At 44.5% G+C, this 237258-nt stretch overlaps 3 protein-coding genes and 1 non-coding gene across 6 annotated transcripts; 3 read left to right on the top strand and 1 right to left on the bottom strand.

Moving 5' to 3' along the window:
• Window positions 1-84326: 84326 nt before the first annotated feature.
• Window positions 84327-152735, bottom strand: RBPJL (recombination signal binding protein for immunoglobulin kappa J region like). Of its 3 annotated transcripts, none has more exons than XM_060230898.1 (12): window positions 152525-152735; window positions 131481-131589; window positions 114905-115030; window positions 108268-108338; window positions 99667-99782; window positions 94870-95044; window positions 92205-92342; window positions 91429-91541; window positions 89797-89937; window positions 87859-88014; window positions 86059-86162; window positions 84327-84834 (listed from the first exon to the last, which is right to left on the bottom strand). In XM_060230898.1, the coding sequence occupies exons 1-12, from the start codon at window positions 152532-152534 to the stop codon at window positions 84561-84563; spliced, it is 1533 nt and encodes a 510-aa protein (XP_060086881.1). In that variant the 5' UTR covers window positions 152535-152735; the 3' UTR covers window positions 84327-84560. The 3 variants fall into 3 exon arrangements, with proteins under 3 accessions (XP_060086881.1, XP_060086880.1, XP_060086882.1); XM_060230897.1 differs by having other exon boundaries at window positions 91429-91544; window positions 152525-152732; XM_060230899.1 differs by lacking the exons at window positions 108268-108338; window positions 131481-131589 and having other exon boundaries at window positions 84328-84834; window positions 91429-91544; window positions 152525-152719.
• MATN4 (matrilin 4) lies at window positions 131443-198943 on the top strand. Its single transcript, XM_060230896.1, has 11 exons — window positions 131443-131566; window positions 169159-169277; window positions 171484-172053; window positions 173282-173404; window positions 174291-174413; window positions 176360-176482; window positions 185298-185420; window positions 186659-187072; window positions 193502-193654; window positions 195601-195705; window positions 198164-198943. Exons 2-11 carry the CDS (start codon window positions 169202-169204, stop codon window positions 198220-198222), a joined length of 1869 nt encoding a protein of 622 aa, XP_060086879.1. The 5' UTR covers window positions 131443-131566; window positions 169159-169201; the 3' UTR covers window positions 198223-198943.
• On the top strand, window positions 161003-161074 carry TRNAH-GUG (transfer RNA histidin (anticodon GUG)). The gene has a single exon. It is a non-coding gene; the product is annotated as a tRNA-His (tRNA).
• A 31890-nt stretch (window positions 198944-230833) lies between the features above and the next one.
• Window positions 230834-235124, top strand: LOC132567294 (waprin-Enh1-like). The gene is made up of 3 exons (XM_060232976.1): window positions 230834-230931; window positions 234499-234636; window positions 234967-235124. The coding sequence occupies exons 1-3, from the start codon at window positions 230844-230846 to the stop codon at window positions 235122-235124; spliced, it is 384 nt and encodes a 127-aa protein (XP_060088959.1). The 5' UTR covers window positions 230834-230843.
• The last annotated feature ends 2134 nt before the right edge of the window (window positions 235125-237258 follow it).

Here is a 237258-nt window from a genome sequence, read left to right as displayed (position 1 = left end):
ACATACACACCTGTCAGCTTAGCCTTTTCCCCTTGGGCTACAAAAATCTTAAACTGGTCCTGGGAAGGTGGAAAACAATCAAGCCATCTTTCAGAAAGAGACTGTATTAGCAATAGCAGTAGGGCAGAGTGAAGGGAGTGGCTGATTGCTTCACACAGAAGCAGGAAGGTGACATGAAGCGGTTCTACTTGTTTGTACCAGCTGGGCTCCTAAAACCACTGTCAGGGCTGGTTGCTTCACCTCTTTGTTTTGCCACCAGAGCGATGGAGCATATGTGACCTCTTAAGCAAAAACAAAAAGCAGCCGGGGTGGGGATTTTTGAATGGACAAACCACTGGGATGGAAAAGGTGAAGAAACTCCCCAGTTGTTTCTAATAATAATAATAATAATAATAATAATAATAATAATAATAATAATAATAATATTTTAGTTATATCCCACCCTCCCCATCACAGCAGGCTCAGGGCGGCTCACAAAATATGGCATAAATACAAGGTTACAATAATAGAACATTATATCATACACTATATAATTCACAATATTTGCTATTACATTAAAAACATTATAATTCAAACCATCAATTAATTACATTCTAACATTTTCAGGTGCTATATTCTAGATGTTCTCCTCTTGTAATTTATGATGACCGTATAATAGGCTAGGATCCACATTAAGAGAAGGCCAGCTGAAAGAGAGTAGTCTTGCAGACCCTACGGAATTGAACAAGACTCCGCAGGGCCTGTACCTCATCTGGTAGTTGGTTCCACCAGTGTGGAGTTGCAATCGAAAAGGCCCTTTCTCTTCAATTTGGCTTCCTTCAGCCCGGGGATTGTCAAAAGATTTTGTGCACCTGATCTCAGTACTCTCTGGGGCACATATGGGAAGAGACAGTCCCTAAAGTAGACAGGTCCTTGGCCATGTAGGGCTTTCAACTTCAACCTACTCAGCCTGAGCCAACCTGCTACGGCTTGCAACGCCAGGTCCAGATTTTTTGGGGCGCAGTCAGGCCAGCCGTCCATTAGTAGATAGAGCTGGGTGTCATCAGCATATTGATGACACCCAAGCCCATATCTCCGGGCAATCTGGGCAAGGGGGCGCATGTAGATGTTAAACAACATCGGAGAGAGCACTGCCCCCTGTGGCACCCCACAATCTAGCGAGTGACTCTGGGACAGTTCTCTCCCAATCACTACCCTTTGTCCCCGACCATGAAGGAAAGAGGAAAGCCATTGTAAGGCCAACCCCCGAATCCCTGCGGCGGCAGATCAGCAACCGATGGTCAACTATATTGAATGCAGCCAATAGATCCAACAACATCAGTACTGCCATGCTGCCTCGATCTAGATGCCTCTGGAGGTCATCCATCAGGGCGACCAGCACTGTCTCCATCCCATGACCCGGATGAAAGTCGGACTGGTGAGGCTCTAAGATGGAAGTGTCATCCAGAAAACTCTGCAACTGTAGCGCTATTGCCCTCTCAATAATTTTACCCAAAATGATAAATTTGAGATCGGCTGATAATGTGCCAATTTGGCCGGATCTGATGTTGGATTTTTCAAGAGAGGGCGGACCACAGCCTCTTTAAGAGGAGTTGGAAAACGCCCCTCTGAGAGGGATCTATTTATGATGTCCCGTGTAGGACATCTAAGTTTCCTCTGGCAAGATTTAATTAGCCAGGAGGGACATGGGTCCAAATTGCAAGTTGTTGGGCATACAGTAGAGAGGATTCTGTCAACTTCCTCCAAGCTAAGTGTGTCGAAGAGATCCAGAACTGAACCAGAACGCAGGCACAGTGCCTCGAGTTCTTGTATTGTATCCAATGTGGCGGGAAGGTCATGGTGGAGCAACACGATTTTGTCTGCAAGAAAAATCGCAAAAGCCTCACAGCCAATCTCTAATTCCCTAGCATTTGGCCTGCCTTGAGGCAGTGTTGTAAGATTCTGAATTATCCTAAACAATTGTGCCGGGCGCGAATTTGCAGAAGCAATCTTGGCCGCAAAGAAGTAGTTCTTTGTGGCTTTGACTGCCATCTCATAGGACCTCATAAACTCTCTATAAGATGTTCTAGTCGCTTCATCTTGAGTACGCCGCCATTGCCTCTCTAACCGTCTGAGCCCTTGTTTCAGCTGTCGCAGCTCCGGGGTATACCATGGCGCCAGCTTAGCACGAGGGCACAGAAGGCGTCAAGGTGCAATCTTGTTGATGGCGCTGGATAATCGGCCACACCAAGACTCAACCAGATCATCAAGGGAATCGCCAGGGATCCTGCAGAGCCATTTGGAACCGCTTAGGGTTCATCAAACTCCGTGGGCGAGCCAAAATAGGCTTTCTGCCCAAACGGACTTGGGGTGGAGCATCCACACGAGCCTTGAGGGTAAAGTGGTCCAACCATGGCACTGCCTCTGCAGTAATACTGTCCACCAAAACCCCGGCCGCAAAGACCAAATCTAACATGTGTCCTGCCTGGTGAGTGGGTGTTGTAACAAATTGGGAGAGTCCCAGTGTCACCATGGATGACACTAGGTCCATCGCCTGACTGGAGGTTGCGTCATCAGCATGATCATTGAAATCACCAAGGATCAAAAGACTCCAATGCCCAGTCTGTTATGGCCTCCATCAGGGATAGTAAGGCGCTGGCTGGTGCATTAGGCGGACAGTACACCAGCCAGATCGCCAACCCCTCCCCCACATCCCATGCCAGACCAGCACATTCTATACCATTGATCGTTGGGGTCGGGAGAGCCCAGAAGGAGTAAGCCTCTCGTATGAATAGCGCCACCCCTCCCCCCCTGCCCACTAGTCCGTGATTGGTGAAAGACTGAGTATCCTGGGGGAGCCATCTGGGAGAGAGCTACAGTCTCCCCATCTCGCACCCAGGTCTCAGTCATGCAAGCCAGGTCCACATCCTGCTTAAGCAGGAACTCCCTAAGGATTGAGGTCTTATTATTTATGGACCTGGTGTTATATAACACCAATGATGGAGGCGAGCAATTCCGTTTGACCTCTCTACCTGTCACTGTCGGGATGGGGCGCAGATTGGAAGGGGGCCAAGCACTATTTTGTCTCGGCCTCCTTCCTTTATAATTCTGTCCACTTCCACCGTCATACCTTCCCCTCCCCAGGAGCACTGGAATCCCCAAGTCGGGCATCCTCACTGGTCTCTGCTCTTCTCAATCTTAATTATTTCTCTTTCCATCCTAAGCCACTGTCTTAATGGAGTGGAGTGGAAGAACAGCAGAATTATATTTCATGTTGAGAGCCATGAATGCAGCACGGCAGAATTTGTATTTTTTTTTTTCTTTTACAAAATTTGCCCTTTTTCCAAGGAGGCCAGGTTGGTGCTCCCAGCCCTCCATTTTCACACCACAACTCAGTGAGGTAGGTGAGGCCAAGAATATGTGTAACTAGGTATGGTGTCATGGCGGAATGGGGACTACATCACCCTCACTCTCCATCTTGTCTTTCATTAAATTTGGAAGGCATCACAGTGGCATCTTTTGGCTGTTAGAGACAGTGGAGGGTAAAGAGAGAACAGAAAGGAATACAGATAAGAACTTTTGCAAGGGTATTGTAGAGGAACATAGGAACAAACCCAAACATTTTTGGAACAATGCGTATTATTCAAATAGTTATACCCCAGCAGATCCCCAAAGCAACTACCAACATTCTCCTCTTTTCCATTTTACCCTCACAACAACAACCCTGGGAGGTAGGCTAGGCTGAAAATATTTGACGTGCCCAACATTACCAAGCGAGCTTCCATGGCAAAGTACAGTTTCAAACCTGGGTTTTCCAGATCTTAGTGTTACTTCTACACCACTCTGGTTGTCAGGTAAACTTCAATAAGCTAGAATCAGGACATAAGGATCTCTTAGGACTTAAGGATCTCTTACCATGCAGAAACTCTGACCTTGCTGGTATTCTATGCAAAGAGAGAAAGACAGGTGGGGCCATTTCAAGGCATTTTGTCACCCCTAAGCAAGGTACCCTGACCCAGATGGCCCAGGCTAGCCTGATCTCATCATATCTTGGAAGCTACGCAGGGTCAGCCTGGGTTAGTATTGGGATGAGAGACCACCAAGGAACTCCAGGGTTACTACACAGAGGAAGGCAGAGACAACCCATCTCTTGCCTTGAAACTCCTCCAGGGTTACCTCATGTCAGTTGTGACTTGGTGGCACTTTCTACCACCTCCACCACCACCCAGCTAGATTAGGGTTGCCAATCCCTGGGAGGGACAGGGGATTCCCCTAGTTTGGAGGCCCTCCCCCTGCTTCAGGATCATCAGAAAGTGGGGGCAGGGAGGGAAATGCCTGCTGGGCACTCCATTATTCCCTATGGAGACCGATTCCCATAGGGTATAATGGAGAATGGATCTTTGGGTATCTGGGGCTCTGGGGGGCTGTTGTTTGAGGTAGAGGCACCATCTTTTCAGCATCACATCCAGTGCCTCTCCCCAGAATACCCTCTATGTTTCAAAAAGATTGGACCAGGGGGCCCAAGATCTATGAGCCCCCAAAGAAGGTGCCCCATCCTTCATTATTTCCTATGGAAGGAAGACATTTAAAAAGGTGTGCGGTCCTTTTAAATGTGATGGCTAGAACTCCCTTTGGAGTTAAGTTATGCTTGTCACACCCTTGTTCCTAGATCTACCTCAATGTCTCCTGGCTCCATCCCCAAAGACCCCAGGTATTTCTTGAATTGGACTTGGCAACCCTAGGTAGATACACCCATCCTCTCTTAGGCCCACACTGCCACTGGCAGGATCCAAGACAAGTTTTGGGTGGGGAAATACCTGGAGATATGGGGTAGAGCTTGGGGAGGGTGGGATTTGGGGAGGGGAGGGACCTCAGCAGGGTACAATGCCACAAAGCCCACCCCCCAAAGCAGCCATTTTCTTCGGGGGAGCTGATCTCTGCTAGCTGGAGATCAGTTGTAATAGTCCCACCTGGAGACTGGCAACTCTAATTAGCCAATCTCTGCAGCAGACAGGATGCCTGTTGCCTCCCACACTTTTGAAAGCTAGGCCTGGTGAGCTATGCCCTTGAAATGCCTCCGAAACCTCCCTGTGGTGCCCCTTGGTCTCCCCCCCTTGCAGAGCCTGTTCCAGGGGTAATGTAAAAACAGACAGGATATCTGGATATCTCAAAGTCAGCATTCTTTAATAAAGGGACTTCAAAGGGAGACTTCGACCGGAAATGACTGAATTGCAACTCAATTTAAATCAGCAGGTTTGATTGCCTTGGCTGGGACTCAAGAGATCGGATAACCTTCTCAGTCTGTATTTGAGTTAAATTGAACCAATCCGTTATCACCAGTCTTGATGGCTGTGGATGACCTGTGTGCTTATTTTTCAGGGCTGCACATACATAGGGTACTGGGCAGAAGGGTGGGGTATAAATGGAGTAAATGAAATAAAATAAATAATCCAAGCTTAAGTGAAGGTACACAATGTTTTCCTTTCTTCATTTGGTAAGAACACCTCTCTGAGGATTCCTTTCACTGCACCAGGAGATGAGGGCTTTTGAACCCCTGGAAGCTTGTGCTACAAGCAATGTTTTAGGGCAGGGGTCCCCAACCCCTGGTCCGTGGCCCAGTACTGGTCTGTGGCCTGTTGGCAACCGGGCTGTGAGTTGTATAATTATTTCACTATATGCTACAATGTAATAATAATAATAATACATTGGATTTATATCCTGCTCTCCACTCCAAATTTCTGAGTCTCAGAGTGACTCACAATCTCCTTTACCTTCCTTTCCCTGTGAGATAGGTGGGGTGTTAGGGTTGCCAAGTCCAATTCAAGAAATATCTGGGGACTTTGGGGGTGGAGCCAGGAGACATTGGAGTGGAGCCAAGATCAAGGCTGTGACAAGCATAATTGAACTCCAAAGGGAGTTCTGGCCATCACATTTAAAGGGACGGCACACCTTTTCAATTCCTTCCTTCCATAGGAAATAATGAAGGATAGGGGCACCTTCTTTGGGGGCGCATAGAATTGGAACCCCTGGTCCAATCTTTTTGAAACTTGGGGGGTATTTTGGGGAGAGGCACTAGATGCTATACTGAAAATATGATGCCTCTACCCCAAAAAACAGCCCCCCCAGAGCCCCAGATACCCACAGATCAATTCTCCATGATTTTCTATGGGAATAAATCTCCATAGGGAATAATAGAGTTCCTAGAAGACATTTCCCTCCCCCCACTTTCTGACGACCCTGAAGTGGAGGGAGGGCCTCCAAACAGGGGGATCCCCTGCCCCGCCTGGGGATTGGCAACCCTATGGGGCGCTGAGAGAGCTCTCCTCAGAAGCTCCCCTTTCAAGGACAACTGTTCCAGAGCTATGGCTGACCCAAGACCATTCCAGCAGCTGCAAGTGGAGGAGTGGGGAATCAAACCCAGTTCTTCCAGATAAGAATCCACACACTCAATCACCACACCAAGCCAATAGAAATAAAGTGCACAATTTTATCATCCTGAAACCATCAAACCCCATCTGGTCTGTGGAAAAATTGTCTTCCACAAAACCGGTCCCTGGTGCCAAAAAGGTTGGGGACCACTATTTTAGGGTACCACAAGGCTCTTGGTTATTGTACAAAAGCCTAATATGGCTGCTCTGCTGAAAATTGTCCAAACAGAAAGAGAAGGCAGGCCCAATATCCTATTTGATTCCGCCCCCCCCCCCCCCACCAACTGTTGCAAAAAAGAGACAAATCAGTGGGTTCTAGATCCAATCAAGCCTGAATATTCCCTAGAAGATAAAATGACCAAACTGAGATGATGGTGCTTTGGTCACAATGATGAGAAGATAAGAGTCACTGGGAAAGACAACAATGCTAGGAGAAATTGAAGGCAGAAGGAATGGAGGAAGACCCAACGTGAGATGGATTGTTTCAATCAAGGAAGCCACGGCCCTCAGTTTGGAAGACCCAAGCAAGGCTGTGAACAACAGGATATTTTAGAGGCAGGGCTTTTTTTGAGCAGGAATGCAGTTCCAGCTGGCTTGGCATCAGGGGTGTAGCCTAATATGCAAATGAGTTTCTGCTGGGCTTTTTCTACAAAAAAACTCTTGTTTAGAGGTCATTAATTCAAAGGGTCACCATAAGTCAGAAGCAGTTTAATGGCACTTAATACACGCACCAGGCAGGCATCTGGAATCAAACTGCTCGCTGCTTGACAAAGATCTAGTCCAGTCCAATAGTTTTAACATTCAGATTCCTGCTCTATTCTCAGGCCGGTCTCATCTAGGTAGCAGACAAGCCCAGAGCTGTTTAGCTCGAGAGCAGTCTGCATCAGATACCTTCACCGAAGCCTCTGGGAAGGAACATCTGTGTGGCAGTCCTTTGAACAGCTCTTCTCACTTGCAGGCTTTCATAGGTTTATAAATGAGGCTTAATCGGTACCCAGTACTGGCAGCATTGAACTGGAGGCGGGACTCAGCCGACATCACACCCGGAATGCTTTTTCCATGTGAGAGCTCAGGCAGACTTCAGCCTGTGAAATAGAAGGATAGATGAGAACATCTCTGAGCATGTGCAGAGGGGCTTTCTGCTAGCAAAGTAAGCTACGGTTTAGAGGCATAAATTATGACAGGCCTCTAATATACCCCCAAACCCCCACCAACCCTGAAAATTACCAAATGACCATTTTTGGTGTTGCTGTGGAGTATCTTAAACTGGACATAGCTCAGCCCCATTGTATGTTGCAGTCAACTAGCGGTGACCCTGGCAAAGGGGTTTTCAAGGCAAGTGAGAAGAAGAGGGGTTTTGCCATTGTCTCCTCTGCAGAGCCATTCTTGGTGGTCTCTCAGGGTGGACCCTGCTTAGTTTCTGAGATCTGGCTATACCATGCTGTCCTCCCTCCACTCAGATCCTTAGCATCCATCCTTGACCACACCACCTTCTAGCCACTCACCATAGGGGAGATGGGTTATGAGCTAGGTTTGGATACCAGCCCCTTTCCTTTTCGGGCCAGAATACATATTCACATAAGAAGATGCTATGCTAGATCACGTCCTGACCTGGGTGGCCCAGGCTAGCCTGATCTCATCAGATCTTGTGAAGTGAAGCAGGGTCAGCCCTGGTTAGCATTTCATTGAAAGACCACCAAGAAAGTTTATGGTTGCTTATTAGAAGCAGGTGATGGCAGAACACCTCTGAACATGTCTTGCCTTGAAAACCTTATAGGGTTACTGTAAGTCATCTACAACTTGATGGCACTTTCCCTAACAGTGCTGGATCACACAGCGATCTAACGGATGCCTCTGGGAATCCTATAAAGAGAGCATGAAGGCAACAGCTGCCCCCTTTTGTTGTTTCCCAACAAAGCTCCATTTGAACACATGAAACTGCCTTATACTGAACCAGACCCTCAGCGCATCAAAGTCTGTATTGCCTACTCAGACTGTCATGCTCTGCCACTGAGCCACAGCCCCTATACAGTGGTGGCCAAATTTGCTCAATAAAAGAGCCACATAGAATAAATGTCAGATGTTTGAGAGCCACAAGACATGAATGCCAGATGTTTGAGAACTGGAAGGCAGGAAGGCAAATAGATGGGGGAGGGAGAGGTAGAAAGAAAGGAACTTTAACTTTAAATGCATTCTCCAAACCGCCAGCTAGCTTGACTTGGAGAAATGATTTAAAGAGACAAATGCTTCCTCCAAGTTGGCCAATGGGGTGGTGGGGGCTTCGAGAGCCACACAAGAAAGGAAAGAGCCATAAGTGGCTCCCGAGCTGCAGTTTGGCCACCCCTGCTATTATAATACAATAGACCTATGGTTTGTGAATTTGTCCAGTTCCCTTCAAAGCTATTGAGTATTAGCCATCACACCTTGCGGAAGCGAGGAGGAGACTCGGAGCCGATTGCCTGACCAATCCGCTGCTTCCTGTCACTCTCCCGCTTGCGCGAAAATGCAAGTAACAAAACCGCTAGGGCAGCTCCCCCTCCCCCCCCAGTTTCTTCTTCAGTTCAGGCGCAGGTGATTTAATGTGGAGAAAGGCTGGGGCGGGGAGAGCAGCCTTCCAGCTGCGGCCCCAGAACCCCCGCAAGCCGCTTGCTCGCCCGCGGGGCTCCAGATGCATCTTTGGTCACAAGTACGAGCCTGTTGGAAGCCAGTTGGGAAAACGGCGGGGTGTGTGTGTGCGTGCTGCAGACGGAAGAGCGATAGCAGGGAGAGGTTTGAGCCGTCCCAAAGCTACTTGGCTTAGCCTGCTGTGATCAGGGCTTTATAAATTATTACACGTGTTTGCCAGTAAACCCAGATGCCCGTGAGCTGTAAATGCCATGCTCTTTAATTTTACAGTTGAGAGCCGGCCTCCTGGAAACCGTACACTGCACGTCGTATACACACCGACCGTGCAACATTTTATACAAGAGAAAACAAAAATAAACTTTTTTTTTTTTTTTTTAATTGCGACCTGCACCCTGAGACTGAACTAGTCCCGGCGGCTCGTTTTGTAATTTGCTGCCACCTGCTGGCCGGTCTCCCAACTTGCAATCCGACGCAGGAGAGGTCGTTTTCCAAGCGTCATCATGACCCGCCCGGAGAAGCCGATTGTTCCACGGACCTGGAGGCAGCAGGAGCACCCGTGATAAGAACTCAGCGGCGTCCGGGCACTGCGTGTTTCCACACGCAAGTCCCTTTGTCCCACATATTTTGCAATCTGTCATGTCCCTTAATTCTCCCTCCCACCTCTACAAAAACAAGAAGTTGGGGGGGGGGGGCTTTCTAGGCTGTGGTGAGTGACCATCTCAGCCGGGACCTTTGCAAATGAGAAAGCAGGCGCTGACTTTCCTTTCCTCTTTCTGAGAAACGCTGGGCCACTCGGTTCTTTTTGGTAGAGGGCCTTTCCCCAGAAAACTCCCTGAAAAAAGCCACCATCTCCTACTTGCATTTTCTTTTTGAGAAGAGCCCTGTATTTAACCAGACTGGGAGGAGAGAGAGCTCAGTGGCAGAGCGTTTGCTTGGCAGGCAAAAATATCTGGGTTCAGTTCAGCTGTGGTTCCTCAGGTAGGAAGTGATGAGTAAGACCGCTCTACTCAGCAGTACTGGTGATCCTGGCGAGCTGCTGTCATTCCAAGTAGAGAGTGCTGAAGTTGATGTTCTGGTGCTCTGAGTCAACATAAGGCAGTTTTAGTCCGTCCCTTCAGGTGGACCTCTTGACGGCACCTGGGTTTTGGCCATTGGATGGGTTGTCCTGATTACACCTGGCTTCACATGTGCAAAGCCACAGCAGAGATAGGCCACAGCCTCTCCTACTTAGGCCTGAAGATCACCCAGAATTATGACTGATCTCCTACACCACAGAGAGCAGGTCACCTGGAGAAAATGGCCGCTTCAGAGGATGGATTCAATAGTGTCACATTCCCGCTGAGCTCCCCTCCTTTCCCAAACTCTGGCTTTCCCAGGTTCCACTTTCAAATCTCCAGGAATGTCCCAACCTGGAGTTGGCAGCCTTACCAGTTATTGTCCTTGTAACTGACATTCAGGGATAGACTGCCTCTGAATGTGGAGGCCACATTTAGTACCAGTGATATGATAGCTAAAGCGGGTAAGAGGAAGCCTCCAAGATCTCTCACAGCAACCAACCAGATGACTTCTGGAAAGCTGACAGGGAGGCCCAAGTGCCTCCTGTTGCCCCTCCCCTGTTGATGTTCATATCTAAACCTTGCTGCAGGAGAGAAAGCCTTCCATCCATTCCCCTCAAACCAAAATATGTCTACCTTCTTCCTCCATATCCACTCCCCTCCTGTATTAAACTTTCATCCTGTAATCTCCTTGGTGATAAAGAGAGGAGATAGGTTTGTTTTATTGTGAACAGGACCTTGAGAGGTTCAAATTCTCATGCTGCCATGGAGTGCACTTGTCTCATGGGGTGGCTGTATGGATAAAATGGGGCCCTGAGTTCCTTTGAGAAAGGGCAGGGTTTTGGTTTTTTTTAAAGACAACGTATAGATATATCCTATAGAATTCACAGGGTGGTGTTTCACTGTGATGACGAAGGACATATATGATCCTGTGTAAATAAAGAGTAACATTGGCCACTTGATTAAACCACAGGAAGGTTAGCAAAATAGAACTGACGGAGAGAAAAGGTGTCTATCACTGTGTGTCTCCCCCCCCCCCCCCCCCCTGCCTCCAAAATCTTAGCTTAGAACTCCTGCATTGTGCAAGCCCGGACTGTGTAGTCTCTAATAACAACAAACATTTGGAAAAGTTACAAAAGGCTAATGGCATTGAAGGGGCATGTCACTCTTCACAGATGTGATGTCAAAGAGTCTGTGATGCTTGCAAAACCACATTCTCTCCTGCAAGGACATTCCACTAATTATTTACCAACATGGCAGGCTGAAAACATTGGCCTCATCTGGAGGAAGGATAGCTTTTTCCCGAAAGAACCTGCTTGGTTGTCAGGGCTTTCTTGGAAAACTCTGGTCAGGTACACCCTCCTGGGAGGCAAAGTGGAAAGACCGGCTTTCTCTGCTGTATAGCCCTCAGCTGTAAGCTGCCTGCTCTAGAGGTATTCATGAGACACCTTCCTTGGCATATTTTCAGTACAAGGTTAAAATGATTTTATTTGCCAAGGTTTTTGACAAGCTGTAATTGTTGAGGTTTTACCCCTTCAGACTTCAGACTTTTGCTCGATTTTGCGTATCCCCCTCCACAGAAGTCCTTCTTTTGGAAATGCCTGGATCTTCTGCAGCGGAGGAACAATCAGGTTTTGGGTATGTGTGTGTGTGTGTGTGTGTTTTAAGCAGGAACGCACAGGAATGCAGTTCCAGCTGGCTTGGCACAAGGGGGGGTGTAGCCTAATATGCAAATAAGTTCCTGCTGGGCTTTTTCTAACCCCCCATGTGAAACAATGGTAATACCAGGAGGTGTGGCCTAATATGCGAATGAGTCCCTGATGGACTTTTTCTAGCAAAAAGCCCTGGGAGCAATTATTCAGTTTTGCACATGTGGGTACATAGATGTACAAAAGATCACTTGGAAAGACCCACTGCTTGCCTCCCAGCATTACACAGATGAAAACAGAGACCTGATGGTAACATTTGTATTCTCACACCAAGGACAGCTGCGTCTGCCTCTTCCTTGTTCTGCAATAGGCTGTCCTGTAACAGACAAGAGTGTGTTTGTTCTTTTTGGTTAAAGGTATACTAGAGAAAGGTAATTGTCCTAGCACAGCTTATCAGCAATTAAAAATCTATGCCGTTGCAGCAGGGTGTGAAATTGAACATTGTACATTACACACAGCCTTCATGTTCATGTATAAGCATGAACACAAAACACATTCCACGGCACCTCTACAGGGACTATCCTGGACCCTTCTCTGGCTCAGAGATTTACTTTCTAGAGAAGAGGGAGCTCATCCCTGAAAAATGCTAGCTCTAGGTTGGCACTGACATTTTGTGCATGTAAAGTACCATCAAGTCGCAGCCAACATGGCGACCTTGTAGGATTTTCAAGGCAAAAGGCAAACAGAAGTGGATTGCCATTGCCTGCCTCTGCATAGTAACCCTGGTATTCCTTGGTTAGTCTTGAGTACCATCCAAGTACTAACCATGGCTCACCCAACTTACGTAGCTTTGGAGATCTGACAAGTCCAGACTAGTGTGTCAGAGTACTAAGCTTTTACACTAAGACTTGAATGACAGCTGTCCCTCCAGCAAAAATAGATCCAGGGACAAAAATCCAAAATATGGGGGAAATAAAGCAGAATCTTGATCATCTTAAAGGTTAAAGATATTGGGGAGTGCTTCTGGTCAATCAGGGGAATGGAGTTCATGCCATAGACTTAGCATGCTACTATATACTTTCCAGAGAAATTCCCTCTCTCTTTTCTCTACTTCAAACCTAGAGAATGGTGAAGCCAATCATGAACTGGAGCTTCAAGACTGACAAAAGCTGCACTCCCCTGCAGCCTCACCATTCCCAAAGCACCTAGGAAAGTCAGAGTCAATGCAAGAATATTTGTGACTTTTTGGCTCCCGACTTTTAGGTTAAAAAGAGCACACTGAGGGCACCTTCCCTTAGAGTCCCCTGACTCCTGGATCCAGCATGCTTTTCTCTCTTCTCTTTTGTCACATTATGCCTTCTTCCTGAGCAAGACCTTCCTCCACCTCAAGCAGGCCCTGTACCGCTGGCTTTAAACATCCAGCAGAATGCACGAGGATGGAGTCGTGGCTCAGTGAAAGAGCCTCTCCTTTCCATGCAGAAGGTCCCAGGTTCAATCCCCAGCATCCCCAGGTTAACAGGATCAGGCAGGAGGTGATATGAAAGATGTCAACCTGAAACCCTGGAGAGCCTCTGCCAGTCTGAATAGACCATACTGACCTTGATTCAGTAGAAGGCAACTTCATGTGATCACAATGGAAACATGGACCAAAAGGAGTCTTGGGTTACCTTAAAGATGAACAGACTTATTGAAGTGACAAACAGGGAGTAGCATCTCTGTGTCACGCCATCTGTTTTTGTGGCCACAGCTCTCCTCACATCTGGCCTATGATTTCCTCTGAACCTATTGGATGGGCAGATGAAAGAGAGAAGAATGTAAGTGAGTGCCTCAAGGCAGCTTCAGGGCCCCAGATAGGCAGGTCTGGCTTCATGAACTGGCTGGTTGGCAGACCACCTGGGAGGCATTTCTAAGCTGCTCTGAGCTTCAACAGATACACAACATAAACAAACCTGGATGGTGCAGAGGTGAACTGGAGAGAGATGTTCCACCCACAACTCTTTTGGAAAGTACCTGAAAAATTAGCCAAAGAACCTTCCTTGTCACTCTCAGTTTCACACTTCCCTAGTGGTAAGTACTAATCATTTCACGTTTGACTGTTACTGGAATGGCCAGTTTTGAACTTTTGACTCATAGTTTGGCACAAAGAAGCAATTCAGTAGTTTTCCTCTGTCTGGACACAGAGGAGATCCTTTCTTTCCATCTCTCTCACCTTTTATGGTATAACTTGCTTTTGGGAGACAATGGCATGAGCCATACAAAGGATAATTGGACTAGGAATGCAGAATAAAAATAGTGGATGGAAGAGAAACAGGACAGTGTAATCACAAGATGTTCACTATTCATGAAGCCATAAAATCTGTGAGACTCTGCCCTACTCATCTTTATATCCAATAGACTATAGACCATGGCTACCGACACAAGTGTAGGGAATGGGGGGTGGGGAATCATAGAGGCTGCAGAGTGGGTAGGGTCATGGGAGTGGGCCAGTCATCCAGCAACTGTTTTGCATGCAGAAAGGCCCAGGTTCAATCCCTGGCATCTCCAGGTAGATCAAGTAACAGGTGATGTGAAACACCTAAACAGAAAGCCAGTCTGACTTTACAATACTGACTTTGAGGAACCAACAGTCTGCTTCATTATAAGACAACTTTGGGTTCAGGTGGATAAAAAAAATCTGCAAATTGCAACCAGTCGGGCTGTAGGATATAGGCAAACTCAGGAGAACTTCCAGATTTGCAGTAAAAACTAGCTTTTGATAGCCCTTCTTGGCATAAAAATTGCCCCAAATGATAAAAATGAAGCCTTTGAATTTGCAGACATGAGGGGGGGGGACCCTGAAACTTGGGGCATTTGGAATTGTCATAGCACCCCAAAATTGCACCCAGTATTGTGGTAATGACCATGGCTACTGACACAAGTGTAGGGAATGGGGGGTGGGGAATCATAGAGGCTGCAGAGGGGGTATAGAGCAGAAGAGGGGGCGGGGGAAGGAGATGGCAAGGAGAATGGGGAGGAGAGGGAAAGAAGTGAAGGCCTGGTGAGGAGAGGAAAGATGTAGAGTTAGAACAAGGAGGATGGGGAGGAAAGTGGAATCAAAGCGGGGTGGGGGGATAGGCGCCAGGAACAGTGAATAGGGAAAAGCAGGAACTGGAGCTAGGAGGGGGAGAATGACCAAGAGTGGGGTAGGAATAGAGCTGTTAACCTCCAGGTGAGGCCTGACTGGAGATCACCCACAATTACTTCTGGTCTCCAGAGATTAGTTCCCTTGGAGGAAATGGCTGCTTTGGAGGGTAGACCATGGCATTGCGGCAATGAAGCACTTCTCATCAAAACCCACCTTCTCGTGAAATCTTCAGGAATTTGCCATGGGGGGAAATGTGGGAGCCAGCAAGGGGAGGACCAGTGAGCAGAAATGGGAGGAGGGCCAGTAGTGGAGGGGAGAATGGGGTTTTCCCCTCCCATGTGAGCCTTCGCAGGTCCCTTACTTGCCCTTTCCTCTCAAGTTTCAGTTCCTCTCCGAACGTGTCTCATTTCACTGTGATCTGCTTTTTCTTTTGGAAATGGTAAAGACCTCATTTGAACCCGAGGGGTGGCAAAGCTCAGCGAGCCCCTGATGTTGTGATTGGAGCGTTTCCTCCCCCTCCCTCCTTTCCATGCTTGCTGGCAGTCCTCTCTCCTGCATCTCACTTTCTGATAGACTTTGGCAGGGCCTGGATATTTCTCCCTAGCCAATAAAGCATGTATGAAATGAACTGCAAGTTGGCAAGATTTGACTTTATCATGTAGTAATCCCCACCGCTTCTAATAGCATCACCTCTTCATCTTCTTCCTAGACCTGTTGGCCCCATTCCCGTGCTTTTAACACCTGAGCTATTATGGCGATAATGCTTGTTCTCACTGCTGCGTTTTCATGCCAGGAAAACATTTAGTTGCTATATTTGTGGCAGCTGTTAAAAACCAGTGGGGCCCTGTCAAATATCAGGAAACAGCCTTTTAGGAGCCCCTCTTCCAGGGGTCCCAGCCAGGGAGGACACCCCTGCTTACTCTACCCACTGCCATTCAACTGGGTGGAGAGGGAAAGATGCAGGAAGAAATGTGGGCATTGGCATCACCTGGAGCATCATGACATCACTTCTAGCGCAACCTGAAAATGACATCATCATGACAAATGATGCTCTAGCATTCCATCTCTGATGAAAACCATAGAGTTTGGGCTGAATGCTAGTGGCACTTCTGGGTCATGTCTATTGGAAGTGAAGGTGCTGTCCCTTGCCTTGGCCTCCAGAATGTGTGGCAAGAGAGAACAGATAGCTAGATATGCACACTGACCTTTCCTTCCTGTGTTTACTCTTCTGCCAGTGTCCTTTTTTTCTTTGCATTCTCTTTTTTAAATTAAACTTTTAAAAATGATACACAAGTGCAGTTAAATATTCACAAAATCTTAACCCTTTAAATCCTCCTTCCCCTCAGACAAAAACCTATAATAACACATCTATACCATTATTCTAGGATCAGATTCAGACAGGCAAAGTTCAACAGGTAGATACAACAAGACAATATGATCCTCTTTGAAATGTAGATTGACTCTCAAGGACAACTTCCTTCCGTTCGCTGTCTCACATGCACACCCTTCTCCCTGCACATACCAAGAGGGACGACATGCTGTCCTCTCTTGCCACCACAAAGCAGAGGGGCCATCTGCTTCCATCCTTAGCTAGTAAGTTAGTACTTTATCCCATCTCTCTTGTTCTGTCCAAAAGTGCACTTCTCAAATAAAAGACAGAAGTATTTCTCTGTTAAACTTGCAACGTGCTTCTGCTGTTTTTCCAGTGGCAGTGTCTAAGCAGTTGAGGGGAAAAAATTACAATCTGAGAAAACATAAGAAAACAATTTTTTTAAAAGAAGAGGAGTGATTCCCATAAAGAGAAGCAAGAGCAGATTTTTTAAATAATTTGAAATGAAATCACAGAGAGGCAGTTTGCCAACTCTATATGGATAGTTGGCAGTTTGCCAACTCAATGCACAGCAGCCAAGAAGGTCTGAGCGCCTGCTCCGGCTGCAACGCCACTGAGGATGTTCTCCGCAGCTGAGAATGAAACGTCCGGAAGGAAAACTTTCTCCAGTAGAACACGGCACTTGATCCCGAAAGACTCTACAAAACCCTAATCTATATGGACAGTGTTCTATAACCTTGGGGTCACGGTTGCAAAAGCCCTGCAAATGTTAGTAATGGCATCACAAGCGTAGTTGGTAAAGGAAGCAGTGCCTGATGAGATGAATGAAGATGGCAGGGTGAGGGACTGAAGGAGAAAAAGCTAAGCCCTTTTCAGACATTCAGTTTTGGCAAAGTCACTGTACATAATGGGAGCACATACTTAGCCTTTGATTGGTAAGATCGGCAGGGACTGCCACATTAAAGGAAGTGAACTGACCACCTCGATGCACAGACTACAAAACATATGGATGAAAAATGTTTCTACTAAATATATGGATGAAAAAGTTGAAAATATGAAATAATCATACTGCTTCCACCATCATTAAATATATTACCACTTCTAGATTGTTGATATAGCACCTGCCATTGTTTTAACATTTTTACTGTGTTATTGTCTATATTGGTTTTAATTGGTTTTATGTAATTGTCTTATTGATATGTAAGCTGCTCTGAGCCTGCTTTGGGGGGAGGGCAGGATATAAATTGATTGATTGATTGATTGATTGAATGAATATGATCCTCTTGATGGGCGGTCACCATTTTATGCAAATAGGCAACACATATTTCTCATTGTGCACAGCTTTGCTTTGCATGAACATATTTCCTCAAAAATCTGGGGATCCCGGTCATACATACCACAGCTGCATTGACCTATTCAAACAAAATCGCAGATGTGTATGTCAGCAGGTTTGCCTGTAGTGTTTGCTCGTATTATGCACTGCTGTAATGCTGAAACTGAATGTCAGAATGGACTTCTGCCTCTGTATGGGGGTCCCAATGAGCCCCATGCCGCTGGATATGTTTTTAGCTATTGAACCTTACTGAAGACCTAATGTTTATAGCACCATAATGTTAATTTTAATATAACTTGTAAATTGTTTTAATGATGATTTTATAATTATAACTGTTGCTGCATATTGTATTCCTATGTTGTGAGCCGCCCTGAGCCTGCCCTGGTGGGGAGGGCGGGATACAAATAAAAAGTATTATTATTATTATTATTATTATTATTATTATTATTATTATTATTATTATTATTATTATTGAGTGGTAAAGCTGTAGTAGTTCAGTCAGAGCCCTCTGCTCACAACTTGAGTTTGATCCCAGCGGAAGCTGGTTCCAGGTAGCCGGCTCTAGGTTGACTCAGCCTTTCATTCTTCCGAGGTCAGTAGAATGAGTACCCAGCTTGCTGGGGGGAAAGTGTAGATGACTGGGGAAGGCAATGGCAAGCCATCCCGTAAAAAGTCTGCCATGAAAACGTGAAAGCAATGTCACCCCAGAGTCGAAAACGACTGGTGCTTGCACAAGGGACTATCTTTTACCATTTTTTATGGGGGTCCCTGGCTGTGACTAAAAATAGCCCTTTGAATTGGGTCCAGAAGCACACCATCACCATTTCTACCCTTAAACTTGTGCACCAAGAGAGCAACTATAGTGTAGTGGCTATATAGCTGGATAAGGTAGGGTTGCCAGCCTCCAGGTGGGGCCTGGAGATCTCCTGCTTTTACAATTGATCTCCAACTGACAGAGATCAGCTCCCCTGGAGAAAATGGCTGCTTTGAAGGGTGGACTCCATGGCATTGTACCCTGCTGAGGCCCCTCCCCAAACCTCACCCTCTCACAGATCCACCCCTAAAGTCTCCAGGCATTTTCCAACACAGACCTGGAAATCCTAGACTAAGGTATGGGAGATCCAGGTTCAAATCTCTATTTTGCCATGGAAGCTTATTGGGTGACCTTGGGCCAGTAACGCACTCTCAAACTAACCTACCTCACAGGGTTGCTGTGAGAATCATAGTATTGGAAGGGATCTCCAGGGTCATCTAGTCCAACCCCCCGTACAATGCAGGAAAATCACAAATACCTCCTTGCCCCCCACAGGATAGCTGGAGGAGAAGAGAACAATGTAAGTGGCTTTGCATCTCTGTTGGGGAGAAAGGCAGGTTTGCTAGATCTGGGTTGCAAAATTCCTGGATATTTGGAGGTGGATCCTGAGGAGTGGAGGGTTTGGAGACTTTAGGAGGAGAGAGTCACAGAGTCCATGCTCCAAAGCAGCCATTTAATCCAGGGGAATTGATCTTTGTCCTCTGGAGATCAGTTGTAATTCCAGGAGATCTACAGACTTCACATGGAAGTTGGCAAAGTAAATGCATTTCAAGAATATAACCGTCTACTTGTGTCACTCATAGACTCACAAGAGTAACAACACCCTTACTAAGGATGAAAATAGAAGCAGGAATAGAAGTGAAATAGCCGTGTTGGGGTGCCAGAATATTGCTAAGAATGAAGGCCTAGGCAGGCTGGATGGGATACCTTGTGTGGCTGCTTTCTGGAGTCATTTTTCTGACAGTGAAGCGGGCTCTCTATCCTTGTCTGCTTGCAATCTAGGAGGTGGAGCAGTTCCTCAGCTTTTGGTCACTAGCTGGCCACAGCCCAACAGAACGGAAGCAGTGGAGGGGGAGAATATGTCTTGTTTCATGAGGAGCAACTAGTATGAGTGGAATAGTTTTATGTCCTTGATTAGCATACTGGTTTGAGAAGTTCGGAAATGGGTAGAAGGAACCTTGAATCACCCTGGTATGCATCAACCTCTAATAAGGGATTTCCAACAGAAAAGGGGGACATTTTGCTGATCTTTCCAATACTGAAATAAGTATAAGAAGTTTAGGAATAAGTAGCCCTGACAAAATCTTTAATGAGGGAAAAGCAAAAGGGAAAAAAATGACTCTTGCATCAATTCTGCTTACCCTGAGTAGTTTTACTACACCTAAAGCTGCATTCTGCCTCTCTCAGGGCAGGGACTGCGTCTCAGAATTCAGATGCCACAGCAAGCAAAATGAAATTGCCAGGTTTTTAACTTCCTTCTAGGCCTTTAACAGTGGCTTGGAAGGCAGACTTCAGAGGTGATAATACTTTCCTTCATGCAGAGAAAAGTTTCAACTGCTGGTTTCAGCAAATCATAATTTTGTTAAAGACTCAGGGGAAAGCTAGGTTATTTTTCCCTCATCCCAACTCTAGAGGAACTACTAAACTAGTGGTGCTCAAGAGGTGTGAGTGAGAGACCCGTAATTTCAGTTATATATGGACATCATAATCACCCGTTTGGTTGCCAGGACACCTGGAGTCCCAACTCACACACATCTACTCTGACACGTGGGTTTTACTTACATTTTTATGAGACTTATGTGAATACTACCAGCCTCAGCTTCACAAACAGCACTCTATAGCTCTGGAAGGGTGCTAGCCAGGAGTGAAGACAAGCTCACTGCCACTCCGTGTGTGCACAATCTCAGCCATTGCAGTGGAAGAAGTCATGCCGTTAGGAACTGCTCAAGCAAGCGGTTTCCAGCCCTATCCATGAAAGCCATGTTGGTAGGCTAACATCATCAGAGACCATTTTCCTGCACTGCCAGACTCCATTACTAAGAAGCAAGAGGCTCACGTACTCAACAGCTGTTTCAAACATCTGCATAAGACAATCAAGCTTATCTTGGGTGTGCATCCTGTCAGACTGTCCAAGTCTTTGTCAAATGGCACTCTAGACAAAGAATGGTGCCAGCCAGAAGAGGAAGAGGAGAAGAGGAGCAGTACCTCAGAGCCAGCGTTATTGTATAAGAACAGGTGTCACCTTAGGTTTCAATTTGACTCTCTATTGTCCCTTTTAGATAAGTTTGGCTAGTTTGTTTAATCCCCTCCACCCATACCTCCACCCAAACTGTCATTCTGGAGCCTCCCCTTTCTCTGAGGTAATGTACCATGTGGTACAGCATCATGCCCCATCTGACGTTGTGTCATAATCCCCTGGACCTCCTACCCCTTAAGGGTTTAAGGTAGTCCTTATAACCTCTGACCCAAGGTCTCCCAGGTGTGCATCTGACAGTACCCCTATCCTGCTGTTTAGATATGCCCCCGATACCTGATCAGTTGAGGGTCCCGCCCCTATCTCCCTCATTCGTCGCCATTGGAGCCTTCCTCGAAGACTACGATCGGTAATTATCACCGTTTGTCCATCCTTGTTACCTATGTATATTTCTCTGTTTTCTTAGGTCTGTATGTGTGTTGTATGTATCCATGACCTTGTATGTGTGTTCTATAGTTTTCTGTAATAAAAAACATAATTATTTTACTTAATTAGTGTCCTTGGTCAATTTAGTAAGAATTTCTGGAAGGAGAATCCTGTTTACATAGGTTCTTGATCCCTTTGAGCCATAGTTGCCCACCTATTAATTCCCCACCTCTTTTGAGGGCAATTTAGCTTACAGAGGTTTGCTGGCTACCAGTAGGAGTCGGGTGGAGGAGTGGTAGGATTACCAGGTCTGGGTTGGAAAATACCTGGAGAGACTTTGGTTTGGGGAGGGGAGGGGCCTCAGCATGGTACAATGCCTTAGAGTCCACCCTTCAAAATAGCCATTTTCTCCAGGTGAGATGATTTCTGCCAGCTGGAGATCAGTTGTAAAAGTGGGAGATCTCCAGGCTCTACCTTGAGGCTGGCAACCCTAAGCGGTGGGGAAATGCAGGGAGTTTCCAGAGATTCCTAGAGTGAACTGATGTCACATCCAGGTTTTTCCTAGAAGTTATACAATTAGGATTGCAAGCTCTGTGCTGGGAAATACCTGGAGATTTTGTGGGTGGAGCCTGAGGAGGGGTGGGACCTCAGCAGGATATAATGCCATAGAGTCCACCCTCCAAAGCAGCCATTTTCTCCAGGGGAACTGATCTTGGTCATCTGGAAATCTACTGTAATAGTGGGAGATTTCCAGGTGCCACCTGGGGGCTGGCGACCTCAAATGTGATGCTGTTATACCAATTTTTATTTTTTTTCTCCCTCCAGTTGCTGGAGTGGTAGCAAGAAATAGGAGCTGGATGAATGCTGACCATTGGTCTGAGAGCATCTGTTAAAGTAGGAGTTTCACCACAGTTAAGTCAGCGGCAAGAGTTTAATCCACTGGCAAAGACTGAAACAGAAATGCAATCCTTTGCAGCAAGTTCAAGAACACCAGGCCTTGGATTCAGTGGGAGCTCACAGGAGCACAGCTCCTGAACCTTTCTGAGAGTTCTACCTCCTTGTCCATTGACTAGTAGATGCAGTTGCATAACAATCCCTGGATGAGCTCCTGTAATGTACTGGGAGACGAGTCGTGGTGGAAGCTTATTCTTTATTCGCTGGTACATTACAGAACTGAGCAGACGCGGCCGGGTCCGCTAATTTATACATGCATCCCGGAACATCCCCTTCGCTGGCCAGCCCAATCCTGGCCAGTTAAACTTCCCGCCCTTGGTCTGGATTGGCGGGGCTTTTCCCGCGCAGCGCACGGCGACCTGAGTGCGCCCTCAGGTCGCGCGGCGCTTGCGCTGAGTCCGATACTCTACACTCCTCCCCTCCTAGTTTAAACGACATAGTCCTTTAGGTACCCTGGTGTTCGGCGCTCCCGTGTTGATCTCCTCGGGGTTGCCGTCGGTGGGGGGCCCGATCCCGATGTGGGAGGCGCCGTTTCTGGCTGTTGCCCGCCCGCGTCGGGTACTGGCTCCGGTTCTGGTTCCGCGGCTCCGGGGGCATCATACGTTGGTAGCTCCTGTATTGGCGGCGCCTCTTCTGGCGGTACCGTGACCGGCGGTTCCCTGCTTTCTCCCTCTGCTGACTCCTCGGGTGGGGTGCGGCGGCGCAGCTGGTCGATGTGCCGTCTCAGCACCTGGCCTCCGGCGGTGGTTACCTCGTAGGACCGGGAGCCTGTCACCCTCAAAACCCTTCCCGCTAACCACTCGGGGCCGCTTGAAAAGTTTTTCGCATACACTGGATCGCCCGGGAAGAACCCTCTCACTGCCTCCCTGACCTCGGGGGTCCCGCGGACCTCTGGCGCCCTGTCCGGGTGTAGCCTATCTAAACGAGTGGTCAGTTTCCTCCCCATGAGCAGTTCTGCGGGGCTGAAACCGGTTATCGGGTTTGGGGTGATCCTGTTGTGGAACAGGAAGGCTGAGAGGCGGTAGTCCCATTCCCCTTGTACTATACGGCCCAGGGCTTCCTTGGTGGTCCGCACCATCCTCTCCGCCTGGCCGTTGGTGGCTGGATGGAATGGGGCGGACCTTATGTGCCTTATAAGGTATCTGTCGGTGAACTCCCGGAATTCCCGGGAGGTGAATGCCGTGCCATTGTCCGTTACTAGTGTGTCGGGGATCCCGTGTGTGCAGAGGACCCTTCTGAGCGCCCGGACTGCTGCTGCGGTGGAGGTCGAGGCCACCGGGATTACCTCCAACCATTTCGTGTATGCGTCCACCAGTATAAAGAAGATCTGGCCCTGATGCGGCCCCGCGAAATCCACATGGAGGCGGGACCATGGCCGCCCGTTCGATTCCCAGCTGTGGGTCGGGGCGGACGGCGGGTTGGGTCTGGACTCCTGGCATGGTTGGCACCTTCTTACCCACCCTTCTATTTCCTCATCCATGCCTGGCCACCACACGTAGCTCCGTGCCAGGGCTTTCATTCTCACGATGCCCGGGTGGGTCTCGTGGAGATCCTCTAATACCTGCCTGCGCAAGGGGGGGGGGGACCACCACCCTGCTACCCCAGAGTATGCACCCCTTGTGTGTCGATAGCTCGTCCTTCCTGGCCGCGAACGGCCGGAAGGCTTCTTCCGCTTTGCCCGAGGGCCACCCCCTTCCCACCCAGTCCCTGACCCGTGCGAGGACGCGGTCTCTCCCGGTCGCCCGAGCCACCTCGCTCGCGTGCAGGGGGCGCTCGGGGAGCGACTCTATGAGCATCACTCCGTGTGCCGGGGCGGGATCTGGGTCCGTCGCGGGTAGCGGGAGGCGGCTGAGGGCGTCAGCGTGACCCATTGCTTTACCGGGGCGGTGTATCAGCGTATACGTGTAAGAATTCAGGAACAGGTTCCACCTTAAAACCCTTTGAGACAGAATTTGGGGGGTCTGACGATCGGGGGCTAGGAGGCCGAGGAGCGGCTTGTGGTCAGTAGCGATGGTGAAGCGCCTACCGTAGAGGTAGTCGTTGAACTTATGCACCCCCGCCACGATCGCCAGGGCCTCCTTATCGATCTGGGCGTAGTTCCTCTCTGCCGGGGACAGAGTCCTGGAGTAGTAAGCGATTGGCACCTCTCCCCCGCCCGGGAGTTGGTGCCCTAAGACCGCTCCCACTCCGTAGGGAGAGGCGTCGCAAGCCAGGATCAGGGGTAAGTTTTCATCGTAGTGATGAAGTACCGCGTTAGAGACCAGGAGGTCTTTCACCGCCTGGAACGCCGCTGCTTGGTGTTTACCCCAGACCCACGGGGCTTGTTTATCTAACAAACGGTGTAACGGCTCCGCCACGGCGGCCTTGTGGGGCAAGAATGCGTGGTAAAAGTTCAATAAACCTAAAAAACTCTGTAGTTCTGCTTTGCATTTGGGGGCAGGGGCTTGAACTATGGCCCTGGTCTTGTCTGCCGTTGGGTGAATTCCAGCCGCGTCCACGGCGAACCCCAGGAACTCCACCCGCGGAACTCCCAACAAACATTTCTCCTTTTTGACTTTCAGCCCCGCCGCTTAGAACCGTCTGAGGACCTCTCGCAGGCGGCAGCCGAACTCTCCATCGGTGGGGGCGGCGATTAAAACGTCGTCAAAGAAGGGTTGAACTCCGGGGATCCCTTTGAGAAGAGAGTCCATTATGCTCTGGAATATCCCCGGAGCTACGCTAACCCCGAACTGCAGCCGTTTAACCCTGAACGCACCCCTGTGGGTCACTATCGTCTGTGCCTCCGCTGTCTTAGCGTCGACCGGCAGTTGCTGGTATGCTTGTGCTAAGTCCAGCTTCCCAAAAACCCTCGCCCCGGCTAGTGCTGCCAGGACATGGCTGACTACCGGGACTGGATAGGGGTTGTCTTGCAGTGCCTTATTTATCGTGCACTTGTAGTCAGCGCAGATCCTTACTTCCCCGTTGGGCTTGACCGGCGTTACTATGGGGGTCTCCCATTCTGCATACGTTACCGGCTCTAGGACGCCCTGGGCTGTGAGGCGGTCCAGCTCTGCCTCTATTTTTTGTTTGAGGGCGAACGGAACGCGCCTCGCTTTGAGCCTTATGGGCCTGACCATAGGGTCGATCGGTAGGGTGATGGGCGGGCCCTTGTAGCTCCCCAAGGACCCGTCGAAAACCTCTGGGAACTCCCGGCAGACCCCGTCGAAATGGCTGGTCTGCACGTGGTCCACCCCCACCAGCTGGATCCCCAGTGGTTTGAACCAAGCCAACCCGAGGAGTGTGGTCAGTTGGCGCTTGACCACTAGGATGTCTAGGGGCCCCTTAAAAACCCCTCTTTCTACATGCACCCGGGCCCACCCCACGATGTGTACTGGGTTCTTCTGAAAATCCCTCAGTACGAAGTCCACTGGCCTCGTTTGGAGGCGGCGGCTGGGACATAGTCTCTTGAGGGTTTCCTCCGAAATGATAGAGATGGAGGACCCCGAGTCTACTTCCATGATGCAGGGGGCGCCCTCGATTAGGACTGACATTTTGACCTTGTCTGGGGCCGAGAGGGGCAAGCTCAATACCTGCAGACTGGTGGATGCCGTCGTGTGTGTGTCCATGGAGTCGTGATGCGCTGACGGTTGGCGGCGGCTGTTCTTGGCCCGGCAAGCCCGGGCGATGTGGCCTGTCTTTCCGCAGCTGCGGCAGTCCAGGTTTCGGTACGGGCAGTCCCTCCGCTCGTGGGGGTCGCCGCAGCTGGCGCACCGGGAACCGGTGGTGGCGGTGGCCCTCTCCGTCGCTCGTTGTCTCGCGGGGGCCCGTGTGTCCGCTCTTTGAGGCCGCCGGAGCTGGAACGCTTCTTCCTCTGCTCGGTCCTCCGGCTCCGTTTCTCCCTGGTGGACTGCCTCCCCACGTGGCTGGCCGTACGCCTTGGTGGCCCTTTCGAACGCCGTCGCCTCGTTGAAGGCTTGTTGTAGGGTGAGCTCCTCTTTTGCGAAGAGCTTCTGCTGCAGTCGCTCGTCCCAGAGGCCCCAGACAAATCGGTCCCTCAGGGCTTCGTCCCTCTTGTCGAAACTGCAGTTTCCGGCGATCTGCCGAAGGGCCGCCAGGTAGACCGCCGCTGTCTCCCCCGCCTTCTGGTCCCTCTTGTGGAAGAGGAACCGGCGGGCGACGATGGACGGTTGGGGCGAAAAGTGGCCCGTGAGAAGCCTCACGACCTCTCCGTAGGTCCTCTCGGTCAGCTTCGCCGGAGCGGAGAGACCGCGTGCGATCTCGAAAGTTTCTTCTCCACAGACGCTCAGCAGGACGTCTCTCTTTCGGTCGTCGTCGTCGATCAGGTTCGCCCGCAGGTAGCACGCGACTCGTTCCGTATAGGTCTCCCATCTCTCGGGGTGCTCCGGGTTGAATTCCGCAAGATGGCCCGTCGTTACACTTGGGTTCGCCATGGTGGCGGCGGGCTGTGCGGTCCTGCGGTCCCCACCTTCCTCGTCTCCGGCCAGGTCTGGTTCCCCTCGGGCGGCCGGACCTAGCTAGATCCCACCTTCGTCGCCAGTGTAATGTACTGGGAGACGAGTCGTGGTGGAAGCTTATTCTTTATTCGCTGGTACATTACAGAACTGAGCAGACGCGGCCGGGTCCGCTAATTTATACATGCATCCCGGAACATCCCCTTCGCTGGCCAGCCCAATCCTGGCCAGTTAAACTTCCCGCCCTTGGTCTGGATTGGCGGGGCTTTTCCCGCGCAGCGCACGGCGACCTGAGTGCGCCCTCAGGTCGCGCGGCGCTTGCGCTGAGTCCGATACTCTACAGCTCCACAACCTATTTTTCTACAAAACGACCCCTGAAGAACACAATTGAGATGTACATAGTTTGGCCCTTTGACTAGGTAGAATTTGAAAGCATCTATCAGCTGCCTAGTTTAGGTCAGATGGAGCTTAGAATGCTCTCTTCTAACCTGCTGTCAGGAAGACTTTTTTGTTCCCCTACCTCTTCTGAGAAAATGATGTTAGGTAAACCTCATAGACTTGTTTCTGGACCAGTATGCACATGATAGCAACCTTTCAAATTGCACAATGCTCCTAACGGTCCTGCCTCAAAAAGAGTCCTGTGAAATTTTAAAAACTTGAAATTCTAATAGCACAGTTGGTCCAGCTAAATGCATCTACGTACTTGGGATGCTGGATACATTTTCTCCACTTTGCAACCAAACACCTGTTATGTTTGAAGAAAGAAGAGAACACAAATGCTTTATAATAACAAGGGCCAGCCAACACCCTGAAATATAACCCTTAGTATGTTATTTGTAATAAATGGTGATTGCTGGGGTGTGCCAGATATTTCTTTTCTTTGGGGACGGCCCATGGTTAATTGTTAAATGGCAGTCTTTAAGCTTTAGAAAAAGGCCCTTGTGACCTCTCATCTTTGCACATGCACCAGCATGCTCTTTGTTGATAAACACTGGCCAGGCACTTGGTTTTCTAGGCACACAGCCAAACCTTGCCCTGCCCTTAAGGTTTTATGGTCTGTCTAGGTCAGGACACAATCTTGTGGAGGGTTACTTTAGGCAACCGGGGGGGGGGGGACATTAAAATGAGGTCAGAGTCATGAAGTCCCAGCAGAGCACACAGTCCAGCTGTTGAGAGCTTAGGTAGAGATTTACAATTGAATGTTTCTCCTAGTATTTTTAAAAAATCCATAGAAAACAGGATACACAAACAGATTTGAGGGACCTGTCATGGAAAGCCACAGGAGCAATTTTGCTTTGATTAGGGTTGCCAGCTTTTAAACAGGTTCCTCTGGATGTCCCTGTAAAAGCAGTTTGTTGCATAACAATTACCAGGTGATTCTATTTAGCTTCATGCCATGATATTTAACCTTTACTAAAGAAACTGGGCCCTGACCAGGGTGGCCCCAGCTAACCTGATCCCACAAGATCCTGGCTGCTAAGTAGGGCTGGCCCTGGCTAGCACTTGGATGGGAGATAGGGTTGCCAGCTTTGGGTTGGGAAATACCTGGAGATTGGGGGTAGAGCCTGGGGAAGGTGGGGTTTGGGGAAGGGAGGGACCTCAGCAGAACCTAATGCCATAAAATCCACCCTCCAAAGCAGCCACTTTCTCCAGGGGAACTGATCGTGGTTGTCTGGAGATCAACCGTAATAGTGGGAGAGCTCCAGGTGCTACCTCGAGGGGCAATCTTAATGAGACTGCCAAAGAAGTCCAGGGTCACCATGCAGAGGCAGGCACAGGCAAAACTACCTCTGTTTCTCTCTTACCTTGAAAACCCTCTGGGGTCACCATAGTCAGCTGCAAGCTGGTGTACTTCACGCACAAACAAAGGAACAGGACATTTTTTTTCTCAGCCAGTTGGCAACCATAGTTGTAAGGATGTTTATTTCCCTGATTTATGAGACATTCAAGAGATAATACTGCCTGCTTGGTTTCCTGTGGATGAGGTAGCACTCAACTCAGACATGAGTCAGCAGTGTGAAGCAGTAGCTAAAAAGGCAAATGTGCTTTTAAGCTTATCAACAGTAGTTGATAAGTTGAAATTGCTGAGCAGTTGGGTTAGAACAGATAGGAGGAAGTGATTAAAATGTGGAATTCACTGCCACAGGACGTGGTTACAAGCATAGCCAGCTTCAAGAGGGGTTTGGATAAAAATATGGAGCAGAGGTCCATCAGTGGCTATTAGCCACAGCATATTATTGGAACTGTCTGGGGCAGTGATGCTCTGTATTCTTGGTGCTTGTGGGGGGCAAAGTGGAAGGGCTTCTAGCCCCACTTGTGAACCTCCTTTTTTTGGCCACTGTGTGACACAGAGTGTTGGACTGGATGGGCCATTGGCCTGATCCAACATGGCTTCTCTTATGTTCTTAGTATCCAGATCACTTGAGTGATGGTATCACTTTACTCAACTTTGGTTAGTGCCCAGAGTATTGTGTTCAGTTTGGGGCACCACAATTTAAGAAGGATATAGACAAACTGGAACACATACAGAGGAGAGCAACAAAGATGGTGAGGAATCTGGAGACCAAGTCTTGCAAGGAAAGGCTGAAGGAGCTGGGTATGTTTAGCCTGGAGAGGAGACCTTGTTTACATCAAGGTCCTTTCTTGGACCACTTCAACCAGCTCTTGCCTGCTTTTGTTGACAGGATCCTGTTGGGTTTTCAAGGCAAGAGACATTCAGAGGGACTTTTGTTACTGCAGGCTTCCTTATCACGACTCTGAACTTCCTTGGTGGTCTCCCATCCAAATACTAACCAGGACAAACTCTGCTTAGCTTCTGAGAGCGGACAAAATTGAACTAGCCTGGGCCACCTATGTTAGGCTTATACTGTGCCTTAAATACACTGTGTCTAGTTGCCACCTGCCTCTTCTCTGAAGGTTTGTAAGGATGATCTTAACTGGTGGGCTGGACAGTTTGGGAGAAATTAGTCCTTCATGTACTCTGGCCCCAAGCTATAGAGGCTGTTAAAGGTAAGAACCAGCACTCTGAACTGTGCTTAAAGCAAGTGTTGTGTCCGGGGTTTCGTGTACTCATGCACTCCTGCAGCGGCTCACTTGAGTCAGTGGCTGAGCTTGGGACTATATGGACAATAGGGAACAGGATCCTAGTTCCTGCGCTTCCCTGACCAATTGCAGGTTCCCAAGCTGGTTCAAACTGGCCAATGGCGCATCAGCGCAGGAAACTGAGGTGTATATAGTTGTCCCCTTACAGTTAGTTCAATTACAGTTAATTCAGTTCATGCATAATATGCTGTAATCACTAATAAAGAGCTGTGATCACCATGAGCTGTGCCTCCTCATGTATCAAACCCTGTATTTAACAGCAAGGATGATGCTTTCAGTTGTGTTCCCTGCCCTCCCCCCCCCTTTCTGCTTAGTCACAATTTTTTTTTTTTTTGCTTTTTTGATTCACAAAATTGTAGAAGAACAATCCTAGCTGAATAAAATTTACCCTTCTGGAGGAGAAATTTACCCTTTCTGGGGGAAAATCCCTTCAAACGAATGCTCTATTATGTCAAAGCAAACCAAAACATCTCCAGCAGTTTTCAGCCTTTCCAGACCAGGGACTGAGACCAGCAAATGGATCTCAGCGTTAAGGCAGGACAGTAAGGTACCTGGATTCAAAACACCTGAATTTAGGGGACTCATAACTGTTCTTTTGCAGTGTCAAAGTAATGTTGTATGCCTACAGATATCTAAATAAGTGTAGCATATAAGATACCTCACAGTAGCTGGGGAATCCTTGGTAGACCATTTGCTCTACTTTCACCTGGGACACTGGCTGTGCACAATGTTTTATCAAGGGGAAAACAGAACTCCCTTCTCAACATGGATACCAAATCTGAGGATATCCCACTCTGCCATCTACTGGCTTTACATATTCCAGGTCAGGGGAAACCACCAGCTAGCACCAAAATTACACTCGCTTTGCAAAGTGCAGGAAGGATGAAACGTGCTCTACCTATTGCTTGCCCATGGCTGAGGGGATGTAGCAGCTGTAGCTCTACCACTTAGCCACTGCGCTCCACCTGGGAGAGGGGCTGAATAGCTCTTTAAGGGGAATGCGTGTATTAGGTCTAGCCTTGAATGTCTATTGCTGTGCAATCCTATACATGTTGATTCAGATGTCAGGCCCATTTTGTTCAATGGGACTTATTCTCATGTAGGTGCACATATGATTGCAGCATAACTTGTATTATGCAGCACAATCCCAAGGATGTTTATTTGGAAGCAAACTCCTGTGTGTTCAAAGCAGCTTCCTTCCTGGTGAGTGTGCACAGGATTGGGGTCTTAGTTACTGGGTTTACCAAACTTTCCTATGTTATACCTGAAGCTTACAGTACATTTTCTAGTTGCTTAAAGGCTTTGTGGGTAAGCAATATCATGGAGAGCACTGTAAGACAGAACATATTTCATTTCAACCCAAACTACATTTTGTTACAAGGATGCAGAGTAGCACAAAAAGTTGGCACTGGGATTTAAGGAAAAGTGTAAAGATACATTACTTGGATTATAGTTTCTTCTGTTTCCTCCCCCTGGGAACATAAGGTATTGCACAGATATCATGGAAATGTTCCAAATATCCTAATTTAGAACTTCTGCTTTAGAGACCCAGATTGCAGCATTTCTATAAACAGCCTCCCCTCCCTCTCACAACCACCAATCTGCCAGGAAGCAACCTGAATTTCATTTCAGCTCCAATTTGCCATGGGATCTTCCTTTCATATAGGGTTGTTTTCCATGTGAGAGTGTAGAACTATGCTAAGAATTTAAGCTTTTGGGACTACAGTTAACAGTTCCCTAAAAAGTTCAGCTGCCCAGGCCAACATACAGCTGTATAGGGCTGAACTTCGAATAAAAGAGAAGGGACATATAAATCCAAGACTTGGTCCATGTTCGTGCAGACCTCCATTACTCATGACAACAAGGCTAATCATTAAATCTATCATTAAAACAACAGGGGCCAACAATATATCATAACATTTAATTAATCAACCTCAAGGACCAGCAGAGGAAAACAAAATAAGAACATCCAGTAGAGCAAGAAAGCAAACATTAATTAATGCCAAATGTCCTTGGAAAAGGATTAACTATGAACATGAAAGCTAGGAGGAGGGGAGGTACTGAATGGGCCTGTCTGGTCTTCCGCCATCTTGATGTCTGCCTAGAGTTGCCAGGTCCGACTCAGGAAATATATGAGGACTTTGGGGGTGGAGCTTGAAGACTTTGGGGGTGGAGCCAAGAGCAAGATTATGACAAGAACAATTGAACTCTGAATGGAGTTATGGTCATCATATTTAAAGGAACTGTGGTTTTTTAAAATGCCAAATATTTACTGAGCCAGACTTGGCAACCCTAGCTTGGTCATCTGGAGATTAATTGTAATAGCAGGAGATCTCCAGATGCCACCTGGAGGTTGGCAGCTCCACCAGTTCTCCCCCCATTGGGTGAGTGACAGAGACAGTGGGCCCCACGAAGAGGCAATTCAGCAATGGAGAAGCACTCAACTGGCAGCCTGTGTTCCAGCTACTAGTCAGATCACTGCCTAAGTGCACATAGTCCTAGCGAAAGCCAATTAGCTGTTCACATTTTTGCCACAAAAATCAGAGCAAGAACTAGAATAAAACTTGTGGCACCTTTCAGAGCAATCCTCAGCAGAGTTATACCCTTCTGAGCCCCGAAGGTGTAACTCTACTTAGGATTTCAAACATTTTATTGCTACACACGCTTTTGTGGACTAAAACCAGTCTGATCAGATACATGAATCATGTCCCTTCAAATGTGATGGCCAGAACTCCCTTCAGAATTCTATCGTGTTTATATATAAAAGGGATTTCCTTTATATATATATATATCTATATATCTATATATAGATATATATATATCTCCCTGGGTATAAAGAACATATTGTAAACAGTCGGGTCAAGATTCTATGAATTGCAAGAGATATGATCAGTGACATTTCAATGCAAAGCTCAAATGTATACGAGATAAAACACATGGCCAGCCACAATGGCAGTAATACCCTGCTCAGATTTATGGAAAGAGGAAATACACAAAGTAACACTATTTTGTCATGGCCAAGAAAAATCAACAAACTGAACCAAACTGAACAAAGAAAGGGTATTCATTCGCTTGGGAGGAATGTGCAGCCAATAAATAGGTGTAAAGAGACTGCAGTTACATGTTCCCTATCTGCAGCCTGCAAAGGTAGATTAGAGGGAAGTGTTTGAAAAAAGTCCATTAATGACAGGAACAAACCTGTTGGTTGTTTACCAGAAAAGCTTGTTTATCAGGAAGACGATTTGGCTAACAAAAGGGGCATTTTTTGCTGAGCCAAATTAATTGAAAGATATACTTCAGAGCTGAACAAACACAATCTATTGTATAATACAGCATAAGTATAAAAGCTTCCTTTCCGTCACACACAGGTCCTCTGCAGATGTTCAATGTCATTTAATATTCACATAGAGGAAGGGGAATTGTGACTGCTAAAGGTGGCCTCACTTCTTCCACGTGCCTAGGGTCCATACACACAGTAGGACACTTGCACAGGGCCTCCCTGTGTAAATGCAAGCTGTGTGATCCATGTGTTTGGGTCAACACTTTTAATCCCTTGAGCAAATGATGTGGTAGGGCTGAAGTCAGATACGATGACAAACTAATTAAGCAGGCTTTTGTTTGAGTTGTGCACAAACACAGCGTTTTTGTTGCACTCTCACGCTCCCCACGATCCTCCCATCTGCCTCCTCTTCTAGTGTGTAGAGCTTTGCTTGAACACTTCCCGGTTTGATGCAAGCTGTGTTGGGGAGTGGCAAAGCAGAGGAAGTAGGGTTGCCAGGTCCCCCTTGGCTACAGGTGGGAGATGGAGGGGGTATTTGCCAGATCCAGGTTGGAAAACGCCTGGAGATTTGGGGATGGAGCCTGGGGATGTCAGGGACCTCAGTGGGGCAAAATGCCACAGAGCCTACCCACCAAAGTTTTCATTTTCTCTGTAGTCTGGAGAACAGCTGTAATTCTGGAGCGGGGGGGGGGGGAGGATGCCCAAGTCCCATTTGAAGGCTGGCATCTCTAAGAGGGGGTGAACTGAAAGGAGTCACAGAGGAAATCAGCTTGGAATGTAACTGCTGCTCTCCTTGGGTGAAAAAAAGCCTACGGTTCATGCAAAATCAGTAAAAGCACATGTGACACTTTCCAATCAATGGCAGTGGTCTTCAGTGGCCATGCCTTCAGGCAATGGCCTATTGGAGTCTAGCTAGATTCTACTAAAGATAGTGTTGGTGATGGTGAGCTGGTGCTCCGTGCAGAATTCTAGCAGGAGGCGCCCGTTATCATTGCAGTTGCCAATGCCGTGTTTGCCAAGTACTCCTTTCCAGGCTTCCGAGTCTTTACCTACTCTGGCATTGAAGTCGCCAAGGATGATCACCTTGTCCTCTGTAGGGGTCTTCCGTACGAGGTTGTGTAGATCAGCATAGAACTTGTTCTTTTCTGCAGGATCTGCTTGAAGGGTTGGGGCATACACACTGAAGAGTGTTGCATGCTGCTTGTTTTGAAGTGGGAGGCGCATGGACATGATGCGATCTGAGTGACCTGTTGGCAGGTTTTCGAGTTTGGAGGCAATGGAGTTCCTGACCATGAAGCCAACGCCAGAAAGGCGGCTCTCAGCCTTTGACTTACCCGACCAGTAGAGGGTATAGCCAGCACCATGTTCTTGAAGACTACCTTCCTCAGGGAAACGGACCTCACTGAGAGCTGCTATGTCAATATTCAACCTGAGAAGTTCGTGGGCAACTAGAGCAGAGCGTCGTTCAGGGCGACCACTGTCTACTGTGTCAAGCATGGTTCTGATGTTCCAACACGCAAGCTTAAGTCTTTGCACACTTTGTGAGGCAGGTGCATGCCTTTTCTTTATTGTTATTTTTTGACCGCAAGTAAGGATGCCCGTTGACCGCGGCTAGCCAACTGGGGTGGGGGAGACGAGCTTTGTTTAGGCCACCTTTTCTAGGCCCCTCTCCATGTGGAGCAAGCAGTGCTGTCCCTAGATAAGGCTGCTTGGTCATTCAGGGTGCTGCCGAAAGATGCTTTCGTCTCCGGGTCAGCATCAGGCGACCAATACCCTGAACCGCCTACATGCAGGATCGGGACTGTGGCTTCCAGTGGCATCTTCCACCTGCCGTTTCGCCCCTTGCCCTTCGCTGCAGGACTTGGTGTGTTGTGGATGTGGATATGCCCTTCAGGCCTGCGCAGAGGAATTTTTAGGTGAAGCACAGTGTGCGCAGTACTGGCTCCACCCTTTCACCCAACACTATCTTTCAGCAGAAGAACAGCCTGAAGACAACCTGGATGCACCCACGGTCCAAGCACTGGCACCTTATCGACTACATTCTGGTGCGCCAGAGAGACCTTCGAGATGTCTTACACACCCGAGTAATGCCCAGTGCGGAATGTCATACGGATCATCGTCTTGTACGCTGCAATCTCCGTCTTCACTTTAAACCCACACCCAGGAGAGGAGGTATCCCTCGGAGGAAGCTTCAGGTTGGCAGCCTTCAGTCAGCCGAAGTTAAAGCTGCCTTCCAGGCAAAACTCCAGTCAAGAATTGAGGACCCCAGTTGCCCCACAGACCCTTCTCCAGAAGCACTCTGGGAACACCTAAAAACTACCATCCTGTTGATCTCTGAAGAAGTCCTCGGGTTCTCCACAAGGTTTGACGAGAACAATCAAGAGATCCAAGAATTACTAGCGAAAAAGAGATCTGCCTACCAAGCACATCTTGCTCAGCCCTCCTGTCCCAGGAAAAAAGCAATCTTTCGCGCTGCATGTAGCAACCTCCAGCACAAGCTTCGAGACATTCAGAACGAGTGGTGGACCAAGCTTGCAGAGAGAACCCAGCTGTGTGCAGACACTGGTGATTTAAGAGGGTTCTACGAAGCCCTGAAGGCAGTATATGGCCCATCATATCAGGCTCAGAGTGCCTTGCGTAGTGCAGACGGCCAAGTGCTCCTCACAGACAAGGCATCCATACTGAACCGGTGGTCGGAGTATTTTCAGGCTCTCTTCAGTGCCAACCGCGTAGTTCAAGATTCAGCAATCCACCTCACCCCACCTCAGCCAGTGAAAACAGAGTTGGATGAGATCCCCACCCTAGAAGAGACTGTTAAAGCCATCAAGCAACTGAAAAGTGGCAAGGCAGCGGGAGTTGATGGAATCCCACCAGAGATCTGGAAGCATGGGGGCACAGTACTACATAGCACACTTCACAAAGTACTTGTCACCTGCTGGGAACAAGGCAAACTACCAGAGGACTTTCGCGATGCAATCATCATCACCATACACAAGAACAAAGGAGAAAAGTCAGACTGCTCCAACTACCGGGGGTAACCCTGCTCTCCATCGCAGGCAAAATCCTTGCCAGAATACTCCTGAACAGACTGGTGCCCACCATTGCAGAAGAACTCCTCCCAGAGAGCCAGTGCGGCTTCAGAGCTAACAGGAGCACCACCGACATGGTATTTGTTCTCAGGCAGCTCCAAGAGAAATACAGGGAACAGAACAAGGGTCTATATGTGACTTTTGTCGACCTTACCAAAGCTTTTGATACCGTTAGCAGGAAAGGCCTGTGGCAAATCTTGGAACGTTTAGGATGTCCCCCAAGGTTCCTCAGCATGATCATCCAGCTACATGAAGACCAGCGAGGCCAAGTCAGACACTGCAACGACCTCTCGGAGCCCTTCCCAATAGGCACAGGTGTAAAGCAAGGCTGCGTTCTCGCGCCAACTCTCTTTACGATCTTCTTTAGCATGTTGCTTCAAAGAGCTGCCGTAGATCTAGATGATAACAATGGTGTCTACATCCGCTATCGCACTGATGGCAGCCTGTTCAACCTGAGGCGACTAAAGGCTCACTCCAAGACAATGGAAAAACTCATCCGAGAGCTACTATTTGCTGATGATGCTGCACTCGTCTCCCACTTGGTATCAGCTCTGCAGCATATGACATCCTGCTTTGCAGAGGCTGCCAAGCTATTCGGCCTAGAAGTTAGTCTGAAGAAGTTCTCCACCAGCCTGCACCCCAGGAAGATTATCACCCTCCCTGCATCACTGTGGGTGAATCAGTACTGAAGACAGTCCAGCAGTTCAGCTACCTGGGGTGCATCATCTCCTCAGATGCCAATATCGACAAGGAGATTGACAACAGGCTGGCAAAGGCAAACCGTGCATTTGGCCGACTGCACAAAAGAGTGTGGAGCAACAAGCATCTGAAAAAAGGCACAAAGATCAATGTTTACAAAGCGGTTGTGATGGCAACCCTCATCTACGGCTCCGAATCGTGGGTTTTATACCGTCATCACCTGCGACTCCTTGAGCGCTTTCATCAGCGCTGCCTTCGCACTATCCTCAACATCCACTGGAGTGACTTTGTGACCAACACTGAAGTCCTCAAGAGGGCGGAGGTTACAAGCATCGAAGCAGTGCTGTTGAAGATGCAGCTGCGCTGGGCAGGGCATATTTCTAGGATGGAAAACCACCGCCTTCCCAAGATTGCTCTGTATGGCGAACTTTCCACCGGCCATCGAAATAGAGGGGCACCAAAGAAGAGGTACAAGGACTCCTTGAAGAAATCCCTTGGCACCTGTCGCATCAACCATCACCAGTGGTCTGACCTAGCCTCAGATCGCAAAGCATGGAGGCACACCATCCACCAGGCTGTCTCTTCCTTTGAGAACGCACACATAGCTGGTCTTGAGAACAAAAGGAGATTGAGGAAGAATCGCACTGCTACAGCACCAACCCCAAATCAGACTTTTCCCTGCAGCCACTGGGGCCGGATCTGCCTGTCCCGCATTGGTCTTGTCAGCCACCAGCGAGCCTGCAGCAGACGTGGACTACTGCACCCTTCTTAAATCTTCGTTCGCGAAGTCAAGCCGAGAGAGATTCTACTAAGAACCAGGGCTTTTATTGGTAGAAAAAGCCCAGCAGGAACTCTTTTGTATATTAGGCCACACCCCCTGAAGCCAAGTCAGCCAGTACTGTGTTCCTGTGCATTCCTGCTCAAAAAAAGCTCTGCTAAGAACTATTTTGCACAAACATCCCTCTGGGTGCTCAAAAGGTCTGCATTAAGCTTTTCTGAATATAGCTTGTGCCATTGTCCAAATTCAGAAACATTTAAAATATAAAAAGGAGCAGGCACAGTTTCAGTTCTTGCCATGTGATTATGATAATTTTAAGTTTTTTTTGGGGGGGGGGGGGTTGCCTGATTTGTGCAATATTCTAGTGCAGGCAATATGATGAAAAGCAAATACAGAACAAATGTGTAATAATAGCATTGTTGGCAAAGATTTTTTGAGGGGGGGGGGGGAGGAAGAAACCATAGCCAATGACCATAAGGGTAAGCTACTACTTCAGAGGGATCAAGCTGACTGACACTTCTTCTACTTCCAGTTAGGGGCAAGGATGTTCAAAAATCCACTTGCTCACCTTGCATTCTGTTCACAACCAGTGATTTTTAAAAATTATTTTAAACTGATTTTTTAAATGACTGGTTCAACTAGGGTTGCCAAGTCCAATTCAAAAAAAAAATCTGGAGACTTAGGGGGTGGAGCCAGGAGACTTTGGGGGTAGAACCAGGAGACTTTGGGGGTGGAGCCAAGAGCAGGGTTGTGACAAGCACAATTGAACTCCAAAGGGAGTTCTAGCCATTGTATTTAAAGGGACTGCACACCTTTAAATGCCTTCCCTCCATTGGAAATAATGAAGGGTAGGGGTACCTTCTTTGGGGGCCCATAGAATTGGACCCCCTGGTCCAATCCTTTTGAAACTTGGAAGGTGTTCTGAAGAGAGGCATCGGATGCTATGCTGCAAATTTGGTGCCTCTATCTCTATCTATTCAGTGATTCAGCATAATGAGATAGGAACAGAGCCAAAACAATAAGCAGACTCAAGATAATCAAATCCCTGCTGAGTTTCCTCCAACCCCTAAACTCCACCCTCCTCAGGCTCCACACAGTATCTCTGTACATTTCCAAAGCTGGAGTTGGCAACTATATCATGGGGGTAAAATGGAGCAGAAGAGAACAATGTTGTATGCTGTTTGGATCCCTGTTGGGGGAAAAGGAGGGCATGTACATGCACACAAATAATTTATGTTTCATAAGCATCGATTCTGCCACCTTCTTGTAGTTCCAGTTAAACACACCAACATTATATCCAGTTAAGCACATCAACAAAAAGGGAGGAGACTAACCAATAATCTCCCTCATAAACAAGAGTTTTTGTATCGTGATTCCAGTCTGAGATATAAATTTTTTTGCACATAATGAGAAGGCAGCTTTTGTGCTTGTCTAGGGAAAGAGAAAAGGAATGTGTTTGTGTTCCTTAGTAATCCCCCATGTGGTCAGTTTCTCATTTGTGCACTGCTGGGAATCAGACTGCATGGGTTTCAAGATGTTCTTTGCCCTGTTCTTGATTTCTGCAATGCACAAGGCTTGTTTTATCACAACTGATTATTCTAGGTTAATGTTCGGAATCAGCTCCTGTGGGGCAGGGTGGAGGCTGAGGACCAGCACCAAAAAGCTTAGGAATGCCAGGGGAAACAAAGTCTTCACTGTTGATGCTTGAACTGAGTTGTTTTTTAAAAAAAAATCTTCACAAGGAGCCGAGAGGCTACCCTCCACTCAGGCGTTTTCAACACATTTTTATTCCCTCTTGTGGATATAATTGCCCAGAGGAACAAAGAGAACCTTTCAGGTCCGCTGGCTGAGGCCTGGCCTCCCTCTGACAGGCCTGTCAGGTGAGGCCTTACGAAGCACTTCCTGGAAGGGGCAGAGAGGGAGGGTGTGGAACTGGGGTGTGTGTGTCAGGGTGTGGTGCTAGGACCAGGTGCCAAAGAGATGGAGTGACACAGTGCCATATCCAGTAAACAACAGTGAGCTCATGTAGCAAACCTGTTGGGCAAGAACACCCCTTTCAGGGTGCCTATAACGAAAGACACAAATAGTTATTTCAGAGCAATGCTGGGTGTTGTTTCTGCAGGTATTCAGCTCTCTCCCCCCCCCCACCCTCGCCTTTATACCATTTACAAGGCACCGCTGTTGGGAGTGTCTCATAAACTTTTAGATTAATTCCCAAGGTAAGGTAAGCATATTCCAAAACAAACAGGCCTTGTGATTTTTTGAAGGCCAAGCTACACAAGACACCAGGAGATCAAAGGATGGAGCCTAGCATTTTTTTTTCAAGGAAAAAGCTGGGCGGGGCCCTGATTCAAATCACAATTGTGGTGTGGAAGGAAAAGGGCTTTAACCTTTCTCTCTGATGTAATTTTGATGTTTGAAAGCTGTTCTTCCTTCCTACAGTTGCCAATGTCCAGGCAGTATATGACTTTTGAACTGTCCAAGCAAAGGCTGGAGATCTCATGAGATTACAAAAGATCTCCAGGTGACAGTGATCAGTTCACCTGGAGAAAGCAGCTGCTTTGGAAGGTAGGCTCTAGGGCATTAAACCCCATTGAAGCTCCTCCCTTCCTCAAATTCTGCTTTCCTCAGGCTCCAACCCCCAAATCTCCTGGTATTTCCCAACTCGGGTTTTCGCAACACTTTCCCTCTCTCTCACTAAGCCTTGGTTGGTAATTATTATTATCATTGTAGTTCTTAAAAAATTGAGCCATTAAACTGAAAAAGGAACTGAAATGTCATCAAAATCTAGAGAGACGTCTTTTTAAGAAAGCGGCTGCGTTGAAGCTATGTTCCGCAGGAGCACCCATCTTGTGAATTTCAGTTGGACTATTTCCAAATTTGGACTTACATCTATTCATTTGGGGATGGGTTTTTTCGGCCCCCTTGAGGTTTCTGTTCCTTTAAAAGGCCCTAGCACCGCCGGCCTCCATCATTATTGTATTGTTTATTATGTTTTGTACACAATCCTTGTAGTATATTTTTGCAAACTGAAAGACAGTGTATTACTTGGTGGTTTTGATCAGTCTACTAATTACACCAAGTGCCCTTCAAGCAGCACATTTTCTCCAGGGGAGCTGATCTCTGTCAGCTGAGGATCAGTTGTAAAAGCAGGCGATCTCCAGGCCCCACCTGGAGGCTGGCAGCCTTACTGCCATGCCCCTTGCAATAGGTTTTGAAGGATACAACTCTGGTTAGGATGGTACTCTCAAAGACTGCATCCACACATTGTTAGGTACAGCAGTACTATTGCACTATATCAATCACTTGCAACTTGAGCTGCGAATGACTACTACAGTGCAATGATAGTGCAGTGTCCTACAATGCATAGCTGCAGCAAGTTACAGTACACAGTCTTGAAGGATCATAAATCAAAGTCATAATAACATTCTATAACACCCATAAATTTATGCCACCAGATCTATGATACCAGAAAAGAATCAGTGCAGTCCTAAGCATAGTTATACTTTTGCAGTGTGGTGTAGTGGTGAGAGTGTCAGAGTAGGATCTTTGAGACCCAGGTCTGAATCCTCATCTTGCTGGGCCAGTCACATATCCTCAGCCAAAGCTACCTCACAGGAGTGTTGTGAATATAATGCAGAAAAGGGGAGAATGTTGTAAGACACTTTGGGTCCCCACTGAAGAGAAAACTGATGCATTAATGAAGTAAATAAATGTCGAAGTCCATAGGCTAAAGAGGGTTTTAGGATTGCATTGTTGGTCTTGGGGACTGGATTGTACCAGTAACTGTTTAAATAAGTAAAATCAATCCACTAGAGCAGTGGTCCCCAACCTTTTTGGCCCCAGGGACCAGCCCCAGGGCTGGCCGGCCCACCACGGCCCCAGGGCCAGCAGGGTGCAGGGCACAGAATTTGGCCTTGCCCCCCCCCCCCCTGTCGTGCTGCAAAGTCTGAGCATCTGCTGGGGATTTAACTCACTGGGAAACAGCAGCAGCATTGAAGTGCAGAAAAGGTCCGAGACTTTCAAGATGGTGCTTCATTCTAAGAAGAAACTTCTACGCAGAAACTTCTAGAATGAGTGGTAGCTTTTGTTTATTGCGTTGCAAATGACCTCTTGCATCCTTCATATATATATATATATAATAAACTTGTTAATATGCAAATTGATTTCATTGGGTAACTAATTGATCAGCAGGAAAGCAGTTAACTATTCAACATAAAATAATATAAGCAATTGTCAGCACTACAAAGCTGTATTAAAATACCCCAGAAAATAGTGCCCATATAGGGACAGGGTAAGAGGTCTAGATTTTATAAGCTATTAGCTTCATGTGTGCGAACAAATCAATTAAAAACTGGCAGGGGCATACACACACACATACAGTGTGTATGTCAGTATGTCAGGAGCAGCCCTCACTGAGCTCACTGAACCTTATTTTGACCCAGGCTTATTAGCAATAGAATAATTAACAGACATTCTCACATTCTGACATGTTACTGTTTTATTGGTTTCCCATGCTAATGCAACCCAAATCAAAGGTTTTCTGAATTTGTTAATTCTACTATTCTGCTCTTGGATTTTAACTTTGTACCACCTTGCATTCTAAACCTACAAGCTATATGTAGCTCTGCTTACTGTACCTCATTCCTCGTCTGAAGAAGTGTGCATGCACACGAAAGCTTACATTCTGTATAAAGGTTTGTTGGTCTTAAAGATGCTATTTGTCTCCTGCTTTGAACCAATCTCTGCTTGTGAAAGGCTATGCCTGCAATTTTGACTTGCACAGAGTTTTGTGAAGTCTTAACATGAAGCTGTTTTACATGCAGTCCCTGTATTGGTTCAAAGCCGCAAGCAATTCTGTTGGCAAGCATTTTATGTGGATCATGGGAAATGTACAAAGGGTCATATCTTACCTATCATGTGTCTCTCAGTACTTCTTCTGTTAGAACTTTACAATGAAAACACCGAAGGCAGTCTGCCTGGATGAATCCCCTTTCGCTGTGAGTCATCCCTTCCTCTTTCTCTGGGTTCAGCTCAGCTACACAGGAACTCCTAGTGTGGATCTTCATCAACTTTGTTTTCAAACCAGGTTTGCATCCTTATTATCAAAGGCAGGAGAATAATGCTTCAGAGTCCCTCTCTCTCTCTCCTCCTCCCCCCTGCTTGAAAGCTATTCGAGGTGGCATAATCTTTTGCAAACCCCTGCGCACTGAATCCATTCTGCTGCTTTTACTTGTCCTGAACATATGTGCGTACATTCATGTTTGTCTACCATCCAGGCAGGTGACTCCTGGCAGCCCCTTTGCTAAGTACTCTGTGTTCTATTCAGTGCCCAGGAAGCAAAGAAATGAAGTTACCACTTAAACTCACTGAAACACTGAAAATTCCAGGGACGAATAGTTCATTACAGACAATCTAAAATTTCTCAAATGTCACACTGGCTACTGGTGGGGCTGTTCATGTTTAGCATGCAAAATAGCCTCTGAAGGAACTAAAATTCTGTTCTCAAAATGAGCATAGACATTATTTATTTCACAATGGAGTTTACATATTTGTTTAAAACATTGTTACTTTGCTTCTCCTGGAGTTCAAAGCAGCATATAATGTGTTGGGTTTTATTAGTTACAGTATAAGAAAATACAAATTGTGAAAAAATACAGAAAACGCTTCCTAACTATGCACACCACAAAGATAGCCTATAAAATTGATTTATCACCATGCCCAGGGCTTTTTTTTGTAGGAAAGACCAGCAGGAACTCATTTGCATATTAGGCCACACCCCTGATGCCAAGCCAGCTGGAATTCCGTTCCTGTGTGTTCCTGCTCAAAAAAAGCCCTGTCTGTGCCCATATAAAAACCACACACAACTGACATACACAATTTCAAAAAATATCACCACCACCTTGACCGTATGGGACTCAATAAATCATAACAAACAATATTTTTTTTTGGTATTGTTGTATTTTATGTGTGTGTGCATGCTTGTGTGAGTGTGCACCTGGAAGTCATAGCGACTTCTGATGACTGATCCCTACTAGGGGCCTGGAGAATATTCAGGATAAAGCCTACTCCTGCTGGTATTCCAACTGCTGGTATTCCAAAATCTCCCTTCCAAGTACTTGCCAGGGTCGGCCCTGCTTAGCTTCCAAGATGTTACAAGATTGGGCTTGCCTGGGCTATCCTGGTCAGGGCCCAAACAATAGACTTTTTGATGCTTTACCTGAGCTGACTCTATCCGGTGAATAACTGGCTTGCTTAAGACATCCACTCTTGCTACATCTTTAATATCATGCAAAGCAGCAAGTCTAGTTAAGATATAAGTATCATTTTTAAAAACCAGTCTTATACATTTGGTAATTTAATTCCAAGCCCTTCCTTTAAAAGACTTAATGACACTTTCCAGCTAAATTTGAATGCAGTGTGCAGGGGTTTCCTTCCTGTTTAAATAACCAGATGGGAAGATCCCAGCCCTTCTCCAATCATGATAAGTACCTAGTCATAAATATATACATATCTGACTTCCAAGTCTCCCCAAGGGAACATTCTACACATCCTCTCTGCAAAAGGTGAAAACTTTATAGACAAAGGATTATAGACAAACAATATAGACAAAGGATTTCATTTCAGGTGTGCACATTCTTGGAAGATTGCATTTTTATTATCTCCACATTCCAGTGTTGACGCCTTTTCCGCTCCTCATCCCAGGCAAAAGGGTATAAAAAGTTACTCCACAGCCCCACTTTTTGAAGCTGGTTTTGGATTTATCCTGTCATCCAAGGTTTACCCACCATGCCCCCTCTTCTCTCCAATCTCAGCTCTCTGCTCCAAGGACCTGCCTCTGTGTTTCCCTCCCTGCCTGGTCACCTTTATCTCCTGAAGCAGCTTCTTCACCTCGGAGGACAACCCCCACCCTCCTCCCCCACTACTCTTCAGAACAGGCACCAGTAGTATGTTTTTATTGTCTTTGCATTGGCTTTCTTCCTCTATAGGCAAGCAGGTTATATAGAGGAGAAGAAGAAGATATTGGATTTATATCCCATCCTTCGCTCTGAATCTCAGAGCGGCTCACAATCTCCTTCATCTTCCTCCCCCACAACAGACACCCTGTGAAGTAGGTGGAGCCTGCAAGAGCTATGGCTAACCCAAGGCCATTCCAGCAGGTGCAAGTGGAGGAGTGGGGAATCAAACCCAGTTCTCCCAGATAAGAGTCCGCACACTTAACCACTACACCAAACTGGCTACACCAACCAGGCGGGGGGGAAGCACAGAGGCAGGTCCTTGGAGCAGAGAGATGAGACTGGAGAAAAGATTTTGTGTGCTCTTTAGTGCATTGCTTTTCCCATTCTGTAACCAGGTTTGCATCCTTGTTCTCCTCCTCTTCCTTCTTCCCTGCATGCATCAGGAGGGACAGCATGGTGTCTCCTCCTGAACTGAATGAAACAGATGGCCTACTATCAATCCAAAGCCATCCACAGTTAGCTAGAGTAGATAATCACTCTTTCTCTCCACTAAACTTATATGTTTTATTTCTTTATTGGTTAGGCTTCCCAACCCTCCTGCCCTGGTGGGGGACCCCAGGGTTTCCACCCTCTTCCCCCGCTCCCCAAAAAAACGGAAGCGGGGGGAGGGGGGGAAACGGCGCCGGGGAGCATGGCGAGCCGCCCGATCCAGGAGCGGGCAAGGCCGCCGCACCGCCCTCTCCCCGCCCACCGCAGCTGCTCCTCCGAGATGGGCCCAGGCTGAGCCCATCTCGGAGGAGCAGCCAAGAGGCGGCAGAAGTGCAGGGGAGGGCGAGGCAGGCCAGGAGCATGGCGAGCTGTGAATCCGGGCCCTTATAGGACCCGGACTTGCGGCTCGCCACGCCCCCGGCCCGCCTCCACCCCCCCCCGCTTCCATCCCAGAGGCGGAGCGGGCAAGGCTGCCGCGCCGCCTCTTCTCCGCTCGCCGTGGCTGCCTGAGCCCAACTTGGAGGAGCAGCCACGGCGAGCGGAGAAGAGGCGGCAGCTGCGGGGCGGCTCGCCATGCTCCCCAGCGCCATTTCCCCCCTCCCCCTAGCTCCACCCCAGTGTCTCCTGGCTCCACCCCCAAAGCCCCCAGATATTTCTGGGGTTGGACTTGGCAACCCTATTATTGGTTTCTTAACTTAAAACAAAGGGTCTCTTGGCAATTTTTGTAGGCTTGCCAAGTCCCTCTGCTGTTGCTCACCGGAAATGCTCTAGGACTCATGGTAAAACTCTATAATACCATAGAGGTTTTAACACAAGTCCTAGAGTGTCTGCACCCGACATCCCCGGTGTGCTGATGTCACTTCCAGGTGATGTCATTGCACCTGGGACAGCACATGCTGATGGGGCTCTTCAGGGGTGGGGATCCCCCCAGTGGCCTGCTCCCTGCTGACAGGTTGAGGCCCTCCCGGGCAGGGGATCCTCTGACTCTGGCAAGAGCTTGGCAGTCTAAATTTGTGAGAAAGTGTGGTAACCATTAGACTAGGCCACACTGCTGCGCTGAAGCTCAGAAAGAGCATTCTGTTAATAGAAGGTAGGGCTATCCAGGTCAGGCACGCTACTACTGAGAACCAGTTTGGTGTGGTGGTTAACTGTGCGGACTCTTATATGGGAGAACTAGGTTTGATTCCCCACTCCTCCACTTGCACCTGCTGGAATGGCCTTGGGTTAGCCATAGCTCTTGCAGAGTTGTCCTTGAAAGGGCAGCTTCTGGGAGAGCTCTCTCAGCTCCATCTACTTCACAGGGGAGGAAGATAAAGGAGCTTGTGAGCCGCTCTGAGACTCTAAGATTCGGAGTGGAGGGCAGGATATAAATCCAATACCTTCTTTTTTTTCTTCTCTAGAAAACCTGCTTGCCTATAGAGGAAGTAAACCAATGCAAAGACAATAAAAACATACTACTAGTGCCTGTTCTGAAGAGAGGTGGGGAAAGAAGGTGGGGGTTGTAAGCTGCTCTGAGACTCTGATTTAGAGAGAAGGGAGGGGTATAAATCTACAGTCTTCTTCTTTCTCATGTATCAAAACTTCTTCTTGAACTGGAACCAAGTGGTTTCACATACACCTACCAGGAGAGAGAAACAGGCAGGCTGAGGTGACAAGATTTTGACAGAACTGCTGAGAGGCACCATGGTCCCCAGATGAATATTCATTCCACCCGCTTTGCTCATACCCATACAAAACAAAGAACATGGCTTTCCTGACACTTTTGGTTCCTGGGTTTTAGTATCCATTGTCTTCCCCTTCTCACTGTTCTGGTTCCATGTCTGTTTCCTGCCCAGGGGCTGCTTTATTGTCACCCTTCCCCTCTACCGTTGTAGAATAGAATCTTAGTTTCTGTGGGATGGATGATGTCTGTGCTACTTTACTGGCTAATCGCTCCAGTGCATTGCAACTTCCTGACCTGTTACCTTCATGAAGTGCAGCTATTTTTACATTCAGTTTGATCCAGTTTTAGATTCTTCAAATTGCCTGCCACTGTTCCACTTTAATTATTTTCCTTTTACATTCAAGCGTTTCAATTTGGGGTGGGGGTCTCTGATCAGAGGGCAGCTGGAATACCAGTGCTTAGTTAAATGTATACGATTGCTTGGAAATCGTGTCAACACTGCAAAAACAATACAAATTTTAATCACAAGATGAGGCAAGCAATGAAATGTAAAAATTTCAAGTGCTGTCAGTTCTCGTGCAAATTACTGCACCTTGTGGTGGCTTTTGGAGGAGTCTTTTAAAATGCAGGAAAACTTTTACAATACAAGTTTGAAATTCCCATAGAAAAAAGACCAGACCAAAACTAGTCTCGAAAAAACCGCTTTTGTGGTGACGTCGAAACCCATCTCACCGAAACAAATGTAAATGCCTCGGGAAGCAACGATGCGAAACAATTATGAGAATGTTATGTAATGTAAAAGGTGAGTTTACAATGCGGAGATAGAGAGTCGCAAACTGCCAGTGTAAAAACATCCGTAGTCTTTTTAAAATAAAATGTTCCATTGGCACTAGTGGTGATAGAAAGTGCTGTCACATTGAAGCCAATCTATGGTGAATCCATAAGGCTTTCAGGCAAAAAATATTCAGAGGTGCTTTGCTATTGCCTGCCTCTGTGTCTAGGTTTCCTTGGTGGTATCCCATCCAAATATTTACCAGGGTCAATCCTGGTTAGCTTTCAAGATCTCATGAGATTGGGGTAACCTGGGCTATCCATATCATAGCTTTCTTGGCACTAGACCATCATTAAGAACTAGCATCATTTTGCAGCGTGAACTTTCCAAAGGGAGAATTTCTTTATGAGAGGGAGAGCTTGGAACTTCTAAACAGAGTTAGCTGAAACTTGGGTGTAACCTTGGTAAGGTTTTCTTTTTCTTTTTTGGCAGAAATTATTCTCTGGGTATCAGATGCAGGTTAGAGATCTGCTGCTTAATAGCAATGTGCTATCAATATGATGCATGAAACAACAGCATGAATAGGCTCACTTTTTATGAAGGGAAAACAGGGGAAGGGAAGGTTACCTCTGTTGATCAGTGAACCATGAGAAGGAGTGGAATCAAAGGCAGTCTTAGTGATTTTCCTGGCAGAATGATAAGGGGAAACTTATTGGCTATACATGGTTCCCACAATGAAAAGGGCTAGAGGCTTTTTGAAAGTTGGGAACTAGTGCATTGTTGCAATACATCACATATAACATTGTAATATAGTGGCCTAGCCTTCCTTCCTTCCTTCCTTCCTTCCTTCCTTCCTTCCTTCCTTCCTTCCTTCCTTCCTTCCTTCCTTCCTTCCTTCCTTCCTTCCTTCCTTCCTCCCTCCCTCCCTCCCTCGAGAAAAGCCCTCTGATGCTCAGGGGAGTGGAGCCACAGAGGCAAAGAAATCCCTCTGAAAACTGTGTGGGTATTCTGTTGCTAGTAAGAATGCCTCTGTATTCAGAAAAGCAATAAGACCTACACAGAGAATCGTCTGTTATGTAGAAGCAGCCTTGCCTAGAGATCCTATGCAAAAAGCATCTTCTAATGTCACTTGACTGGACATGAGGCCATTTGAGGTAGCTACCTCCGAGCATGCACTGTGCCAGAGAATTTAGCCCATTTTGCGTTTCTGATTTCTGTGGCCCTGCATGTCCCAATAACTGGGGGGAAGTGACAGCAAAATAACAGCCCTTCAAGGTAAGTTGGACTTTGACTGTATATCTGGGAGTCTTGGAGCCGACTGCCTCCCTTGGGGGATTGTGTGTTTGCTGCATCGTAGCCACTGGGCGCCAGGAAAGAAGGGCACAAAAAGTAAGACTATTTTTGGATTGCAGAAACAGATCATTTGCCCAAACCTCTACTGGCTAGCAAAATGACTGCTGTGGCCAGCACTGGTCCCTGAAGGCTGGGTGTAGAGAATGGTGAATGGGATGCTAGAGGGGGCTGGCAGTTATCAGTTTTCAGGGCACTGGCAGCTGTTCAGAGTTGCCCACTGCTGTCTAAGCAGAGAGGTATGCAATAGAACCAAGGCGCCGTCCGATGCCTGTTGTGAATGAATCTACAGAGAGCCTTCTGGCTGGCAGAGCTGACGTTGTCTGTGCATGGATCCTCCCTGCTGCCCATGAGTGTTTACTCTGCAGACATATTTAGTGTGGCTGTGCTTGGTATGGTAACTTAGTGTTTTTAAAAAAGGCTATTGCACTGATTGAGTTAAGCCTGAGATCTTAAGAGAGCAACAGCTCTAAAAAGTCTTATCAAGGAGATGAATTTCTAGTCTGAAATTAAATTTGCTAGTTGGGGGTTGGGGAATACCTGGAGGTTTTGGAGGAGGAGTCTGGGCTAGGGTTGCCAGCCTCCAGGTGGGGCCTGGAGATCTCCCGGTTGTAAAATTAGTCTCCAGGTGACAGAGATCAGCTCCCCTGGAGAAAATGGCTGCCTTGAAGGGTGGACTCTATGACATTGCTGAGGCCCCTCCCCACCCCAAACCCCACCCGCTCCTGGCTCTACCCCCAAAGTCTCCAGGTATTTTTCAACACAGACCTGGCAGCCTTAAGCCCACCCTCCAAAGCAGCCATTTTCTTCCCGGGGAAATGATCTCTGTCGTTGTAAAAATGCAACCCCAGAGCAGTTGGATACCAGCTTTGCCTAAAAGTCGCCCAGAAACCATTAATTTCAGATGTTAGATGGCAAGCTGGGGTAACTGAGTGAGCAAAGGAAGGCCCTCTGTATATGATCAGGGGCACTGACTTGATTTGCACTTGAGCCCTGGCATTGTATTGTCCCAGAAAGTTATACATTGACCTTGGGTCCTTTTTGTGTGGGAAAAGGTGGATTATAAATAGGTACAGCCCATGGGTCATAACTGCCTCTGTGTAGCTGGAAGACAGCAGATTCTACATGGCTTAGAGTAAGGCGGAGCCACAAAGAAGCGCTTCCTGCCCAGTACAGTCCTCCAAATAGCTTGGTCCCTTGAGCCACTGCTTTATAATTTTGTGTCCTTTCTGACTAATGGCTAATGGTTTTTTTAATGTTTGATTCTGACCTGCAGCACATTAGCATAGGCAATGTTTTCTTGAAAAATACTCTTGGAATGTTCTGCCCAAACCGATCATTGACAGTCCCCAAAGCAGCCAAATTCTGCTTGTTTTGGCTTACTGACAGTGTCCTAACCAGAGTTATATCTTGCTAAGCCCATTGACTTCAACAGCATGTGGATGGCACAGTCAGTGGAAGCCTCCCGAGGCAAGATGATTACAGCTGTCCTATTAAATAGCAGAGAGAGAGAGAGAGAGAGAGAGTAATCTTGACTTGAATTGGCAAGGCCGCTACACAAACCTACTGCTGTGTAAACACAGGAGTGAGAAATGGGTGTGCAGTAGAGGCAAGGTTCCAAGAAAATGTTCAGCTCACATGAACAGCATGTTCAGATGATGTATGCTAGAGTCTTGCACTGGCTGGCGGTGGTGTGGAGTTTTCACTCGTGTGTACGTGACCTCAGTGGCATGTTTGCTCGTTCACTATGCCCATTAGAAAATAGATGAGCAGAAGTCCTGCTAGTTTTAAAAAAACAACAGCAACAACTACTAAGTGAGATGATCAGGCTGGAAAATGGCAGACAACACAAGATTTAGCAGATCTGCAGTTTACAGAATGCTGGAAGCTGTTCATTAATTTTGGACAAGAGAATGTAGGATTAATTTTTCACGCTGTTGTCCCAGCCAATGCTGCTCCAGTTTGATCAATGGATTTTGACTGGAGTCACTATGCAGGATGGCAGTGTAATGTGCTGTCAATTCACAACTGACATGACTTCTGGGATTGGAAAATGGCGAGCTGAGCTGCTTTCCTTAACAGGGGCAGGCCGGCACTTCTGTTCGGGGTAGTAAAAGGCAAACTAATGCCTTCTGCCTACTTTTCTCAGCTAGAGAATTGTCCAAGATATGCACAGATACTTTGAGGAGACTTACCTTGGCTGAAAGGGAGTTCCGGAGGGGGCTCTTTTGAGGCTTTGAGGGATCTCTGGAGAGAAGTTGCATATTCATCATTTACAGAAGTTTCCAGAGTCATTTATTTGACTTAAGCTCGACAGGATCTGAGTCTTCTTTTACAACTTTAAACATCTAATCTACAAAAGACTGGTGTCGATTTGGATAAACTACAAAAAAAAGGTATTGATCGCTATCTTTTCACTCCGGGACTAATTAAAGCTAAACAAAACAATATTAAAAGGTGGGAGTTGGATATAATGGAAGCCTGAAAGGAGGAGAAGAAAAGGGGCTAAATTTGAACTTTGTAAATTTAAAAGACAGTGCTAAAAGTAGAAAGGAATTTATTGTTTTGTCTATCTGCGGTTGAGGAAGTAGCCCCATCGTCATAGATCTGCAGCACTCACAGTCAACACAGGAAGTACGTCAGTCATCGCGAGATTTCTCTACCAGCGAAACGAGACTTGGTGGCAGGAAAAGCAGGAAGTACCAGAGGAAGAAGAAGGAAGCAAGAGAAGCAAACAGCCTACTCTAGGATTATAATATCAGAGAGAAACATCGACGGCCATTGTTGGGAGGACAAAGTTTTAACAACATTTTTAAAGTGACTGGGACATTAAAAATTGGTGGAGTTAATTGAGTTGGTAATTTTAAAATAAGGACTATTGGACAGTGGTGAAGAAAATTTGAATTGGATTAAGGGAAAAGAAGGAAAATTTTTAAAGTGAAGCAAAAGTTGCGTCCGCCATTTTGGGGAAAATAAAAACTTTAAACATTAATACCTGAGCCTGGGAGGCTCAGATGATGGTGAAATTGGGTTCATTGGAAAGGGCAAGCTTCACTCTATTAAACCTGATGGTCCAAGCTTAATTTGGTGAGATAAAAATTCTCGATCTTTTTTATATGTCAGATCCGAAGCAAATTCGTACTAGGTCTGGTTCGATGGAGAAAATACAAGCCCAATTAGATGCAATGGAAGCCAGGATAATGAAGGGGGTGAAAGAAATGATAACTGCCTCTAAAAAAGAAATAAGAAAAGATATTGAGGACTCAAAAAAAGAATTAAAAAAAAGAGATAGAGAATCTTAGAAATGAGACTGTAGTAATAACAAAAAAAGTACAGGCGGTGGAAGAGAGAGTGAAAACACATGATTCCACCTCATTAAAATTGCAAGAAAAGGTGATAATACATGACTGCAAGTTGATGGAGACACAGATTCATCTAAGAGGTGTACCAGAAGATGAAGAATCTGACTTGAAAAAATACATAATAAAAATAATTGCAGAATTTTTGGAGGAAGATCCTGAAGGGAATAGAAATATGTATGATCATATGTATAGAGTGAATTCACTCTATGCAAAAAAGAACAATATGCCAAGAGACGTGGTCATAAGATTTATGACAAAAGAATGGTGGGAAAAATCATGAACAAAAATTTTGAAAAAACATTGATAGTGGGAGGTAGTAGGATAAGAATTATGAAAGAGTTGCCAAGACAAGTGTAAAATGACAGGAATGCATATAAAATATTGACAGAAAAATTACATGACAACGGAATGAGATACAGATGGATAATACCTGAAGGTTTGAGCTTTGAACTTCAAGGGAAAAGGATTACAATTACAAACACACAGGAACTGCATAGATTTTATGGAGAAAATAAAGAATTTGCACCATGATGGATTACAAATTAATATCTTGGAATGTAAATGGACTAAATTCACCACAAAAAAGAAGGGCAACATTTCATTGGATAAAAAAACAAAATTGTAATATAGTTTGTTTACAAAAAGTGCATATTAGACAAAAGGATTATAAATTTTTATGGAATAAGCAATTGGGACTAGAATTTTATACATTGGCTGAACAGAAGAAGAGCGGAGTAATTTTTTATATTAAAAAAGAATTAGATCTGAAATTGGTTTTTAAAGATAAAGATGGAAGGTACATCCCAGTGGAAATTTTATTGAATGCTAAAAAAAATGTTGTTGGTGGGACTTTATGCTCCAAATGGTGCAAAGGACACTTTCTTTAAAAATATTATGCAACATCTTGATGAAGTGACATGAGCAAATTTTGTTGATGCGGGACTTTAATGGAACAATTCAGAATACACTAGATAGATCTGGGAAGAAAAAAATTGATAAAGAAGGGAAATTGCCAAAATCATTTTTTGAGATGGTTAAACAAGAGAATTTGGAGGATATATGGAGGAAGTTCAATCTTGAAGTGCGGGACTATACCTTTTTTCAGCCAGACATAATTCTTTTTCTGGAATCAACATGTTGTGGGGTACCAAAGACTTGGGACATAACAAAGAAGATAGAGATTTTACCCAAAATAGGAGCTGACCATAACCCAATAATGTGGATTACAAAATTGTCTAAAAAGTCGAGAAGATGGAGAATAAATGACGATCTACTACATAATAAAGAAATAGTGACATCTCTAGAAAATGAAACTAAAGCTTTCTTCCAAATAAACCATAAAGAAGATATAGAATTTCAGATGGTGTGGGATGCTTATAAAGCAGTAATGAAAGGAATAACACTGAATAATAAAGATAAGAGAGCAAAAGATAAACAGATCTTGGACATTCAAAATGAAATTAAGAAATAAGAAGGTGAATTAAGAAAGGCCAGGGAAAAAGAAAATTATAAGGGAGATTACAATATTGCAAGCACAAATGAGACATTTGTTAAATAAGGAAATGGAATGGAATTTGAAAAAATTACAACAGAAATCTTTTCAGGGAGCAAATAAACCTGGAAAGTACTTGGCTTGGCAACTGAAGAAAAAAAGAGAAAGTAAAATTATTAACAAAATTGTGGTTGATGAAAAAGAGAAGGTGGATCAAGAAGGAATAAAGCGAGAATTTTTAAAGTATTATGCTAATTTAGTTAAGGGTGTTAAAGTAAAGAAAGAAAGGATTGAAACATATTTGCAAAAAATCAAAATAGCACCCTTAACTGAATATATAGAAAAATTTTTGAACGATCCAATTGAAAAAATAGAAATTGAAGCAGTGATTAATGTAATGAAAGTTGGAAAGGCACCTGGACCAGATGGATATACGGCAAAAAAAAATTAAATGCTTAAAGAAGAATTAGTACCAAAACTTCAAAAATTGATGAATGCGATAAGATCAGATGGGAAAATACCCAATATATGGAAAGAAGCTGTAATTTCGCTGATTCCAAAGGAAGATAGAGATGTCATGAATGTAAAGAATTATAGACCAATTTCATTATTAAATAATGATTATAAGATATATACAAGAATCCTGGCAGAACGGCTTAAACAATATTTAATACATTTTATAAAGGAAGATCAAGCGGGTTTTCTTCCCAAAAGGCAAATAAGAGACAATATTAGAACTGTTGTAAATATTGTAGAATATTATGAGAGACATCCAGAGAAGGAAGTTGCATTATTTTTTGTGGATGCAGAGAAAGCTTTTGATAATCTGAACTGGGACTTTATGTTTGCAGTAATGAAAAAAATAAAGTTGGAGGAGAACTTTATAAGAATGATAAAGACAATATATACTGAACAACGTGCAAGGTTATGTATAAACACAGATCTCACAGATGAAATGAAAATTAGCAAAGGTACAAGACAAGGTTGTCCGCTTTCGCCATTGTTTATAATGACTCTTGAAATCCTATTGATGCAAATACAAGATGATGAAGAAATAGAAGGAATGAGAATTAAAGGTTTTACCTATAAATATAGAGCATTTGCAGATGATATAATGTTTATAAATGAAAATCCTATACAAGTAACACCTTTGTTATTAGCTAAAATACAAAATTTTGGAGAATTGGCGGGACTTTATGTTAATAAAGAAAAATCAAAACTTTTATGTAAAAATATGCAAGTAAATAAACAAAGGGAACTGCAGAGCCTAACGGGATGTGAGGTTACTTCTAAAGTAAAATATTTGGGTGTGGAAATAACAATGAAGAATATTGATTTGTTCAAAAATAATTATGAAAAGTTATGGCGGAAAATGGATGAAGATATGATAAAGTGGAACAAGCTTAATTTGTCATTGCTTGGGAGAATAGCTGCAATTAAGATGAACATTTTGCCGAGAATAATGTATTTATTCTAAACAATCCCGATTGTGAAAGACAGCAAACAATTTAATAAATGGCAAAGAAAGATCTCAGAATTTGTATGGGCTGGGAAGAAACCAAGGATTAAAATGAAAGTTTTAACAGACGCTAAAGAAAGAGGAGGTTTTCAACTACCAGATTTAAGACTATATCATGAAGCAGTTTGTTTGGTGTGGATAAAAGATTGGGTGACGTTATTGAATAAAAAACTTTTAACGTTGGAAGGTCATGGAAATAAATTTGGCTGGCACGCTTATATGTACTATGAGAAGAAAAAGATGGATGGGTTTTTCTCTCACCATTATATAAGAAACAACTTGCTAAATATTTGGATGAAGTATAAGAAATATGGTGATGAGAGAAAACCACTATGGATAGTGCCTGCAGAAGTAATAAAAATAACAGCTGAGTTAGGAGAGGGAAAATGGATGCCATACAATCAATTATTAAAAATACAAAGTGGGAAAGTAGAGTTGAAAACTGCTGAGGAGCTGAATTATAAGTATGACTGGTTTCAAATGCAACAAATAAAGAGTTTGGTGAAAAGTGATCTTAAAACTGAAAGAATAAGACGAGAACAAACGGAAATGGAAAAAGTTCTGCTTGGAGATAATGAAAAATTAATTTTGAAAATTTATAAGTTACTTTTAAAATGGTGTACAGAAGATGAAGTAGTGAAATCTCAAATGATTAAATGGGCAATTAATGTAAATAAAGAAATTCAGATGGTCACATGGGAATATTTGTGGAAGAACTCTATGAAACTCTCAACATGTCAGAGTATCAAAGAAAATTGTTTTAAGATGATGTACAGATGGTATATAACTCCTAAAAAATTCACAGCTGACTTAAGGTGACCCAGTAGGGTTTTCAGAGATGATTTGCCACTGCCTGCCTCAGTGTCATGATCCTGGTGTTCCTTGGAGGTCTCCCATTCAAAATTCTAGCCAGAGCCAACCCTGCTTAGCTTCTGAGATCTGATGAGATCAGGCTAGCCTGGGCTACCCAAGTAGGGCTCTTTCTGTTAAATACCTATGCAATTCTAAAACAATTTACTTCAATGGATTTAGAAGACTTTGTTTAGGACTGCACAGCCTGTTTAGCAGTCAGTTGTAAATCCAGGAGACCTCAAAGTGCCATCTGGAGGTTGGCAACCCTATTTTATTGACTTCAATACCAGTCAACTTCTCTGCCTCCTCACTCTTCCTGTAAAGATGTTGGTTCTCTGGCAACTGAAAGGGAGCAATAGAGTGGGATTTAGGGAGAAGCTAAGCTACAGTAAAGGTAAAGGCAGTCCCCTGTGCAAACACCAGTCATTTCTGATTCTTGGGTGATGTTGCATCATGACATTTTCACGACAGACTTTTTACGGGGTGGTTTGCCATTGCCTTCCACAGTCATCTACACTTTCCCCTCAACAAGCTGGGTACTCATTTTACCAACCTCGGAAGGATGGAAGGCTGAGTCAACCTTGAGCTGGTTACCTGGACCCAGCTTCTGCCAATATAAGCTACAGTAGGTAAAGGTAGTCCCCTGTGCAAGCCCCAGTCATTTCCGACTCTGGGGTGACATCACAACACGATGTTTTCATGGCAGACTTTTTACAGGTTGGTTTGCCATTGCCTTCCCCAGTCATCTACACTTTACCCTCCAGCAAGCTGAGTACGCATTTTACCGACCTCAGAAGTATGGAAGGCTGAGTCAACCTTGAGCCGGCTAGCCGAACCCAGCTTCCACCCAGATTGAACTGAGGTCGTGAGCAGAGAGCAGCTTTACCACTCTGTGCCATAGGGCTTCTTAAAAAACTACAGTAGAGAGCCTCACAATAGGGGCAGCCTATCTAAATAAGAAAACAAGTTAAAACTGATCCTTTTAATTGGAAATTCCAGGGACTGAACCTAAATGCAAAGCAGATACTTTGACACTGAGCCATGGCCTTTTCTGTCTCCTTATCCAGTAGCTTGATGAGTGGAAGTGAGCAGGTGAAGCTTTCATGATATGGGGAGGAGCATTATCAGTTGTTAATGTAGAGTTGGAGAAACTGTGGCAGCACCGGTAGGCAGGAAGAAGGAAGGAACAAGTGCAAGGTGAAAAGATTTATTGGAGTTTTCAAGACCCCTAAACGTTTTGCTCTAGACTGTGTCAGGGGATCTGTTATTAGATAACATAAAACATGATTTGTTAAAATGTAACAACTGAATTATAAAATTGTAAGCATTATTAAAATATAATAAATAGATACCCATCTGAGCCTATTACAGGATTGCTTTACAAAGTTACTTCAACAATATCCAGAACTACAACAATTTGTTATTTCCAGGTTGAAAGGAATATCAAAATATATATGCAGAGTATGCAAATCAGAGTGATAAGCACCGACATAGTGACATACCTCTATGGAGTTTTTCAAATTCCACCTTGAACAATGGAATGAGTAAGGCAGAACTGCCTGTATCTTATAGCGTGTATGATGCAATGCATCCTTCAATTTTAAAGGGCCAGTAATTTTTTTAAAAAATAATTTAGTCACTGTGATCAGACATAAAGAGGAGACATAGGTTCTCATTTAACCCCTGAGGGATCAAAGACCTTAGTCTGGATATCCATCCACCTTCCTTTCTCCTTAATAAATTGTCATTCCGGCCTGGTACTTTTTGCACAGCCCAGAAAATAATGTCAGTTGGTGTATGTTCTTCCAGGGATATGTTACATTTGTGTTCACAGATGCATGTTTTTAAAGTAAGGTTGCCAAGTCCCCCTGGCCACCAGTGGGGGATTGTGGGATAGGGTTGCCAGATCCAGGTTGGGAAGCTGCTGGAGATTTGGGGATGGACCCTGGGGAGGACAGAGACCTCAGCTGTGGGGTACAATGCCATACAGTCCACTCTCCAAAACAGTCATTTTCTCCAGGGGAATTGATTTCTGTAACCTGGAGATGACCTGTAATTCTAGGAAATCCTCAGGTCCCTCTGGAGGCTGGCATCCCTATGCTAATACCTGCCAGAGCAGGGGCTGGTTGTAAGAAAAGAACATTGCGAATTTGAATGGGAATCTGTCTTTTGGAGCCCTCGTATAAGAAACAGATCCTGACCATAAACAATAGGTCTCCACTATATACACACATAACATTTCCATTTATTTCTATGGTTAGACCACCAGACACGTTATTTATAAACTGATTTTAAACGATCTGGACAGACCTGAGCTTGCTGCTTTACCTACAATGAACCACTAGAGGGCAGCAGCTGTTCACACAATTTAAAATTGAGCCTGCGAAAGGAATGCATTCCATACCCGTATGTGAGGAAGACAGCTGCATGTTGGTTGGGTGTGTTTTATGCCCAGGATTTCCTAATGAATTACTTTGTTTATGTGAATAGTCGCTGGGCCAATTGGTCCAGTTTTTGTTTTGTTGGAGAGGAGAGCTGACTTTACCCTAATTAAACCAGCCCAACATACTGCCTCACCCTAACCTGGATAGCCCAGGCTAACCCAGCCTTGTCAGATCTTGGAAGCTTAAGCATGGCCAGTTCTGGTCAGTATTTGGATGGGAGACCTCCAAGGAACTCTAGGGTTCCTAGGCAGAAGAAGGCAGAGACAACCCTCATCTCTGAATGTCGCCTTGAAAACCTCACTGGGTTTCCATGAGCTGGCTGTAACTTGAGGCAAAACAACAAAATTTTCCTCCTTAATGGTCTGAGTGAGACAAACCCCATTAATGAGAGTGATTTATATTGGTTGGTTATCTTTAAAGGGCCCTATGCATACCAGTCTAGAAGTTCACATTAACATAATGTGTCAAGTAGCTTTCTACAGAACCACAACTGCTGTGGTTTGTGAGCATCTACTGTCCAAATAATTGCTAAACCTGTGGTATAGGACTCCGACTGAACTTTCTTCTAACAGCAGGTGCTTCTGGAACTTTCTTGCTTCCCTTTTCTGGCTGGAGCCCAGGAATCTCTTACAAAGACAGAGACCACTCATTAGTTATACTAACCCACACAATACCTGTAGTGGTTTTCTAAGGGAGTCGCGTTTGGGTCAGAGATATAATGCTTAGGGAAGGGGTCTAACCCTTCTTTTACTGTTGTTTCTTCTAGAGTTGTCAACAGCTTGGAGAAAAAAAGATGTCCTGTCCTTTTAATAGAGGTTTAATAGGATGAAAGCCTTGACCATTTTGACACATTAAGCCTTTATTAAAGGGATAGGGAATTCCACCTCTCAGGTCTGTTGGCAACCCTATTTAATAGAATTTGAATAGAAATTCTTGTTGTGATATGAAGTACGGAATCAGGGCATGGGTCTCAGTGTCTGTTTTCTTCCCTACTGGGTTGAACAGTGTAAAGTACCAGACTTGGAGACGAGCGTAGGGCAACATTGTTTATTACATGGTACTATACAAGATGGAGAGAGCGAGCACGCGGGCCGGATCCCGCATATATACAGTTGCCGGACTATTCTCCCTGCTGGCCGGTCCAATGCCGACCAGCCGTATTTCCCGCCACAAGCTGTGATTGGCGGATAGTTGCACCCAGCGCGGAGGCACCTGGATGTTTCTCAGTTACCTCCGCGGCTGGGGTGGACTGATGTCATTCTGCTGTTGTGGCCATTATGAACTGGTTGCGCTCTGCGAACGCCATACACTACACTCCTCCCCCCTTAGTTAGTGACATAGTCCTGGAGGTAGGCGGGAGGCCGGCGCTCCCGTGTTGAACGCCTAGGAGTTGCTCGTGGTGCCGGGGCTACTTCCGCATCTGGGGTTTCCCCGGGGGTTTGAGCGTTGGTGGGTTGTGGGTCGGAGTCCGAGGGTTGGTCCGCCTCTGCCGGTGTGTGTGGCCGTGGTGCTGGTGCAGGGGTCGATGGGTGCCCCTCGGACCCTGCCCCCTCCCTCGTTTCCGTGGGTACCTCTGGGAGAGTCCGGCGGCGTAACTGGTCGATGTGCCGGTGTAGGATCTGGCCCCCCTCGGTGGATACCTCGTAGTGGCGGGAACCCACGACCCGTAGTACCCGCCCGGCTACCCACTCTGGGCCTGACGCGTAGTTGCGGGCGAACACTGGGTCCCCCGCGAAGAACCCCCTAGCCGCGTCTCTGACCTCCGGGGACCCTCGCATGTCGGGGGCTCTGTCGGGGTTTAGCCGATCTAGCCTTGTGGTGAGCTTGCGTCCCATGAGGAGCTCGGCTGGGCTGACCCCGGTGACTGGGTTTGGAATGACCCGGTTGTCGAAGAGGAACGCGGCTAGCCGGTGGTCCCAATCACCTTGCACTATCCTTCCCAGGGCCTCTTTTGTTGTTCGGACCATCCGCTCGGCCTGGCCGTTGGTGGCTGGGTGGAAGGGGGCTGACCGGATGTGTCTAATGAGGTACCTCTGGAGGAACGCCTGGAAGTCCCCCGAGGTGAACGCTGCCCCGTTGTCCGAGACTATGGTGTCCGGAATACCGTGGGTGCACAGGACCCTGCGTAGTGCTCTAATGGCTGCTGCTGACGAGGTAGACCCTACGGGGATGACCTCTAACCATTTTGTGTATGCATCTACAATGATTAGGAAGATCTGTCCCTGGAACGGCCCGGCAAAATCAATGTGGAGCCGGGACCACGGTTTCCTTGTGGTCTCCCACCGTGTAGCCGGGGCGCTGGGTGGATCCGGCCGCGACTCCTGGCATGTGCTGCATCTCCGGACCCAGTTCTCTATCTCCCCGTCCATCCCCGGCCACCATACGTAGCTCCTGGCCAGGGCCTTCATTCTCACTATGCCTGGGTGTGTTTCGTGGAGTGATTCCAAGACCCGTTTCTGTAGAGGGGGGGGACCACTACCCTGCTCCCCCATAGTAGGCACCCTTTGTGGGCTGTGAGTTCCTCCCTTCGCATTTTGTAGGGTTTGAACTCTTCCCCCATGTCCCCCTCTGGCCACCCCCTCACCACCCAGTCGAGCACCCGTGCTAGGGTTTTGTTTTTTCCGGTGGCTCTAGCCACCTTTGCCGCGTGGAGGGGCTGCTCCGGAAGTGACTCGATTGACATGACCTGGTGTGCTGGGGCTGGATCGGGGCCTGTGTCGGGGAGCGGCAACCGGCTGAGAGCGTCCGCGTGACCCATTGCCTTGCCCGCCCTGTGTACCAGCGTGTAGGTGTACGAGTTGAGGAATTGATTCCACCTCAACACCCTCTGGGACAGGATTTGGGGGGTTTGGCGGTCTGGGGCCAACAGACCCAAAAGCGGCTTATGGTCCGTCGCTATTGTGAACCGGTGCCCATACAAATAATCGTTGAATTTATGGACCCCCGCTACTATGGCCAGGGCCTCCTTGTCGATTTGCGCATAGTTACGTTCTGCCGAAGTCAGGGTGCGTGAGTAGTATGCGACCGGGACCTCCCGGCCATCCGGTAACTGGTGCCCCAGGACAGCGCCCACCCCATACGGCGATGCATCGCATGCCAGGATGACCGGGAGGCGCTCGTCGAAGTGGTGCAGCACCGCGTTGGAGACCAGGACGTCCTTAACTGCCTGGAAGGCGGCGGCTTGCTTCTTCCCCCACACCCATGGAGCTTTTTTGTCCAGTAACCGGTGTAGGGGTTCGGCGAGGGCCGCCTTGTGGGGTATGAACGTGTGGTAGAAATTGAGGACCCCCAAGAAGCTCTGTAGCTCCGTTTTACACGTGGGGGCAGGGGCTTGAACAATGGCCCTAGTCTTTTCCTCGGTCGGGTGGATTCCCTCCGCGTCCACTGCGAATCCCAGGAACTCCACCCGCGGCACCCCCAGCATGCACTTCTCCCTTTTAACTTTTAGTCCAGCGGCTTGAAAACGGCGGAGCACCTCCCGGAGGCGGTTGCGGAATTCCTCGGGGTCCGGGGCGGCGATTAAAACATCATCGAAAAATGGCTGGACTCCGGGGATCCCTTTAAGGAGAGCATCCATTATGCTCTGGAAGATCCCCGGAGCCACACTGACCCCAAACTGCAACCGGTTAACCCTGAACGCCCCCCTGTGGGTAACTATCGTCTGCGCCTCGGCCGTTTTAGCGTCCACTGGGAGCTGCTGGTAGGCTTGTGCCAGGTCCAGCTTCCCAAAAATCTTTGACCCCGCCAGGGCTGCCAGGACGTGGCTGACTACTGGCACCGGGTATGGGTTGTCTTGGAGCGCTTTGTTAATTGTGCACTTGTAATCGGCACATATCCGCACGTCCCCATTTGGTTTGACCGGGGTCACTATGGGGGTCTCCCACATGGCGTAATCAACTGGCTCCAGGACCCCTTGGGCTACTAGGCGGTCCAACTCTGCCTCGATCTTGGGCTTCAAGGCGAAGGGGACCCTCCTTGCCTTGAGCCGGATCGGTCTGACCGTCGGGTCGAGCGGTAGGGAGATGGCCGGGCCCTTGTAACTACCCAGAGACCCATCAAATACGTCGGGGAACTCTCCGCACACCTCCCCGAACCCTCCTGCTGTGGCTGTGCGCGCCACCTCTACTCGGATTCCCAAGGGGCCAAACCATGCAAGAACCAACAGGGTGGTAAGCGGCCGCTTGACTACCAGGATGTCTAGGGGCCCTCTGAAGGATCCCCGCTCCACCAGCACCCGTGCCCACCCCGCTATTTGGACCGGGTTTTGCTGGAAGTCCCGCAATATGAAATTTGCCGGTCGCAGCTGCAGCCCCTGGCCGGGGCGTAGCCTTCTCAGGGTCTCCTCCGCAATTATGGAGATGGAGGAGCCTGAGTCCACTTCCATGGTGCAGGGGGCCCCGTCTAGGAGGACCGCCATCGTTATCTTGTTGGGGGTGGTCAGGGGTAAATTCAGTACCTGAAGTGAGGTGGAGGCTGTGGAGTGGGACTCGGCGGCCTCGTGGTGCGCGGTCGGCTGCGGGCGGTGGGGCTTGGCTCGGCAAGCCCGCGCTATGTGGCCGGTCTTCCCGCAGCTTCTGCAGTCCCAGGTCCGGTACTGGCAGTCCCGCCGATCGTGGGGGTCGCCGCAGCTGGCGCATTTAGCCCTTTCGCTGGTGCGCTGACTCTGCCGTTCGTGGGCTCGGGGGCGCTGTGGAGCTCGGGCGGCGGGTCCTGCGGCGCGTCGCGTCTGGAAGGCTTCTCCCTCATCCTGGTGCTCGGGGTCCAGCTCCTCGTGGTGAGCGGTCTTGGTCTTGGCCCGGGGAAACGTCCTGGCGGTCCTCTCCCACGCTACCGCCTCACTGAAGGCGCCCTGGAGGGTGAGCTCTTCTTTGGCGAAGAGCTTCTGCTGGAGCCTTTCATCGCGGAGGCCCCACGTGAATCGGTCGGCCAGGGTTTCCTCCAGCTGGGGAAAGTTGCAGTTCCCGGCGAGTTTGCGGAGGGCCGCCAAGTAGTCCGCTGCTGACTCTCCTGCGGTCTGGTCCCTTCTGTGGAACAGGAATCTGCGAGCCACCCGTGAGGGCTGCGGCAAGAAATGGCCCGTGAGGAGCCGGATGATCTCCTCGTAGGATTTCTCCGCCAGGCGGGCGGGCACCAAGAGACCCTTCGCGATCTCGAACGTGGCTGGCCCGCAAACGCTCAGGAGAACATCCCTCTTTGCTCCGGCGTCGGTGATCTTGTTGGCCCGAAGGTAGAACTCGACCCGTTCCGAGTAGGACTCCCAGCCCTCTGGATTTGCGGGGTCGAAGGGCTCGAGGTAGCCGGTGATCCCACCCTGGTTGGCCATGGTGGCGGTGGCGGTCGTGTCAGGTCGTTCGTTGCCAAAGATCTCCGTCGTAGCCGATGAGGCTAGAATCCCATCCTCGTCGCCACTGTAAAGTACCAGACTTGGAGACGAGCGTAGGGCAACATCGTTTATTACATGGTACTATACAAGATGGAGAGAGCAAGCACGCGGGCCGGATCCCGCATATATACAGTTGCCGGACTATTCTCCCTGCTGGCCGGTCCAATGCCGACCAGCCGTATTTCCCGCCACAAGCTGTGATTGGCGGATCGTTGCGCCCAGCGCGGAGGCACCTGGATGTTTCTCAGTTACCTCCGCGGCTGGGGTGGACTGATGTCATTCTGCTGTTGTGGCCATTATGAACTGGTTGCGCTCTGCGAACGCCATACACTACAAACAGCAAGCGGGGGAGGCAGGGAGGCAGCATCAGGGAAAGGATTAAATCTTCTTCCAAATGAGGCTTTATTTGTTTAAGAGGGCTTTTGAGGACAATTGAATAATGTTTAGGAAGCTGAGCAGGGTGGAATGGAGAAGTTAGAATGGCCTTTTCCTGTCTTTTTATTTTTGGTATCTAATTTGCCCCTTGACCCCAGATGGTCCAAGCTAGTCCAGTCTTGTCAAATGTGGGAAGCTAAACAGGGCTAATCCTGGTTAGTAGTTGGATGGGAGACCATCAAGAAAACCCATGATCGTTATGTAGAGGCAGGCAATAGCAAGCCATCTCTGAAAGTTTCTTCCCTTGAAAACCTTACATGGTTGCCATAAACGGCATCTCCCACCACTATTTAATGTGTCAAAGGTAAACGGACAGGAAAATGCAGGCCTAGCCTCTCCTCTCCTCTGTTGCATATACTCAGCTTCCTACACATTATCCAGTTGCCCTCAAAAGCTCTCTTTGGTTTTTAATATGTGCCCTGAACTGGATAGCTCTAGCTAGCCTGATCTTGCCAGATCTGGCAGGCTAAGCAAGGTTGGCCCTCATTAGTATTTGGGGGAGAGACCACCAAAGAAGTCCAGGGTTCCTATGCAGAGGCAGGCAATGGCAAACCACCTCTGAACATCTCTTGCCTTGAAAACCCTACAGGGTTGCTATAAATCAGCTGCGACTTGATGGTTAATTTTTTAAAGGGGTGTGTGTGTGTGTGTGTGGTTTGGTTCACAACTGCATTTATAAGTGGCCTTGGGCTACCATTTGATCATGGGAAAAGTGGAAAGTAAATATTTTAACAAACAAACAAATAGTAAATCTAGGAGATTGGGAAATCCCTGTGAAGAAGGCTGAATGGACTGGTAAGAACTTCAGCAAGGATTTATACAGCCCCATATATATGTGTCCAAGCCACAGCTTTACCTATGGGGGTGGAATACCTTTCCTTGTTTCTTGCACACTGGATATTTTCTTTTATATGCTGATTGATGTGTGAAGGCAAGTTGCCAACTCCTTGGGAGGTGAATGAACCATTTCATTCAGCACCATATGTGCTCAAAACCAATCTTTCTTCCCCCTTAATTTTTTTGGCAGCGAAAAGAGGAAGGGAGACAGAGATGCCTGAATTCTTCCACCTCTGGGGCTTTAGCTTATACCTTTTTATCAGCAAAATTAAGCAATAGACACACCTTTCCTTTACTGACCTTGATGGACCAACATTCTGGTATCCATGTATGTGTCCACCTGAGGTAGAACCATGGAGAAGTGACTCCAAGTAGTTTGATAAACCAATGAAGGGCATTTTAAGGTCTTCTAATGATGTCTCCAGATCCATATCAACTTCAACAGCAGCCTCATTCATATGTTAATAGAGCTACATGAAAACCCTTGCCTGTTCATTGTTCCATTTGAGCCTGTTATGGGGAGGGCAGGATATAAATCTAATAAAATAAAATAAATCTGCAGGGCATAGGGCAAACTGAGAGTCTTTTGCCAATGACACATCAAAGAAAAAAGGTATCTCTCAACCCCTTGGTTCTGGAATGGGTTGCGACTGGGGAAGCAGATCCTATCCAGTGCAGGACAGGTATGAACTAGCCAGCACTGGCTTTTATTTGTTTGCTTTATAATTTGCCTTTCTTGCTGAGACTGGTGGTGGTAAGACATCCAGTGCAATATGACTATTACAAAATTCAAGGGCAATGCGATCAACAAAGCTGCCCAAGGCAGGGTGTGCTATACATAATGCAGGATGTGGTTCTGGTTTTGGCGACCTAAGGTAGCGAGCGATCTGGGAAGCTTCCCGAGAATTGCTCACTAATCGGGCAGCAGAGGGGCTCCTCCATCCTGGGGGGCTCAACTCCTGGACCCAGGGAGGGTCCGGGAAGGCTGGCAGCTTGATGTCGTGGAGTGGGATTAACAGCAGCAACTGTATCCCGAGCCCGACGTTGCTGCAAGCCTCGCTGCCCCAATCGCCATTTTAATGGCATCAGGGTTGATCACCGGCTTTCTTCCTTTCTTCTTTTCTTCGGACTTCAACCTTTAACTGTGGTCTACTTCCTTCAAACAAGCAGATTGTAAGTGCCTGCTTAAATGATAGAGAATTTATGCACAGTTCTCTGAAGCTGCTGCTGAAGAATAGGGATTGGAAACACAGGAATCAGTAGACAAGAGTCAAAAACTGAAGTTACAGTGGATATATTTACCAATACAGTATCCAATACTCAGAGTCTCAGTTGAGCCAGGGTTAGTTACACAAATCCGTCCAATATACAGTAGATACACAGAGAAAGGTCCAAACACAGTTACCAAGGTCAATACGCAGTATTCGCTGCCGAAACGGAAAGTAAGCAATGCAGTATTCACAGTCCTTACCAGGCAGGCAGATCAATCCTTCTGACTTTCCTTTATACTCATACCAATCATGCAATCTTACCAGAGATTGCATCAGCTTCAGTGAGTCAGCACAAAGCTTAATCACAGGTGAGGTCATTCCACCTTACAACAGTAACAAGAAGCACCTGGTGCATGACTCAGCAATTGTCAAGTCGGCTGAATTCAATAACGAGTCTTTGGTTGAAACAAAGTTACTAGTTTATTGGAGACAGAACTATAGACCATGATAGAGATTGAAGGACTGGGATATATAGACATTAACCAAGTATTTAAGGTATAGATCAAAAGGATTCTTGAGGGAGGGGCATTCTATGCAGTGTATATTCACATCAGGATGTTACTACTTCGTTCCCAAGCTGAGGCCTTGGTGCCTTCACTTTGAAGGTTTTAGATGCACAACTGTCTGATAATACTCAAAAGGTGGAACAATTGGAAAAAGAGCAGAAAATATATGAGAGTGTCTCCAACTGGAAATGGATAGAGCAGCTTGTATGCTGCAGTTTCAAAATGTACCAGAAGAAAAATCTGAAGATTTACATAAAATACTAAGCGAAGCTCTTTCAGAAATCCTACAAGTGACACCTGACAAAATGGAAGAAGAGTTTGACCAGATTAGGTGGGTTCCATCAGGTTTCATGAGAAGAAATAAACTACCCAGCGAAATCCATTTGAAGCTGACAAAGAAGGTGACCAGAGATAATATTCTGAAACAAACAAGAGACAAGCCAGTGATGATAGCAGGAAATACAGTGAAGAATTTGAGAGAGGTACCTTGGCCAGTTAGACAAAAGAGGAGAGAATATCCAGACTTGACCAATTTTTTGAGGGGAAGAGAAATACCATACACATGGCTAATGCCAGAAGGCCTTCTTTTTACACATGAAGAGAACAGGTACAGGATTAACTCTACCTTTAAAGCAAAGAACTTTTTAGAGAAAGTTGAGATCCAAGTCATCGCAGGGCATTTATGTTGGCTAGACTAAATGTGTTTCCCTCCAAAGTTTTACAAGGAAGATATCATCGAGTCCCTTTAGGTGACAGACTCTGTTCCTGTGGAGCGAATATTCCCGACTCAATATTGCTTGATTGTTCCTTTTATCATAATCTCCATAAAGATTTATTTTGTAAGCTTTCTTTCTCCCCAGATTTGTCTATTCTGCCACCCTGTTATTATTTTTTGAATGATACTGAGGGGGAGGTTAGGAGGCAAAATTTTTGGCTGACATCCTTAAATTTAAATCTGACCATGTATGAAAGCATTTATAAGCTCGGTTTCATTTTGATTTTATCTCCAATGTTTAAATTTTTATACTCTGTGTATTTTTATTTGCAACTGTTATGCCATTAAAGGTTTGGTATGGTAAGGAGAAAATTGAGAAGAAAGAAGGGAAGAAAAAGAAGGAAGGTGAAGAGGAGGAAGAGGAAATTTCAGATGAAGAGGATCCAAGTGGAGCAAGGAGATACCCAACAAGATCACAGATTAAAAAAGATTAAAAAAATAGTGATAAGAAAAATCCATCATGGCTTCAATTGTTTTGATTAACGTAAATGGACAACTGTCCTATAAAAAGGAGGAAGACCTTTAAATATTTGGCAAAATTGGGGATGGATATAATTTGTTTACAAGAAACTCATATTTTGGGAAAAGATCAACATTTATTGAGAAATAAGAAGCTTGGTAAGCTATTCATAGCAACAGACTCAAAAAAAAAGAAAAGGGGTTTGGCAATTTATATAAATTTAATCCACAGTTACAGTATGCTTCAGACGAAGGAAGAATTTTATTAGTAGAAATTACTGTGGATAGTAAAAAAGTTCTACTGGCAAATATTTATGCACCGAATGAACAGCAGGAAATTTTTTTTAAAAGATCTACATCTTAAGCTAGCAAACCTGGAATATGCAGAATACTGTGTAGTAGGAGATTTCAATGCAGTTTGTGATAGACAATTGGACAAAAAAACACATATAATTACTAAAACCAAAGGATTTCAATTGCCATCAAATTTCTGGAAACTTGCAGATGAACTGGACTTAGTTGATGCATGGAGAACAAGATACCCAAAGTCTAGAGACTTTACATATTATTCTGCTAGGCATCAGTCCTGGTCAAGAATTGACATTTTGGCTGTCCACGGATTTGGTTAGAGATTTAGTGGAGACTGAAATTCTACCAAGAGTTATATCAGACCATAACCCTGAAATGATAAAGTTTAAGGGACCCCAGTTGAAAAGATCTTGGAGGCTAAATACTTCAATTTTGAAAGATAAAGACTTTCTTCAAGAAACCAAGATAGAAATGGAATCCTTTTTTAAGCAAAATACAACCCAAGATGTGAAGGTGCAAGTGGTCTGGGACACAGCCAAAGCATATTTTAGGGGGCCAGCAATTAGATTTAATGCCAAGAAAAAGGAGCAAAAAACTGAAAACTTTCAAAAGCTAATGTTACAGGCAGAGAAGGCTGAAAAAAAATTTAAAAGCACAACCTACAAAACAGGAGTTCCAAAATAGGATTTAAAAAGTCCAACACCAACTTAATCTACTATTGGTAGAGGAGGTTGAGAAAAAATTAAGATTTGCTAGGCAGAACAACTTTGAACATGCCAACAAGCCGGGAAGATGGTTGGCTTACAGATTGAGAAAACAGAATGCAAAAAGAATAATTCCAGTATTGAAAAATGAAAATAACAAAGAACAATTCCAAAGGCAGGAGATATGCCAAATTGTTGAGCAATTTTACAAAAGATTATATGAAGCCAAGCAAGTTCAAAAGGAAGCTCTGAAAGAGTACATTGAACAGAATAATCTTAATAAATTTACAGAGAAGCAACAAAAAACATTAAATGAGCCAATAACAATAAGGGAAATTGGAGACACAATTACATCACAAAAGAATGGTAAATCTCCAGGACCAAATGGTTTACCTGCAGAGTTCTATAAAGCTTTTGAAGATTGTTTGTTGATACCATTTAAATCTCTTATAGGAAAGATTCAAATTGAAGCCCAAATTCCAGCCTCGTGGCAAGAAGCCACAATATCTTTAATTCTTAAAGAAGGCACAGATTTGAAAGATATAAAGAATTTTCGACCAATTTCTCTCTTAAATGTGGATTACAAAATTTTTGCTTCAATATTGGCACGTCTAAAGAAAGTATTATTGAACACGATTCATCAAGATCAGGCAGGATTTTTGCCCAGAAGATATCTGAAAGATAATGTCAGAACAATATGTAATATAATGGAATACTATGAGAACCATCCAGAGAAACAATTGGCATTAATTTGTCTGGATGCAGAGAAGGCCTTTGATAACGTCCGTTGGCAATTCATGCCACAACAGCTGAAGAATATGGAGTGTGGTGAGAACTTCTTGAGATTGATATAATCAATATACTCATCACAAAGGGCTAAGGTGATGGTGAATGGCAAACTAACAGAAGCAATTGCTATCCAAAAAGGGACAAGACAAGGTTGCCCGCTATCACTACTTCTGTTTATTTTCTGTCTAGAGATATTGAATAACCAGATAAGAGAAGATCCAAGTATCAAGGGAGCCCTGATTAAGGGTGAACAATACAAACTGAGGGCCTTTGTGGATGATCTAGTTTTCATATTAGAGCAGCCAACAGAGTCTATTGACCACCTACTGAACAAGATTAATCAATCCTCTGAACAGGATTGAAGATAAATTATCACAAAACAAAATTTCTAGCCAAGAATATGACGATAGAACAAACTCAACTTCTTCAACAAAAATCAGAATTCTCTGAGAAAAGAGTAAAGTACCTGGGCATTCATATTATAAATAAATGCAGTAATCTAAAGGTAGATAATTATGATAAATTGCTTAAAGAGATTAAAAAAGACCTTGGGAAGTGGCAAGATTTGAATTTATCTTTAACGGGAAGAATTGCTTCAGTAAAAATGAATAGTTTGCCAAGACTGTTATTCCTCTTCCAAACCATACCAGTGCTTTTAAATAATGTATTTTTTCAGGAATTGAATAAAATGGTCTCTAAATTCATTTGGCAAAAGAAAAAACCAAGAATTAAATTGAAGACATTACAATACTCTAAAACAAGAGCGGGCTTAGATCTACCTGATTGGCAATTGTATTACAGAGCTTCGGTGTTGACCTGGCTAAGAGATTGGGTCCTTTTGAATGATAGAAGACAGTTGATGTTAGAGGGCCATGATCTCACTATGGGTTGGCATGCGTATTTACGGTACCAAAGACTAGAAGGTCATTCATATTTTAAAAATCATTGGTTACGAAAATCCATGTACCACACATGGACTTGGTGAAAGCCAAAAATTTATCAGAAAATTCCAAGATGGATGTCACCAGTAGAAACATTTATGCCTCCAAATCTTATAAAACCAAACCAGAATTACAGATATGAAGAATTATTGGGAAAAGATAATCAATTGAAAACTAAGGAAGAATTGGAAAACATGGATATCAAAATGAGTTGGTAGTTTAGAACACAAGTAGAATGCAGGTATGCCAAGGATAAGACAATAGATTTTAATATGGATCAATATCCATTTGATAAAATCTTCTTGGGACCTCAAGAAAAGTTAATTTCCAATTTATATTCATATTTACTACAGGTGAAGATGCAAGATGAGACTGTAAAAGAGTGTATGGTCCAATAGGCTAAGAATGTGGGCCGCAACATCATGCTAGAGGAATGGGAGAAGTTATGGAAACTTAATATTAAATTAACTAAATCAGTAGCTTTTAAAGAAAACTTGTACAATATGTTTTATAGATGGTATGTAACTCCACAAAAACTTTCTAAAATGTACTCTAATATGTCAAATAAGTATAAATTGCTTAAAGAGATTGGAAATGTATTAAGCATGTTGGGTCTTTCTACCACATGTGGTGGACTTGTGAGGTGGTGAAAGGCTACTGGAAGATGGTGCATGAACTATTACAGAAAATCCTGAAGAAAATAGATTCAATTTAAACCAGAACTGTTTTTATTGAATATATATCCTAATGACTATATGAAAGAGATGAGACATTTATTAGTGCATATTAACACGGCAGCCAGAATCCTTTTGGCACAGAAATGGAAACTACAGGAAATCCCCACAAGATTGGACTTGGCGGAGAAGATACTGGAAACGGCTGAGATGGACTATTTATTCCAGCTGCTTGCCGGGAAATCTAAGGAAGAAGCAAGAAAACTTGAGTGAAGCTATATGTGTGGTTAGATACCTAAGATTCTCTGTTGTTAACTTTTACCCCCCTCTCTTGTAATGAATAGTATAACGTCACATATATTTGAAATGTAAAGCTAACTAGTTAATCTAACTAATAGGCTTACAATTGTTAGAATATTTTACTAAGAGTGTGTTGATACCGAGCAAAGTGATAATAATATTTGATAAGGTGTGATTTTAAGGAAGTATGATTATACAGGCTAAATTACAATGATACTGATGTCTATATCTAATTCTATTTCCATCTTTCCCTGTTCCCTTTATTTTTCTGGAAACTAATAAAAATATTGAAACTAAAAAAAAAAGATAATGCAGGATGTGGCGTTACAAAGGCAGTGAAAGCAAGATGTTACCTAAGATAATCATAGACCACAAGACTATTTCATTATATAAGTGCCCTCCTTGGCTACTCCATGTTGCTACAGTTCTAGTCCCTTTGCAGAAATACCTTTCTGAACATTTTTGTTTTGCACATTCTGCAATTGTGGGAGCCTTCCTGACTGCCTTGGGCTGGCCCATTCCACTAGATGGAAGCCATCACAGAAAATGACCATCACAGAAAATATCCTGATTTTATTCAAAAATTGTGACCCGAATTGTCAAACCTTGAAATTTTTTTTTTTTTAAAAGTCTGGAATTGGATAAAAAATGACCAGTGCATGTGAGGTCTCACACTATTTTCCCCATCTCTCATCCACCATTTTGATCTATGTTTCTTTTTTTTAAATCATTTTTTAAAAATTAAAAAAGTGTTTCTTTCTGTTCTTCATGGCTGTAGCTTCCAGCCTTGCCCATTTTGTCTGTTTGACACAAAATTCATTCAGTCTAGATCCCAAATATTTTGCCATTTTACAGAATTCTGTCATCCAAAGTACCTGACAAAGGAGGGGAAAACCTCAATTACAAAAGAAGTATTTCCTTTTGTTATCTTGATCCTTCTTTATTGAGGGATGGGGAAAGGGTATAGTCTATTTCATTTCTAGTTTTACCTCACTAGAGTAGAAATCATGAGAGAAGAGATGAGGGAAACAAAAGAGTAATGGAGATAAGGGTTGACCTGGATGGCTGATCTCATCCTATCTCAGAAGCTGGCTGATCTCATCCTATCTCAGACCCTGGATAGTATTTGGATGGGAGACCACCAAGGAAGAACAGCATTGCTATGCAGAGGCAGGCAATGGCAAATCACCTCTGAACGTCTGTTGCCTTGAAAACCCTATGAGGTTGTCATAACCCAGCTGTGACTTGATAGCTCTTTCCATCATCAATGGAGATGAGGGAGGTGAAGTGGAGACTATGAGGCCATTCCTGGTTTTCCATTCAGTACCATGAAAGGATTTCTCAAGGAGCACCATAGGTAACTAGGGAGAGATTAGACTTGAGGTAGGGAATGTAGACTTGAGGGAGAGCCTTGTCCATTTTGTCTCCCTGTTTAATTCCTCAAGCAGCATATGTTCTTGTTTGTTTGTATTGACTGGGTTTAGATGTTCTTGTACTGCTACCTAGGAAATTTTGTTGTCAGCCAGTTCTGAGCACATACACCACCACAACATCACTGAAAATTACTATGCCTGATGTGTTATTGTGCTATAACAAAATAACTTTTCCTGTCTGACTTGACAAAGTGGCCATCATCTCTCTGTGTAGATTTCTGCTAAACTGGAATCACATGAACAATAAAGGCATTCTCTACAACCTTGGGGCAGGCAAAGATGAGATACTGTTCTTTTCAGTTCTGTATCTGCAAAAGAGCTGTTGGTTTTGTATCCAATATGTGAGGGGAGTTTTGTGTCTTCCAGATTCATGCTGGCCCTTTTCTGCCTGCCTCTATGACATGCAGAGACAAGCAGTTTCAGCCATCCTCCCACGTTGTTTTCCTCAAATAGCCTTGTGGAGCCTCTGTTGCAAGAATTACATGTAGTCACATAAATAATGTGATTTTAACAATACAGCCAATGGTAATGACTGAAGAGGCAGGCTTGCCATGGGAAAACCTCTCCCTAATCCCCCACCCTCAAGAAATTGACTAGCAGAGGAGGAAAAACAGTCAGGAAAATGGCCTCCATAGTGGTGTTCTAGGAATTTTCCCATATCTCTGTAGTCTTTCCCATAGAGGTTAGAGGAAATTCCTAGAGTGTCATCCCAGAGTGATATCACAGTCTCCCAAACTCCACCGTGTCCAGGCTATTCCATCAAAATTTCCTGGCATTTGCTCAGGATGCTGGGAATCCATGAGGCAGAGTGAGGATGCAAAATCAGCAAAGGGGGAGAAAGCTGAAGCTGTGACTCCCCACTTGTGGCAGACAGAAGCAGAAAAGAACCAATGTTAGTCTGAGAGGCACAAAACTCCCATCACACATCTGACACAAAGTCCTTGTGTCTTCCCTGAACAAATGTGAGGACTTTGTAATGTGAAGACTGGCCCTTAGTTCCTCATCTATGAAAACATTTCTTATGCAGATAGATGAAATGAAGTTGTTACCCAATCTAACCTTTGGTGGGGAAAATGTGACTATTTGAAATAAATGATTTTGTTCTATTGACTACCTGACTCATCTAGGAGCTCACTGAGTACAGGACAACCTGTGGGAACTTACAGTTCAAGTCAAGCTGCTGCGTTTGCTTTGGATTACCCAAACCTTGTTACAGGTTCAAGGCTTGTTCCCTGTGATATGCCACAGAACATACCGTGCTGGTTCCCTCTACAAAAGCAGAAAGACACTCTCAGGTTATAGGGATGCAACAAGGTCTTTGTTCATGTTCTTTGAAGCTCCCTGGTGAATTTGGCATTTGAGTTGGAAATGGGAGGACTTGCTGATGTACGACTACTGAGTGTGAAGAATTTCTGGCTTGACCGAAGATGTCAATGAGGCTATCTCTGTGTTGGTCAGCAATTGCACAAATAAACACTTTGCACTCTTCTCTCTTCAGTAATGCCAAGCCTTTTGTCGAGAAGCCAAGCACATAATCCAGAGAGTGGCAAAGAAAAACTTGTGTGTGTGTGTGTGTGTGTGTGTGTGAGAGAGAGAGAGAGAGAGTGGCCAAACTATATTTATAACCCATTTGTGAGGGCTGGGGGGGGGGGGCGGACTCAAAAATACAGAAGCTACTGACATTTCTGGCAGGTTTAAAAGGAAATCAATCCTGCCATGAGGTAGTTAGGAGGATTGGGTGACCCTGACTAGAGGTTCTTTCCAACCCAAAAGAGCTGCTGATTTTCCTGTTTCAGCATCTGATTTAAATTACTGCTGGGGTTTGCTTAATACATTAGGCTTTAAGAGTGTTGCGCTCTCTGCTTCTGTCCAACAGCTTTGCAGTAAACAAAAGCTTACTTGCTTACTTCAGACTGTCAAACTGGGAGGAAAAATGCCTCCCCCCACCCAATCTGAACAACAGAAATGTGGCTAAATTTAGCTGGAGGCCTTCTTTCAGAAAAGTAAAATTGTGAACTCTTTAATTGGGAGTTCCTCAAAAGGGAGGAGAATGGAATTGTTCATGCCTCCTGTTTGGTCTACAATTGACTTGGAGAAACAAAGGCATGCACTTAAATGTTTCCCATTTTTAAATTCAATTTCAGCACTTCAAGGAAGCCTGAAGAAGGGTGTGCTTTGGGGAGATCTGTGGGAAAGGGATCATGTAATGGGAACAACTGCATTCCTGAGTCCTAGGACATAACTCTCCATGTGGCTCATTGGGTATTATAAGAACATAAGAGAAGCCATGTTAGATCAGGCCAATGGCCCATCCAGTCCAACACTCTGTGTCACACAGTGGTAAAAAAAAAAAAACCCAGGTGCCATTATTATTTTGGGTGTTATAGTGCAGTCCAAAGATTATAACCTTGTGGGCTTCTACTCTATCAGCAAGCATAGCAGATATATCTCTACTACTGAAAGAGCCCTATTCAGTTCCAAAAGGCAACAGGGCTGGACATTTGCTGAAGCCCCAAGACTGGTAAGAAGCTTCATCAGTCTACTGCAGTCACTAGTCCTATTTCACATGAGGTTGCCAAGAAGGTTCAGGATATGACCACTTGTGTTTTCTCCCATATCTTCAGTTCACTTGAATCAGACCATTGGTCCATTAAAGTCAGTACTGTCTACTTTGACTGGCAGTGACTCTCCAGTGTCTCAAGCAGTGGCCTTTCATATCACTTACTACTACCTGCTCTTATTAACTGGAGATGCCAGGGATTGAACCCGGAAACCTTCTGCACGCCAAGCAGATGCTCTACCATTGAGACATGGTTTGCATGTCCTACTTCTTCCAGCTTAAGGAGGTGGTTGAAGTTGCATTGCTGGAGGTCGATCTCCAAATTCTACCTCTCTATTAAGTATTGCCTTCCATGATGATCATTCTAGATGAGCACCCATAACACTCTGTAGCAGCAAAATAAAGCAAGAATCCAGCGACACCTTCAACACTAACAATGTTTATTTCAGCATATGATGAATTGAGCTCTAACTCACAAAAAGCATGTGTTTGGATTTTTTAAGTGCCACTGAATTCCTGTTTTAAGGAGCCTGTATGTTTGCAGAGTTTTTTTTGTAGCAGGAACTCCTTTGCATATTAGGCTACACACCCCTGATGTAGCCAGTCCTCCTGGAGCTTACAGTAGGTCGTGTGCTAAGAGCCCTGTAAGTTCTTGGAGGATTGGCTACATCAAGGAGTGTGGTCTAATATGCAAAGGAGTTCCTGCTACAAAAGAGCCCTGTTTGGAGGGAAAGGCAGGTGTCATGGTATGGCCCAATCTCATCACATCTCAGAAACTAAGCAGGGCTAGTACTTAGGTGGGAGACTACCAAAGGGAAGCTCTACAGAGGGAGGCAGTGGCACTTGCCCTGAAAGCCCCTTGCTGGAGTTGCTATAAGTTAATTATAATGATGGCACAAACAAACATATTTTTGGAGGAAAAATTAGAAAATGTGTCATTTGTGCAGACGCAAAGGAGCTGTGAGGAGATATCCCTTGCATTGTTTCCTTTAATTATAAAAAGACGATATGCACAGCTGAAGAATGACTGCAAAAAACCCAGTAACATAGCAGTCCACAACCTTGTTGAACTTATGAGGGGCACCTTTGGGACCAGGAAGTAAGCACTTCCACAAAATGGCTCCCTTGAGATCAGGAGCCAGTCACAAATAGTTGGGCGGATCCAAGACAAGCATCTTCCTATGATGAAGGTAACTATTTCTGAATGAGTACTCCAGGCAGAAGCAAAGGTGATTCCAGAAGCAAAGGAGGAAAGCCAGGTCTGACTTCTTGCTTTGGCAAAGTGGGTAGGTTCTGTGCTGACAATCTCCATGGGAGCACACAGATCGTATTTGCACTGTACCGGCATTTACCTGAAATATACATTAGAAGATGGAGGCTTTATAGCTTCTACCATTTATATACCGTAATATTTGTCAGTAGAGATGGACTAGAGTTCAAAACAGCTATTGTGTGAACATGTGTCCTCTTCTAATGGAGAGCTCTGTGTCTATGTATGCAATGACTTACAAAAGCCAAACTGTCAATGCATGTTAGGATTACTGTGCTGGTCCCCTTTGGTGGGGTTGAGGAAGAGATGAAGCATTATAGGTTATGAGCAGAACCTGAAGGGAACCAAGTGGACTGGAAGGTGATGATGCAGAATCTGGATTTTCAGACCCTTGCCCAACAGAATGCGGTCAGGCCAGTATAACAGGAGGCTGACAACTCTATCCTACTTGTGTAGAAAACTGTACTGGCATTTACAAAATGGCTTATCCAACATTTAGCACTTCCATGGACCATTTATTGAGTAGGAACTTTGTCAGTATGGGTGCTGGATGCAATATGGAACAGGCGCTCACTTGCTTGGTTAGGTCAAGCTGTCCTTTCACAGAAGATGCAGAAAATCCTATCTAGGCTGCAGTCCTAAAATACGCCAGTTATCCTACTGAAATCAGTAGGACTTCCCTATGGGTAAACACAGGACCGAATTGCTGATGTAGACCTCTACCTAATCACACAGTGCCATCAGTATTACTGCAAATGAGATGTCATCTGAACGTTTTGAATACTAGAATCCAAGGATGAAGATTTCATCACTGAAAAAAAGACATATTAGAGTACTTCCGGTACTTTCACATGGAAAATGTTATGGGTAAGCCATATTGTGCTTTGATCTATATTGTGGGGCATGATATACAGATGGGACTTATCTTTGAAAGACATCCACTGTGATTTTTGTCTGCCAGCATCAGAAACCTACATAATTATTGAAATACATGCCTTCTTACGGTATTGAATAAAAAACAAGACAAAAAGGGAAGGGAAGGCACCAGAGCAAAGTGAGCACAAAGTTGTATTTTGCTGTTCTTGGCTTCTCCCTGTTGAGTTGCACCCCCAATTCCCCAGAGGTTAGGCCTTGAAATGTTCTCTGAACATCATTTTCACATGGAGTCTGTGTTCCCAATTGACAAATATTGATTTAGCTGACCACAGCATCAGAGCCAACCTTTTGAAGCGTTTATAGCTTTTAACTATAAATGCAAGCAAAGCAACTTTTTAGAGTTCTTTTGCACATATTATTGGGGTGATAAAAGAGGCTCTTTGCTAGATCTCAGATCATGTGAGTGAATAAGTTGCACTCAACATAAGGATAATGCCCAGCCCAAATCAGACTCAATGTAGGGAACAAATCCTATCATTGTGGTAATATTCAGAACTTCTTACTGTGCAGCTGCATAGATATACAGTATAACCCTTTTAGTGTACAGCGCTGAGAGGTCTTTTTAGATTGTATTCCACAGCCTTCTCTGGGTGTGTCAGTTGAACAGTGACAGCCCTAGCCATTCTCACACTTAAAGCAAGGCAGCAAAATGATATTGGTACCTCTGGACTGAAACCCCCCCACAAAACTTTGTTCAACCAAGTGATATATCCAAATGGCGAAATGCTGGCTGCACACAATGTTTGATACCAGAGCACACAGAGACATCCATAAGGGAACCCCCATACTTCAGTGAAATTAAGATGGGGCTCCAGCAAAATTTCAGTCAGTCTGGAAGGAACTTCCCAGCGTGACAAAAGGGAAGCAGTCTGAATGGTTTTACCTGGGAGGTGAGTGAATTAGTCCCTTCCTCATTCAACAATGCAGGTGATCTCAATGATTAGCTATAACAACACACTCTTAGCACATGGAAGGATCAAGTCAGCAATCATCCCTATCTTAAGCCTATTGTTTCCCAAGGCTGCCATCATCTGTTCACACCTGGTTCTTTGTCTGCTCTCTAGACCAGACAGTGACCAGTTCAAGCGACCAGTAGGTCACTCCAGTCACTCACCCCAGACTGTAGTTTGCCACTTTTCCATCTATAATATTCCCACCTGGCAGTTAGAATCAAATTGGCTAGTAAGGTGGCTCCAAGCCAATACCCACTTTGGAGCCCACTGGCTGCCCACCTTCCAACATTTTAATGTATAAATCAGGGGTCCCCAGCCACTGGTCTGTGGACTGGTCCTGGTCCATGGCCTGCTAGCAAATGGGCTGTGGAGTGAAGCAGATCAGCCCCATCACCCCTTTCACCCACCCAGAACCCAGGAAGATGAAAGAGGCAGCACAGCCTCACTCTGAGGCAGGGAGGCAACACTGCCTCTTTCATCTGCCTGGGTCCCGGGCCGGCAGAAGGGGCAGCACTGCTGCAACCTTAGCCTATCCCTCATTTATAGACCCCTGCTAACCAGCTGATGGGCAGAGGTCTTTAAATGGGAGAGGGAGGCAGATTGGCCTTCTGCTGCCTGGCCACCTAGTGGGGAGGCAGCAGAAACATCCCCAATCTCCCTAATGTAATTGTACCCAGATGCATATGTGTGTGCTCTTAACACACAAGGAGGGCACTCCAAAATTGGGGGGTGAGGTCACACACATGTAAGCCATTTGGGTACCATGCTGATTTGCTAGTGCCAGTGAAATCCCCCCAGTACAGCAAAACACTTTTTTTGCAAGTTTTTAAACCTGTTTTTAATTGGATCTAGATGTACATGGATAAATGTGCATAAGACAAACAGAAAAGATGAACAGCACACCTGAAGCATGTAGAAAGGAACAAAATAGGAGTCAAGTTTCACCTTTTAAGACCAACTTAGTTTTATTCAGAATGTAAGCTTTTGTGTGCTCTACGCACACTTCATCAGATGAGGAATCTGGAAAGGAGTAAGGCTAGCAACTGAAACAGCAACTGAGGTGCTGGTACATCCATCTGTCATGTAAACTGCAAAGCCCAGAATATGATGGGCTCTTATTATGGGTGAAAAATCTGCTGTGGCTTCTGTTTTAAGTGTTACATTTGCTTTTGCCCAAAGATGTGGAAGTGGGATGCTGGAAAATGATGTCTCCAGTGTATTCTGTTGTCCTTCTATACCTGGACACATGAAGCTGCCTTATACTGAATCAGACCATTGGTCCATCAAGGTCAGTTCTGTCTACTCAGACTTGCAGTGGCTCCCAAGGTCTCAGGTAAAGATCTTCCACATGACCTGCTATCTGATCCTTTTAACTGAAGATGCCAGGGATTGAACCTGGAACCCTTGGAATGTGAAGAGGCTCTACCAGTAAGCCATGGCTGGTTCTGGTGCTACCTGTTTCCTTCAGCTTGATCTTATACCTAAAAGCAGGACATCCAACTGGTATTATTTTGCTTCTCCTAGCGAGACAAATCTACATATTGTACTATTCTTATCTAATGGCCAGTGGGACCTCCCACACCCCCAAATAGCACGTATGTTCTGGAGTTTCACTATGCAACATATCTATCCCTGAATCAGCAACAAACTCACCTTGAATGACTGGGAGAGTTGGTGAGCAGAACAGTCTTCTTGTTCATATGCTAAAAATGGAACACATCATCTCTCTGTGTGGATGGGGATTCCAGCCAAACTGCATGGGATGCTGCCCTCTGAAGTATAGTGTTCAAAATAATAAAACCAGCCTCCTGTAAAGGCAAAATTCCCCAGATTTCCTGTGATTTGGTTTATAGCTCATCGTGATCCAAGGATCGATGCTGGATTATACCAGTGATCAGCTCAATCATCCCTGATGTTTTTAATAGAAAACAAACAAACCAAAAATCTTCACAGGAAGGAGACCCCACAACATCTGCATCTGTGCAACAATTTTTAAGTTGATACGGTCCAATTACAATTAATGTTGCAATGCTTGTCCTTAATGGTTTGTGTTGCAGCACAGACCCACTACCACAGCAATCACTCCCAAACTTCAAAGCATTATTAAAGACCCTGTGAGCCTAAAGGAGCCACTCATATGGAACCAACTTTTTTGCATGGGTATTTATTTAATTCATTCAATCATTTGTACCTTGTCTTTTTCCCCAAGGGGGAACCAAAGCAGCTTACATCATTCTCTTCTGCATTTTATTCTCACAACAACCCTGTGAGGTTGGTTAAGCTGAGAGAGTGTGATTGGCCCATGGTCACCATGACACAATTGAAGATTCGAATACAGGTTTCCCAGATACTAGTCCACTGTCCAGCACTTTTAACCATGGCACCACACTGGCTCTTTACACTGGTAAAATATCAGAGGGCTTGAATTGAAACCTGTAATAAATCAAATACATTTTAATAAGCTGCAAACTTAGGACAGTCACTATGTAATCTTGTGTGTTCCCCAATTTTGTTTTATTTGCATGGTTCAGGTGGGAACTGCTGTTTTGATACTGAACAGGGTTGTAGTTGGGGATGGAGTTGTCTGGAAAAGGACTGGGGTTTTCTTTGGAGTTGAAAGGGTGCTCCAGGTGTTAACCAGGTCAGCCCCCCCCCCCCCCCACTTGAGCAAATGAACAGCCTCTTGGACACCCTGGAAATATCCATCTTTCCATAAAGCAGTATGGAAGTCTATCTCTGAAATCTTAGACATCAAATAAGCATGCACTGTAATCCGAAGCGTTCTGGCTGCAGAATTTCACATGCCCGCAAAACACACTAATGAACAAGAGTCTTCCAGCACCAGAGTCATGATTGGGGAAGTCAGAGAAAGAACTGCTTGTTGGCAACGCTTGCCTGGCACTTTGAGGATGCTGACGCTTGTGACACTGCGGTCTCTTACTACTGGGCTCCTCTGTAGGCCTTTCCGAGTTCAACACAGGTTAAAAGCCAATGTGGTTTTGGCAACAGGCTCTCTTCTAATTCAACCTTTAATGCTAAAACAACATGCTTCGAAATAGACGATTGGCCTTTTGATGCTGCTTTCGTCTGAAGGTTCTAAATAAATCTTCAAAGCCCACAACATATGTACAGTGGATAGCTGTACATTTGTGAAACCCTAAGATGTACCCTAAGGCACTTTGATATTTGCTGCACAGTTGATAATTTTAAAAAAAGTATGCCCATGCATATAAAAGGTGACCTGAACAAGCAATAGGGAGAAGAGCTTTCCTCCAGTGGCAATTTGGGTGGGCACCACATTTCACATGCTTCCAGCATCCTCTGCCACACTTCCACAAATGCTAAATTCTCCATAGCTGATACCCTACTCCTTTGCCTTTTTTGATGCCACAAAAGATGGCACTATATTTTGTACAAGATGCTGCTGACTGATCTAACCAATGTAGAACATCGGGTCCTCTTAAAGCCTTCAAGGTCACCAGAGTAAGAGTTTGTGTCTGTAACCACCTCTAAATGAAGGCACATGGCCAACCAGGGATGGTGGTGGTAGCACAGTGAGCCAGTGTGGTGTAGTGTGGTTAAGAGTGCTGGGCTAGTATCAGGAAGACCCAGGTTTGAATCTCTACTTGTGCCACAGAAGTTCACCAGTCACACTCTCTCAGCCTAACCTACCTCACAGGGTTGTTGTAAAAATAAAACAGAGGAGAAGAGAATAATGTAAGCTGCTTTGGGCCCCCACTGAGGAGAAGGGTGGGGTATACACAAATTAAATAAATAATGAACTTTGCCTGAGGCAAAAATGTCTAATGCCCTATGACAAATGTTAACTTTCTAGATAGATCTAGATGTGCCTGAGGATATTTAAGTGCATTTTTGTTTGACATGAATTTGTTTGAGCTTGCTAGGATAACAACCTGTGAACTCCACTGACCTCCGATTACTTTAGAAGTCAAGTAGTTTGTCAAAAGTTGAAGTGCCCTAAAAAAGACTTAACAATTGCTCCATGTGGGTATTCATAAAGCATATAAGTGAATGCACAGAGAAGGACTGGGATCTCACTTACTGGCCCCTGTTCCAGCCTCTGCACATTTTATTGTCCCATTTCCACAAGGTCTTTTGAATATGAAAACATACAGGTTTGGATCCAGAGCAGCATTTCTATGGGCGCAAGGACAGACTGTAGGGAGCATTTGGAGCTGTTGCAGGGTAGTGGGGATCATGTTCTGTGGATGGAAATCCTTGGGCCAGTGTAAATGCTGGTCTGGATCCAAGCCATAGGATCCCCACAAGTAAGCAGTACCCTGCACAAATTGAGGAAATAGAGCACATGTAGAGAACCTATCTTCATTCAGCGGTACACACGCAGGTCCCCGTGCAAATAGGACACTGAATATGTGAGGTACAGCAAACACAGTCCTAGATCCTCCTCCACAAATCTAGTAGTATAGTCAATCAAATGTCTGTCCGGGGCTAATCCCTAAAGGTATCAAAATACTGTAACTCATCCCTCTTTCCTCCCCCCAAAAGGACATTATGCAAAGAAATAGCACTGTCATTCTGTTTGGTAAATGAATGTCCATAGAAATATATAGAATAATCTGTGAGTGTCCAAACGTTTGAAGATATGGCCTAAATATAATGGGGTTTCTTCTTATGTGGGAAATGTCTTAAAGTAGTAACCATTTTTCATAAATGGAATAAATGAAAAATATGTAAAATGTGTAAATATATGTAAACTCTGAGCCAATTTGGATGGAAGCATTCTCCTCATGCCTTTTTCTCCTTTCTTTCTTTTAACCTATTCACTCTTTTTCTATTACTGATTTATATATTTTGGTTTTTTGTTGGAATCAGTGTTCCCTCTAAATTGAGTGTGAGCGAGCTCAGTTTTTTAGCCTCCAGCTCATACATTTTTGTCTTAACTCAGGAAATATGGTCCCAGAGCAAACTAATTTTTGCAGTAGCTTACAGCTTTAATGCCAGTAGCTCACACAAAGAAGAATTTTTGCTCACAAGACACCACAGCTTAGAGGAAGTATTGGTTGGAACATCACTGTAACATGACGGCATCATCTCTTATATAGGATATGAGGTTATCACATGGTTTTGTTTTTGTTTTGTCATTTGTTTTGTGTGTAAATTTTTAAAAATTCAAATTAGTTCCCGTGACACGAGATAACCACCCAATCTGGATGGTCCAAAAGGTTATCACATACTGAAACTTAACACATACTAAACAGCTTGGCAAGTAGAAAATGAAATGTTTCACCATGTGAATATATTTAATAAAATGATCTGATTGACCAGCTCATTAGCATACAACAGGGATTGGTGAACTGCCCCTGAATGAATCTTAATTTCTAATACAAAGCTGCACAATTTATTGCATTGCACATCATTTATCCTGCAATCTGTTTTGTTATTTTGCATAATAGAGCCTGCTTTGCCTAATCACAGGAGGAACCAGGGCACTGAAATCCTGCCCACTGAAAATCTTACTGAGGTACCTCTCACTTCTGAGATTTCAGCTAACACAACTGCAACCCTTTTAAGCAAATCTTCACAGTCACAGAAATGTGGAGCTTTTTGTTAGGAAAAAAATGAATGATCCCCAGGAAATTGAATTCTGTGCTCACTACAAGCTTCTGCATTTTTTCCTGGAGCACTCACAGAATCATAGTTGTCAAGGTCCTAAAGACCATCCAGTCCAACCCCCTGCACAGTGCAGGATGACCTAAAGCATCCCTGACAAATAGTCATCTAACCTCCTTTTAAACACCTCCCAAGGAGGGAAATCACATGCAGCTCTGGCTCTAGCTTTGCATGAAGAGGTGGAAGTTGGTCTTGGTGAACTCCTGATGGATGGTGTCGAGCAAGCTGTCAGAATCCAGCATCACCTCCTGCAAGACAGGTTGCCCGGTGAAGAAATTCTGCTCTGGTGTATACGTGAAGCTGAAAGTACTGGAATAAATCAGACCATCATTCCTTTGGAGCAAGAGGGGCACAGTGATGGGGTATCTCAACCACCTCCAGTCACGGCTAAATGCAGAAACATCAGGCACAACACAAACCAGGGACTTGGGACTTCTGGGGAGAAAAAAGTGTGAGTTCTTAATTAGATCAGACTCATTCATATTATAGAAATGAGTGGCTGAATTTTTAACATCTGAATTTGTGCAGGAGCTTGCATTGGTTATGCATTAATTTTTCTTTTCTCTGCAACATCTATGCAAGGAGCCATTTTCCCCAGTACCCCATGGCAGGGCAGCACTTCAGACTAAGGTCAGGCTTGTACCACTTTGTCTGAACTTTCCCCTATGAATCCTATGAAGTACTGAGGATGCTGAGAATTGTCTTTTAAAGATTGTCCATTACAGAACTACAGTTCCCAGGAAAGAGAGAATAATTGTTGCATCAGTTTTAGAGTCTGGTATAGATTTGATAGGTTTGCCAGAGGGAAGGCAGAATGCTATAATCCAATTTTGTTCAATCTTGTAAGTTAAGCAGGGTCAGTACGTGGATGGTAGACCATGGAGGAAGACGCTGCAGAGGAAGGCAATGACAAACCATCACTGCCACAGGATTCACTGCCACAGAAGGTGGCGGCGGCTACAAGCATAGCCAGCTTCAAGAGGGGATTGGATAAAAATATGGAGCAGAGGTCCATCAGTGGCTAAAGCCCCTTTGGGTCACCATAAATTGGCTGTAACTTGATAGCACTTTATACACATGTACTTTGGCCCACGGAGTGCTGATTTCAGTGGCTTAGTGCCTTAGGTCAAACCACGACAGTCAACAGGACACCATGCAGAGGACAGGGTGGCTAAATTTAGCTGAAGGCCTTCTTTCAGAAAACTAAAATTGTGAACTCTTTAGGGTGGGACAGGAGCCATTGATACACTTCTTGTATCTCCTTTTAGTGGAGATACTGTGCCCCCCCCCCAGCACCAAGAATAAAGAGCACGATACACCACTGGTTTGACTCAGTATATGGCAGTTTCAAGTGTTCACATGTAGAGACCACATTTCTGACTGACCCAATACTTGCCACATGGCTCAAACATCTACCCTACCATTTGGGCAGAGGGGGATATTGCTTCCCATCAGGTGGTGCAGTTTATCACAAGCCCCAGCTCTTCTGACTCCCTTTATTACATGGTGCAACAACTGATGTCATTACACATTCATATCTCCAGCAATCCAGCCAGACCTTCTGTTATCACACAAGAAATGATGGCATGGCAGAACGTCCAAAGAATATTGGCTGTGAAACTGCCCTTGTGTTCATAACAGGCTGTTTTTCTTCTTTACCTGTACATAGTTTCAGCTTCCACATCTCCAAACCAAACCTTCAGGTTTTCATGGAAGTATTCTCCTTGCACTTCTAGCATTGCTACGTCCCCTCCACCTGTCAGCTGTGAAAAGCAGACCCAACCACAAGGAAGAGAGTTACACAAAACACCGACCCATGTCCCTCTTTCCTCTTCTAAATCTGTGTCTTCTGACATGAAAGCAGGCATAGAGACATCTCTTTTCAGAGAATTTCCTGGCCTTCTGGTGGTTAAGTTTGGAATTGCAACTGATCACCTGGATATTACATCCTCACAGAACTAAAATACCCACATAAGGCATAAGAATCAAACCAGTTCTAATTTACAGAAAGGGGCTACACAGTTTGGCTGTAGTTCAGTAGTAGGCAATTTCTTTGCATCCAGAAGATTCCAGATTAAATTCCTGGCATCTCCTCCAGTGAAAAGAACCAGGTAAAACAGGAGATGTGAAAGACCTCTTTGTCTACAAACCTGGAGAGCCATTGCTAGTCAGAGTAGACAATATTAACCTTGATAGACCAGTGGTCTGAATCCTGTTACCATTAGGTGGATCTGTAACTGGTTGACAGATCGCACCCAAAGAGCGCTTGTGAATGGTTCCTCATTCTCTTGGAGAGGAGTGACAAGTGGAGTGCCTCAAGGATCTGTCCTGGGACCTGTTTTATTCAACATCTTTATCAATGATTTGGATGAAGGAATAGAGGGAATGCTTATTAAATTTGCAGATGATACTAAATTGGGAGGGGTTGCAAATACAGAAGAAGACAGAAACAGGATACAGGATGACCTTGACAGGCTGGAAAACTGGACTAAAATCAATAAAATGAATTTTAACAGGGATAAATGTAAAGTTCTGCATTTAGGTAGGAAAAATACAATGCATGGTTATAGCATGAGGGAGACTTGTCTTAGCAGTAGTATGTGTGAAAAAGATCTAGAGGTCTTAGTGGATCATACGCTGAACATGAGTCAACAGTATGATGCAGTGGCTAAAAAGGCAAATGCAATTTTGGGCTGTATCAACAGAAGTATAGTGTCCAGATCACGTGATGTGATAGTATCGCTTTACTCTGCTCTGGTAAGACCTCATCTGGAGTATTGTGTTCAGTTTTGAGCACCACATTTTAAGAAGGATATAGACAAACTGAAACAGGTCCAGAGGAGGGCGATGAAGATGGTGAGGGGTCTGGAGATCAAGTCCTATGAGGAAAAGTTGAAGGAGCTGGGGATGTTTAGCCTGGAGAGGAGGCGGCTGAGACGTGATATGATCACCATTTTCAAGTACTTGAAGGGCTGTCATATAGACGATGGTGTGGAATTGTTTTCTGTGGCCCCGGAAAGCAGGACCAGAACCAATGGGTTGAAATTAAATCAAAAGGGTTTCCTGCTCAACATTAGGAAGAACTTCCTGACTGTTAGAGCGATTCCTCAGTAGAACAGGATCCTCGGGAGGTGGTGGGCTGTCCTTCCTTGGAGGTTTTTAAACAGGCTAGATGGCCATCTGACAGCAATGAAGATCCTGTGAATTTAGGGGGAGGTGTTTGTGAGTTTCCTGCATTGTGCAGGGGGTTGGACTAGATGACCCTAGAGGTCCCTTCCAACTATGATTCTATGGCAGGTTGATGTATCATGTCCTTGAGAGCTTAGAAGCACACACAGAGAGAGAGTAAGGAATGCCTAGTGGAATTTCAGCTCCCTGTTTTTTAATTAAACCAGGATGGCCAACATTTTTGCTCAAGTTTCTCACAAAGCAACCGGGCTTTTTTTTTTTTTTACATACCTCTAGAGCAATTATGAGAGGGGCAGGGCTCACAGGATCCTGAATGCAGCTCAGAGTATCACTGAATGTGTATTCCACAGTCTCTGTCCCAATGATGGTCCAGCAGGAGCTGTCATTCAGCAACTCACGTTTGGCTTCTCTGGGGCAGGGAGATGCCTGAATCACAACATGACTGGGCATTAAAAGATGGAGAGATGAACTAAGCCCTGATTTTTGCTGCCTAGTAGTCTGGTCGCTGATTCCTAGAAATATTCAAATAATAAAATGGTGCAGGAAAGCTGGGTGGATAATACTTCAATTTATAATTTCTTCCCTCCAGAAAAAATACAAATAAATACAAACAACAGTTTAGTTTCAAAATTTCCAATAGAGGGATTAATAGTCTTCAGAAATCCTTCCTCCAATAAACAATGTTCATAATGCAGTCCAAAACACATTGTGAAATTCTTTCCAGTGGAGGGACCAGGAAATCCTTACAGCCTTCGTAAGAAGTCTCCTCTAGATTTCAAGACGTTTCAATACTGGTCTTCTTCAGTAGTCAGGCTGTTAAAATGGACCCCTATTTCAATAACTTCTTACACAGACCCAAGGTTCACAGCTTACAGCAGAATCAATAGGTTGTACAGGGCTTTTTTGGTAGAAAAAGTCCACCAGGAACTCATTTGCATATTAGGCCACACCCCCTGATGCCACCATTGTTTTACATAAGGATTTTTTTGGTAGAAGAAGCACAGCAGGAATATTACATATTAGACCACACCCCCTGGCACCAAGCCAGCCGGAATTGCATTCCTGTGCGTTCCTGCTCAAAAAAAGCCCTAGGTTGTAAGAAGTTATTGTTTATAAGGCTTGTTTTCTCACAAGTTGAGCACCTCATATAGTCACACAGATGCTATGTGCAGTTTTAAAGAATCAGTATTTTGAACAGTTCTGTCTTGGTGCATTAAGCAGGGCGGCTAGCCAGGTAGCTAGTGGTGGCATATGCTCATAATGCATTGTCCTGCAAAGTGTATGTCTGTCCCAGGGTTATCCTAGGCAAATCATGTATGCTTTTAAAAGCCAGTGTGATGTAGTAGTTAAGAGTGCAGGACTAGGATCTGGGAGACCCAGATTTAAATCCCCACTCAGCCATGGAAGCATGCTGGGTGACCCTGGGCCAGCCACGCACCCTCAGTCTAACTTACCTCACAGGGTTGTTGTTGAAAAAATAAAGTGGGGAAGGGGAGAACAATTTTGTAAGCCACTTTGGATCTTCACTGGGGAGAGAGGTAGGGTATAAATGATCCACACATGAAGAAGCCACCTCCAGCTGATGCCCTGAAAGCCGGGCAGGTGAGGAGTCTGATGTTGATAGAACCGGACAACTCTTCTTTGGGGATGGAGACACTGCTTAAGGTTGCCAGGGTGTCACTTGCCCCGCCCCCCCCCCCCCCAGTGCTCTAGGAAATCATCTAATTCAGGGGTCCCCAACTTGATGCCTGTGAGCATCATGGCACCTGTCAACACCTTTCCTGGTGCCCACCAAGACTTTTTGAAAAGTGGGCAGGGTCAGGTGGGCTTTTGCCCACCAAAACTGCTGAGTGGCCACTGGAGATCTGATGGGTTGTGCAGATTTTTAAAGACATTGATTTGGCTGCATCTGCCACCACAGCACAAGGATCTTCACCGTGTGAGTGGCAAGCCACAGCAGCCATTTTGGTCCTGATTCTGCCTACTGGGGAGCCATTTTGTGCAAGCCATGTGGCTGCTCCTACCACACTGTGCTGGAATTCCAAAGATGCCCACAAGCTCAAAAAGGTTGAAGACTCCAGGTCTAGGTCCACCAAATGGGCGGGCCTGGCCTCTTTGTTACCAATCATAATATCCTTCTATGCATCAATACAGAAGATGATGATCAGTGACATTTGATTACTGTTTATTCTCTGAATAACCCCTTACCTGGAACTGGATCACTTTCTCTGTGGAGAGGCACAGGTACATCCCATCACTGCCATGAAGCTGGAAAGCACATTTGTGCAGCTGGGAGATGGGCTCATCCACATCCATCAGCACAGATTGCTTAGCAACTTTGCGAATAATCTGGAGAGACAAACACAGAGATGGGCTAGCAGTTGTGTGTGCTGGGGGCGGGGGGGGGGGGGGTGAGGAGAGACTCCATTCAACTTCAGAAGCATCTTCTTCTTTTTTAAACAACCTCTGTTCCTCATTTCTATGCAGGGAAGTGATTTTTCACATTTGGATTCACTGCTATGTCACCAGGAGAACATGTTGCCCTGGACTTGGAGATTTCCAACAACACAGGTGTACTAAAGCGTCAGGAAGATACCTCCTTTTCATCAAGCACTTCTAAAGCATACTGGGGCCCTCACAGCTCCATGGATTTGACCTGTAAGCACACTGTTTGACTCATGATGGATTATGTTTCCAACCTGTTTTTCAGACACACAGTGACTTCTACACATTTAAAATACAAATGAAATGCTTAGGGAAGCTGTTCTTACATCTTACAGAAAAACTGTCCTGATCAAACCCTTGGTGTACAATTTTTTCCTTGCTGTCTGAAAACCTTTCAAATTATGAAGGGATGTGGTTTGTATCTGAGCTCTTTTTCAGAAGACAATAGTCACTTAAGGCCTAGTGTCCTTATGCTAGAGGTCTAATGCTGGAGAGCATTGTAAACACCATCGTAAAACAAAACCTGTTTAAAATTCACAAAATGACAGCAACACATTGATGACAGTAAGAGTTGCATTATTCATCCGTACTTATGTAACAGGTACAGAGCTGGGCAAGAAAGGGTAGGATGAACACTTTTAGGTTGTAGAATCTCCGCCTATGTGATCCCCCTCCCCATTTTATCTCTTGCTGCACCACTGAGCGACTGTGGGGCATGCCTTACAGGGGTCAAGAGTGAGGGGGCTGCAGCACAAGCGTGGGAAGTTACCACACAACTGCTAAGCCTAGTATGGGTAGGGGAGAAAGCAATCAAGCTGGAACCTGCCTGTGGAACAGTATCCCAGAAGTGGTCCAGGTGGTGGTGGGGCTCCTACCCTCTTGGCTTTCTGGAGTTGTTCCAGAGAGTTTTGGGAGCAGCCCAAGTCTGAACAAATGGGAAATACCCTGCTGATGGGGGCATAAAGTCTTTTTAGACTGGTTTTTAATGGTTCCTATCTGTTGCTTAAGCCTGACCTGAATGGCCCAGGCTAGTCCAATTTCATCAGGCCTCAGAAGCTAAGCAGGGTTGGCCCCAGCCACTCTTTGGATGGGAGACCTTCAAGGAAGTCCAGGGTCTCTATGCAGACGCAGGCAATGGCAAACCACCTCTGAATGTCTCTTGCCTTGAAAACCCTACAGTATTACCATAAACCAGCTGCAACCTAATGGCACTTTCTTCCACCATCTGTTGTTTTAATGTTTATTTTATCAAATTATTTGTATAGTGTTGGCACCCATGTTGAGTATTGAGATGCTCAAGAGAAAGGGGAGCATATCCATATTTGTTTTGCATGAACAGACCAAACTGAACAAATGTATGGTCCACATCTGGATTTACAGCTAAGCCTTATTCACCAAAGAGGGCAGTGCAACACCCGTGGCTGTGCAAATGAGACGGACCACGGATCCATAGCGAATGTAGCCTTCTCGGTGGGAGAACTCACTCCGGGACTGGGAGCAACATTCATCTGCTGAAGACAGAACAGACAGAAAGAGACAAAGGCTGAAAGCAGCAAACAGAAAGGGGGTTGGACTGTGATGTTACCCTAGATGGAAAAAAGGACATTTGAATAACTTACCTTGTACTTTGTAATGTTCAAGTATCACAAGCATGTTGGATTTTTATTTTGTGTGTAGACATGACAAGGCACATTCAATCCCTCTTGCCACCCTCTCTATTTAAAGTAATTTGTTTGCAAGAAAAATAGCAATTATAAGATGACACATATCCAAATGAACAACTCAAGAAGACCAACTAAGTAAAAATAAATCTCAAATTGATGCCATTTCCGAGAAGTGACAGAGTTTACCCTATGCTTTTATATTATATTTATCCCCTGTAGAAAACCTAATGCATTTGATTTTCCAATGCACTGATACACACCACGAGTCTCCTGTGCTCATTTAACATTTTTAACTTACAACAGCGGCGTTGTAAAAAAAGTTAAACTTTATTAATCTGACCATCTTTGAACCCTGCTATTAAATGCTTTCTGTTTTTTGACACCACCACTCACACTTGGGCACAGTTCCCTTGGTTCAGCAGTGCCAGTGCCTGGCCAGCAGCCGCCTCGTTAATGTCCTGCATGAATTATTAGCAATGTGCATGCACACGACATAACAAGCCTCACCCAGATGAAGTGTAAATGCTGCCCACTGCCTGGCACTTGCGATGAAGGCACCACCCTCCACGGAAAGATAGCGGGTGCTGACTGTTTGGGAGCGCAGGCGGTTGAAGAGGGAGACCTTGGATCCAGAAGAAATACACACTGGTTTTTTTGGTGGTGGTGGGGAGGGGACAGAAAAGAAGTAGACATCAGTGATGCAGCCTCAAGAAAAACCTTTGGGGTGTTCCAAGAAGGGTCTTAGTATATGGCTGGAAAGCATCAACTTTACACCTGGAGTTAAGCCAGCCTGAGTGTGGCTTAGGGTTGCCAAGTCCAATTCAAGAAATATCTGGGGACTTTGGGGGTGGAGCCAAAAGACATTGGGGCATAGCCAGGAGCAAGGGTGTGATAAGCATAACTGAACTTCAAGGGAATTCCGGCCATCACATTCAAAGGGACCACACATCTTTTAAATCCCTTCCCTCCATTGGAACTAATGAAAGATAGGGGAACCTTCTTTTGGGGCTCATAGAATTGGACCCCTGGTCCAATCTTTTTGAAACTTGGGGGGTATTTTGGGGGAGAGATACTGGATGCTATGCTGCAAATCTGGTGCCTCAACCTCAAAAAACAGCCCCCCCAGAGCCCCAGATACCTGCGGATCAATTCTCCATTATTTCCTATGAGAATAAGTCTCCATAGGTAACAATAGAGTTCCCTCCCCCCGTTTTCTCTCTCTCACTCACACACGCTTAACAGTCTCTGGTGCAAGTGGGCAGCCATGTTGGTCTGAAGCAGTAGAACAAAGCAGGAGTCTCTGGTGCCTCCACAACCAGGTCTGGAAAGTACAGGGGCTACGCTGCTCTTTTACACACACTCTCACTTGTCCGAAAGGAAAGCAAAACAAACAGAGGGGCTGCACTCTCAGGAGATCTGCTGTTGCTAACCCTTCCCCATGAAGTACTTCCTGCTCCAATTTAAAGGCACACACACATTGTAAAACTGGACCGGTTTGCAGGTCCTGCCCAAGATCTAGAGGTACAGGGTGGCTGTGGGGGAGGAGCTTCCCCTGCCGGCCAGCTGATTGGGGGCGGGGGGAAGCCTGTAAAACCGGGGAATCCCCCGCTGGGACCTGGGGATTGGGAAGCCTAGTGTGGCTGGGGGGGGGGCAACAGTGGGAGGGCTTCTAGTGACTTGGTTCCACTGGTGGACCTCCTGATGGCACCTGGTTTTTTGGCCACTGTGTGACAGATTGTTGGACTGGATGGGCCATTGACCTGATTCAACATGGCATCTCTTATGTTCTAGATGTGAGGTCTCCTGGAAACTTTATGAACCTGGTTTACAACACCCTGGATTGTGGGCAGCATTTTTAATTGGGTGACCGGTGCAGGGAAATAAAGGTTTAATCCCTCCTTTCTCAATTCTTTCACCTTAATCCATTGTGGGCTGTCCTTGGCTGCTGTTTTGCAGGTAAATTACATGTTTAGGGATCTGATTACAAAACCCCACCATCATGTGAAGTCTTGCTCTTAGAGGTAGGGGAGTCATGGCAGAAGCCCCTGTTCTGCAGCCCCCGTTTTCTCTGTCCTCCATTGGACCTCACATTGATTCCCTTTTCCTCTCTTGCTTAGCCATTATTATCCTAGAGCTCAATGGCCATCTGCTGTACACCCCCAGGGCCTAATGGGAACCTGGGATTCCTAACTCACCCTTGAATATCCCACCCCCTAGACATTAATTAGTCTGCCTATATCTCTGTAACTTCCTGTTGTGTCTGTTTGTTTCATTTCATCCTGCACTAGGTTTTATTTTTGCCAATCTAATAGCAGTTGGCCTTGACCTGGATGGCCCAGGCTAGCCTGATCTCATCAGACTGGGGAAGCTAAACAGGGTTTACTTCGGTTAGTATTTGGATGGGAGACCACCAAGGAAGTCCTGGGTTGCTAGGCAGAGGCAGGTAATGGCAAACCACTTCTGAATTTCTCTTGCCTTGAAAACCCTATGGGTGGGATGGGGCAGTCACTGTAAGTTGTTTGCAATTTAACAGCACTTTCCATCACCAAACAGTAGCTGGGGAGTCCCACACCCTCTCTGAGTAAACTTGTTGTGTCTTGCATTTCAGTCCCAGAATTTCCAACACTGCACGACAGTGTGTGCGTGGAGGTGACCAGCAGCAAACTGCAGGTCACCTGACGTAAGGACCAAACGCAATCAGCCTATTAAGATCTGTGGCAGGAAGTTTAACTGGCCAGGATTGGACCTGGCCAGAGAGGAGGTTGTTCCGGGAAATGTATATATTGGGGACCCGGCCTCGCCATGTTATCTTTGTGATGTACTAGCCAAGAAAGCATGTTGCCTTTTAAACATCTTGGAACTCAGTACATTCCAAAACTGATTACCTACTCTTTGAATTGGCTCTCGTTTTGAATCAGCCTCTCTTTTTTTTAACCCTTCCTTCTGTTTTGTCTATAAATTGGCCTGATGGATGAACCCCTCAGATGTCTGATGAAGTGAACCCTGACACGCAAAAGCTTTTATATGGAAATATAAAGGTGTCTATGAAGGTTGATTTGTTAAGGTGCCACTGGAGTCCTGTTTTATTCTACCACTCTTCCCATCTTTCCCTATGTCTTAGAAGACCTAACAAGCCCCCTTCATCTGGACTCCCCAACCCCAAAACACTCACACTCTGTGTTTTTCAAGGACTGTTTCTTCTGTGAAGGCTTGGAGATCACTTTGATCAGCTTGCTGTGGAATGTGCCAATCTCCTGGCCATTGCTGAAGAACAACTTTAGGACCAACCGGAAGTGTTTCCTCTTGTCAGAGTCCGAAATGTACAGAGTTTTGGCACAGCTGAATTCCTGCATTCAAGGGAGAATTGCTGTGAGGACAAAATGATGCTGAAGTATTAACTGTTGGAAGACATGGAAACAAAATCAAGTTGTTCCTCACCATTTAATTTTAGGTAAGTCACAGAAATTGTGTTTGTGTAATAACTCTGACAGGGAGTTTGACTATTCTGTTGATTTTGCTGAAGATATGTTTAAGGGCAAGGAGGGATCATGGCTTAGCAGAAGAGTTTCTGCTTGGCAGGCAGAAGATCCCAGGTTCAACCCCCAGCATCTCCAGTTAGAAGGACCAGGAGGGAGGTGATGTGAAAGACCTCTACATCAGACCCTGGGGAGCTGCTACCAGTCTGAATAGACAACAGGTGGACCAATGGTCTGATTCAGTATAAGGCAGCTTCATGTGATTCATGTGATGCTAGATCTCTTTTTATTGTGATTTTAATTAACTATGTTAGTTAGATTACAAACCAGCTGGCCTTGACATAGTGGCCAGGTTATACACCTTCCTGGCTCAAAACGAGGTAGCAATGATATACAAGGGGGGAAATCAGTTCCTTCTACCGAGAAATAAAGATTGCAAGGCATCATTTCATCAAAAAAAAAACCCAAATCAACTTTCATAGGGAATCAGTGTGAACTACCACTGATTGGCTCAGCTGATAACCAATAAGCATGAAGTATGGGACAAAACAGCTCCCACTGATACACATAATGCTCTCCATTCAATGCTCTTTGAGGTTCATGGAACGGGGAAAGTGATTAGAAATGTTATTACAGGTGGAATGAAGAATTCACTGACAGCAAAGGCTTTGTTCACTTTGGGGTTAGGGAAATCCAAATGGAAATCAGTGTTCACATGCAATTTACGCTGCACAACATAAGACAGTTCCTAGGTTTACAGCTCTCAGTCATCTTGGTGCTCCTGACAGCCTTTGCTTTCACAACAAGTCAAGCATAGCAAGCACAAAAGTCCTCTCTGTATCTTTTCTGGCCCTCCTCTGGTCCCCACATTCTTCTCAGGCTGGAGATAATGCTGTAGACATTTTTGCTCTACAAGAAGGTGCCAAGTTATCACTGCTGCTCTTGATCTTTGGGTTTTCTTTCGCCACTTATCTGCCAACGAAAAAAGGCACTTCTGCTCAGCAACAAGCAGCATCAGTGTTCATCAGCAGGGGCCAAAGATTTTGCAAGGCATGTAATCCCTGGCAGATCCCCAGCTGCAGAGAGTGCCAAGTGTAGATGAACAGAAGCTCTGACAGATGGGTTTTTTTGAGGACCCTGAAATTCTGGCTTTTTCTGGCTGCCATGTGGCAGTTCTGCAAGATGATGGTGCAGAACTGGAAACAGTGATTCATGAGGATGCTGAAGATGATGGTGGGTGTGTAATTGAGAAGTTGCATGTTGTTGAACAGTCTATGGGAACTGGGAAATATCTGAGTGGCTTCTCCAAACAAAAACCCAACTGCTGCCAGCTTCACTGCAGGAAACCATGTGACTTCTAACTGGACAAGATAAGACAATGGGTTGGATCCAGTAGTCCATCAGCAGAAGGAGCAGACAGCTGTGGATCTTTCTGATGTTCTGCTCCCCCAGTAGCCATTTCTGATCCCAGGAAAGTTTATTCATGAGGTTTCAGGAGCTATGTCAAGTAATATTCATGCTGTTCAGATGACTGCATTGGGGAAGGGAAATGGCCTTTCTCACAGAGCTCCACTGCATGTTGACTAACCTGCAAGGCTATTAGTCCACAATGGTCCTATAATCCCAGGAATAAATATCCCCAGGGTCAGAATAGGCTACTGAGGGGAAGAGGAATGCTGGAAAGATCTACGATCCTTGAATCTGGATTCAGCCTAATTACTTAGGGCCATTTCACAGGCTACAGAGAAGCAAAGATCAGGAGTGAAGTGGCCTGTATTGATTATGTTACTGTGGCACCAAAATCTAAACTGTGTGCTCCTTTCTCTGCATATGGTCTAATGAACTAAGCTGCTGGCTGCTGCTGTGGGGAAGGAGCTGCCATCTCCTCCAGCTGCTGGGAGGCTCCTGTAATGAAGTTTTGCACACTAGGCTCTATTTCATCTGGCATCCATGTCTGTGTGACATTTGCCATCATGTAGCATAATGCTAGACTAGACTTCATCCCAAGGCAGCGTGCCTGACTAGGGACAGGCTTCCTCTAAGTTTCCATTACTCAAATGTAAAGGACATTCAAGCAATCAAAGGCAGAGATCAAAGGCAATATGGCCTTGGGCCATGAAGGATCTTCCTTCCATCCAACCACTAGAAGTTTACAATGTCAGATGGGTGTTGCCTCTTTCTGTTCAAGGCACAAACTGATTTCCTTGGGGACTTACATCCCCTGGTCTTTAGCTGTCCCTTGGCAAAGGTTGCACAGCTGTTATATTGGTTGTTTATTTAGTACCAAAGCAGAGATGACTGTGAATCTCTGCAAGGCCATTCCAGTGATAAACTGTTTATGGAAGCTGACCCCATATTTTTTTTCAGCCAACAGTGATACTGTGATGGACAGCTTCCAAAGATGGCCCATGCTTTTAAAAAGGTAAAAGGCAGTCCCCTGTGCAAGCACCAGTAGTTTCCGACTCTGGGGTGATGTCACATCATGACGTTTTTGGTTTTCTCCACAGACTTTTTATGGGGTGGTTTGCCATTGCCTTCCCCAGTAATCTACACTTTACCCCCAGCAAATTGGGTACTCATTTCACCAATCTCAGAAGGATAGAAGGCTGAGTCAACCTTGAGCTGGCTACCTGAACCCAGCTTCCACCGGGATTGAACTCAGGTCATGAGCAGAGCTTGGACTGCAGTACTGCAGCTTACCACTGCGTCATGGAGCTCTCTTAGAGAATCAGAAATTAAAAGGATGGTAAAGATTAGTGCTGAACCAAATGTTTACTCCATTCAGATTTTGCATCTTCGTTTGAGGTGGGGGGAGAGGCAAATCTGAAATGGTATTTTTATTGGAATATTCGCCCATTTCTCCTAAATTTTAGAGTGTCCCAGCAAAGCAAGTTTAAAAGTATTTCTCCTGGTTTTGAGCTCCTCTATATAGAGAGAGTTATGTGCAACAAGTTAATGTGCATGACTAGCAATAAGCACATAATAACCACACACAGTGGACAGTGCAATGCTTGGGAGCAAGTGCATTTACTTGGGAGTAAGACCACGGAATATAGCGAGACTTTCATCTAAGTAAACCTGCTAAGATTGCACCATAAGACAACTGATAAGTATATTATTTCTGATCACAGGGCATAAATGGAAGGGAAAAGAGAATCCTCATCTATGCTAATGCAGTGTTGTAAGAGGATCACTTTGGTTGGATTATATGAGCCTCTGAATAGCAAGGTTCCTGTGTTATCTGAACCTTGTCAATCTCTTCCACTTTCTATATATATTGACTGGTTACATCAGGCACCCTGCCAATGAACACATACAGAAAGTGTGTTTTGGGATCCAGTTGTGAACACAATGTTACCAGTTGGACTGGCACCAACAATTTCCATTGTGCCCCTTTTCCTTGCCTGCACAATTCTCAGGCTACAACTTGCCTCAGTACACACCACAAAACTGCCACTCAAACAGTGTTCTGCACTTTCCTTTCCTGGTTGATCTCAGGGTTGTATCCAGTTTGGTTCACTTCTGTGCCAGATGCTAGAAGAGCAGTTTCAACCATGCAATGCAATGTAAGATTTCTTCCCTAACCTGGATGGTCCAAGCTAGCCTGATCTCATCATATCTTGTAAGCTAAGCATAAAAATATGGAGCAGAGGTCCATCAGTGGCTATTAGCCACAGTGTATATATATATATATGTGTGTGTGTGTGTGTGTATGCATGCATATGTGTATGTGTGTGTTTATATACATATATATATACATAGATATAGATATATAGATATAGATATATATAAACACACACACACATATATTGGCCACTGTGTGACACAGAGTGTTGGACTGGATGGGCCATTGGCCTGATCCAACATGGCTTCTCTTGTGTTCTTATTAGCCAGCTTTAAGAGGGGATTGGATTGGAGTGGTCCTGGTTAGTAGTTAGATGGGAGACCACCAAGGAAGTTTGCTTCACAGAGAAAGCCATGGAAAAGCACCTCTGTTCATCTTTTGCCTTGAAAACACCTTGAGAGGTCAATGTAAGTTCACTGCAACTTGATGGTCCCTTCTGTATCACGTCCATGCAACACACTGCCTTTGTGAGATTTTTGAGTGGGGGCGGGAAACCTGTGAGGTCTCAGGATCACCAAAGCTAAAAAGGAAGAGGGGAAGAGGAGGGCACAATCCAACCAAAGATCAGCACTACAAATTCCCACTTAATGCAAGCTTTTGGTTAAGCATGAGAATTGAATTCAGGATGGATTAACTCTTTCATTGGATTCAGTGGGACAAGTGTTTAATTTGGCTACAGCAAAAAAATTCAGGAAACAGCAAAAAAAGAAGCCATTTTTAGAAGAATGAATATAATCCTTTCTGGCAGGCACAAACAAACTGATGAGCACTGAGAGTTGCCATAAAAATGCAGTAGGAAATAAGCGCATTGATAATATCCATGATTCACAGATGCCCATGCTGAGTTGAGTCACATTGGGTGGCTTACTTTGGAATCTGCCTGTTCCTCAAAGTTTAATTTCTGAGTTTCCACATGGCTGCTGCCCACACTGTCTAGTCCCATGTACCCACATACTTTGGAACTGGGTGCCGTCTGATCATTAGCTGGAAAAGAAAAAGAGAGGAGAGAAGGATCTTACAGCAGTGCCTTAGAACTTCACATTGTTACCAAGGAACAGAAAGAGGAAGTAAAATTAATTCTTGCTTTTTGTTTTCCCATTTCCACTGTAATGGGTAGATCTCAAGGGGAGTGGTGGGAGTCATTTATTCACATGTGGTTTCTGGAGAACATTATTATTCATCTATGAACTGCACAGCAAATATATTTGATAGGCGAATATATCATATTTATCATCCATGAGCCAAATGTCTCATCTGTTTGCCTGTCTAACTTGAACAGCTGTCAAATTGCTTTGCAGCTGTGCAATAGCTGGGGTGGTGGAGTTTCATTTTCTGACTTTGCAGGGGTTTCTGCATCTGTGCAGTAGGTGGTGATTCTATCCAGGATCACGGATGTTGGGATAAGCAATTAAATGGTGTGCTATGCCCAGTGCTATGGCCTCCTTCCATATCAGGTTCTCCATGAGCCAAATTGCATTCCAGGAGTTCCAAAAACAGAACTTTGTGGTAATTTTGTCCTCAAAGATCTTGGGATAATCTCTGGTCTCTCTTTCTAAAGCAATGCCAGCTTTTGTATGCTCACCTCCTTCTGTCTCTTCATGTGCCAACAAACCATGAGACAGTAAAACTCTCCCTGTGATCCGGACGCATTTCCTGCAGCTGGCAGCCTGCACTCCAGCTCAATGACTCCAAGCCTTTGTGGTGTTTCTTCAGGCTACCAGTGGGGTGATGGCCTTCTCTGTGTCCACTGCAGTGATTACTCTGTGTAATTTACTAGGGAGCAGAGGCCAAAGTCAACTCTGGGCCTAAGTGGACACATCTCCTCTTCATTCCGATGCTAGTATTAGATATTTAGTGCCCTCTGGCTAAGACTGAACATAGGGCAGCAGGGACAGCCTTAGGCTATGCAGAAGAAGTCTGCACAGGGTATGTGCAAGATTAGATAAAGAACAGTGAGTTGCACAGTGTGAAAAGTATGGCAATACCTTTACTAGGGCAGAATGGCATAGAGCAAAGCCACAGTCACCACATGTACAATTTTGATACCCAGAAAGACACCCCTGTACTTATTCCCAAACCATGCACCCCTGGAATGTGATATTGCAATGTAACCCTAGAATATTAAATATGACACAGCAATGCCCATTTGAATTGGAATGGTCTCTCTTGCACATAAGGGAGAAAAATCCAGTTCCTTCTTGGCCCAAGGCAGGCCATGGTGTGATTCTGGTTCACAAGCCAGAACAAACATGGTGGCCAGCTGAAAGGTTGAGAAGCATCCATCCTTCTGCTCCTGGGAATGAAAAGTTCTGGGCCCAGAAAGGGACAAATGTGGGCAGAGCTATAAAAATTCCTTCACTCTTTTGGCAACCTTTAAAGTCCTGTTATCAAAGCATAAGAAATAAGAATTACCAGGAAACCTCCAACACAAATAAATGGCTTGTCTGTTACTTTTCAGGGCAAGACAGCAGAAACACAAAGGTTAAAGTGCTCATCTTGTTGTGGATGTGTGGTATACCTGCAAACTGATCTCACAATTTTGACTCTTAACAAAGTTTCTGTTTTTCTTTAATTAACTGCTAAGGCTATCAAAGTCAACCAGTCTCCTGAATACCTGATGGATGCCCATCTATGTTTGACACTAAGAGAGAAATCTATCACTTTTTGGGAGCTTCAAAGGAACCAGTTTTGGGAAAAACAGGGCCATAAAGTCATTTGGCCAGTGTAATTAAAATTCCTATGTTGGGGTATGGATCTATGATACAAATGGTCTCTGATTGGATATTACACGTGTGACACTCTGCCCCCTCATTGGGTAGTTTAATTGCTGGATGTGACGTAATTTACCCTAGAAAACAGGCAACCCCACCTGTCAGGTTTAGGGTCCCGAGAGCAAAGAGGAGAAAAGGAGGAGTCAGCAAAGAAAAGGGAATTCCCCCTCCATCCCCTCCTACCCTCACCCCCCTTCCTCTCAAGAGAAATCTCCCTCCAGAGGCCTTGCATTTCCTCTGACTGAGTCTACCCTGCAAGATTTAGGTATTGTATCACCTTTCCCAATCCATACTGATTCAGCTAACCTCTTTGTATTCCTCTTGTATGCTTGGAATTGTTTGATTGGGACGTAACTATTTGAAACCCTATGCCTACAATAAAATCCATTATTAACCAAAGGATTTTCAGTGGTCTATCTCCTTAGACATAGACATAGATCCTGTACACCTCACCTCTCGTAGGCCTACCATTTTGAGCTAAGAAATATTAATATTCCCCAATAAAAAGTTGTTTGAGGTGTAACAATTTCAGATGGGGATGTGGCCAGATAATAGTTCTAGTGTAAATGTGCTAAAATCAAATATAAAATCTAGTGTAAATGTGCTAAAAACAAAGCTAAAATCAGTTATGTGGTAGATGTAAATATAAAAGTCTGGTTGCAGCAATATCGCTTTTGAGCCTCATATGCGAAAACACCCTTTGTCACATCTATTGCATGGATGGTTGGAGAGGATTGATGTGCTGCTCTAAGCTTCTTGAATGAAGAGAACATCAGTGTAATGAAGGCTTTTGCTTACCCACAACCACAAGTACCTTGGAAGGAACCACCAGGGCTTTTTTTGTAGAAAAAGCCCAGCAGGAACTCATTTGCATATTAGGCCACGCTCCCTAATGTCACCATTGTATCGCACAGCGCTTTTTTGGAGGGAGAAGCCCAGCAGGAACTCATTTGCATATTAAGTCACACACCTTGGTGCCACCATTGTTTTACACAGGGCTTTTTTGTAGAAAAAGCACAGCAAGAACTCATTTACATATTAGGCCACACCCCTTAATGCCGAGCCAGCAGGAACTGCGTTCCTGTGCGTTCCTGCTCAAAAAAATGCCCTGGGAAACACTACAGGAGAAGTGATATATGTGTGAATTCTGCAACCACATGGTAGGATTGCCAGGCTAATATGTCCAGACTTTCACCTAGAACTGATGTTGATGCATTGTGAAACATCATCTCCACCTCTACTTTCTTCCATCAGAGCCAGTGTGGTATAGCAGTTAAGAGTGGTGGATTCTAATCAGGAGAACTGGGTTTGATTCCCCACTCTTCTGCATAAAATCAGCTGGATCACATAGAAAGGTTTGGTTTATTATCTGGATTTAAAATTAATAAGAGAAAAACTAAAATAATTGCTAAATTTCTTACTAAACAGGAAAAAGAAAATATCGAGATAATTACTGAATGTGACATTGCAACCAATTTGATTAAATACCTAGAAATAATTCTCCAAATCCTTTTTTAGCTTCCTTATTGCAGGTTTGGCGTAAACATCATATTAAAATAGCTCCTCCAATCTCTCCCTTAACCACGTTTATTGGTCAGCACTGGTTTGCTCCGGGACTGCGTAAAAACTCATTTGTGAAATGGAGACGATTGGGGCTGACTCGCTTTGTCGATGTCCTTCTTAATGGGGTAGTAAAAGACAAAGGGACTCTGGAGGCTGACTCCGACCTTCGGCTCCCCTGGTTTGAGTATCTTCAACTTCGGCATTTACTTGACTCGCATCTCTTTACACCTCCTTTACGCATTCACCTTACTGATTTTGAAAAGATTTTATTTTGTGACTCAATCCCGATCAAAGGATTGATATCAAAGATTTATAAAATACTACTCCGCCCCCTTAACGCAGTGCCACACTCTTACCAAGGTGCCTGGGTCCGAGACCTGCACATGGAGCTGACTGAGGAGCAGTGGCAGGCTATTTGGTGTTCTTCCATATACAAAACAAAAGCAATGAACGTTCAACTTCAAGCCTTAAAAGTCCTTACGCGATGGTACAGGACTCCAGTGCAGTTAGCACACTCATCCTCTATCTCGCCTCTCTGTTTTAAGAATTGTGGCCAGAAGGGCACATTTTTTCACTCTTGGTGGCTATGCCCAGTCATAAATAGCTTTTGGAGGCAAATCTACCAAGAAGTACTAGCTCTCACTTCACACTCTCCACCATTTATGCCTGAATACGCTCTTTTGAATCTTATAGGCACCTCAAACACTTCCGAACCTGTAGAGGAATTGATCTCGCATATGTTTGTGGCTGCTAAATTTGCAATAGCCCTAGTCTGGAAGCAGCAATCTCCTCCCTCACGACGGACTTGGTGGTTGAAATTGTGGGATTATTTTGTTTTAGATAAGCTTACTTATGATTTAGACCCCCATCGTTCTCAACAAATTGCTTCCCTGAGTTTTATAGAAAAATGGCGTCCCTTTATAGACAAAGTGTTAGCTGATAACAATATTCCTAGTAACTCATACCATGCTATACTGATGTCGTGTCAATTGTTGTTGTAATTTTGCTCTAAGATGGCCTATGGTGTATGCACCTACTTCCCTGTTCTGTATTGGTACTTGGTGCACACTTACTGATTTGTTGATGTATTTGTACCATGTTTCTCAATTCAATAAAGCATTTTAAAATTTTTTTAAAAAAATACCTAGAAATAAAAGTGTCAGGGAAAAAGGATAATTTTTTTCCAAGAAAACTATGAAGTAGCATAGAAGAAAATACAAAAAGATTTGAAAAGGTGTTCTAAATTAAAACTGTCCTGGCTTGGTAAAATCTCCACAATAAAAATGAATATTGTACCAAAAATAAAAAATTTATTTCAAATGCTCCCAATTGAAATCCCTGTCAAAACTCTGAATAACTGGCAAAGTCAGATAAACACATTTATATAGAACAACAAGATGCTACAGGATGAGAAGAAAAGAGGAGGTGTAGCTGTACCCAACATGAAGTTATATTATCAAACAGCCGGGTTGATATGGATCTCCAATTGGATTAAAAACTACATGAAAGATTGGTGAAATTGGAAACTGCAGACTTCTCAGCAGGCTTGCATAGTTATCTTTCAATTAAAAAACCAGGAAAACACTTCCAAAAGAAGTGAAATGCGTAAGTCGTGTTATAAGAGACAGTTTATTGAAAATTTGGTGGTCATTTACAAGAACTAGTCCACAAACATCACCTTTAATTTCACCCACATATGCTTATTATGATAAATCTGAGAGGAAAAATAATTTTTATAACATATCAAGATATAATTAATTCACAAGGGAAAAATCATATCTTGGCAGATCACCAATGAAGAAGGCGAAAAGACACATTGGCTAACATACTTTCAACTGACATTGAGACTTAAATAATGTGTGCAGGAAGAGAAAGATTGAGAGATCTGACTGAAAAGATAGTATCGAATAAAAAAGATCGCCTCTTACGTCATATCTGTAAACTGATACAGAACCAGAACTATAAAGACATGTATGGTGAAATGGATGCAGAACTTCAATAAAGAGATTTCATTTAAACAATGGGAAAACCTGTGGACGAAGGATATAAAATTTACAACCAGAAAATTGGTATAAGAATTTTTTTCACTGGTATATCACCCTGAAAGATATAGAGAGAATGGATAAAAGCTATGTTTGGAAATGCTGGAAATGCAAGGAGATTGATGGTACATTCTTTCATATATAGTGGTCTTGTAAAAAGACTAGCAAATATTGGAAAGAAATACATGCAGAAATTCAGAAAATCTTGAAAATAAAAGTTGCTGTGTTACCTTGGGCTGCCAAGCTCCTGCTGGGAAGAGAAGCAATAGCTCCATGTATGGAAACCTCTTGTACTACAAATTGTTCTCAATAATGTCCAATAAAGATGTTTTTCTACACTTGTTGTAGAAAATTGATTTCTTTATTCTTATCAAAAAATTCAAAATTTATAGAAATTCATTAATCTAGGCTTTTATAAAGTTCATAGATATTCTAGATTTGCACAATGTATGCAGGAAGTATTGAAAAAATCAATCAATCAATCAATCAATAATCAAAACCAGCTAACAGACACAAGCGGTCTAAAGAGCTCCTGTTCCACATTACTGCTTTATCCAAGCTAATTTTACCTACTCATATGCTTCACTCATCACATCAGAAATAATTTATGCATCATTTTCTCAGTGTTTGCTGTCATCTTTGCTGTCATCATGCTGGCCATGTCACATGGGGGATACTCTAGCATTCAGGGTAAAAACTCTATGGTGCCATAGAGTGCTAACCCGAATCCTAGAGCATCCCTGGTACAATGTGCTCAGCACAATGACATCACTTTCGGGTGACATCATCTTGCAAAAAGTATCCCCTGCCGACGCCAAGGTAGGACTTGGCAACCTAGTGTTACCAGAGACAATGTTACTGGGAATTTTACCCATAAATATAGACATTTTTAATTTTAATTTAATCTGCGATTTATACATCGCCCTATCCTGCAAAGTGGGCTCAGGGCAGCTTACAACATTAAAACATTGCAATAACAATAAATAAAACATATCAATTTAAACACATTTTAAATTGTGTTTTAATTGTTAATCAATTTAAACACAAGAAAGAGCAATACATGAACTCCTCTGATACATGAGCACAAGCAGTATTTGCAACCAAATGGAAAAATGAGGCTTGCCCTTGTCTTGAAGACTGAAACGATAAGATGGAAGAATATACAGCTATGGCAAAACTGACCAACAACTTAAATGAAAGATCAAGCAGAGAATTTGAGAATAAATTGAGAGCCTTCTTTACTTATTATAGTTAGAGCTGTAAAGGTGATATAATAATACAATATAATAGTACAATATTATCTCTTGACTGTTAAGATAACTGATGTTAATTTTTTTACAACCTCATAGTTAAACTGGGAATTTATTGATGATTCTTAATGGTGATATTGAATTTAGTCACTTCTTTATAACCATAATCTATTTTACATCACCATGTATTTTAAATGTATACAAAACACCCAGAGAACTTGTCTATATATCCTTATTTATAACCCCTATTTCCAGTCTGTGAACTGTAAAAATGTATTTAGAATAGTGTTATTGGTAATGTTACAACAGTATAATGATTACTTAGATTTATTAATCAATTTTATATTGTCTTTAATATCTGTAAATGTGCCTCATCCTTATTCTTCCTCCCTCTCATACCCTAGAAACACAGCAGATAAAACCATCAGTTAAGGCAGTAGAATCAAAACACAATATTGAATGATGGAGCAGATTAAAACTTTACAACATGACAATGTTAGATTTTCTTTCAATATGATGAAACACTCTGTGTAATTTTTTAAAGAGAGAAAATATCCTTTAATATTGTAGTTAGGTTTTTATCTGCTTTTATATTTGAAAAAAATATTTTATTAATACAGCTGACCCCCTTTGTTGTATATAATTATTCATGATATTTGAAAACTGTCTCAAGAATTTTCATCTCCCCTAACCCCTGCTTGCTTTTGTATCCTAATGTTCCCTTGAGAAAATAAAAAAAGATATCTCTCAGAAAAAAATAAAGCCAGTTGGGTGACCATGGGCCAGTCATAGTTGTCTCATAGTTCTCTCAGCCCCACTCATAGCTCTCTCAGCCCCACCCTCACAAGATGTCCCTTGCAAAGAGAAGAAGGGAAAGAGATTGTAAGTTTCTCCAAGACTTCTTCAGGTAGTGAAGGGTGGGGTATAAAACCAACTCTTTTTCTTCTAAAGCAGGCAAATGGAAAGCCTGCTACTTGGGCATGGTCAGTTGCATGATTTTTGCCACCATGTAACCATCCTGATTGAAGGATGAACAATGATTTTTGGGATCAGATCTGATATTCACCCACTTATCAGAGCCATGTAAGATAGCAAGAGTGACTGAGCAGGTAAGGGTAAGCCTACTTGACTTTGTTTGTGTACATAACGTGGCCCTAATCATAAAACTGTTGTCTTATTCCAAAAATTACAAACATTTCCATAGTCAACTTTTCCTGTTCTGTTTATTTCAATTCCTAAATGGATGCTGCCGTCCTGAGATCATGGCTGCCATCTTGGTTCTTGTACCTCTGCAGCTTGTTCTGAAAACCTAGGCATTGTCATAGGCAGCTGCAATACGTCCCTCATCCTCTCTATGGCCTGGGCACAATGAAGAACATGTGTCTGGTTTTTCTCTTTTATATTTTATTACACAGTACACTGTTATTACGTCTAAAAGCTGATGAGCTAAACAGCCTTCTCTGAATAAAGAAGAACATGTAATGTACATTGGGGTGAATCTGACCTATTCTAGCAAAGTTTGAAGCTTTGCACTAGTCTATGGCTGCTAACTGCCTGGAAAAGAAAAAATGTTGTGGGATAGTGGGAAAGTTTAGTGGGATATTATTTACCAGGTGATGTTACTGGTCTCCATGCCATTAAAAGCTTCAGCTGCTCACTTCCATATATATAAACCTCTCTTAGAGACCGCACATCTTCTCAAGACCTGCTGGCAATCCTACTCCAGGCAAAGGATACTTTCTCCTACTTAAATGGTCTTCCTCCAACAGAAGAGCCACTTAAGCTGGAGGAAGGCTGAATCCAGACCATCAGTTGTATTACTACGGCTTTCAATTGGCCATACCTTTCAGTTCTTCCTGCTTTAGTTTCCAGCCTGACCCAATGAGATAAACACAAGGTGGGGGACAGAAAAACCTGATAAGAAATAAAACATTTTGTCAGCCAAGCAAATATTAAGCTAAGGAAGCTTCTCTGTTATTCCAGAGCATTCTAATGCAAGTATTTCTATATTGTTTCATAAAAAATTCAACGGTCGGTGCAAAAACCATTCACAGGAAAAAGAAAAAGGGAGCACATATCTGTTCCACTGCAGAAATCTGCTTCATGAAGTTGATCACAGAAGGCTTTGTATACTCACATATGGAACCATGCTAGCACCTCCACCCCATTCCCCTTACAGCCTCCCCCTCCAGATCACAGTCTCTGATTTCAAGCATAAATATTATTCACTTATTGTTATAATCTTTTTGATCAAGCTAAGGGCTGTGACTAAATGTTCAAATCCCTGTTTAGCCATTATCTGTTTGTTCGCTTAAAGCATTTCTCAGCCTTTTTCCTAGACTGATGCAAAAATATAAACATGGTAACAGAAGGTAAACAGTAGTAAAAATCATACAGCAGTCCAAAGGAACTAACCAGCTGAATGCAAGTTGAAATAAAAAAAGTTGTACATCTCTTGTGGATGGCTAAAGAGGGAAATGTACTCGCTTCATTTGGCAGAGAACTTCAGGGCTACTGCAATGAAGGCCCTGCTGTGCTAATCTCAAACAGAAAAGGTATACAATATGTGGTCTGAATTCTCAATTGCAGCTGCTATATAGATCCCATGAGTTTCATGGTGAAACCACTGACAAATTGTCACCCTCTCTGCAGACTTTTAAAGATCATTCAGCAAACCACAGTTTGTTATAGTATCTGAAACAAGCAACAGATTTACCTGAGACTAACAAATTAATCTGAGGATGAATTTTGAACTCCATTTAAAGCCAGCACTTCCTACTGGCATAATGCTAGTAGCATTATCTTTAAACTGGTCGCTCTCATCTCATGAAGTCTTTGTTGTGGAACCATACCCTACATCTTTGGCCTCCTAGCACATCCCTCAGCCAACCAACTTAGGGTTGCCAGGTCCAGTTCAACAAATATCTGGGGACTTTGCAGGTGAAGCCAGAAGACATTGGGAGTGGAGCCAGGAGTAAGGCTCTGAGTTTGTGACATGCATAATTGAACTCCAAAGGGAGTTCTGGCAATTACATTTAAAGGGACCACACACCTTTAAAATTGGAAATAATGGATGGGGCACTTTCTTTGGCGGCTCATAGAACTGGACCCCTTGGTACAATCTTTTTGAAACTTGGAGAGTGTTTTGAGGAGAGGCACTGAACGCTATGCTGAACATTTGGTGCCTCTACCTAAAAAAACCACTCTCCCCCAGAGCCCCAGATACCTGTGGATCAATTCTCCATTAAACCCTATGTGAATTGGTCTCCATAGGGAAAAATAGAGTGCTCAGCAGACATTTCCCTCCCCCCGCTTTCTGATGACCCTGAAGTAGGGAAGACCTCCAAACCTGGGGATCAGCAGCTCTACACCAACTGGTCAATGTAGATAACAGGCATTTCAGTATCAACAGAGACATACGTATGACAGGACTTTGTTGAGGGAGCTCCTTCAGGGTTTCTTCTTGCAACTGCCACCACCCATGATTAAGTCTTGCCACCTCTTTGATACCCCCCACCTGGCTCCAGAAGTCTGCATGAACAGCCACATCTATCAGAGGCTCTGTAAGCTGAGCAGACCAACCCTGACCCATGCAAGATGGTGGCGATTATATAGGGAAATAAGCTGGCATTTCTTTCTTGCTAGAGCAGAGGGAGAACTTGTCACAGTGACTTTTTCAACCAGGAATGTGGAAGTTCCAACAGGTTGAGCACAGAGTTTACATTCACAGCTAGATCTGTAGACCAACACAAATAAACCGAGGTCCAGAGGTTTGGAAACATGTTTTCCTGTGTTTTGTTTGGGTTTCCGCCATCTTTAAACTCACATGAATGGCTGAGATTCATGGCATATTGACACCACATAAAATGTTAGTAATCAAAACATCAGAATGGGTGGTTTTATAGCTCTATGCAATAATAGTATTTTTCAGCACATTTGTTATGATATACGGTCCTGGATTCAGCATACACAAGGAAAAAAAGTAGTACAGTGGCTTATTTAAGTTTTAACTGGAATGTTTAGGGCTAGTTCTTTTTGTCCTGCCAAATCCACAACATTTCCATTTTCTAGAACACTTTGTGTCACAGTAGCATTACTTCAAGATGCTTCCTATCATGTCCAGTTGTGGAAATAGATGATTATGTGAAGTTGGCCAAAGGCTTTGCTTGCAAGGGGTGGGTGGGGATGGAGAGATTGACTGGCACTAATATCACTAACCATGTTCTGCCTTCACCAGAGGCCATTCCAGCAGCTTAATGAATATATCAGGCTACCAGGACGCTATGCTTCTGACACAATTGTCACATTTCTTTTTAAAAAAGAATAAAAGGGATACTCCAGCATAAAACTGCTGAATTGTGATTTGTTAACAGGATTTACACCAGTTCTCACTTTGGGATAAACCAATATAACAGACTATGGGACAGATCAAAGGAAAACCTCATTTTATCCTGTGTATGGGACTCACTGTGGGGTAGCTGTGGGTGGCATGTTCATTTGGATGCTCTGTCTACAGTCAGTGTAGGGAGGTGGATGAAGCAAAGTTCCATTTTCAAAATGACAACGCTAGAGGGCCAGTGCAGTGTAGTGGTGAGACTCTGCCATGGAAGCTGACTGGGGCACATGGAGTCAGTCACACCCTCTCAGCCCAACTTACCTCACAAAGTTGCTGTGAGGATAAAATGGAGGAGAGCAGAATGATGCAGATGTAAGGAGGTTTGGGTACCCATTGGGGAGAAAGGCAGGTTACAAATGAAGTAAATAAAAAAAGTGCTGCATCACTCCCATTTTAGCCCTTGAAAAAGGTTTTTTCCCATTTAGGAAGAAATGAAAAGAAAGAGAAAGAAGAGTTCTGGGCTGAAACAGACCCCAGTGTGGATTGTCAACCCCTGAGAAGATCTAGTTATAACAAAATCTGAGGCTCCCCACTGAGCATATCTGGTGAATTATTCCTGATTAGATCTGAATGGTACATAATTATATTTCACTCTGTATGTGCTGCATTTCATGATCCCTTTATCCTGCTGATTGTTTATAACCACCTACGTAAAATGAATGCAAAGTGAAGATTTGCTGAAGAAGTGGGCTTTAGTCCATGAAGCTTATGCAGAAATCATATTTTGTTAGTCTTTATGGTGCCACCAAACTCCTGTTTATTTTCACTGCAACAGACTAATATGGTGACCCTCTCTGGAAGTGTTCACAGGAAAGTAATTCACAGAGCCAAGTTAAATGGGGTCAAAAGCAACATTCAAGGTATTGCTTCTCACTTGGCAGGTGCCTCTACATGCAGACAAGGAGAAGATATCTTAGAGGCAGGTCTCCGGGGAAGCTCTCATTTCTCGCTGGGAGAACTATTTGCCAAATGAGAAATGGTGCCTTTCATGTTCAACATGGTATGCAGGGACATAGGAGGCAGGGAACCTGCATACAGTGATTACAGGGACCAAACTACTCTAATTAGAATACATTTCTCTGTGTTTGTGGTTGCAATGAAAAAGTACCAGAAAGTTTTGGCAGGTTGGTTATGGAGAAGGAAAGTCATGTTAGATGTGGTGATTTTTTGTAGAATGATGTTCGATTCCAGTGGCACTCTTAAGACCAGCAACATTTTATTCAATAAATCTATCTATCTATCTATCTATCTATCTATCTATCTATCTATCTATCTATCTATCTATCTATCTATCTATCTATCTATCTATCTATCTATCTATCTATCTATCTATCATCTATCTATCTATCTATCTATCTATCTATCTATCTATCTATCTATCTATCTATCTATCTATCTATCTATCTATCTATCTACCTATCTAAAAGCTTTTGTGTGCAGATAGAGCTGCAGATAACTAGTTTGCAGTTCAGCGTAAGACAAGGAAGCAGAGTTGGGAACTCCTTGGTGATCATCACAGGAACCTCAACCAGGTACTTTTTATTTTCTACCCAAAATACACAAACCAGGCAATTAGGGACGTCCCATTGTGTCAGGGATAGGCACCATCACTGAGGGGGTATCTGGATATATGAACTCTATTCTAAGACCCTATGCCACCAGTACTCCCAGTTATGTTCGTGATACTACAGATTTTCTGAGGAAAATACAATCTTTGAACAATCTTCCAGAGAACACTATCTTAGCCACCATGGATGTGGAATCTTTATATACCAACATCCCACACCAAGATGGATTACAAGCTGTAAATAATATAATCTCTGATAAAAACACAGCTGACTTTGCCACCAAACTGTGCCATTTTGTTCTCACCCATAACTACTTCAGATTTGGCAATTAACTTTTCCTACAGATCAATGGTACAGCCATGGGCACCTGCATGGCCCCACAATATGCTAACATCTTCATGGCTGACTTGGAGCAACGCTTCCTAGATTCCCACCCACTCCTACCTACCTCATACCTGCGTTACATTGATGACATTTTTATGGTCTGGACATATGGTAAAGAAGCCCTGGATACATTTCACCAGGCATTCAATGACTTCCACCCCACCATCAACTTGACAATGAACCAGTCTACACAAGAAATACATTTTCTGGACACCACTGTTAAAATACACAATGGATGCATAGACACTACCTTATACCAGAAACCTACTGACCTGCATGCCTCCAACTACCATCCCAAACATACCAAACGATCCATTATATGCAGCCAGGCTCTATGCTACAGCTGCATTTGCTCCAATCCTGCTTACAGAGATTCGCAGCTGAGGGATCTACAACAAACCTTTTTGGAACTAAAGTACCCACCTGATGAAATCAGGAAACAGATGAACAAAGCCAGAATGATACCCAGAGAAAACCTGTTACAAGACAAACCCCAAAAAACCAATAACAGAACACCACTAGTGGTCACACACAACTCTCAACTGAAAACAGTTCAACATATCATCAACTAACAACCTCTATTGAATAGTGACAGCTCTCTTTCAAAAGTACTGGGGGGTAAACCTTTTCTTGCACACAGACAACCCCCTAACCTCAAACAACTCCTCACCCACAACAATACAGCGTCTCATCTGAGCATGGACACTGGTACCAGAGCTTGCAATAAACCCAAATGTCAACTTTGCTGCCACATACACCCAGACAACACAATCACTGGACCTAACAGCACTAACTATACCATCTCAGACTCATTCACTTGCTTATCTTCCAACATTATATATGCCATTAAATGCCAACAATACTTCTCAGTTCTCTACATAGGGCAAACAGGACAAACCCTCCGCCAAAGGATAAATGGACACAAATCTGACATCAGGAATTACAGAACTGAGAAACCTGTGGGGGAACACTTTAACCTTCCAAAGCATTCAATGAGTGACCTCAAAGTAACTGTTTTACTGCAAAGGAACTTCAAGAACAGAATGGAAAGAGAAATTGCTGAATTACAAATTATTATGAAACTTGGAACAAACACCTCCCCAGGACTGAACAGAGATATTGGTTTTTTATCTTATTACAGATGCTAAACCCACTCTTAGAACTTCAAGAACACAATGGAGAGGGGAATTGCTGAATTATAAACTATTATGAAACTTGGAACAAACACCTCCCCAGGACTGAACAGAGATATTGGTTTTTTATCTTATTACAGATGCTAAACCCACTCTCAGAACTTCAAGAACACAATGGAGAGGGGAATTGCTGAATTATAAACTATTATGAAACTTGGAACAAACACCTCCCCAGGACTGAACGGAGATGTTGTTTTGTTTTTTATCTCATTACATATGCTAAACCCACTTTCACCAAGTAGGGTGATATATTCACAGTATTACAATGTATTTCTCTTTTAGGATAGTATATCAGAATAATGCTTTTGTATTGACATACTCAAACTAGGGATATTGACTGTTTATCTCATTACATATATTAAACCCATCTTCTATATTTTAATATATTTTTCCTAATGGCAAACTAGAATGATGTATATATTTATGTTAAAAGGTAAATTAGTTGGACAGGAAAAACTTCTGGGAAAGAAATGCCTTCTTTTTGACCCAGGTTTATTAGCAATATAATAATTAACAGGCATTCTCACATTCTGACGTGTTACTGTTTTATGGTTTCCCACGCTAATTCAACTCAAAGGTTTTCTGAATTTGTTAATTTTACTATTCTGCTATTGGTTTTTAACTTTGTACCACTTGGCATTCCAAACCCCACCAGCTATATGTGGCTCTGCTTACTGTACCTCATTCCTCGTCTGAAGAAGTGTGCATGCACACGAAAGCTTATGTTCTGAATAAAACTAAGTTGGTCTTAAAGGTGAAATTGACTCCTATTTTGTTCTACTACTTCAGACCAACAAAGCTGCCTATTTGGATCTATCAGCAAGAACTATATTTAAGGGACACACAAACATGTGCCCATATACATGCAATCTCATTTCTATACTGCAGAGGTCTCTATGGTTCTCTGGTTTAAACAGGAAGTTCCAGGTGATTTCCTACCTTTTTTCATTGCCATATGATTTCTGAGCGACTTTTGCATGGAGTATCAGCACAGTCTGGTCACATGGGAGCTGAAGGTATCTGCGCACTCCATCTCGGATAGGGTCTATTTGCTCTGGACTGGATCTAAATGAAAAGCAAATATAAGAGTAATCACGTGCACATGTACCACTCTGAGAACCAAAACTCATGAGCTGCAGCAGTTCATGATGTATCTACAGCTGGCAATAGAAATGAGCACAAAAGTGGAAGGTTCTGCCTTCTATCTGCCATAATATGGTTTCAAATGTGCCATATATTCATTTTTATGTTTGGGAAACCTTCAAACATAAATCACCTGCCAACTGAAGTGGCATTGTTCACAAAGTACTCATCTGCCAACTGAAGTGGTAGTGTTCACATAGTATGAAGTAGATGAATATGCAGCTTGAGTTTTATTGTAAGCTGAAACTGTCCCAAAGCTGTCATTTTTTATTTCAGATATTCAGCAAGAAGGGCAATTATGGCAAAGGGAATAAGCCACTGGCCTGAAAACTATAAGAAAATACGGTTTAACAGAAACCCTTTCTAACTATAATAGCTGTACAGCAATGTATAGATGCTTACAAGGGGGTCTATACAATCTCTTGCCTTGGAATTTTGCAAGAAATTCTTGGAACTTTGCTAACTAATGTAAAAAAAAATGGCTCACTCTGGTGACTTAAAGTAGTTTAATGCGCAGAAATCAGCAAAGTGAAGCTTTTCACAGCATGGAGACAAACATTATCACCTTCTAATGTCTGTGTGTGGAGCTGTTAAAGGGACGGCTAAAGAGGCCAGGTGAACAGTTGGGAAGACTATAGGAAAAGATTGAGTAGGCATCCATTGGGGGTCCTTTAGTAATAACTCTAGACTTGAAAGTAGACAAGTTCCACTGGTGATTCATCAAGCCTATTATAGAGCACAGCACAGCACCATGCATTCTGGCTCAATATCCTCCCTGTTGTTTTCTGAAGTCTCAAGCAGGAATCAAAAGCACATTGGTAGAACCTTGGGTGGACTATTACTACCTTGGCAGACATAGGAAACAATTCCAAGCAGGTCTACTCAGAAATGTCCCATATTATTCGGCAGGGCTTACTTCCAGGAAAGAGTCTTTACAATTGTGGCTGCAACTTTTGCAGGTCTCACTTCAGCAGTGACTTCCCCTGTAGGAGTGGTGAAGCATTGCATTGTGGTCCAAAGCTCAGCAAGGCTCTCATGAATCCTCACATGCATGATGAGGAAGCTCCCATTCACTCCAGTCACTGTGTGATTATCTAGGTCAGGGGGTTCCCAATCTTTTTGAGCCTGTGGGCATGTTTGAAATTCTGACAGAGTGTTTTAGAGGTGCAGCCTACTGCAGAATGTCAGGGAGTGAAACTAGTCCTCTTTTTGGGTGTCCATCCTCTCTTGGGTTCTTAAAAAAAAACTGATGAAAATGTCCTCTTTTGGGGATTGGGAGGTTAGGAATATTCCTAGGAAGTAGCAATTATCACAGTTTAAATAGTAGGGGTATTAAAATGAGATTTCTCATGGTGGTCACTTGTTTGAAGCAGTCAGTCAGGGAATTTGTCCTCTTTTTTGCTTTTCAAAACATGGCAACCTTAGAGTGATGCATAACTCTAATAGTCATTCTTGAACATTTCAGACAGAAGCTCTGTTTAACAGGAGCCTTTTAAAGTGAATGTATTGTTTTAAAATATTTTCTTGCATATACACAGCTTATGCTCAGTCATACAGTGAAGATGCTTGTGCTGTGGTGGCAGCTGCTGTCAAAGCATGGATTTAACCTGCAAAGCCAATCAGATCTCCAATGTCCAATCAGATGCTCTGTTGGGCAAAAGCCTCATCTGGCCTCACCTACTTCCTAAAAACACTTGGCAGGTGCTGTGGCTCTCATGGGCACAGAGGGTTGCCAACTTCCATGTGGTACAACCAAGAAAAAATAGCTGTGGATATAATAACTAACAAATATTGATCAGTCCGTAGAAGATAAGAGATATTAGCACTTTAAAATATAGAATTTGTGACTCTGGAACTGTACTTCAAAATGAAGTTGGATTTAAATGACTATTGCACCTTAATAGGTTGTTCTTGTGATTGAAAATTACCGTGTGAGATGAAATTGTGATTTATAAAGATTGATCAATATTTGTTAGTTATTATACCCACAGCTATTTTTCCTTAGTTGTAACTCCTACCATGGTTCTCTTTGTGTATAACTTCCAGGTGGTGGCTGGAGATCTCCAGCTAGAGTCTAGGAATTTCCCCCAGTCTCTATAGCCTTTACTGGAGAGATAAGGATAAATTACTAGAGTGCCACCTAGAAGTAACAGCACACCCTCCCCAAACTCTACTGTCCCCAGGCACTATCCTCCAAATCTCCTGGCATTTGCCAAGGCAGAGTTAAAATCCCAATTTTTGATTAGGATTGAGAATGTTCAAAGAGGTTCCTCTAGCTGAACCATGAATATCAATTTTATTTGCATCAATTATCAGGTGAAGCCATTCAGCTGTATGCCAAAAGATTCAGCTACTAATTTCTGTACTTAATTTACTTAAAAGATTCGTATGCTGCAGTTCCATACAAACAGGGTCTGTAAAATGGCCAACATCAAAGTATTTCAATGTTAAAAAAAATCTAAAATCACACACACATGCAATTATTTATTTCACTTGTATCCCACTTTTCTCCCCAATGGGAACCCAAAGCAGCTTACATCATAACATAGGAACATAAGAGAAGCCATGTTGGATCTGACCAATGGCCCATCCAGTCCAACACTCTGTGTCACACAGTGGACAAAAAACCAGGTGCCATCAGGAGGTCCATCAATGGGGCCAGGACACTAGAAGCCCTCCCACTGTTGCCTGCCCCCCAAGCACCTCCTCTCCTCCATTTTATCCTCACAGCAACCCTGTGAAGCAGGTGAAGCTGAGGATGTGTGACTATCCAAAAGTCACCCAGAAAGCTCTCATGGCAGAGCAAGGATTTGAACCTGGGTCCCCCAAATACTAGTCCATTGCTTTAACTACTACAATGCACTGGCTCGCAATAAAAACATATCAGCACACATAACGAATGATGTCACACTCACCTTACGCTGCTGCCATGTTTGTCTTCTCAGCGCAGTGTCCTTCGGATTTCCCACAATCTGCGCTGGGGCTGCAGTAAACATGGTGGTTTTCATGCAGCAAACGGAAACTGCTAAAAACCAGTTTCCGTTTGCCGTGCAAAAACCACCATGTTTGCTGCAGCCCCAGCACAGATAATGGGAAATCCGAAGGATGCCACGCTGAGAAGACGAACGTGACAGTGGCGTAAGGTGAGTGTGAAATTGGTCAACGTCAAAACCAGTGAGGAAAGCCAACAACTAGGGTAGCCATATTTTTTAAAAAAAGAACACTGGACAAGCTAAGGCTCAGCATCCCCTCTTCCCAGAGCAGACTGCACAAAGCAAGCAGTGCACTCTGAGAGCAGCACCCAGCCTGAGTGTGAAGCAGCCATGGTGGCTGCTGTTTTGCACTTAGGCTCAGTGCTGTCTCCTTCCAGGGTAGAAAATGCAAAACATGCCACCTCCCCCAAGCCCAGACAGTGTGCTTAAATGTCCAATATCTTTTCCCCAGTTTTTTTCCTGGATAGTCAGTAAAAATACTGGACTGTCCAGGTCAATACTGGACATCTGGCAAACTTACCAATAACAGTTATTAGGGGTATGCCAAACAAAACAAGAAGTCTTTACCCACTGTTGGAAGACAATAATAGAGTGAGACAGATGAATTTCCCTGAGGAGGAAGTTTCAAAGTTTGGGCATCGTGACTAAGAAGGCCCGTCTAGCCACCCGTCTAGTCTCAGACAGCAGGGGCACCCAAAGGGCCTCCAAGGATGACCAGAGTCGATGGGTAGGTTGAATACACACACACATGGAGTTTTTATAAAGAATCAGACCCTTGATCCATCAAAGTCAGTACTGTCTACTCAGACTAGCAATGGCTCTCCAGATTCTCAGGCCTTCACATCACCTCCTATCAGATCCTTTTAACTGCAGATGCCAAGAAGGCAGCCTTTAAGGCAGGGGTGTCAAACTCATGTTATGAGGGCCAAATCTGACATAAATGAGACCATGTCAGGCCACGGGTGTCATAAAATGTAATGCCAGGTAGCAGAGACATAAACTTTATAAAGGACACAAACATAATTAACAATTTTAAAAAACTTTAAATAAAACATTTTAAAAAGATTAGCACTCTTGCAATATTTTATTTAATAATCTCTGATAACTGAAGGAAGCAAGAGAGAGGGAGAAGGAAGCAGACTTGCACGTGGGCCTGATAGGAGCCCTCCAGGGGCCTGATTTAGCCGCTGGGTTGTATGTTTGACACCCCCTGCCTTAAGGTATGCTAGTCTCAAACCATATTCAGCTTAAAAGTTAATACAAGCACCCTGAACTGGGCCTGAAAATGAACAGGGAACCAGTGTAGATGTAACAAGACTAGACTGATATTGTCCCTACAATCCACTCCAGTCAGCATTCTGTACCACCTGGAGCTTCCAGATAATCTTCAAGGGCAGCCCCACATACAGCTCATCAAAGGGACAAGGCATTTTTGCTTGGCAAATTGGCAATGCTATTCACTACAGAGTGGATATTTCAGCCCAGGTCTCTAACCATGATACACTCACTTTCCAGAGGCTGACATCAGTGCTTTTAATCAATGTAGAAAATGCTTTTCAAAACACCCACCTAAAATGCCTACTGCAGTAACGGCAAGTTTCACCACTGGCAACATTAGCCTCAGAGAGATCTTGGCAGAATTACTTCAGGAGATGGAATGGAACAGGAAAGAGCAAAGCAGTTTGACATATAGAAGTCAATAGGAGTGCCAGTGTAGTGTTGTAGGGGTTACAACGCCAGACTAGGATCTGGAAGACCCAGGTTTGAATCTCCACTCTGCCATGATAATTTGCTGGGATGGTCACACTCTTTCAGCCTAACCTAACTTACAGGGTTGTTGTGCAGACAAAAGGGAGGAAAGAGGAACAAAGTAAACCACTTTGGATCCTCTCTAGGGAGAAAGGCATGGTATAAATGAAGTGAATTCTGAAATTTGAAATCTGAAATTTAGACCTGCAATGATTGAATAAGACGCCATCGAGACTGAAATTGCTTTTATCTGAAATTTGGTTTATTCATTGTTTTATATATTGCTGTACATCATCCAGAGCCTGGCCACAGCCAGGATAAGGCGATTCATTAAGTAAAACTAACAACAACCATAACAACAAATTTAAAAGCATGATTTAAGTTACACTTAAAAACGCAGGAACCAGGGCTTTTTTTGAGCAGGAACACACAAGAATGCAGTTCTGGCTAGCTTGGTGTCAGGAAGTGAGTTCCTGCTGGCTTTTTCTGCAAAAAAAAAAAAGCCCTGTAGGAAACAATGCTGCTGTCAGGGGGTGTGGCCTAATATGCAAATGAATTCCTGATGGATTTTTGTCTACAAAAAAGCCCTGACAGAAACAGAAACTGGTAAAAAATTGGCAAGTATAGTTTACTGCAATTAAGAACATTAACTTTAATTTCAATTCACCTGGATTGCTTTCTTGAAAGTTTACCCTGACAAACATTGTATATTTAACAACTTCCTAATGGGCCAAAATTCAGTAGGCAAGGCTTTCCTCAGCGTGGAGATACTGTGAGGGGCATTTGTTCGATTTCTGCCTGTCACGCAGGTGTTTCAGGGACACAACCTCTGCCAGACAAAACAAGGTAGTGATAACCCTTGTTTCAAGCGACAGGAAACTGATATTGTACAGCAGTGACTAAACAGAGTTGTACAATGATGTACTGTGTTGGACAGCAACCTGAACCAAACACAGCAGTTCCTAGTTAAAAATCGAGATTAATTCAGGCAGGCACAAGTTGGAAATATAAATCATTTACAAGAGCAAGAGTAGAGAATGGAATCAAGTTTTTATAGTCCAAGCCATGGCTGATTTGAAGTTTCTTCATACTAAGAAAACATGCACACTGCAAAGTAGGCCTGTTTTAGAAATTCAGTTTTGGTACAATAACCATGTGTAAAAGGAACATGGGCTACTCACAACCCTCCCAATAAGTGTGGTCACCATTTTGTGTGAATAGGGCTGTGCATATTTTTCTATGCACTTATAACTTCGCTATGTACAAATGAACACTCTCAAAAATCCAGAATTAACTTTGTGTTCTGTTTGCACATAATGAAGCTGGAAACTGTGCACACAAAATGGCAGCTGTGTTTCAGGAAAACTGTAGCTAGCCCACAAGCTCGTTATGTGTAGTTGGTGTGTAACCTTACCAGAACTCCTGCTAGAAAGGAACATCAACCCTGGCCCCCACTGCTGCTCTGTGGAGAAGTAGAAGCAAAAAAGAATGCAGGGGCGGGGGGGGGGGGGGAGAAATCAGCAAAAAAACTACAATGCCACTTCCAACATGAACCCAGAAGTGACACCAATGCATTGATTTAGAATCCTAGAATGTCGCCCCAATACAATGACATTTCCAGGATTGTGCTAGAAGTGATGTTGTGGGGTTGATGCAATGCTAATCATCAGACTCTGCTCCCTCTGTGTCTTGGGGGCAGCCAGCACTAGGCAACTAGGCACTGGGCAGGCAACCCTATAATGTGTGCCAAAATCACATATCTGGAAAACACTAAAGTGAACAGTCTACACACATAGGATGACTGCAGGATTGCATCCAGTATGTGTGCCTGTGAAAAAAAGTCTCTGTGTGTACAAGCTATACACACACACACACACATACATGTACATGACTGAAGTTCCTTCTTTTTGCATGGAGGATTGTCCATGTACAGGTTATGATGAATGCATATAGGAGGTACAGGCAGGGCCCTAACCCACAGTCTCATTATCTTACATGTGTGCAGACTGCACACGCTTTGTAATATGTGCACAGTCTCACTCAGTAGGACCGTTGCTCCATCTAGCCAAGTCCTGTCACCTATGACTAGCAATAGTTCTCCAAGATCTCAGGCCAAAAATGTTCAGGGCCTGATATGCAAGACCCACTAAATGGAGATACAGGTGACTGAAAGGAGGATCGTTTGCATATAAGGCACCTCTCTGTCCCTGAGCTTCGGTTTCCTCTGCATCCTAGCACATGCCTTGAACTTTGCTGCCATGCACTCTTAAGAAATATGACCTTATGGGGGGAAATATTATCACAAACAGAGCTTTTTTTTTTTTTTAGCAGGAACACCGTTCCGGAGGGCTTTGTGTCAGGGGGCATGGTCTAATATGCAAATGAGTTCCTGCTGGGCTTTTTCTACAAAAAGCCCTGATCACAAGGATGAAATATGAGTTTGATGGCACAGGCACTTAACACACAAACAGGATTGCCCAAAAGGAAAATAAAAACATCTAGCCTGGCCTGCTCTTGTGCTTTGAACAGTCACTTGCTGGTTGTTTCCATATGGAAGTCTGGCTCAATTTGGCATTCAAACATAAGTATTTTTGGGTTGTTGTGGGTTTTCCCATTCTCTGAATCAATATTTCCCCCACGTGGTTTTATATGAACTTTTTAAATGTCGTGCGGGTGGGAAGGCGAGCATTTTTGAAAATCCTGCCCACATTCACTCTGTCTGCTGATTTTTGATGCAGTCCTAGCAGAATTACCAATAGGGTTGCTAATCCCCAGCTGGAGGCAGGGGATCCCCTGGTTTGGAGGTCCTCCCCCCACTTCAGGGTCATCAGAAAGCGGGAGTGGGTGGGAAATGACTGTTGGCCATTCCATTATGCCCTATAGAGATCAATTCCCATAGGGTATAATGGAGAAATGATCCATGGGTATCTGGGGCTCTCTGAGGAGGCTGTTTTTTTTAGATAGAAGGCTCTAAATTTTCAGTATAGAATTCAGTGCTTCTTTTCAAAGCACTCCCCAAAGTTTAAAAAAGATTGGACCAGGGGGTCCAATTCTATGAGCCCCAAAAGAAGGTACCTTTATCCTTCATTTTTCCAAATGGAGGGAAGGCATTTAAAAGGCGTGCAGTCCCTTTAAATGTGATGGCCAGAACTCCCTTTGGAGTTCAGTTGTGCTTGTCACACCCTTGCTCCTGGCTCCACCCCCAAAGTCCCCAGATATTTCTAGAGTTGGACCCGGCAACCCCGGTAACCACCTTCAAAGACCACTGAAGTCAATAGACTTAGGAGGCTGTACCTCTGTTTTGGACTGCACCAAAAATCAGCTGATGGAACTTTTTAAGTAGGGGGATAAACATTATTGCATATTAATGTTGGCACACCAAACTGATGCTAAAGGCAGTGGCTAACTGAAATGCTGGCAATTCTAAAAGAGTAGCAGCTCACCCTTTTTCAGCCTTCTGAAGGTGCAAACAATTTTTCCAAGACTGAATATAGCATTTGTGGGCACAGTGACAAATTATGAAGAACTTCTCACAAAAAGGTTATTGTGTTTTGTTACAGTTTCAATCACAACTAATATAGGTGCCTTGGAGACAAAGGTTAGGTGTGTTAAGCCACAAAGAAAAACAAGCACATTTGAATTCCTCTTTGGCCTTTTTTATCTTTGAAATTCCAAACAGCTGATCCCTGATCTGAAAATTTTTGTTGTTCAGTCGCACAGTCAATTCCGACTCTTTGCAACCTCATGGACAAAGTCATGCCAGGCCCCCCTGTCTTCCACCATCCTCTGAAGTCTGCTCAAATGCATGTTTGTTACATCAGTAACACTGTCCAGCCATCTCATCTTTTACCATCCCCTTCTTCTTTTGCCTTCTGTCTTTCCTATATTCTGTTTTTAATATTTTTCTCTGCCCTAGTGATAAATCCTTTTCAGAACCGTACCTTTTCAGGCATTCTCTCTAGCTTCTCCAAACCGATTCTGGGAGAGCCAGGTAAGAGTCTGGGGTTTTTACTAGATTCTTCCCTCATATTAGCTAAAAGGCAAGCAATGTCAGTAGCTGCTGTGAGGATAAAATGCAGGAGAGAAGAACAATATAAACCCTTTGAGTCTTTCCATTTCCTCTCACAAGGAAACTGGCTTCTTGAATGGGCTCTGCTGATCTGGCCACACTTATCCATTCCATGGTAGTCCTTGAGGCTAAACTACTGTCACATGCTGAGCATGCAGCTGCCTTTGAGAACAATTCAGAAGTTACAACTTGTGAAAAATGTGGTGGCCTGTTGATTAATGCAATTATTTTGCCTGTACTGTCAATGTAGATAGTGTAGTATAGTGGTCGGTGTTTGATCTGGGAGACCCAGATGTGAATCTCTGCTCTGCCATGGAAGATTGCTGGGTGACCTTGTCTCTTGCTCAGTCACTTGCTCTCATTCTAACCTACCTCAAAGGGCTGCTGTGAGGATAAAATGCAGGAGAGAAGAACAATATAAACCCCTTTGAATCTTCATTGGGAAGAAAGGTAGGGTATACATAAAGTAGATAAACATTGCACTGGCTCTGGTGTTTACCTCGAAAGCTTTCTTGGTGCAGTGGTTAAGTGTGTGGACTCTTATCTGAGAGAACTGGGTTTGATTCCCCACGCCTCCACCTGCACCTGCTGGTATGACTCTCAGAGCTGTTCTGCTCAGGAGCAGTTCTTTGAGAGTTCTCTCAGCCTCTGTGAAGTAGGATGTCTGCTATGGGGAGGGGAAGAGAAAGGAGATTGTAAGTCACTCTGAGTGAAAGGCAGGGTATCTATAATATTACCTTCAACTCCCTTTAAAACTGTGTCCAACAACGATTGATATTAACGGTCTGAGTGATCCCCAAAGGGTCAGTATGGTGCTCACCTCTTTCCAAAGCTTTTCTTCCTCAAAGAAAAGAGCCATTCCTGGTTTTCCCATGCTTCTCTGGAGTAGGAGATGATACAGAAGTGACCACCAGGCACTATCTTTGTGTTGGCTGGCTGCACCCATTTCAAAACAGCTGCCTCCATCATAGAAGAATGCTTGGCTCAGAAACTCCCAGCATTTTGTGACTGTAATTCAGACCTCATTGAGCCATTTTGTGGATGGTGTGGTCTCCCCTGTCCCTGGCAGCCATTTTGTGGGGTGATGCTCTCTCCCCATCCTCAAAAGTCCTAAAGTGCTCACAGGCACAACAGCTGGCTCTAACCAGTAGTCAACACCTCCCCTGCCCTCTGTTTGCAGTCATCTATGGGTTGTTTTAGCTGAATGGTCTGGAAGTTGCATCTTTAAAGGCGTTCCACATTTTGAATTTTGAGGGGACCACCCAAGGTCCATCATCTGGTTTGAATTTACATTTGGCAAGGTCAATGGGGAATTGCTTCATGGAGCTCAACAGACCAGATCCATGATCTCTGGCACATGGTACATATTTAGGATTACAAGGAACATTTATTATTCTCCTGAATTCATACAAAGCTTTGAATATTGTGTTATAGTATTACTTTGTCATGTCTGCAAATTTCATGTCTCTGCTAGATTTGTAAAGTCTTTTGTCTCAGTAGCGGTTTTAAAAAAACAGTGAAAGGAAACAAAGCAAGAAAAAGCACAGCTAGTTGAGCATAATTCAGCCAAAATTAATCTCCTAAAACCCCCACTGATTTTAATAGAAGAGTTGTGCATAATTCTAAGCACTCACACATTCTCCCCATGTTCAAACCATTTTGCATACATTGGTTTAGTAATCTCAAGCTAAGGCAGGTTAGCCTTATTATCTCTGACTTGAGGAATAAGAGCCAAGAGCAGTCTGCTAGCATAGCTGACGAAATGTTGAGGACTAAGGGTACAAATTTTGGAGTGCCCAGGAACCAGGCAAAGTACTGTTGGAAGAACACAATATCTATTCTGATCAAGCATCTTAACGTCTGTGTGTTTAATATTATTATGAGAGGGAATCTGTCTGGGGAGTCACTAGAAGGTAATCTTTGGGGATCCCATAGAAGGTTTCAGCAGCCCTACTTGCCATACGCACTACAATAATTACTCAGAAGTAACTCCAATGGACTTCACTGAGAGCTGCTACCTTGTAAATGCATGCAGATTGCAGCAAATCCACATTCAAATCCAGGACTTCCTAGCTTACAATTGTTGTGCATTCATCTCTCACGTTGACCCAAAAAGGTCTTTAAAATGCCTAATCTATCCTGGATCACACCCTTTGCATTTCCTACGACTTCAGAGAAATGATTAATTGCCTTCTCACTTGTGACCAAGAGCAAATATTTGCAAATTGATCCTACTGCTCATAATGATAAAAAGTTAATCAAAGTCAGAATGGCCATTCTTAATCCTGATCTGTCCTGTGTGAGCATGTCAAGTGCAGTCAAGTCACTTTTGACTTATGGTAACCATAAGAATTAACATACTCCCAAACTTCCTGTTGTTAACAGACTTGCTCAGGTCTTGTAATTGTAGGGCTGGAGCTTTCTTGATTGAATCAATCCATCTTATGTTGGGTTCTCCTCTTTTCCTGCTGCCTTCAACTGTTCCTAGCATTATTGTCTTTTCCAGTGACTCTTGTCTTCTCATAACATGACCAAAGTACAGTAGCCTCAGCTTAATCATTTTAGCTTCTAAGAGTTCAGGCATAATATTTGGAACTCTTCTTAAAACCTCAGAGCCAGGATCCAGAGTTCTGTTTGAATGCACCACCCTCCGTTTTTTCTCTGTCTCATGCACTTTTCCCCCTGATGCTTTTGCAGGCTCTTCCCTATGCCTTCACTGTTAAAAATGTTTCCAAACACATACCAAGGAACAAATATGGAAGAAAAACAAAGCCCTTCCCTTGCTCTTTATAGATCTGAATAAAGGCCAAGAAGGTGCAAATAATTTTTCTATTATGTAAAGTCAGAATTTGATGGACACATCTCATGATTGATGTTTCTGCTTGAACACAGTCTTCTTTGCCACCTCCTCTTCTGTGCTTGCATGAACATGAAGATCTTAAGGCAAATTAAATGGAAGCCTGATTTTGACCTGCCAAGGAAATTCCATGCAATTAAGCACATTGCTACATAAAGCAACAGCGTGCTATTAAAGTCCAGTCTATGAGCCAGCCAATCAAGTGCTCTTAGAAGCTTATGAGTATCGCTGGTGTCCAAATTACCCTTGTTTACATTTGTGGGAATCACATGAATTTCAGCAGATCCTGGGCTGGATTCCCTTCACACTTACGCACAATTACTTCTGTTTAAACCAATTTAGCTGGTGGAAGTGGAGGCCAAAGATCAGCCAGATGTCTTTTGTTGGAGCAGCCACATCAAATGGACAGAAGGTATTATTAGGACCTTGGAGATAAAAATGGACCAAACTATACAGAATATTGGAGTTCCAAGATTGGAATGCCAGATGTGTTGACCCTAAAATGTAACCAGGGTCCCCAATATGGATTTGGGCTGTAACACTGGAAAAGGGAGGAATTTAATTCTTTCCCCATCCTTACCCTCTGACATTTCCTCAATCCAGAACATCTATTATGCCCAGAAGGCTAAAAATACCTGTATTCTGCTTATCTTCATTTCCATATCAGGGCTTAACTCAGTCATGAGGGGCCATATTTGAATGGGGAAATGGCATGAGGGGAAAGAGTTAACCCCCCCCCCTTCCCCATCGCAATGGCTGTGACCCATGTTGCTTTGGCAGCAACTGTTACAGCAGCACAAGAATCTTCACTCTCTGACTGAAGGCAAGCCGCTGCTGCAGCAGTTTTGGGACAGCCATTTGTGACTTGGCCCACCACACTGTGTCAGAATTCCAAAAGCTTAAAAGGGTTGGGAACCCCAGTCCAGCCTATAAGGGGGCTTGCAGGTCATCTATTCCAACTAGGGTTGCCAGATTTGGGTTGGAAAAAACTTGGAGACTTTGGTGGTGGATCCAAGAGAGGGTTGGGTTTGGAGAGGGAAGGGGCCTCAGCATCGAACAGTGTCATAGTGTTCACCCTTCAAAGCAGCCATTTTCTCCAGGGGAGCTGATCCCTGCCACCTGGAGACCAGTTGTAAAAGTGGGAGATCTCCAGGCCCCACCTGGAAGCTGGCAACCCTAAGACAACTTCTTATTCAATGCAGGCAATCCAAACCTAGAGCATTCCTGATTGATGGTTGTTCAGGTTCTGCTTTTTAAACATTCAGTAAGGAGAGTCCTCCCCCAGGTAACTGATTCTGTTGTCAGACTGCTCTTTCCGCTAAGAAGTTTCTCCTCTCAATCTGGCTCAGTAGATATAGTCTTGTGTTCCAGAGCAACACCAAATAAGCAGGGCTGTAGCCAGGATTTTAAAAGTTGGGGGGCTTTTTAAAAAGTCAGGGGCACCCTTTCTCATCCACTGCAGGGTTTGCTGCTTCTCAGAAGTTTTTTGGGATACGGGCAAAAGCTGGAGGCTCTGAAAGTGGCCAAGTCAAGGCAGCCAATTTTAAAACTTTGGAGTCAAGAAGAACATAAGAGAAGCCATGTTGGATCAGGCCAATCCAGTCCAACACTCTGTGTCACACAGTGGCCAAAAAAATCCTAAGTGCCATCAGGAGGTTCACCAGTGGGGCCAAGACACTAGCAGCCCTGCCACTGTGCCCCCACCCAAACACCCAGAATACGGAGCATCGCTACCCCAGACAGAGAGTTCCAACGATAAGCTGTGGCTAATAGCCACTGATGGACCTCTGCTCTATATGTTTATCCAATCCCCTCTTGAAGAAGGGACTGCATCTCGTGTGCAAGCAGGGGGAGTTTCCTTCCACCTCCTTCTCCCCCACTTTACAGCCAGCAGCTCCATTCCATGTTGCTTCCTCCACTTCCTGCTCCTACGCCTCCCTCCTCTCTGCCTGCTACTTTTGCTGCTACAGGGCACTGTGCCCTGCTCTGCTCTCCTGACTCCACCTGCTGCTGATACTTTGCCATCTCAGTCATGGCAAAAAGGAAAAAAGTAGACTGTGCCCTGGAGGGCCCCCAGGAGTCAGGGGGCCCCACCTGGAAGTTAGGTGGCAGTGTGGCTACAGGCTTGCAAATAAGTCGTGGCCCACATGACTAACTTTTAGGAAGCTGAACAATGCAAGCCTCTCAACCTTTCTTCTCCAGGTTAAGCACATCCAGTTCATTTTCCTCATAGGATTTGTTTTCCAGACCTCAAGTAATCTCTTTTGCCTCCCTCAGAGCCCATTTCAATTTGTCTGTGTCCTTCCGAAAGAGGAGTGCCCAGAACTGGAGACTGGACACAGTCCTTCAGGTGAGGTATGACTAGCCAAAAAATAGACTGAAAGCTTCCTTCTCATGACCTGAATGTTATGCTCCTATTAACACAGCCTAAAATCACATTAGCCTTTTTTGAAGTCATATCACACTACTGGCTTATGTTCAGTTTGTGATTGACCTGTAACCCTTTTCTCACAGACCTCTCCAGTCTACACTTGAACACCTGATTCTTTTTTGAATAAATGCAGATTATTGCAATTGTCTCTGTTGAATTTAATTTTGATCAGCTTCACTCCAGCTTTTCAGCGTACACTGATAGACAGATTCAAGTGAGTAGCCATGCTGATCTGAAGCAGTAGAACAAAATTTGAGACCAGTGACACTTTTTAAGACTAATAAAGTTTTATTCTGGGTATAAGCTTTTGCGTGCATGCACACTTCCAAGGAAATGTGCATGCATACGAAAGCTCATACCCAAAATAAAATGTTGTTGGTCTTAAAGGTGCCACTGGACTCAAACTTTGTTCTGATAAATAGACAGTTAGGTGGTACCTAATTGCAAAAAAGATGTTGTTGTGAGTTCTTTATTAGAAAGTGGTACACATGAGATCTCACACAAGTAATAAATATATACAGGAACATTCAAAACTATTGTTTTAGTGCAATGGCATACATTGGTGAATGTTTTACAACTGTCTACCTCTATCGCTTCTCTTTCTGGAAAGTATCTCTAAGAAGACTCATAGTCCCATGAAAATCTTTTGACACTCCCTTTATAACTGGGGTAGCGATGCTCTTCTAATATAACTTAATGTGAATATTTCATTTTCTTTTTTAAAAGAGCCATTATTTGGTTCTGTACTGAGCCACTGTTAATTCTGGGGCCACAGGGTGTACACCATTCCTTCCCTGAAGAATTTCCACCAGGGTAGGTGTTGGGGAGGGCATCTTTTTGGTTGGTGAAGCAGAACTTTGGAAGGGTGAATGTACATCAAAAGGAAGCAGATGGGAAGCCGATCTGTGACAACCAATCTGTGTATAGCATAAAAATTTCTGCAAAACTTACGAACCACAGAGATATTGGGCAGATTTTTTTAGGAATCCCAAGTTGCTTATTCACACTTTAAAAGTCAAAAAGACTTGGGAGGGCAGTGAGTTGATTAAAAAATGTCATAAGCTTTTCCTGCTGACTCTGCTGCATTTATGATTTCAATCATGCCTGGGCTTCTATCACATTTGTTGTATCTTGCATTTCTGTACCAAGGATCACACCAAGAACACATGGTTCCTTCCTCCTCCATTTTATATGTGCAATAACTTTATACTTGCACAAAGCAGGACTCAAGTTGCACCTTTAAGACCAACCAATTTTTATTTAGAACGTAAGCTTTTGTTCTAAATAAAAATTGGTTGGTCTTAGAGGTGCACTTGAGTCCTGCTTTGTGCAACTGCTTCAGACAAACACGGCTGCCCGCTTTGAACTTTATACTTGCGGTAAGTCTGGTTGAGAGACAGGTAGGTCCAAGAAGACTCTTCTGTGCACCTGATTGTTGAGTTTCCTAGGCAGTCAGTCCTACACATAGTTACATGTGTTTCAAGGCTTCCAAACACGGATAGGAAGGACTGCAAGTCTAATTCACACAGTATTGGCTGAGAGAATGGAACCAGGTGGGTAGTTACGCTGGAATAATTCTTGCAGAGTACCAGTGCTCCCTCTCCCTCCACTTTATATGCCATACAGGTTATTATGAATACATTGGCAGTCTAATTTAACCGAACCTTAAATACAAGGCTTTTTCCTGGGGGAATGCAGTGGAATGGAGGAGTTCTGGAACCTCTTGGTGGAAACAAAATTCTCATAAAACTTTTAACAATTCAGGAGGGACACCTATGGGTTTCTAATTCTTTTCCCACATGAGAGTTCCAGCAGCTCTTTTTTTCTAGGAAAAAAAGCTCTGTTCAAATATCAACCGTTTCCCTTTATAACCTAACCAGGGACTTGGAACTCCGTCTCATCTCTTGACCTCGTGGGCGCTTCTCCCAGCACGCCCAGACGCACTCGAGCCAAGGCCCCACATCTTCAGGCGAGGGGACTGGAATGCCCAACGGGCGGGGGGTGTCCCTCGCACGGCCCCACCCATCTTGTCCTGGAGGAGGAGGGTGGGGTTTGGAGACGCTCAGGCGACCCACTCTCCATGGGGCAGACCCGCTCGCTTCAGCTTGGCAGGGGAGGGGTCGGCCCCTTCCCCACCCGGCCTCTCCCCACAGATCCCGCTTAAAGGCGACGGCCGCTGCTCGTGGTCCTCTCAGTCCGGAGCAGCTGCTGAAGCACAATCGCCGCGGGGCGCAACAGCCTCCCCGCCACCCCTTCCCGGCTCCCGGCTTTACCTGAACCAGCCCGACGGGGGAGTCGCCTCCTGCCCACCTTCCGCCTCGCTTCGTCGCCGCCTCTCCGAGCCTTCCAGCCGGCCGAGGTGAGTGAGGGGCTCCAGGGCACCTGCAGGGGACGAGCGCAGCCATGAGCGCAGGAGGGAACAGAAGGGCGCAGACAGACGCCTTGTGGGGAGCCCTCCCGGAGAGGCCATGGGGCATCCACCCACCCCTGGGGCAAGGGGGCAGGGCAGGGGGAAGAGAGAGCTGGGAACCCGCCATCCGGAAAGTTCTTCTGCACCCGAAGGGCTCCCCTGCGGTCGAGCTGCCCTGCGCCACGCACATTTCCAACCCAACCCAAGGATTGCCTGGCTTGTCCTCTCTGTAGCATATCGAGGAAAGTGGAGAAGGCGGGAAGTGTTTCAAGGCGGCAGCCCGGCAACTTCCTCAGGCTTTTTTTTTTTTTTGTTATTGATGAAGGAGTGTATGCATGGGATGGTGGAGAGATATTTGAAAAGAGTTTCCAGGATCAGCTTGGCATCCTGGGCATTGGCGCTATCCACCTTTCCTCTCCTTCAAAGATCCAGTGAACGAAATCCCAGCATCTCTCCCACTATTCCAGTGACCTTTTCATTTTCTGGCCCTGGTTCTTCTGACCCAGAGCTTTTATTGGTAAAAAAAAGCGCAACAGGAACTCATTTGCATATTAGGCCACACACCCCTGATGCCAAGCTAGCGGGAACTGCATTCCTGTTCAAAAAAGCCCTGTTCTGACCAGCTGTTCTGTACCTTCATTTTACAGCAGGTGAATAGCCAGAGTGGCCCAGGCTAGTCTGTGCTTGTTAGAGTTCAGAAACTAAACAGGGTCAGTCATGCTTAGGATTTGTTTTTTTGGTATTTTGTGTGTGTTTGCACCTGGAAGTCATGTCATCCTCTGGTAACTGTCCCTTATTGGGGGCCTGGAGAATATTCAGAGAGATGGCTGAATAGAGCCTACCTCTGCCTCTCAACTGGGTATTTCAAGGAAGTCTTTCATCCAAGTACTAACCACAGTCAACCCTTCTTGGCTTCTGAGATCTGACAAGATCAGGCTTGCATGCGCTATCCAAGTCAGGGCAGTCATCCTTAGTCTTTGGATGGGTGACATTCAAGGAAAACTAAGGCTGCTATGCAGAGGAAGGCAATGGCCAACCAGCTCTGCTCATGTTTTGCCTTGAAAGCCTCTTGGCAGATATTGCCATAAGTCAGGTGTGACCTAAGGGCACACTTTACCTTTAGTTAGACCATTGTATAGTCATTTTCATATTAACAGTCTTTGTAGACAGCTGTCTTTATTGTCCTTAATGGGCATAAAAATGCCCTGCCTGTCATTTACCCTCCTGTCCTTGTTCTTTGCAAGAAGATCAGAAACACAGAGCTGAAATTCATTTCTGTGCTCCTTTTCTGGTGAGCTTTAGCTATGTCCTGAGTTTTGTATGGGACACTCTTGGAGCTAGGAGAAATTTGGGAGGGGGAGATGGATGAATAATTCTGTTCATTCTGTGCTCTCATGCCCTGATCCTGCCTGTCAATTCAGAAGTCCTGTTCTAGAAGCAGGCACCCTGCTCAGCTGGCTAAGAACAAGAGTGTCTGGAGGAAGCTGTCTGAGAGAGAAAGGTCTCAGAGGGGTGACCTTGCAAGACCCAAGATGTCGCTTGAAGACAGAGGGGGCTGATAAAAACCAAGCCTCAGGCAGCTAGAGTTCTTGCTCTGGTGTGATGTGGGGAACAAGAGGGGCTAGAGGGTGCATGGATGCACATTGGAGGAGGGGTGAGGGTGAAGCGTTTAATACAGATGCTTGACTGAGGACCACTTCATCATGATGGCTAGATGCTAGTGTTTCTCAATGGTGGAGCATCTGCTTGGCATGCACACTGACTCAAGTTCAATCCCTGTCATCGCTTGATAAAAAGGGAGAATGTGATGTCCCTCAGATGCTTCTGTGGGCTCCTCAGGAATTGGGGGTGTGCAGCAAGAAGGATGAACTGGCAGAAGATTTAGTCTAGATCCAACCTCAACACACTTCACTGGCTTGAAGGCATGAGAGAGAGTCATTACTAGAGAAGGAAGAAAGAATGCACGGATCAAGTTGTGACAAAAAGGCATGATTCATTTTATGCTTTTATTCTAGAAGTAAGGGTAATGGATATTAAAGGTGACGTATATTAAGAAGGTGGAGAGAAGTCAAGGTGGAAGTGTTCAATGTAGTAAACTGGGATCTGTTTAATCTTGCTCCTTCCACTGTTCCCATGAGTCAGCTTTCCTGTCCCGTTTTTGCTAATGGTCCTTTATTGTGACACAGACAGATTCTCTGTATTTCCCTTATCTCTTTGTGGGAAAAAGGGAAATAGTGCTGGTGGGGGTATGCTCGAAAAATCCACGTCATTGCTACTGAGTGAGAAACTGCATCCATTCCTTATTGTCTCGGTATGTCTTGATTTGCCTAGTGATGTTGCAGTTGTGGTCAGTAATCCATTCTTAATATTTAAGATAATTTGGACTTGTTCAGTCACTGCTTATCTACAAAGCCAAATGTTTTTGCAGCTGTTTCTGTGTATTTTGTTTTTAAAAACAACCGTTAAATGTTAGGACTGATACATGCTTCAGTGGGTTGCTCACAACAGAACAAGATCTGTTTGTCAGACCCATGCCTAGTTTTGCATTTTTACTGAAATTATTCCTGCAAACCAGGTAACCCTCAATGCACGTGGCAGGCATGTTTGCACAAGCAGCTGCTAGCTGTTGGTATTCTGCCGAGGTATGTGCACCGGCTACATTGATTAAGCAGCTGTGAAGACGAGGTTGTTTGCTGCATCTGGCTCTTGGGTCACTACAGCTTCTTGTGCTTGTATGCGGGAGTGTTGTGGCCAAAGCGGAATCAAGCAGTTGTAGGTAGGACATGATGTTACCTACACCGTTTATTTCCCCTGTGGCAGATGCAGCAGAAACCTGGAACATGACTTTGGTCATGCAGGTCCTTGAGTTTTAGAGTGATTTGCAGAGCATGTCTATGTAAAATCCTACTCAGGTTTATACAATGAGCCTTACTCTAAAGAGTTGTTAGGATTGCAGTGTTGGGCTGTTGCGTGTTTGAAGAATGCATAATTCAGAGCTGTCAGTCAAGCCCCAACAAAATATGGTGATCCCTCATGGGGTTTTCAAGGCAAGAGATGAGCAGAGGTGGTTTGTTTTTGCCTTCCTCTGCACAGCAACCCTGGTCTTCCTTGGAGGTCTCCCATCCAAATACTAACCATGGCCAACCCCGCTTAGAGCTTCCAAGCCCTGGCAAGCTCTGGCTAGTCTGCATTGCTGAAGCTGCTAAAGACCTCTGAAATCAATTAAAAGTGTCAGGTAATCCACAAATTAAATTTGCAGTTCAATAGATAGTAGCTTTGATGGTGAAAAAGCTTTTTTTAAAGGCAAAAGAGGCATTCCAGTGCGACAGAAGAAGACCTGTTCTTTTTTTAAAAAATAATTCATTCAGAACGAAAGGCTGTTCTGAGAGGATACCTGTAATTTGTAATTATGCTAAAAATAATTCATGCTTAAACACCCCCCCCCCCAAACAAAACTGCTGTATAGTTAATCAGGCCCAATTGTTTTGTTTAATTGATCAAGGTAACCAATTAATTGACATTGGAATGCAAAGAGAAGTTCTACAGGATAACTCAGGGTGAACAGTTTTCTTCTGCCAGCTTGCCAATTTTTTTTTTTAACCGGCTTTCCAGTAATAGCTGTTCATGTTCTACAGGAGAATAGGTGTGCTTAACATGAGCACCAGGAAGAAAACCTTAGCCTACAAAGAAGTCTCTAACTAGGTGAACTGTTACTGGATGAAAACCATCAAATGTATAATGGCAGGGCAGAAAGGACTCTTGTGTGGCAGAAGCATGTTCTGTTGAGTCTTGGTTACCAAAAACATCTAGTGGTTTAATGCAGAGGAGTCTGCAGACAGGAAGGGCCTGGCTCCATGCTGGTGGAGTCAATGGGGCTTTTGTCCCTGAAACCCAGTGATTAAAATTGGCACAATAAATTATCCTACAAAATCCCGTCCTCAACTCATATTGGAGTTGCCAGCCCTTTACGAATGAAATCTTGTAAAAGCTGTAGTAATACAGCCATGAGGCTGGCATTGAGAACCTGCAAGGAAACACAAGAGTCTTTTCTCCCCCTGAAGCAAATCTGTATGGTTCGCTTGCAGACTCAGCTTTAGTATTTATCTCAGAGGGTGGTTCAGTGGAGTAAGTGGATTTACTTGGCCCCACATGAAATATGAATTCCTGTCTGGAATGCAGGCAAGAGCGTGTGGTATTTTTTAGTAAAATGACACTATCTACCTAAGCAAGTGGGCTTTTCTTTCAGCCATCTGGAAGGACCATTGTTCAAAAACTGCTTAAGCTGTTACACCCTCCCCTCCCTGAAGAGCACACTTTCCCCCCTTTTAAAAAAGTATTTCACAGATGTTATTTGATGGAAGCTTTCTCTTTCACCAGCCTTTTTTAAAACATTCCTTTCACATTTATCCTTTGGTTGCTCAGAACACAATATGTCTCCTGAGGTTTCCTGTAAGACTTCTCAAAGGAAACTGAAACATTTTTCAGCATCCCCAATAAGGCCCTTTTGTTAGATTTCCTAACTATGTATCTAACCTCATTTTGAAAAAATCTGCCTGGCTCTAAAATGCATGGTGAAAACATCTGAAGAAATGAGAACTTTGCTGGCATGCTTGAATTACGGTCAGCCACTTTGGGGGAAATAAATGAGAGATTCTCAGTTCTCATATTTCTTATCATAGACAGCTTTAATTTGGGATGATTTTTAGTGCAGCCCTAAGAAAATTTGCATTCTTCTAGCTCATCAGTGGACATAGAAGAGTGTAACTATGCTAAGATTGCATCATTACTCCAGTTGAAGCCTGTTAATTTATTTAGAAAGTGTTTATGCTACCTGCCCAGAGAACCTGTGCAATGAGGTTTACAAAGTGTAATTTTAAAAAACATATAGTTGTTAACAATTAAAATTGTTAAGAACTGAAGGAGCAGGGGAACACGTTTTTAACACAGAGGCAGTCACATTGTGAGTCAGGACTTCAGATTCCTATGCAGCATACAAGTGTTCAAAATTAAGTTCCTAGTCCCTGCGATTGCTTGAACATGCAAAGGACAAGGCTTTTTGAGACTAATAGTGGTTTAGCAGTTTGGGACTTCCCAGTAATTTTGGCAAGAGATGCTAAGTACAGACTGAAAGTTAATTGCTTGCAGAATTTATTGAATGCAAAACTGAATGTGGATTCCAGAGATGAGGATCCCTATTGCCCATGCTGGTCTGCTCCCATTCACATGAGAGATGTGGACTTTTGGGATAGTTTCTTGGATTGTACAGTTTGTAGAACTGATTTTCCGCTGTCAGTAGGAGGAGAAATGAGGAGCCTGTGTTTTAAGCTGCTGGCATTTCAAGGATAGCATCATATGGACCAGACACTGTTTTGTGCTCTTCACCCAGTGACCCCAGTCCCAGCTTCCTGTTAGTATTTCCTTCCACATTTGTCAGCTGGAAAGAATATTTAGAATTTTGAAGAGCCAATGTTAGTTTTTAGGGGACTGCCCAGAATACAGCTGAGGAAACGTTTTAGATTCCTAGATGCCAGTATCACAGGTGACCTGAGTCCCCCTCCCCATTACAATGAGGTTACTATATTAAAGCATGGATGCCACGACCTTTAGTGAGCCATTGCCACCACTGGTGGTGAACATTTTTGCTTAATCTGTCCCAAATGGATTCCTCAAAGTAAACCAGCAACATTTGCAGAGCAGCGTATTTTCCACAATGAATTCTCTTCACGGTGGATTTGCAGGGTTTTAGCTTTCCAAGGATCAACAATTAGTTCTGTTTTAGCCTAAAGCAAATTAAAGTCGTTGCCATCAAGCATGTCTTTTTTTTGGGTTTCAACCAGAGTACACCAGTTACCTAATTTGTGCAGGGTGGTTGGAGGCTGCATTCCTCAAATCACTCCTTCCAAAGAGCCTAACTGAAACCCCATAAAAAGAGGGCTCTGCACCAGGCTAATGTCCTTGAGCCATGGAATACTAACTACAGTGATCCAGTTTTGTTCTTGGTGGTGAAAATATAGTTTCCAAAGATACCATCAATTCATTCTTCAGTAATAATGGGGAAGGCTAAAGTTGATGTGACAGAAATTATCCTGTTATGGCTGTGGTTCCCAGACTTCCTAGCTTGAGGGAACCTGTTTCACATTGCTTTGACAAACATAAAACCTTTCTGTGTTACAGAGGATTCTGGGACATGTTCTAAGGAGCATGCTCAGTTGACAGAAGACTCTTTTCAGACTCCATACTCATTGCTATCAAATGTGAACTAAGAGTGCAGCACATGCCTTGCAGATGCACTTTAGAACACACTTAATAAGATATTGCAGCTATATACTCCTTTTTTATTATTATTAATAGTGCTTAGCAATTATACAGTGTCTTTACAATACCATCCTAATCAGTGTTACATGTTTCTAAGTCAATTGAAATTAACTTGCTAGGAATGCTGGATAAATTGTCTTTCAGGACAATTTGCCTGTTACTGATTTTCTCATTGAAGAACCAGTGATAATCTTCTGAAGAAGCTTAGGGTTCTCCTCCAAAAGACAGTGTGAAGTCAGATTCACACGATTATCTCCAGACTCCTCTAAACAGTAACAATTTTGAATTATGTGGGTTCAGTCCCCTTCATGTCTATCACCTCAATTTCAATCAGGGATCTCATAAAGGTTTCATTCAAAGTCTGGCTTGTGCAACTACCTCTTCACACTTCTACGTTGCCCTGCTTATGGAGTGGAAGAATTAGCCCTCTGTGGGCTTTTGCAACACAGACAGAGCTTTAAGTATCATGTAACGTTTTTTAGCATTTGGAAGTGAGTTTTTTCCCCTCACCTTCACACATCTTGGCAAAATGAGTAGATGTTTAAAAATAGACCTGTTAAATAAAGATTTGAATAGAAATATACATAGGAGATGTTACGCCCATTAGCACAAGGGTGTCAAACATGCGGCCCAAGGGCCAAATCAGGCCCCTGGAGGGCTCCTATCAGGCCCCCGACTGGCTGTCACCTGCTTCCTTCTGCGTAACAGCTTGTTTTGCAAGGCTTGCTCAATTGGACAGAACCTACTGAGCAAAACCTCTATTTTCTCTATTGGCTGAGTCTCCTCCCTTGGAGAGGAAGGGGGGAGGCAGAGCTTGCTTTGCCAGGTTCTCTCAATTGCACAGTGGAGCTACTGAGCAAAGCCACTCTTCCTTCTGTTGGCTGAGGCTCCTACGCCTCCTGGTCCCATGGGAAAGGAAAGAAAGAGCCAGAGCTTCTTTTGCCTAGTTCCCTGGATCCCATGGGAGAATTACAAACAGAGTACCTGTAAGACTAACAAGTGCTAAAGTTTTAAGTACGTTTTAAGGTTTTTTTTTTTTAAAAAAACTTTGTGTTTGTCTGTGTCCTTTATAAAGTTTATATCTCTGCTACTTAATCTTAAATAGGTACACACAAGGCCCGGCTCAATGTGGCCCAGCCCAACAAGGCCTCATTTATGTCAGATATGGCCCTCATAACAAAATGAGTTTGACACCCCTGCCTTAGTAGATTATGCACCCCTGCCTTCTTCTTTCTGCAAGAAAAGAGGCACAGCAGTTATTATGATGGGAAACATTCCATTATCTCTGCAGAGGGGTGCGTCCAAAATTCAGTTTGCCAAGGGGATTTGAATATGGAGGAATAAGGCACTTTCTGGGGAAGGCAATGGCAAACCACCCCATAAAAAGTCTGCCATGAAAACATGGTGATGCGACATCACCCCAGAGTCGGAATCGACTGGTGCTTGCACAGGGGACTACTTTTACCTTTAAGGCACTTTCAGAGAAAAATTGCCTACCAGTTTTCCTCTGCAAAATGCAAATGCTCCTCTCCTGAAAGAATTTTTTCACCTGGCTGGATTTGCTTTCAGTTTTGAAGTCTAGCAGGGAGGAAAGTGGTTGGGGGTGTTACTGGGTCAGCAGGCAGGCGAGGTGTAAAGTGATGCTCGGCTTGGCTTCGCGAACGAAGATTTAAGAAGGGTGCAATAGTCCACGTTTGCTGCAGGCTCGCTGGTGGCTGACAAGACCAATGTGGGACAGGCAGGTCCGGCCACAGCGGCTGCAGGGAAAAGTCTGATTTAGGGTTGGTCCTGTAGCAGTGCGATTCTTCCTCAATCTCCTTTTGTCCTCAAGACCAGCTATGCGTGCGTTCTCAAAGGAAGAGACAGCCTGGTGGATGGTGTGCCTCCATGCTTTGCGATCTGAGGCTAGGTCAGACCACTGGTGATGGTTGATGTGACAGGTGCTAAGGGATTTCTTCAAGGAGTCCTTGTACCTCTTCTTTGGTGCCCCTCTATTTCGATGGCCGGTGGAGAGTTCACCATACAGGGCAATCTTGGGAAGGCGGTGGTTTTCCATCCTAGAAATATGCCCTGCCCAGCGCAGCTGCGTCTTCAACAGCAGTGCCTCGATGCTGGTAACCTCTGCCCGCTTGAGGACTTCAGTGTTGGTCACAAAGTCACTCCAGTGGATGTTGAGGATGGTGCGAAGGCAGCGCTGATGAAAGCGCTCAAGGAGTCGCAGGTGATGACGGTATAAAACCCACGATTCGGAGCCATAGATGAGGGTTGTCATCACAACCGCTTTGTAAACATTGATCTTTGTGCCTTTTTTCAGATGCTTGTTGCTCCACACTCTTTTGTGCAGTCGGCCAAAGGCACGGTTTGCCTTTGCCAGCCTGTTGTCAATCTCCTTGTCGATCTTGGCATCTGAGGAGATGATGCACCCCAGGTAGCTGAACTGCTGGACTGTCTTCAGAACTGATTCACCCACAGTGATGCAGGGAGGGTGATAATCTTCCTGGGGTGCAGGCTGGTGGAGAACTTCTGTCTTCTTCAGACTAACTTCTAGGCCAAATAGCTTGGCAGCCTCTGCAAAGCAGGACGTCATATGCTGCAGAGCTGATACCGAGTGGGAGACGAGTGCAGCATCATCAGCAAACAGTAGCTCTCGGATGAGTTTTTCCATTGTCTTGGAGTGTGCCTTTAGTCGCCTCAGGTTGAACAGGCTGCCATCGGTGCGATAGCGGATGTAGACACCATCGTCCTCATCTAGATCTACTGCGGCTCTTTGAAGCATCATGCTAAAGAAGATCGTAAAGAGAGTTGGCGCGAGAACGCAGCCTTGCTTTACACCTGTGCCTATTGGGAAGGGCTCCGAGAGGTCGTTGCAGTGTCTGACTTGGCCTCGCTGGTCTTCGTGTAGCTGGATGATCATGCTGAGGAACCTTGGGGGACATCCTAAACGTTCCAAGATTTGCCACAGGCCTTTCCTGCTAACGGTATCGAAAGCTTTGGTAAGGTCGACAAAAGTCACATACAGAGCCTTGTTCTGTTCCCTGCATTTCTCTTGGAGCTGCCTGAGAACAAATACCATGTCGGTGGTGCTCCTGTTAGCTCTGAAGCCGCACTGGCTCTCTGGGAGGAGTTCTTCTGCAATGGTGGGCACCAGTCTGTTCAGGAGTATTCTGGCAAGGATTTTGCCTGCGATGGAGAGCAGGGTTATCCCCCGGTAGTTGGAGCAGTCTGACTTTTCCCCTTTGTTCTTGTATAGGGTGATGATGATTGCATCGCGAAAGTCCTGTGGTAATTTGCCTTGTTCCCAGCAGGTGACAAGTACTTTGTGAAGTGAGCTATGTAGTACTGTGCCCCCATGCTTCCAGATCTCTGGTGGAATTCCATCAACTCCTGCTGCCTTGCCACTTTTCAGTTGCTTGATGGCTTTAACAGTCTCTTCTAGGGTGGGGATCTCATCCAACTCTGTTTTCACCGGTTGAAGTGGGGTGAGGTGGATTGCTGAATCTTGAACTACGCGGTTGGCACTGAAGAGAACCTGAAAATACTCCGACCACCGGTTCAATATGGATGCCTTGTCTGTGAGGAGCACTTGGCCGTCTGCACTATGCAAGGGACTCTGAGCCTGATATGATGGACCATATACTGCCTTCAGGGCTTTGTAGAACCCTCTTAAATCACCAGTGTCTGCACACAGCTGGGTTCTCTCTGCAAGCTTGGTCCACCACTCGTTCTGAATGTCTCAAAGCTTGCGCTGGAGGTTGCTACATGCAGCGCGAAAGGTTGCTTTTTTCCCAGGACAGGAGGGCTGAGCAAGATGTGCTTGGTAGGCAGATCTCTTTTTTGCCAGTAATTCTTGGATCTCTTGATTGTTCTCATCAAACCAGTCCTTGTTCTTCCTTGTGGAGAACCCGAGGACTTCTTCAGAGATCTGCAGGACGGTAGTTTTTAGGTGTTCCCAGAGTGCTTCTGGAGAAGGGTCTGTGGGGCAACTGGGGTCCTCAATTCTTGACTGGAGTTTTGCCTGGAAGGCAGCTTTAACTTCGGCTGACTGGAGGCTGCCAACCTGAAACTTCCTCCGAGGGATACCTCCTCTCCTGGGTGTGGGTTTAAAGTGAAGACGGAGATTGCAGCGTACAAGACGATGATCCGTATGACATTCTGCGCTGGGCAGCGCTGATGCACAGTGGGAAAAAAATCCCAGCTTCAGGTATAGGCTAATGGGGTCTGAACTTGCTGAAACTGAGAGTGAAAAAAGTCATAGTGGATAGCTCAATGAAAGTGTCAGCCCAGTGTGGTGTAGTGATGGAAAAGGCAAACTGTATGTTAGGGACTATTAGGAAGAAGATTGAGAATAAAATGACCAATATTGTAATGCTCCTGTGGAAATATTTGTGCAGCCTTATTTGGAATGTTTTGTACAGCTCTGGTCACTGTATCTCCAAAAGGACTTTGTGGAGCTGGAAAAACTACAGAGGAGGTAGGGCTGCCAAGCCCCCAGTACGGGCGGGGTTTCCCGCCTGGGAGGTTCTCAACCCACCAGCCCACATTGGGCCAGCGAGGGGAACCTCCCCCTACGTCACCGGTGTGATGACGTCACCCGGAAGTGACATCATCGTGCCGGCATGCAGCGACCGATCTAGGTGTTTCCCCTCCCAAATGGCTAGAACGTCTGGGAAAACCATAGAGTTTTCCTAGAAATGCCTAGAGCTGTTGTACGCAGCATCACCGGCGTGATGACATCACTTCTGGGTGACATCATCGCATCGCACGCGCATGTTGCACGTGCATGAAAATCCCCCGTTTTGGTGCTGAGGGGACTTGGCAACCTAAGAGGAGGGCAACCAAGATTATTAGGGGGCGGGAGCACCTTCCCTATGAGGAAAGTCTTGGACTTTTCAGTTTAGAAAAGTGACAATTACGGGAAGACTTGATAGAGTTTTATAAAATTATGCCTGGGGTGGAAAGAGTTGACAAAGAGAAAATTTTCTCCCTCTCCCAAAATACCAGAACTCAAGGACATCCAACAAAGCTGATAGGCAGTAGATTCAGGATGTACAAAAGGAAATACATTTTTACATGTCTAGTTGGGCATGAGCAGTTGTGTTGATTTGAAGCAGTAGAACAGATTTTGAGCCCAGTGGGACCTTTAAGACCAACAAAAGAACCAGTTTGGTGTAGTGGTTAAGTTCATGGACTCTTATCTTGGAGAACCGGGTTTGATTCCCCACTTCTCCACTTGCAGTGGCTGGAATGCCCTTGGGTCAGCTGTAGCTCTCACAGCGCTTTCCTTGAAAGGGCAGCTGCTGTGAGAGTCCTCTCAGCCACACCTGCCTCACAGGGTGTCTGTTGTGGGGGAGGAAGGTAAAGGAGATTGTAAGCTGCTCTGGGACTCTGAGATTCAGAGTGGAGGGCTGGGTATAAATCCAGTACCATTATTATTATTATTCAAAGAATGAGATTTTGTGTGCATGCACCGTTCTTCAAATACTTTTTCAGATATCTGAAAAAGTATTTGAAGCATCCTTCCTGCCATCTGCATTGCTCCCTTGTATTAATATTACACCAGGAAACAGAACTGGGAACTCCATAGCTCCCTTCATTAGTTACAGTGGGAGGCTGCTGAAAAGGATTTTGCATTAAAATTCAAGTCCTTCTTGCTCTTGGCTTAAACATGATTTGATTGCTTCTGTACTCAATGCAGTACTTTGGGGGGGGGGGTGTTTCTAATAAGGGCTGATTTACACATTACAAAGCTCTTGTGTGTTAAGGTTGCCAGTTTCCAGGTGATGGCAGGAGAACTCCTGGGATTATAACTGACTCCACCAGAGATCAGTTTGCTTGGAGAAAATGGCCATTTTGGAAAGTGGACTTTGTGGCATGATACTCCACTGAAGTCCCCCCTCTAGGGCTGGCAGGGCTGACTCTGGGGACTTTGTGGGTGGAGCCAGGAGCAAGGGTGAGACAAGCATGATTGAACTACAAAGGGAGTTCTGGCCATTACATTTAAAGAGATTGTGTGCCTTTTAAATGCCTTCTCTTCATTGGAAATTATGGAGGATGGGGGCACCTTCTTTTGGGGCTCATAAAATTGGACTCCTTGGTCCAATCTTTTTTAAACTTGGGGGTTTTTTTCTGAGGAGAGGCATCAATTGCTATGCAAAAGATTTGATGTCTCTACCTCAAAAAACAACCCCCCAAAGCCCCAGATACCCATAGATCAATTCTCCATTATACCCTATGGGGACCAGTCTCCATAGGGTATAATGGAGTGTCCAGCAGACAGTCAACACTTGCCCCCACTTTCGGATAACCTTGAAGTGGGGGAGAGGGCCTCCAAACCAAGGGATCCACTGCCAACTGGGAATTGGCAACCCCCCAACCCCACCCTCCTTAGCCCCCCCTCAAATCTCCAGGTATTTTCCACCCCAGAGCTGACAACTCTATGCATCTCCCATGTGACTGCAACAAGGACTTTCAGTGCGATGTGTGTGGCGGGGGGGAGGTCTGTGCTCAGAACTGAATTCTCAGGTCTGCTAAGGCCTGATTAGATCTTTGTGTAGTCATCAGTATGTGGACGTTTCCTCAGTGGGGCAAATTACAACTGGTCCTCTTTCAGATCAGGAAAATGGTGTTGGGAAAGGATCAGTCCCTACAGTCCCAGTGTGAATCAGGCCCAGGTGCACCTGGAAATTAAGTTCTTAGCTCGTAAGTCCCACCCCACTGCATGGTCCACGTGGGGCACAAGTATTTCATACCATATTCCATTTCTCTAATTTGGTTGTTTAAATCAAGACAAAAATTCTCAGAGCATGTGGAAACCTGGTAATGATTGAGAATTGTTCCCATAGGAGTCATGTTCTGATAATCTGGGGCCAAACTACATGCGTCCGTAGCATTCTCAGAAACTGTAAAGACATATTATTTAACTCTAAAAAGAAGCAGCTATAGCAGAAGCACAATGTGGATTGGGCTGTGGTCCTAGAAGAATGGCCAAATTACATGTGTGGAGTTCCAATCATGAAACTCCAAGGTTAAACAAAATTTGACTCTTAAGTAGTGTTTGCAGGCTTGCATTTTAGTTCTTCAAGCACTTCAAAACAGTAAAAATGCATTTACTTGAAAGGAAAATGGCCCTGAATGTAAAATGACCCCCTCAAAATATTATACACCCACAACAAAATTTACTATTCAGCATAGCTGTTACTTGTATGCAAATATATGATGATCCCCCCCTCTTTTTTGATGGCATACTTGTAGGAAAACCCTAGTCTTGTATTTGTGTAAATATTGTAGGTTAAATAAGCATTTGACTCTATTCAAGTTGCATATATAAAAGTAACTTAATCTTTAGGCAGCTCTCCCCCCTGAGCTCAAATTCCATGGGAGGAAGAAAAACCCACCCAGCATCTCTTCATCAAGATTTATTCCTTTTCCAGAATTTTTGCAAATGCCAGCATTTGCTTAAAAGCTAATGGGCATTGGGCACGGTAAATCCACTTGCGAACTGGTCTGAGGCTGTGATTTAGATACTCCTCTCAGTCTCCAAAGGAACTTGGACAAGAGGCTTGCATTCCTACCAGCTTAGTGCATAGGATTGCCGTGCCACACTTTTGATCCAACAGAGACACGGACACAGATGGAAAATCAGAAAGTCCATGGGATGGCCAAGGAAGCCAGTGCCAATGACACTCCGCAAAAGAAAAATCAATTATCCAACAAAATTGCCTAATTAGGATGAGTTTGCAGTCCCCATCAAAATATATTGCGCAAGGATTTCTCACTGTCAAAAATAGCAACACTTTTTTTTTTTTGCAAGTACAGTAATGGCTTTCTAACTGGTGCCCAGTGGCTTCTGAGCTATAGCACAGAGGCATCAATTCATACCATATGGCACAAGAAGCCAAGCAGCATCCAAGTTGCTCCATTGCTTCGTCCTGCACAAACATAGCTGCGCCACAGGAGGACTATAGTACAGGTTTGGTAGGAGGGAGAAAGGTAGAACACGCTTGCCCCTTGTAAAGCACCCTCTTTGGGGCCTATAGATGCTGAAGAGATAATATGAGAGTAGGGACTTTTTAATTTTTATTTATTTAGGCAATTTATACTCAGTGGGGAGGATCCAAAGTGGCTTACAACATCATTCTCCTCTTTTCCATTTTATCCTCACAACAACCATCCATGGCTGTCGCAAAGTATTCTTAGGAAGGAAGTCTGCACTAGCCAACTCAGCTGTGCTCCTGGTGTTATGTCTCAACTGCAGTGGCAGAATTCAGTTTGCACTATTGCAACATAAAGGTAGTCCGTTGTGCAAGCACCAGTTGTTTCCGACTCTGGGGTGACGTTGCATCACTACGTTTTCAAGGCAAACTTTTTACAGGGTGGTTTGCCATTGCCTTCCCCAGTCATCTATGCTTTCCCCCCAGCAAACTGGGTACTCATTTTACCGACCTTGGAAGGATGGAGGGCTGAGTTAACCTTGAGCCAGCTACCTGAACCCAGCTTCCACTGGGATCAAACTCAGGTAATGAGCAGAGAGCTCAGACTGCAGTACTGCAGCTTTACCATTCTGCTCCATTGCAATGTAAACCAGTTGTTAATTCTGAGATATTCATCTAGTTGCCTTGCAGTGCAAATTTGATAGAATAAGATAGAAATGAGAGAGAGCAGGCTTTGGAAAAATGGGAAATGGGGAGGCAGTAGGAAAGATGATAGAGGCAGTCTGGGTAAGGTGAGGCTAGAGTGATTCAGAAATGTTTTGCAGTCTTGTTAATGAAATAGTCACTGCATAAGAAGGGGGTGGATTTGTTTCTTGAAAGCGTAGGTGTACATGCCTGCCTTTCTAATGATTGGTAAGAACAGAGGATATTCGATATAGATGTGTCAAAAACAACAGAGTTCGGGTAGCACAAACAAACACCGTATATTCAATTGCTCATAAATTGCTCATTCCATACGCACAAACCATACAAACATATTCTTAAAGTCCCAGTCCACAAAAGTCCACTGTATTCCAAAGCATGCTTTAAAATGCAATCTTCAATTTCTTGTAAGAAGTGTTGGAGAAGAAAATAGAGACCGGTTTTGGCCACACCTTTCTCAATCGTCACTCACAATGTAAATTGCTGTGTCCACCTTCTCCAATTTTTTGGAAAGATCATTCGCTAAATGGGACCCAGTGCTGCTACGTTAATGGGCATCGCCTCACACAAATCCCATGGGACGCAACCAGCCGTAGAATTTGTGTGAGGTGATACCCATTAATGTAGCAGGACTGGGTCCCATTTAGCGAATAATCATTCCAAAAAATTGGAGAAGGTGGATGCAGCAATTTGCGCTGTGAGTAACGATTGAAAAAGGTGTGGCCGAAACCGGTCTCTATTTTCTTCTCCAACACTTCTTACAAGAAATTGAAGATTGCATCTTAAGGCATGCTTTGGAATACAGTGGACTTTTGTGGACTGGGACTTTAAGAATATGTTTGTATGGTTTGCGTATATGGAATGAGCAATTTATGAGCAATTGAATATACGGTGTTTGTTTGTGCTACCTGAACTCTGTTGTTTTTGCCTTTCCAATGATGGCAAGTCCAAATCTCTGTTCTCCTAATTCCATTTGCCTGTATATAAACAGAAGCCCAATCCATTGATTTAGGAAAGCCAAAGGTAGTAGGACTTCCTGCCCCAATTGTATATAGTAGGCTTTAGACACTGGTTCAAGTTTTGGAGAAGGACTGTAGTCTCTCCTGCTCTGGTTGTGTCAGTGTGGCACTCATATCTGTATTTATTCTACTTCTGTACCTCCCACCTTTCCACTAGCATACTCCAGGGAGTTAAAATCCAGATTGCATAAAGAGTTCATTCTAAATCTAAGTTTAAATCCAGGGCTTTTTTTTTTTAAAAAAAGCAGGAATGCAGTTCTGATTGACTTGGTATCAGGGGGTGTAGCCTAATATGCAAATGAGTCCCTGCTGGGCTTTTTCTACAAAAAAGCCCTGTTCAAAGCACTGGTAACATCAGGGGGTGTGGCCTAATATGTAAATGAGTTCTTGCTGGGCTTTTTCTGCACAAAAAAGTCATGTCTAAATCAATACAAAGTGATAACAATAAGGGGAAAGCTGTCACAATAGCAAAACTAGGACTAGCACTTCTGTCTGCTGCTGGCATTTGCTGGGTGTCCATCTCAAGAACTTTGCATTCTAAACCCCACTAGCTATACGTAGCTCTGCTTACTGTACCTCATTCCTCATCTGAAGAAGTGTACATGCACACAAAAGCTTACATTCTGAATAAAAGTTTGTTGGTCTTAAAAAGGTGATGCTTGACTCATGCTTTGTTCTTCCTCAAGAACAGACAGTGGAAGGCAGCCCATGGCTCTTCCTTCTGCCACCAGCAACAGCCAGTGTTGTCAAATGGCCAGAGCAGGGGATGACAAACTAATCCCTGTTCTTGGTCCCTCCTGCTGCTGCCAGAACATGAGAGGATGCTTCTCCAAAGAATCTCCAAAGAAGAGTCTGTTCAGCATGCAGCACACTGCTTGGGCTAAATAGTTGTAATTTGTAGCAGTCCTAGTTGTCCAAACTATACTGCTCTTGTTGGAGTTCGGAAGTTAGGCAGGGCCAGTGCTTGAATGGAAAACCACCAAAGAAGACTCTGCAGGGAAAGGCAACATCAGACCACCTCTGCTCATCTCATTCCTTGAACCCCCCACCCTCAACATGGAACTTCATGGGGGCATCATGAGTCAATTGCAACTCGATAGCACACTGTAATTCATGCCGAGGTTGTAATGGACAGACAAGGTTGTGTGTCATGGAAGCCAAAACTTACACAGTAATCATCCAATATCTTGACATTTTAGCATTCAGGATGCACTGAAAGTTAATGCTTACCCAAAGCATTAAGTTTGTGTGGACATTTTTCTGTCCTCAGGGGGGAAAAACGTATATGCGCCTATTTTGGCAACACCTTTTTTGGCAATCTTTTGAATAGGGTACAAAAGGGACAATTTTGGGGAGCAGCTGCACTCATGATACCCATTTGGTGATGCCTCTCCACTATCTGGCATTGCAGCTGGTCCTATGGAGCATTATCAGTGCAAAATAGTAGTGAATGTATTTAAAATCAGTATGCACCTGCTCTGAGTTTTTGCTTGGTTTTCTCTCAGTGATGTCGTCAGACGGGCACATCTTATTAGCTATGATGACAATTCTAGGGTACCAGGAAAAAAGTTTATTCAAATAGAAGCTGCTGCCAGTTTGGGTTGTGAACAACACCAAATTGGTATGAAAAGGAAGTTGTTTCAGGCCCCCCCCCCCCAGGGACCAAAAATGTGCTTTTTTCAGGCCAAAAGAGCTTGCCCTCTCTCTCAAACTTGGCATCGCAATAGTTAAAACACATTGGGGATAGAGTATTTAATCCTTGGCTTATGAGAGTAGATCTGGAGTAGGTTAAAACAGAACCTGTTCCAAATGAGAAGAAAATGACTTCTGCTCTGCAGTACATAAAAGGTAAAATGATCTTTCTGCATAATAAAGAGCTTTTTGTTCAGTTCTGTTTCTCTCTCTCTCCCTAAAGATCCTCACTGCAAGTGGGGGCAGGGGGTGGGGAGACTAGCCCAGGGTTTCCACGTGGGAAACAATTTGTCACTGTGTTAGAAGCAAAGACAGGTTAATGTTTCAGTCATTTGCAGTGGTCTGCCTGGCTGGGAATGGGGTGTTGAGCAAGGGGGAGATGGAAAAATAATCACCAACCCAGTGGGAAGCATTTTGTGCAGAGCCTTGGCTAGGCTATTAGTTGCTGCAGGCTGCAGCACTCTCCAAAGCGGAGAAGCAAAGCAGGGGGCTGCCACACTGGGCTTGTTCTCTTTCTTTTTTTGTTTACATAATATCTCAAGCTGTGAACCCAGTGCAGCTGCCGGGCACCGTTTCCTTTTGACAAAGTCCTATCTTTGTTCCTGTTACTGAGCAGAAAAGAGCTCCACACTGTATGCCTCCAGCTCACCCGAGGCAGGAGAGATGGGAAAGGCATCTGTCACAGGTCCAGAGAGATCGCTCTGGGTGAGCCAACATACGTGGCGCACTTGGAACTGCTCGGAATGTGGTCACACTGGTATGTTATGAGCCAGGCTGTGTCAGCATGTGTCCTGGTCAATGCATTAGGCCTTTACCGAGGATCTCTGTGTGCACAGTGAACATATGTGTGTGCTTGTGTTTGGGCAGGAGCAGAACTGCAGAAGTAACCTGCAACTCCCATCTTGTATATGTTCATTAGACGGCATGTATTTAGTCTTCACGTATGATCCCTGAACAGATAGTGCAGGGGTGGCCAACGGTAGCTCTCCAGATGTTTTTTGCCTACAACTCCCATCAATCCCAGCCATTGGCCATGGTGGCTGGGGCTAATGGGAGTTGTAGGCAAAAAACATCTGGAGAGCTACCATTGGCCACTCCTGAGATAGTGGGATTCACTGGATGGAGTGCTAGCCACGTGCATAGAAGATGGCTTTAAAGGGGGAGCAGATCCAGTCTTATCAGATCTTGGAAGCTAAGCAGGGTCAGCCCAGGTTAGTACTTAGATGGGAGACCACCAAAGAACTCCGGGGTTGCTGTACAGTGACAGGCAATGGCAAACTATCTTGGAGCACATCTTGCCTTGAAAACCATATGGGGTTGCCATAAGCTGGTTATGACTTGATGTCACTTTCCATCACCAGGCAGATTCATGGAGGATAGATTCACAATATCAAGGAAAGTCTCTGTGTGTCCTTGATGTTCTAGAGTTGCAAACTTCAGTTGGTCCAAACTGCAGCAGCCAACCCAGGGTGGTGTACAGGGACCATATCACAGTAGTACTGAAAGATCTGCACTGGCTGTCAGTCTGTTTCGGGGCACAATTCAAAGTGTTGATTCCTAACTTTTAATGTTAATGGCTTGGAGTCAGGGTACTTGAAAGTGGCAAGAAAAGACAGGGGCGGGGGGTGGGGTTTGGTGGTAATGTCTTATATGCCTTTTACCCTGTGTCTTTCCTGCCATGTACTCTACTTTTCTAGATGTCCATCTAAACCATTTACTTTTACCCTGGCTTTTAATCAAAGGGTTGGTCTTTTAAATGTATTTTTGTGGTCTGCTTATTCCCTAAGAAGTACTTGATGAGACTCATTTTAAAACATATGTTTTAATAGTGAACATGCAAATGTAAGATAAGCCATTTTGGATCAGGCCAATGTCCCATCCAGTCCAACACAGTGGCCAAAAACCGGGTGCCATCAGGAGGTCCATTAGTGGGGCCAGAACTCCAGAAGTCCTCCCACTGTTGCCCTCAAGCAAAAAGAATACAGAGCATCACTGCCCCGGACATAGTGTTCCATCTATAAAAAGGTAAAGGGAGTCCCCTGTGCAAGCATTGAGTCATTACTGACCCATGGAGTGATGTCACATAACATTTTCTTGACAGACTTTTTATGGGGTGGTTTGCCGATGCCTTCCCCAGTCTAACTTTCCCCCCAGCAAGCTGGGTACTCATTTTACCAACCTCGGAAGGATGGAAGGCTGAGTCATCCTTGAGCCAGCTACCTGAACCCAGCTTCTGCTGGGTTCGTATTCAGGTTGTGATCAGAGCTTGGACTGCAGCACTGCAACTTATACTTTGTGGCCAATAGCCACTGTTGGAATTCTGCTCCATATATTTTTCCAGTCCCCTCATGAAGCTGACTATGCTTGTAGTGTGTCAGTTGTTAGATAGTCTGAAGGTTCAGGCCAGGGAGAAGGTTCAGATGAGTTAGACCAGGGTGACCTTGATTTGGAACAGTTAAACTAGGGTGGCCTTTGGGCTTTCATCATTTCACAGGATCCTGGTCAGAATCAATAGCTGGAGTGAGAGAGGACCACTACCTTGAGCTTCTTGACAGAAGGACATAATTAAAATTAATCAGATCAGTAGCTCTATTTTTCTTGAAACCAACTATTGTTTTTTCTGGGTCTTCCCCGCATGGCACTGAAAAGGTCACCAAATGCATTTTGTGCAACCCGATAGCCAGAATTGGGATGTGGAATGGTATGGTGTAGCCTGATCTTCTCAGATCTCAGAAGCTAAGCAGGGTCAGTACTTGGATGGGAGACTGCCAAGGAAGACTTTGCAAAGGAAGGCAGAGGCCAACCACCTCTGGTTCTTGCTCACTTCGAAAGCCCCTTGCTGGAATTGCTGTAAGTCAGCTAGGCCTTGATAGCACATGCATACATATAACCAGTATTACAATGAAGCCCTGGTCTGTACCCCGGTCATCCAGTACTATAAAATCCATTCAGAAACTTTGCTATGGGCCATTCGTTATATCTCTCTTGCAGGCAGAGCGTTCAGACTGCTGGACTTGCACATGTGAGTCAGAAAGGGAATATTTAAAGCATTTCTATTAACCAGTAGCCAGGAAAAGGGCTGCCAGGCAGGCCACACTGAAACCCAAAGCTGCTGCTTTTCCTGAAACTCAGTACTCTTGGCTGGTAGTCCAGACAGACAGGGTGAAAAGGGAAGAGTGGAAGGCGTTCCTGGATAAGAACTGCGAGTGCAGGAGCCGTAGCTTCTATCGGGTGTTGTGCCAACTTACCTGGTTCCATGGTGTGATCAGGAAACCCTTCTGGCTTGTTCCAGGGATTGAAATGCAGTACTTGTGGCCTCCATTTGCTCTCTGCCTTTACCGTTGGTTCTTTTTATGCATGCCCAAGAAGCTGCTGGCAGAGATAAGCTTTTTGGGTTGCTTGATTTCTGTATTTTTCCCTTCATGCCTTTGTAAAAGTCAAAGGTGTCATAGGCTGTTTTTCCAGGGAGCTGCTTATCTCCTGAACAACTTCACCTGAATATAAATATCCTTATCCCTCAATGCAGATTCTGATGGCCTTTGCCTAAAATAACCCATCTGACTTCCATAGGCTTTATAGCAGGGTGGTTGGTTGCTTTTTTTTTTTTTTTTAATCTCCAAGGACTTCTGCTAATATCCTAAGTTTCCTGTCCTGCTCAATATTTGCACATCTTTCCCCACATCTGTTCTTTGCAGCTTGTTCCCACACGTCTCCCACTGCTGTCTGCCAGGCCAGGGCATGGAGGGATGACAATTGTTGTTAGATCAGCAATTCCAAAACCGTGTGCCATGAGACTAAATAACTAAAGGCTCCTGGGAAACCTATAAAGTACCACCTGCCCTCAGTGCCCCTGCATGATGTTTTTCTTTAGCCTTTCTTTCCCTCTGTTAACCTCTGCTGAGAACGTGGACAGCTTTGCAGACCCCTTGGGTCAGGTGTAATTGTATCTAGTGTGATTGGCCCAAAAGAATTACCCTCCCCTGAGGAGACTGCATATTGTATCTCTGCAAGAGTCACTGCTCTGAGTTCATTCAGGAGGAATGCCCGGGTCAGTGTCTCGTGCAAAAATATAGACAGTTGGCTCCTCTGAGATAGGATAATTGTAACCCTCAGGACTCTTAAAGGAAGCCTTTCAGCTATAAAGTCAACTGTGTCCCGAGTCAGAAAAAGATTTGTTATTAGGAATTTAGAAAACGGTTCATGAGAAAGAAACAGCCTGCTAGTGCATCCTGATCCTTTAGTTCTAAGCACAGTTTTAGGTTTTGTTATGGTTTTCCATGGGTTGTGTCTGGATTCTTTGGCTTGAGTTTCAGTCAATCAGTTGCACATCAGTTGCAAGTTCCAGGTGAGATCTCAGTTTCCAAGTACATGAAGGTTCTGTTTGAACTGGGATAACAGTGTGTAGGGAGAAATGATTTCTGCCTCTGGCTACATCATTTTCCCAATCCAGAACAGCCATGGAAGGGGCTATTTGACTCACTGCACATGTAGCCCATCAGTACATGACCCCAGGCCATTTCAGGTCAGAAAAAAATGTGTCAGGGGAAGGCAAAGGCCCCTGTGTTCATGCTCCCCCAGTCCCAACTTGAACTGGTTCCTCCACATACTTGGAGACTGGAAATTTCCTGCCAAATAATTTTAAATACATTTCTGGCTTTTCTGATGAGGGAGATAGTTCCTCACTAAAGAGGTACTAGCTTTCAGAGATTTCATTAATTATTTGATCAATGATTGAAAAAATTATAGTAGTTTAGTGGTTTTACGTTTTCATAAGCTGTTCAAGTTCTACAACATGAGACATGATAATATATTTTTAAATGTCCATAATAATACATGCATTTGGCATTTTTGAGTGTTATGAATGCATCCCATACATTTTCTCACTAGTGCTTAGTACAACACTGTAAAGTCGGTCACTATTATTGTTGTACGATTGTTCCCTTATTGTGAGGGGGAAGGCACTTGCGAATTTCCTGCGTTCTGTATGAGGTTGGAGTAGAGGACCCCGGAACCCTTGCAACTCTATGATTCCATGAACATTTGCTCACTCAAAAATTGATTCTTTAAGAAATATAATTAGTTTTTTTCTCTACTTTGAATTTTTCCTTTAGAATGTATTCTCTTTTTTTCTGTCTAGGGCTTTGAAATAATCTGGAACCAGACAAAAGCAGGCTGTGTGCCAGTCAGCCAGTGAGGTGCGGTTTGGACATGAGTAGGTTTTAAGAAAAGGCACAGCTGCCCAAAATTATTTTGTGGTTCTCTCACTCCTTTGCTTTATTTTTAAAAAAAAGAAAAAAACCCTGTAAGAAGTAGTAAAGCAAAACGGACTTTAGGAGGAGAAAGCCTTCTGTGTCAATTCAGGTTTCTTTCAGCTATGTCATAGAAGGAATAAGGTGAGCTGAATGATGTGTTAATCCCAGGTTAGGCAAACCCACATGTCCAGCTCTGTGGTTATCCCTAGAGCATATCAAATGTGGCTTGGTGCTCTGCCATATGGCATATACCACTGGAGTCTGGTCCCAGTTCCTGTCCAAGCACTAGCGCAGCCTCAAACCTTAAGAGCGCTTTCACAAGAGATGCTAAGAATGCCTTTCATTTAAGTTTAATGTAAAATTTGGAACATGTGAATATGATTTAATGTGGCTTACAGCTGGGGAACAGCCATTTTTAATTGCCACTGTGACTCTTAGAAATGTGCTGTTCAATCCTTCATCTGTCTGTGTATTGCATGTTTATCCCACCCTTCCTCAGGGCAGCATACATAGCTCTCTGTTCCTGCATTTTAGTTTTGCAACAAGCCTTTGAGAGGGAGTGACGGCTCCCAAGATCCCCCAGTGAGTTCCAGGACAGAAGAAGTCAGCATGATGTTAGAGCATTGGGCTTCAGTTTGGAGTGCACGGATTCAAATTCCTACATGGCAGCAGCGCTCACTGGTGGACCTGAGTTTCCAAGGCTAGAGACCTTCAGAAGTGGTTTGCCATTACATGCCTCTGCATCGTGACCCTGGCATTCCTCGGTGGTCTCCTGTCGAAATACTGACCAGGGCTAGACTGGGCTATCCAGGTCAGGGCATTTACAAGGTACTTTTTACCTTTCTGAAGTCTGAGGTGGCATACAATTAATCAGAGTGATGTAATATTAAAACAAGTCAGTCAGCACTTATTAATCAAACTGCACAATTCAGCATGAAAGACATACTGCTGACATCCAACAACAACAGTTAAATACCAGTTTTTATTCAAAGGCCCTGTGAAACAGAACAATCTTTTAAATATGTGGAATGCTAGCAATGAAGAACCCTTGCATACCTGACCAGGCAGCCCATTTCAAAGAACGGGCATTGTCTCTCAGAAGGCACACATGACCCTTGTGCAGATCTGCTGGCTGGAAGGTGCTGTCAGCAGAGCCTTTTGGGGTGGGCTCATAAGTTGTGTATGGGTTTCTATGGGTAGAATTGGTCCATTTTGGGAGATGGATCCCTGGTTGCGAAACTACCAAGGAAAGCACCTTGTATTGAACCTAAACTAGATGCCAGTGGAGGTGTTTTAACATAAATTAAATATATGTTGCCCATTTTTGACAGTAGCTGAAGCTTCTGAGTTGTTTGTTTGTTTTATTCGATTTATATCCTGCCCTCCCCACAAAAGCAGGCTCAGGGCGGCATTGTTCTCAAGAGTTGCCTTGTTTAGAATCTGTTGTGGTGGATCTATGCAACCATGCTGGGGAGTCATGGATACCAACAAAAGAAGGCACTTTGGGCAACCACACCAACCTGCTTCTCCAGTTAAGTAGATTTCTGCCCTTTATGACATGAGCCACATTCAAAGGTCTCTGCCCCAAGGTGTTCATCACATGCTAAATGTTGGTAAGAAGAAACAGTATTTTGAGAAGTGAGGCTAACAAGGGGTTCATTTGATTCCTCACAGTTATCTGCAGCCTTCATTATGACTGGGGATGAAGGTCTGGGAGCTAAGAAAGGACTTAATAAAAAGGATGGATATTGAAGGAGAGGGGAAACAAAACAGTTATTCTGGAAAGAAATTTCAGGCTCAGCTAGGGAAAATGTGTGGGATCTAGTGTTCCCTCTAAGCTGTGAGTGTGAGCAGCTGCTCATTAACACAGGAAGCCCTCTCAGCAGCAATCTGGAGCTGCACAGGGTCTTGCCCATTTTAAGAATACAGCAGTTATAGTCTGCTCAGGATGCGAACTGTTCCACTCAGTGGGGGGAAACAATGGAACATTTATGAGGCCTTTAAAAATCTATCACATTTTTTTTCCTGAGGAACCAGAAAGGAAGAGACAAGCTTTTGTAGTATGTGGGAAGAAACAACATGGCTAGATTAGCAGCGTTGTGATGTTAAATAGAGTCACACTCGTTACCTCAGTGGATTTAGAAGGGTATAACTGTTTGGGATTGCGCTGTAATTGGGGAAAGCACATGAATTGTCTCAGGGCTAGGGGGCATTAAAGACAGTGAATAATGCCAGTTTCACAAGGTTACAAGCAATGTTCCCTCTAAGCTGCAGAGTCTTGTAAGCAAAAATTCTACTTTGTGAGCTACTGGCATTAAAGTTGTGAACTACTGGCATTAAAGTTGTGAGCTACTGCATAAATTAATGTGCTCTGGAGTCATCCTTCCTGACCTAAGCAAAAATGTGTGAGCTGGAGGTTAAAAATCTATGTGGTAGTTTACGCTAACTCAGCTTAGAGGGAGCGCTGGTTACAAGGTAGGAGAGCCAAACCTGAGTTGGGAAATTCCTGGAGATTTTGAGGTGGGGTCTCAGTGGGGTATAATGCCTCAGAGTCCAACCCTCCAAAGCATTCATTTCCTCCAGGGGACTTCATCTCTGTAGTCTGAAGATCAGTTGTAATTCCCAGGGCTGGCCCTTCCACTAGGCAATTGCCCAGGACATCAGCCTTTGGGGGTGCCAAATTAGTCACCCCCCCCCCCCCCATGTAACTCAGTCATGCTGCCGCCCAGCCTGGCTGCCTCCCGGCTGTACAGGTCTTTTGAGACCCCAGAGAAGGGGTTTAAAGTTTAAAGCTACAGAAGGGTTTTTAAACTTTAAACGATTCTCTGGAGTTTCATTGCAGCAGTGGCCCAATCTCTCCATTCTATGCTATGGGCCCATAGGATAGATTGGAGAGATCTGGGTGCCGTGACCCCAGAGAAGGGCGGGGGCACAAGTACTTAGCCTTGCCCAGGGTGCCAAAGGGTCTAGGGCCAGCCCTGATAATTCCAAATCTCCAGGCCCCACTTGGAGGTTGATGGTAGATGGCAATATTGTTAGTACATGTAAACATTGTTCTGTGAACTAAAAATCAAATCAAAACAAAGGAAACAACCAAAGCTATCAATGTAAACTGTATCTTAGTGGCTCCATTTCTGTATAATGCCCCAGTGTATTCTTAAAACTTTTTATGTAGTATAGTTCTATGTATGTAAAGAATAGATAGATTATGTATGTAGGCAACTTTATCAGCTCTTCATTTGTCTGATATATATATATTAAAGGTAGTCCACTGTGCAAGCACTAGTCGTTTCCAACTCTGGGGTGATGTCGCATCACGTTTTCACAGCAGACTTTTTTACAGGGTGGTTTGCCATTGCCTTCCCCAGTCATCTACACTTTCCCCACAGCAAGCTGGGTACTCATTTTACTGACCTCGGAAGGATGGAAGGCTGAGACAACCTTGAGCCGGCTACCTGAACCCAGCTTTTGCCGGGATCAAACTCAGGTCATGAGCAGAGAGCTTGGACTGCAGTACTGCAGTTTATCATTCGGTGCCACAGGGCTACTCTAATATATATATTAGAGAGACAGTTTTTATTCTTAAAAATGATTCTTTGGTGGGTTACTGGAAGGAATAATTCAGATACTTGTAGGCTGTGTTTTCTTTTCTGCATATATTTGCCTATATAAACCTTACTGGCTAGAACTGTTTGCTCTCCAGAATAAACTGGGATCACCCAGCAGCCTTCTGGGAGTATTCAATTCCTAGTAAATTAAGAATGGTTGATTTTCTTAATGGGCCACGATATGAATTAAGGCTTTTAACTTTTTTTTAAAAAAATTGGCTTTGAGACAAGGTTGTGTCAAGAGCTTTGACAGACATGATGAATAAAGAACTATTTGTGGGACACACAGAGACCTGACATTGAGAATACTGTGTGTGCACACTGACAATATTGTATGTGTACAAAGAGAGCATTTAGATTAACAGTAGAGTTAAATATAAGTCTGTTAGCCAAAAGTGGCAGCACAGAACAAGGCATAAAGTGATTAAGGGCTATTTAGAAGAACTAAGCTTTTTTAGCCTGTGGTCTCACTTGGAGAGTGTTTTTTGGTTTCTGGGCAAAATCTGTAGAATGGGTTAATGCATTAGTTCTGTTCTTGGTCACTTGTTGTAATTAAGCATAACTTCTAATGACCAGCAGCACTCACATGCTGCAAAGAGGAGCGTTTTTTTAAAAAACACTTTCAGACCACCACCATGTAACCATCATAATTCATAAATATTATTATTCAAGGGCTGGTTTTTTTGGGGGGGGGACAGTCTGGGAACATTGACGACCTTATTCACAAAGCAGCATTAGTGCTGACAAACCTTTTTAACCTGTCCTGGAGGCACCTGGGGAATTCTGATACAGGATCGCAGATAGGTTTGTTGGGTCTCCTGCTATGGCGGGAGGCCTCCTGCCGATTGTCTCTGACAGATTTTGCTCTAGGCTTGTTCCGGGTGGAGAGCCCTTTTGCTCCTAGTGCTTCTCTCCATTTTCGGAGCTGCGAGTTGGTGCGCTGCTTTTCTGCAGCAAGTGAGATCCTCTTACAAATGGTTTCTGTTTGCCACGGAAAAGCAGCATGCCAACTCGCAGCTCCAGGGCAGCTTGTGTGAAAACCAAGAGAAGTGTGGGGGCAAAAGGGTTCTCCATCCGGAACAAGCCTGAATGCGAAATCAGTCTCAGTTTCTCACTCCTGCTCTGAGTGGTGGTGGGAGAAAAATAAAGAAGAAACAGCTGAAGTTTCACCATAGACTTTCCAGGGGTTCCTAGAGCTACCCACAGCCACTTCCAGATCATACCAGGGAAGGACATAGTAATGTCATCACCATCACATGCCCCCTATATCCTTGCCCCCAGTCCTTTACCTGGTTGTCAGGCTTGGCCTAAAGTGGGCGGCATCACAAAATGGCTGCCTCATTAGTCTGAATGAGGCCTGAAATATGAAATTTGTTTGCAAAATAGTCTTGGAAACTAAAGTTAAGTTTTACAATTTTATGTTGGCATCAGTATTATAAATTTATTGTATCACTGAGTTACACTCAGGAAGCATATAAAAATAATATAAAATACATAACCAAGTTGATATAATGGGTATGCAGTCCAATTGGGCAATCCCCCTAAATACTAATATCTACATTTTCAGTCCACTCAGCTGCAGCTGGGGAGAGCTCTGTCACATCTCCTGGAAAGCACAATACTCACATACCTGTGACAGATGTGGGCTGCACCACAAATACATTTGGGTTGTGGTATTTTGCCCGCATTTAAACAACAGGTCTGCACAACTGCCAAAGCCTGTTTGTATTCTATTAGCCATCTTCCATACTTTACATAGCAAGTCAAATCCTGCAGGCTCCTCGTTGGTGTGGAACTGATCGCATCCATATTCACAATCATTCATTCCCTAGATTGAAAATTCGTGATTGCAGGATTTGTGCGGATCTTATTGCTGGGTGCTGGGATCTTAGTTTGGATAGGCCTTCATCAGCCATGTCTTTGTGGATAGGCAACTCTCTGCTTTCAGTGATCTTTCTATATTCACGAAAAAGACCATCTTGTCTTTGGAGATGTGGGGGAGCAATGTGGCACAATGTAGATAGCCGTCTAATAGCTCAAAGTGGGTTTAATACATCCATTGTATTGAGGTGGACACCAAAGGCGTGAGCATGGGGGCTGTTGAGCCATGCTGAAGCACTGCATTCTTCAGTACTATATACCAGACCCAAGGCTGAGCATCAGTGATTTGTTTTTATAAACTAAGGCCTGAATGAAACCCAAAGACAGGAAGGTTCTCTTTGTTCCAAACATCCAAGAACTGGTTACAGTTGCTTCATGATATGTGCCCCATAGATGAGGCTTTACGCTGCAAGTAGGTTTTAGGGCTGAGTCCACAAGCTCCATGGCTAAACCTCTCAGGGCCTGCTCCTAATCTTTCTTGTGACACTATCTCTCTTTAGGCTGATGTAATATCCTTGTGGTCCCTTGATCACTCCAGCAGGCACTGGGTTGAAAAGAGCTGGGGGCTCTAGAAAGATGCATGGTTAGAAAGAATGAAAGACTTTTCTTTACAGCTTGTCATTCTCAAACAAGGCCTCTCCCTCTCATTGTAATTAATAGTGAATGGGTTGGATCATACCAGATTTTCCTCTATTTTAAAAAAAGGGGTGTGTGTGTCTCTTAACCACTAAAAAGGCTATTTCGGGTATAATGAGACTTGCATGGATAATGGGACTTGCATGATAGTAAGTAAGGAGGCGAATTAGGCAAGACTGAGCACCGAATAAATAAAATAAATAAGCTGCCTGGATCCAACCAAGTGAATTTTTGTAGCATGCAGTTTCCCACATCCTGCCATTTCAAAGCAAATGTGCATACTTCCTTTCTTGTATCAGAAACTCATGGATTTTCTTTTCTTTGTGAGCATATGAAATTGCCTTATACGGGAGGGATGGCTCAGTGGAAGAGCATCTGCTTGTGAAGCAGAAGGTCCCAGGTTCAATCCCTGGCAGCTCCAATAAAAGGGTCCAGGCAAACAGGTGTGAAAAACCTCAGCTGGAGAGCCGCTGCCAGTCTGGGTAGACAATACTGACTTTGATGGACCAAGGGTCTGATTCAGTATAAGGCAGCTTCATATGTTCATATGAGCTAGACCACTGGTCCATCTAGCTCTGTTTTGTCTGTTTTGAGAGAGAAAAGATCTGTAAGGTCTCTGGTTGCTTGCTCTGGCTTGGGAAATTCATGGTGGGGGTGGATTTTGGAGAGGGAGGGGAGGGATCTCAGTGAAGATGAGATCTCCATCCACTGGAGTTGCAATTTCCTCCAGAAGAATTGATCTTTGTTGTCTGAAGAGACAGTGTAATTCTGGGAGAAGTTCAGGCCCTACCTGGAGGTTGCTGACCCTAATAGGGTCACAGGCAGAGAAAGATCTTTTCTCTAATGCCTTCTGACCCTTTTAATGGGAGGTGCCAGAAACTGAATCTGGAACCTCTGCAGCCCCTTCCTATGCAGCCATGGAATTCATTCAAGCATGTTTAGAATAGCCTATTTCACATATGCATGCAGGAGAAGCTCCAACATGTATTGCAAATTACATGTGAGAAGTTATAATACTTCTAGCAGTATCTTTCCCCATTAATAAATCCTGCTCAGAGCCAGCAGGGAGAATAAAAGTAAACTGCCTTGCATTACAGTGGCCCCTGGTGGACAGACAAAAAAATTACAGCTCTCTGTGTCAGGCAATTTATGGAGACCTGGTCGTAGGGTTTTCGTGGCAAGAGACTACAGACATGGTTTGCTATTGCCTGCCTTTGCATTATGACCCTGGATTCCTTGGTTGTCCCCCAGCCAAATATTAACAAGGGCCAACCGTTCCTGGCTACCAAGATTATACAAGACTGGGTCATCCAGGTCAGGACTATATCTCCAAAGAACTTTACTCCAAAGAATAATGAAGAAACACAGATTTTATTCCTGGGTTTGCTAGCAAATTCATAGTGGATTTACACATTACGTGTAGCTTTGCTTAGGGACTTTGTTTTCTTTTGACAGAATGCAGCCACTGAGGTGAAGACTTTGACATTTGTAGGGGAAATATGGCATGGGAGCAGGAGGAGGGTAGCTAGAAGGCTGGAGAAAAATGTCCCATCAGAAGCTTGACCTGTGGAAAAGGGCTGGTGAAGTTTTTCATGGCATGGGGGCAAATAATATCATCTGGCAAATAACGGCCCATTTAGTCTCTATGAAAGGGATAGGGCATTTCCTGCCCCCTCCCCATGCTACCTGGCTGTTGATACATATAGGAGTGAGGCATTTCATAGCCCCTCTCCCTTAAGGCGGTTGTTCTGTGGTAAACAACCACCCAATCAAGCTTCTTTTATTTCTGCTTGGGAAGAGAAATGGGTACCATAATTTTTATTCAGTGGAGATAAAAAGCAGCTTGCTGGGGGTAATTTTCCCAACAAAAAAATGGCTTGGGAGGAAATTAAAGATTAAGCCACTCTGCCTCTTCCAACTGTGTCCTCATTTTTTGAAAAGGGGGGGGGGAGCATGGAAATCTGTTAAAGAATGATGGGATGATATGAAAAGTGAAGTGCTGCCCTCATTTTCAGGATATGGTAAAAGCTGCTCATATTCACAAGACCTTTCCAGCCATTTGCTGTTATCACAGATATTTTCTATTGCTATATTTTGTGGAGCATTCAAAGGGAGCCCTGCTGTAGGGAAAACACATTTTCCACCTCACAAATAGGCTTCCCAAATCCCCCGCCTTGCCTGGAGACCCCCGATTTGGAGCGTTCTCCCCCCGCTAGCCAAAAATCTGGAAAGCGGGGGGCGGGAATGGCAGCCCTTCCCACCCAGCCCCGATCTCAGCAGCTTCTCCTTGCCCTGCCCTTCCCATCCAGCCCCGATCTCAGCAGCTTTTCCTTGCCCTGCCCTTCCCACCCAGCCCTGATCGCAGCAGCCTTTCTTCAGTTTTCCCAGGCTGCTTCCCGCCCCAATCAGCTGGCTGGGGGGAGAGAGGGACCATGTGCCTTTGACCTCCGGAGGCTTGACTTGAAAGGCTTCAATTTAGGATGGTGTGTCTGTGAAGAAGCTGGCAGCAAATGGTGAGTAGAGAGGCTGATCCGCTGCTTCAGACTGGCCAGAAAGGGGGCGGGGAGAGGGAAACGTCTTCATTATTCCCTATGTGATCGATTCTCATAGCGTATAATGGGGAATTGTTCTGGAGGTTTCGGGGGCTCTGGGGGAGCTGTTTTTTTAGATAGAGGCAGCAAATTTTCAATATAGTATCTAGTGCCTCTCTCCAAAGTACCCCCCAAGTTTCAAAACGATTGGACCAGGGGGTCCAATTCTATGAGCCCCAAAAGAAGGTGCCCCTATCCTTCATTATTTCCTAGGGAAGGAAGACATTTAAAAAGGTGTGCTGTCCCTTTAAATGTGATGGCCAGAACTCTCTTGGAGTTCAATTATGCTTGTCACACCCTTGTTCCTGGCTCCGCCCCCAGTGTCTCCTGGCTCCACCCCCAAAGTCTCCTGGCTCCACCCCCAAAGTCCCCAGATATTTTTTGAATTGGACTTGGCAACCCTACTCACAAATCTCAAAATTTGTAGCCAGAAATGCAATTGTTCTTCAGCCGATGCTTCCACTTCAGTGGTGAGATATGGTATTTTGGGAATCATACATTACTGTTCATTCATATAAAGCTGCCTTCTACTGAATCAGACTGTTGGTCTATCAGACTCATGCTGATTCCGCACTAACCTTGCTCCGTGCCATGCTTCCGTTTTTCTCTGGAGCAAGCTAGTGATTTCGCACCAGCTGCTTTTCTCTGGAGCAAGCTAGTGATTTCGCACCACCAGCCCTGGGGCAGCCCACAATTTGCTGCGCCGCAGCATAAACCTATTTTTTCAGGTTTACGCTGCGACGCAGCAAATTATGGGTTGCCCTGGCACAAAATGGCAGCACAAAGCAGCTGGTGTGAAATCACTAGGTTGCTCCAGAGAGAAACGGAAGCATCACACAGAGCAAGGTTAGTGCAGAATTGGCCTCAGTGTTGTCCACTCAGACTGTTGGCAGCTGTCCAGGGTTTTATGTAGGGGTCTTTCCCATCTTCTATAGCCAGATCCCTTTAACTGAGATGCAGGGATTTAGCCTGGTTCCTTCCGTATGCCAATAGCTCTTAGTGGTAGAGCATCTGCTTGGAATGCAGAAGGTCCCAGGTTCAATCCATGGCATCTCTAGTTAAAAGATCTGGCAGTAGGTGATGTGAAGGATCTCTCCCTGAGACCCTGGAGAGTTGCTGCCAGTCTGAATAGACAATACTGAATAGACAGTACAATAAATAGGATTTGGATAAAGTAACACCTGTACTTTTTCAAGCAAATCATTAAGAGAGGAAAGGAACTGGTGAGATTAAGTACACTCTTACAGTATGATTCTAAATCAATGGATTTAGAAGGATATAATTCTGTTTAGGATAGCGCAATTAATGTACTAGATTGACTTCCTCATGTCTCTTCCATACTTAGGGTTCAGTGAGGATGCATGATGCAAAAATATTAATAGATTAATAGACTATATAATGAGCAGCAACAAAATTAATTGCCTGTAGATTTGTTAGAAACACTCAGGGTCCTGGCTCATCAGATCATGGCAGAGGTGGGGAGTATAAACTTTATGTATTGGTCATTTTGGCAATTTGTCTGTTTAATCGAGTCTTACTGTCTGGATGTTGCCTGCTTTGAACCAGCTTGTAAAACACTCAGTAACAAAGTGATAATGCATTTCCAGGGTTTGTGATGGAAACCCAATGACAGTTATTTCTTCCATCATAGAACCACAAATCTTTCAGATTCTTTATGTTGACATGTGTCTCCCATTGCCCACTATTTCACACCTTTCCATGTCCCTCTTTCCGATATGTCTTTGGGAAGATGAAGATAGACAGAATTTATGAAGGGAGGCAGAAACAGCCTGAATTCAAGTCACCAAATTCAAGGCATTTATTTTTAGGGCAGCAAAATGTAGGTTCAGATCCCTTCTATTGGTCCTTGAATGCCTCTCTGTCTGATCTTATGATGGTCGTTACGGTCATGCAACCATTGAAATCAACATCCTGAACCCACCAAGATACTAAGAAATGTATCTTGAACTTTTAAAAGAAAGAGAGAGATGCAGTCAGGGAGAGGATATGATTTTTGGCTGAGTGGTAGGACTGGCATGTTTCACAGTCAGGGTGGTTGATTTCCCAAAAGAACTGGAGCCTTGTCATTTCTTTTTTATCCCCTTCGTATTACATATCCAGCATTGTGTTTATTATTTTTTCATAGCCTGAAATTTAATAGTATTCATACGCTGCCAAACTGGGCACAGTGCCTGTTCTTAAACTGTTTTTATACGTCCTCACTATTGCCTTTCCTATCCTTTCCTTCCTATTTAGCTATACTGTTCCTGGAAGGGTCAGCTGCTGATTACATTCTATTCTTTGGGTTGCATATTGGTTCCAGTTCAAATAAGGAGCTATTCATGTACAGCAGGGGTGGCCAATGGTAGCTCTCCAGATGTTTTTTGCCTACAATTCCCATCAGCCCCAGCCAGCATGGCTGATGCCCTTGATGTACAGTATTATACAATTCTTCTATGCCACCGTGACAATGTATTTGGGAACACAAGGGATGCCCTTCCACTCTGGGATTACATGTGGGGCATACAAAAATGGCTGACCAATGAAAACCTGGCTTTCATTTTGGTAACTAACAAGCAAGATATAAATGCATCTAAATAAAGAAATAATTGCACACTAGAGAACTAGTGGATGATGGATGTAAATGCTTGTGCGCAAGGAATTGTGACAAGAAATGAAAAATTTTTGGAGTTTGAAGTGGGGGAAATTTGGCGCAAAAATGAAATATGTGCAATACCTAGCTTATCAGTTACATTTTTTTTTAATTTTTTAAGAGACGTAATTTGGAATTTGGCATACAAAATGGTACTGTTTGGCATATTTTTGAAATTTTAACATATGAAGGCCTTTGTTTATTACATGCAAAATTGTGAAAATATCCAATACTAGGGAGGGATAGTACTGCAGCACCCAACTCTTCCTTAGCACATGTATATTGATTTTTTTTCCAACTGAAAAGTGGGAGAAAAAGTCAAAAATTGAAAATGCAAATTATAGTAAATAAAAGAAAGTGCATGATTTGAACAGAGAATGCTACCATACCATCACAATAAGACTACTGGAATATTTGGATATAACATTGAAGGTTATCATATTGAACACTCTTAAGTCTTGGAAATAAGAATGATTGTCATAACCATTCTAGCACATTGCATGCAAAATTAGACCTATTCAAACAATATATATATCCTTGAAGTTTGATTAGATGCAGTCCAGAATCTTGTTGCAACTGTCATATAATCTAGACAATTATTATTCCTCCTGTACTGCCCATGGAGAGGCTGACAGAGTGTGATGTACCCATGGAGAGGCTGACAGAGTGTGATTTTTATTGGTTTTTAATGGTAGTAATGTAATGTTGTGAGCCGCCCTGAGTCCGCTTGCGGAGAGGGCGGGATATAGGCTTAATGTAATAATGAATCATAAATAAGACTGCCTAGTGATTTCCTGGCAGAAGGGAGATTTGAGCACAGGACCTCACAGATCACTTCTCAGTTGCCTAGGCATTCTGCTACACTAGCTGCAACATCAACTTCCTTCCATAAAATAAATAATATTGTGAATACATGGTTGTTTGGTGGACTTTCTGTAAAGAGCTTCTACCCACAAGGAGCTAGGTGAAGCAAGGGTGCTTTACTGCAATAAATTATTCCTGGTTTATATGCTGAAATCAGGTTTGTCCAACTGCCAATTCAAACTCCACTCCCTCTCTGGAAGCCAGACCACTCTCTTTCTGTTCTGTGTTCTGGAGAGCTGTAATGGACTAAAGCTGCAGTAATATCGCTCAACCACAAAAGGGGGAGGGGAATGACCGTCTATTAAAAGTAGTTTGTGCCACGATTTGGATGTCCAAGTACCAGGATATGTAAAGTTGCTGAAAGGTTGTGACATGTCTTTGTGTTTCTGAAAGGATTCAACACTTATACCTGAACCCCCATGAGTGAATTCCTAGAGTGCCATGATGTCACTTCCAGGTCCAAACCTGAAGTGACATCTCTCTAGAGCTGCCAATCACCATGCTGGGGCAGGGGATCCCCCAGTTTGGAGGCCCTCCCCCCACTTCAGGGTCATCAGAAAGTGTGGGGGGGGGATATGTCTGCTGGGCAATCCATTATTCCCTATGGAGACCAATTCCCATAGGGCAGAGGTGGCCAAACTGTGGCTCGGGAAATACATGTGGCTCTTTCACACATATTGTGTAGCTCTTGAAGCCCCCACTGCCCCCATTGACTGGCTTGAAGAAGGCATTTGTCTCTCTAAATCACTTCTCCAAACCAAGCCAGCCAGCAGTTTGGAGAACGCATTTAAAGTTAAATTTGCTTTCTTTCCGCCTCTCCCCATCTTTTGGCCACTCTCAAACATCTGATGTTTATTCTATGTGGCTCTTATGTTAAGCAAGTTTGGCCATCCGTGCCATAGGGTATAATGGAGAATTGATCCATAGGTATCTGGGGCTCAGGGGGCAACTCTTTAGATAGAGGCACCACATTTGCAGCATAGCATTCAGTGCCTCTCGTCAAAACACCCCCCCAAGTTTCAAAAGGATTGGACAAGGGGGTCCAATTCTATGAGCCCCCCCAAAAGGTGCCCCTATCCTTCATTATTTCTAATGGAGGGAAGGCATTTAAAAGGTGTGCAGTTTCATTAATTGTGATAGCCAGAACTCCCTTTGAAATTCAGTTGTGCTTGTCACAAGCTTGCTCCTGGCTCCACTCCCAAAGTCTCCTGGCTCTACCCCCAAATTCCCCAGATATTTCTTGAATTGGACTTGGCAACCCTACATCTCTCCCACCTTGCCCTGAAGGGCTCCTGTTTGTTGTCAGTTTCAGGCCAACAACCCTGTTCCCCAAAGATGTGTTAAGTAGGGATCCTTGAGCACCCACCAGTTCCGTTCAGTTCCGTTCTGCCAGCTTGTTGTGAACAGGGAGCCAATATTTCATCAACAGTTTAGGTGGTTCATCTGTATTTTGAGCCAGTTCAGTGGGTTGCTTTCTGCATATTCAAACAGTACAGTGCAATGTAACTATCATCATCTCAAGCCTACATGTTTTTGCACAGCCTGATGAGATTCTCAGCTTCTCTCCCACATGGATCCATCATCACTGTTTGCCACTCCAATAAAAAAGTGAAGAAACCAGTCATGATCAGTGATTTATAAAAACTGTTTTAAAAAAGAAGTCTTACCATTTGGTGTTTGTCTAAGACTGCCTTACTGATGTTTTTAGTTGCTAATCTGTTTGAATCAGTCACATTTTGTATATGTGCAAGAAAGGGTAAACTGATCTGTTCACTTGACATGATTGTACAGTTGGCAGACCAAGCATGGTAAGCAGCAGGAGGCCTGCGGTAAAACCCAGAACTGACAAAGATTAACTCTAGGAATCATTGTAAAAAGGTGACTGCAAGCACCAGTCGTTTTCGACTCTGGGTGATGTTGCTTTCACACTTTTTACGGGGTGGTTTGCCATTGCCTTCCTTAATCATCTACACTTTCCCTCCAGCAAGCTGGGTACTCATTTTACCGACCTTGGAAGGATGGAAGGCTGAGTCAACCTGGAGCCAGCTACCTTGAACCAGCTTCCGCTGGGATCGAACTCAGGTCGTGAGCAGAGGGCTCCGACTGCAGTACTGCAGCTTTACCATTCTGTGCTATAGATAAAACCATAGAGTTTCTAGTGATTCCTAAAGCTACCCTGTGTTACTTCCTGTGCAACTTAGTGAGGTTGGTGAGATTGCTGAGGTTGTTTTGCTTTAATTCTCCCAAAGCTGCTTGGGGAGGCAATGGGCACTGGGGCTTGCTGGGGGGGTGGGTGGGAATGCTGCCTCCATAGCAGGAAGCCTGACCAGCCTACCCAACAAGTCTTTGCCTTGTTAAACATTGCAGTACCTCACCAGATACTCTGTTATTATTCAGGACACACTGCCAACCTCCTGGGAATTTGTCACCTTGGAAGTGAATGATGAAGCTGCTATACATTGCTGCTCTTCTTTTGCTGGCCTTTACTGCACTAGCAGCCCGACCAAAACTTTTAGGTAAGTTACCAGGCAACGCTGTGCATATCTGTGCATATGGATTGAATCTGTTGGGCATTAAATATAGCAAGAGATAACCCGTAAACTCATGGCACAAATCCAACATGACCATTTCTGTAAATGAGGAGAAACAATCTTGTTACTAATTCCAGAAGGAAAGCTGCGTTGGTCTACTGCAGCAAAAATAAACAGGAGTCCTACGACACCTCAGTGTACTCAAGTTTTATTGGAGTATAAAGATTAATGCTCATGTAGTTGTTTAAATATTTATACCCTGCTTTTCTCCCCAAAGTGGACCCTAATAGGCTTACCAAAGATGACCCATATAGGTGCCCAGTATTGCAGGCAAACTCCTGATAATTGTTTCTGATCCTTACCAGTTCATCTGATCGGGTGGAAGCTGGTTAGTAAAACAGAGTGGGGGTGGCGATCTTTGTCGATGCACAGTCTGGAAGTGTTGGCATCGCACCAGGTGGCACTCTAGCACTTGCCCAAAACTCTGTGGAAATTAAGGAGTGCTAGAGTATCACCCTGCAGTGATGCCAGTGTTTCAGGATCATGCGAGAAGTGACATCATAGCACAGCGACAAAGATCGGCACCTGTTCCCCACAGTAAGTATTCACTTTTTCCCATGCTTCATTTATCCTCATAACAATAATCCTGTAAGGTATATTAGACTGAGAATAACTGACTGACCCCAAGTCACCTAGCAAGTGTGTTAGATATTTTACAGGGTAAATGAAGCACAGTGGAATAATGCAGCACAGAAACATGTGTGCTTAACATCTATGGAACAGTTTACTTCAAAATTAGGGAAAGAATTACATTGAAAGAAAACAACAGGAGTTTAACTAACTCATTTTTCTGGTTCTGATTGACTCCATCTTGTTTCTGTGTTCTCTCTGACCTTAAGAAGGAAGGAATTTCTTATAACTCACTTAATCGTATTATTTCTTATAACTCACTTAATCAACTAGAAGAGTGTCAAGGATAGCGTTATAATATGTTTTAGTTAATTGTTTTAATTCAGGCTTTTAAGGTTAATTTAATGTTTAATTTAATGTTTTCAATGTAACTGTTTTATTGTTGGTGCACCATGGGGCACCGTATTGTTAGCCGCCCTGAGCCTGCTTCGGCAGGGGAGGGCGGGGTACAAATAAAATTTATTATTATTATTATTATTATTATTATTATTATTATTATTATTATTATTATTATTATTATTATTATTATTTTCATATATGTAATTGCCTGAAATATCTTAATAAAATTGTTTAAAATCTTTTTAAAAAAGATTTAAGGAAGGAAGGAATGGAGGTTTCCCTCCAAAGCTCTACCCCTTGAGTATGTGCAGAACAGCATGAACTATGTCCAATATATTGATTAGCCAATGGTCAGTCTTAATACCAGGTTGTGACACGGAGGCAGGTAATGGCAAACCACCTCTGAACGTCTCTTGCCTTGAAAACCCTGTGGGGTCACCATAAGTTAGCTATGACTTGACAGCACTTTCCAGCACACAAATTGCCTCTAGGCACCAGTTTACCATTTCTACAGCCTTCCTGGGATCTGCTGGAAGTGTGAGGTAGAGCTGAATGTCATCTGCATATTGGAGGTAACTCAGCCCATATTACCAGATGACCTCTGTTTATTAAAAGTTATGGAGCCACTGACATGGATAGTCCTGGCAAGCCTGATCTTGTCAGCTCTCAGAAGCAAAGCAGGCCCAGCTCCAGTTGGTACTTGGATGGGAGACCTCCTTGAAATACCCAGAGGACAAAGGCAGGCTTTCAGCCACCTCTCTGAAATTCCTCCAGGCCCCCAGTAGGGGTCAGTCACCAGAGGCTGACATGATTTCCAGGTGTAGACACACACACACACACACACACAAAGCCATGGAGGACAAGATGGAAACTTGTGGGGCTCTAGAAGTCAAGGAGACAACCAGGAATCCCCCAGCACCACTTTTTGAAACTTAACTTTCAAGTAGAGCTAAAGCCACTGCAAAATGGTGTTTTCCAGTCCTGATCCTAAAAGATAGTCTGGAAGGTTACCACGTTTGATGGTATCAAAAGCCACCAAGATGTTCAGGAGAATTAACAGAGTCTCACTCCCCCTTTCCATCTCCCAGTGAAAAGAACCAGGGACTTTCCCCAAAACTATTTAAAAGTTGTTAAGTCGGGTCTTTACTTTTATCTCTTCTAGGAGCAAAGTGTAAGACAGGCCCACTGGACATTGTCTTTGTGATTGACAGCTCACGCAGCGTCCGTCCCTTTGAATTTGAAACTATGCGGCGCTTCATGATTGACATAATTAACAACCTAGAGATAGGCATCAATGCCACAAGGGTTGGAGTGATCCAGTATTCTAGCCAGGTCCAAAATGTCTTCTCCCTCAAGACCTTCTTCAACCGGGCTGACATGGAGAAAGCTATCAACAGCATTGTCCCGTTGGCCCAAGGCACCATGACAGGGCTGGCCATCCAGTATGCCATGAATGTGGCCTTTACCATGCAGGAAGGAGCGCGACCACTGCACAAGAAGATTCCTCGAGTGGCTGTGATTGTAACAGATGGGCGGCCGCAAGACCGTGTGACGGATGTGGCTGCTCAGGCCCGAGCGGCTGGCATTGAAATCTATGCTGTGGGTGTGCAGCGGGCAGACATGAACTCTTTGCGGGCCATGGCCTCTCCTCCACTGGAGGAGCATGTCTTCTTGGTGGAGTCTTTTGACCTCATTCAACAATTTGGCAAGCAGTTCCAGGATAAGTTGTGTGGTGAGTGTTGGGGCAAGGCCCCACCATGTTGCCTGTTCAGAAATTTGAGTTCTTTAAGTATAGCTGATTCTCATGTTGACCATGACTTGCCAAGTTGTGGGAAGTCCAAGACATTGTCCACCTGATGAAGATAATTGTTTGGATGACATAAAATACTTTAGTGCTATAATGATAGAAGTCTTGTTGCAAAATTTTGGAACGATATAGTATTAAAAAGGTCCCTCAGCTTTGGTGTGAACCAACCTTTCTCTTGACTTTGCAGTTCAGTTGATAGACATACCAACAAATGTAACACTGATTCAGTGGCTTAGATTCACTGGCAATTACTGTAGACAGAAGAGAGTTCTGTCCGTGGAACATGGAACTTTCTCACCTCCCCATCACACCAAAGCCCAAAATGATGTTCCTGAGGAACAACTTAGGTGAAGTTTGTGTGTCAGAGATCTGCTGCAGGAGGAAGGAATTGATAAAAATTGCTCCCCTTCCATTCATGAAAATCATTTGTGGGATCCAACCCATTTTTATTTGTTAATTTTTTTCTATTCTTCTGGCAGTGTCTGCCTTTTAAAATATCCTTGTGTCATCTCTATATATTTGTGTGTAGCTTTACTAAATATTTAAATAGGAGTCTGAATGGTGGAAAAATCTTCTCTGAGGATTGGGAGTAAGATTTCTTGGTCATTGTATGGATACTATCCAATCACCACTGGACATAGCCAGCTTCTGCTGTTAACCAATAGAATCATAGAATCATTGAGTTGGAAGAGACCTTCAGCAACTCTTCCAACTCTATACACAATGCAGGAACTTCACAAATACCTCCTCCACACACATACATCCCCAGTGACCCTTGCTCCATGCCCAGAAGATGGCAAAAGCCTCCAGGATCTTTTGCCAAACTGGCCTGGAGAAAAATTGCTGACTGACCCCAAAGTGTCAGTCAGCATTTCCCTGGGCATGTAAGAAAGGGCCACAAGAACTAAGCATAGGAGCATTTTTCTCCCCCAGAGCTCAACAATGTAATTTCCCTCCTCTGTAGTCATTAATGCCAGTGGAAAAGTAGTAGTACTGAGCAAAAAAGAGGCACTTCCAAATTGGTCTTTTTGTTGTTGTTGTTGTTCAGTCACAAAGCCCAGTACTGTTCTAAAAATATTTACTCTGGTTATCTGTTTCCATGTTTATCAGGACTATGAATCCCTATTTACAATTGCCAATTTGCATCTTGCAGGTGTTGATATGTGCACAGAACTGGACCATGGCTGCCAGCATACTTGTGTCAGTATCCCTAGCTCTTTTTATTGCCAGTGCAACCCAGGATACAAGCTCAATGCTGATGGAAAGACATGCTCCAGTAAGTATGCCATTTTCTAATTTTAAAGACTGTCAGGCAGGTATTAGGTCATACACACATAATGCTTATTCTTGTCCCTAAACCTAGTTTACAATAAAATTGCACATTGAGTGGATTCAAGTTTACTATAATTATGCTTCAGAGTTGAGAAAGATGCTGCAGAATCAGCAATGGGGAGGGGCTGTGGCTCAGGCGTAGAGCATCTGCTTGACATGCAGAAGGTAACACATTCAGTCCCCAGCATCCCCAGGTGAAAGATGCTGCCTGTCTGAGTAGGCAATACTGATGTTGATGGTGTGATTCAGTACAAGGCAGCTTCATGTGCCCACTTGTCTCTGGATGTGTCCGTCTTATATAATCTTGTTGCATACAGAACTAGTGCTGAAATGGAAAACAATATGGTTCTTGTTAGGTAGTTCTAGATTGCACTGTGTAGATATCCCTGTGCCCAAAAAATTGGTGCTGGGGATGAGGGAGATCCAGAAATGGATATATGTATTCAAGTGGAAAAACACAAAAAGAAGCCCAAACTGTATCCACAAGTGAAAAAAACCTGTCCTGATGACTCAGATTTCTTAACTCTGTGGTGATACATAGGGTTATACATAGGACCAAATTCCTGATCTTTTCTTGCCCAGTTATGGATTTTTAAAGTGTACCCATGGCAGTGTATACCTACTTGTGTACAGTATGAATATGGCATTTGGGAGCATGTGAATCATACAGGTAGACTCATCAGAGAACCAAGCTGGACTTTGACTTTCTGTTTAGTATGAATAACTGCTCTTGAGTTTCTTGTTAGAAATGGCAGGATTAGGTTGCACATGACTTACCTTCTTGCCTTGGTCTGAGACTCAGACAACATACGTAATTTCCCCCTCTGTAGTCATTAACGCTTGTGCTGATGGGAGACATGGGTGTGAGCATCAATGTGTCAGTTCTCTCGGCTCCTACTCTTGTCGCTGCCGGACAGGCTACTACCTCAACCAGGACAAAAAGACATGTACCAGTAAGTGATTTTAGTCTGTTTTGTTATCTCAACACTGATCATCCTGTTGATCTTTGATCTTAGGGGATAAGAGACCCATAATAGCCAAAAAACATAAATAAAATAAATTTACTTGAGCTACAGTGAGGATAGGCTTGGGGGGGGAGCAGTTCTGCCCCCTCAGAGTTGATCAGGAGGGACATAGCCATGATTCTGACAGAAAGACATTTAAGACCATTATAACAGGAGGTATACAGTTTGTATTCCTTTCATTTACACCCCGCCTTTCTCCCCAATGTAGACTCAAAGCAGTTACATCATTCTCCTTTCCTCCATCTTATCCTTGCAGTAATCCTGGAGAGTAGGGTAGGCTGAGAGTGTATGACTGATCCAGTGAGATTAGGAAAGGTACAGATCAGTCTGTGAAGTTGTTCGCTTGGTTAATGAGCTGAGTCAAGGATACTAAAAAGGCAGGAAGATTTTTGTCAAAATGTGGAGCTCCAAAAAGAGGAAAAGGAGCACAAACTCTGACAGAAGAGGTATAATAATCTGAAGAACATACTGCCAAGTACACCAAGCCAAGTTAACCATTCTTAAAATGCACCCTACCATGCAGTAGTAGGGAGGATTGTTATAGTGGAAAGTTTATGGAAGAAGGAAAAGGGATTGTAGAGAATCTGGATGGAGTATTTAACTTCACTGGGAAATGTATTGGATAACGATGTCTAGCTCTGTGGGTTTTTTGTCCTGCAGCATATTTATTTAGCTAAGCTAAACAGAGGTAATGAGAAAAAGTTTAGGGCTAAATGAGTTTGGGGTTTATAGAAGCAGATCACTCTTGCTTTACCCCACTGGAATGAGATACCTGAATATTCATGAAAAACCCTTTGAGAAGAACTTGTTGGCACCATCCTTTATCTACACCTCCAATCAGCAAGGTCCAAATTCCTCCCTCCAGTATCCACCAAAGAGCAACTGAAGTTGGAGGAAAGCTCCTTAGACTAGAGGAGGACTCCACACTTTGCCAAGTGCAGCAGTAGAATACAAGCCAATAGATTCATGGATATCCAACATACTAATTGAACCTACTTTCAGTTCTAAGCATGAAATGTTCAGAGAATGTTCAATTACAGAACAGAAAAAGTGCAGGATTCCTGTTTGTGGAAAGCATTAAAAGATAGAGTTGCCTGGCAACTTAACTGGAGGATTGTAGACTGGCCCATGGTGAGGGGCACAGTGTCACATATGGCACTACATAACTTCTTGTTAAAAAAAATCAGAAGTGACAAAGGGTAGCTTTAGGAATCTATGATTTTATAGAGGTAAAACCATAGTTCTTGGAGATTCCTAGGCCATTTTCCCACTTACCTTACCCCGGAGCGACGTCCCTCTTCACCGCGCTGCGTCTGCGCGGATTTCGCACAAACTGCTGCGCAGCACCAGGAAGAGCCGCGTAGTCCCAGGGCTTTTGCGTCGCAAATGTAAACCGCCAAAAAGCAGTTTACATTTGCGACGCAAAAGCCCTGGGACTACGCGGCTCTTCCTGGTGCTGCGCAGCAGTTTGTGCGAAATCCGCGCAGACGCAGCGCGGTGAAGAGGGACGTCGCTCTGGGGTAAGGTAAGTGGGAAAACGGCCCTAGAGTTACCCATTGCCACTCCTGGTTAGGACTTATGGCACTGTGATTTAAGCCCCCATCCATGCAACAGGATCTGGGGGTGGGGATTCCCCACCCCACCATGACCTTAGCAGACTTGAGATACAATTAATTATACTTGGTTGCCAAAAACACATTGCTGCATGTGAGAACCAGGATCTAAGAGAAAAGGAGGCATTTTACAGGAGAGAAGGGCAAAGGATCCTGAAAAATGTAGCCCTCACTGTATTAGTAAATAGTCCCTAAGAGGTAGGATGGTTTCCTTTCAATTGTGACCCTAACAGCATTGCTTTTGGTCTCTTGTTTTCTCAGTGATCAATTACTGCAACTTTGGTAACCACAGTTGCCAGCACGAATGTGTAAGCATCCTGAATGGGTTCTATTGTCGCTGTCGTGATGGCTACACTCTTCAGGCTGATGGAAAGTCATGTCAGGGTAAGCGATGACTGAGGGAAAGTGACACATGCATCAGTGACAAAGCAAAGAACAGATGGGAAAAACACAGTGTAAATTAAAGTACTGACTAACATCCAGGCTTGCTAGATCAAAACAACAGTGGGCTTGAGCCACATTGTATACTAGACCTCACCTGCTCTCTCTGCTTACCAGCCGAGTAGGCTTGCTGCACTTACTGTATTGTTTTATAGGATCTGTGCTTCTGCATGCTCTGCAGGCTTACTCCAAAGCTGGGAACAGCCTTGCAATGATTGGCTGAGCTGCAGCTATGGAAACAAGAATGTAGCAAATTGAAGGGGCTGCCAGAAGGAAAAAACACATCAGAGTTCAGTTTGGAGTTGGAGCTTGTGTACTGAATAGAGGAGTAGAGACTGGGCACTGAAGCTAAAGAGGTGCTGTGAAGCAACTGGAAAGGAGCTGAGAACAGCCGGGGGGCTGAGTTTCTTTGGGAGACAGAAGTGAATAAAAGCTTCTGTCAGCAAGAGAGTTCTTGGTAAGAAGGGGGTCACAGCCAGGCACTTTCTGTGAGGCAAAACTCTGTGAGGAGTTCTGTCAGCACAAGGCAGACTCCTAGTTAAACTGAGAACACTCAACCACTCTGAAGGGAAGACTGGATTCTTGTGGCAAGAAAGGGATCCCAAGAGTCAGACTAGGAATCTAGATGGGACTGAGACACACCAGGAGTTGAGGGGCTGGTTAGAGTACTCAAAAGGGTGTTAGTCTGTTGAGCTAGTGTGTATGTCTGTGAGGGAAACGTTATCTAGCACAGGTCAGGATTCCTCAGTGTATATGGCAGAGTGTATGATCATTTATTATTTTTACAATTTAAAGAAGCGTGAGCATAGGGCTATTCCATCTCTGCCTAGTGTTCCTAGTGCCAAGCAGGCACTACCTGCCTGTTCAAAGTTTTATATATTTCTAAAGCTTGCCTGTTTATGTATTTTAAACTATCTCAGCCTGATATATCTCTTATGTTGAGAGATTTATTATTTTGTATTCCAGCCTGCCAACTGATTTGCCTTTTTAATTAGCCTAATTAATATTATTTTACCCCCTTCCTTGCCTTTTGTGATCCAAGAAATATTCTTTGTGGTTTTGAAAATGTCTGGTGCCCAATTTTTATACTTCTGACAGGATTTCTGTGTGAGTGCTTGAGGTACTGAGGGAAGGTGACAAGGAAAAATTCTTAGTGGTCACCGTCCCAAGCTGACCCCGACCAGTTTCTCACAGCCATATTTTTCTTCTATGATTATTTTAATACAGTTACTTCCTTTAGACCTCTCTGCTTCTTCTAAAAATTATTCCAGTGTGTATCACACTCAAGAAGATCTGTTAATTTGCAAACTGTCAGAGGGTTTCTTTTATAAAGGAGGGGATACATGTCACCCTCCCTGCCTGTGTTGCCTCCACCTTCCTGGTCTCCAACATACAGAAACACCCACACCCTCTTTTTATTGCAATTGCTATAGATTTACATTTAAACCCCCATTTTTCTCACCAGTGAAGACCAAAAGCAGCTTACAACATTCTGCCCTTCTCCATTTTGTCCTCACAACAGCCCTCTAAAGTAGGTTTTGCTGTGAGAGAAAGACTGGACCTAAGTCACCCAGCAAGATTCATGACAGTGTGGGGATTTGAATTTGGGTGTCAAGATCATCCTGAGCAGGGCTTTTTTGAGCAGGAATGCAGTTCCGGCTGGCTTGGCATCAGGGGGTGTGATCTAATATGCAAATGAGTTCCTGCTAGACTTTTTCTACCAAAAAAGCTCTGATCCTTAGGGTGATGCCCAATTTCAAGACTCCCAGCTTTTACTTTATGTTCCGAGTTTCCATTGAAAATAGCTTGGAGATATGGGTTATGGTTATAATGTGGGCCAGGATATTCCAATTGCTTTTATTTTTGGCACTGCAAGTTCTACAATCGTTCTGAAGCTTGTGGCCAATTTTGCAGTTTCTAGCTTTATTTTCTAATGAGTTATGCCTGCCATAAACACCCATCTTAGCTTCCGTTGCAAATGGGAATGTGTGGTAGAGATAACCAGAACAGGATGTTCCAGTTCCCTTCATTTTTGTCATTACAACTCTCATTGTCATCCAGTATTGGGTGCCCAGTTTTGAGATGCCTTGCTATATGTTCTGGTGAATTATGCCTGCCAAAAACAGAGAACCTTAGTTTCTTTTGCAAATAGCATTAGGTGGGGTGTGTGGACAAAACCCTGGTCAGGATGTTTTGATTGTGTTATTTCTTGGCTCTGCTCCTGTCATCACCATGAATCTGGTGGCTGATTTTCAAATTCCAAGCTTTATTTTCTGATGAGTTAAGCATGTCAGAGATGACTGTAGTTTCCGGGGACTTCCGGGGTTGGAAAATGCCGAGCTGAATTGCTTCTCAGAAGGGGAGCTGGCTGGGGCTTCTGTTCAGGGTAGTGGAGGGCAATTTAATGCTTACTGCCTACTTTTCTCAGTCAGAGATCAGTCCAAAATATGCACAGGAAACTCTGAGGAGATTTACCTTGGCTAAAAGGGAGTCCTGGGGGTGGGGGGGCTCCTTCAAGGCTTTGAGGGGTCTCCGGAGACGAGTTGTATATTCATCATCTACAGAAGTTTCCAGAGTCATTTATTTGACATAAGCTTGACAGGGTCCTAACCTTCTTTGAGACTGCTAAACATCTAAAGCTATACAAGACCGGTGTTGGATCTGGATAATTGCAGAAAAAGGTACTGATGACTATCTTCATTCCGGGACTATTTAAAGTTAAACAAAATAAAATCAGAAGGTGGGAAATAGAGATTCAGAAAGCTTGGGGGGAGAAGGAGTGAAATTTGATTTTTGTGAATTTAAAGGACAGTGCTAAAAAGTGGAAAGGAATTTATTGTTTTGTCTACTTGCGGTTTTGGTGAAAAAGCCCCATCGTCACAGATTTGTAGCTCTCACAGTCAACACATCAAACATCGCGAGATCTTTTTACCAGTGAAAACGGGATTTGGTTGCAAGAAAAGCAGGAAGTATTGGATGGAAAAGGGAAATCATTGAAGCAGCTAGCCTACTCTAGGACTATAATATCATAGAAAAACATCAGCAGCCATTGCTAGGAGGTCAAAATTTAAACAAAGTTTTTAAAGTGTTCGGGACATTAAAATTGGTGATGCTGACAGTGGTGACAATTCTAAGGTAAATACTATTTGACATTATTGCTGATAATTATTTTAGAAGCCTTTTGAAGGAAATTTTTTTTAAAGGGAAGCAGAAAGTCGCGACTGCCATTTTGAAAGAAATAAAAACGTTAAAAATTAATATCTGAGCCTAGGAGGCTCTAAGGATGGTGAAATTAGGCTTATTGAAAAGGGCAAGCCTTACTCTATCAAACCTGATAGTTTACATTTAATTTGGAGAGGTCAAAATTTTCGGTGTTTTTTTAAATGTCAGAGCATAAGTTAACCCGTGCAAGGACTGCCTCAATGGAGAAAATGCAAGAGTAATTAGAAGCAATGGAAGCCAGGATGATGAAAGGGGCGAGAGACATGATAACTGCTTCTAAAAAAGAAATTACGTAGAAAAGACATTGAAGAGCTAAGGAAAGATATAGAAGATCTCAGAAATGCGACTGTGGTAACAACAAAGAAAGTGCAAGAGGTGGAAGAGAGAGTGAAAGTACATGATTCCACCTTGCTAAAAATGCAAGAAAAGGTGGCAATTCATGACTGCAAATTGATGGAAACCCAGATACGTCCGAGAGGAGTACCTGAGGATGAAGAGACTGATTTGAAAGGATATATAATAAGAATAATTGCAGAATTTTTGGAGGAAGATCCTGAAGGAACTAGAAGCATGTATGACTATATGTATAGAGTGAACTCACTATATGCCAAGAAAAATAATCTACCTAGAGATGTGGTTATAAGATATATGACAAAAGAAATGGTGGGAAAAATCTTGAATAAAATTTTTGAAAAAACATTGATAGTGGGAGGCAGCAGAGTAAGTATCATGAAAGAATTGCCAAGACAAGTGATAAATGACAGAAAAGCATACAAAAAATTGACAGAAAAACTACGTGACAATGAAATGAGGTATAGATGGATAATACCTGAAGGTCTGAGCTTTGAGCTGCAAGGAAAAAGGATTACAATTACAAGCACACAGGAACTGCATAGGTTTTATGAAGAACATAAAGAATTTGCACCATGATGGATTACAAATTATTATCTTGGAATGTAAATGGACTAAATTCACCACAAAAAAGAAAGACAACATTTCATTGGATTAAAAGGCAAAATTGTAATATAGTTTGTTTACAAGAAGTGCATATCAAACAAAAGGATTACAACTTTTTATGGAATAAACAACTGGGACTAGAATTTTATTCCTGGCTGAACAGAAGAAAGGGGGGTGATTTTCTATATTAAACAAAAATTGGAGCCGAAATTAGTGTTTAAAGATAAAGATGGAAGATTTGTAGCAGTAGAAATAATATTAAATGCAAAAAAAAGTTGTTATTGGGACTGTATGCACCAAATGGTGCAAAGGATGCTTTTTAAAAAAGACATTATACAACAATTTGATGAACTGACTTATGACCAAGTTTTGATAATGGGGGACTTTAATGGAACAATTAAAAACACACTGGATAGGTCTGGGGGTAAAAAAAAAATAAGGAAGGAAAATTGCCAAAGTCTTTTTTTGAATTGGTCAAACAAGAAAATTTGGAGGATATATGGAGGAAATTTAATCCTGAAGTGCGGGACTATACCTTTTTTTCAGCAAGACATAAAACTTTTTCCAGAATTGACATGTTGTGGGGCACTAAAGACTTAGGCCTTATAACAAAGAAAATAGATTTTACCTAAAATTGGGGCTGACCATAATCCAATAATGTGGATTGCAAAATTTAAGAAGTTGAGAAGATGGAGATTGAATGAAGATTTACTACAGAATAAAAAAATAGTGACATCTCTAGAAAATGAAACTAAAGCTTTCTTCCAAATAAACAATAAAGAGGATATAGAATTTCAGATGGTCTGGGATGCTTATAAAGCAGTAATGAGAGGAATATTGATTACACTGAATAACAAAGATAAGAGGGCAAAAGAAAAACAGATGTTGGACATTCAAAATGAAATAAAAAAAAGAAGGGGAACTGAGAAAAAGGCCAGGAAAAAGAAAATTATAAGGGAGATTACAATATTACAAACGCAAATGAGACATTTGTTAAATAAAGAACTGGAATGGAATCTGAAAAGATTGCAGCAGAAATCTTTCGAGGAAGCAAACAAACCCGGAAAATATTTGGCCTGACAACTGAAGAAAAAGAGGGAAAGTAAAATTATTAATAAAATTGTGGTGGATGGAAGATAGGTGGTAGATCAAGAAGGAATAAAAAGAGAATTATTTAAGTGTTATGCCAAGTTATTTAAAGGTGTTAAAATAAGGAAAGGAAAGATAGATGAGTACTTACAAAAGATAAAAATAGCACCCTTAGCAGAAAATATGCGAAAAGTTTTGAATGATCCAATTGAAAAAATAGAAATTGAAGCAGCAATTAATGCAATAAAAAATGGAAAAGCACCTGGGCCAGATGGATATACAGCTAAATTTTTTAAAACCCTCAAAGAGGAGTTAATCCCGAAACTTCAGAAATTGATGAATATGATAAGAACAAAAGGGAAAATACCAAATACATGGAAGGAAGCTGTTATTTCGTTGATTCCAAAGGAAATGTTGTGGGGCACTAAAGACTTAGGCCTTATCGACGCCCTGTAAACGGAGCCGCAGAGTGGTTGAGACTGCTTCCGGGCGCTCGCAGGCAACCGCAGCGAAAAGGGTTTTTTTTACCTTCCTTAGTTGTTTTTGTTTTTGCTTTGTTCGGAGGAACGGCTAAAGACTTTGGTGCGGTCTGCAGGAGTACAGCTGGGTTTAAACGAGGGCGAGGAGAGAGGGTATCGAAGGCGCCCAACGCGCAACGCTCAACGCTCATCACTCAACTCACACATCAGCAGTTTGGCGGGGCGTAGTGATCGTGAGAGCGACGCTGAAGGTGAACAGTAGAGAAAAGAGTACCGAGTACTGAGCGGCTGGGACAGTAGAAAGAGCAGCTTTCTAAGTTACACACCACATACATTTGCAGGGGTAAGGGAGTGTGTGTTTGAATACTTGATAGGAACGACGAGAGCTGACGGTGCAACATAGAGGAGGAGCGACGACAAGCGTGAGGGGGTGGAGCGACGGGACGACGCAAAGGTGATACAAGGAGAAGACGAAAAGACAAAAAATAGTTAAAGAGACAGTTAACTATTTAACTAGGTGGTGCCAGAAAAGTGGAAGTTAAAGGACTATTATTTAACCCTTACTGCTGAAATGCAACTTGCTGCATGTTTATTGTGCCTTTTGTGCCTTTTCTGATTTGCTTTTGGTTTTTGGTGTAATTGATCTATTGCTTGCTGTTTATTATTAGTAATATATGTGCATTGCTTATTTGTTGTGATACTTACTCTGCAATATACTAATATATCAAATACTAATAGAATAATTAGAATAATTAAAGAGATGTCGCAACAGCCCAAATCCAAATTTCCCCCCGGCCAGCCTAAGGCGGTGGGAGCGACATTATCTCATGATGCCCTAAAGGAACTGCAATCTACATTTGTAGAAGCCTTAGGTCAAGTACAAAAAACACTGAGTGGACAAATAGAGGATTTAGCTAGCAAGATGGTAGGGTTGGAAACCCAAACTAGGGAGACAAAAGAGGAAATCGCCGAACTGCTTAAAATTACAAAATCAATAGAAAATAACCAGAAGTTAACGGATTCTAGGGTGGACGAGATTGAGGTAAAACAACTGGATTTTGATAGAAAGTTATCAAGGTTAGAAATGGACCGAGCAGAGTACATTTTGAGATTCATGAATATTCCAGAAGAAAAAAACGAGAATTTGCACAACATATTGGTAGAGGCCTTAATGGATACACTAGACATGAAGAAAGAAGACATAGAAGTAGAACTGGATTACATTTATAGAGTTAACTCACTCTATGCTAGAAAGAATGATTTACCGAGGGAAACACATCTTAAATTCGTGAGAAAAAGAATTAAGGAGAGAGTTTGGATGGCTACTCGAGAACAGCCACTCATAATAAAAGGAACAAGGATAAAGATTATGCGAGAGGTTCCACGGTCGATAAGAAATAAAAGAAAAGAGTATAAGAAGTTAGTAGCAGTGTTGCAGGAAAAAGGCATAACATATAGATGGCTTACCCCGGAGGGATTACTTTTTAATATTGCAAATACTAGATATAGAAGTGATAAAAATAACAGCTGAGACGGGTGAAGAAAAGTGGTTGTCATATAATCAACTATTAAAAATACAAAGTAGCAAAATAGAATTGAAAACTGCTGAAGAGCTGAATAATAAATATGATTGGTTTCAAATGCAACAAATAAAGAGCTTGGTGGAGAATGACATTAAAACTGAAGGAATAAGAAAAAAGCAAACAGAAATGGAAAAAGTTCTGCTTGGAGACAATGAAAAACTAATTTCAAAATTATATAAATTACTTTTAAAATGGTCTACGGAAGATGAAGTAGTGAAATCTCAAATGATTAAGTGGACAATTAATGTAAATAAAGAAATACAGATGGAAACTTGGGAATATTTGTGGAAGAACTCTATGAAGCTTTCGACGTGTCATAGTATTAAAGAGAACTGTTTTAAAATGATGTATAGATGGTATATGACTCCTAAGAAATTGGCAAAGATGAATAATAAGATGCCAGACAGATGTTGGAAATGTAAAAAACATGAAGGTTCTTTCTACCATATGTGGTGGACTTGTGAAAGAGCAAAAAAGTATTGGCAGATGATTCAACAAGAAATTTCTAGGATCTTGGGATATGAATTTAAGAAAGTTGCAGAGACTTTTCTGTTGGGATTACAAATGGAAAAAATTCCAAAAGAAGATAGAACTATAATTTGGTATTTGCTTTCAGCTGCTAGGACATTATATGTGCAGTTGTGGAAGGAAGAAAAAATACCAGAGAAATGGGATTGGATTGTAAAAGTTATGACATGGAGTGAAATGGACAAATTAACAAGAATTTTAAGAGACTATGATTTAGAAGTTTTTAAGATGGGGTGGAAAAAGTTCAGAAGATATGTAGAAAAAGAGTGGAAAATAAAAGGACATTGGACAATTTTTGATAATGATTAAGTCTTGGAAAAAAGAATATTAATTTTTGTTTTTATTAGTTAAGGGTACCTTTAAACATTAGTACTTTAAGTAAATAACACCAGCGGGGGTCAAGTACAGGGGGAGGGGTGGATAGAAAGTAATATATGGGATAGATAAAAGAAGTTATTAATGATGCAAGAAATATAAACTGTTACCATATGTTACCAAATAAAATTGTTTTAAACAAAAAGAGATGACTGTAGTTTCCAATGCAATGGTTTGCCTTTACCAGGTCTTTATGTTTGGCACTGCAAATCCCATGATTCCCTTAATGTTTGACACTGCAACTCCCATGATTCCATTCATGTTTGGCACTGGAACTCCCATGATTATCCTGAAGCTGGTGGTCAGTTTTGAAGGTCCTAGTTTTTATTGTCTGATGGATTATGAGTACCACATATAAACAGATGGGTCTTTTTATTACTATAGAGTTGGGATATTCTTTTTAAAAAGACAACCAATGGGATTGTGATATCCTTGAGTAATGGATGTATGGTCCCTCTTTGCATGTATTTCAACATGATGTCCTCTATAGGGTTGGTGAAATTATGCTTATCACTTGTGTTTCAGCCAGTGACCTCTGCAATACCATAGAGCATGGATGTGAGTTTAAATGTGTCAGTACTGCAGGCTCTTACCACTGTGTTTGCCCAGAGGGTCAGCAGCTCCAGGCAGATAAGAAGACATGTAACAGTGAGTATCAGAGGATGTGCCTGTTATGGAAAGTTCTGGAACATGATTCTTTGCTGAATTGAAAACCATTGTCAGCTAGGGCATCTCATGAGACCTCATGTTCTTCAGTAATGATGGTCTTTAGATCCTGACCGATCACCTTTCCCAACCTATTTTAAACAGGTGGATTGGCCCTGTAATTTACTGGGAAAGTTCCTGGTAGGAGGATAACAACAAGGCAATGAGCCTACTCCTATCATCATCTCTACTGGCTGGATCTATGTTGAGTGGCCATGTGGGGCTGCTATTACCTCAGTGACTATTCAGCTCTGGGGTTGTTCTGACATCCAAGCCACCTCAATTTTTAAACCTGAGGCTTTAAAAAATTGTAAGTAAGAAGTTTACAATTGTTTTATAATAGTGCCAGATGACTGGATATGGAGAACAGGAATGTGTTCTTTATTTGGTACTACTGTCATGTGGCTTCAAAGAAGACATGGTAGATTCTGGCTGCATGAAGATGGGATGTCTATGGAAGGCTGTGGTAGAATTAAAGTCTAATGGTCTCAGGTGGAGAAATGTCTTTCCCAGTGGATGGTTTCTGGGATAACTGGAGATGTCAAGGATTACACCTGAGACTTCTTGTATGCCAAGAAATCATACCTCATTGAGCCACTGCCAGGCTTTCATTTTGAAATATTTTGAAAAACAGCATTATCTGGGAATTACCATCAAACAGAGGGGCAAGGATTTGGGAGAGAAATTTCAGATTTGTGGAGCAGGGAGCCTCAAAGCCAGGGGTAGCCAAACTGGCTCAGGAGCCACATGTGGTTCTTTCACACATATTATGTGGCTTTCTAAGTCCCCACCGCCCTGTCAGCCAGCTCAGAGAAGGCATTTGTCTCTTTAAATCACTTCTGCAAGCCAAACTAGCTGGCAGTTTGGAGAATGAATTAAAAGTTAAAGTTGCTTTCTTTCCACCTCCCCCTCCCTCCCCCTTTTCCCTCCCCATCTATTTTCCTTCCTTCCTTCCTTCCAACATCTGATGTGCATTTCTAGCAGCTCTCAAACATTTGACATTTATTCTATGTGGCTCTTACATTAAGCAAGTTTGGGCACCCCTCCTCAAAGCTAAGTAGCACCTCTTGGGAATTTGATGCTGTTGACTTGTTCTTCATAATGCCCCTTTGTGCTTATTTTTGAAGCCAAGACCAATGCTATCTTCATCCATTGACCTCTTTGTTCTTCTTGGTTTTTAGAGTGCAAAACTGGACATGTTGATTTGGTACTGGTGATTGATGGCTCCAAGAGTGTCCGGCCTCAGAATTTTGAGCTGGTGAAGCAGTTTGTAAACCAGATTGTGGACTTCCTGGATGTGTCCCCTCATGGCACCCGGGTGGGGTTGGTCCAGTACTCCAGCCGTGTCCGCACAGAGTTCCCACTCCAGCAATACACGGCTGCAGAAGATGTCAAGAAGGCAGTGCAGAGAGTGCAGTACATGGAGAAGGGCACCATGACTGGACTGGCCCTCAAACACATGTTGGAACACAGCTTCTCTGAGGCAGAAGGAGCCAGACCTCTTTCCCAGAATGTTCCCAGGATTGGCCTGGTCTTCACTGATGGGCGCTCTCAAGATGATATCTCAGAGTGGGCCAGGAGAGCAAAGGAATCAGGTGAGGGTTCAGTAGAAAGATTGAGGGGAAGATGTGCATGCTGGGGAGCCTCACTCATAGCCCTACAGCTCTATCAGGGGCTGATATTTACCATGTTCCTTGTAAACTAGCCCAGCCCCAATGCATCTTCATAAGCAATTAATGGCAAAAAGGGAAAATTAATGGATTAATTGTTGGAAAGCTTCCCTGCTTGATTTGGAGACAGTTTTTACTTGCCTCACGTGACTAGGCCAGTGGCTATTACAAGCCTGGTGTAGATGCAGATTTTTTTTTTTAAATAAAACTTTAGTAGTATGACTCAACAAAAATATTAATGTACAAATGATTTATGTTATTGAAGGCATAGTTGAGCCAGAATTAAAAGCTAATTACTTTAAATGCATTTATCAATAATCTGGTCTTTGCATTACTGGAACTAAATTATTTGCCAATTGTTATCCTTAAAAATCATTTCAGTCTTGAAACAAAACCCACCTATATTCCATCTCTCCTTTTTTTGAAGGCTCAGAAGGGCTTGTGTGGAACCTCAAACCAGTCTCCGTTTGAGGCATTGGACTGGTACATACTTGTTCAGTGTCAAAAATGAACAGGGTGTTTCCTGAACATGCACTGAGGCAATGCAGCTTTATATTGGCTGTTTAACTGTCATGGGTTCCTTCAAGCACCCTGGGAGTTGTAGATTGGTGAAGGTTCTAAATATTCTCTGATACATACCTGTGCACCAATTCTATTCCTCCCAACAGTTTCTCCATGTGGTTCTGTTTTTGGGGACGTACAATCAATGTCAGCTCATTAAAGGACAATTTATGTAGATTTACTGACAACTAGGGTTGCCAACCTCCAGTTGAGGCCTAGATATCTCCTGGAATTACAGTTGATCTACAGATAACAGAGATCAATTCCCCTGCAGAAAATAACAACTTCAGAGGGCAGACTCTATGGCATTATAATCCACTGATGTCCCCAAACCCCACCCTTTCCAGGCTCCACTCACAAATATTCAGGAATTTCCCAACTAGGGGTTGGCAACCCTAACTGACACTATGGAATGAATTTCTGCTAGAAGTGAGATGAGGTGGCAAAACATTTGCATTCAGGCAGTGTTTTAGCTGAATTTGTCTGGTGTACTTGGGCTGAGTTTATTATATTTTAATTATGATTGGACAATTTAGTTTGTGATATTAATTGGTTTGCATTTTGATATAATTTGTGCACAGCTCTGGACCCTGTTTGGTGGAAAAGCAGCTCATCAATATTTTAATAAATAACATTGGGAAAGTCTATTCTCTCTCTCAGAAATGCAATTCCCAAGATTCTCCTCAGAGAAGGAATTATTTCACTCTGTGGCGCATCTGTGCCTTAAAATCCTGTAAGCAAACATACAAAGGATAGCATCTGGCATGACAGTCATTTTCAGAAGGGGCATTACATGCACAGAGGAGAGCATGCATGAGCATGTGGACTCCATGCCTGCCTATGTGTGAGCATGGTGAGGGTGCACGCCTGCATACAAAGTTCACACATAATCTGCAATATTTTAAAAAGTAGAATTATCACAGGGACAGAGTGCATGTGTGTACAGTTTGCACTAGGGATTCTGTGAAATTCACAGTGAGCAGAATTTTTATCACAAGGACAGCGTGCATGCACATATAGTTTGCACAAGGGATCTGTGAAATTCACATGCACGTTTGCCTGACAAACATTCCATGTTCAGCAGCCATAATCACCTGTGAACCAAGCCTCAGATCTGTTTGTGTTATCACCATATGGGCTGAACAACTATTGGATGCATTTGTGGCTGTACTTTAACTGTACTGGTGGAATTTTGTTTCCTTGTGGTTTCATTCCTTGCCTTGCAGGTGATTTGGCATCCTCACATTACCTGAGATCAGTTCTCTCCCAGGGTCATAGATGGTTGGATTAGGTATTAAATGACACAGGAGGGGGACTAAACTTTCTGTTAGACTCTGCATGGTACACAAAATAACCATGTAAACAAGTACCAAATGTTTTTAAACCATGTTTATAATCACTAGCTAATTGATTTGCTGTCTGTGGATTTGCATGCAATGATAACAGATCTGAGGAGGAGGAAGAAACTAAAAATCTCAAGATGTATAAGAATATCCATTAGCGAAACACTACTGATTGCACTGCTGGAATACATGAAAAGTAACCAGCAGTTTCAAACTGCTAAGTGACTGTTGAAAAATTGGCTCCCTGTTCACAATTAGTGCGGCAGTACAGCAGGGATTCAAGCATCCCTAGTTTGTACATGCATAGATGACAGGCTCAAAGTATGAAAGCTGTGCAGTAAGGAGGATCAGAGCTGGCATATTTCTGCCTACTTGTCTCATATGCACATTGAAATCAGTGAAAATTGTTTGAAGGAGATGAGTGTCTGCCTTTAATGATGGTGACTATCCAGAACTTCTCCATTGTTGGCAGGTGAAGCAAACATCTGCTAAATCATGCCAGCCCAATGAGCTGACTTGGTGTTTCTGGACAGTGTCAGGAATTTGTGGCTAATTAGAGAATTCTCTGGTTTCCTCTTGTTATTGCCAGAAGGAAAATGCACAGGCTCTCAGATTACATTGCCCAGAAAAATTTGAGGCCACTATGCTGCTTTCCAGAAATAAGGACATGTGATGGTAAAAGCAGCCTTTCTGATCTCATCCCAGAATAGAGAAACAGCTTCTTCCTCCTTGCAGTCAAACCTTAAACAAAAAAAGGGGGTGGGGTGGAGAGAAAGAGTTCATCCTTTGCCAGTGTTATGTCTGGGAACACTTGCTTATCAGCCAAACTTGTGTTTCTCTGTTATTCAGTCATCTGAATCCATACTTTCAGTTTGGATTTTACCTACCTATTGTGGTGTGATGTGAAAAATAGACCAGATCAGAGATCACTGCTTTATCCTGCATTGCCCCTTCTATGTCAATCTCGTCTCTTCTATCATATTTGTCTAGAAATTAAGGATAGGCACTCAGAGGCTCAGTTCAGAGATTTTGGGTGGGTAGCATAAACATATCAAACCAGGCCCACCTCGCCCATGGCTTTGGCCCCTCCTTGCAACACAAGTGATAGAAGTATGGGCTAGCAAATTGAATATTGATACGGCCATCAGTCTGTTCTCTACTTTTGTATTTCAGGAAGGCTGCCATCATTTTTTGTCCACAGTCCATCACTATATAATCAATGTTCGAGTCCAGTGCACCTTTAAGACCAACGAAGTTTTATTCAAAGTAAAAGCTTTCATGTGCACATATACTTCTTCAGATACATTAAAATTGAAGTTACCAGTCCATACATATACAGTAGGTACAGGATGAGCAGCAAATTAGCATATAATATAATTATGTTTAACAGATTTAAGGACCAAACAGGAATAACAAGCTTAGTTTGTCTGGTTACCATTTGTTTGGGGTTAATTCAGGGTGGAAGCCTAGTAAAGGAAATAAATGTATTGAGATTGGAGACTGATGGACAGATGTACTCTTCTTAAGCCTGGTTCAGGTGGGTATCCATGTTGGTCTGAAGAAGCAGAACAAAGTACAACTCCACTGGCACCTTTAAAAGCATCAGAGTTTTATTCAAGGTATAAGCTTATACCTTAAATAAAACTTTGTTGGCCTTAAAGGTGCCACTGGACTCAAACTTTGTTCTTCTTAAGCTTGTTATTCCTGTTTGATCCTTAACAGCCCAGTCCAGAGAACCGCCATGTAGCTGTGCTCGAGTGCAGAACTAGCATAGGCGGCCACAGTCAGCTCCCAAAGGGGAAACATTATGCTACACGTGGAGGGGGAGCGCGAGCCTGATGAGCAAGAGAATCACCCATCGCCATGGTGATTCTGCCCATGCACATGCCATTGGCCTGCTGCCGAGGCGGGGGTGGAGGAGGCACAGGCTCGTGCGGGACCACGGGATTGGCCAGCCTGTTGCATGTGACCGGGAGAGGGGGCGAAAAGCCCGCACCAGAGAGGCCATCAATCCCCACACACCCTCCTGCTGTCAGAGACTCTGCCAGTGGCAGACAGATGGGCAGAGGCATGCACAGACAAACACGAACCACAAAGTGCAAGAGTTCGCTGCTCTAAACAGTGGCTGGAATGTGTGTCTGGGAGCGGGCAGACCACCAAGTCCAAAAGACACCCACCACCACCACCTGGAGCCTCCCCCCCCCCCCGGTGTTGCCCTGCCACCACCCCTCGCTATGTGCAAGGAACACCTCCCCAGAGGGCCGCAAAACTCAGAGTGCGAGCCGCTGGGCATGCATCCACTTCATCAGCCCCCCCTTTGTGCCCTGCGCACAACAGCCCTGTGGGGTCAGGTAGGCCGTCAGGCCGAGCAGGCTGAAGGGCAGCACCCCCCTCCCCTGTCCAGCCACGCGAGGGCAGCGTGGCGGCTCATAGCCCACTCTTCCCCCCCCCCAAGACTCAAGTCTACCCACCCTCCCAGGCATTCCCTTGGAGAGGCCACTGACGGGGGGGGGGGGGTTGCCCAGGTAACGTGCAGCAGATGCCAAGCAGGAGAGACAACAGAGGGTACAGATCAGACTTTATTTTTCCAGAACATAGTGCAACAGTTTCCCTGGTGCATGCTGGGCAGTCTCACCATGGGCAGAGCGACGGGCAGAAACAGCTGAGGGAGTGGAGAGGGGGTGGAGCGGCACACATGGAAGCCTCTGTGTTGGATTCCCACCTGCAAAACAGAGACAGAGATCAAGAGCACCTGCAGGGGTGGCAGCTGGAGGAACAGGCTGCGTTTCAGCCAGCCGCTCTCTTAAAGGGACAGTCTCTGACCCACCTCCCCACTGCGGGGTAGAGGGCAGACCATGGGAAGGGAGCAAGTAGCAACACAAGGTAGCAGGGTCAGCAAATGCCCCCTGCTGGAGCCCACTGCCGAATTCAAGTGCCAGAGATGCTCACACACTGAGCAGTCGAGAGCGAAGGAAGGGGGAGGACAGTGGAGGGGCACAGTGCAACTTACCCAGCCATGAGTGACAGTCCTCGCATGCAGAGCCCATGGAGACCTGGAAACGAGCAGTTAGCCCCAGGGGAGAGACCTCGTTCTCCCCCTCGCAAGTCAAAGATACTGTCAAAGCAACCGTGCAGTGCAAAAGCCTTCACCAACATGCCTGCCTGTCCCTTCCCATACCGAAATGTATCTGGGACCCGACCAGCAGCGGCCACACACCTGGGTCAGCCCCCTCCTGTGCCAATGTGCTGCCCTGTGCCTCTGCTACACCCAAAACTCGGCGGGGTGGCACTCCACCCTCAGCCAACGGCAGCAGCATGCTGTGGCGACCGGAGAGTGGCGCATGCCCTATTTCCGCCGGCGCAGAGGAGGATACGCCGGCATATGTCTCCCTACCGCCGGCATAGCGGTAATTCCGCCACAAGAGCACTTTTAGCCCCCCCCCCTTAGGATTGTGCTGTAAATCTGTTAAACATCTCCATTATGATGCAGGCTAAATTGTTCACCTTCTATGGACTGGTAACTTGCATTTAAATATATTTGAAGAAGTCTGCATGCACATGAAAGCTTATGCCTTGAGTAAAACTTTGTTGCTCTCAAAGGTGTCACTGGACTTGAAATTATTCTGCTGCTTCAGACTAACAAGACTACACGCCTGAATCTATATTTAGTCAATATACACCATTGTCCCCTCCCCACTTTTTATTTTTTTAAAAATGAAAAAAAAATTGCAGTCAGTCAGCCCTGTGCTAAGTCAGAATTGGTTTCCCCTCACCTTGGTCCTGCAGAGAAGTTAAATATATGAACATGACTGAGTATGCTTAAATGCTAAACTGTGCAGCTAGAAATCCTTTTAGAGAGAGTAGTAACTCTCTCAAACTCATCTATACATCTTTTCCTATTCATATTGAGCATGGGTGTAAAGATCATCAGTCATGGCAGAACCAGCAGTGTTGGTTCTTTAGTTCTTGTTTGAACCAGAATTTGGCTTCTGTTAATTAGGGTCTCAAATTTTCCAGCTCAGGATTGATTCTCCTTCTAAACCAACAGGGCTTTTTTTGTAGCAGGAACTCCTTTGCATATTAGACCACACACCCCTGATGTAGCCAATCCAAGAGCTTACAGGGCTCTTAGTACAGGGCCTAGTGTGAGCTCCAGGAGGATTGGCTACATCAGGGGTGTATGCCCTATTATGCAAAGGAGTTCCTACTGCAAAAATAAAAAGCCCTGTAAACCAGCATCTAGGGGCACCAGAATCATCCTAGTGCCCTCATTGACCTGTGTGTGCCTGCTGCCTATATTTCAAGTTTTGCTGTCAGGATCATTCTGCAATGTGTATGAATGCCATTCCAGAACACTAGAGTGTTACTGAAGTCCAAACAACATTGTTGGCAAGATGCCCATCCTGTATAGATGTAAATTTTGGTTCTTTGTGTCTTGCTGCCTCTGCAGGAATTGTCATGTTTGCTGTTGGTGTTGGCAAAGCTGTTGAGAGTGAACTGAGAGAAATTGCCTCTGAGCCAGTGGATCAGCACTTCTCCTACTCAGCAGATTTCAACACCATGACTCATATTGTTGACAATCTCAAACTCAACATTTGTCCCGGTAAGCGATTGGTGGGTTCTAGGCTGTATGTTTCAAAGATTTGCACAATGTGTTCTATCAAATTCCATTATGTGTAGGTTGTTCAGTCGGTGCTCTGTCCTTCACCAGCAGGTGTTCCATGTCCAGACTTTTTAGCACTAAACTTGGTATCCTCCTACAAGAATCTGCTAAAATTACTGCGATGTCTCTTCTACCTCTCATCAGAGCTGTCCTATTACATTCATATTACACATGGGGAAGAACATTTTTTCATCAAATATCTTTTAAACTCCAATGGTTTGGAGTTAAAGTGACATGGCTTTCATGGAGAGTTTGGTTTTACAGAAAAGAGAGCCAGTTTGGTGTAGTGGTTAAGTGTGCGGACTCTTATCTGGGAGAACCGGGTTTGATTCCCCACTCCTCCACTTGCAGCTGCTGGAATGGCCTTGGGTCAGCCATAGCTATCACAGAGTTTTCCTTGAAAGGGCAGCTACTGTAAGAGCACTCAGCCCCACCTACCTCACGGGAGTGGGGGGGAAGGGGAAGGAGATTGTGACCACTCTGAGACACTGAGATTCAGAGTATAGGGTGGGATATAAATCCAATATGTTCTTCTATGATATAGATATAGATGGCAAAGCTAATAAGATGGAATATAAAATTCTCCATGCATTTTGCATATCTTGTTCAATGAACTTATTTAGTAGTTCACTGGGCATATGTAATGTCTCCTTCCTGTAAGACATGATAGAATGTAGAAGTTGCAGACAATTAAGTTAATCATTTTGCAGCATTTTCTGATTTTAGCTCTTGCCTTTCTTTAACCTCTAGATTCTTATTTTATTTACTTAGAGTAACTGGCCCAAGGTCACCCAGCAAGCTTCCTTAACAGAGTGGGGGTTTGAACCTGGGTTTTCCAAATTCTAGTGTCTAACCACTATACCACGACTCTGTATCTGAATGCAGTTTTCTACGGAATTAGCATGCCAGATATTTACTGGAACACACCCACAGGTGTTTAAATGTGAGTCTGCTCCAGATTTGAACACGTCTGCTATTGCCTGTCCTATTACATTCATACTACACATGGAGAACATTTTTTCACCAAATGTCTTTTAAATTTGGAGTTAAAGTGACGTGGCTTTCATGGAGAGTTTGCTTTTACAGAAAAGTGACTCGTAATACTTCATTCACCTTACAGCTGTGCTATGATTTAGCTTCTCATTTCCTGTAGTGATGCCCTTGATAATTCTTCTGTGGAGAATAGTTGTTTGTTTACTATATTTGTACCTGTTTTTTCAGCCAAAATTGGCTCTCAGAGGGGCTCACTGGTATTAAACAAAATTAAAACCATTAAGAACAATAAACATATTCTATGGGGAGGAGACTCTCTGCTGAGCCAAAGCCTGGAATTTTACTTCACGTTCTTCATCTGATGGCTGCTTCAGTGTAACCAGATGGGCTCACAACTGGAGCTAGTTCCGGGTACTGTGGAGGGCACATGACTATTTCCTGCTCTCTGTTGGAGAAGTTGCTCAAGTCTTGGACATGGCAAAGGTTGAACTAAACTATTGAATTTTCAGTCACATTAATTTATTTCAATGGGATATTTCAGTGGTGACCCAATATCTCTGAATTTAATCTATGTCTGTCACAGGGAACATTGCACATCTACAGCATCCCATTTAATGTCTGAGGCAAGCAAAGAATTCTTTTGCTTATTTCTCTCAGGGTATAACTATACACCCTGGGCCTTTTTCCCATGGAGAGTTAGTTACTTTCCAGTATAAGTTGGTCTTGAATTAGCTGACTCTTTCTAGACACTGGACAGAGGTGAACATCAAAAGAAGAGATTGCCTCACATCAAAGTTGAGAAGGTTCTCCATGGAGTCATGAACCTCTAATGTGGTTGGGAATCAATGGTGGATCATTGCTGAAGTTTCTAATGGATTTTTGTGATATTTCAGAGGAGGGCAAAGGGGAAACTGAATTCCGTAACCCATGTGAATGTGAGGCCCTTGTTCAGTTCCAATCAAACACTCTTGCAATCTTGGAAGACCTCACTGAAAAACATATCCTTTTTGTTGTAACCTGCATAAAGCAATGGGATACAGGAGTCAGGCTAAACCAGAACGCTGCTATGATGCATATTTGTTTGGGTTGGGGGAGGGGTTTAATTTGGAGAAGCCTGGGATAATACAAAAGTCAGGCATGTGGTGAACTATTCAGAATCAGACAATTAGAAATGTATGAAGTTTGTACTGAGTTGCATCAAAGCAAAGACAACATCCTTCCTTACTTGTTGAGACTGCAACATTTCCAGATGGGGTCCAGCCACTCTGTAGTGTGGGAGTAGTGTTATAACTAGTCTCTGAACTGCTTGGCCTGCTGGGATTCAATCCCTCCCTCAGTTGAAGAGGTTGAGTGTGACTGCCTTCAGTTACCTGCTTCCCCATAAGCACCCTGCCATGCTCACCTTCACTTTAAGTAATGGGGATTTTATTAAACCAGAAGTCTACCTGAAAATAAGTCCACATTCTTTCAATGAAAATTGCCCTCTTGCAACTCCTCTCTGTGGCCCAAAGAATGTGAGTCTTTCTGGATCAGACTGGCAGTCCATCTTGTCCAGCATCACATTTCATTCAACTGCAGGACTCCAAAAGGCCTACAAATAGGGCACAGATATCTTTCCCCTTTGTTGGTCCCCAGAACTGGCATTCACTGAATTTCTGCATCAAAACATGGAGGCTACCTTCAGTCAGTAGAGCTAGTAGCCATGGATGGAACTTCCCTCCATGAATTTGTCTTAATTGCCTTCTAAAGCCAACTAAATGAATGTCTATTGCTGCATCCTACATCAGTGAATTCCACAAATTAATTAGTACTACCTTTTTGTCTTTCTTGAATCCGTTGCCAATCAGTTGAACATAAGAACATAAGAGAAGCCATGCTGGATCAGGCCAACGGCCCATCCAAAAGAGCGAAAAGTTCTCTCTGTCTGCTTCCTCCAGTTAATAATTCCCGGCGGTTAATTGCTGCAGCAGTGTGTTCCCGTGAAAATAAAGAGGAGTCTTGGGGGCAGCTTAAAGAGTAAAGCAGGAATAAAATCTAACAATTGGTCCCAAAACAAAGTTTGCGTCCAGTGGAACCTTTAAGACCAAGGAAGTTCCTCAGTGAAACAGGCTTCCTCAAGAGGTGGTCAGCTCTCCTTCGTTGGAGGTGATTAAACATAGACTGGATGGCCATCTGACAGCAGTGCTGATTCTGTGAACTTAGGTGGAGCATGATAAGGAAGGCAGGAAGGATTGCATCAGTGCTTAGTTCTTGTGGCCCTTATACACCCAAGGAAATGCTGATCACCACTTTGGGGTCAGGTAGCAATTTTTCTCCAGGTCCGTTTGGCCAGGAATCCTGGAGGTTTATTGCCATCTTCTGGGCATGGAACAGGGGTGACTGCAGGTGTGGGGGGAGTATCTGTGAACTTCGTGCATTGTGTAGGGGGTTGGACTAGATGACCCTGGAGGTACCTTCCAACTGTACGATTCTATGAAAATTTAATTCAAGGTATAAGATTTTGTGTGCATGCACACTTCTTCAGATGCATTTAAATTAGTCCCAAATAAACCATCACAAAAGAGTCAAGGTTCCACAGAAAATAAAAGCACCTTGCAGTTGTTATATTTTATTCTGGCCATAGCTTTTCAGTGCCCACTAGGTGGAAGAAAATCAATTGTTTCCAAAAGATGCAGCAGTTCTGGCAGACTTAAGCTGTGTTGGTTCTCTCCGTTTGGAAAGGAGCTTGCATTGTTATGAGGAGTGGATTTTTTTTTCTCCAAAATTCACTTTTTAAGATATAGCCATTGATTATGCTTACAGTCTTTCAAAAAAGAATTTTTTTTTCTTTGTAGCTTTCTGTTACACCACATCTGTCCCCTTTTGTATATTTAGTTCTTGCAGGGTTGCTTTTTTATTTTATGTTACATACTACAGGGTGATGCTTTAGCAAGAAGAGAGAAAGGTTTGGGAAGACACTGCCTGCCTATGATTATCTACAAATTGTGAAGAGCCTCCCTTCTTGCCCTTCCTTAAATTTCTCTCAATGAAATAGGAATTAATTCAAAACAGATGACAGATTCCTAAAAAGAGGGAAAGTATTGTTGGATTTCAGGGAGAAATGAGTAAAGAGAAATAAAGCTAATTTCTCTTAACTGCACTATGAGTGATGCTGAAATGGCTCCCTTCTGGCAGATGTAATGCATGAAGGGGCCCTAATTGATAATTCTGAAGAAATCTTCAGTTGGTCCCAATGGAGGCTTCATAAAAAGATCAACATTCCACAGCAAACCAGAAGGCTCCTCCAGATAAATGGTAAATGGTAAATGTTTAATATTTGTGAATCATCCAAACATGTCTTTTCCCACATGTTGTGTTTGCAATGTTGTGTTTGCATTGTACAGCTGTGACCTCCAGCTCCCTTTTTATGTGCAGTAAGTGTTTGTTTGATCATATTGTCTTCCTTAATGCAACTACTCTCTCAGATGACTACAAGACTTGAGCAGCTGGAAAACCAGATTGCTGGCAAAAAGTGATTACAACAAGCAGCCTCCTGAAAGTCGGAGCTCAGACACATTCCCTAGCTCATTGTTGACATTCCTAGACCTGTTGTAAATGACTGTCTGTTCTTATATCACAGGATCCTGAGGGGAGGGAGGGGAAACCTCTCCTTTCTTCCTGGGCTGAAAAAGAGGACAACACTTCATGATGGAATAATATTTTCCTTTGCCCGAAATGGATAGTAGGGCTGAGCTATCAGTTCAGCCTAAACAAGTGGACATTTTAGGGAATCAACATGAAGTGGGGCATACAGCTTCCTCGAGAGCTACTGGGATTGGTTGACATTAATGGAATCTGCCTTGAGGCTTCACAACAAACCCAGGAACACCAGAGCACAACATGCCTTGCTAGAAAAGAGAGTTCCTCGCTGTTAAGGTCTGTTTAGGCCCAGAAGCCTCTCATGTTCTTAAGCAGAAGAGCAGTACTTTTGTTTCCCTTGTATCCTTCACTGTGAATGGCAGTGCCTGCAATATCTTTAACTACACATTTTTGCTTCAATTGCACACAAATTCAGTATCTGATTTTAAAATGAAAATTATAATTTTAAAAAAATTATCTAGAATAAGATGCTCCCAAAAAAACCTGCAGAACCATTCTCTCTGCCATTGGAACCATTCTTCCTACCACTGGCCTGACTTTGACAGTATTGATGGAGAATTTGTCATTTATTCCGTTATTTTTATCAGATAGTTTTTTTTTAAAAAATTCTATATATTTGTGTTTGTATATATCTTTCTTTCTGAAAGCAGGGCAGTTGCATTTTTTAAACAAGCGTCTTTTTATTGTATGTAAATTTTTATCTCAAATAAACTTGCTGAAGATTTCTAAAACACTTCCCCCCCCCCCCAGTGAAACCTTGAAAAAATGACATTGATTTTATTTATTTATTTATTTACATTATAGTCTGCCATTCTCAAAAAGACTCAAGGTGGATTACACAGTGTAAGCTGATACAATCAACAGGATGGGACATCCAAGAATTCCCAACCTTTCAAGGCTGTGGGCACATTTGGGATTCTGACATAGGGTGGTGGGGACAACTAGAAAATGGCTGCCACAGGAGGAGGATCCAGTCACAAAATGGCTGCCACATGAGGTGAAGCCACACACAGAGGAAGCCTGAGTGCTGGGGGGAAAAGTAATTTTAAAAATACACTAGGAAAGTGGAGTGAGAGAATAAAACCAGAACTCATTGAAACATTTTAATCTGCCTAGCTGATCAGATCTCCAGTGGCTAATCAGAAGCCCCGCTGGTCAAGTGTTTCAACCTCAATTACCTTTATGCACTTTCTAAAACATTTGGTGGGCATCAGGAAAGGTGTTGGTGGGTGTCATGGTGTGCATGGGCACCACATTGGAGACCCTTGTAATAACACAATAAGATTTGGCTTGCAGAAATCTGAAACAAAGCATAAGCTTTTAAACATGACATATTAAATGATGCAGAAATTACACAGAAGAAACATACTTGAAGCAACAGACAGTACATACTATTCAAGTAGTATAGTCCACAGTTCCTATCCCTTTACCAAAGTATTTTTCTGAACCATTTTGCTACAGTACAGCCATATTACCTGTGTAAAAAAGCCCCAACTGCATCATGATGTGTTCTTCAGAACCACCTACCTGCATATGTATCGTGTTATTCAGAGGCCCTGCTGTGAGTACTCCCACCCACTCCATTTGCCCTCTGGTGGAAGATGAAAAGAGACAGATTCTTCTCTTAAGGGCTGCCTACCTAGACAGTTTCTAGATCAAATCACGCCTCAACTCTCCCTAGAAAAGGCTATTGTATTTTGGTCAGACTGTGAGAAGACAAGGGTCAATGGAAAAGGCAATGATGCTTGGAAAGCTGAAGGCAGCAAGAAAAGAGGAAAATCCAACATCAGAAGGACTGATTATAAAGGGAGCCACAAAGCCCTCAGTGTGCGAGATCTGAGCAAGGCATTTTGGAGGACATTGACTCAGAATTGTCATGTCAGGAGTGGTTTGATGGCACATATCACTTGTACTCATACACAAAGACTGTAGATTTCATATTGATGGAGATTCATTGTCCCTCCGGCATTCTAGACATCTGGTGACATGCTTACTTCTTCACAGTCTTTAAAGTTGGAAATGGCTAGTGTTTATTCCTTATTGTTTTATAAAGCTTTTAACTTTTAAAAAGCCTATCATTGAGGTGGGCAGTGGGAGGGATATCCTATAATGTAACCATTGAAGAAGAACTCAGATGTGTCTGGTAGAGAACTTTGACTAGTTTAATAATATCAATGAAAACATGTAATCATAATATATTTAAAATAGCATGTCAATTGGCATACTATTATTAGTGTTTCAGCCAAATAATCACCCAAGAGAATAATGATGTTGGGTAGACATTCCCATATCTCTGCAATGGCATCACTCCATTCATGTAGATTTTCTGTTTCAACCTGGTAACATTCAATTATTTAGTAATCTGAGTAGGCTTTTGTTTTGAGATTAGCACTAACATAAGTATGCCTACATATAATCTTTGTAATTGCATCTAATCAGTTGTTATGGGTGATGGGCAACATTCTCTGCCAACAGAGAAGGGGAAATGAAATCCAGGCATAGTCTTAATTTCCAGGGGGAGGGGAACACATAGGCAAGGGGTGAGGCTAAACCTGGAGCCAAAGACAAAGAGCCAAAAAGTCAATTAAAAATAAATAAAAATAAATTATGTAAAACAGCTCTTTAAATTAATAATTGTATCACAGCTAACTTAAGCACTGATTAGAAGAAAGGCATTCTATACATACATTGCTAGGATTACTGAATGCAGAATGTATTTCTTCCAATTTGTGTTGTTTTGATTACTTCATTAGCTGTTATAATGATCCATCTCCTGTGAGATTTACCCAGTGCACACAGCTGCTTCAAATGTTACTGGTTTCTCAGATGAAAGAATGGGTCTAGCCTGGGGGGCGGGGTTGTCCTTTATTTTTGCAATAACTGGCTTAATAAAGAAGAGTTTGGCCTTAATAAAAAGACAATATATAGATTTTGTTTCTAGTTTTAGATTTTACCTAAACCAATATGGTTGTTTACAACTTTTTGTCTCAAATTACACCTAGCTCTTTTGGGTAAGAGACAATAAAGCAAACTCTATGTGGTGGAAACTGCTATCAAGTCACAGCAAATTTATGGCAACCCCATAGGGTTTTCAAGACAAGAGACGTTCAGAGGTGGTTTGCCATTGCCTGCCAATGCATTTATTTATTTATATCCTGCCCTCCCCGCCAAGGCAGGCTCAGGGCGGCTAAAAACACGAGGGTCAGCAACAGCATGCCCAACCATTTAACAGTAACTACAAAAAAACATTAAATATAAAAATGTTAAAACATTTAAAACATCTGGTGCTAATTCGATGTATTCAGTCAACAAGATATTAGTGGTGGTAATCAGACTGGTCGATTTTTAAACGTCTGGAGGTCCCACACAAGCCACTGGTGGTGTTTCTGGGCCCAATCCATTGCTGTAGATGTCATTATGAAAAAGAGTGGTGGAAGAGTGCCATTTTGCAGGCCCTGCAGAACTGTGTGAGCTCTCACAGGGCCCTCACCTCCTCCAGCAACTCATTCCAGCAGTTAGAAGTAGTGATGGAAAAGGCCCTGGCTCTTGTTGACGCAAGCCTAGCTTCTTCAATGCTGGGGACCATCAACCGGTTTTGGGTTCCGGACCGAAGTGCTCACTGGGGCATATATGGGGAAAGGCGACTCCTAAAGTATGCAGGACCTGGCCATATAGGGCTTTAAAGGTGATAACCAGCACCTTGAAGTGAATCTGGTACACTATCGGTAGCCTGCGCAGTGCTTTCAGCGCAGGCCAAATATGCTCCCGTAAAGGAACTCCCATTAACAACCTGGCTGGCATTGCCGGATTTGGGACAAGGGCAGTCCTATGTAGAGGGCATTGCAGTAATCTAATCTCGAGGTGACTGTAGCGTGGATCACAGTAGCCAAGTCGTCGCAATCAAGAAAGGGAACCAACTGTCTTACCATCCGCAGATGGTAAAAAGCTGACCTGGCAGTGGCAGCTACTTAGGCCTCCATCATTAAGGAGGCGTCCAAGAGTACTCCTAAGCTTTTAACCTTGGATGCCGGCATAAGCTGTGCCCCATCGAAGGTTGGTAAATGGACCTCCAGTCCCAGACCACAGCGACTTAGGTATAGGACCTCCGTCTTCGTCGGATTTAATTTCAGTCCACTCAGCTTGAACCACCCCACCACAGCTTGTAATGCTGCGGACAGATCTTCTAGGGTGGAATCGGACTGGCCACCAATCATCACGTAGAGCTGAGTGTCATCAGCGAGCTGGTGACAACCCAGCCCATGCCTCTGGGCAACCTGGGCGAAGGGGCACATGTAGATGTTAAATAACATTGGAGAAAGAATCGCTCCCTGTGGCACTCCACAAATAAGTGGGTGTCACCAGAATAGTTCTTCCCCTAGTGCCATCCCCTGTACCCGACCCTGGAGAAAGGAGGAAAACCACTACAAGGCTAACCCCTGGATTCCAGCGCCAGGTCAGTAACTGATGATCAACCGTGTCGAACGCTGCCGACAGGTCTAGTAACATCAGCACTGCTGAGCCACCTCTATCCAGGTGTCTATGGAGGTCATCTGTGAGGGCAATCAGTACCATCTCCGTCCCATGACTCGGACGAAAACCGGATTGATGTGGGTTTAGCATGGAAGCGTCATCCAGAAAACTCTGAAGCTGCACTGCCACAGCCCTTGCAATAATCTTGCCTAAAAAGGGCAAGTTGGACACCGGCTGATAGTTTCCCAATTCAGCTGGGTCCAAAGATGGCTTTTTTTTTTTAGAAGGGGACAAACCACAGCCTCTTTAAGAGGCCGGGGAAAGGTTCCCTCAAGAAGGGACTGGTTGACAATTTCCCTTAGGGGAGCCTGTAGCCCCTCACAGCCAGCTTTTATTAGCCAAGAGGGGCACGGGTCCAGCCTACAGGTAGTTGGGCGTACAGTAGAGTTCTGTCAACTTCCTCCAGGCTGAGTGGAGTGAAAGAATCCAAAACTGGACTAGAAGACGTGCTTGGAACCTCGAGTTCTGTTACTGTTTCTAAAGTGACTGGGAGGTCACGGCGGAGTGACAGGACTTTATCTGCGAAGAAGCTCGCAAAGACCTCGCAGCCGAAATCCAATTCCCTAGCATTTGGTATACCCATTGGTAGGGTAGTTAGAGACCAAATTGTTCTAAATAATTGTGCTGGGCACAAGTTCACAGACGTGATCATGGCTGTAAAGTATACTTTCTTAGCGGCCTTGACTGCCATCTCATAGGTTCTCATAAATACCCCATAAGCTGCTCTTGTCACTTCGTCGCAAGCTCATTGCCTCTGCCTCTCTAGTCGTCTGAGCCTCCGTTTAATTTGCCGTAGCCCCAGCGTATACCAGGGTGACAGCTTTGTATGGGAGCGCAGAGGGTGCCAGGAAGTGATTTCATCAATGGCCGTGGTGAGCCTGTTTTGCCAGGTCTCCACTAGCTCATCCAGGGAATCACCAAGGGGCCAAGGATCCCGAAGAGCCATCTGAAACCGTATAGGGTCCATTTGGCTCCGCGGGCAAGCAAAAATACGCTCACCGTCCAAGCAGGGTTGGAGCGGAACATTCAGACGAGCCTTCAGGGCGTAGTGGTCCGACCACGGCATTGCATCTGCAGTAATTCGGTCCACTGTCATTCCTGCCGCAAAGATCAAATCCAGGATGTGACCGGCTTGATGGGTGGGAGTTGTTACATATTGAGAGAGTCCTAGCGCCACCATGGATGACACCAGGTCCAACGCCAATGTGAAGCCCACATCATCGGCATAGACATTGAAGTCACCCAGGACCAGAAGTCTAGGTGCTCCAATGCCCAGCCTGCTATAGCCTCCACAAGGGCCGGCAGGGCATTGGCTGGTACAGAGGGCGGGCGGTACACCAGTGCTAATTTCTCCCTCTTAATTTAGTACTGTAATAAATTAAATCTATTTAATCAGCAGTTCAATCATTAATTTAGTGTCTAAAAATTCTCAACAGTTAATTAAATAGATCAAATAAATACTAACCCACTAAATCAATTACTAAAACCCTCCCAACAGCCAATTAATAAAAAGGTCAATCAGTACTAACAAAATTTAATTAATTTCAAACTAGCAAATACATATAATTAATTTAATATCAATTTCATTCCAATTGATTAAATTTATCTCTAATCAGGCTCAGCAAGTAGTAAAAATCAGCAGCAATTAATAAATTAACAGTCCAAGTTAACAGCAGTTTGTGGAATTCAGAGTCCAGTGTTTGGAGCCAAATTTGTGGAATTGATGGATAAATAAAATAAAATGAAAGTCAAGATTTTTAAATAATGGATGGAGTAAAGTGCCAAGTGCAGTCTGTGCTGGAGTGTCGATAAAGTGTCGGGGGCAAGTTCTCAATTGCTAAATGATAAGCAGCTAGAAGAAAAGCAGCTCCTCCAGTTATCCCAACTGCAGCTCAAGGAGTGAGATGGACCCCTGGGAGAGCAGAAACTCTCTCAGTGCTTCCCTGGCTGCACCACCGGTGTCCATGATATCAGCAGTGCCAAGATATTCCAGGGCCGAGGCTGAGGCTGGGGTTGAAGCTGGGAAATAGCCGCTGCAAAACTCAGCTACACCGACAACCACCCCCAGCGACCACACCAACACCAGGGGCTCACCGTTCCAAATTTACAAAAAAATTGTCAATTTTTGTAAAGGCATGGAATGATGACATTAGAGATAGGATTAGGTCTTATATGTTCTTTAATGTTCTGCTCAGGGTGATTTCCTGCCTGCTCTGTGTCTTCCTCAGCCAATAAGAAACAAAGAGCAAATATTTGTTTGCCTTGAATATTTTACAAAGGCTATGGATATATGGAACAAAATTTGATTCACAGGATATGCACTTAACACTAATATTTCACACTAGACCTTTAATTCTGGTTCAGCCCTGTCCCCAAACAAATTTTCTACATTTTCTTTATTAGAATCATTGAATGATAAACTCATAGAGTTGGTTTCTATGATTACATGATTCATTTTGGGGACAGGGTTGAACCAGGATTAAAGGACTAGTGTGGAATTGGCCTAACTTTGAAAAACTACAAAGCAGAGATACACGTTCCATGTCCAAAATGTTTTTGCTTTGTACTCACCTGGCTGATGCTGCTTATATTTAGAAGGCAGCTCTGTTGAAACAGGGAGAGCTACAAAGAGGAATATGCTGTATGAATTCATGGCCATGTCAGAGGCTAGACTTGAACTGCAGACACTAAGCTCTTCAGGCTGGGCTTTAAAATCTCCGGTGACTAATGATGGGGGAACAAGTGGAAGGCGTCCTTGTGACTTGGGACACTGCCAGCTCACTGATCTTTAAACCTCATAATTCTATCAATTTGAGGCCCAATTGGCACTTGTAGTTTATTATTTTCTTTATTTAGAAAAAATAGTAACACATTGGTATCAATATATCATGGTGTAGGACTGCAAAAACAATGTGAAAATGAACAGAATAAATCAATCGCTGAAAATCAGAGAGTGCAAAATGAAACTTTCAATCAAAAACAGCCAGAATCTGTTGAAATCGGTCCATTCAAAACCATCCAGCATCTCAAACAGAAACCATCCTCAAAGCCCTCTGAAGAAATGCAGAGTCTGGTAGGAAATCTTGACATGGCTTCTAAAGGACTGGAAGGATTTTGTCATTTGGGCCTAGGTTTGCCAGGGCCTTCCTATCCATTGGTGGGAGGTAGTGTTGCCAGATCCAGGTTGGGAAATTCCTAAAGATTTGGGGCTGGAGCCAGGAATGGACAGGGAACTGAGTGTGGCACAGTGCCATAGACTCCACCCTCCAAAGCATCCCTTTTCTCCAGGAGAACTGATCTCTGTAGTCTGGAGATCATCTGTAATTCTGGGAGGTCCCCAGGTCCCACCTGGAGGCTGGCATCCCTGGCCCTCAACAGGAAAAGAGATCCAGAAATATGGGCTGAGTTTCCTCCTGGTAGATGACTTCCTGGTATGATGGAACTCAGAGCAGAGGTTATACAGAGCACAGAGAGCAGGCGTGCACATTTGGAAGCAGATGTTCCCTCAGTTACAATTGTCCCAAGCTGCTTAAGGCTTTAAAGACCTTGAATTGTTCCTAGAAACCAACATGTAGCCTATGTCTCCTCCTGCCTGCCCCAATCCACAAATGGGGCAGTTGCATTTTTGAAGCAATCTGAAACACTAAGAGAGTAGGACAGCTGGCCCAGGAACTAATAGCCCGTTATCAGTAGGAAAAAAGAATGTATATGATCAATTAAAACTTGCGATATCCAGAGAGGTATGCTCAGTTTGCTGCTGCTGCTGCCATCTTCCCTCTTGGATGTGAGGAACAGGTTGGATTCAGAGAAGGTTGTGCTTTATTAAACCACTGCATGCTGTTGGACCACTTGATTGTAAAATATTTCTCAAACTCAAGTGTGTCATTATATGCTGCATTTCTAGACCTGAAGTCAGCCTTTGACTCTATCCCTTGGACCATCCTATGGGATAAATTAAGAGCAACCAATATTGATAGATGGCTGTTATTTCTTATTCAGGCCCTTTATGATCAAACAACCATCCGGGTCAAATATTCCCATCAAGGCTATTTGAAAGACCCATTTCTACCAACAAAGGGATTAAGCAAGGATGCCTCCTGGCCCCCTACTTATTTAACTTCTATATCATATAAATAAACAAGAATGCCACCCACCAAAGCTAGGTAACAAACATATAGAGGTGCTCCTTTATGCTGGTGATGCTGTTTTACTTTCAAGGACTCCCTTAGGCCTCAGAAAGCTTTCGCTCAATATTGCCTGGAAAATAATCTAGAGGGAAAGTACGCTAAAACCAAAGTAATAGCCTTTGGCAAAAAGACACCCAGATCACACCATTGGTACTTAAATTCTATTCCCATTGAACAAGTTTCATGCTTTAAGTAGCTGGGGGTCATGTTTCAAGCGAACTGAAGAAGAACCACCAATATAAACATGATTACCTCAAATGCCAAAAGGAGTGCGGGAGCTATCCAAAAATTCTACTGGGGCAAAGGGGGTAAAGCTAAATCCCTCTGCCAGCTAACATTTGGTGCCCCAATCAACATCACTACAAACTACAAAAAACTGGAGAGTGTTCAATCAAAATTTTTAAGAGCAGTTCTCCAGGTACCCAAGGGCATTCTGAGTGCATTAATTAGAATAGAAACCGGCATGATTACAGTAGAAGCGAGGCTTTGGATTTTGGCCATTCAGTTCTGGTTGAAACTTATGTTTTTTCCTAAGGGCTTGATCAGTTTAATTCTGCAAGATACCTTGGTCCCAAGATGGATTAGGGCCATAGAGGACAGAATTCATTATTACGGCCTTTCCAAACAATATCCCAGTTCTCTCACTTATGATAATGCTAGGGAGATAATGAAACAAAGAATATTGGACATTGTTAGACAAAACGACCTCAATAGCACAACCAAATGGCAAGCTCTGACAGAACCAATCAACAGGGTGACCACAATGTCCTACCTATACCACTTAATGAACAATGAATATAGTAGAACATTTACTCTTATGAGGTGGGACGTTCTCCCTTCAGTGGTGGTGGAGGGGAGATACAAAAAGGTGCTGTTCCAAGAACGATCATGTCCCTGCTGCTGCAATGATGGTATCGAATCTCTAGTCCATGTCATATTTGGCTGTGAGGCTTATAATGATCGTTGAGAAGTACTTCCATTTTCCATGGCCATACCTTTCACCAGTAGCCAAAAATTGCAACTCCTTAAGAACCTTCTTAGCGATAGGAACTCTGAGGTTACATACAAATTAGCAAAATTTGGCTGGCTTGCCACAAGAATAAGGAAAACTCTAATGATTCAGTAAGGAAATGGCTAAACACCTTTGCTAATCTGTTGGCTGTAACTGCCATGTTTTGTTATATTTGTAGTTTTATAACAGTATTTTATGCCTTTTATGTATGATTTTATGGACAATCAGTTTTAATTTTGTATGATTTTACTGCTTTAAATGCTGACTTAGGCAATGAATAACTAATAAATATTAAGGGAAGAAACAAAGAGGCCTAGACAGGGTTTTTAGTTCATCCTTGGTTTTAACACTAATTTTACATCTTCAGTGTCAGTGTCTTAAAGTCTGTATTTGTATTTTATGTATATTTTAGGTGGTATCGTATTTTAGTGTATAATAATTATTGTATATTTATATCACCTTTTATTGGTTATGAATTGGACTTTTATGAATTGTTTGCTGATCTATGACCGTTATAAATATATAAATAGGAAGCAATCTGAAATTCCTGGACAATCTTCAAAGATCTTTGTTCCGGAAGTGTGTGAAGTTGATGAATCAGCTGCTATAGCTGACAGAAGGTGTCCCTGGCTACAGCAGGTAGTATCTATAATACCAATGAATTGGTTATGTTCATCTAAAACCTAATGAATAGGTTATGTTCATCCAAAACCTAACCTGACAAGATTAAAATCATTGCAAAATGGTATCCAAAAAACTGGAAGAGATTTTTATAACCCACTTTTCTTTATCCTAAGAAGTCTCAAAGCAGTTTACAATCACATTCTCTTAATCTCCCCTCAACAGGCACCTTGTGAGGGAAGTGAGGCTGAGAGAGTTCTGAGAGAACAGTGACTGGTCCAAAGTCACCTAGCAGGCTTCATGTGTAGGAGTGGAGAATCAAACCCGGTTCTTTAGATTAGAGTCTGCCACTCTTGTTGGAGCATTCTTGTTGGAGCAAGAATCTACATAAACCCAGTCTGACAGCTACAGTATGACAGCTGGTGATCTAGCTGCCAGGCTAGGTCACAGTGACCTGATCAGCAGACCGGCTTGAGCCGGCAGAAGCCAAGTGATGCAATCTGCTGAGTCAGCATGGCCAGGATTGGCTGCTTGGACTATATATGATCTGTGTGTGCATCACACAGGTCTCTCCCTGTGAGATGGTGGTTAGGCGAAGCACTTTGTCCGTGGAGGTGATATTGTATAGACTGCACAAGAGAGCACTTGTCGTGTATATATGTTAATACACCTTTTGGCACTAGTTGCACGTGTCTGCCTGATTTTCTTTCCTGAAGCCCTGTGTCGGGCAAGTCATCTCCCTCACTCTGCTACTCCCGCTCCGACAGGGTTATGGGCCCAGGGCGGTTCCGCTGCGCGGAGGAGAGAGTTGAGAGTTGAGCTGACTGTGAGTTTGGAAAGAGCCGGAGGCGAGGAACGCCGGTGAAGGACACAGAAGCACCACCGTTCTCTGTTTGAGAGCCAGAGGGACGTCGGCAGCCAGCTGTGAGGAGGAGTCGGCACGATGGCTCAGCAACAGCTTGGAGTAGCCGTTGAGAAGCTCACCTCAGCCAACTACGCGGTGTGGAGCCTGAGAATGCAACACTACCTCAAGCGTGAAGGGCAATGGCTGTTCGTGAGTAACCCCCCTGCTGACTTATCTCCTGCCGAGACTGTGTTATCGGATAAGGCACTGGCCAACATAGTGCTATCTATAGGAGATGACCAGCTGGTTTATGTGCGAGGGAAGGACACTCCCAAGGCTGCCTGGGACGCGTTGAGTGCGGTGCATGTTAGCACCACTGCTGGTTCCCTCATGGCCTTGACAAGGAGGATGTTCCGCACCGTTATGCCGGCTGGAGGGTGTGTGAAAGATCACATCAAACGGCTAACGGACTGTTTCGTTGAGCTGGAGGCAAGAGGCAAGACTGTAGCTCCAGACGACAGAGTGTACATTTTGCTGTCGTCGTTGCCACCTGAGTACACTCCCCTGATAACTTCTCTGGAGACGGTGGACGTAGCGACCCTGACCATGGAATACGTCTGTGCCCACCTGCTTGACTTCCAAGAGAGAATTGCGGCCGTGAGCCGTCCGGGGGTGTCGGCCGGGCAGCGTGCTGTTATCGGTGTGTCCGGGAAGACAGCCAAGAATGAGCCAGCTTCTGCTGCTGGCAGGCGTCCGAAGGTGGAGGAAGTGGAGCCGACTGCGTTCGCAGTCCGTCGCTGCTATGGATGCGGGTCGTCGCAGCACCTGCTCCGAGCTTGCCCTGAGAGGGAGAAGAGGCGGGGGCGTGTGCGGCGAGAGCGGAGGACCGCCAGCCCGTGTGAGGAAGCAACCCGGCTGGTCACGTCTGCAGTAGAGAGCACAGGGTCTGCTTGGATTTTAGACTCCGGGGCAACGAGCCATCTCTGCTGCGAGAAGGAGTTGTTGAAAAACATTGACAGTCCTGAGCATAAGTATGTGAGATTGGCTGATGGGATCACTGCCAATTCTGTTTGCTCAGGCAATGTGGAATTTCCTGCACTGAAATGTATGTTGCAAAATGTGTTGTATGTACCCTCACTGCAGTCTAACCTGTTGAGTGTTAGCACACTGTTTGACCAGGGATACCAGGTGAGATTTGAGAAAACCTGCTGCAAAATCCTGGGAGGTGGGGGAAAGTTGCTTGTGACAGGAAAGAGGGAAGGTAAACTGTATGTGGTCCAGAGTGATTGTGCCCAGGTGGCTCAGGTGTCGAATGAGCCTGTGCACAATAATTGTATACATTTGCTCCATAGGAGACTTGGGCACTGCGGATTTAGGGCGTTAAAGAAAACCCTGGAGCTTGTGCCTAGTTTGAAAGTAAATCCTTGCAAATGTTACTTGGATTGCCAGGTCTGCAAGAAGACCAAAAGCAAGGCGTGTGCTGTTGCTAAAGAAAGCTCAAGGGAAAGCACACGAGCCCTGGAACTAGTCCATTTAGACGTTATTGGCCCATTGCCAAAGAGTCTGTCGGGGAGGAGATACTGCTTGGTGGCCACCGACGACCACACGAGGTACGCGTGGGTTTTCACCATGGTGCATAAGTCTGAGGTGTATAAGACATTCACCAAGTGGGTCAAAGCAGCGGAGAGACAATTAGGGGTTAATCTCCTAGCTGTACAAACCGACAGAGGGGGGGAATTCTTATCTAACCAGATGAAACGTTGGCTGGAGAACAAGGGCATTGCCCACCGTCTGACGAACCCGGCAACGCCCCGAGAAAATGGGCATGGGGCTGTATTGCAGAATGTGATGTATTGCATGTTAGAGGATGCACAACTGCCAATGACCTATTGGGCAGAAACCATACATGCAGCTGTTTTTTTGCAAAACAGGGTTTGGTGTAATACTGTGAAAAATGTGCCTTACAGGTTACTGCTGAACAAGACCCCAGATTTGAGTTCTTTAAAAGTCTTTGGGTCACGGGCTCGGGTTGGCATCCACTCCACGAGTAGCGGGGAGGGGGATGTCCGGGCAGAGAGCCTAATTTTTCTGGGCTACAAGCCAAGGGCCAGGTGTTATCGTTTCTGCAATAGCAAAAGCAAGATAACACTTAGTCAGAGTGCCCAGTTCAATGAAGAAAGCAGCTGGCCAAGGTTGCACTCCTTGCAGAAACAATTTGTCCTGCTGCCAAGTAGCGATAACGATGTTGGAGCGCAGCCCAGAACTCCAGCCCAGGAGGTGGCACCCAGTGGGGCTGGAGAAGGTGAGCCGAATGCTGGCACAGAGCCTGACGAGCAGAGTCAGGAGGCAGAGCCTCAAATGCAGGAACTGGAGGTAAAGTGTGAGAGTCAGGAGGTTCAACACCCAATTACAGGGGCAGAGCAACCAGGAGGTGGGAACAGAGCAACCCGAAGAAGACAAAGCTGGTCCAAGCACAGGGCCACGGGTGTCTGCCAGGTCCACCAAAGGCCAACGTCCCGCTAGGTACAAGTGTCCCTATGTCACTCTGACTGTCAATCCAGACCCACCCGGATTTGAGGAAATGTTAAAAGAAAAGGCTAAGAAATGGAAAGCCTGGGTGGCAGAGTGCGAGGCAAGGGAGAAGGAGGCTGAAGCCAAGCGTCTGAAAGAGCTGGCTGAACAGGAACACGATGATGTGTTTTACAATCATGATGAGTTCCTGAACCAATTCCGGAAAGGGTTCCGAGCTACGTAAATATGAACTGTAATGTTGCTGGTGGACATGTATGTAAACTGTGTAAAGTGTTTTGGTGCACTGGGTTTAAATAGATTAGGAGGTGTGTTGGAGCAAGAATCTACATAAACCCAGTCTGACAGCTACAGTATGACAGCTGGTGATCTAGCTGCCAGGCTAGGTCACAGTGACCTGATCAGCAGACCGGCTTGAGCCGGCAGAAGCCAAGTGATGCAATCTGCTGAGTCAGCATGGCCAGGATTGGCTGCTTGGACTATATATGATCTGTGTGTGCATCACACAGGTCTCTCCCTGTGAGATGGTGGTTAGGCGAAGCACTTTGTCCGTGGAGGTGATATTGTATAGACTGCACAAGAGAGCACTTGTCGTGTATATATGTTAATACACCTTTTGGCACTAGTTGCACGTGTCTGCCTGATTTTCTTTCCTGAAGCCCTGTGTCGGGCAAGTCATCTCCCTCACTCTGCTACTCCCGCTCCGACAGTGTAGGAGTGGAGAATCAAACCCGGTTCTTTAGATTAGAGTCTGCCACTCTTAATCACTGCACTATGCTGGCTCTTGATGCATGTAATGTATATGAATATAAAGCTTGTAAACACTATAGATCACCCCAGGGATGGAATTCTAGCAGGAGCTCCTTTGCATATTAGGCCACACACCCCTGATGTAGCCAATCCTCCAAGAGTTTCCAAAAAAGAGTCTTGTAAGCTCTTGGAGAAATGGCTACATCAGGGGTGTGTGGCCTAATATGCAAAGGAGCTCCTGCAAGAATTCCACCCCTGGGTCACCTTATTCTCAATTGTATAGTCCTTAAAGCATAACAGCTCATTAGACTTTGTATGACTTTACATAGCAACAATGGTAAAGATTGTTCTTTAAAACCTGCTCGAATGTGCTTTTAGTTCTGTAACTGTTAAGGCCTGCATCACAATATACTGTGTGGAAAAGCACATTTTTAACCAGATGCTTAACATTCAAAACTAAAGAAAACCAGTGAATGTCCTTCAAAAAGGAATCTCTGTAGGCAGTCATAAGTAGAAGGATCTGTCTTTTGTGACATCCCACCACAGTCGAGATGGAGTGGGTGAGATTATTCAGAGGAGGGTGATTAGTAGGTTTGTTTGAGAACAGGTAGTTCTGAAGAACACTTTCTGATCTTTGGCATTTGAGACTACAAATGAACACACCAGCATGTTGAACTGGGTCCAGAAACAAAAGATGAGCCAGTGATGTTGTAGAGAGAACACTAAAGATCCAGGCTACCAGATGGGGGACTGATTGTAGTTTCTGAACACTTTTCCAACAATAATCAATGAGTAATTCAACTGTGCTATTGACTGCCAGTGAAAGTAGTGATGGCTACAAGCACAGATAGTCAGAGGCAGTGAACCAGAGTTTTATTCTAATGTGCAGTAGGACACATTTTGTGCAGTAGAAAAATAAAATGCACCATAGGAAATCATATTCTGTGCAGCTGGCAATATGGACTTTAAAAAGGAACATGGTTATTTTTAAAAATGGATGAGAAAACAACAGATAGACCTGGCATGTGTGACTGAGACCTGGGTAAGGGAGGGTGAGTCAGTCGCCCTGAATCAGCTTACCCCACCCGGGTTCTCAGTCCTCCACCAATCACGGACTACCGGTCGGGGAGGGGTGGGGGTTTGCAGTACTCATTCGTGAGTCTTTCTCTTTCAGGGCACTTCCTGCCCCAAACATCATCGGCATTGAATGTGTCAGTCTGATATGGGAAGCCGAGGAGAGTTTGGCTATCTGGGTTGTGTACCAGGCGCCCAACGCACCCCCAGAGAGCCTGCCTGCCCTGCTGGAGGCAGTATCGACTTGGGCTTTGCCCTTCCTCAGACTATTAGTTCTGGGGGATTTCAATGTCCATGTTGATGATGCAGCTTCCATGCAGGCCCAGGACCTGGTGTCATCCATGGAGACACTGGGACTTAGCCAGATTGTTTTGGCTCCCACTCACCAGGCCGGTCACATGTTCGACTTGGTCTTTGGGGCTGGGATAACACCGGATCTGATAGCTGTTGATACAGTTCCATGATCAGATCACTTTGCCCTGAACGTCTGACTGGACCTGCAGCCCACCTCCTGTTTGGGCAGCGAGCAGATTTATGCTCGCCCCTGGAGCCAACTAGACCCAGAGCGGCTTTGGGAGGCTCTGCGGGATCCAATGCCCCCTGGCGGATCATTAGATGAGCTAGTGGAGGACTGGTATTCCCGGCTCTCCACAGCCATCAATATCGCGCCCCGGCGTCCTCTTCGCTGCGGCACCAAAGCAGCTCCTTGGTATACCTTGGAGCTGCAGAGGATGAAGCAGCAACCTAAACAGCTAGAGCGAGCATGGTGGAAATCCTATGACGAGGAGTCTAGAACTTCTTATAGAACATTTATGAAGGTCTATGAGAAGGCAGTGAAGTCCGCTAAGAGAGATTTCTATGCGGTCTCCATTGCATCTGTGAAATCGCACCCAGCCCAATTGTTTACAACGATTCGAACATTGACTATGGTGCTGATTGACAATCAAAATCTTAGGGAATTGGATATTGGCTGTGAGGCCTTGCGACTTATTTCACAGACAAAGCCTTGACTCTCCCCGATAATCTCCCAGCAACAATTGATACAGTAAGGGAACTGAAAGCCTGTTGTCCGTCTTCGGGTCCCATATTGGACCACTTCATCTGTCTCTCTCAGGAGGATATGGACAGGATCTTGGCTGCGGTGAAGCCCACCACCTGCCCTTTGGATCCATGTCCATCCTGGCTTGTTAAAGCAGGTGGGGAGGACATTCAGGGGCCCTTAACCGAAATCGTTAACATATCCCTGTCATCAGGGGTATTTCAAGCCAAGCTTAAAGAGGCAGTGGTTCGTCCGCTTCTGAAGAAGCCATCTCTGGACCCATTGGTTCTAGCCAATTATCACCCAGTCTCGAATTTACCGTTTCTAGGCAAGATAATTGAGAAAGCAGTGGCGGAGCAGTTTCAAGCTTTCTTGGAAGATACATCTGTCCTTGATCCCTTCCAGTCTGGCTTCAATCCTGGTCATGGGGCGGAGACTGCCTTGGTCACCCTCACCTTAGAAGGCATCTGGATCAAGGCAGGTCAGCGCTGCTACTACTCTTAGATCTTTCTGCAGCATTTGACACGGTAAATTATGATCTAATGACTCACTGCCTTGCTTACATCGGAGTCCAGGGGGTTGCTTTACATTGGTTTTCCTCCTTCCTCTGTGGTCAGGGACACAAGGTGACGATCAGCTAGAAGATCTCCATGCGTCACTCACTAGAGTGTGGTGTACCGCAGGGAGCTATTCTCTCGCTGATGATGTTTAACATCTATATGCAACCCCTTGCCCGGATTGCCAGAGGTTTTGGGCTGGGCTGTCACCAGTATGCAGATGACACCCAGCTCTATCTGCTGATGGACAGCCACCCAGATTCCGCCCCAGACCATCTAACCAGGGTGCTGGAAGCAGTGGCTGATTGGCTGCAACTGAGCCGGCTGAAGCTTAATCCAATGAAGACGGAGGTCCTGTATTTGGGCCGGGGGGGGGGCTAAAACCGGGGATCCAGCTCCCCACGCTGGATGGCACATCTCTTGTGCCAACCCAGAAGGTGAGGAGCTTGGGTGTGATACTGGATGCCACCCTCTCTATGGAGGCCCAGGTCACAGTTGTTGCACGATCTGCCTTTTACCATCTTCGGCAGACCAAACAACTAGCACCCTATCTGGCCCCTTGGGACTTAGCTACAGTGATCCATGCAAGAGTCACTTCCAGGCTAGACTACTGTAACTCGCTCTATGCAAGCTTGCCCTTGCGGCTGACCTGAAAGCTCCAGCTGGTGCAGAATGCAGTGGCACGATTGCTGTCTGAATCGTCTGTACAGGCGAGCAGTCGGCCGATGCTGCGCAATCTGCACTGGCTACCAATTGAGTACCGGATTCGCTTTAAGGTTTTAGTATTGACATTCAAAGCCTTGCACGGCCTGGGACCAGCATAGCTGCGGGACCGTCTCTCCCCATATGAGCCTCGGAGGGCATTACGATCAGCCAGCCAATATCTACTGACCATCCCTGGCCCAAAGGACATCCAGCTTGCCTCGACCAGGGCCAGGGCTTTTTTTGGCCCTGGCCCCAACCTGGTGGAATCAGCTCCCGGTGGAGGTTCGGGCCCTTCAGGATTTATTACCATTCCGGAGGGCCTGTAAGACTAGGGTTGCCAAGTCCAATTCAAGAAATATCTGGGGACTTTGGGGGTGGAGCCAGGAGACTTTGGGGGTGGAGCCAGGAGACATTAGGGGTGGAGCCAAGATCAAGGCTGTGACATGCATCATTGAACTCCAAAGGGAGTTCTGGCCATCACATTTAAAGGGACAGCAGCTTTTCAATGCCTTCCTTCCATAGGAAATAATAGATAGGGGCATCTTCTTTGGGGGCTCATAGAATTGGACCCCCTGGTCCAATCTTTTTGAAACTTGGGGGGTACTTTGGGGAGAGGCACTAGATGCTATACTGAAAATTTGGTGCCTCTACCTCAAAAAACAGCCCCCCCCAGAGCCCCAGATACCCCCAAGTCAATTCCCCATTATTTTCTATAGGAATAAATCTCCCTATGGAATAGCAGAGTTCCCAGCAGACATTTCCCTCCCCTCCCCCCGCTTTCTGATGACCCTGAAGCGCAGGGAGGGCCTCCAAACCAGGGGATCCCCTGCCCCCACCTGGGGATTGGCAACTCTATGGGGGAGACAGGCAGAAAGAAAGCAGCTTTAACTTTAAATGCATTCTCCGAGCCTCTGGAGACAAATGCCTTCTCCAAGCCGGCTGATGGGGCGGGGGGCTTTGAGAGCCACACGCTATGTGCGAAAGAGCCACGCGTGGCCACAATTTGGCCAGCCCTGGGCCAAAGCCTTAACTCAGGCGGGGGGGGGCAGGCAGGAGAGCGGCTCGGCTCCAGCTGGCCTGCCCGGTCTCGGGGAGTTTCCCAGGCTCTCCAGGGAGGGCCCAGAGGCGAAGGGGTTAACCAGGAGGCGGCCGCGTGGGAGAGGAAGGGCTCACCTGGGCCAAAGGGTTCACCTGCCGCGCGCGCGCTCACCTGGCGGAGAAGGAGACGCGCGGCGCCGGGGAAAGTTTGCTCCAAGTTGGGCGCCCCTTCGGGCCGGAACCTGCGCCCCGCCGTCTGCCTGCTCGGGCAGCCCCCATCGGTAAATGGTGCTCGGGGGCAGGAGGCGCATGTTTTGCACCCCTGACTCCTGGGGAGACCTCCTCCGCTTGCCCTTCCTTGGTCGGGGCTGGGTGGGGAGGGTCTGCCCCCTCGAAGGGTCTGATGCTGGCTTCCCTCCCCAGCCCAGCCCTGCACTTCCGGAGGGCCCACGATCCTGCCCCCCAAACCACGCGCCGCGGCGGGGGCGGCTGTGCTGCTAGAGGCAGCTGACCACGCGGTCGGTGTAAAGGACGGGCTTGAGGGTGCGCGAGCGCTATGGGCGCAACGGGCGGGGCGTGGAGACCTTCTGCTACGGCTGGCCGCAGCGCTCGCGCACCCTCAAGCCCGTCCTTTACACCGACCGCGTGGTCAGCCGCCTCCAGCAGCACAGCAGCCGATGAGGAGCACATGGAGCGCGAGCGCAGGCGGCCCCCTCAACCCCCGCTGGTGATGCTGTTCACCCCCAGCATCCTCCCCGGCAGCCCCCGACGCCGCCAGCAGCAGGAGGACGCCGCTTCTCCCCCCGCTTCCGTTTTTTGGGGGAGCGGGGGAAGAGGCTCGGAAACCTGGGGTCCCCCGCTAGAGTGGGAGGGTTGGGACCCCTATGTAAGACGGAGCTGTTACACCATGCCTATGGCTGAGGCAAAGGGGCATCCTATTATTCCATCGAGCCCACCTGCACCGATTTCACTGCATGGTACTGAAACGAATATAGCTGGAATTGGAACACCTAGGTTGGGACAAGTATGCCCAATCGCTCTGTTTATACCATCTATGCCGCCTTGCCTAATGTGAGCTATGGCTTAATTGTTTTAATTTTAATCGGTTTTAACTGTTTTAATTGTTTTAAATTGGTTTGATTGTTTTACCATGTTGGAAGCCGCCCTGAGCCCACTAGGGGAAGGGCAGTTTATAAATATATGGAAATAAATAAATAATAAATAGAAAAGATAAATAGAAAAGAAGTAGAGAATAAGAAGAGATTGTATTTACGTATCCCCCATCCTTCACTTGGAGTCTCGGAGCAGCTTACAATCTCCTTTCTCTTCCCCTCCCCATAACACCCTGCTAGGTAGGTGGGGCTGAGAGAGCTCTGACAGAAACTGCTCTTGAGCAGAACAGCTCTGGGAGAGTTATGACTGACTCAAGGTCACTCCAGCAGTTGCTTGTGAAGAAGGGGGGGGGGGATCAAACTGGGTTCTCCTAGATAAGAGTCTGTGCACTTAACCACTATACCAAACTGGTTCTCTTAAGATGATTACTGTTACCTCAGCCTTCCTAACCATATATGAATAGTATATTATTGGGACCAACTACTTGAAACAAGTCAAAGGTATTAATTAACTCCTACTGGGCTTTGAAAATGAAACATTTTATACATGTAACAGTTACACAGAATAGCATTTCCTTTCCTCTTCCCCTTGATGGCAGTAGACAGTGCTCTCTAAAATCTTGTCCCTGGGGGTCCTCCAGAAGTGTCTCCCTGGAATCACGCCCCCCCCCCCATTTCCTGCTTAAGGAGGTTTTTCCTTTGCTCCTTCATTTCACAGTAGAAAGCTCTGGGAGCCCCGCTAATCATGCTCATAGAGATCATGAAGTCATGTGGAAGATTCCCCCAAGAGCAAGGGCATCCTGGGTAAAACCCCTGCGTGGAAGTAGGTCTCAATCATGTATCAAGCATACATAGCAAGAATAAGGCATTCATTGGTTTAAATTCTTTCAAACTGTATGAGTCTGTACCATGTCTTGGTCAAATCTAATGGATGTTAATAAAACTGACAAATAAAAGTACCAGGATTTGAACTGATCCTTGAATTTGTGCAGAAAGATGATTTTCAAGTTGTTCTGCTGATTGTATTTTGCTTTTGCTTCAGGGTGGTTTCCAGTTTCCAACAACTGATGGTGACATGGGGAACAACTCACTACCTCCCTTACTGGCTTAAAATCAATTTTTCAGGCATAATTCTAAATATTAACTACCCTCCGGCATTGTGAGCTGTGTTTATTGACTCATGTTATCTCTTCCTTTCCCCCCCTTAATTGACACAATGACTTGAATCCTGCAATAAATTTCTGCTAATTTTCATCAGAGGAATGCGACTCCCCTCCCCCTACCACTAAAATTCAAAACGATCCCTGAAATGGGAGCTAGGGAATACCCAGGAACATTAAGATGGGGAGTTGGAAGTCTGTAACAGCATAGGTGAAACAGGAAAATATATACTCCTCTTATATTAGTGGAAACTTCCCATAGAATCCATAGGGATGATTAAGACACAAAGGGACAAACACTTCTATGTTGAGATGTGGTTGGAAGATCTATCCATTTATTTATGTTTATTTTAAACATTTCTACCAAACAGGACTCAGAGAAACTAAAAATATACAAGACTAATGGAAATATATACAAAATCCAGTTGTAGTTAAACCAGTAGAAAACTTTAAAATTTAAACTGAAATAAAAGGAGAGTTGGATTTATTCTTCACTCTTCAGTCAGAGCCTCAGAGCAGTTTACAATCTTCTTCCCTTCCTCTCCTCACAACAGACACTCTGTGAGGTAGGTGGGGATGAAAGAGCTCGAAGAGAACTGTTCTTGAGAGAACAGCTCTGAGAGAACTGTGATGGACCCTAGGTCACCCAGCTGGCTGCATGTGGTAGAGTGTGGAATCAAACCTCATTCTCCAAATTAGAGTCCACTGCTCTCTCAATAGCCATAATTAAACTGGCTCTCAATTTCCATAATTAAAACAGCAGCAGAAGATCCAACTGAACAACACCAACCTATCTGACAAAAGAAAAAAAAAATATTTTGGGTCTAGCCACCACTGAAGGCCCTTCAGAACAATACAGTATAATGTACATTCACCAGGAGGCCAAGAACAAGGGAGTTAAATCAGTTTCCTGGGGGAGGGAGAAGAAAGCCTGAGGAGCCACTGCTGAGAAAGCCCTTTCCCATATAATCATCTGCACAAATGTTCAAGGGTGGGTTCTATGAAATCAGAGGAATTCAGCAGATTAAATTTCAGACTATCATATCACCTCCAATGTTGCTCCAATGAAATGTGACCAAAGGAGAAAAGTATCCACAGATATAAATGTTAAAACAATAACCTATAGAATGTTTTCATTTGAAACCAATAGAAATGGTTACAGAATTATTTCCTAGTATGGCTAACTTTAATTCTGTTATCAAAGAATCCAACAATTCAATTTTTTCCCCTTAAAAAAGACAAATGGCTCACATCTGAATCCCAGTTCTTTTTCTCACTCCTACAGCAAATTTACTACAGACTACATGACTACATTCTACAGAACAGGAAGCATGGCACACTAAACCAACTGTTCTTCCCAAGCACAAGAATGTGTAAAAGCTTAAAGGTATATCTGGCAAGAAGACTAGGTTTTTGTACCCTGTTTTCTCTACCTTAAGGAGTCTTGAAGCAGGTCACAATCACCTTTCCTTCCTCTCCCCACAACAGATACCTTATGAGATAGATGGGACTGTAAGAATTCTGAGAGAACTGTGATTGGCCCAAGATCACCCAGCAGGCTTCATGTGGAGATGTGGGGAATCAAATTCAAATTTCTGGATTAGCACTACACCACACTGGCATGGAAGGGAATACTCTGGTGGAACATGTATTTTGCCCTCACAGTCAAACTGTCATTTCCATAACCTGCTGTACAAAGGGAAGAAGATCCTGACAAGGAATACAATATGTGTTGCATGTGTAAGCATAAGCGCAGTTGTGTATGTAACAGGATGCAGTATAATGCAGACCATCCTGAATTGCATATTGAATGAAAACTTAAACATGACATGTAATAAATATTAAATGAACACTATTTACTGAGTACTTATGAATATGAACCACATAGTTAATTATCCTAACCATATGAGTGAGTGAACATGTTTACCCACACTGTGTTTTACTCAAGGACATCAACAGAGTGTGTCATATCAACCTCAAGTGCATTATTTGTGCATTCAACATCTCATGTGTACAGGTAGATATTCTACCTTAAGTGCCTTGCCTGGAGGTTTCCACAATAGCAAGAAATGGAAAGGAGGAAGGCACGTTCATTAGAGGATGCAATATTCTCTGTCACTCCCCTGCTAGCTTCCCCCATTCCCCCTTTCTTTTGACTATGCCAGAGTCACAAGCTTTATCACAGACAATAATGTCAAGAACTGTTCAAATTTCACAAAATGGGGATGTCTTGGGGACATGAGTGGACTTCTTGTTTTCCCAGTTGTATTTCTTTCTACTTTGTAAATTCTCTCTACATGTTCAGCATTGCAGAGCATTAGTATCATAGACAGTGGATGCTTTCTTTCTTCTGTTTGATAACCCCCCAAACTGCCCTCTAGCTGGACCATTGACTATTGAGGTCAGTACTGTTTGCTTCAACTGGCAGTGGTTCAGGCAGAAACCTTTCACGTGACCAACAACTGGATCTTTTAACGAGGTCACAGCCCCTCCCCAGTTTACTTCCATATTGCTACCCAAGCACCTTTTGAATATTATCCTCTCTCTCCAGAGGCCCATAAATGCCATTGTAGCAACTTGGGACCTTATTTTTGACCAACTAGCTTATCAAGGACAAAGGTCTACCATGGCTATATTCTTTCTCTAGTGTATTAGTTTTACTGTATGCTAGATCAGGGGTGTAAAACATGTGGCCCAGGGGCCAAATCAGGCTCCCAGAGGGCTCCTATCAGGCCCCCAAGCAACTGGCATTGTTTGCTTCCTTCTCCCTCTCTCTTGCTTCCTTCTACATCACAGCTTGCTTTGCCAGGCTTGCTCAATTTGTACAGCAGAGCTACTGAGCCAAGCCTCTCTTTCCTCTGTTGTTTGAGTCTCCTCCCCCTCTTAGTCCCCTGGGGAAAGAAGGAAAGTGTCGGTGTATATGGAGTCCTCCTTTACACAGCATGACAGGAGCAACAAGCCAGCAGGTGGATCTAGCTGACAGGTCAGGTCAGAGCGACCTTGTCAGGAAGCCGGTTCTGGCTGGACAATGACAAAGGGAAAGTACCTGCTGGAGTCAGCAAGAATATGGACTGCCTTGATTGGCTGATGTACATATATAAGGACTGCATTGCCTGTGTATAGTTCTCTCACTCGAGAGGTGGATGCTGGCGGAGCACTTTGTCGCTCAGGTCTATGTTTGTCACTGCACTAGTAGCTTTGTATATATTCTGTAAATACACTGTTTTAATACTAGGTGCTGGTGTCTGGCTCACCCTTCTTTCCAGAGCTTACTATTGTATAGTTCTCTGTTCCTCACTCTGCACACACACGCACCGATAGAAAGAGCCAGAGCTCCCTTTGTCCTGTTCCCATTAAAACCAACAAGTGTTAATGTTTTATTTTAAGTTTTTTTAAAAAAATCTTAATTGTGTTCGTATCCTTTATAAAGTTTATATCTCTGCTACCTGGCATTACATTTTATGACACACATGGCCTGGCCAACAAGGTCTCATTTATGCCTTCATGACTAATGAGTTTGACACCCCTGAGATGATTTTCTAAATGCTTTGGGGCACCTACCATGGTTTTTTTTAAATGACTCCCTCACCAGCAGACTGAAATAGTACAATACAGAATTCTATCAGCCAGGGTGGTGTAGTAGTTAAGAACAGCAGACTCTGTTCTGGAGAACCATGTTTGACTCCCATGTCCTCCACAAGAAGCCTGCTGGATGATCATTTGGACATTGTTAGGAAGAAATATTTGTAGAGGTGAAGTCAGCCTTCTGGAATTTGTTATATGAGGATACCACAAGGTTCAAAATTGTCACCAGTGCCATTTATTATGTATATGAAGCTGCTGAATGAAACCACCCAAAACTTCAGGGTTGGGTGTCATTAATATACTAATGATATTCTGCTTTACATTTTATTAACTAAAGAGCCAGGAGTATCTGTATGACTATGTCTTAAATAATTGTTTGAAGCTGATGGTCAAGTGGGTGAAGCAGAGCAAATGAAAACTGAATCCAGATAAAATAGAGTGGTGCTATTGAGAAATCACCTGAAGCTGCCATTATACCTAGTTTACAGCTGTAACGTCCAGCTTTGTGTGCTTTCTCTCCAGCACCACCTCATTTTACCTGAGTTAGATCATGCATCTGTGAAGGTCAGCACTGCCTAATCTGGCTAGCAGTGGCTTTCCAGAATCTCAAGCGGAAATCTACTTGATCCTTTTTACTGGAGATGCCAGCACTTGAACCTAGTACCTTCTGCATGCAAAGCAGATGCATGCCATGCGCCCATCTAGCTATGGATGCTTCAAGTACAAGTACTGATGTTGGAAAGTGATTACTTTAGCACTGACCAGTGGGGTTTCTGTGGCCCTTTCTCATCAGGTAAAATGTGTAAAAGTACTCTTTGACCTAGCTTTGCTGTTTGAGAAACAGGTTGGAGTTTTTGCTAGAAATACCTTTTCCCCATTCTACGTAGTTTATAACTATAACTTGCAGGATTAACTACTGCTCTGTGTAGGAGTGCTTCTGAAGACAACTCAGAAACTCCAGCTGGTAAGGAATGCAACCACCCAGCTTTTACCTGGAATTGGGTGGCAGGCTCTGATTTGTGTGATAGCAGTTGCACTGATTATGAAAATTAAAATGATACATTTGACTGGCTAACAGAGAAATTACTGAGGAATCTGCAGCAGCATCCCTAATCTCCTTATGAGTTCAATTCAAAAGTTCTTGTCTTTTCAGCCTTTCACAGCTTGGGATGCACATATGTAAAGAAACATCTCTCTCCTTATCAATCCACAGGCTAGTTAAGATACAACCAACCAATGTTCCCTCTCAGCTGCAGAGTCTTGTGAGCAAAAATTCTACTTTGTAAGCTACTGGTATTAAAGTTGTGAATTACTGGCATTAAAGTTGTGAGCTACTGCATAAATTATTGTGCTCTGGGGTCATCCTTCCTGAGCTAAGACAAAAATGTGTGAGCTGGAGGCTAAAAATCTGTGAGCTAGCTCACGCTAACTCAGCTTAGAGGGAACACTGCAACCAACAGGTTCTGTTCTAATAAAAGCACATTGCAAAGGCAAGCTCCCGTGCTTCTTCAGCAACCCATAGTAGCTTTAAAACAGCCTGTCTGCAGGACCCTTCATGGCTGTCCTTTCAGAAAAACTGTAACTCATTTGTTTCCCAGAAAGCTTCTTCAAAGTATTCAGTAAACAAAGTCATCTGGGGTTCTCATTCATCTATCAACTGATTATTTTAGCTTTGAAGTATGTGTTGACTATATCTTGTAAACCACCTTGAACATGTGCACACATAATGCACCTTCCCCCAGGTTTCAGAATGCTGCTGTTTTCACACCATCCTCATCCATTCAGCTCTATGCAACATACAAATAATACATCTGATCTCCCTCTCTCTTTTCAGTGTAGTTGAGTCTCAGCTATGAGCCTGGGCCCAGAAGACCTCTGCTTGAAATTGAAGATTATGTTTCAAGATTTTGGAATTGAGGATTCCTTGCTATATGATTTATGTTGTTGTTCAGTCACACAGTCAAGTCTGGCTCTTTGCTATCCCATGGACTAAGTCATGCCAGGTCCTCCTGTTTTCCACCATCCTCTGAAGTCTGGCTCAAATAAGATTTATAGACCTGCCTTTCTCTGTCAAAACTTAGGAACAATTTGCAGGTGCTTTCTCCAAAACAAAAGGCATTGAGATCACCAAGTATTATTGTTCCTTAAATCTCACCCTTCTGTCCTCTAGATTCCCTATAGAAGAAGAAGATGATATTGGATTTATATCCCGCCCTATACTCTGAATCTCAGAGACTCGGAACGGTCACAATTTTCTTGACCTCCCCCCTCCCCGCCTGTAATGTATTGGCTGAAATACGCACCCACGCGCAGAGGCGGCTGGGTATCCCAGGCATCTCTAGCGCGGGGCGCGGAATCCCCGCCTACTACATCCACGGCGGGAAGTTTAACAGGCCAGGATTGGCCTGACCTGTACAGGAGGCTGAACCGGGTAATGTACATAAGCGGGGCCCGGCCCGCGTGCTGGTACTCTTGCAACGTGCTCCTAATAAACTATGTTGCCCTACTCTCGTCTCCGCTTCGAGTACGTTACACTGGCGACGAAGGTGGGATCTTAGCCTCAGCGGCTACCACGGAGATCTAGGGCAACCACGAGGCCTGACCGCCGCCGCCATGGCCACACAGAACGGAACCACCGGCTACATCGAGACATTCGACCCCGCCAATCCCGAGGCCTGGGAGTCCTACGCGGAGCGGGTCGAGTTCTACCTAAGGGCCAACAAGGTCACCGACGCAGGCTCAAAGAGGGACATTCTCCTGAGCATCTGCGGGCCAGCCACGTTCGAGATCGCCAAGGGTCTCTCGGCTCCCGCCCGCCTCACGGAGAAGTCCTACGAGGAGATCATCAGGCTCCTCACCGGCCATTTCTCGCCACAGCCTTCGCGGGTGGCCCGTCGGTTCCTGTTCCACAGAAGAGACCAGGCCGTGGGGGAATCGGCCGCCGACTACCTGGCGGCTCTCCGCAAAATCGCCGGGAACTGCAACTTCCCCCAGCTGGAAGACACCCTGGCCGACCGATTCACGTGGGGCCTCCGCGACGAGAGGCTCCAGCAGAAGCTCTTCACCAAAGAAGAGCTCACCCTCCAGAGCGCCTTCAGCGAGGCGGTGGCGTTCGAGAGGACCTCCAGGACCTTCCCCAAGGCCCGGACAGAAGCCGCCCACCACGAGGAGCTGGACCATGACTGCCCAGAGGAGGAAGAAGCCCACCAGCTGCGCCGCCCAGCCGGGCCACCCAGCAGAGCCGCCCAACGCCCCCGAGCGGCCGAACGACCCCCACCAACGGAGAGGGTTCCGGCCACCAAGCGCGCCAGCTGCGGCGACCCCCACGACAGGCGGGACTGCCGATACCGGAACTGGGACTGCCGGAGCTGCGGAAAAACCGGCCACATTGCGAGGGCTTGCCGAGCCAAGCCCAACCGCCGGAGGCCGACCACGCATCACGAGTCGGCGGAGTTCCATTCCACGGACTCCACGTCCCTGCAGGTACTGAACTTGCCCCTCTCCACCCCCGATAAAATCAAAATGGCGGTCCTCATCGAGGGGAACCCCTGCCAAATGGAAGTGGACTCTGGTTCCTCCATCTCCATTATAGCGGAGGAAACCCTGAGGAAGCTGTGCCCCCCCCCAGCGGCTGCAAATAAGGCCGGCGAACTTCATACTCCGGGACTTTCAGAAGAATCCGGTGCAAATCGCGGGGTGGGCGCGGGTGCAAGTCGAGCGGGGGTCCTTCTACGGCCCGCTGGACATCCTGGTGGTAAAGCGCCAGCTTGCCACCCTGCTGGGACTGGCGTGGTTCAAACCCTTGGGGATCCGGGTGGAAGGGGTGGGGCAAACCCTAACACCCAGGGGGTTCGGGGAGATATGCCAAGAGTTCCCTGACGTGTTCGATGGGTCTCTAGGGAGCTACAAAGGGCCGGCCATCTCCCTACCGCTAGACCCCACGGTCCGGCCGATTCGGCTCAAGGCGAGGAGGGTCCCGTTCGCTTTAAAGCCAAAAATAGAGGCCGAACTAGACCGCCTCACAGCCCAGGGAGTCCTGGAGCCGGTGGACTATGCCACCTGGGAGACCCCCATCGTAACCCCCATCAAGCCAAACGGGGAGGTGCGGATCTGTGCAGACTATAAATGCACGATAAACAAGGCACTGCAGGATAACCCCTACCCGGTGCCGGTGGTAAGCCATGTTCTGGCTGCCCTAGCGGGGTCCAAGATCTTCGGGAAGCTGGACCTGGCACAGGCCTACCAACAGCTCCCGGTAGATGCTAAGACGGCGGAAGCCCAAACAATAGTGACACACAGGGGGGCCTTCAGGGTGAGGAGGCTCCAATTCGGGGTTAGCGTCGCTCCCGGGATCTTCCAGAGTATAATGGACGCTCTCCTGAAAGGGATCCCGGGAGTCCAGCCGTTTTTTGATGACGTGCTAGTCGCCGCCCCGGACCCCGAAGAATTCGGCAACCGCCTAAGAGAGGTACTCCGCCGGTTCCAGGCAGCGGGGCTCAAAGTCAAGAGGGAGAAATGCCTGTTGGGGGTCCCACGGGTGGAGTTCCTGGGGTTCGCCGTAGACGCAGCGGGAATCCACCCAACGGAAGAGAAGACCCGAGCCATTGTGCAAGCGCCAGCCCCCACCTGCAAAGCGGAGCTACAAAGCTTCTTGGGGGTGCTTAACTTTTACCATTCATTTCTCCCCCACAAGGCAGCCCTAGCAGAGCCCCTGCACCGCCTGCTGGACAAAAAAGCCCCTTGGGTTTGGGGCAAACGCCAAGCGGCCGCGTTTCAGGCAGTTAAGGATGTGTTGGTGTCTAATGCGGTGCTCCACCATTTTGACGAGGGCCTCCCCGTCATCCTGGCATGCGATGCGTCGCCATACGGGGTGGGAGCAGTCCTGGGGCACCAACTACCCGACGGGAGGGAGGTACCGGTCGCATACTACTCCCGCACACTGACACCAGCCGAGCGCAACTACGCGCAAATAGACAAAGAGGCACTGGCAATCGTGGCGGGGGTCCGCAAGTTCCACGAATATCTGTACGGGCGGAGGTTCACTATTGCCACCGACCACAAGCCTCTCCTAGGCCTGTTGGCCCCTGACCGGCAAACCCCCCAAATTCTCTCACAGCGCGTGTTGAGGTGGAACCAATTCCTCAACTCCTACACGTACACACTGGTGCACAGGACAGGCAAGGCCATGGGCCACGCGGATGCGCTCAGCCGCTTGCCGCTCCCAGAAGAAGGCCCAGACCCCGCCCCCGCACACCAGGTCATGATGATAGAGAGCCTCCCGGAGCAGCCCCTCCACGCGGCGGAGGTCGCCAAGGCAACACAGAAACACAAAACACTGGCGAGGGTGCTCGACTGGGTGATGAGGGGCTGGCCGGAGGGAAACATGGGGGAAGAATTCAAACCATACACGACCAGGAGGGAGGAACTAGCCGCGCACAAGGGGTGCCTATTATGGGGAAGCAGGGTGGTGGTCCCGCCTCCGCTGCAAAAGCGAGTCCTGGAATCCCTACACGAGACCCATCCCGGCATAGTCCGAATGAAGGCGTTAGCCAGGAGCTACGTCTGGTGGCCGGGAATGGACGGGGAGATTGAGACGTGGGTGCGCAGGTGTCAAACGTGTCAGGAGTCAAGGCCTGCGCCCCCCAGCGCCCCCGCCACACGGTGGGAGTCCACCCGGAAGCCCTGGTCGAGGCTCCACATCGATTTTGCGGGGCCATTCCAGGGTCAAATCTTCATGATCATTGTGGACGCCTATTCCAAATGGCTGGAGGTCATTCCCGTAGGGTCCACCTCAGCGGCCGCCGCCATCAAAGCGCTGCGCAGGGTCTTGTGCACACACGGTATTCCGGATACCATAGTCTCGGATAACGGGACAGCATTTACAGCGGCGGACTTCCAAGGGTTCCTCAGTAGATACCTGATTAAACACATTCGCTCCGCCCCCTTTCACCCGGCCACCAACGGCCAGGCGGAGCGGATGGTCCGCACAACCAAGGAAGCCTTAAGCCGCATCGTTCAGGGAGACTGGGACCACAGACTAGCTGCGTTCCTTTTCGACAACCGGGTCACCCCCAACCCGGCCACCGGGGTCAGCCCGGCCGAGCTCCTCATGGGGCGCAAACTCATAACACGGCTGGACCGACTACACCCCGACAGGACCGCTGACCCCAGCGGAAGTCCCGAGGTCCGGGACGCGGCAAGGGGGTTCTTCGCAGGCGACCCAGTTTATGCCCGGAACTACGCGAGGGGACCCGAATGGGTGGCGGGCAGAGTGTTACGAGTAACGGGGTCCCGCCACTACGACATATCGACCGAGGGGGGCCAGGTCCTACGGCGGCACATCGACCAGCTACGCCGCCGGACGCTGCCCGAGGACCCGGCAGACATAGAGGAGGCGGAGCCAACCAGAGGCCGGCCAGACGAAGCGCCCCCAACAACAGCAGGGCCGCCGCTCGAAGTGCAGGGGCCCACCGAGCCCGACCGGCCCGAGGAACCAAACCCGCCGCCTCTGGCGGCACCACAACCCCCAGACGTGCCCGCCAGGGAAGCAGTGCCCCCCCCCACAGGACCTTCCCAGATGGTCCACCAGGGAGAGCCGACCGCCCGCGTATCTTAAAGACTATGTTCGTTAACTAGGGGGGGAGGAGTGTAATGTATTGGCTGAAATACGCGCCCACGCGCAGAGGCGGCTGGGTATCCCAGGCATCTCTAGCGCGGGGCGCGGAATCCCCGCCTACTACATCCACGGCGGGAAGTTTAACAGGCCAGGATTGGCCTGACCTGTACAGGAAGCTGAACCGGGTAATGTACATAAGCGGGGCCCGGCCCGCGTGCTGGTACTCTTGCAACGTGCTCCTAATAAACTATGTTGCCCTACTCTCGTCTCCGCTTCGAGTACGTTACACCGCCACAACAGACACCCTGTAAGGTAGGTGGGGCTGAGAGAAAGGGCTCTCACAGCAGCTGCCCTTTCAAGGACAACTCCTGTGAAAGCTATGGCTGACCCAAGGCCATTCCAGCAGGTGTAAGTGGAGGAGTGGGGAATCAAACCCAGTTCTCCTAGATAAGAGTCCGCGCACTTAACCACTACACCAGATTGGCTCTCAAATGTCTGTGGTATGTGCTGAGAGAGTGTATTCTGTCTTATGCAATGTACATGCAAATATATGCGCATGAACATGAGGCACCATTTCATATGTTACAGCAGCCATAGATAATTTTGAACTTTTGATATTATAGCCCAGTTGCTGAAACCCTTTTTCTGGAGATGCCACAACTCTAATCTAGCACTTCTGGATGAGAAACATAAGCTTACAAATGAGCTATAGTCATCTCCCCATGTCTGTTTTGTTCTGTTTCTTGAGAGTGCTAGCCATCTCCGGTATTAGTTGCATATAGGAAGACTTTTGACAAGGTAAGCCCCACCCTTCATGTCTTCCTGATGTGTTAGAAGGAACTGACTTGTAATTAGGTTGTAGCTCATGAAAGTTCTTTGAAGGAAGGGCGTCTGTTCGACAGCATTACAGCGCTGAACGCCTACACACTCTGGTGCCTGTCATGGATACAACAACACATGAAGTCTGTGAAGTCTGCTCGATGCAATTATTTAACATTTGTGAAAATTATAATGTGTTGATACTAGGTGCGAGGAGGGTGAGAAACAGTATAATCAGTTCAACCCAGCTCCTCTGTCCACTTAAATACCAGCTTTGTTCAGTTTTGGGTACTCTTCATACCTGACACTCGAAGGCACCATGAAGACACTGACTGCTTTGCTCCTTGTGAGTCTTCTAGCTCTTTGGATAGGATTTCCTACCACTGATTGTACTGGAATTGCATTCGGTAAGACACAAGAACAGTTGCTGGGCTGAAGATTGGATCCATTGCAACAGCACTTGCTTTCATGTCATCAGGTCAGCAGGGGAATTCTTTTTGCACGTGGAAGGAGTTCTGAATTCTGCAGGAAGAACTAACATAACAATTAGGTTGTTTCCACACAGCAATTATTCCCTTGCAATTAAGCCCTTGCAATGGCAATGGAGTGTCCTTGCAGGGGTATTCTCAGTGTTTCCTTGGTATGCCTGCCATTCCCTTCATGCACACTGCTGAAGGGGGCTTTTTAAATGTAGTACCTATATGTACATGATAGCAATACAGCAACTACCTTTTTTTTTAATGCCTGCGCATTTTATATGTGAAATAGTGGGTGAGAGTGAATAGGGAGGGGGAATGGTATTGATGTGGGTGGGGAGGTTGGGAAATCAACATTGTCCTGTCTACATGATTGACAAACCTGCTTTGACTATGATCTTCCTGGAAAAACCGGAGCAAAGTGGGTTTAGGAAACATTGGAACAAACCAAGAAAAAACATGGAAGAAGAGAGATGGGAGGGTGACATTGTATGGATACTCTGAAAAAACCTGCTCCAGTTTGAGAGGCAGGGTAGAGCAAAAACATCTGTATGGAAGCAGCCCTACTTTCCCTCAAAGACTACACCCAGGACTCAACATATGTAAGGAGGGCATAGTGGAAATCATTCCTCATAATAGTCAATCTGTATTCTTTAGAAATGCAAGACATATATTTTAGAACATTTATTTTTATACATCTCCTGTAGGAGTGAACCAACAGTTATTTTTGTTTGCTAATATTGACAGGGACTTTACACAAAAGGGTTTTGTAGCAGCCAAAGTATTTCACGTGGTGGTTTGACTGAATAACCAATGACTTTTAAATATATCTTACTTATTTGTACCTTGTATTAATCAGTCCCAGCAGGCTACACCTTTGTTCTGGTCTACTGTTTAAACAAAAGTGCAGATGTGGAATTTATGCTGCATAAAGTCTGCAGGAAAGCCAAGTAACATTCTGGCGCCACTGAGATCTCAAGCACAACCATTGTTTGTTTAAACCATGCTTTGTTTTTAAAACCAGACAACCATTCAAACCCTGTTTTGTCTTGGCAAATGATGGTTTGCTACTTCCTCTCTGTAGCCTGAGCAGGAGCTGCCACCATACAAGATGTCACTGTGTTGCAGAGCGCTCTAGGAGTCACCCCAAACTTTATGGTGATAACCATAGAGTTTTGGATGAATCCTAAGTCAGCACATTGCATAGTAAAATCAGTTCTGGTTATGTAGCTGGAAATGATGTTGTAGCCCTGGAAGATCACCATTTCTCACCCCTATTTCCCGCCACTGCCCTAGTGAGAGGAGCTCTGGTGGGGGGTGTTCTTCCAGTTGCAGGCAAACGGCAAACCCTTTTGATGGGAGTGATGGATACACAGGATGGGTATTACCAGAGGTGAATGTTTCAGTTCACTTAATAATAAAGCAAGTCCTGAAGATGCCTCAGTATCGTTGTTTATAAGTCACATCTTAGTTTATAAGAAGCATTTTCTTAATATTTAAAATGGGACAAAGGCTTAGTAATGAGTCATTAGGAGAGACAAAAAGAAGTGTTAATTTGTAGCAACAAGATACTTATCAGTGGCTGTTTAACATAAATTTCAATAGATATGGAGCATCTGCAGCACGTACAAGACAGGACTTGAAGGATCCGTGTATAACCTTAGTTGCTGTTAAGACTATGCAAAATTGCATTTTGTCATTTAAGAAGATGAGCTGATTTTAATGAATAATTAAAATTATTAGTTAATTTCTGTTGTTATTTCCAGTGGTTTCAAAGGAAAATACATTTCTAGTATAAGTTTCCCCCTCATCCAATTGGAATGAAATTTTTGGGGATTACAGCCCCAGGGAACCTCGCTTCTGAATTCCAGTCAGCAAGGTAGAAATATTCCCATTTTATAAGTGATTAAATAGAATCACAGAGTGGGTACAGGAGAAGATGAATGCATTAACTGATGTGTGGGAGTGAGTTTTTCCTCCTTTTCTGGGATCCTCAAGTATACAGTAGGGAAGGTGTTTTTGTTTTGTTTCGTTTTTTTAAACTAGTCGGCTGGCAATGGGAGGTAAACCCTGCCTTTGCCTTGATGAACATGATGGATTTCAGTATTTTTCTCCCGACCCAACTGTTTTCTGAGACTGGAACTGGAGAGGAAAGGGGGAAATGTGCTTCAAGCAGTGTACAGTGGCTCACTGCTTTGCATGTGAATCAGTGCATATCAGCCCCCTCCACACACTGCTTTTAAATAAAATGAAAGAATGTCCAAGATCCTTGAACTAGTCCTTTCCCCTCACATACAGAGATCTGAAAACTTTAATATTTCTTATTCCTTCCACTCATCTCCCAAGTGCAAATTGCCTATCATCTGGGAAAGAAAGCCTTAAATACTTGTCAGGCTAGGTATCTATGGTGGGTGAGGAAAACAACAGAAAGCCTTAACCTCTACCTGTCTGATAGCATGTACAAACAGCATCTTTATTTTTGTCCCCTGCAAGGTTGATACACTGCCTATCATGGATGGCCTGAATGTAACCTTACAGAATCTACCCCCAGTCTATAAATCAAATGAACTGGCTGTCATGAAGACTGTCAAACAAGACTTGTGATTGCATAGAATTTAGAGAATCATGCCCAACTCAGTGAGAAAGAGCAATGATTGCAGGAAATGTTATATATAGTAATTGAACCAGAACGATCCTCTTTGGCAGGAAAATAGTTGTGGACAAATAACATCCCTGTCAATTATATTTCTGCAAAGTAACTCTCCCCCCCCCCCCCCTTGCTTACCCTCCTGATACCCAGGGAAATTAAACCAGATCTGACTGATTCATTCTGTTACCAAACATCAGAAGTTGTTGCATTCAAATTAATTTATGATGCTAAAAAAACAGATGAGGTCAGGTTGAATTTTGATTAGTAAGCTCTAATTGCACCTCTCTAGTAATTTGTCATTAACATATGAACATATGAATCTGTCTTATACTGAATCAGACCCCCGGTCCATCAAAGTCAGTATTGTCTACTCAGACTGGCAGTGACTCTCCAGGGTCTCAAGCTGAGGTTTTTTCATGCCTACTTGCCTGGACCGTTTTTAGTTGGAGATGCTGGGGATTGAACCTGGGATCTCCTGCTTACCAAGTTGCAATACCACTGAGCCACTGTCCCTCCCCATTGAAATATGCCTTATAGTCCAGGCAGTATGGATGCACTGCAGTCCATATATCTTTGGTGGTGGAAAGTACTATCAAGTTGCAGCTAACTTTAGAGTTTTCAAGGCAAGAGATGTTCAGAGCTGCTTTGCCTTTGCCTGCCTCTGCCTAGAAACCATGGGCTTTCTTGGTGGCCTCTCATCCAAATACTAACGAGGGTCAACCCTGCTTAGATTCTAAGGTGTGACAAGATTGTACTTGCCTGGGCCATCCAGGTCAGGACATCTATCTCAATCTATGCATGCTGATATTGGTTGTTGGACATTGGTTAACATTATTTTTCTACTTCAGTGATACCTCGCATTTGCCCCAGAAATCCATTCCGATGTACTGTACCAGGAATCGATCGTTGCAGTTCTAGCTATGACTGTCCAGGAAGCCAGATGTGCTGTTCATACAATTGTGTCAGGATCTGCAGACTCCCACAAGGTATCTTCTCTATTTTTTTCAGGACATCACATGTACCATCTTTCCTATCTTGTTCATTGTGCAGAAACTGGGGATGATGGTAGACAATCTTTTTAAAAACTTCAGCTGCTCAAAATAAGAGATATTTTCTTGGTTTGTAGGGGGCTTCAAAACTGGCTAAGTTCTGCCTATGCAGAGGAAAAAATGAAGCATTCAATAAAGTTAAGACATGGGAGTGCCAGTGTGTGACCTAGCGAGTCTCCAAATATAGATATTATGGCTGTACTACAGTGAAAGAAATTTAAAGCTGCTGGTGGGATATTAACTCTAATCTTTTTTTTTCTACTCCAGTGAGACCTAGGATTTGCCCCACAATCCCATTTCTATGTTCGTCACTAAGAATTCGATATTGCAATAATGACTACGACTGTCCAAGGAGCCAGATATGCTGTTCTTCCTTCTACTGTGGAAGGGTCTGCAGATTCCCACTAGGTATCATGTTTGACTAAAGGGCACTTTATGTCTCTCACATTTGGGTGTGCAGTAGAAAAGAGCAAGAGTCCAGTAGGCACCTTAAAGAATAACAAAATATGTGGCAGGATAGGAGCTTTTCGTGAGGCAACATTACCATCACTACTACTGCCGCCACCACCATCATTCTCCTCTCATTCTCTTCTCTTTCCTGTCCCTCTTCTGCTATGAAGGAGCTTTAGTGGGTAAGCAGCCCATATGCCTTTCTTTGTCCCTCCTTCCTTCTTACCTCCATTCTCCATTGCATCCTTTTCTCCTTGTCACGCTGTGGGATTGTCAGAGCTTCCCCACTTCCCCCTTTCTGAGCAGCAGAATTATTTCTCCCCCCCCCCCCAGGTAAATGCTTTGAAACAAACAAAAAACAACCGAGTTCTAAAAACAGTTTCCTTCTATACCAGAGGAGCATAACTTCCATAGTGAGGGGCAGGATCTGACAAATATGGTGCTTACAAATTACCTCAGATGGTAAATGTGAAAAACAACACATCTGATTAGGCCTTAAGGCTTACCAATAAAAAACCCCAAGAGGCACATTTACATTTGATCAACTTTTTCTTGTCTCTGTAACCAAACTAGTTTGTTTTTGTTTCCCCCTATCACCAGCATAACCTTCTACAGAACTGACTGATGAGGAAATGCCCACAGAGGAAGAAGGGCATCTGTGGATTCATCACTCATCCTCTGCTGCATACCATCACCTTCCATCCAATGGCATGCATCTACAGTCTTGGCTGAGAAGAGACATAAGGGAGGGAAGAATTTTCTTCAGTGCCATCCTATCTCACTAGATGGGGCTGTGACATTTCTGGGAAGGGCCACAGCCTCTGCAGAGACACTAATTGCAGGCAGAATGAGAACATCATGGTTGGGGGAGTACAGTCCCTGAACACCTTGCTGAGGCCAGATTCAGCCCCTCAGCAAGAGAAGCTGGCCCTCCTTGAATGCTCCCTTCCTCTCTTGCTATGCTCACAGCACACATAAGAGCCGCAAGGAGACTTTGTGTTATCCAAATTTACAACTTCTCTCTTTTAAAGGGTCATGTCACAAGTCAAAAGCCAATTTGCAAGATCTGTGCTAACTTTTCAGCATTTTGGACTATATTTGATGTGAGTTAGTGGTTACAAATAAAGAATGTTTATACAGAAGCAAATGGCTCATTGATAGTTTAAATGAAGCATGTTGTACCCAACCCAGAGCGGGCGGATTCATTCCAGTGGAGGGCAAGTGTGCTCTCTGATTCATTTGATTTCCCCGCCCCTTCTGATTTCTGCATCAGTTCTAGAAGTATCAGTACAAGAAGAATTGGGGCCAGCCACATTTACAAACCATATCTTTTCATTAAATACAAAACGTGCATATGTACCTAAAGAAGGGAGCTTTGATTCTCAGAAGTTCATACCCCCCAAAATCTTGTTGGTCTCTAAGGTGCTACTGGACTGGAATCCAGCTGTTCTGTTGCAGACTAACACAGCTGCCATCTGAAATTGTCTGTCTTTGACAAGCGGCAGACAGACAATAGAAAGTAGTATCTTAGTTTTACAGGCCATTAGAACAGACAAACGGAAGCCTGGTGATTTCCCCACCTTGTACTTTTCCATCACTGGTTAGTTAGTTTACTTTTATTAGCATTACAGATAAAAGATCATTAAAATAGATAAAGAGTTCAGCACAGAATGAGTCACTGATTAAAATCATCCATATTAAAATATTGCAAATTTACAATATATTACTACATATAATGTAGCATATAAGAACTTCGCCACAAGGTCAGTTATATTATTGTCCAAGTTGTTAAGAACCCACCCACCCACCCCCCAATTTCTATTTATCAGGAAATCCATAATACTGGATAAAATTGGAAATAAAATATTTTGGGCTCTGGAGCATGCAGAAGCTGTGATTAGATGATGATTTTTAAACAGAAATCTCATGAGACACTAACCCTGCACATGTTCACACATTCTTTCAGTCAGTCATTTATTTTGATACAAAATCAGCTCTGAAGAATCAGCAATAATTTAAAAAAACAGAAATGGGGATAACAAGGTAAGGGGCACATGCCATGGAGGGCAAATTATGGAGTGGCAAAGAGGTACTTTTCTCCAACTGGGA

This window comes from Heteronotia binoei, chromosome 2, assembly GCF_032191835.1.
Source record: "Heteronotia binoei isolate CCM8104 ecotype False Entrance Well chromosome 2, APGP_CSIRO_Hbin_v1, whole genome shotgun sequence".
NCBI classification, from domain to species: domain Eukaryota; kingdom Metazoa; phylum Chordata; class Lepidosauria; order Squamata; family Gekkonidae; genus Heteronotia; species Heteronotia binoei.
This window is presented reverse-complemented; position numbering and strand designations above follow the sequence as displayed.

Bases quoted from the DNA above. Each gene is read 5' to 3' on its own strand.
- RBPJL (XM_060230897.1), bottom strand. The intron at 95,045-99,666 runs GTAAGCCACCCA...CCTTGAATGCAG, and splicing joins AGGAACAGGCAGATTCCAAA to GAATTCAGCTGTGCCAAAAC. The intron at 92,343-94,869 runs GTGAGTGTTTTG...CAAAAAAACCAG, and splicing joins GTCCTTGAAAAACACAGAGT to TGTGTATTTCTTCTGGATCC.
- MATN4 (XM_060230896.1), top strand. From the start codon at position 169,202: ATGATGAAGCTGCTATACATTGCTGCTCTTCTTTTGCTGGCCTTTACT. The intron at 172,054-173,281 runs GTGAGTGTTGGG...TGCATCTTGCAG, and splicing joins GTTCCAGGATAAGTTGTGTG to GTGTTGATATGTGCACAGAA. The intron at 174,414-176,359 runs GTAAGTGATTTT...TTGTTTTCTCAG, and splicing joins GGACAAAAAGACATGTACCA to TGATCAATTACTGCAACTTT.
- LOC132567294 (XM_060232976.1), top strand. From the start codon at position 230,844: ATGAAGACACTGACTGCTTTGCTCCTTGTGAGTCTTCTAGCTCTTTGG. The intron at 230,932-234,498 runs GTAAGACACAAG...TTTCTACTTCAG, and splicing joins TTGTACTGGAATTGCATTCG to TGATACCTCGCATTTGCCCC. The intron at 234,637-234,966 runs GTATCTTCTCTA...TTTCTACTCCAG, and splicing joins GATCTGCAGACTCCCACAAG to TGAGACCTAGGATTTGCCCC.